Genomic DNA, 204,554 nt, shown 5'->3' on the forward strand with positions numbered 1-204,554 from the left:
AGCAATTGTTGAGCGATTTAATCGAACACTTGCTGAACGGTTATTTGGATATCAATACGCGAGGGAATTTATTCAGGATAAAAGATCTCGCGAATGGGTGGCAAGATTACCAATCGTGATAGCTGCATTAAATAATGAGATCACACGAACAACCAACATGAAACCCATTAGCGCGGTCACAAAAATAAATATACCAACACAACGAAAAGATGCTGGAAAACAAAAAATATTAGGTGATGTCACAGTCAGGTATTTATATGAGCCTGGTGAACTTGAAGGTGGTAAGGCGAGAGCAACTGATCCTATTTGGAGTGTTACCACACACAAAATATCTACCGTGACAAGGTCCACTGGAAGAAATGTAGGCGTTTCCAGACCTGCAATCTACAGATTAGATTCGGCTGCTCCTCAACGTGGATTTACACGTGAACAACTACAAATAATTCCCGCGGATACACAACTACCACCGCGATCACTTCGGTGATTTCGATCACTTTAACTAGCGCCTCTACGTCGATTACACTCAAGACAGGTTAACATGGTATTTTCTCGTGTATGACCGCGACTATTATCTTTTCTATCTACGGTAAATTGTCTTGAATCATTACTCGAATACCGCCATAACATTATACAATTACAACTGATGCAATGATTGTTCTGCTGCTGTTTTAACTTAATAATAAATTCAACATCAAGATCAAAGTCACGTTTATTTTTTTTGTCAGATTGTTTGTATCCGATTAATTTTTTTCTCATTATATCATCATCGATGATGTTAAATTTATCAACGATTTCAGGAATTATGATTCTACGTAATTGAGATATATTTCTGACCCTCGATACCGCTAAATAAACTAAATCTGACCACTCGATGCGATCGTCTACAATCCAGACTCGTGTGTCAGAAATAGTTAATCCCTGTGACGAGTGGATTGTCATGGCGTATCCCAACACCCATGGAGATTTGTCAGCGCGTAATGCATCTTCGACCACACTGATATCAACGGCGACAATATCATTTAATACGAGAATCTGTTTCCTTGACTCTGTCAAGGGTCCTGGAATATCAACATTAATATTCTGTTTTCGTGTATCTGATGGTCTATAACATAACGGAACGGGTAATTCTGAATATTGTTCTTTATGTAGTTGAAATAACTGTTGTTGTAAAGCGTCTCTGATTATTTTTCTACTTGCTACGATCAAATCGGTGGGTCTCCATGAGTTCAAAAAATCACTCATTGATGTCTCTGAGATCACTCCACGTATTATTTCACACTGAATTTTGTTTGATTGTAATCTGATTAATTTTTTAAACTCCTTCAAATTTGCATCAAGAGCTCTATGATCATCATCTATTTCTTCGTAATAATCAACGAAATTTTTTAACCAATCATGTGGAGATGGTCCAACAAAGGGCGGCGGTTGACCATGATCGCCACACATTATTATGGCGGTATTTTTCGTCAACAACCAATCAAGAAACATTTTTAATGTATCCAATGAGACCGTGCATATCTCATCCCAAATAATTATTTTAGGTATATATTTTTCTCCCATTCGCTCAGGAGTCCATGTATCTCCGCGCCATCGGAAGAAACTATGATACGTACACGATTGTACTTGCCGCTGTTTCATCTCACGTGCAAGTCTATGTGTGGGTGTCAGCACGATTATATCTGAATTTCTAAAAACATTAATCGTTCGAGTTGTTTTGCCGCATCCACCAGGTCCATTGAGATATACTGTCTTATATCTGGTTATTGGATCACTCAACGATGGTGCCTTCGACATTTCTGATATTTTATTACCCTCACGATAAAAATCTCTCACTGGAACATCTGCTGATTCTACATAATTGTGTAATAGTTCCTTTTTTATTCTCTACGAAACCCATCGTTCATCATTACTTGTAAATTTCATAACAGATTCTAAATATTTACTTGAAATATAAAACGAGTCCGTTGCGACTCTGACTGCGGTCTCAGGAAATCTATTAATCATCGATAATAAATTTATAGAAACATAAGCCAACATGGAAGATCTTAGATGAGTATATTGCGGGGATACGCCATTTATGTAACTAACGATCGTACCTAATTTTGTTCCGTCGGATAAATAAACACTCTCTCGATTTACAAATGTATTTTTCGCCGTTGTATCAGCGATTATAAAATCGTACTCGGCATCATCTAAAATTAATCGTGCGTGATGTCTTTTATAATCATATGCACCACCTTGACTAAATTTACCTATAATTTTTCTACCGAGATCTTTTGCGGTTTTGAGTCTATTAGGAATATCATCTTCGGAAATATCCTTAAACTCGCTAATAACTTCAGAATCTGACATGGGCAACCAAACTTTGGTCTGTGCATGATATGATATAATTGCCTCACTGACCACCAACGATGTCAGTATCATACAATCTAGCATATATCGCAACAAAACTATAGGTGCCCAACGTTTTTCACAAAAATGTCTGCCAAACCAAACATAACAAATCTTGTGAAGATTTTCGTTAAACTCGAACGACTCAATACAGGCGAATCCAGTCAGATCAAAATCAGGTAATGGTCCATTAATTGCCACTCGCGTCATCTCGTTTGTAGGGTGACCAAATCTTTCAAAGTACACAGAACAATCTCCGTATCCCAGAAAACTTCCTGGATAACATGCAACCATATCAACCGAAATAACATCATTGTAATTGTATTTGGTATTCCATAATCCGCCATGTCCATATTCGACGCAACTTGCGCGTACGTCCTCGAGTAAATCAAATCGTGTTGGTTTCCATGAATTTCGTTCTCTGGCGAAATGAGCCGCAACAGATGGAACGGTAAAACAATTAGTTAGTAATTTGTCAGTATTTTCCGCGTGCTTGCACTGTAAAAACGTCGCAAGATTTTTCATCTCGTCATGGAGGGATTCTGTGCGATATATTTCACCGTTCGGTTTGACAAACTGATCAAATTCACCCTCCTCATTACTTTTAAATAACCATACCGATACAGGATCGGTTTTACTTATTTCGTTGATAAAATCAAACATACTATCTGCCACAGAATTATCTGCCCCAGAATTATCTGCCACAGAATTATCTGGGGAGTAAAATCTAACAGTTCGATCACGTGGAAATATTGTTACTGCGTTAGTCCATGCGTGTGCGTTATGATCGATAATATTTATTGGAGCTCCCTTCGATTTATATTTCGACTGGTACAGTACTTCTCCCGTTATTGTCGCTACGGCTATTGGAAATTTTAATATTTTTCCTAACTCAGCAACATCTTTTATTGTAGCACCGGTATCCTTAACTGAATCAGCCCACGAGTTTATTTTTTCACGCCTTAAATCAGTTAATCCATTTCCACGCATCGCGTTTGTAAAGTGTTCTATTACTCGTTCGGCTACACAATTTAACCTTGAAAATTTCATCGGCGCTAGTTTATCAACGTTAGGTTTTTTATTTATCTCATAGATTCCATAAATAACTGCTGTTACAGGATATGCTCGTTCATAATACGGTTTATCAATACCTGTCAGTAGACCCGGTCTGGAATTTTTACTTAATATGATAGTTTTATTATTACCAAGGACAGGATCATATTTGTCACGGATAATCCAACTATCTGTTTCTGTTAATACAATAAATTTTACTCTGAAGAAATATTTTTGATTGCCCTCGTATTCAGCGATGTAGTTAATGATAGTTGCCGCTCGCTTGTCGTTCATTGTGGCATCCGTGACAGCTTCCGTGACAAAGTCAGTGTTTCGTATGATCTTGAACGTTGACCATGTATGAGATGCACCATCCGTGTAAAATTCTTTCTTGGCGTCGTGAATTTTCGAGATCAAACTTTTATTTTTCGGATCAACCAGATCTCGTACTGGCAAGTCAGAAGATAATCTGTCAAGGTTGAATTTATACTTAACAGGCCTAGTTTGGGATAATCTCTCAAACTCGTTCATATAATTAAAACAAATATTTAAATAAAGAAAATTATATATATATATACAATGTCCCAATGCAGATGGTTGATGATCGGCTCAGTAAATCGATGCAACAAATCCTGTAGAAAGGAATTTTGTTGGATGCACTCACAAAACATACGACGAGGAAGTCTAGGACCAATACCATGTCTACGGTGTGGTATTGGAGTGCGAGGAAAGACAGAATTATGTGGGAAGTGCGGCGGGAAACGGTTCAGAGAACTTAAAAGATATTATGACAAAAAAAATAATAGCGGTGAAAACGCTATAAAATCCGTGAGGGATTATATATCAAGATTTCAGACAAACAATGATTTAAACATATAATATTATTATAATGGAGCAAAATATATTTGTCCCACATCCTGTCATAACAAACTATGAATCAAATATTAATGGTATCATCAGACACTGCAAGTTGAAGAAACAAGTTGGTTATATTACTAATGCTGGTTATCTAATGTTCACATGCGGGGGGGAAAAGAAACATTATCTGTGCCATAGATTTACGTATGAATGTTTCTTCGGAGTGATCAATGATGGTCTTGTTATTGATCATATTGACGGGGACACTCAAAACAATAATTTATCCAATTTACAAGCTATCTCTCACAGCGAGAATAATACACGCGGTAATACAGGAAGATGTAAGACAATCGGAAAGAGGGCGGTAATTTCCTCAAACATAGAAACTGGCAAAGAAATTATGTTTCGTTCAATATCTTCTGCTGCGAAATATTTTGATATTCACCCGCAATCAGTACAAAAAGTCGCAGAAAATATATATAAAACAGCTTTATCGAAAAAATATAAACAGAAAATTATCTTTAAGTATCAATAACTATCATCACCACATTATTAACTATCATCACCACATTATTAACTATCATCACCACATTGAATTAATTTTTTAATTTATGTCACAGTAGGTCCTCCATACACTACTGAATTTTTGATTATATAAGGGGAGATTACTTTGTAATATATAGTTTTCCTCGTAGATGGTTGGATTTTTATGATCGTAATTAGTCAGTTTAACTAATTACATCGTAACTAATTACATCGTAACTAATTACTTGTAGAAGTATTATTTATGTTTTTTAAATATTTCCCCATCATACAACACATGATAATGTTATTGATCCGTAGGAAGCTGTGTGTGAAACAGAAACCGTTGCTCATTGTAATCGACCTGCAGTTGTGTGTTCACTGAACTTACATTCTGGAAAGTTCTTTGACTGGTGCATTAATGCCACTGTTATTATTGATTCTCAGTCTACTTAGGAAAACCGCTACAAATACAGAAACTGTTGTTTATTGATTCTCAGTCTACTTAGGAAAACCGCCACAAATACAGAAACTATTATTCAGAAACTGTTATAAATACAGAAACTGTTATTATTCAGAAACCGCTACAAATACAGAAACTGTTATTATTCAGAAACTGTTATTATTCAGAAACCGCTACAAATACAGAAACTGTTATTATTCAGAAACTGTTATTATTCAGAAACCGCTACAAATACAGAAACTGTTAAATACAGAAACTGTTATTATTCAGAAACCGCTGTTTACTGTAAATATTGGTTCCTTAGCTATATATTAACTTCCGAAACATATGTTCGTAACAATGTTTGATAGCTCGATCAGTATGGTATTGGACTGTGACGCTCGCGGTCCAGGATCGAATCCCCATGGCTGACAATTTGTCGGTGGTGCGCATAATTGCGATTTTTATAATAGTGGGGGGAACCGCAAAAAACCCCCCGCTCAGCAAAATTCCCAACCACAATATTGACTTGTGGTTGATACATATTTTCGTATCACCCACTGGATTAATTATTGTGGGTGTGATTTTGCTGAGCGTACATGTTTGTACTGTCCTTAGTTAGTGCCGTTTCATTCATAATCTGAGCTCGCTAATACACTCGATAGGGGCTCTTCATTCATTGTATATAACCATTTCATTGTATATATGTATATCCTCTAAACTTGGTAGATTGCGGTGGCAAGCTACGAGTTTAATGAGGACTGTGCTGTCCTTGTGCTGTCCTTAGTTAGTGCCGTTTCATTCATAATCTGAGCTCGCTAATACACTCGATAGGGGCTCTTCATTCATTGTATATAACCATTTCATTGTATATATGTTATATGTATATCCTGTAAACTTGGTAGATTGCGGTGGCAAGCTACGAGTTTAACGAGGACTGTGCTGTCCTTAGTTAGTTATATGTATATCCGATAAACTTGGTAGATTGCGGTGGCAAGCTACGAGTTTATGCTGTCCTTAGTTAGTTATATGTTATATGTATATCCGATAAACTTGGTAGATTGCGGTGGCAAGCTACGAGTTTAATGAGGACTGTGCTGTCCTTGTGCTGTCCTTAGTTAGTTATATGTTATATGTATATCCGATAAACTTGGTAGATTGCGGTGGCAAGCTACGAGTTTAATGAGGACTGTGCTGTCCTCCCTCTTGGGCCTCTAGACCGTTGTTTGGCGGGTTAGGGGCTCTCGTAGAGGGAATATTTGCCTAATGAACTTGGTAGATTGCGGTGGCAAGCTACGAGTTCTTGGTTGTGCTGTCCCTGAAACATCCCGACGAACTCGCTAATACACTCGATAGGTGTTCTAGGGATATTTTTTTTATTTTAAAGATTTATATATTATATAATGAACCATGAAAATATCAATGATGTAATTGTCGCTATTAAAAAATTAAAAAAAGATGGAATTAATATATCTGATGAACTTAATCCTGAAAAAATAGTTTCTGATTTTGAGATTTTACAAGAACGTAAAACCATGGGGACACACACACTATCATCTGAATACAGGCTCATGAAACGGATTCAATCGGCAATGTTTCAGTCGCTAGCTACCGTAGAAGATGATCATGTGAAGGAGTTCGTTCCTCTTTCTACCGCCGTAGAAAGAATTAAGTTGTTATTATCCCACGAGTATGAGGCAAAGAAAACGATTAGTACCCGTATAAGACTATTAAGAAAAATTATGTTAGATCGTGAAACGATCCAAGGTAACCTCGTTACTGGTGAAACGATCCAAGGTAACTTCGTTACTGGTGAAACGATCCAGAGTAACCTCGTTACTGGTGAAACGATCCAGAGTAACCTCGTTACTGGTGATAATGAAAATGAAAGTTTTGGTAACTGGGGTCCATGTCAACGCTGACCACGTGTATTGGTAGTCAAAATCAAGAAAGTTCTAACCTTGTCAAATTTGTTCCTAATAAATTTTATTTATTAATAATATTATTTTTACTGAGGATTTATTTTTTTTTTACTAAAATCAAGAAAAATGCACGAACTACTTGATTCTGACGGGGTAGTTGGTAGTCAAAATCAGGAAAATTGAGCAATTTCGTTGTATTTTAGTAAAAAAAAAATAAAAATCTCAGTAAAAATAATATTATTAATAAATAAAATTAATTTATAATAAATAAAATTTATTAGGAACAATTTGACAAGGTTAGAACTTTCTTGATTTTGACGGGGTAGTTGGTAGTCAAAATCAAGTAGTTCGTGCATTTTTATGTTTCTGACGGGGTAGTTGGTAGTCAAAATCAAGTAGTTCGTGCATTTTTATGTTTCTGAGGGGGTAGTTGGTAGTCAAAATCAAGTAATTTGTACAATTTCAGTAAAAATCAGGAAAATTAATAAATATTATTTTTTTTGTGATAGAAATTTTAATTTTACTTTCATCGACTAGCTTTTTTAGTTGCCTAGGCCGATTAATTTGTACCAAACACAAATTTGTGCCAGTAATAATAAAATATTTTTTTAAGTTGATCGAATTTGAGTCTGATCTCTGTTACAAATGTTCTTCTAACTGTTAAGAAATTCTCGCGTGTAAAAACCCTCCATTACATGAAGATCTACGACAAAAGTCCTTAGACAGAAATCCTTACGACGGAAATCTTACGACTTTACATACAGATTTATTACAAGCTCTTCTTCACGTATGTCAATCAAGCGATTAAGGTGGTCTATGAGTTTAAAATTTATTCGTGTTAACATATTATTGTGACACCGTAAATACACAGGATTAGTTGGTTCTTGCACGATTAAATTTCCAGGGGGAACTTGTGGTGTGAACGTGTACAGGATGTATCCTTGTTGAGCCTGATTTGATCTTCCGAGATCTATTTGATAGCTGCCATCGATTACGTCACAAACCAGATTGACCGCGACCGTCGGTGTTATATTAACGATTCCCGGAGATACGTGTCTTCCGCCGCCATGTGGATCATTATCATATCTGAGAACGGTTGGATATGGTGCTAGTTTTTTCCATGCATCGAGTATTTTAGGGAAGTTTTCGTTGATAAGATCGTTTAATAATTTTACTAGTTCTCCAGCATCAATCCCCGGTATTACAAATGTTGGTAATTGTTGTTCAGTTATTTTGTAATGATTGAGAAACCATGGTTTAGCTTTATAATTATCAATAATTTCATCACCGTATTTAACCATGTTCACAATGATAGTTTTATTAGCGTATCTAATATCTGATATGACCTGATTTAGATGTTTTATCGTCTCAATGATTTTTTGTTTTACGTCATCGCTGTAGCTATCAGTAAAGAAATTTCGTAGTTTGTTGATTGATTGTTTAAATTCAAAAATAACAGGATCAGAATATGATTTAATAAATTCTTCATCAACGAGTGGATATGCTCTAGTACCTGAATGAACATTACGTGTATTACTTATTATTCTAAGAATGTTTTCACCATCAGGAGCACTTGTAAAAATGGAAAGAGGCCTCCCAGCCCACGGATATTTACCTCTATATTCAGGAACTGTCATATATTTTCTTTCATCTGTGATAAAATCAGCCCGAGTTGGTTCTGGTGGTATCGGTGTTATCGGTGGTGATATTTCAGGCCATCCTAGCACGGATCTGATTGAAGATTGATAAATATCAACTGCATAATCAGGCGAGTTTATTTCAACCGTCGAGGACAACGTCGGCTCATGAACATTAATTGATATTTTTGATTCTTTTCCTGTTATTGATTTTATTCTACGCGCAAATTCCTCACTGATCTCTTCAATCTCGTAACTGCCAGTTGGTATTCCAACAACAACCCAGTCAGGTGTTCCATCGGGTTTGTTGTTGTTAGTAAATACGAGCGAATTATTTGCTGGTGTACCATTAAATGATTTTGATCTGATATTTGGCCAGCTGTAATATACTCGTAATTGTGCTAGTGCTATTTCTTTTACTGGAATTGCAATAGGAAAATTAACACTAAATTCAGGATTAATTGAACTTACCGAGATCATCGTTATCTTTGGCGGAGTTGTGTTGGTCACGATCTGCTGGAGTAATTCTGTCATTATTGATACTTGTATCTTTAATACCTTCGTCGTATATTTTGGTCATCATTGAAAATTCGAAATCAGATATAATTCCATCACTGAGACTCGCTGATAACAACGAGGATAATTTCGAGTATACTACCGTCGCTGTATGTAATTTTATTTTGTAATCGGATAATTTTTCGTTCGTACAAGTACATATTTTTTTTGTGATGATACCAAGCACACCTGCAATAGTTGTTGCTGCTGAAATACAGATAGTTACAGCTACTGGTGCCATCGTTGTCAACGCTGATAATATTACACCGGTTCCAGCAACAACAGCGGATACTGAATAAACAATCACATCAACGATAACCAATCGTCGTCGATATTTTTTACTTTTACTGTATATTGATCGACTTGATCTTTTAGCGCCGCCTGCCATTCACGCGCTTGATTGTATCTGTATTGTGCACCGTCCATATATATTTTTATACAGTAACCAATTGATGTGCTTCAGCTACAAATTCCAAACACCACCAGTAAGATGTTGCGGTTAATGTCCTATCAGCTGCTTCCAGAATAAATATTTCCTCGGCTCCGATATTTAATATAACAGATACAACCCCGGAAAACATGTCGGTGGAATGACGCCATGGAAACGTTGTAAATATTTCAAATTTTGCAGCACTAAACACAGACAGCCTGTACACGCCAGTGCTTGTTGCGGTATATTTGATGGTATTATTTTGTTTTGACCATGTTGCAAATCCCGATGATACCGTGCATACGATGTTTGTGATATGCCCGGGAGTTATTTCAGCTGGAATTTTAATCAGATTGGTTTTATTGATAATCTCAGGAATTCCCGCTACGATGTCTAGTTGTGTTCGTTTGATCGTGTCTAGGTTACTTTTGATATCAACGAGTTTCATGTCAATGACGGAAGGAGTTCCAAAGAACTTATTTATGGCATCATCGGTTTTTTGAAAATTTCTTCGAAGCCTTGTAAAACCGGTTACGTGAACGTCATACTCGGCCCGTAGCGTGGATAGTTTTCCATCCACGTCGTCGACGTATAGTTTGTTTGCGACGTCGTTGTCAGATTTTGGAGCTGTTACAGCTACTATTTTGTTCCCGTTCATGCTAAGTTCACCTGTCATCGTGTCACCGGTGTTTCTCACGCGATTAGCAACACTTTTTGCAATTTCATCTCTGATGGTTTTAAGTGACATACTTGAATCTCTGATTCTACCACCGTCAGTAAACACGGGAATATTATCCGTAACTGCACCAAGTACTCGCCGGACTATATCATTCCATTTGATATTGCTGGTTTTTAGTTTACCATATCGATCCTGAAAAATAACAACTTCATCTGGGTCAACTCCAGCCAGGTTCATAATATCAGCGAGGTCATCTTTAGTCGCATACTTTGACAGATCAACGTCGGATTTTATTTTCTTACTAGTAGAAGATCTTCCGTAAATATCAACCATTATAATAAGATCCGTTGTTTAAAATGCTTTACGCGCAACAAATCGGTTGCTTGTATAATCGTGCACGACTTTATGTGGCGGCCTGGATGATTTTGATATAGCGTCGAGTACATTAATTACTTCACGGCCGCATATTGGCGGATCTGTCATTGTTTGTGTGGGTAGCGTTGAATACCAAACTTTGGAACCTCTGGTTGTTGCGTGGAGTGGTGCGACATACTTGATAAATTCAACAGGTGGAGCTAACCCGTACGAATCAAAATAAACAATTCCACGCGGGTCAACCGCGTATGATACCCAATGAGTACCGGGTCCGGAACGTTTGTCAAGATTAATAATACCTGTTTCTAGTTTGTTTGGTTGTTTCGGTAATTGATCTCGCATAAAAACACCTCTAAAGGCAGATATTTTTAATTTTTTAGCAGCATCAAGTAAATCAAAATTTGATGATGGAACGTCTAACGAAACGATCCTGGAAGCCTTAGGCCTCTCCCCCAACGAGATCCCGGTAATCTTAGACCGCGTCCCTTTTTTATGTTATATCGTCCACCAGTAACTTTTTCGAAAATTTTTTTACCCGCCGCTCCAGCAGCACCTCCAGCAGCACCTAACGCAACTGCTTTTGCTACGGCTGGAGCAGCCGCAGCTAGTAATGCCGGAATGGCCGCGAGAAATGGGAATATACCACCTGTTTTAACCATGTCTTTGATGGGGCTCGGGGAGAGATGGAATTGAACTCCAGTTTTTGATTCCAGAGCCTTATTGAAATGTTTAATCTGATTATTTGTCAACGATAATTTGTTTGGACCACCACTAATCTGATCTCGTTTTAGTGATATTTTAGTTCCGCATTTGTTGGCGGTTTTTGTTTGAAGCTTTTTTACCTGACCGGGGGTCAGAGTAACATTAACATGACTATACGACATTTTTATATAAATAATATTTTTCTAAATAACACGATTAAAGATTTTCCACCGGTGCATCAACGATCCTCATTCGACCACTACCACCTTCAAGTAACATGGCCTTGTCGCTAAGTATGACCCCGATCGCTCTGTAGAAGCCGGGAACAATTGGTGGACCGGGTATATCAGGAGGAGGGTTAGTAACATGAGCTCGAAAGTGTATATCAACAACAGATTGTTTGGATAAATCAAGATGTTCTAGTGAAAAATAATAAATCGGATATAGACCTGTAAAATCTAGTTGTGATATTTGCAACCCGGTATCTATATTTTGATCACGTCCCATGAATGACATTAAACGATGATATGCGCGCGCTACATGATTTTGAACAAAATTTAGTTGTATATCCTCGGCTGGTTCTTGATGTCCATTTATCCGTAAGGAAACTTCATTAACTCCAAGGTTGTCAAATATCATATGTGAACGTTCTTGATTATTCGTCCGAGCATTATCTTGTAGTGCAATAAAAATATGTCGTGGTGCAGAAACACCCTGTTGTGATGCTATATGCCATGTAAATAAACCATTAATATTGCTTTGAGCAGCATCTGTGGTTACTGTTAACCATGATAGCAATGATTTACCGCCTTGATCCATAAAAGATAGTAATTTTTGTTCCTCAGTAATAGATGGAGTCATTACTGGCATCCACAATGAAAGTTTTGATATATTTACTTTACCCTCGGCAACACCAGCACCTCGCCAGATTGCATCATTATCATTACCTTTTCTTACGAGCACAATTGTGTGTTTAGCTCCAAAGATGACTTTTCTAACATTTCTGCAAAATCCAAAGATGTGAGATAATGGAATTGCACACGAAAAATTTCTATTATCTCCCGACAGCGCCGCCCGGCGTGTTGCAAATCCCAGGTTGTAAGTCGCATTAACGGTTCCTATAATATCAAAATCAGCACCTGGTCTGTCTGCGTGCTCAAAATCAACTGGTTGTGGATTAACTGCAGTACCTACTGGTGTTCGTATTTTAGTATACTGAACATGATCAGCGTTGTTGGTAATATCCTTAGCAAACATCATTGTTGGACCAGCTGATCTTGTAAAGTCGTCAGAATATCTCGCCAGACCAATTATTGTTGTAGCAACGTCAACATCATTCTGAATTGATTCAATATTTTTTCCATCAATCATGTATGTGGCGCCACTAAATAATGCCATAATCCCGTTGTTGACAAAACCAACACGCAAATTAGCAGCATATGGCGTATTAGCTACAACATTCGTTACAAGTCTACCTTCTACTTCAATAAACGCCTCGGCGGGCAAGAAATATCTACTTGTATCATGAACCTGTAATTCGATTCTCCCCTGATGATTTGGTATTCTTGCGTCATAAGAATAAAATTGATAATCACGTACCGACTCGTACTTAAGGACAGGTGCCTCCATATCAAATGCTGGGTCTGATTCGCGCCTGAACATTTTTATTATAGTTACCATTTTTCCAAATGATGATCATCGTCGACGAAGACCGCTCCCTGCTATTAAATTTGCTGTTATATTTTTTTCTGCTTCTTCAGATATCGCCGCTAGTTTTTGATTTGCAGCCTGATTTATTATTTTACTTACGTCTGCAGGCATCACCTCAGTACTTGCCAGTTTCACCGGTGGTTGTTGTTTTCGTCGCAATAATCGTGCTAGTCTTTCTTTGATCGCCGAGAACGCCTTACCAGCAACATTGACAATTGCACCAGGAGCTTTATCACGAACAATATCAATAGCCTTCATCGATAATTGTTTTGCAACAGGTGCTACTTTTGGAGCTATCCTCGTGAATAATCCCCGAATGACATCACCAAGTCCATTTCCGTAAATTGCTTCATAGATTGGTAATCGTGAGTTTACCGCTCTAACCTGTGTGGGTTTACGATGATTATCATGCACAATCATCTTATTTTATTTACCATTTATCTAACAACTAGTCATCAACGAGCTCATCAATAAGTTCTCGGTAAACGCCGATATCCATGATACCACCTTGAAATAGTCGCCGACAAATATCAGCTGCTTCATTGGTTATTTCTGGTGAATTATTTCCAGCTCGTTTTCCTCCTATGAGAACTTCTAACCGTGACACGTCATTGATGATATTATCAGGACATAAACCACGTCCTGTTTTAGGTTCATCTTGAGGTGTTTTAAATACTGGTGGTTGCATTTCCGGAGTAGGTACTTCAGTGGTGTCCGGGGATGAGTCACCTTCTCGAAATCCATGTGGTGAACCTGTCGGTGTAAATGTTACAACCGGTGCAGAAATTTTCTTCGAGGAGGGTGTTTTTTTAAGTGACTCTTTAGCCTTTTTAATTTCCGACATCAACCTTTGCTGTGGCGAAGAAGATTGTTGTTGTTCTATTTGTTGCAGAGGTGGAGGAAGCTGATACTGGTAGGACTCTCCTTGTTCTAGTTGTTCCCGTCTCTCTCTATAAAGTCTTTTTACTTCTTCTTTAAGTCTTTCGTATTCTAGACCTCTAGCTTGTTTTTTGTTGTAATATACGCGATATATCCATTTAATGAAATTATCATCATTTGTTTTTTCATGACGGGGTTTTAAAATACTAGATTTATTAGATATATTATCTAATATCATCTCAGGTAATCTCTCTCTTACAGTTTTTCTAATTTCCTCAACAACTCCTTCGTTAAATTTTGCAATTAATTCTACGTTTTCTCCTGCTGGTTTGGGTTTGGATGCAAGTTTTTTTCTCACATCGGCGACTTCAGTACGAAGTTCTCCAATACCTTCAAGTATTTCCTCACCAACAGGTGGAGGTTGAGCCGCAGCTATGCCAGTTGGAAGGTCTCGTAAAATCTTCTTTGTCTGTTTAGTTCTTCTTGCTATTTTTTTTGATACCGGAAGAAGATCTTCTTTGATGACAGTTGTAACTTGTTCAGTAGCTGCGGTGACGGGTTTAAATAGTTTTTTAGTTCCTTCTTCAAACTCAAATTTTGCTTCTTGCCGCGCTTGTAGATTTTTTCTAAATGAGTCTTTGACAGGAATAAATTTTTTAATTGCTTCTAATCGTTCTCGAACTGTTCTTGCAGTATGAGATTCTGGATGTATCATTTTATTATAACATAATAATTTAATTAATATCAGCAGAAGAGGAGCAGCAGAGAGCGTACCTACCAACGTTGGTCGTCAAAAAATAAACAAGAAATAAATAAACACGTAGAGTACTTTATTTTTTCAGATACTATTTCGAACTGAGGTTTTATTAGTACAATCGGTCATTGCAAAAATAAAACATCTCAAGGAAAAGTTCATTTGTAAAATCTTGACCTTTCTACGAGATGTTTTATTTGTTTGTTTTATTTGTTTTGTCGGAATTCTATGGTCTGTTCACCCTCTCTGCTGCTTAACTAGAAGCTTACGTATGTGTTGACAATTATAAATAATACTCTCAATAATAAGACTTAAATGGTAATTATGGCTTAATTTCTCAGTGGCTGATGGGTTTCGACGTTTCAAGAATAATTCTGTAACTTCCCATTGGTTGGGCTAGGTCACATGTATAGGCCAATTTATAGACGTAAAATGAATAGTGTATTCTGGGGTATATTGTAAAATAGTTGCAGGGTCCATAAAGAGCGAACTGAGCAGTCAGTTTCATTCCGATTTTGGCATCATTCACATTTGTATTCCTGTTGTAAGTCTGCAGACGTGTTTTATGTTGTACATAGATTTTATTCGAGAGGAAAAACATTTGATTGGATTGATCAGTGGAAGTAGAAAGTTCTATTTATTTGGACTATAATATTATTTTGGAACTGTTATAGCTTCTTTGAAGGAATTCTGGACAAGGCCATCTTGACAACGTCACGGTTCTTGGAGGACCAGTACATACTGTTTTGAAATTTATAAGGAACTTTTCATTCATTTGGGATTTTTATAGACCTTTACAAGGATTAGTTTTGGATACCCTTCATAATAATGAAAGTTCTTCTCACATTTTCATTTATAACTTTGATAAGTAAATTGTTTGTTAAGTTTTGCAAAACAATATAAACTAAATTTTATCTCATATGAGTGCATATATATATATATATATATATATATATATACACACACACACACACACACACGTATTGAATGTAGTCAAATTACTCAAAAGCACTCAAATAACTTTCAAAATCTCAAATGAATATGTGCATATTTTTACAACAGTTTCCAGTATCAGTAACAGACATGAGTCATCGGGTAGTAGTTTATTCACAACAATTAGATTGTGTTTAACCATATGTCAATCGGTCGTAAGTGAAAACAATCCCCAAAACGATGGATAAAATATCAGATAGGCTACTCTACTAAAAACCTAGGAAAGTTTATAATGAATTAAAAGGAGACGAATCTTTAAATGGACCACAGAACGTCCAGCAAGTAAGGAACAAAACGTATCGAGAAGAATGTAAAAGAAACTATCAAAACCAAAACGCTTACTCAGAAAATACTGCCGCTGAGCTTTTAGAAATAACTCGTATGTATGGGAAACATCCGTTTGTAAAGTGAATAATACACGACAGAGAAAAAGTGCAATCCATGATATTATTTACCGACAACCAAGTAGCAGACTTAGAATTTTGGGGAGAGAAAAAGAAACACGGGACCAACAATGGGAATTGACCAGATTTTTAATTTGTGAAGACGTTATCTCACAGCAATCGATTACAAAACCAGAATATCATAAGGAAAGATACCAATAAACATCCCATTTTTTTCAGCCCCGTGCTTTTTGCACAAAGACGCAAGTTATGAGACATGCAGAACATTACAATCCTACGTTGCAGCCAAACTCAAGAACAACATCAGAAGCGTCGAAATAAGACAACACAAGCATGTGTCATTTGGTACAGATGAAGAGCTTGTCCTGTGGAGATAATGAGATATCCTTCCCGAATGTGTCTTGGGTGCAATGCACAATGCACATGAAGAAAAACATAACTTACAACTGCAAGTTGTGTGACTGGGAATCGGAAGAGAACAGTCATAGAAAAATGTGTTGGCGACGACAAGTTGGTTAATGTGGACAGCTCCGTCGTCTTTGAGAGGGAGATCCTCGGAAATGAAGCAACTTCTTCGTGACCACCCTCTCTTCGTTAATTACTATGACAGCACGTAAAGGAGATATTTCGTCGCCATGTAAATGAGCCAAGCAGAACAAATCTCAGCGACAACTTATGGGCAAACAATAATGTCGAATCACTGAACAACATACTAAAAAAACAACAACATTAAATTGACTAGAAGCCACGGCATACCCCAGAGCTGGTTCAGCTGTTATTTCAAGCAGTAGACCTCCATTTCGCAGATTTCAGATGTGCACTGCATGGTGAAAGCAATTACCGTTTGCACCAAAATTATGCCGCATACTGCGTCAACAGTGTAATATGGCGATGCAAAACTGAAGAGCAACGCAAATAAATTTTCCAGAAATTCCTTGGGAATTCGAAAATCAAAAAGCAAGTCATAGCAGAAACAGCTTCAACCGATGGAATATTCTCTGTTTCAAATGGTGCTAAGAACATTGCTCGAAAGCCAAACCGATGGAAAAGATCGAGAAGTGAAAAGGCAAAAGTAATTTAAATGAATTGACAGAGGAGTGACTTTGTCTATTAAATTTAATGTATCTTTATTCTGTAATCTGTTCCTTAATTTGATTTTCCTGCTTTTATATTTAAAAGAGGGAGGACTACTGCCATATGCATATAAAAGACGTTTTTATACATTTTTTCTTTCAGTCGAGTGCCAGTCAATATAGTTGTAGCACCTCCTTAAATCATTCATAACGATTCATTCATTATAATTCACCATTAATTGTGTTATAAGTTTATAAGAAATGTAGTGTATTTGTGTGTTTTGTGTGAGGGTCCACTTTGACGTCAACGCTATCTGCAACAAGTATGTTCGTAAAGCACTATTCAGGCTTACAACACTAACCTTAAAAATGTGGAACAAGTTACACATGAAGCCACTTGGAGTAGCTGATCTGAAAATGATTAACCCGAGCGCTGGAGAAGAAACAACTGCTACTCTAGTAATTGTACCAAATGGCTACATGAAATTCCTAGGATCGAAAACTATCCAGCAAATGGGATTGATTAATGTTAACAGTGACAGGTTTATTGCTATAGTCGACACCATGAAACTCAGTGATCTAGGGGAAACAACTCTTATAGTCAACAGCGAAATTCCAGCGAAAATATTGCCGTGCAGAAAGTTGCCACTCTCACTTCAAGAAGATGCGAAGAGAGAAATAGATAAATTAGTCGAATGAGAAGTTCTTAAACATGTTACTGAACCGACTAAGTGGGTTAGGCAGATGACTGATGTACGAAAGCAGAATGGAAACTTGCGTATTTGCATAGATCCGCAGCCACTAAATACTTTGCTAATGAGAAAACACACGAAACTGTGACACTTGAGGACGTGTTACCAAAACTTGCAAATGCAAAAGACTTCAGTAAACTTGATGTCCGTGAGACATACTGGCATGTGAGACTTGATGTCCGTGAGGCATCCTAGCATGTGAGACTTGATGTCCGTGAGGCATACTAGCATGTGAGACTTGATGTCCGTGAGGCATACTATCATGTGATACTTGATCAGAAATCAAGTGAGCTTACTACAATGATTACACCATTAGGTCGTTACAGATGGGCGACGTTACCATTTGGACTAAAGGTCTCGAGCGAAATATTTTAAAGAAAACTCCCTGAAGGACTTGGAGATTTGGATGGTGTTTTCACTATTGCGGATGATACAATTGTTGCTGGATGTGGGAGCTCTGAAAAAGAAGCGAAACCAGACGAGAGAAAATTGCAAAACTTGTACAAATGATGCATCGAACGGAATAACACGTTAAATGATGACAAGAAAGAAGTATGATTCGCTGAAATCATTTTTCATGGTCACAAAATCACTAGTGAAGGAGTAAAATCAGACAATACAAAAGTCAAAGCAATACACGAAATGCCCACGCCAATGGTTATTTTTGACGTGAAGAGGCCATGGGGCATGGCGCAGTATATGGCAAAATATATTCCAGACCTTGCAAATGAACTGGAACCGGTTAGTCAGCTGACACATATAGATTCGGCGTGGAATTGGTCTGAAGAATGCGATGCTGCTTTCCAGAGAATTAAGAAAAGTCTTAGCGAAGCACCACTGCTGGCCTATTTTGACGTAAACAAAGAAGTTGTACTACAAGTAGCAAGAATGGACTGGGTGCTGTATTACATCAAAATGGTAGATCAGTTGAATTTGCGTCGAGGGCACTAAAACCGTCTGAAAGAAATTGAAAAAGAAGCTCTTTTACTGTTTTGTGGTTTAGAGACACTTCGACCAATACAAGTATGGAAGAAAGGTCATACTACAAAATGATCAGCAACCGTTAGCTGCGATACTAAAGAAGCCTTTTTGAACAAAGCACCCAAACGATGCAAGATATCACGATGAAACTGTTTCGATATGACATCGAATTTAGATTTGTGAAAGGAATAAATCTTGTTATCGCAGATGCCTTAAGCCGAGCTTATCTAGAAACTCTAGACGTAGAAACTGAACGACCAAGGATCCTGAACGTTATATTCGACAACTCTCCAGATGCGAGACTGCATGAAGTCAAGAAAGCAACTTTGGAAGACGCTAATATGCAGTTACTTATAGAACTTATTATTGATGGCTGGCCTTAAGTTAGAAATAAAGTGCCGTACTCATCGTTACCATATTTTGAAATGCGGCATGTTCTTAGCGTTCATGATGGCATAATTGTCAAAGGAGAGGCAACGTTATTTCCCAGATGATTGAGAAAGGATATGAAAAATCGTCGTCACAGTGATCATTTAGGCTACGATAGCATGATGCAGGCGAGCTAGGGAAATGACATTTTAGCCAGGTATGGCAGGAGAAATTAAATAAATGGTTGAAGCATGTGAGGAATGCAGCCCTGGAAGCCAATGAGAGCCGCTTTTACAGCACATTAATGAAGATAAACTTTGGAATAAGGTGGGCATGGATCTGTTTGAAATCAAGGCTAGACAGCATCTCGTTGTGAACGACTATTGATCAGATTTCATCGAAGTGGACTATTTAAGCACGACAAGTTGTAGTCAAGCTGTAACCGCATTTAAGAAACAATTTTCAAGATTTCGAATTCCCACCACGATTATATCTGATAAAAGACCCAAATTTACATGAAAGGAGTTCGCACAGTTCATTCGAAAATGGGGCATTAACCAGAGAAGGTCAGCCCCAAATCATCAGGAAACCAACGGAAAGGCTGAATCTGCTGTTAAAGTCATTAAGAACATGCTGAAGAAGACACTCATAGAACGTTGAGATCAAAATGTAGCCTTGTTAGAACTTAGAAACACTCGGCGTCCAGGCCCAGCTCTAGGATGTGCGGGGCCCAAGGCCGCATGCGGGGCCCAAGGCAGCAAGCGATGAGCGCTAGGCCCCAAGCAAAAAAAATGCATTGCCTGAAAGCGCGGGGCCCAAGGCGGTTGCCTCGTTCGCCTTGCCCTAGAACCGGGCCTGTCCGCGTCAGAATACTGGACTTAGTCCCACTCAGAAACACTCGATCAATGATTCCATCGACAAGTGATGTGAACAAAGAACCAGTTATCAGTTATCAGTGCGAAAACGCTCGAAAAAGATGTGGTACGATAAGAGAGCTCGAGCCTTACCACACATGAGTATAGGAGAGTCAGTATACTTTGAACACAGTGAGTTGGAAAAAATGGAAATTTGTTAGAATCAAAGAGAGAATGAGTGCTCGTTCGTGCATCGTGGAAAGTCAAGATGAAGGAGCGTATAGACGCAATCATGTGCACATTCGACCCACAAAGATAAAAGTAGGCATCCGGGAGACTCCATTTTCTCGTGAACCGGAGAACACTGACGTACCGACAAATAGCCACAAAGATCAAGCAACTGCAACACCAAGTGAATCAAATAGGTCCTGAATGTCACCTTCAGAGAATTTTAAAGATGACGTATTGCCAAATTCAGATATAACGACAACGACTGTACCAAGAGTAAGACCCAAGAGAAGCACCAGGAAGCCTGCTTATCTGAAAGACTGTGCTACAAATGAATTAGAAACTCTTGACACGTAGACCCTAGTCGGTTAAATTTACGGATTTACTCGTTGAAATATGAACTGACAATCTGTTAATTGATTCAGATAGCAAATATTTCAAGATTAACTTTGACTATATTCTATATGTCCAGCACTGAAAAAGTAGAGATAACTAGATCTTTAAAGAAAATGGGATGTTGCATAAAATTAATGTATCAAATTTGAAACGGAGCATAGTAGATCCATTCAGCTTCTTCAATCTAGTCACATAACCGATATGTTATTAGACTATGCCGGAATGTGTAGTAATGTACATGAAGAACAAATAAAGTTGTATTGCGCTCAGAACACGTCCGATTGTATCCGCCTGTTAAGCATCTGAATAGTATGTCCCCGACATATGGACAGATCAACAATCATGTTTTGCAAGTTCCCTCCCAGTACGTGGAAATAAATGCCTGTAATTAGTTGTCTTCCGCTGCAAATTTTAAAATTTCCAATACTTTAGGAATTGAAAAACTGTAATTCACATCATTTCACAAATATAAATTATCCTAAAAAATTTGTGTGTTTTGGGGCTTGAATAAATCATCACGGCCATTATAGTATAATTATAAATAATTTTTATCTCCTAAAATAGTTGCTTTAAATGAATAAAATGCATCCTTGTGGTGTGTGCGTTTTTTTTTTTTTTTAAAAATAATATTAAATCTTTATGAAATATATAAATTATCAGTGTAGTATTTAGTTGGTTTAAACAATATTTATTTACCAAAAACATCATCGTAGAGTGTACATCCAACTGAACAAGAGATATGGAGGACTGAGTAACAATCATAAGCTTATTTCATGCCCTCTCCTAATTAATAGTATTTACTATTATAATGTGAATCATGAAGGCATACAGGTGTACACATTGAAACAGGCTAATGATGTAAAAGTAACAAATTGTAAATACAATATTACAATAATGTCAGACATTAACTAATAAGTGTTTACTCTAGGCTTATAAATCAACAAAAGAGGAGAAAAGAAAGAGGAAAAATAGAAAGATGTCGGCACTTATGGAGTGGGGGAAGGTAGAAAACGGACTGTTAACTTTAGCTCGGGTGGTATATGTTTATACCAGATATATAACAGCTTAACCATAAGACATCTGTAATGATCAGGAAAATCATTTAGCTGTACTCGTGTACTTATGGACAGCCTTGAACATCTCTTCGTTGACCTCAGCCGATGGCAAGGGGTTACCCGTTAATAATGATGTTATATCTGTGATATGGAGCAATATTCTTCATTGTTCGGTTTCTGAGAATACATGCATCATACATTCTAAGAGAAAATGCTTTGCGGTTTCTTTTTCACCGCATGAAAATCTATTGCTAGGAGAGAAGTGGGTTTTGGGGTATTTTTTTTTTTTTAAAGATCGTAGTTTAATATACTATAACCAAGTCTAAGTCTTGTTTGCATAATTTGTGCTATTCTATATCTTTGATATTAGTAAATTACGACTTTTCCTAGATTTAGGTGTAATTTAAAAAGAGTGCAACGAGGGGTTGTTTTAAACTTCCACAGGTAGAAGATTCCATTATGCCACAGACTTTAATAAAACTTTACATTGGTACAGATTTTTCCTGGCGATGAGCGTTTGGAGGTTTGTTCCGTGACGAAGTTGTCTTTTACTTAACTCCTGGACGTTTTGCTGTAAAAAAAAAAAAAAGGTTATCATTCTGTTTGTAGCCACCTTGTTTAAAATCTATACTTGTTTACATGAAAGTTCTACCGAAGTCCAATCATCGAATCGTGTGTGCAAAAAAAAAGTTCGAATTAAAAGTTTTCGTCCGTCAACTCTTTATTTCAGCCCTAAGGGCTTCAATGTTTTCTATTACTAAATTGTGCTTTTCAATAAAGGGAATTCCCATTTTCAAATACATAGCGGCGCCACCTCCATTTCTATTATGATCATGACGGATTGGTGCTTGAAAATTCTGCATTACTATATTTTTTGTTTGAATTGATGCACCAAACCACGTCTCTGACGGTAACAATATCGAATTTGTTTAACTCTGTGTTTATATGGTCTATCTTACGTTACATATTTTGATAATTTACATGACAAATTGAGAAGCCTCTTTGCAAATTAGGTTAGATGAGTGGACCCGTGTTAGTTTAATTGTATTGACCAAGTAAAAGCAACAAGTGGATTAAAAGTGATAATCCCCTTAATTCGCTCTGTCTGTCTGTCTGTCTCTCTCTCTCTCTCTCTCTCTCTCTCTCTCTCTCTCTCTCTCTCTCTCTCTCTCTATATATATATATATATATATATATATATATATATATATATATATATATATATATATATATATATATATATATAATGAGGAATCCTCTATAATAAAAATTGGATGTTAAAAGACAAATTACATCATCAAATGTAATCATCTTTTTACGTGTAGGTTTGGTAGAGTAAGTATGTTTAAGAGGAACCCAACACGTTATTGGAAGAAGAAGGTACTCCTTGCATGGTAACACCCAACCAAAACTCTTTACTGTTCGAGATGAATATTCATGAATCCGGTGACAAAACTGAGAATTATGGTTGGCTTGGTTGTTTGCTTGATTGATTCATGATAAGCGAGGAGACTCGGTGCGATCACGAGGTTATTTGCTTGAAAAATCAGAAGAGGACTGCATTCATATTTATCTCCGGCCGGTTTCCAAACTACTGGGTACTGTTAATCTGCCGTAAGCTATGTAATTGAAAAAAATTACCCCGAATATTAACAATTTGTAAAAAAAAAATATATAAGGAAACCCAAAGACATGGTGAAGCGCAAAAACAAAAAATATGTGTGTGTGTGTGTGTGTGTGTGTATGTGTGTGTGTGTGTGTGTTTACAAATGTTCTCTGATAGAATTTGCAATTCAAAGTGATTTGGGTAATGTCAGTACGTGTTATATAATGTTACGACTTTAGACCGATTCTGAAACAAATAAACCAGTGCATCGCAGTCAAGTTCGCGGTTAAATCAAAGATAACCTTTTCGCGGTGGTGAGAAACTCTGTTTTGCAATCAGTCAGTGATGTCACCGGTCGGCTTAGGCTTAGAGACCGGAAAATCCGACATTATAACATGTCAGTGCTACTACCCCCGGCAGTTTTCAAAGAGACCACCGGTACCAATCATAATTTAGATAGTCAAATTTAGGGCGTGTTTCTCACGCAACCAGATATCCTGTTACATTCATTTTGGAAGAGTCAGTGCAGGTTTTGACGTAACTAAAGAATCATCACGATACTCCAAGAGCAAATTTTGCAGTTGTGCGAAGGCGCAGGGCTGGAGAACAGAAACAAAGGTACCGGAAGTACCGAATCGGGATACAAGGCGGAAGCTGCAGATGAATAACATTGAAGGGACAGGGGACGGAAACACTCTAACCTTTAATTTCGCATGAAGAAATAACTGATCGTTGTATTGACTGAGAGAAATTGCGTTGAAAAATTGTCCTGTAATTTTTGGATACCGTGATATAGTTTATTAAATTTTTATACCTTTCACCTTATTATTTTTATACTTTATACACCTAGACCCTCGGCCTTGCTGACTGGGGACTCGGAGTTATTTAATCTTTTAATTGTCCGTCTTTCTCCGGTGGTAGTAATAATACCATATGGGGCACGTGACACCGTTGTTATTGTATATCTTTACTTTCCTCTTATTTCTTTTTCTTAAATTAATTGTATCATAGTTTACTGTTTTACCTGCTATTTTAAGTCAGTTTTAGAGAGGAATCCGTGTTTTAACTGAGGTGTATACAAATGTAGAATATTAAACATTTTTATTATTACAATATGGAATATTAATTGTTAAGGCTAAATATTTCATTCTCTTAAAATAAGAACATTATTATTATTATTAGTAGTAGTAGTAGTAGTAGTACTAATACTACTACTACTACTACCGGAAATGTTCTGTTGTCGTTCTTATCCCTGCAGTGTAGCAATCAACGGGAGACATACCGCTTGCGCGACAAAGGAGCAGCACATTTTAGTTGCTGTCTTGTAATTACTTAGCATGAAGAAATGTGCAACATATCTAGGCATTTATGTCTTGTTTCTTTTATGATCTAACTCATTTTGAATCGTGACTTCTTGGTGGGGGGGGGGGATCAAATTGAATAACAGAGACTTCAACCCAGTTTTCCTTGTCACGCATAAAAAGAAACCGGGATCAAGGATAATTTTCAAGCACCTGTCAACTGCCAAAAAGTCAATAACATCCAAAACTTTTTCTCGCCATATTCGGAAGTAACATTTTAAGAAATAATTAAAATCTGGTTATGACATGATATATATATAAACAGAATGAACAATTCACAACAAATCATAAAGGTAAATTTTCTTCTTTCACTGTATGTCTCTCCTTTGGAATTTCTTCAGTGGCATAAGCTCTTCCTCTGTTTCTTCTCGTGGTCTCGATTTCTTGGATTTCTTGACGGTGAGGGGTCTCGTGGTCTCGATTTCTTGACGGCGAGGGGTCTCGTGGTCTCGATATCTTGACGGAGATGGGTCTTGTGGTCTCTATTTCTTGGATTTCTTGATGGGGAGGGGTTCTTCACCTTCTGAAGGCCTCTCCTCTTCCTCCTCTTGCTTCTTTTGTTTGTTCTCAGAGGAAACTGAGGACTAATGTACTTTCTCTTGACAGTGATAGCAGGTATCCCGACATTTGTCTTTCTTTTTCTTTTTTTTTAAACGTTGCTTTTACTTTGAAGTTGTAGGCATTCTGGGTCCCAATGTACTTTCTCCCGACAAATATAGCACGTATCTCGACTCTTATCTAGAGAGGAAAAGTAGTCCATCGTCTTCTTTGAAGTATACTTTCTAGTGACTCTCTCTCTGAATTTCTGATGCTTACAACAATCTGTAGTGCTAAATCTTTGACCAGAAGGATAAGCTGTGTTGACTCTTCTTTCTTCACCGTTTGAGAGCTGAATGAATCCTGTTAGAGAGTGCAATACCTTGATTGGATATTTCAATAATGAAATGAAAGCAAACCCTTGTAAGTTTCAAAGTACTGCACCCAGAAAGAAAACCAATGAACAACTTGAGACTTTACCCACTAGCGAGGCTAAAAATATCGTGCGAAAATTTCGGTAAAACTTCTTGGAATCACTTTGGACTTCTTGCTAAACTTTTATCAGCATATCACTGAAATTCGTCAGAAAGCATCTAAACAATTAAACGTGCTCAAATGAATCTGAGATTACTATGCGACCGAAAAAAGACTGGCTGTGTACAATTTTATCATTGCAAACTTCAACTACTGTCCCCATGTCTGGTATTTCAGCAGTCTCACTAATATGAAGGAGAAAAAAAACTTAAAAAACTTCATGAAAGAATTCTCTGATTTGTCTTCAATGATTTCAAGATACTTTACTCAGAACTCTTGGATCTCGCAAATGAATCAACTCTCCACATCCGAAGGATAAAGACAATGGCACTAAAAGTATTACCAATTTTTGTGTCCAGCATACTTAATTGATCTGGTAGTTTTAAAACTTTTAGGTATGGAAACACTGGAGATCCAATAAGTAAGAATATTCAGGTATGGAAACACTGTGGAGATCCAATAAGTAAGAATATTCAGGTATGGGCTACAATATTTTAGGTAAGAAGCAGGAAAATGATGGAATTCTCTCCTCAATAATTTATGAACAGTCTCAGATTGTAACAATATTAAATCCCTATTAAAGGCCTAGTCTGGGAACTTACATTGTAAATGATCCATACGATAAACACGTGTAAATAAGTTGATGCCGCTACCTTGATCAGATGCATGCTTTTATTTGATATTCTAGTCTTTTACATGTACATGTAGCTGAGTGCCCTAAATGTTCTATATATGCTTGTAGCTATTAGAATTCCCTAAATGTATATATTCTTGTAGCTATTTGAATGCCCTAAATGTTGTGTATATGTAGTTATTGATTATCGAACCTGTTCTATATTTGCTTGTAGCTACTGGTTGCCTTAAATTCTGTGTATATGCATTTAGCTATTTGAGTGCCTTAAATGTTGTGTATATTCTTGTAGCTATTTGATTGCCCTAAATGTTGTATATATTCTTGTAGCTATTTGATTGCCCTATATGTTGTATATATTCTTGTAGCTATTCGATTACCCTAAATGTTGTGTATATTCTTGTAGCTATTTGAATTCCCTAAATGTTGTATATATTCTTGTAGCTATTTGAATGCCCTAAATGTTGCATATATTCTTGTAGCTATTTGAATGCCCTAAATGTTGCATATATTCTTGTAGCTACCGATTTCCTAAAGTTGCATTGTGATGATTACGATTTATGGATGGATTTTCGTCCGTCTTAGAAGATACTTTCATAAATTATATGCTTCTGACGCATTAACACTCAGTGTGTATGTGTGCTCAGGGCCAACCTTAGGCTGATTGGACCGATGTGGCCCCGCTCTTTAGTAATTTGTGAAAAATATGTCTATTGAGAGAAAGTAGTTTTAAAGCGATGGAAGAAAACTGTACGTTCAATGTCATATAAAACTTATTTAAAAGTTTATTTCCAAATGCCGTGCTCACAGGGTGCGCTGCGCATAAATCCAGTGTGCCCCGCCAAAATGATCCAAATCGGGCCCAGCGTTTGCTAAGGCCGTTCATGTGTGTGCTTAGCATGTTTTGCATGGTCTGTCCTTGTCCTTGTATATTTAAAATCAGTAGACATGCCAACTTTCCCGACTGGACGTAGAGAACCCGACAGTTCCGAGAGGGACAGCAATTCTCCTGATTAAAACATCAAAGATAATTTTGCTTTTAGTGATTCCGAGTTGACAGAAAGTAACAAGGCAGTTGTCGTATAGACAAATCAAAATATCTGGGTTTTATTCTTCATAGTTCTGAGTAAAACGGAAGAAACAATGAAACTTTATATAAAAATTTAAATATCTTTTTGTTTTTCTTCATATTTTCCGAGTCAAGAGGTAATAACAGGATACCCGTCGTGTGCGTCAATCAAAATATATCGCTATTTTCATAGTTTTGGAGAAGTACTAAAGACACCGAAAAAATTCCAGCTAATTCTCTTCAACCAGTAGAGCTGTGAATATTTTAGTAGAAATCTACCAGGTACCTGTTGATCTTAATGATTGGTTACCCAGGTACCCGATCAAAAGGAAATTGTATTAAATGTGTACAAACCCGGGTACCCGATCTAAAAGAAATTGTATTAAATATGCACAAACCCGGGTACCCGATCTAAAAGAAATTGTATTGAATGTGCACATACCCGGGTAACCGATCTAAAAGAAATTGTATTAAATGTGCACATACCCGGGTATCCGATCTAAAAAAAAGTTGTATTAAATGTGCACAAACCCGGGTACTTGATCTAAAGGAAACTGCATTAAATGTGCACATATCCGGGTACCCTATCTAAAGGAAATTGTATTAAATGTGTACAAACCCGGGTACCCGATCTAAAAGAAATTGTATTAAATGTGCACAAACCCGGGTACCCGATCTATAGGAAATTGTATTAATTGTGCACAAACCCGGGTACCCGATCTATAGGAAATTGTATTAATTGTGCACAAACCCGGGTACCCGATCCAAAGGAAATTGTATTAAATGTGCACAAACCCGGGTACCCGAACTAAAGAAAAGTGTATTAAATGTGTACAAACCCGGGTACCCAATCTAAAGGAAACTGAATGTGTACAAACCCGGGTACCCGATCTAAAAGAAATTGTATTAAATGTGCACAAACCCGGGTACTCGATCTAAAAGAAATTGTATTAAATGTGTACAAACCCGGGTACCCGATCTAAAAGAAATTGTATTAAATGTGCACAAACCTGGGTACCCGATCTAAAAGAAACTGTATTAAATGTGTACAAACCCGTGTACCCGGTCTATAGGAAATTGTATTAAATGTGCACAAACCCGGGTACCCGATCTAAAGGAAATTGCATTAAATGTGCACAAACCCAGGTACCCGATCTAAAAGAAATTGTATTTAATATGCACAAACCTGGGTACCCGATCTAAATGAAACTGTATTGAATGTGCACATATCCGGGTACCCTTTCTAAAGGAAATTGTATTAAATGTGCACAAACCCAGGTACCCGATCTAAAGGAAATTGTATTAGATGTGCACAAACCCGGGTACCCGATCTAAACGAAATTGTATTAAATATGCACAAACCCGGGTACCCGATCTATAGGCAATTGTATTAAATGTGCACAAACCCAGGTACCCAATCTAAAGGAAACTGTATTAAATGTGAATAAACCCAGGTACCTAGTCAAAAGGAAAGTGTATTAAATGTGTACAAACTTGGGTACCCGATCTAAAGGAGACTGTATTAAATGTGTACAAACCCAGGTACCTAGTCAAAAGGAAAGTGTATTAAATGTGTACAAACCCAGGTACCTAGTCAAAAGGAAATTGTATTAAATGTGTACAAACCTGAACTGATTTGTTGTAGGTTGATACTGCTGAACGGCATGCAAAAGCATCTTTTTTTTCAGTGGTCAAAGTGTACAGGTCAGGGTGCATGTTGCAAGTCAAATCCATATGAAGGGGTGACTTGTCAGTAAGTCAGAGTTGCACTTTGGAAAATAAATAAGCCCAACCAGATCAATAGATAGGAAGAGAGGAAAATTAACAACAAAACTGTGTAAAATATACTTGTATTATTGAGTGGAATGGCACACAAAAATTAACAACTTACAATTAGTTCTAATTAAATCCACTAAAATCCACAGTTGACATTTTAAATCAATTTATATGATAAATCCATGAATTCAATTATAGGTCATATAAAAATAGTACAGAATGATTTGATTCCATAATATCCCATAATATGTTGATTCCAGGAATCTTATAAAATAAACTTTAAGTCCATATTTTTTTAACTCAATATATCTTGTAAAAGTCTCTATATTATGTCATCCAGTACAAAGTCCAATAATTCATCCTAGTTTTGTGATAAATTTCTGAAATCCTCCATCATCATCTAATAAATCATTGTGGTCTTTGTCATAAATATTGTCGGACTCCTTTCCCTTGGCCTCACTGTAATATGCGGGTGCTTGTGTAGAGACTGAGACTGGGCTCTACAAGTAACTCTTTCACAGTTTGTGAAATATATTAAAGGCTGTAACTGAACATGTGTCAGTTGTGTGGCAAGTTCAAATAACCACCCTCTGTTACTTGGCACTTAGCAAGTGTCACTTGCAGCTCAATCAAAGTGTTGTCATGTTGAAAAACTGCCAAGAGATTAAGGTCAGATATTTACTGGAAAAGGCAGAGTTCTACTTGGCACTGACCAAGTGCATGCAATATATTTGCAGCTCCATTAAAAGGATTATCAACATGAAATTAAAGTGAGTGCTGCCTTTGCGAGACAAGGGTGTATGGGCTATGTGCACCGTTAAAACTTGTATATGGCAAACAGGTCGCTAGATTTATTACCAAGATTATTATCAATGGGGGGGGCGGGAATACCCGAGTACCCATTGGCATACATAGTGGATCATTAACTGTTTTTAGTAAATACTCTCCCCCCATAAAATATGGAATCCAAATCATTATTTAGTAAGTTATCATAATCCATTATACTTAATGCAGAAAACTGTTAGAAAACTTGTATGTGGTAAACAGGTGTCTCATTTTATTTACTGGATTATTATCAATGGGTGGGTACATCTCTACCAACCAGATGGAAAGAAAAAATATGTGTAAATTTACTTTTGCATGGACAATGCAATGTAGGCATATAAATGAACAGAGATTACTAGCTTTTCAGGTAAAATAATTTTCCTGCATTGGTTATCTAAAAACAAATTATAGATGCGGGAGAGATGTGCAGTTTTAGGTCAGAACCATAAATCTGCAACATCAACTCCGCCCCCCCCCCACAAAAAAAACCCCCATAATGATCGTAAGTACTACAGATGTAAGAGTTGAATTAAATTGTTATATTATTGTTTACAGTTGTTAAAATAGATTCAATGAACTAATGTTTCTTATTAAGTACTGTATTTCCGACTTTAAATTAAAACTTCCCTTTGTCATTTAAATATGCTGCATGACATGTGATATCATTCTTGCCATATTGTATCAGATTTTAAAATATGATTTAAGGGAATGGCTCACTGCATATTCATGTCCTTTTAATTTGATTCCATCCACTGAAATTTCCATTTCCATCCATTACAGAATTTTATGTGATATCTCAGCTGCTCTGATTCTGGCATTTAGCATTGGAATATAATGCAGTCTTAGAGATCTCAACAAACTTGAAACACCAAAGGCTACCAATCCAGTTTTATGCTGATTCAGCTATCCAACCATAATCAAGTGATTTCTTTAATCCTTTCCAAATTGCTGATTCAGCCATCCAACCATAATCAAGTGATTTCTTTAATCCTTTCCAAATTGCTTCCAAATAAAGCACACAGTATAACTTCAAACATTTAAGCCAACTGACCCATGCTGCTTGAAATTAACAACTAAATTGGTTTGCTCTGTTTAAATATACTAGACTGGAAACAAGGTCTAAAAATTTGGAATTTATGTCTATCGTTTATTATAATTTTGCATACATGGTAGATTTCTGGGAGGGACAGGAGAAACCGCTCATCTTCAGAGGAAAACCCTCTCATCCAGGAGGTTCATATGTACGAAACTGAATGTTTATCTTTTTAGCAATTTTATTTAAAGTTGGATTCAGAGATTCTGTGCCTTTGTTTCCCGATCGTAAAAGATCCCAACCACTTCATTTCAAGACAAGATTTAAAGCTTGCACTATCTCTGAACTTGCTTTCGCAGTCAAAGGAACTACCCAGCTCATTTTTCATACACATCAATGACACACACAAAAAATGTTTATAACCTCAATTGTATGAAGCTAAAACAGGCACATCCACTTAATCAGCCTGCATTTGATAATTGCTTTCAGATACTTTCTTTTGACTTCTGGAACGTTTTCTTCAAATGGGTTTGTGTAACATGTGTGTCATTTGTTCTTGTAACCACCGCCATACCTCTTGCAAATGTAAACTTTTGAGTTTGGTTTTGGCTGTGTGATCAGATTTTTTAATTCTACCATAGCCAGTGGCACAAGGAGGATTGTAGTAAACGTTTGTTAAAAGTGTATCCATGTTGTTGTTGCTCGATAAGTCACCCACTGTTCAGTACTCAGTCAAGTTTGTTCATGTCATATTTTGGATCAGGATGCTTGACAGTTTAGGTTTCTTGTGTCGTATTTTGGATTGTGATGCTGGACAGTTTAGGTTGTTCACATCGTATTTTGGATCATGATGCTAGACAGTTTAGGTTGTTCATGTTGTATTTTGGATCATGATGTTAGACAGTTTAGGTTGTTTGTGCCATATTTTATATCATGATGCTTGACAGTTTAGGTTCTTTGTCATATTTTGGGTTGTGATGATTGACAGTTAAGGCTGCTTGTGTCATATTTTGGATAGCAATGCTTGACATGTATGATGAGCAATGTGAGTAGGAGTAATCATCAGTTTCTTGGCCACTTTTTCACAATTTCTTTTTCCACTTCTGTATTTCTTTCTTTTCTCCTTCTGCTAATGAGGTTATCTACATAATATTTTGAACCCAAGTTTTCATTTCTTCTCATCTGGGAGTAGAGGAAGACATCAACAAAATGGGTCTCACACTAGGTAGTTGAGCAGATGGAGTTTGAAACTTCTCGTTTCTTTCTCTTCTTTCATCCCTGTGGGTGTCTGTCACGCTCACAGCTGCATTTTTCTTTTCTTTGCTTTTCATGATATTCTTTAAAACTCTAAGAGAATGTTTAGCTGTTTGGTGTAAAGCTTTCTGGTGAAACAGCTGAAGATGTTGTCTGTACCATTTTGATTTTTCCATTTCTGACAAATCTGTTTGATCCATCAATGATTGTAATTCTTGTTGTAAATGTGACATTTTGGTTAGATTATGATTAGGAGGTATGTGTCATCTAAGTTATTCCTACAAACTTAATCTTCGTCATTCCATACAATCCAAAGGTTTAAGTGTTATGTCTTTCCTGACCTTTTCATCTAATTCTTCATCTTCTTGTCATTTCTTCTAAAAAAAGATCCAGCAAGCAATCCTAACAAACCAGCAGCCACTTTTAACAACGGTTTTATCGGCATCGGTAGAAATCCTCATTACACAAGTACTTTTTTGAGTGATTGTCTTTTTTCTATTGCATCATTTGTCAACGAACATGGTGATGTCATCCTAATGGCCGTTTCTGTATCTGGGTCACAGGAACCATTCTTGTCAATATATTCAAACAACAGTCACACACACTATCATTAATTTCATCAGGTGCTTTTTCAATGATTTATTTTTACACTGGAGCATTAGGTTGGTTGCAAAAGTACTGACAAAACATCTGAATATTTAGCTAAACAAGGAGTAAGACTTTCTTCCACTTCAGGATGGTCTCTTTGGATGGTGATGATGATGATGGTGTCAGCTTTCTGACATCTGCATTCAGGAGGAAAACTGAAGTGAATTTTATTCAACACATTTTCTTGTATACTGGAATTCGTCTCCATTTATTGCCTGGACATTGTACCAATTTGACTTTACATAGTACTGGTATCTCAATGGACAAAATCTGTCTAGATTTGTTTTATTTATAAATCCAGTAAACTTTGTAATACAACTGATCTGTCTTGTACTGTTGACTTAGAAGCAGCATTAGCTAAAACGTATGAGGACAAAGATGCCAACAGAGAAGTATAATTTCTTATGAAAGGTTTCCGTTTCTTCATCAAATAACAAAACAATGGTCGTAAATTAGGTTTGGCTGGCATTATCATTAACGAAGGAGGACACAAAGAGGCAAGGGAGATGGATACAGGTTGAGGTTACATGACAGTATACACGTTTAACAAAACATGATGACTTAATGATCTTTTCTTCGCTGACTGTCACAGATTATTCTGCGCAATAAAGATATCTTTATCAAGTCTGAAAAACTTTATTAATTACAGATAATGACAGGAAAGGTTGTCTGTAAAATATGAATCAATGATGTGAGTTATATTAGATGGCCTTTTCTGCTGTAACAAAATTTGTACATGAAGGGCATTTTTTCTTTGGCTTCATTCCTTTGCAATCTTTGCAGATTCCATGTCCGCAGGGAAGCAGCAAAAAAGCAGCTCTTTCTTCCTCACATTCTCCACACATAGGTGGTGCTAGATTTGCAGGCAGACTTGTGGGTCCAACATCCTCAGCTATCTGGTCATAATGAGAGGTAGGGAGACTCACTGGACCATCAGTATTCAACCTGTCACGAAAATTAAACACATATACCTGTAAGATTTACATTTTTAAAAAACTTCATATTATCTGAAATAGGTTTATGCGGAGAACGTTTCATAAACAAATAATCAATTTTGATAGCAGATTTTATATCATACCTTTAAAATCTATAACTATGATAGAAAGCAAACTCAAATTCATAACTGATTCAAAATTAGTTTTTTTTTGGGTTGTTCATAAATATGGAGAATGCCATCCACTGCTATCCATTGCATCGTCCAAGGTAACCCTTTGATAGAAACCATAGGTTAAAAAAACATGCTAAAGGAAACATGTTAACATACAATAGAGAATGATCTCAAAAGCAGTGACCTGACCTGGGAAATAGTACAAAGGTCAGTGGCTGACTGGCAGCAGTAGTGTCCCTTCAATTTCACTTCAAGCAACTGGCGCTGAGAGGATTGAATGAATTAAATTATTACCAGTAAGCAAGATGCTAACCTTGATATGCTGTATCTGATATAATGCCATGATTCTTAAAAGCAAATCAACACACTTGCAGAACTCTTGTCCAGCTATTATGACTAAAAGAATGATTGATTTACTGATCAGTGTATAATGGAATACCAATACCGTAAAGGTTATATTGTTCTCTGTGGTAAATTGCCTTGCACACATGAACTGCTGAATGAATATGACATTATATGTATCTGACACACACAATGTCATGCGGAGTCAAGTAAAGTGCTTTGCTGAAAGACACAGCAATAGTCATGTCACACAAATCCAAGGAAAGTGCCTTGCTGAAAGACACATCAGTTATATCCTGAGAGCCAAGTAAAGTGCCTTGCTGAAAGAACAGCAATAGTTGTCATGTAGAGCAAAGTAAAGTGCCTTGCTGAAAGACACAGCAATAGTTGTCATGTAGAGCCAAGTAAAGTGCCTTGCAGAAAGACACAGCAATAGTTGTCATGTTGAGCCTAGTGAAGTGCCTTGCTGAAAGACACACCAGTTATATCGTGTAAAGTGCTTTGCAGAAAGACACAGCAATAGTCATGTCACTCAAAACTAAGGAAAGTTCCTTGCTGAAAAACACATCAGTTATATCCTGAGAGCCAAGTAAAGTGCCTTGCTGAAAGAACAGCAAAAGTTGTCATGTAGAGCCGAGTAAAGTGCCTTGCTGAAAGAACAGCAATAGCTGTCATGTTGAGCCAAGTGAAGTGCCTTGCTGAAAGACACAGCAATAGTTGTCATGTACAGCCAAGTAAAGTACCTTGCTGAAAGAACAGCAATAGCTGTCATGTTGAGCCAAGTGAAGTGCCTTGCTGAAAGACACAGCAATAGTTGTCATGTAGAGCCAAGTAAAGCACCTTGCTGAAAGAACAGCATTATCTATATCATGCAGAGCCAAGTAAAGTGCCTTGTTGAAAGACACAGCAATAGTTGTCATGTAGAGCCAATGAAGTTCCTTGTTGAAAGACACAGCAATAGTTATGTCACTCAAAGCCAAGTAAAGTGCCTTGCTGAAAGACATAGCATTATCTATATCATGCAGAACCAAGTAAAGTGCCTTGATTAAAGACACATCAATAGTTGTCATATAGAGCCAAGTAAAAAGCCTTGCTGAAAGACACAGCAATAGTTATGTCACTCAAAGCCAAGGAAAGTGCCTTGCTGAAAGACACACCACTGTTATACTGTGTAGAGCAAAAAGTAAAGTGCCTTGCTGAAAGAACAGCAATAGTTGTCATGTAGAATCAAGCCTTGCTGAAAGACACAGCAATAGTTATGTCATTCAAAGCCAAGGAAAGTGCCTTGCAGAAAGACACAGCAATAGTTATGTCACTCAAAGCCAAGTAAAATACCTTGCTGAAAAAACAGCAGTAGTTGTCATGTAGAACCAAGTAAAGTGCCTTGCTGAAAGACACATCAATAGTTGTCATGTAGAACCATGTAAAATGCCTTGCTGAAAGACACATTATTATCTATATTATGCTGAGCCAAGTAAAGTGCCTTGCTGAAAGACACAGCAATATTTGTCATGTAGAGCCAAGTGAAGTTCCTTGCTGAAAGACACATCAATAGTTGTCATTTAGAACATTGTAAAATGCCTTGCTGAAAGACACAGCATTATCTATATCATGCAGAGCCAAGTAAAGTGCCTTGCTGAAAGACACATCAATAGTTGTCATGAAGAACCATTTAAAATGCCTTGGTGAAAGACACAGCAATAGTTATGTCACTCAAAGCCAAGTAAAGTGCCTTGCTGAAAGACACAGCAATAGTTATGTCATTCACAGCCAAGAAAGGTGCCTCGCTGAAAGACACACCAGCTGTACATGTGTTTTAATTTGTTTGTAGTTATTTTTTAAAGTATTACAGGCATATGTCTTAAACAATTGTACATAGAAATAAATATACCTACCCATAATAAAACATTGATGAGGTAGTTTTAATAAAGACAATTGGTTCTGTGCAGATCATGTGTTAGCATGGAATATGTACCAGTTAAATCAAAAGGACAAAATTAACTAATCAAGAAAAAGAAAGTAATTATTTATATAATTAATTATAGACAAAGCCAAAAGCTTAAACCTAACACAATATAGATGGATCAAACTTATAAACAAAAACTTAAATTGATGCAATGTGATATATACATCATGAGATCTATGACAGTGGTACTTTCACCTTTGTGTTTTGGTTTTGACGACTGCAACATCAATAAGTAGCAAAAACAGGAACCTATACAATGATTTTAGAATAATTACATTTGGAAATTGCTAGCAACGTTTAAAGATACAAAGACCTCATTGATCCCAGGCATAAAATAAACACAAGCCTCTGAATAATGTAAAGAAGAAATGGTTAGATGTAATGAGGATTTTCATGACCAGCACTACAATGGTAGGTTTTGATGACTTCAGTACTACAATGGTAGGTTTTGATGACTTCAGTGCTACAATGGTAGGTTTTGATGACTTTAGCACAACAATGGTAGGTTTTGATGACTTCAGTACTACAATGGTAGGTTTTGATGACTTCAGTACAACAAAGGTAGGTTTACATGACTTCAGCACAACAATGGTAGATTTACATGACTTCAGCACTACAATGGTAGATTTACATGACTTCAGCACTACAATGGTAGATTGACATGACTTCAATACAACAATGGTAGGTTTACTTGACTTGAGCACTACAATGGTGGGTTTACATGACTTCAGCACTACAGTGGTGGGTTTACATGACTTCAATACAACAATGGTGGGTTTACATGACTTCAATACAACAATGGTTGGTTTACATGACTTCAGTACAACAATGGTGGGTTTACATGACTTCAATACAACAATGGTAGGTTTACATGACTTCAGCACTACAATGGAAGGTTTACATGACTTCAGTACAACAATGGTGGGTTTACATGACTTCAGCACTACAAATTGGTAGATTTACATGACTTCAGCACTACAATGGTTGGTTTACATGACTTCAGCACTACAATGGTAGGTTTACATGACTAGAGTCAGCACTACAATGGTAGGTTTACATGACTTCAGCACTACAATGGTAGGTTTACATGACTTCAGCACTACAATGGTGGGTTTACATGACTTCAGCACTATAGTGGTAGATTTACATGACTTCAGTACAACAATGGTGGGTTTACATGACTTCAGTACAACAATGGTAGGTTTACATGACTTCAATACAACAATGGTAGGTTTACATGACTTCAGTACAACAATGGTAGGTTTACATGACTTCAGCACTACAATGATAGGTTTACATGACTTCAGCACTACAATGGTAGGTTTACATGACTTCAGCACTACAATGGAAGGTTTACATGACTTCAGTACAACAATGGTGGGTTTACATGACTTCAGCACTACAAATTGGTAGATTTACATGACTTCAGCACTACAATGGTTGGTTTACATGACTTCAGCACTACAATGGTAGGTTTACATGACTTCAGCACTACAATGGTGGGTTTACATGACTTCAGCACTACAATTGTAGATTTAGATGACTTCAGCACTACAATGGTAGGTTTACATGACTTCAGCACTACAATGGTAGGTTTACATGACTAGAGTCAGCACTACAATGGTAGGTTTACATGACTAGAGTCAGCACTACAATGGTAGGTTTACATGACTTCAGCACTACAATGGTAGGTTTACATGGCTAGAGTCAGCACTACAATGGTAGGTTTACATGACTTCAGCACTACAATGGTGGGTTTACATGACTTAGCACTATAGTGGTAGATTTACATGACTTCAGTACAACAATGGTGGGTTTACATGACTTCAGCACTACAATGGTAGGTTTACATGACTTCAGCACTACAATGGTTGGTTTACATGACTTCAGCACTACAATGGTAGGTTTACATGACTTCAGCACTACAATGGTAGGTTTACATGACTTCAGCACTACAATGGTAGGTTTACATGACTTCAGCACTACAATGGTAGATTTACATGACTTCAGCACTACAATGGTAGGTTTACATGACTTCAGCACTACAGTGGTGGGTTTACATGACTTCAATACAACAATGGTGGGTTTACATGACTTCAATACAACAATGGTTGGTTTACATGACTTCAGTACAACAATGGTGGGTTTACATGACTTCAGCACTACAAATTGGTAGATTTACATGACTTCAGCACTACAATGGTTGGTTTACATGACTTCAACACTACAATGGTAGGTTTACATGACTTCAGCACTACAATGGTGGGTTTACATGACTTCAGCACTACAATTGTAGATTTAGATGACTTCAGCACTACAATGGTAGGTTTACATGACTTCAGCACTACAATGGTAGGTTTACATGACTAGAGTCAGCACTACAATGGTAGGTTTACATGACTAGAGTCAGCACTACAATGGTAGGTTTACATGACTTCAGCACTACAATGGTAGGTTTACATGGCTAGAGTCAGCACTACAATGGTAGGTTTACATGACTTCAGCACTACAATGGTAGGTTTACATGACTAGAGTCAGCACTACAATGGTAGGTTTACATGACTAGAGTCAGCACTACAATGGTAGGTTTACATGACTTCAGCACTACAATGGTAGGTTTACATGACTAGAGTCAGCACTACAATGGTAGGTTTACGTGACTTAAGCACTACAATGGTAGGTTTACATGACTTCAGCACTACAATGGTAGGTTTACATGACTAGAGTCAGCACTACAATGGTAGGTTTACATGACTAGAGTCAGCACTACAATGGTAGGTTTACATGACTTCAGCACTACAATGGTAGGTTTACATGACTTCAGCACTACAATGGTGGGTTTACATGACTTCAGTACAACAATGGTAGGTTTAGATGACTTCAATACAACAATGGTGGGTTTACATGACTTTAGTACAACAATGGTAGGTTTACATGACTTCAGTACAACAATGGTAGGTTTACATGACTTCAGTACAACAATGGTTGGTTTACATGACTTTAGTACAACAATGGTAGGTTTACATGACTTCAGTACAACAATGGTAGGTTTACATGACTTCAGCACTACAATGGTAGGTTTACATGACTTTAGTACAACAATGGTAGGTTTACATGACTTCAGTACAACAATGGTTGGTTTACATGACTTCAGTACAACAATGGTGGGTTTACATGACTTCAGTACAACAATGGTAGGTTTACATGACTTCAGTACAACAATGGTGGGTTTACATGACTTCAGCACTGCAATGGTAGGTTTACATGACTTCAGTACAACAATGGTAGGTTTACATATGACTTCAGTACAACAATGGTGGGTTTACATGACTTCAGTACAATAATGGTAGGTTTACATGACTTCAGTACAACAATGGTTGGTTTACATGACTTCAATACAACAATGGTAGGTTTACATGACTTCAATACAACAATGGTAGGTTTACATGACTTCAATACAACAATGGTAGGTTTACATGACTTCAGTACAACAATGGTAGGTTTACATGACTTCAGTACAACAATGGTAGGTTTACATGACTTCAATACAACAATGGTAGGTTTACATATGACTTCAGTACAACAATGGTGGGTTTACATGACTTCAGTACAATAATGGTAGGTTTACATGACTTCAGTACAACAATGGTAGGTTTACATGACTTCAATACAACAATGGTAGGTTTACATGACTTCAATACAACAATGGTAGGTTTACATGACTTCAATACAACAATGGTAGGTTTACATGACTTCAATACAACAATGGTAGGTTTACATGACTTCAATACAACAATGGTAGATTTACATGACTTCAGTACAACAATGGTGGGTTTACATGACTTCAGCACTACAATGGTGGGTTTATATGACTTCAGCACTGCAATGGTAAGTTTACATGACTTCAGCACTACAATGGTAGGTTTACATGACTTCAGCACTACAATGGTGGGTTTACATGACTTCAGCACTACAATGGTAGGTTTAGATGACTTCAGCACTACAATGGTGGGTTTACATGACTTCAGCACTACAATGGTAGGTTTACATGACTTCAGCACTACAATGGTTGGTTTACATGACTTCAGCACTACAATGGTAGGTTTAGATGACTTAAGCACTACAATGGTGGGTTTACATGACTTCAACACTACAATCGTAGGTTTAGATGACTTCTGCACTGCAATGATAGGTTTACATGACTTCAGCACTACAATGGTAGGTTTACATGACTTCAGCACTACAATGGTAGGTTTACATGACTTCAGCACTACTGCCTCGTCTGAAGATCAACCAGCTATTAGAAAAAAATCATTATGCACACAAACAGATGCAACCACACCAATTAAACAAGATGAGTATCTTCTACAGGTATTAGATGGGAAGAGCCAAAAGTTAGCTAAAGCACATGCTGTAAACACTGACCATCATGTGTCTCATTTGACATCAAATCCAGGTACTGAAGAAACTGTTCTAAAGACAACCTCCAATTACCCACAGCAAGGAGCTAAATTAAATACAAATACTAAATACAGCAGTCACCAAACTCTCAGTCAGTCTAGTCATGGAAATCAAGAAGTTCGAACAATGCATCTGAACCCCCCACTGGTCAAAATCAACAACATAGTTAAAGACAGATCTCTTCTCATAGGATCATCAATAATCAAAGAAGTAAGAACAAGAGGGTTATATAAAACTGACGTAAAAACTCATAGAGGTGCTACTATTAACACTATTACAGAAAAAATATTGGAAATGGATATGTCACCATATCATACTGTAATTCTTCTCATTGGTGGCAATAATTACAGTAATGGTCAATCTTTGAAGGGCATTGAGGATGATTATGAAAGTTTGTTGTATGCCATCAGGTCCAAAAATGCAGAGTGTAAAATAATCATCTCAGGTCTACCGCCAAGAAGGGATGCACTTATGACTCAACTAAATGACACCCTAAGTATGTTGTGTGAAAATTTCCAAATACTCCTTGTTCCGCAATACTGGACCTTCTTCAAAGACAATCGAGTGAACCAACAATTGTACCAGCGAGACCAAATCCACTTGACCAACAGAGGTACTGCCATGCTCCTTAGGAATATAGACCAGTACATAAGACTTATAAAAGGGGTTAGGCATGAGTCAGACAACTGCTTGTATTGTGGAGAGCACGGTCATGTAACACAGCGGTGTCTGCATGGAAAACAGATTCGCTGCCATCTTTGTAACGAACTAGGACATAAGCAAAAGTTGTGCACATACCAATAGGTAGAAGGCTATGATGTACAGGCCTATGCAACACATATCCAGCAACAAAATGCATTAGAATATGTGTATACTTTTCAATGCAATAATTATAATTCTATAAACAGGTTTCAGGCACTATCTGATTTGTGTACAAAGTGCAACTTGTTAACATGTAAACAACTGTGTGATACTGTTCAAATTACTTCTCCCTCTGAGCCCCCCCCATGTGTCTAATATGTCAATGTCTTCTTGTATGTATGTAAATCAGTCTCATATTGAACATTCTCAAATATCCACTACACGTGGTCATGGTACAACAGATGGATCTTGTATGTTATCTTCTTCATATGTTTATGTAAATAATCAAGGCAATGTAAAGAAATCTGTCAAGTCTAAAAACAATACATTGCCTACTGCCTTGTCTGAAGATCAATCCTCTGATCAAAATTGTCATGTATTTGGCCTCCTCAAAAGAGGTCTGCAAGTAATCAACCTAAATATTCAACACATCATCCCTAAACTGAATGAGATAAAGTTAATATTACAGCAAACTAGATCAGTCAATATTCTAGGTCTATGTGAAACCTTTCTTTCTGACGATACTGATGATTTGGCTCTCCAAATACAGGGGTTCAACTTTGAAAGAAAAGATAGGGAATCCATGGGGAATGGGGGTATTCTTCTCTATGTAGACAGTTCCATTAGTTATAACAGACGTGTTGATCTATAGACTATTGGGGTAGAGAGTATCTGGATCGAAGTAACCCTTGCCCAATCAAAGCCAATACTCTTATGTTCGGTTTACAGGCCACCTAGTTCCACAGCTGATTGGATTGATAGATTTGAGGTTCAAATTCAAAAAGCATTACTTAAGGAAGATTTAGAAATTATCATATTAGGTGATTTTAACATTGACTATATGAAAACTCCATCATTAACATGGATAAGTAGCTTTGAAACTTACAACTTTACTCAATTAATTAACACCCCAACTAGAGTAACGGATAAAAATGCTACTATCATTGATCATGTCTATACTAATAAACCTGAAAACGTAAGTGAAATTAAGGTACCAGTGTATGCACTGAGTGACCACTACCCAGTCTGTATAACTAGATATGTTCCGAAATCATCTAAAAATGGCCAACACATTGAAATTCAATACAGGGACTTCAAACAGTTTGATGAGGAAATGTTCTTAAATGATTTAGTTTGCAAACCTTTCCAATCAGTCTGCACTATAGCTGATGTCAACACTGCCTTGGACAAATGGTATCAGATGTTCAATGCAGCCTTAGACAAGCATGCCCCAATTAAAACAAAAAGGGTTAAACACCAAATTACACCCAAGTGGATTACCCCTGAGATCAATGAGGCTAGGCACCTAAGAGATAATTTCCACAAGAAAAAAGACATGAAAAGCTATAGAAAGTGGAGAAATAGAACTAAGCACCTGATAGATAAGGCAAAAGAGAACTACTATAAACAGGCTATTAATGAAAGTAAGAGTACCAAAACATTGTGGAAGCATCTAAAAGAGCTGAACCCACGCAAGAACAGTTGTCTTCCCCCTAGACTTAAGCAAAATGATGATACAGCAACATCTGTACAAGACATTGTGGAAATGTTCAACAATTTCTTCATAAGCATCTCCAGTAAGAGTATTCAGAACCAGACTAATATATCCAATTGAACTTGATGCTCTTCTATTATTTATAAAAGCTAAAATTCCTGATAATAATTATTTTTCAATAGCTAATGTTAGTGAAGCTGATGTTTCTGATATGCTAATTAAGGTTAATATTAATAAATCCTCTGGATTGGATGGTATTGGTCCACGAATTCTTAAAATTGCTGCACCAGTAATAACAAAGTCACTAACGCATATCATAAATTTAAGTATAATGAGTGGTAATTTTCCAGAAACACTGAAATGTGCAAAGGTTACACCTATCTTTAAGAAAGGAGAAAAGGAGGATCCAGGAAATTACAGACCAATATCAATTCTACCTGTATTGTCAAAACTATTTGAAAAGCATGTAGCCATTCAGGTCTATAAATTTTTTGAAACATACTCTCTATTTCATAAAGCTCAATCAGGATTTAGAAAGTACCACTCGTGCCAAACAGAACTTACCAAATTAACTGATCTTTGGCTGAAGGAAATGGATAATGGACATATGACTGGGATTGTTTTCCTTGACTTCAAGAAAGCCTTTGATCTTGTTGATCATGAAATTCTGCTGCAAAAGTTGAACTGTTACAGATTTGACAATTCTTCTTTAAACTGGTTTAGATCATACCTAAACCAAAGGTCTCAACAAGTAAGCATTGGCAATATTAGCTCTCAAACTTGCACTATTCATTCAGGAGTCCCTCAAGGCTCAGTTTTGGGCCCTCTCCTCTTCCTTATCTATATCAATGATCTACCATTAAATAATGAATCCACAAACACAGATTTGTTTGCAGATGATGCAACTTTGTATACATCTAGTTCTGATACTGAAGTTATCCAAATGAAATTAAACTCAGACCTTATCAGAGTCCAAAACTGGGCACAACAAAATAGGATGGTAATTAATGAAGGTAAAACAAAATGTATGATTTTGGGGACATCACAAAAGCTACACAAGTCAGGGAACCCAAAACTGTCTCTTGCAATAAATAATCATCCATTAGAAAATGTCAAACATGAAAGGCTTGTAGGTGTGTCTGTAGATAATAATTTATTATGGAATGACCATATTGATAAGCTTTGTAAAACACTATCATCCAAAATTGCCCTTCTCAGCAGAATCAAGAAATATTTACCTATGGAAACTCGCAGTCTATACTACAAGTCATATATTCTTCCAACAATGGGATATTTTTCTAATGTATGGGGAAACTGTGCCAAATCTGAGCTTGACAGGATTTATAAACTTCAGAAACAAGCAGCACATGTAATTTTAGATGCATCTGTTGATCATCCCTCAAAAGCATTATTTACAGAACTCAAATGGTTCACAATATATGACAAGATAGATTTTCACAAGGCAGTTCTTTTATATAAATGTCTACATGGAACTGCACCAGAGTATCTTCAAGACTTATTCAGGCCTTTTTCAGCACAATACCAGTTGAGATCAATATCACATGGAAACCTTCTAATACCAAAACCAAGAAGAGAGCAATTTAAAAAGAGTTTTCAATACTCTGGTACAGTGCTGTGGAATAAGCTTCCACTACATGTAAAATCTGCTGAAAATATTAGAGTATTTAAGAAAAGATATCATGAGCATGTATGTGTTTCTAACAGATAATGGAATTTAGTATTTTAATACTAAACATGTTAAAATAAACAGTAATTATTGCCATCTTCATATAATGTGCATTGTTATACTCTCCTTAAGAGGGCCTCAAGGGAGAATAGTCCTTGACTAATGAGTCACCCTCTATAAATAAAGCATTAGTATTATTATTATTATTATTATTGTTTACATGACTAGAGTCAGCACTACAATGGTAGGTTTACATGACTTCAGCACTACAATGGTAGGTTTACATGACTTCAGCACTACAATGGTAGGTTTACATGACTTCAGCACTACAATGGTAGGTTTACATGACTAGAGTCAGCACTACAATGGTGGGTTTACATGACTTCAGCACTACAATGGTAGGTTTACATGACTAGAGTCAGTACTACAATGGTAGGTTTACATGACTTCAGCACTACAATGGTAGGTTTAGATGACTTCAGCACTACAATGGTAGGTTTACATGACTAGAGTCAGCACTACATTGGTGGGATGACATGACTTAAGCACTACAATGGTAGGTTTACATGACTTCAGCACTACAATGGTAGGTTTACATGACTTCAGCACTACAATGGTAGGTTTACATGACTTCAGCACTACAATGGTAGGTTTACATGACTAGAGTCAGCACTACAATGGTAGGTTTACATGACTTCAGCACTACAATGGTAGGTTTACATGACTTCAGCACTACAATGGTAGGTTTACATGACTTCAGCACTACAATGGTAGGTTTACATGACTAGAGTCAGCACTACAATGGTAGGTTTACATGACTTCAGCACTACAATGGTAGGTTTACATGACTAGAGTCAGCACTACAATGGTAGGTTTACATGACTTCAGCACTACAATGGTAGGTTTACATGACTAGAGTCAGCACTACAATGGTAGGTTTACATGACTTCAGCACTACAATGGTAGGTTTACATGACTAGAGTCAGTACTACAATGGTAGGTTTACATGACTTAAGCACTACAATGGTAGGTTTACATGACTTCAGCACTACAATGGTAGGTTTACATGACTTCAGCACTACAATGGTAGGTTTACATGACTAGAGTCAGCACTACAATGGTAGGTTTACATGACTTCAGTACAACAATGGTAGGTTTACATGACTTCAGCACTACAATGGTAGGTTTACATGACTAGAGTCAGCACTACAATGGTGGGTTTACATGACTTCAGCACTACAATGGTAGGTTTACATGACTTTAGCACTACAATGGTAGGTTTAGATGACTTCAGCACTACAATGGTAGGTTTACATGACTAGAGTCAGCACTACATTGGTGGGTTTACATGACTAGAGTCAGCACTACAATGGTAGGTTTACATGACTTCAGCACTACAATGGTAGGTTTACATGACTAGAGTCAGCACTACAATGGTAGGTTTACATGACTTCAGCACTACAATGGTAGGTTTACATGACTTCAGCACTACAATGGTAGGTTTACATGACTAGAGTCAGCACTACAATGGTGGGTTTACATGACTTCAGCACTACAATGGTAGGTTTACATGACTAGAGTCAGCACTACAATGGTAGGTTTACATGACTTCAGCACTACAATGATAGGTTTACATGACTAGAGTCAGCACTACAATGGTAGGTTTACATGACTTAAGCACTACAATGGTAGGTTTACATGACTAGAGTCAGCACTACAATGGTAGGTTTACATGACTAGAGTCAGCACTACAATGGTAGGTTTACATGACTAGAGTCAGCACTACAATGGTGGGTTTAGATGACTTCAGCACTACAATGGTAGGTTTACATGACTAGAGTCAGCACTACATTGGTGGGTTTACATGACTAGAGTCAGCACTACAATGGTAGGTTTACATGACTTCAGCACTACAATGGTAGGTTTACATGACTAGAGTCAGCACTACAATGGTAGGTTTACATGACTTCAGCACTACAATGGTAGGTTTACATGACTAGAGTCAGCACTACAATGGTAGGTTTACATGACTAGAGTCAGCACTACAATGGTAGGTTTACATGACTAGAGTCAGCACTACAATGGTGGGTTTACATGACTTCAGCACTACAATGGTAGGTTTACATGACTAGAGTCAGCACTACAATGGTAGGTTTACATGACTTCAGCACTACAATGATAGGTTTACATGACTAGAGTCAGCACTACAATGGTAGGTTTACATGACTTAAGCACTACAATGGTAGGTTTACATGACTAGAGTCAGCACTACAATGGTAGGTTTACATGACTAGAGTCAGCACTACAATGGTAGGTTTACATGACTAGAGTCAGCACTACAATGGTGGGTTTAGATGACTTCAGCACTACAATGGTAGGTTTACATGACTAGAGTCAGCACTACATTGGTGGGTTTACATGACTAGAGTCAGCACTACAATGGTAGGTTTACATGACTTCAGCACTACAATGGTAGGTTTACATGACTAGAGTCAGCACTACAATGGTAGGTTTACATGACTTCAGCACTACAATGGTAGGTTTACATGACTTCAGCACTACAATGGTAGGTTTACATGACTAGAGTCAGCACTACAATGGTGGGTTTACATGACTTCAGCATTACAATGGTAGGTTTACATGACTAGAGTCAGCACTACAATGGTAGGTTTACATGACTTCAGCACTACAATGGTAGGTTTACATGACTAGAGTCAGCACTACAATGGTAGGTTTACATGACTTAAGCACTACAATGGTAGGTTTACATGACTAGAGTCAGCACTACAATGGTGGGTTTACATGACTTCAGCACTACAATGGTAGGTTTACATGACTTCAGCACTACAATGGTAGGTTTACATGACTTCAGCACTACAATGGTAGGTTTACATGACTAGAGTCAGCACTACAATGGTGGGTTTACATGACTTCAGCACTACAATGGTAGGTTTACATGACTAGAGTCAGCACTACAATGGTAGGTTTACATGACTTCAGCACTACAATGGTAGGTTTACATGACTAGAGTCAGCACTACAATGGTAGGTTTACATGACTTAAGCACTACAATGGTAGGTTTACATGACTAGAGTCAGCACTACAATGGTAGGTTTACATGACTAGAGTCAGCACTACAATGGTAGGTTTACATGACTTCAGCACTACAATGGTAGGTTTACATGACTTCAGCACTACAATGGTAGGTTTACATGACTTCAGCACTACAATGGTAGGTTTACATGACTAAAGTCAGCACTACAATGGTGGGTTTACATGACTTCAGCACTACAATGGTAGGTTTACATGACTAGAGTCAGCACTACAATGGTAGGTTTACATGACTTCAGCACTACAATGGTAGGTTTACATGACTAGAGTCAGCACTACAATGGTAGGTTTACATGACTAGAGTCAGCACTACAATGGTAGGTTTACATGACTAGAGTCAGCACTACAATGGTGGGTTTAGATGACTTCAGCACTACAATGGTAGGTTTACATGACTTCAGCACTACAATGGTAGGTTTACATGACTTCAGCACTACAATGGTAGGTTTACATGACTTAAGCACTACAATGGTAGGTTTACATGACTTCAGCACTACAATGGTAGGTTTACATGACTAGAGTCAGCACTACAATGGTAGGTTTACATGACTAGAGTCAGCACTACAATGGTGGGTTTAGATGACTTCAGCACTACAATGGTAGGTTTACATGACTAGAGTCAGCACTACAATGGTGGGTTTACATGACTTCAGCACTACAATGGTAGGTTTACATGACTTCAGCACTACAATGGTAGGTTTACATGACTAGAGTCAGCACTACAATGATAGGTTTACATGACTTCAGCACTACAATGGTAGGTTTACATGACTTCAGCACTACAATGGTAGGTTTACATGACTAGAGTCAGCACTACAATGGTAGGTTTACATGACTAGAGTCAGCACTACAATGGTAGGTTTACATGACTAGAGTCAGCACTACAATGGTAGGTTTACATGACTTTAGCACTACAATGGTAGGTTTACATGACTTCAGCACTACAATGGTAGGTTAGTAATGCATTTACTTTAGTCTGGATACACTTACATGCATTACTACCTATAGGGTTAAGAAAACCAGAGGCCCAACAATATTCATATCCTTTTTGGTTCTTTAAACTGGGATGAGAACAATTTGCACTCTGCCTGCAGACTTTCTGAGTCACCATGGTCACTAAGGATTAAATGTCAAGATCAGCAATATTTCTGATTTTATGATGCAGTCATTCATAGCAGTGTTTATATCTGGTTTTGTGATGCATTCATTCATAGCAGTGTTTATATCTGGTTTTGTGATTCAGTCAATCATAGCAGTGTTTATATCTGGTTTTGTGATGCAGTGATTCATAGCAGTGTTTATATCTGGCTTTGTGATGCAGTCATTCATAGCAGTGTTTATATCTGGTTTTGTGATGCAGTCATTCATAGCAGTGTTTATATCTGGTTTTGTGATGCAGTCAATCATAGCAGTGTTTATATCTGGTTTTGTGATGCAGTCATTCATAGCAGTGTTTATATCTGATTTTATGATGCAGTCATTTATAGCAGTGTTTACATCTGGTTTTGTGATGCAGTCATTCATAGCAGTGTTTGTATCTGGTTTTGTGATGCATTCATTCATAGCAGTGTTTATATCTGGCTTTGTGATGCAGTCATTCATAGCAGTGTATATATCTGGTCTTGTGATGCAGTCATTCATAGCAGTGTTTATATCTGGTTTTGTGATGCAGTCAATCATAGCAGTGTTTATATCTGGTTTTGTGATGCAGTCATTCATAGCAGTGTTTATATCTGATTTTATGATGCAGTCATTTATAGCAGTGTTTACATCTGGGTTTGTGATGCAGTCATTCATAGCAGTGTTTGTATCTGGTTTTGTGATGCAGTCATTCATAGCAGTGTTTATATCTGGTTTTGTGATGCTGTCATTCATATCAGTGTTTATATCTGGTTTTGTGATGCAGTCATTCATAGCAGTGTTTATATCTGGTTTTGTGATGCAGTCATTCATAGCAGTGTTTATATCTGGTTTTGTGATGCAGTCATTCATAGCAGTGTTTCTATCTGATTTTATTATGCAGTCATTTATAGCAGTGTTTATATCTGGTTTTGTGATGCAGTCATTCATAGCAGTGTTTATATCTGATTTTGTGATGCAGTCATTCATAGCAGTGTTTATATCTGATTTTATGATGCAGTCATTCATAGCAGTGTTTATATCCGATTTTATGATGCAGTCATTCATAGCAGTGTTTGTATCTGGTTTTGTGATGTAGTCATTCATAGCAGTGTTTATATCTGGTTTTGTGATGCAGTCATTCATAGCAGTGTTTATATCTGATTTTATGATGCAGTCATTCATAGCAGTGTTTATATCTGGTTTTGTGATGCAGTCATTCATAGCAGTGTTTATATCTGGTTTTGTGATGCAGTCATTCATAGCAGTGTTTATAACTGGTTTTGTGATGCAGTCATTCATAGCAGTGTTTATATCTGATTTTATGATGCAGTCATTCATAGCAGTGTTTATATCTGGTTTTGTGATGCAGTCATTCATAGCAGTGTTTATATCTGGTTTTGTGATGCAGTCAATCATAGCAGTGTTTATATCTGGTTTTGTGATGCAGTCATTCATAGCAGTGTTTATATCTGGTTTTGTGATGCAGTCATTCATAGCAGTGTTTATATCTGGTTTTGTGATGCAGTCATTCATAGCAGTGTTTATATCTGGTTTTGTGATGCAGTCATTCATAGCAGTGTTTATATCTGGTTTTGTGATGCAGTCATTCATAGCAGTGTTTATATCTGGTTTTGTGATGCAGTCATTCATAGCAGTGTTTATATCTGGTTTTGTGATGCAGTCATTCATAGCAGTGTTTGTTATCTGGTTTTGTGATGCAGTCATTGTGATGCAGTCATTCATAGCAGTGTTTATATCTGGTTTTGTGATGCAGTCATTGTGATGCAGTCATTCATAGCAGTGTTTATATCTGGTTTTGTGATGCAGCCATTCATAGCAGTGTTTATATCTGGTTTTGTGATGCAGTCATTCATAGCAGTGTTTGTATCTGGTTTTGTGATGCAGTCATTCATAGCAGTGTTTATATCTGGTTTTGTGATGCAGTCATTCATAGCAGTGTTTATATCTGGTTTTGTGATGCAGTCATTCATAGCAGTGTTTATATCTGATTTTATGATGCAGTCATTCATAGCAGTGTTTATATCTGGTTTTGTGATGCAGTCATTCATAGCAGTGTTTATATCTGGTTTTGTGATGCAGTCAATCATAGCAGTGTTTATATCTGGTTTTGTGATGCAGTCATTCATAGCAGTGTTTATATCTGATTTTGTGATGCAGTCATTTATAGCAGTGTTTACATCTGGTTTTGTGATGCTGTCATTCATATCAGTGTTTATATCTGGTTTTGTGATGCAGTCATTCATAGCAGTGTTTATATCTGGTTTTGTGATGCAGTCATTCATAGCAGTGTTTGTATCTGGTTTTGTGATGCAGTCATTCATAGCAGTGTTTATATCTGGTTTTGTGATGCAGTCATTCATAGCAGTGTTTCTATCTGATTTTATTATGCAGTCATTTATAGCAGTGTTTACATCTGGTTTTTGTGATGATGTCATTCATAGCAGTGTTTATATCTGATTTTATGATGCAGTCATTCATAGCAGTGTTTATATCTGGTTTTGTGATGCAGTCATTCATAGCAGTGTTTATATCTGATTTTGTGGTGCAGTCATTCATAGCAGTGTTTATATCTGATTTTATGATGCAGTCATTCATAGCAGTGTTTATATCTGATTTTATGATGCAGTCATTCATAGCAGTGTTTGTATCTGGTTTTGTGATGCAGTCATTCATAGCAGTGTTTATATCTGGTTTTGTGATGCAGTCATTCATAGCAGTGTTTGTATCTGGTTTTGTGATGCAGTCATTCATAGCAGTGTTTATATCTGGTTTTGTGATGCAGTCATTCATAGCAGTGTTTATATCTGGTTTTGTGATGCAGTCATTCATAGCAGTGTTTATATCTGATTTTATGATGCAGTCATTCATAGCAGTGTTTATATCTGGTTTTGTGATGCAGTCATTCATAGCAGTGTTTATATCTGGTTTTGTGATGCAGTCAATCATAGCAGTGTTTATATCTGGTTTTGTGATGCAGTCATTCATAGGAGTGTTTATATCTGATTTTATGATGCAGTCATTTATAGCAGTGTTTACATCTGGTTTTGTGATGCTGTCATTCATATCAGTGTTTATATCTGGTTTTGTGATGCAGTCATTCATAGCAGTGTTTATATCTGGTTTTGTGATGCAGTCATTCATAGCAGTGTTTGTATCTGGTTTTGTGATGCAGTCATTCATAGCAGTGTTTATATATGGTTTTGTGATGCAGTCATTCATAGCAGTGTTTCTATCTGATTTTATTATGCAGTCATTTATAGCAGTGTTTACATCTGGTTTTTGTGATGATGTCATTCATAGCAGTGTTTATATCTGATTTTATGATGCAGTCATTCATAGCAGTGTTTATATCTGGTTTTGTGATGCAGTCATTCATAGCAGTGTTTATATCTGATTTTGTGGTGCAGTCATTCATAGCAGTGTTTATATCTGATTTTATGATGCAGTCATTCATAGCAGTGTTTGTATCTGGTTTTGTGATGCAGTCATTCATAGCAGTGTTTATATCTGGTTTTGTGATGCAGTCATTCATAGCAGTGTTTATATCTGATTTTATGATGCAGTCATTCATAGCAGTGTTTATATCTGGTTTTGTGATGCAGTCATTCATAGCAGTGTTTATATCTGGTTTTGTGATGCAGTCATTCATAGCAGTGTTTGTATCTGGTTTTGTGATGCAGTCATTCATAGCAGTGTTTATAATGCAGTCATTCATAGCAGTGTTTATATCTGGTTTTGTGATGCAGTCATTCATAGCAGTGTTTGTATCTGGTTCTGTGATGCAGTCATTCATAGCAGTGTTTATATCTGGTTTTGTGATGCATTCATTCATAGCAGTGTTTATATCTGGTTTTGTGATGCATTCATTCGTAGCAGTGTTTATATCTGGTTTTGTGATGCAGTCATTCATAGCAGTGTTTGTATCTGGTTTTGTGATGCAGTCATTCATAGCAGTGTTTATATCTGGTTTTGTGATGCAGTCATTCATAGCAGTGTTTGTTATCTGGTTTTGTGATGCAGTCATTCATAGCAGTGTTTATATCTTGTTTTGTGATGCAGTCATTGTGATGCAGTCATTCATAGCAGTGTTTATATCTGGTTTTGTGATGCAGTCATTCATAGCAGTGTTGGTATCTGGTTTTGTGATGCAGTCATTCATAGCAGTGTTTATATCTGGTTTTGTGATGCAGTCATTCATAGCAGTGTTTGTATCTGGTTTTGTGATGCAGTCATTCATAGCAGTGTTTATATCTGGTTTTGTGATGCATTCATTCATAGCAGTGTTTATATCTGGTTTTGTGATGCAGCCATTCATAGCAGTGTTTATATCTGGTTTTGTGATGCAGTCATTCATAGCAGTGTTTATATCTGGTTTTGTGATGCAGTCATTCATAGCAGTGTTTGTATCTGGTTTTGTGATGCAGTCATTCATAGCAGTGTTTATATCTGGTTTTGTGATGCAGTCATTCATAGCAGTGTTTGTTATCTGGTTTTGTGATGCAGTCATTTGTAGGAGTGTCTGTATCTGGTTTTGTGATGCAGTCATTCATAGCAGTGTTTATATCTTGTTTTGTGATGCAGTCATTGTGATGCAGTCATTCATAGCAGTGTTTATATCTGGTTTTGTGATGCAGTCATTCATAGCAGTGTTTATATCTGGTTTTGTGATGCAGTCATTCATAGTAGTGTTCATATCTGGTTTTGTGATGCAGTCATTCATAGCAGTGTTTGTATCTGGTTTTGTGATGCCGTCATTCATAGCAGTGTTAAAACATATTCTGCCTGATAAATGTAACCTCTGATTGCTCACAACAGTGCATTTAAATATTAAAATATATCTATGAACAATGCTTTAGCTAATAAATGACAGGTGATCCCTCATGAGAGAGGTAACTCAGATTAGATTTTACTGTGATTGTTTCAGTATAGTGGACATCTTACCTAGGTTCTACAAGTACTTTCAGTTGATCAGGTGCCAGATCAAATGCCATCTGCTCATCCTGGTTTTTGATGTTGACATCCACACCTTTCTGGATCAGATACATGATGATAGTCTCAGCGGGGGTGACATCCTGCAATTCCATACATGTTTATTATACATACAGACAAAACTTCTGAATAAAACATTTAAATCCTAAAAAATTATATAAATCTACTGAGATTTAAAGCAATTCAATAGTAAAAACACTACTCTTTTAAACTTGTTTACATCCTGACAACAAATTATATTTATAGAACAACCTCCAATGAATACTGATAACCCATTATAACTATAAGTTTTATCCTCAGATTTACTAAATGAATTCGATTTCTTGGAATTTTAATAGACAAATATTAGGTTATTCCACTTAAACTTGCTTCCTTACCATATCTTTGAAACTCTGAAGCTTCTGTGGATTTTAGCTCTGTTTGGTATCTTAGATGATTTACATTGTGGAATATCTCTTTGGAATTAAACATGAGATAAAGTTTTGTCCAAACATGGGGCATTTCTAACCATGCCCTGAATCTTGACATCATTCTATGAGTATTTCTTACTTTGTCTGGAGTTTTAAAATTTCAATACAAGATTTCAGCAGCAAATTACTTGCTCTCTCTCTCTCTCTCTCTCATATTTAACTTTGCACATGCAACTAACTTCATCTGATAACTTATTGTCAAACATTCAGTCGAAGATACTGTTGTCAATCTCAACAAACTCTAATTATTTCTCATCCTAGATACCAACAAATGCACCTTAACTGGCTCTTCACTACTTACAGTGCTCTCTCATTTTATCCAGCATCAAAAGCAGCCATTTTCACTAAATATAACTGCATTTCTTAAAGTTACAAATGAGGTTGCCATTTTTTAATAATTTGAAACATATAACAATAAGTAATTTTAGAAGTGGACTGTTATTTAATATTTTAACTCAAAAAACTAGTTCCAAGCCGTGTGTTTGATACCAAAACTTTAGGTGTGTGATACAGAATGCATGATACAGAATTACAGATTGAATATCTCCATTGAAAACCAGATCAGCCATCATGCAAGATTAAGTGGGTATTTAATAATGTACCTCTTCAGTGACTTTTCTAGTCACACTGAAATGCAGACAGGTGTTTCCATTATTGTCAACTTCATTGATGTCAAGACCTGTAACAAAAATGTACTGTTGAATGTTGTTGAATTAAGACTCTGCAAAACAGCCCATAATAATCCCCATGGATACATACCGGTATATGTGTAGGTGGATGGGAATGTCCATATGTTAGTAAACTGGAGTGTCTATATATATATGTTAGCAAATGGGTGTGTCTGTATGATTGTTTGTGTAAATGGGAGGTCTATAGATATTAGTAAAATTAACTGTGTCTGTATTAGTAATTGTGTTTAAGTGTATAAATTAGAGTACTTATGTGTTAGTAAATGGGAGTGTCTTTGTTAGTAAATGGGAGTGTCTATGTGTTATTAAATGGTAGTTTCTATATATGTTAATAACTCTGAGTGTCTGTGTGTTACTAAATGTGAGTGTCTATATATGTTAGTAAATGTGAGTGTCTCTATATGTTAGTATATGTGAGTGTCTACATGTTACAGTAGTAAATGTGAGTGTCTATGTGTTACAGTAGTAAATGTGAGTGTCTATGTGTTACAGTAGTAAATGGGAGTGTCTGTGTGTTACAGTAGTAAATGTGAATGTCTATGTGTTACAGTAGTAAATGTGTCTATGTGTTACAGTAGTAAATGGAAGTGTCTGTGTGTTACAGCAGTAAATGTGAGTGTCTATGTGTTACAGTAGTAAATGTGAGTGTCTATGTGTTATAGTAGTAAATGGGAATGTCTATATACACCACTCCATCAATAACTTGCAACCTGATAGCTCGCGAACCCGCTTATAATGCGGGGTCAGGCATGGATCCCATTTTTAAACCAGAAAATACCAAAAAATGTATCCCTGTTTGTTGAACTTGAGTGTGTGTGTGTGTGATTTGGATTTTTAATGTAGCTTTAAAACAAATTCAGTCATATTGCTATGATGTCTGCAGTGTGACAGTTTATAGTGATGTCCAGCACTGGGGCATCATGCCGCAGTCATGTAGCATGATGTCCCACCCAGTCACATTATCCTGTTATCCAAGCGAGGCAGCTGTTAGTACCATTTTTGTAAGTCTTTAGTACGACTCAACCAGGGATCGAACCCACGACCTTCCGCTTCCGAGGCGGATGCTCTAACCACTATGCCACCAGATGTTGAACTTAAAGAAAATCACAATCAAAATTGGCAATGGAAACTTTGATATATTGCTCATTTTATCATCAAAAACAGTAGATAGGACCTGGAAATTTTAATCAACTTTTTTATGAAATATCAACTTTTAATAAGAAGTCATATAATTTGTTATATTTTCTTTCCAAACGACATTCCTAGCCTACTATAATTAGCTATATTACAGGAAATTTTCAATCAATGAAAATGTCACTTACACCTAGTGGCGGCTGTACTTTAATAAATAAATATCAACTAAAATATCAACTAAATTATTTTTTATCAATTGAAATTTATGTTCTAGTTCTATCCTTTAGTTCGTGTTAAGCGTAATCATCATAAATACATGTCCTCTCGTAATTAAACGTAAAATGTGTCAATCTACCATAACAGCTATGTCCGCAACCATTTTCTCTGAGAACCTAATTATGTGCTGTGTTTTTTTATCAGATTAGCAGAAGCATTTGTTGTATTGTTGCAATAAATAAAAAGCTAGCCTCCTTTTCTATTATCACATTATTTATATCTTTTGAATGAAATAAAGGAGGTGGAATAAAACCAAAAAGTTAAAAGGCATAAAAATTTTACATGCTTAGGATCAATCGAACACTGTTATAAATCTTATTGTGTATGTAATCTAATTAAATTACCTTAAAATAACTGACTCATTCATAATTGTGATCAAAGAAAGCAAGGCAACCAAGCAAAATGAGAACTTTGTCAAATAAAGAACTTTGTTTCACAGATATGGACCATTGTGAGCAACTCAAGTTTCAGAGAATTCCTGAATTCACATATAGAAATATCTTTAAGGATGATAAGAAGTTTCACTATTACTTGCAATGAAATCATGGCATCATATGTTACAAACTTAACAATACAAAATTGAATTTTGACATAGACGATTGACTCACAAAATAAATGTTGCATTCTTTTGAGAAAAAGGAATCTTGTTTGGTAGTGTATCGACAGTTAGTCTGGTTTCCTGATAAGTAGATTCCTTGTTTTGCAAATAAAATTACTCACCACTCCGGGACCCAGACTATTTAATAAAACAAAGTGCCGTGATGTAATACACAAAAACATTGTGCACCATGTTGGTTGTTGAAACCAGATGGAATCATGTTATTGATCTTTCCGATGTTGGACATTTTGAAAATAAATGTCATTTATACAGTATAATGAACAACTTCATCAGAAAAAGCGCTTTATTGACAATTATTCTCAACGAGATTATAAAACAAGGATTCAGTCATTAAACAGCCCAGTTTTCCCCCTCAACCCAGCAGTTCTTTGGATGTCTAGCGGAGTTTTTGGAGGTCCCTCGATAACTTGCGCCCTCGCTTATAGTGTGGTCTTTGTTTTTGGACCCTGATGTGCGCATGTTATTAATGGAGAGGTATATGTTAGTAAATGTGAGTGTCTATGTGTTACAGTAGTAAATGGGAGTGTCTATGTGTTAGTAAATGGGAGTGTCTTTGTGTTAGCAAATGGGAATATCTATGTGTTAGTAAATGGGAGTGTCTATATGTTAGTAAATTGGATTTTTTATATGAATCAGTAAATGGCAGTGTCTACATAAGTTAGTTAATGTGAGTGTCTATGTGTTACAGTAGTAAATGGGAGTGTCTATGTGCTAGTAAATGGAAGTGTCTATGTGCTAGTAAATGGGTGTTTCTATATGTTCGTAAATTGCAGTTTTTATATGAATCAGTAAATGGCAGTGTCTACATAAGTTAGTTAATGTGTCTATGTGTTAATAAATGAGAGTGTCTATATATGCCAGCAAAAAGAGGAGTGTCAATAATTTAGCATATGTGAGTTTCTATATTCATTATTAAATAGGAGTGTTTGTATATGCTAGTAAATGAGTGTCTACATGTGTTACTAAATGGGAGTTTCTATATGCATTGGCAAATGGGAGTGTCTGTATGTATTAGTAAATGGAAGTGTCTGTATGTATTAGTAAATGGAAGTGTCTATATGTATTAGTAAATGGAAGTGTCTGTATGTATGACTGAATGGGAGTGTTTGTATATGCTAATAAATGAGTGTCTACATGTGTTACTAAATGGAAGTGTCTGTATGTATTAGTAAATGGAAGTGTCTATATGTATTAGTAAATGGAAGTGTCTGTATGTATTAGTAAATGGAAGTGTCTGTATGTATTAGTAAATGGAAGTGTCTGTATGTATTAGTAAATGGAAGTGTCTGTATGTATTAGTAAATGGAAGTGTCTATATGTATTAGTAAATGGAAGTGTCTGTATGTATTAGTAAATGGAAGTGACTGTATGTATTAGTAAATGGGAGTTTCTATATGTATGACTGAATGGGAGTGTTTGTATATGCTAGTAAATGAGTGTCTACATGTGTTTCTAAATGGAAGTGTCTGTATGTATTAGTAAATGGGAGTGTCTGTATGTATTAGTAAATGGAAGTGACTGTATGTATTAGTAAATGGGAGTTTCTATATGTATGACTGAATGGGAGTGTTTGTATATGCTAGTAAATGAGTGTCTACATGTGTTTCTAAATGGAAGTGTCTGTATGTATTAGTAAATGGGAGTGTCTGTATGTATTAGTAAATGGGAGTTTCTATATGTATTAGTAAATGGAAGTGTCTGTATGTATTAGTAAATGGGAGTGTCTGTACGTATTAGTAAATGGAAGTGTCTGTATGTATTAGTAAATGGAAGTGTCTATATGTATTAGTAAATGGAAGTTTCTATATGTATGGCTGAATGGGATTGTTTATGTATGATTGAATGGGGGTGTCTATATGTATGATTGAATGGGAGTGTCTATATGTATAATTACATGGGGGTGTCTATATGTATGACTGAATGGGATTGCCTATGTATGATTGAATGGGGATGTCTATATGTATGATTGAATGGGGGTGTCTATATGTATGATTGAATTGGAGTGTCTGTATGATTGAATGGGAGTGTCTATATGTATGATTGAATGAGGGTGTCTATATGTATGACTGAATGGGAGTGTTCATATGTATTATTGAATGGGGGTGTCTATATGTATGATTGAATTGGAGTGTCTATATGTATGATTGAATGGGAATGTTCATATGTATTATTGAATGGGGGTGTCTATATGTATGATTGAATTGGAGTGTCTATATGTATGATTGAATGAGGGTGTCTATATGTATGACTGAATGGGGGTGTCTATATGTATTATTGAATGGGGGTGTCTATGTGTATGATTGAATTGGTTTTTTTATATGTATTATTCAATGGGGGTGTCTATATGTATGATTGAATGGGGTGTCTATATGTATGATTGAAAGGGGGTGTCCATATGTATGATTGAAGTGGGTGTCTATATGATTGAATGGGGGTGTCTATATGTATGATTGAATGGGATTGTCTATATGTATTATTGAATGGGATTGTCTATATGTATGATTGAATGGGGGTGTATATACATGCAAATAAATGAGTGTTGTTGTTGTAGGTTTTTTTAATGCCATTTTTCAGCACACAATAGTCTATACATGGCGGCCAGTATTAATGGTGGCGGAAGAATGTGGGAAAACCCCGGAAAGAACCACCGACCCACGAGAAGTTACTGGCAAGCTTTCTCACATACTCACATTGGCTGAATCCAAGACTCGAACCTATGCAGACAGAGGTGAGATGGCAGTGATCCGTAACGGACAGCGCTTTAGACCACTCGGCCACTCGGGGCCCTAAATGAGTGTTACATATGTTACTAAATGGGAGTGTCTGTATGTATTAGTACATGGGAGTGTCTGTATTAGTAAATGGGAGTGTCTGTATGTATTAGTACATGGGAGTGTCTGTATGTATTACTAAATGGGAGTGTCTGTATGTATTAGTAAATGGGACTGTCTATATGTATTACTAAATGGGAGTGTCTGTATGTATTAGTAAATGGGAATTTCTATGACCTTCTTCCAAATGTAAAATACATTTACTGATGAAGATGCAATTTTCATATAACTGTAAATCTGTTTCCAAAAGTGGATGATCCTCTGTAATATATTTGTGATTTTATAAAAAAAATAAAATCAAAAGTAATTAAAGTATAACTATTAAAAAAATAATTTAATTTAATCAACTACTCTGCCAGAATATAAGTAATTGTGATGTTAACTGTAATAATTTTTTTCAAAAGTAATTGACATATATTGTCAACTTCTGATCCATTATGAACTATAAACCATGCAAACTTGTGTAATTTAGAAAAATAAAGTTGGTATGCTATTTTTAGTAGACATGGCAGCCTCATCTACAAGGTAAGCTGCAGCATTGTGACGTGGACATTCTCAGAGGCCAATGAAAAGGTCATGGCATGTATGCTGTACACAAGATATCTACTGCTGTAGCAGTAATAACTTGAAACAAGGAGATGAAACCACAATGATGAAATTCCATATTTATAAAAATGTCATATAACAAGAGGATATTTTAAAAACCCTTTTAATATAATATCCCAACATTCCACAATATTGCAGACTGCACTTAACCGTCTTTCCCCTATAAAGTTGTTTATTTCATACACGCATGATATTTACCATGTCAGCTATTTCACTAATATTTAAAAAGAACGTGTCTTGTAGACATCATTATTATTATTGTTTTTGCAACACAACAAAAATAATTTCTACAAAGGTCCACTAGAAAATAAAATCAATATATAAATTATTATTGAAATTTTATTGATTTTAATATCTGCTTAGATTTCTTAACTTTAAGATGATACCAAAAATATCAGTCAATATTTTGCAATATTATTTCTATTTCTACTTGTACTCAAACTTGATTTTGCAAAGAAAACTTTATTGTCCAAGTATTTTAATTTTTACTTAGATTCCATATGCATCATGTGCATATTTCTTTCTGTCTTCTATAATAATAATAATAATAATAATAATAATAACTGTATTAATTATTTAACTTTTATGTTGAAATTTGAAATAACACAATCAATTTGTAAAAAAATTATAAAGTCACTTTTTTCAGGCTGCATTATTGTGGAATTTGAATTTAATAGGAAAAGGCTCAAAATCTATTTTTACATGACATTTTATTAGTCACTGTGGGCTTGTCTCCCTTTACTTTAATTGTAATTATAGTAGTCAATGTCTTTAATGGTACATCTAGTATATAATATGCACTGGGTTTTTGTTTTTACCTGTGTGAGTGTCTGTGTCACAACCCTGCTGTTTATCATAGCATCAATATATTTAATGCCAATCAATAGACAAAATAGCACAAAAAAATTATGCCAATCAATAGACAAAATAACATCAAAGCATTTAATGCCAATCAATAGACAAAACAGCATCAATACATTTAATGCCAATCAATAGACAAAAGCCAATCAATAGACAAAATAGCATCAGTACATTTAATGCCAATCAATAGACAAAACAGCATCAATACATTTATGCCAATCAACAGACAAAACAGCATCAATACATTTTATGCCAATCAATAGATAAATTGCATCAATACATTTTATGCCAATCAATAGACAAAACAGCATCAATACATTTTATGCCAATCAATAGACAAAACAGCATCAATACAATGCCAATCAATAGACAAAACAGCATCAATACATTTAATGCCAATCAATAGACAAAACAGCATCAATACATTTAATGCCAATCAATAGACAAAATAGCATCAATACATTTAATGCCAATCAATGGACAAAACAGCATCAAACACATTTAATGCCAATCAATAGACAAAACAGCATCAATACATTTAATGCCAATCAATAGACAAAACAGCATCAATACATTTAATATCAATCAATAGACAAAATAGCACAAAAAATTATGCCAATCAATAGACAAAATAACATCAAAGCATTTAATGCCAATCAATAGACAAAACAGCATCAATACATTTAATGCCAATCAATAGACAAAAGCCAATCAATAGACAAAATAGCATCAGTACATTTAATGCCAATCAATAGACAAAACAGCATCAATACATTTTATGCCAATTGACAAAACAGCATCAATACATTTTATGCCAATCAATAGACAAAACAGCATCAATACAATGCCAATCAATAGACAAAACAGCATCAATACATTTAATGCCAATCAATAGACAAAACAGCATCAATACATTTAATGCCAATCAATAGACAAAATAGCATCAATACATTTAATGCCAATCAATGGACAAAACAGCATCACATACATTTAATGCCAATCAATAGACAAAACAGCATCAATACATTTAATGCCAATCAATAGACAAAACAGCATCAATACATTTAATATCAATCAATAGACAAAACAGCATCAATACATTTAATGCAAATCAATAGACAAAATAGCATCAATACATTTAATGCCAACCAGTAGACAAAATAGCATTCAACAAAATGATATGCAGCTGCAAATGCAGCACACCTAACACCTGCAGATATGTTATGTGCAGGTAAAAGTGACAAAAATGTAATCAGAAAATTATTCCACTACTGAGCAAAGAGCATAGTGTAAACTCCACAATCATGCTTTTAAGGTATTCTTTGACTGATATCAAGGCTGAATTGGATAAAGTTTACATATGTAATTCTCTGTCATATCCAACAATTTTGAGATGGTTTCATTGTTTCAAAGGTGTAGCAAATTTATGGAAGATGACCCATATTCTGGAAGAGGCTGTTGTGATGGGGGGTAACTGATGAAGACGGTGGATACAGTGAAGATAATTCTATTTTTATTACTAGAATTAACAGGTCAGCTGTTTTAATATTTTGAAGAATAATTTGAAGTTGGACTGCTTAACAAATTTCCAAACCGCTACTTGCTAATGGGAAGAGTGACAAGAAACATTTGAGTGAAACAGTCCAAGGTAATAAAGCAAGGATTTACTATTTTTAACCTGATGAGAGAAAATAATAATGTTTCAATTGAACAAGTTGAGTGGTGACCAAAAATCACTTGACATAGTTGGACTGTCAAGGGATTTTAATGTGCATCATTTTTTATGCAATTGGCCTTGTCATCCAGATGGCAGAGTAATCCAGATGGCTCAGTCATCCAGATGTTAGAGTCATCCAGATGGCTTAATCATCCAGATGGCAGAGTAATCCAGATGGCTTAATCATCCAGATGGCAGAGTCATCCAAATGGCTTAATCATCCAGATGGCAGAGTAATCCAGATGGCTTAATCATCCAGATGGCAGAGTCATCCAAATGGCTTAATCATCCAGATGGCAGAGTAATCCAGATGGCTTAATCATCCAGATGGCAGAGTCATCCAAATGGCTTAATCATCCAGATGGCTGAGTAATACAGATGGCTGAGTCCAGGTACCCGTGCCTGACTCTGCTAGGGTCACTTGGCGTTTTTATACCTCCATAGTCTTGCCAAAAGTAGTGGAACACTATGGAACCACCCATCTGTACAATTTCCTAACACAGCACAGCATCCAAAACTTTGCCACATCCTTCATGCTGCCCTGATTTAGCTCAAGTGATTTCTAGTGGAATCTCATTATCAAAGATTCACTGAGGGGCAGACAATTTTGAAAGCTGCCATATGGTTCAAAGTGCAGTTTCCCATCATATAAGCACCATACCAAAAATTCTCATGCAAACTGGCATTTAATAATTGGATAATGGGACTAACAAAGTGTATAGAGATACATGGACATACTTTGAAGGGATGCACTGAAGCCCTAATCACAAATAAAGAACTTTGATGTGCCATATTCTAACATTCAGAACTTTTAAATGCCCCTCTAACTGTCATAGATAGAAGTTGGGGTATGATTCATAATTGATCGAAAGTTGTCTATAATTGATTACATTTGAAATTAACTGACATCAGGTCTGAGGACAAATTTGCTTATAATTGATATGATGGTGATAGAAAAAAATTAACTAATTATGCTAAAATATTATTAACTAATAAATTTAAGTGTAGCTATTTTAATTAGAGTTGGACATAAGGAAGATGAAGTGACATCACTGTTAATAGATGTGAGAATGCTCAAAGACAAATTTTGTCAAAAGTGCTTGAATGGCTTTTAACTGTTTAATGATCCTTCTGTTCATAGTAACAAAATGGAAATATTTTGGACAGATAAACATCATAATTATTAAATACTGCAATGCTTAGATGCAATGACCCCAAATATAATTTAAATTGATCCAGCAGATTTAGAAGGTTATTAATTTAAAAATCCATTCAACTTTTAGCAATTACAGAAATATTGTAGGGTCAGATCGCATTATATGAATGAACATTAAAGAGCCTGACATCCAAATGATCCATGCTTAATCTGACATCCAAATGATCCATGCTTAATCTGACATCCAAATGATCCATGCTTAATCTGACATCCAAATGATCCATGCTAAATCTGACATCCAAATGATCCATGTTAAATCTGACATCCAAATGATGCTAAATCTGACATCCAAATGATCCATGCTAAATCTGACATCCAAATGATCTATGCTAAATCTGACATCCAAATGATCCATTCTAAATCTGACATCCAAACGATCCATGCTAAACCTGACATCCAAATGATCCATGCTAAATCTGACATCCAAATGATCCATGCTAAATTTGTTACAAGACATGAGGTTATTTTGTTTTGAAATGTCATTTGAATTGTTTTCTGTTATAATAGCAATGTCCATGTTAGAAGGTGGGTTGGCATCATCTGTATCCTCTTCACAGAACATACTGCATGGAAATATATCCCTGTCTTAACCTTGTTTGACCTCTATATCATGTAAAACTTATTCAACTGTCTATATGAATTAGTGTTAGGATCTACTACCTTGCCACTGCAGGAGACCCCAACTAGATTAAAGCACAGGCAAACTAGCCCATCCAGATTAAAGTAATGGGAACCTCACAAGAAGTTGGTCCTGAGCTTGGTCTTGAGTTTTAAATTTAAATTCATACTGTTCCAAGAATTTTATCCTGGATTATCTCTTATAAGTGCCAAGAATTTGATCATGGCCCATCACTTGTAAGTATCAAGAATTCTATCCTGGCCTATCACCTGTAAGTGCCAAGAATTATATCCTGGCCCATTGCTTGTAAGTATCAAGAATTCTATCCTGGCCCATCACTTGTAAGTGTCAAGAATTCTATCCTGGCCCATCACTTGTAAGTGCCAAGAATTCTATCCTGGCCCATCACTTGTAAGTATCAAGAATTCTATCCTGGCCCATCACTTGTAAGTGCCAAGAATTCTATCCTGGTCCAGTGACTATATGTGCCAAGAACTCTATTTCAGCCCATTGCTCGTAAGTGTCAAAACTTCTATCATGGCTCTATTGTTTGTAAGTGCTAATAGTTTTGGAATCGAAAATAACTTTGACAAGAATTTGGAACTTTGGTTTATATTTATGTAAGTCTTAGTAAATTCGTTTTTTTTTACTTTTATAACTATTTTCCTTGTCTTGACCAGTGGAAATATGCCAATGTAACATGTTCAAACTATTATTCTGTAACTTAATTTTAAGATACAATGATACAACAAAAATGTATGACCAGATTTTATTACTTTCAAAAAATGGACAAAAATACTTATTCTTTAAGAAGTTGTCAAAACAACAATAAAGTTAAAAAACAGTTATATACACTGAATATTTACATGTATAAATAGCAAGTCATTTTTCAAAAAACTAGAATGTTTGATGTGTACATGGTTCTCATTCTAACATGTCACTTTGACATAAAAAGCAGACTGTATACAATCAAATTCAGGTTTGTTGTAAATGTGTTTACTAAATTTGTTCATTTTGAAAATAAAAGGATTTATTGGATCACATGTACTTAGGTGAAGTTAAGAAAATATTGCCAGCATGTGACACAATACCTCCATCACTTCAGTATTCTCTCATTTGTATTCTGCATAAAGATATTACTATACATTTATTCATGCACAGTGACACAAAGCTCAGTGTAGGCCTTTGAAACTGGTAGGCCTTTGAAACTGGAAGGCCTTTGAAACTGGTAGGCCTTTGAAACTGGAAGTCTTTTTCTAACTCAGTTTGCAGGAATTGGGGTCCTGACAAAAACTGAGTCTTGAACCCTCAGTCTCCAGGAATTGAGGTCCTTATAGGAAACTCAGGTGAGAAAAAGGAATGTCCTTCAAAGATTTGACATAAACTCATTATGTTCAATGCAATCTGACATAGAACTTCAAAGCTCTAGCATAAAAACACTATCTTCAAGGCAAATTGATAGAGAACTTCAAAGTCCTTCAAAGCTCTGGCATAAATTCAGTATGTTCAAGGTAATCTGTTGCAAAATTTCAAAGTCCTCCAAAACTTTGGGATAAATTCATTATGTTCAACATGATCTGATATAGAACTTCTGTTATGTCATAACATCATTATTTTCAAGGCAATCTGATATAGAATTTCTGTTATGGCATAAAATTGTCATGTTTAAAGCAATCGTGTATCACTTACTGGATGCCATGTTTTGAAAATTCTCTAAGCAACAGCTTGATCGTGCAGACATTTTCCATGAAAAAATATGTACATTTTAAGGCACTGTAGGTAAATTTGCAAAGTTAGTCCGTTTCCCTGACCAACTTGACTAAATCTAATATGAAACACATGTCTAAATCAGGATTTACAGCAACAATGATATTTCCATATTTTAAGGGTCACTTCCATAAGACGTATGGTCAATTCATTGGCTGGTCTGAACTTACAACAATCCAATCATCAAATTAGTTCATGAAAATATCTTGACATAAATACATTAACAGCAAGTGTTTCAGATGTCATTTTGGGGGATTTTTCCCAAAATGGGGTGGGGGATGGGCAGTGTTCCATCCCCTAACCTGCTAGTGAATGCTGGACTTTAATAGAATTTAATAATATAATACACTGGTCTGCAGACTCAATCGCATTTCAGACTGGTACTACATCTCTGTCTTTGACTGAATAAAATTTCAGAATGGAACCACAACTCGGTCTCCAGTGTGACATTTCAGACTGGCACCATACCTCTGTAAAATTATAAAAACTGATAATGCCATAAATTTGTTTTCACTCACAATTTTTTATATTCATCCACAGGAATTACTTATACATTAGTCACATGACCTTACCAGACTCAATCAGGAGCTTTATAATCTCAAAGAAGCCCTCCTTGGTAGCAATATGGAGCGCACTCTGTCCCTCTTTAGTCCTGCATTCCTTGTTTATCTTAGGCTGCAACAGTAAAATAATGCAAACCTGTGGTTATATTGTTAGTATATATACTTAATCAGAGATCTCTGAAATGCTTCATTACGCATATTTGGACACCAATTTTTGATCTGGGATGCAGAAAATCACTGAGGTAAGAGTCCTCTGTACGCATGTAATAGATGTGCGGCAAATTTTTTTCAAAGACTTGCCAGTCCTGCTTCAGCCACCTGCTTTGTGGGAAAATGTGTTGATCAGTTAGCTGTGCTTATATTTACAATGACAGAATTCAGTGACTGAAAGACCCCTTGATGTACATACATGTTGCCATTATAAAAGTACATTAAAAGAACATGAAGCAATAGCTGGGTAGCAAGTTCAAAGGCTTTGACTGGCGGCCAGGTGTGAAAATGTACTGATATTTACAGTGATTGAATTCAGAGTCAGAAAGACCCAGAGATGTACATGTGGTTATCTATAAAAGTACATCAAATAAACAACTTAAGCTTTCATTATTGTGTTCATTTCTGAATGTATCGGAATAAGTAGTGCACGAGAATCAAGACATGTTAAGACTTAGACAAAATGTCATTCGTAAATTTGGATAAGTATTTTAGGGTTAAACGGCAAACTTACAAAGATTGTAACGAGATTCAGTAGAGTGCTAAAGCTGCTAGAATTGGTAGTTTGGATAGGACACTACCTACATGTAATAAAGTGTATGATGCCTAGCTTAGTGTTTGGAATAAATTCTTACTTGGATTGACAAAATTCAGTATCACTCTGATGGACGAACAAGAGCTATTTAAGAGGTACATTGACAGACCATACTTTTTTTTAAAATGCCCCTCGCCTTAGCCCGGTTAGTTCTAGTGTTTGTAGCGAAATGTATTCATCAATAGATCAGTAGCTAGGCCAAATTTTGATATCAATTACATTGACAAACAAACTCCTGCCCATTCACAAGCATATGTTTTGATAGCTGATTGACCATTAACCCTTTTTCGAGTAAGGTAGCAACTATCAATTTCCTGCATGATATCCTTTGATGATAAAACATACATATTTTTTAAGATCAGAATCGGTGATCTGGATATATAGTAACTGCCTCTTGTACACTGTTTCGTCATAAAATTAGTTTGAAACTGTAAGTGAACCAGTAGGCCTAACGGGAAATAATGGTGGACTTTGCTACATCTGGGATGTACCAGTTTATTAGATTGTCTGTTTTCGTACATCATCGGGCAAATATTTTCAGAAAAATAAACAAATCATTGAAAGCAAAGCCAAGGTATTTTTTTTATATTAAAGATTTAACTTTAAACTGCAAATTATGTAGGTCAGAAATGTAGAGGACAGTGCTATGTTGTGGAATTCACGAGATGTGCTTTAAGGTCTAAGCTGTTTTCCAACTTGACATGTATTTGCGAAAATACGGGAAAAAACAGCAAATCAGATACTATTTAACCATTGCCTAAAATTACTACAAGGACGTAGACAAATAAATAAACCATCAATTTGCAATCCTGTCAATGGACTGTTGTAATGAAGCTATATTAAAGTGAGTAATTACATTATGGAAACTTCTCCATCTGAAAATAGATGCACTCACGTCTGTGTTGATTCTGTAGGAAAGAAGGGACTGCAACTTTTGATGGTGGGACTCCTATTTTTACCAAACTGGAAGTCCTGTACTCCTTGTTTTAAAATCCTAGCAAGATCTCTGTTAATGGTGACTGTACATACCTATCTGACAGTGAAAGTTAAAAAGAAACACCTGTTCTACTAATATATCAATAATTAAGCCAGGGCATCTTGCTCAACCAGTGTAATCAACAATTACACAGTTCACCTCTACTTTCACTAGCCTCCAGTAGCCACTGTATTGACATTATCATGTAGAAAATAAAGACTAAAGTTATTTAATGGCCAATCTTGCAGCAATAGATTTTTTTGGCATTCTTGTATCTTTAATATGAACTTTCTTGCATTCTTTTATCATTACTTATTAACTTTAAATCATTTTAAAATATGAAAAAATAAATGTTTAATTGGTACTATATGGCCAGTATTGTGCTGATATATTGTGAAACCCCATCTACCAACTTGTCTACCTACCCACCTACCAACCTACCTACCCACTTACTGTGACAGGGCATAAAAGACATTAAAGAATAAAAATAACAATTCTCTGTCATATCAAGACAAAATTAAAAAGTAGATAATAAACAAATTAATATTTTTTTGGCAATAATATTTGCAAAATCCTTGTTCTTAAAATCTGTTTGAAAAGCTATTATCATTGTTCATCTCGAAGTCAGACATTGCTGGCTGAAAGTCACAGGATATGAATAGTCTTGAAGTTGTTGGCAGCAGTACATAGTTCATGCATCAGTAATTACCTTGATTACCACTAAAAGTACATAGTTCATGCATCAGTAATTACCTTGATTACCACTACAGCTGTGGTCTCACATCAAAAGCATGCATTACACTCACCTGGTTCCTATACTCATTAACATGTACAATCTGCAATTAACCTGCTGAGGGTAAAATATCACTATACACAATGCGTGTGTGTATGATTTGGATTTTTAATGTAGCTTTAAAAAAGTTTCAGTCATATCGTTACGATGTCTGCAGTGTGGCAGTTTATAGTGATGTCTAGCACTGAGGCATCATGGAGCATGATGTCCCACCCAGTCACATTATCCTAACACCAGGCCAACCAGTCCTAACACTAACCTCTTAATGCAGAGCGCCAGGCAAGGAAGCTATTAGTACCATTTTTGTAAGTCTTTGATGCTATACACAATGTAAAGTTTACCATTAAATAAACATATTTAATTTTACTTCCAACTGTCTTTGCCACAAAGAACCTTTTGAGTAGGATAGGATGTACATAGGTTTAGCATGGTTTAATCAATTTGGTCATAACACAAATATTTAACTCATGTTAGCGCAACATAAAATGTAGGTCACAGTGACCTTTGGTTGTATGGGCATCATAGCAAAAAAGATGCATTAAATAATAAAGTTTCATGACTGAAACATAGGCAGCACACAAGAAATTAACTTTCAATACAAAATTTGAATGAAGTCACTGAGAATGAAATATAGGTCACATAGACATATTTTGGAAAAAAGATATAGAATTTATCAGGATCCATCCACTCACCAAGTTTAATGATTCCAGTCAGGACAGTATGCATATAAAATGCCAAAAACACAAGGTTATTGTTGGTTTTTGTTCTCTTGGAACTAATACCATTTTTCAGGACATGATATGCTATACATGACAGCCAGTATATCAGGTGGAGGAAGAGCCCAAGAAAACCTTGGTAAAACACACTGACCCATAGGAAAGTACTGGCAAGCCTTTTCACATACCCACAGTGGCCAATCCCATGACTCGAACCTAAGTGGAAGGAGGTGAGATGCAAATGATCTGTAAAGGCAAATGGTTTAGAACACACAGCCACCTGAGGACCCCCAAATCTCATGGTCATAAGCCAAATGCAGAACTTAAACTAAATCGGTCAAATGTGAAATATAGGCCACAGTGATCTTTGATGGTATGGATGTGGTACCAAGTCTGATACATAAAGTCACCTAGTTCAAGGAGTACAGGAATAATGGTACAAATGTCCAACTGAAAAATGAGTGAAGTGTAAAATATAGATCACAGTAACCTACTGTTAAGATGTGGATGCAGTACTTATCAAGATGCACCCTTTCACTATGTTTCATGATTCCAGATATAGCAGCATTACACAGTAGATAAAACTTCAATGCAGTCATGAGCTAAATGCCCCAAAAAAACATAAGCCAGTCAAATGCTCAGTGTAAATCACAATGACCTTTACTTGTCCAAGTGTGGTACAAATTCAAATGCAAGCAATCACCTAGTTTGTTGATCCTGGCATAAACAGTGCTTGACATTAAGAGAGTAAAACATGAAATATGGGTCACAATGATCTGCTTCTATGATGTAGGTGTTGTATTCATGAGGAATCATCGCCCAACCAAACTGCATAAATCTTGGTATAACAGTATGTATATAAGGATCTATAAAAAAAAGCGTAACCTAAGCCAGTAAAATGTGAAATGTAGCTCACAGTCACATTAATTTTGCTAAGGGTGTGTGTGTGTGTGTGAGTGTGTGTGATATGGATTTTTAACATAGCTTTAACAATTTTTCAGTCATATCGCCACGTACCGTACATGAACAGATACCAAAACATCATTTTTTGGTGATGTGGAGGTGACTGTGGTAGTATGGGTGCTGGAGCGTGCAGACAGGCAATAGTTGTCTTATCTCGCATAAAGAGGTCCTAGGTTCGATACCAAGCAGAAACCCAGTATGGAGCGAATTAATGAAATTGCTTGTTTAGTGCTTAGGGTGTCAATATTTGTAGTAATATTTGTTGTAATCAATGTCCCTACAGTTGTCAACCACTGGGATTTTAATATACATCCTCAAATAATAATATATATAAGTATATAGTCTTAAGAGTAATTCTCCTTAGGCCAGTGCTTGGAGTAATGCTACATTACTCCCTTATATAAACAAAAACTAAGCCAGTAAAATGTGAAATGTAGCTCACAGTCACTTTAATTTTGCTAAGGGGGTGTGTGTGTGTGTGTGTGTGTGATTTGGATTTTTAATGTAGTTTTAACAATTTTTCAGTCATATCGCTATGATGTCTGCAGTGTGACAGTTTATAGTGATGTCTAGCACTGTGGCATCATGCCGCAGACATGTAGCATGATGTCCCACCCAGTCGCATTATCCTGACACAAGGTTGACCAGTCCTAACACTAACCCCTTAATGCTGAGTGCCAATCAAAGCAGCTGTTAGTGTCATTTTTGTAAGTCTTTGGTATGAGTCGGCCAGGGATTGAACCCACGACCTCCTGCTTTTGCTAAGGGTATGGTACTAATAAAGATACATACAATCATCTAGTCTGATACAGCTCCAGCATCAACAGAGCTTGATCAATAAAACTAAGAAAACAATATGTAAGAAAAGTCTGTACAGCATTAAATATATTAAACTTAAAAGGCCAATAAAAGATGGCTGTTCAAACTATATTTTCTAAATCCCAGGTTAATTCCCTTAATACTGTGTATTGAACATGTGACTACACCTATAAGACAGATATTACACTTTGCGGTAGGATGAAATGAGTGGGAATTTTATCATTACTTATTAACTTTAAATCATTTTAAAATATGAAAAAATAAATGTTTAATTGGTACTATATGGCCAGTATTGTGCTGATATATTGTGAAACCCCATCTACCAACTTGTCTACCTACCCACCTACCAACCTACCTACCCACTTACTGTGACAGGGCATAAAAGACATTAAAGAATAAAAATAACAATTCTCTGTCATATCAAGACAAAATTAAAAAGTAGATAATAAACAAATTAATATTTTTTTGGCAATAATATTTGCAAAATCCTTGTTCTTAAAATCTGTTTGAAAAGCTATTATCATTGTTCATCTCGAAATCAGACATTACTGGCTGAAAGTCACAGGATATGAATAGTCTTGAAGTTGTAGGCAGCAGTACATAGTTCATGCATCAGTAATTACCTTGATTACCACTAAAAGTACATAGTTCATGCATCAGTAATTACCTTGATTACCACTAAAAGTACATAGTTCATGCATCGGGGGGGGCCCCGAGTGGCCGAGTGGTCTAAAGCGCTCTTCGTTACGGATCACTGCCATCTCACCTCTGTCTGCGGCGGTTCGAGTCTAAGATTCAGCCAATGTGGGCATGTGAGAAAGCTTGCCAGTAGCTTCTCGTGGGTCGGTGGTTCTTTCCGGGGTTTTCCGGGTTCTTCCTCCACCATTAATACTGGCCGCCATGTATAGCCTATCGTGCTGAAAAATGGCGTTAAACCCCACAACAACAACAACAACAAAAAAATCATGCATCAGTAATTACCTTGATTACCACTAAAAGTACATAGTTCATGCATCAGTAATTACCTTGATTACCACTACAGCTGTGGTCTCACATCAAAAGCATGCATTAAACTCACCTGGTTCCTATACTCATTAACATGTACAATCTGCAATTAACCTGCTGAGGGTAAAATATCACTATACACAATGCATGTGTGTGTGTGATTTGGATTTTTAACGTAGCTTTAAAAAAGTTTGTCATATCGTTACAATGTCTGCAGTGTGGCAGTTTATAGTGATGTCTAGCACTGGAGCATCATGGAGCATGATGTCCCACCCAGTCACATTATCCTAACACCAGGCCAACCAGTCCTAACACTAACCTCTTAATGCAGAGCGCCAGGCGAGGAAGCTATTAGTACCATTTTTGTAAGTCTTTGATGCTATACACAATGTAAAGTTTACCATTAAATAAACATATTTAATTTTACTTCCAACTGTCTTTGCCACAAAGAACCTTTTGAGTAGGATAGGATGTACATAGGTTTAGCATGGTTTAATCAATTTGGTCATAACACAAATATTTAACTCATGTTAGCGCAACATAAAATGTAGGTCACAGTGACCTTTGGTTGTATGGGCATCGTAGCAAAAAAGATGCATTAAATAATAAAGTTTCATAACTGAAACATAAGCAGCACACAAGAAATTAACTTTCAATACAAAATTTGAATGAAGTCACTGAGAATGAAATATAGGTCACACAGACATATTTTGGAAAAAAGATATAGATTTTATCAGGATCCATCCACTCACCAAGTTTAATGATTCCAGTCAGGACAGTATGCATATAAAATGCCAAAAACACAAGGTTATTGTTGGTTTTTGTTCTCTTGGATCTAATACCATTTTTCAGGACATGATATGCTATACATGACAGCCAGTATATCAGGTGGAGGAAGAGCCCAAGAAAACCTTGGTAAAACACACTGACCCATAGGAAAGTACTGGCAAGCCTTTTCACATACCCACAGTGGCCAATCCCATGACTCGAACCTAAGTGGAAGGAGGTGAGATGCAAATGATCTGTAAAGGCAAATGGTTTAGAACACACAGCCACCTGAGGACCCCCAAATCTCATGGTCATAAGCCAAATGCAGAACTTAACCTAAATCGGTCAAATGTGAAATATAGGCCACAGTGATCTTTGATGGTATGGATGTGGTACCAAGTCTGATACATAAAGTCACCTAGTTCAAGGAGTACAGGAATAATGGTACAAATGTCCAACTGAAAAATGAGTGAAGTGTAAAATATGGATCACAGTAACCTACTGTTAAGATGTGGATGCAGTACTTATCAAGATGCACCCTTTCACTATGTTTCATGATTCCAGATATAGCAGCATTACACAGTAGATAAAACTTCAATGCAGTCATGAGCTAAATGCCCCAAAAAAACATAAGCCAGTCAAATGCTCAGTGTAAATCACAATGACCTTTACTTGTCCAAGTGTGGTACAAATTCAAATGCAAGCAATCACCTAGTTTGTTGATCCTGGCATAAACAGTGCTTGACATTAAGAGAGTAAAACATGAAATATGGGTCACAATGATCTGCTTCTATGATGTAGGTGTTGTATTCATGAGGAATCATCGCCCAACCAAACTGCATAAATCTTGGTATAACAGTATGTATATAAGGATCTATAAAAAAAGCGTAACCTAAGCCAGTAAAATGTGAAATGTAGCTCACAGTCACATTAATTTTGCTAAGGGTGTGTGTGTGTGTGTGAGTGTGTGTGATATGGATTTTTAACATAGCTTTAACAATTTTTCAGTCATATCGCCACGTACCGTACATGAACAGATACCAAAACATCATTTTTTGGTGATGTGGAGGTGACTGTGGTACTATGGGTGCTGGAGCGTGCAGACAGGCAATAGTTGTCTTATCTCGCATAAAGAGGTCCTAGGTTCGATACCAAGCAGAAACCCAGTATGGAGCGAATTAATGAAATTGCTTGTTTAGTGCTTAGGGTGTCAATATTTGTAGTAATATTTGTTGTAATCAATGTCCCTACAGTTGTCAACCACTGGGATTTTAATATACATCCTCAAATAATAATATATATAAGTATATAGTCTTAAGAGTAATTCTCCTTAGGCCAGTGCTTGGAGTAATGCTACATTACTCCCTTATATAAACAAAAACTAAGCCAGTAAAATGTGAAATGTAGCTCACAGTCACTTTAATTTTGCTAAGGGTGTGTGTGTGTGTGTGTGTGATTTGGATTTTTAATGTAGCTTTAACAATTTTTCAGTCATATCGCTATGATGTTGTAGTTTTTTGTAGTTTTGTAGGGTTTAACGCCATTTTTCAGCACACGATAGGCTATACATGGCGGCCAGTATTAATGGTGGAGGAAGAACCCGGGAAAACCTCGGGAAGAACCACCGACCCACGAGAAGCTACTGGCAAGCTTTCTCACGTACCCACATTGGCCGAATCCTGGACTCGAACCCACGCAGGCAGAGGTGAGATGGTAGTGATCCGTAACGGAGAGCGCTTTAGACCACTCGGCCACTTGGGGCCCCTCGCTATGATGTCTGCAGTGTGACAGTTTATAGTGATGTCTAGCACTGTGGCATCATGCCGCAGACATGTAGCATGATGTCCCACCCAGTCGCATTATCCTGACACAAGGTTGACCAGTCCTAACACTAACCCCTTAATGCTGAGTGCCAAACAAGGCAGCTGTTAGTGTCATTTTTGTAAGTCTTTGGTATGAGTCGGCCGGGAATTGAACCCACGACCTCCCACTTTTGCTAAGGGTATGGTACTAATAAAGATACATACAATCATCTAGTCTGATACAGCTCCAGCATCAACAGAGCTTGATCAATAAAACTAAGAAAACAATATGTAAGAAAAGTCTGTACAGCATTAAATATATTAAACTTAAAAGGCCAATAAAAGATGGCTGTTCAAACTATATTTTCTAAATCCCAAGTTATTTCCCTTAGTACTGTGTATTGAACATGTGACTACACCTAAAAGACAGATATTACACTTTGCGGTAGGATGAAATGAGTGGGAATTTTACACACAAACCACTCAAAATGACTCCACATCGTTAGCAGATTCTTCAATGTCATGCCTGTGTAAGACAGTGTAGTGAATGCTCCTACTAATACCTCTAAGACATATAGTACACTCTGCACGAGGGTGAAATGAGTGGGATTTTTGCACACAGTGTATATGTCTCACCATCTTCAGCAGATAGTCCACAATGTCTTGCCTGTGTAGGACAGTGTAGTGAATGCTCTACTACACCTGTAAGACATATAATACACTCTGCAGTAGGGTGAAATGAGTGGGAGTTTTGCACACAGTGTATATGACTCACCATCTTCTGCAGATAGTCCACAATGTCTTGCCTGTGTAGGACAATGTAGTGAATGCTCTACTACACCTGTAAGACATAATACACTCTGCAGTAGAGTGAAATGAGTGGGAGTTTTGCACACAGTGTATATGACTCACCATCTTCAACATATAGTCCACAATGTCTTGCCTGTGTAGCAGGCGAGACATTGTAGTAAATGCCCTACTACACTTGTAAGACATTTAACACACTATACAGTAGGGTGAAATGAGTGGGAGTTTTGCACACAAAAACACTGTATATGACTCACCATCTTCAGCAGATAGTCCACAATGTCTTGCCTAAGTAGGACAGTGTAGTGAATGCTCTACTACAGCTGTTAAGATATATAATACACTCTGCACTAGGGTGAAATGAGTGGGAGTTTTGCACACAAAAACACTGTATATGACTCACCATCTTCAGCAGATAGTCCACAATGTCTCGCCTGTTGTTGTATACAGCCAAATGAAGACCAGTGTGACCTGTGTTCTCCCGCTGGTCATTGACATCTGCTCCCATCTGCAACAGTCTCTTTACAGTGCTACAAAAGACAAAGTTAAGATCTTCCTTTCACATTGGATGATATTTTCATACATACTGAATGAAAACTCAGAATCAAAATCTTTGAAAATGAAGAAATATTGACACAGTACTCTAAATTTTAGTTTAGCAAGAACCATCTGAATTGAAGGATTTCTTTGTATGTTTAATTAGTATGAAATAAACATACTTCAGTGCAATATATTTTTTGTGGCATGAGGTATGGGGTATATGGAATAAACATACTTCAGTATCAATATTTTTGTGGCATGAGGTATGAGGTATATGAAATAAACATACTTCAGTATAATATTTTTTTGTAGAACAGGGTATGAAGTATATAAAATAAAGATACTTCAGTATAATATTTTTTTGTGGCATGAGGTATGAGGTATATGAAATAAACATACTTCAGTGTAATAATTTTTAAGGCACAAGGTATGAGGAACACAAAATATACATACTTTCAGTGTAATATTATTTTAGGCATGTGGTATGAGATATATGAAATAAACATACTTTCTGAGTAATATTTTTTTATGCATGAAGTATGAGGTATACAAAATTAACATAATTCAATGTAATATTTTTTTGAGACACAAAGGTATGAGGTATATGAGATAAACACTTCAGTGTGATATTTTATAGGCATGAGGTATAATCAGGTATATGAAATAAACATACTATACATTTTGAGGTACTATATTTTTTTAGGTAAAAGTTATATGACTTAGAAGAGATAAACAATTCAGTTTAACATCTCTGAGGCATGAGATATTTGAAATAAACATAATTTCAGTACAATATTGTTTTTTTGCAGCATGAAGTAAATTAGAACTGAATTGTACAGCTCAAACAATTTAAAAATCCGGTATATATAATCTGGTCTTTCATTATTATATTTGTTGCATACCTATTGCAGTGTTACTGCATACCTCTCAGTGTTATTGCATACCTCCTGCATGCTCTATAATGTGTTGCATATGTCATGCAATGTTATTGCATACCTCCTGCATGCTGTGTTGCATACCTATTGCAGTGCTACTGCATACCTCCTGCAAACTCTGTAATATGTTGTGTACCTCTTGCATGTTTTATCATGCACTGAGTACCTCTTGTATCCTATAATCACTGAGGCCTCTCACATATTCATCCTTTGTAATACAGTTATAGGCATGAGGTATAATCAGGTATATATTAATATTTATTCTTTCCAAAATCAGTCTGCAGGGTATATATTCCTAAGTCAGGTCCAACAACTACACCTAGATCAGCCATCGCATAATACACAGGCAGACATGGGTCTTTCAGCTTATAATTGGACCCAACTTATAAGCAAGTATACATACTATTTGCAATGGTTCTTGGTTCTGCATAGGTGATGTGCAAACACCCGTTGTTGGGCAAAGGGATAACAGGTGGTTACTTATTAATGCAAAGCTTTTGCAAATAACATCTTACACTATCTTTTCTTTGCAAAAAATGTATGTGGATAAAAATTCCAGTTAAATAAATAAGATTTCAAAACATTGGCAAAGATTTCAAAACAAGGCCATTTTTTTTTACACTGCAACTATTTTGCTGCCTATGACTGTTCTATGTTTGATGTTATATCATGGACCCTATGACTTCACAAACCCTGGACAACATGCCTCAATTGTTAGGAACTGACCAAGACACAATACCCAATATAAAATACACTTTCTCAATTAGTTTAGATAAAATTCATCAGAAAATTTGACAGCAAAAAATATTTACTGGTGATTAAAGAATTATTTTATTTATGAAAATGTTACCAATAAAATTAAAATCACTAACCTTAAAAGAAATTAATTATGTCTTTCTTAAACATATTTTTCTGAAAGCCAATAATGAGCTTACATGCAGTCTTTTATAACCTTCATTTAATCTACATATATTATGCATTCTTATTTTCACTCAAGAAAAATATTTTATCAGTGTATGAATAATATCTTTATAATCTTTATTTATACTTCAAAATTAAATATGAAATCATGTATTCACTTGCGTGAAATGTCAAATGTTTGATGGTCAATGGGAAGAACATGCTATGCTACATTAGACTCATTTATGACTCCTGAGTATGCTATGCTATAGTTTATTATATGCTCATTTTTTTCTCCATTAAATATGCGTTGTTAGAATCGTTCAGTATTTTACGATATTGCACACCTTCATATTACACCCACATGCAGGACACATGTGCCCAATAGTGTATTAGGAACAACTTTTTAAACAAATCATGTACTCTCGTGTAGCAGACGCTTTAAGTTTTGGTTGATTAAATTTGTTTCTGAATAACTAAAGCAGATGTTTCGTGGAGTGCCACATACCAGCTGCTTTGTTACATTCTGTGTTACCCTTTTTGATACAATGTTTCGGATTTTGGCAATAGACACCAGATTTCATAAAATTGCTTGGTACCTACAAATAACATGCAAGTTATAAAGGCATAAACTGTGTCCTTTAGCTGGTAATAAGAATGGCAACAAATATACTTACAGTTTTACATTCTGAATTTCCTCAAAATGTACTTTCTTAGTTATGCTAATTCAAATTACATGAGCCATGTCATGAGTTCTCAAGCTTGATTACACATTTCGAAATTGTACTTTAATTTCAACTATATTCCAAGTGTAATTACATCCTCCTTACTGCACTCAAAATGAAATAAACATTATGTGTCCTGCATAGTGCTATATACCCATAGCTAGTATCCTGAATAAACAGTTCTGCATAGTGCTATATACTCATAACTGGTATCCTTATTAACAGTTCTGCATAGTGCTATATACCCATAACTGGTATCCTGAATAAACAGTCCTGCATAGTGCTATATACCCATAACTGGTATCCTGAAAAAACAGTCCTGCATAGTGCTATATACCCATAACTAGTATCCTGAATAAACAGTCCTGCATAGTGCTATATACCCATAACTATTATCCTGAATAAACAGTCCTGCATAGTGCTATATACCCATAACTGGTATCCTGAAAAAACAGTCCTGCATAGTGCTATATACCCATAACTATTATCCTGAATAAACAGTCCTGCATAGTGCTATATACCCATAACTGGTATCCTGAATAAACAGTCCTGCATAGTGCTATATACACATAACTAGTATCCTGAATAAACAGTCCTGCATAGTGCTATAGGGGGTTTCACGGTTAGTATCTCCCCTTGAAAACACCAGAGGGCATCTCTGTACAACTCACTTCCGGATAGTTCAATCAATTAAGATGGTAGATGTAGATCAACAAAATGTTACAGACCGCTCACATTCTGTAAGCAGGATCGATATCACACTATCTTAAAAAGAAATTCTATCAATATTTCGTCAATTGTTTTTACATCTTTTATTTTTTTTCTCACTAACTTGCGCTGCTCCCAGCTTTCAAATAAATGTTTTCTGCCCATTTCAGAACTTCATCATCTTTCCATTACTACCTTATGCTCTAGTTTGTATTATTTGATTGTGCGAAAGTGTATTGCTGCGTAAAAAGTTCTTGCAATTTATCTCGCTTGCAGAATAATGAAAATATGTTTATTTTTTACAGCTTCAATCATAGCAGTTAATGGAGGTTGAAAGACAAGGAGAAAAAAATTCTAACTTCTTAAGGTTTTATTATTATTGATTTAGACTGTTGCTTTTCTATTAATGTTCATTATATTTTTCATGAAATAACTTGAGTTTTTTCAAAATGCACAAATGTCAACCATGCTTGAACAGACAGGCGCACGTACATGTCTCCTTGATGATTATTTTAATTTTATTTCCTTGAACAGTTGGAAATTTTAGAGTATATAATTTGGAGAAATATCGATGTTAGACACACTATGCATGTATAGGGCATTTGTGGCTCTCACCTATCTGCCTGTCTGTCTGTATGTATGTCTGCCTCATTTCATCTGGTGCATGGGTATGTATATCCTCGAATGAATGTGTGTTTGCATACGTATATTATATAAACATACTTCTGGTTAAAAATAAGTATAACATGATGATAAGATAGAAAGAGTGACAGAGTATCCATTTATTACTGACTTGTAGAGCATGTTCTTACAAGCAGTCTCTTTTTTAAATCATACTGTTTGCAATTTTACATCCGGTCACGTGGATCAATATCAATTTAAAAGGGCAGAATCGGTGAAATAATTGGATCTTCAAAACTTACATATTTGATGCAAGAAAAGTTAAACAGAACTAAACTAATTTTAAGAAGGCTGTTCTAGATGAATCTGCTGGTGGCAATCAGAAATGTTGTATAAAGAACCCAGCAAATTTGAGAGTTTTACATGTCAGCATAACAAAGAAAAATCATGCTGAAAGTTATTGCATGTACCATCTGATACTTGATGTTTCAAAAGTCAAAAAGAAAATGAAAAAAAAAAAAAAACGCCATTTGGCATGTTATTTAATCTGAATATTGTACGATATTTACACCCAAATATGAATAAATATATTGTCAGCATAAATTACACTCCTTTACTGTTATGATAGCTAATGTAATTATTGCTTTGTTAAGTTCCTCTGAATACATAAAATACTGTGTTCCATTTTTTTTAAAAAAATCTTTTCTGGTTTAAAATACATAGCGTTATAATCAGCTGACGTATCGAATTCATGTTATAATTTTCTTATGGAACTTGTGTTATCACTTTCTTAACTAGTGTTATAAACGAACTATTAGCCTTGCGAAAGTAATTGAGAAAGAAGGATATATAAACCTATGCAAAATGCAAATTGTTGAGATTGTTTTCGTTAAAGTTATATGGCCAAAAATATGTAATAAATGTTTAAAATCAGAGAGCAAAGTGAAATGTTCCTACAAATGTATCTGAAATTATGGCTAATGAATCTATATTATCAGGTATGGACAGTGTATTTAATTTAATAATTTGATATCATTTATGTATGGAAAGAAAATATTATTTAATTATCTAATATAATGTAAGTATGGACACTGAATCTAATTATCTGATTTAATGTCTATAATTATTCTCCTAGTAAGAACAAAATATGTTTGACATATATAATTGATTCATTGCTTTAACCATAATGATCTGTATGTAGTACAGCTAAAATACCTTCCTTTGTTGACTTTATGTTTCACTATCCAAGTGTAGAACAGTGAACTATCCGGAACTGGAAATTTTTTGTGGGTATGCGCATTGGAGCTAAGGGCAGTAATTTTAGGTGCTACGATCAGTAACTCCATTGCAACCGTGAAAGCCCCCTATATACCTATAACTAGTATCCTGAATAAACAGTCCTGCATAGTGCTATATACCCATAACTAGTATCCTGAATAAACAGTCCTGCATAGTGCTATATACTCATAACTAGTATCCTGAATAAACAGTCCTGCATAGTGCTATATACCCATAACTAGTATCCTGAATAAACAGTCATGCTTAATGCTTATGTAAACTTATCCTTGGGTCAATACAGTTGCTTGTCATAGAGGCAATTAAAAGGTAAAGCGATTAGAGAAATTGGAGGACAATAGTCAGAAGGATGTTGTCTGAAGTCCTTTGAGCATATCTAATTAAGACTGTATTTTACTGTCCAATAGATAGAATTAAGACTATTTCATTGTCCAAAAGATCTAATTAAGACTGTATTTCACTGTCCAATGGATCTAATTAAGACTGTATTTCACTGTCCAATGGATCTAATTAAGACTGTATTTTACTGTTCAATAGATATAATTAAGACTGTATTTTACTGTTCAATAGATCTAATTAAGACTGTATTTCACTGTCCAATAGATCTAATTAAGACTGTATTTCACTGTCCAATGGATCTAATTAAGACTATTTCACTGTTCAATAGATCTAATTACGACTATTTCACTGTCCAAAATATGAAATTAAGACTATTTCACTGTCCAATGGATTTTAAAGACAGAAGCTTGATTTGTTGTTTTTTTAATTATATCTATGTGGCAGTAATTATATGAGGGTGGGCACATATGTGCTTGTGGTGATGATATTTTGACAGAGCTAAGCCTATCATCTATTTTTTATTGCCAGCGTACTAATTATTTTTTAAAAAAAATTCTTTTATTCAAATTTGAATTTCTAGTCATTTTGATAGGCTCATGTGAGTTGATAACTTGTACAGGGTTGCTTTTGTTGAGTTGTGTGCTCTGACATGCCCTTGGGACGTCAAAACACACTTTTTGAGTCCCCGAAACCCCCAACACTGTGTGGAGGTTAGCAGTTAAAATGTCAAAGAAAAAACTGCAGCTGTGATGTTTACCAAAATTTTTAAATGTGTGACATCATCAAGCATGTTTGTGTACACGTTTACTGATTTAGTAATCATTTACTGGCAATAAAAACAGAACCATTTACACATGTAAACATTGCAAAATTAGAATCGGGGATTGGCGGGTATTATGTCAAAGAATAAACTGCCTCAGCTTTATAATGATTCATGCCTAGTATGATGACATACTATCAAAGGGTTTAGGAAATACATGCCAATGAAAAACTTTAACCAGAACCTTAACAAACTGTTGATGGTGATGATACCAACTCTGGCGAAAAAATGATTGAAACTTCTCGCTTCCCATTAACATGGGTTTTAGAAAAACCATAGGGATAACAAATCCTGTAAATATGATAATGGGTCAACTATTTTCCTAATTTCCTTTGATCACTTTTCTTTTCATAAGAAAAGAACTTACTATATGCTTCCTTTTTTGCAAGCATAGCAGAGAGGGCTGAATCCCATCTTATCTTTACTACTAATATCCAGCCTTGGCCATCCCAGTATAATGTTCTGGAGCTCTTCATCATTGGAGTTAATGGCCTCGTAAAGCGGTGACTGGCTCAGGTTGTCCTGCAACATGATGAAGCATGCAAAATATGGGTGTCAAAAATCCCAAAATCTATCAAAGATACTAGTATGAAATATTCTCCATGTACGAAAACTCTCTTTCCAAATATTTTCACAAATTTGAGCACAGATATGACACTATGAAATGAGTTTAAGAAGTTGAGATTTTCAACATAAAAGTTTAACTATTAGATCAGGCTTTGACTATAAGCATGGTGTAAGCTTTGAACTTTGTGAAGCATTTATATATATATATATATATATATATATATATATATATATATATATATATATACACACACACACACACACATCCTCAGATAATTAAAAACATTTGTTCAACCTCTTTAAACATACATTCTGACACTCGTGACATCAAACTCAATGATTAATAATTCAATAGATATATTAAGAATAATACATTTGTGGATTTGATTAATAGTTATATTAAGAATAATACATTGGTGGATTTGATTAATAATTCAATAGATATATTAAGAATAATACATTGGTGGATTTGATTAATTAATCAATAGATATATTAAGAATAATACATTGGTGGATTTGATTAATAATTCAATAGATATATTAAGAATAATAAACTGGTGGATTTGATTAATAATTCAATAGATATATTAAGAATAATACATTGGTGGATTTATTAACCCTTTACCTCATGGAAGCGCCTTTAGACGCCTCTACCCAATTCACATGAAAGCGAGTTTGAATGTCTGCACACCATTCCCATTGTAGTGCCTCTGGATGGTTGCTGTAACAATCAGCCATTTTGAACTGGTTTTCATAGTACCACCTTCAGGAAAAAACCCTATTTGATTCTACAGTCATTGATGTGAATGACTATTATGTCAGATCAGACTGTTCAAACTCAAGTCATAATTTGCTATTTAATCCTTTAGCTATGACTACCGCATCTAAGCGTCACCTGTAAATAGCTCCTGAACTCCACTGATGCATATATGCAGTGTCGATAAGCCTAGTTTACTACCCCAGTGTCGCTTATGTGCGTATAGTTCAGCAGTACTAGAAACCCGAGTGTCGCATCTATGCAGACGGACTGCTATGTGAACTAAACGTTGATTGGTTGAAAGTACAGAACCTTACATATTTTTGATTATCATAACCAATGAGAGAACTGTTTACTCAACAATTTGATACAAGTGTGAAAGCTGAGAGGTTAAATTTAGACACACTGTCGGGGATTTTCTGCACTTTACGAAACACATGTAGTTGAGATAAACAAAGATGGATTCCAATTCAGATATGAGCAATGTTAAAGGGTTCAGTGCAAGCGATATTGAAGAATTTAATGGAGCATTCATAGAAAATGGATCGGATATTCATATTAGTTGTTTCAACACCAGATGCAAGTGATTTTTAATCGGATGACAAGGAAGACATAGTCCCACTTGCACAATGGAGTGATGACCTTGCCGTGTTTGAGATCAATGATTTCGATTCTCGTGTTGGTCCAACAATCGAGCTTGGACCACTAAGCAATGAGAAAGATTTTTTTCTCAAGTTTTTTCCTGAATGTCTGGTGGAAAAGCTTGGGAAAGAAACAAACAATTATGTCAAGAAAATGGGGGACCAAAGGCAAGACCTGAGGCTGAAATGGTATGAAATCAGTATCACGGAGATGTGGGCATATTTTGAAATATACATCATCATTTATGTGTGGATAATGACTGTTTTGAGAGGTAACACTCTCAACTTTGTAATATAAAGTGGAAATATATGAATAACAGACACTATACAAGGTAAGCTGATTTATATTTCACTGAAATCCAGCGAAAATTAATGAAATAATGAATATAAATGTAACCATGTTTTCATTGTCAGTTTCTGTAGTCAGCCATGATGATGCTCTAGTATTCAGCCTAGGAACCAGTCTCTTAGTCAGTAGTCTCAAACTGATATGATAGCACTCAGCAGTAGTGAAACTGCACAACAGCTCTAGTAGCTAAAGGGTTAAAGTGACTGGGTTGGATTCTCCATTCTCCAAAATGGATGTCATGTATTTCGTTCAGTGCTTACTTGAGTTTTCATGATTAGAATCACAACTATGAAAGCTTCAATAACTTAGGTAAAGCCTCTGATATTGATGTAGGCAACAATTAATTTCTATAAATTATAAAATTCAGATGACTTAGTGATGCTGATGTAGACAAAGAACTTGTAAATTCAAGTATGAGAAATGGCAGATGTGGTTGGGCACACGGCTTTGTTGGCTTGATAGTGAATGAGTTCTGTCAAGATTTTAAAGCACATAAAAATTTCTTACGTTAAAAATAATTATACAAGTAAAATGATCAGATTTTATTCAAACTGATGTTGAACATAACATGCACTACACTGCTGTAACAGTTAACAGGCAGGCCTATGTATATGGATTGTTGTTGTTGTTGTAGGGTTTAATGCCACTTTACAACACAAGATAGGTATACATGGCAGCCAGTATAAATGGTGGAGGAAGAGCATGGAAAACCCTGGGAAGATCCACTGACCCATGAGAAGCTACTTGCAAGCTTTCTCACGCACCCATGTTATGGAATGGTGAGCGAGCGCTTTAGACCACTCGAAGCCCCCCCATATGTATGGAGTCAAATAGGTGACAGTGTTCTATTTACAGCGCACTGCACTGATAACTTTGGTACATGTATATCAACTGCCTAAAATGCCCTACACTCTCTCAGGGAAAGGGTTATTTAGAATGTGTCAAACGCATGCTCCTCCTTTCACTGTTCAAAATGAAGCCTCTAACGCTAGAAAGTCCCAAAATGTTTACTTCTTAAAAAAATCTAAACTTCCAGATACCATCAATTCTGAAACTGTATCATATAAATTTTGGTAGATGGTAAATAATGAAAGTTCTTTACTCTCACACAGAATTTCATAAATTTTTCACAACCATGCACCTCAGTTGGAGTCCCTAATATTCCAAATTAGCTGTGGTTTACCATTATCAATAGTAATTTATGTCAGGTATATGTCTGAGAAAGGCTTACTTTTGAAGTTAGGCTTATTATTTTTAGAAAGGCTTACTTTTGAAGTTAGGCTTATTTTTTATAGAAAGGCTTACTTTTGAAAATAGGCTTATTTTTTTGTTGGAAGGCTTAACTTTTGAAGTTAGGCTTATTTTTTTAGAAAGGTTTACCTTTGAAGTTAGGCTTATTTGGCTAATTTTTTAAAAAGGCTCACTTTTGAAGTTAGACTTCTTTTTTAGAAAAACTTACTTTTGAAGTTAGGCTTATTTTTTTCGAAAGACTTACTTTTGAAGTTAGACTTATTTCTTTTGAAAGGCTTCCTTTTGAAGTAGGTTTATATTTTTAAGGGCTTACTTTTGAAGTTATGCCTTCTTTTTTAGAAAGGCTAACTTTTGAAGTTAGGCTTATTTTTTTGGCTTATTTTTTCAAAAGGCTTACTTTTAAAGGGAGGCTTCATTTTTTCAAAAGGCTAAAATATATTTTAAAGCAGAAAGTATCAACAGATAATTGATAAAAAATTACTTCTTAAATAACCTAAATAAAAAAGTATGTCACATTAACTTTGTAAAATAATATTTAAATTTCACATTTTTAAATATCTAAATTTCATACCTTTAAACATTGAGATTTCATACTTTTAAAACTTTTAATTTCATATAATTAAACATTTAAATGTCATACTTTTAAACATCTAAATTTCATGTTTTCCAACATGAAATGATAATTAATTATAATTTTATTTATCTGTCAACTTGTATTTATGTAATTACCTTCTTATATATGGTTAAAAATATCAGTGACTATTCCATGAAGATAAAAATTTGTCTCTAAGTGTAAATATATTATATACATACTAATTCTGAGTCTATCTTCAGATGTAAATATATAAAATATGCACAAATTTTGACTTAAATATATATCGTAGCTTATTAGTCAGGATGGCTTACTTTTGAGACAAAAATATTGACTGAACTTGGACATCTGAAGTGTGCCGTTTTTAAGGCTGGCATTGTTTTATAATTTTTCTGGTATTTTCTGTCTAAACCTTACCTTACTGTTTATATCACAATCAAATTTCTGCAGGAGTTTCAAGCCCTCTTTGTTTCTCTGTTTGACCATGCTGAATATAGCACCTTCATCATTCTTGTTTTTGGCATTCTTGTTGGCCCCTTTTTCTATCAGCAGCTTCATTACATCCAGGTGACCCCTGGAATGACCAGGTATGAGATCAAGTCATACATGAGATCCAAATAATGCAAAATAATGTATAGTGTCATCAGTCAAATACAAAATAATGTATATTGTCATCAGTCAAATACAAAATAATGTATAGTGTCATCAGTAGTCAAATGCAAAATAATGTATAGTGTCATCAGTCAAATGCAAAATAATGTATAGTGTCATCAGTCAAATACAAAATAATGTATAGTGTCATCAGTCAAATACAAAATAATGTATAGTGTCATCAGTCAAATGCAAAATAATGTATAGTGTCATCAGTCAAATGCAAAATAATGTATATTGTCATCAGTCAAATACAAAATAATGTATAGTGTCATCAGTTAAATACAAAATAATGTATATTGTCATCAGTCTAAAGCAAAATAATGTATAGTGTCATCAGTAGTCAAATGCAAAATAATGTATAGTGTCATCAGTCAAATACAAAAAAATGTATAGTGTCATCAATCAAATACAAAATAATGTATAGTGTCATCAGTCTAAAGCGAAATAATGTATATTGTCATCAGTCAAATGCAAAATAATGTATATTGTCATCAGTCAAATGCAAAATAATGTATAGTGTCATCAGTCTAAAGCAAAATAATGTATAGTGTCATCAGTCAAATACAAAATAATGTATATTGTCATCAGTCAAATACAAAATAATGTATATTGTCATCAGTCAAATGCAAATAATGTATATTGTCATCAGTCAAATGCAAAATAATGTATAGTGTCATCAGTCAAATGCAAAATAATGTATAGTGTCATCAGTCAAATACAAAATGTATATTGTCATCAGTCAAATGCAAAATAATGTATATTGTCATCAGTCAAATGCAAAATAATGTATATTGTCATCAGTCAAATGCAAAATAATGTATAGTGTCATCAGTCTAAAGCAAAATAATGTATATTGTCATCGGTCAAATGCAAAATAATGTATATTGTCATCAGTCAAATGCAAAATAATGTATAGTGTCATCAGTCAAATGCAAAATAATGTATAGTGTCATCAGTCAAATGCAAAATAAAGTATAGTGTCATCAGTCAAATGCAAAATAATGTATATTGTCATCAGTCAAATGCAAAATAATGTATAGTGTCATCAGTCAAATGCAAAATAATGTATAGTGTCATCAGTCAAATGCATGTGTGTGTGTGTGTGTGATTTGGATTTTTAATGTAGCTTTAACAATGTATCTATGATGTCTGCAGTGTGGCAGTTTATAGTGATGCCTAGCACTGGGGCATCATGTCGCAGACATGTAGCATAATGTCCCACCCAGTCACATTATCCTGACACCAGGCCGACCAGTCCTAACACTAACCTTTTAATGCTGAGCGCCAAGCGAGGAAGCTGTTAGTACCATTTTTGTAAGTCTTTGGTATGACTTGGCCAGGGATCGAACCCACAACCTCCTACATCCAAGGCAGACGCTCTAATCACTAGGCCACCACAGCAGTCAAAGTCAAATGCAAATTAGTGCAAAGTGTCATCAGTCAAATGCAAAATAGTGCATAGTGTCATCAGTAAAATGCAAATTAGTGCATAGTGATATCAGTCAAATGCAAATTTGTACATAGTGTCATCTGTCAAATGCAAAATAGAGCATACTGTCATCTGTCAAATGCTATTTTTCTGTTACTATCTCAGTCAAATCCCAAAACTGCAAATTGGTATTTACCATCAACTGACACCAAGAAATGATGGAAAAATTTGCACCTGCTATAACAAATAGCTGAATATGTTCCCCTTTCAAGTGAAGAAACCTACTACAGCAAATTACCCTTATATATCAACCAGCTACATGCATTGTACAATTAACTTTATATGGAGGATACAGCAGCTATTTAAATTTTAAATTTTGGCAATTTCAGATCTAAGGAGGTAGGTGACAAAACTCCATTGGTGGGTATGACATCCTACAGTCTGTGTGTGCGTGTGTGTGATTTGGATTTTTAACATAGTTTTAACAATTTTTCAGTCATATCGCTAAGATGTCTGCAGTGTGGCAGTTTATAGTGATGTCTAGCACTGGGGCATCATGCCGCAGACATGTAGCATGATGTCCCACCCAGTCACATTATCCTGACACCAGGATGACCAGTCCTAACAGTAATCTCTTAATGCTGAGCACCAAGCGAGGCAGCTGTTAGTACCATTTTTGTAAGTCTTTGGTATGACTTGGCCATAGATCAAACCCACGACCTCCTGCATCTGAGGCGGATACTCTAACCACTAGGCCACTGAAGCAGTCCCTACACAGTCTGAAAAGACCCAGAAATTCAAGACAGGACCATTTGTTTGCTTTAACTGCTCTCCTGGTGAAAACCTAATACTGATGTGACTTTCTATCTTGGAGGACTAGCAATAAGATTTTCAATATGGCTGTTCTGGCAACCATATTGGATATCAGATCAACACCATTGTATTTCAGGCCAAGTAGACATCATAAGTTTTCCAGCAAAAACACCATGTTGATTTAGTCTTTCCATCCAGAAATATTAGCGATAACAAGATTTTGAAGATCGCTGCCATGGCAGTCATAATGAATGTCAGATAAGTACCATTGTCACATAGGACCAACTAGACATCCGGTCTTTAAGTGAAACCTCCATGCTGATATAATGATTCATTCAAGAGGAGATTTTGAAGATGTCCTTTACACTGGCCATACTGGATGACTAAGTGCAACCATCAAAACATCATAAGAAGTCTTTTAGTGAAAACTCCATGTTGACATGATGATCCATTCAGAAGTCTATTTGATATCAAGATTTTCAAGATGGCTGCTGCAGTGGCCATATTGGACGTACAACAGTAACATTCTCTTTTAGGACCAAATAGGCATATGGAAGGATGTGTGTGTAAACTAAGGTTCATGTGCTAATGGATGAAGAGACACAGGATGTTGGACAACATACCATCCCATCAGCTCTTTTGGTCTATGACCCTTGAACTGAAAATACACAAATTATTCTGTACACAGACACAATATAGTCATTAGGTCACACTAACTTTGAAAAATGTTCACTTTTGTATGGTTTTAATGGCTACAAAGTCAATAGGTCACACTAATTTTGGAAAAGGTTCATTTTTGTACAGTTTCAAGCATATAATTCTTATTTCTTAAATTGAATATCATCAATTTTAGATTCATTACTTTTATTGTTTATATCTATATTTACAATATCTATGAAAATTTTTAATAGTTACCTTAGGTGATTCTTGAGCAAACAATGTATGGTTGAATGTGGAAAAGTCAAAGAAACCAATAGTTCTTTTGAAACAAACTGGTACATGTACAATAATCCCTCATTATAACACTGTCCATGGGAACCATATATAAAAACATGTATGATAATCCCTCATTATAACACTGTCCATAAAAAACATATATAGAAAAACCTCTGTAATACTACCTCATAATAACACTATCCATGGAAACCATACATAACAAACCTCTATAATATTCCCTCATTATAACACTGTCAATAGGAACCTTACATAGAAAACCTATATCATACTCCCTCATTATAGCAATGTCCATAGTAACCTTATATAGCAAACCTGTATGATAATCACTCATTATAACACTGTCAATGGGAACAATAGAAAACCTGTATAATACTCCCTCATTATAACACTGTCCATAGGAAACATATATAGAAAAGTTGTATAGTAATCCCTCATTATAACAGTGTCTATTGGAACAATATATAGCAAACCTCTTAAATAGTCCCTACTTATAACACTGCCAATGGGATCCTTACATAGAAAACCTGTACAATAGTCCCTCATTATAACACTGTAAATGGGAACCATCTACAGAAAACCTGTATAATACTCCCTCATTGTAACAGTGTCAATGGCAACCATAAATTTTACTGCCTGACTGCTTAACAGTGAGACTTTCTTTTAATGAAGTGTATGATAGATATAATTTTAGTATCTCTACATGAAATGGGATGTTATATATATATATATATATATATATATATATATATATATATATATATATATATATATATATATATATTCGTGCCTTATAGCAGAAATTATATTATAACAAATGGCATTATATGGAGAGAGTGCATCAGATATTCACATGTATAAACAGTATATTGGACAGCACACTTTTATACACTTTTATATTTATAGTAATCATCACAATTTTATAGTGGTCACTTTTGATGGCAAAGTACCATCATTTGTATAATAACAAAAAAAACGATAACATGTTTAAGCAATATTTTACAAATGGTACAAGATGACAAATATTATCTGGTACTTGATAGATGTGTGTAATCAGCCTACTTGTCCGAGGCCACAAGCAGTGGTGTGTTGCCATCACTGTCCACATCGTCCAGCGGGACACCCTGCTGACATAGGAAGTCAACAATCTCCACATTACCACAGTTACTGGCCATATGAAGTGGTGTTTTATCCTCCTCCTCCTTCAATAACATCTGAAATGGGTCAAAGTTAAGGTCAAGGTGAACGTGATGACAGATATGACGTTAATGACTTTAAATATCGTACAGTGTACAAATGAATCTTAGCAAAGACTGAAAGACTTTTTTACAATATAGTACAGTGTACAGCTGAATCTCAACAATCAAAACAAACTGAATAACATGAATGTTAAGATAATTTGGATAAATGATACATTCTGTTGTGGTGTGCATAAAAAAAACTAGCTCTCTAATTTAGTCAAAGTTACACCAGTATCATAAACCTTGTATACTTGCAGCTGAAGCAAGTCCATTTTAAGCCAGTAATTTGATTCAACAAATGCGTTGATGAACTTGGTGTATTATTTGCACCTCATGCTATTTACACTGTATATGACTTAAAAATAATTAACAAAGACATCATAACAATGACACCAATTCTTTTCACTTGTTCATTGATGTTTCTCTCAGTTAAGTGGCGCACTAATTGTGTAACTTTCTCTCGCCATTTTGAGGTATGAGCTATATCACTCAAGAGATTTAAACTGATTTCTTCTCAATTCTCTATGTTGCATGCAAGTGTCTGGTTGATTGGACCATACTAACCAAACAGTTTGGTGATTTATGTTGATGACACAGATAGTGTCTGACCCAAAATTCCTCATGGTATTTTTTGTTCTTCAAAAACTAGAGTTTTCAAATTTATTATAGCATGAAAGGGAGGGATTACTGATACTGGGAGGGTCATTCTTATATAACTTGTACAGTATTCAATAAGTAATACTGTCAAATGCAGCAGAGAGAAACACCAATAAATGAGTGAAAAGAATGTGTATATACACACACACACACACAACCACACATGCACATATATATATATATATATATATATATATATATATATATATATATATATATATATTGGGGTGAAATGTCTGACAACTTGACAAATGGTGCTGCAATGTAAATTTGTCAACATTATGAAGGTCAATAAAGTGTCATTTTTTGACAAACATTTTTGGCATGTCTATATTTCAGCAAGAGATTGAGATCACAGATTGTAAATACAAATGATCACTGCTGTTGTTGGTCAATGTTGAAATCTACAGGTGATCAGAAATGTTGGAAGTTTTTGAGGTATTTCGATTTTTTATTAATGCTAAGTCAATTGCTACTGCAGCAATATTTCATCTTTCAACAGGTGATCATCTGTAAATAATCCTATTTGTTTTGTTTCAAAAGACTGCATGTGATAAATGTGTCTTAAACAAGAGGCCCAAGTAGGTCTGAGACTGGTCATCTAGCTGACACATGCCTAATAGCCAAGTGCAAGAGCAGATGGTCAATAAATCTAGGTCAAGAGGACGCTTCCTATGGAAATTTCTTTTTATACTGCTGATTACAAAAGTTTAAAGATTTCTTTATGTTCTGCATCTTTGCCCATATTTGACCAAGGTAGAATGCAAAGATGCTTTATCTCAAAGCTGATCAAATTCTCTTGAGTATTGTTTGAGAAGTCATTTAAAAGCTTTTCCATCTGCTTAGAAGTCATTACTAATTTGCAACACTTCAAATACAAATGTGTATGCTGAACAAAGATACCCCATAGAGACCATTAGAAACTTAAATACAGTATATACCAGCTTTTTAAGTTACGTCCCAATGTAAACAAGATAGAACTTGATCTGCCATCACATAACATGGTGGCAGACTATGGTCTGTGTCGTTTGTTCTCCTAATTACTCCTAACAAACTGCATAGACCCAGATCTGTCAGCACATTATGCAATGACAGATCTGGGTCTATGCAGTGTGGAGCTGGATCTGACTTGTATGCTATTACATATGATAAATGCCAACCTTGACTGGCTGGATGGACAAAGTACATACCCTGACAAATTTATGGCAATACATATGATAAATGCTAAGCTTGACTGGATGGATGGACAAAGTACATACCCTGACCACATTTATGGCAATACATATGGTAAATGCCAAGCTTGACTGGATGGATGGACAAAGTACATACCCTGACCACATTTATGGTAATACATATGGTAAATGCCAAGCTTGACTGGATGGATGGACAAAGTACATACCCTGATCACATTTATGGTAATACATATGATAAATGCAAAACATGTCTGGATGGATGGACAAAGTACATACCCTGACCACATTTATGGTAATACATATGGTAAATGCAAAACTTGACTGGATGGATGTACAAAGTACATACCCTGACCACATTTATGGTAATACATATGATAAATGCAAAACATGTCTGGATGGATGGACAAAGTACATACCCTGACCACATTTATGGTAATACATATGGTAAATGCCAAGCTTGACTGGATGGATGGACAAAGTAACTACCCTGACCACAGTTATGGTAATACATATGGTAAATGCAAAACTTGACTGGATGGATGGACAAAGTACATACCCTGACCACATTTATGGCAATACATATGATAAATGCCAAGCTTGACTGGATGGATGGACAAAGTACATACCCTGACCACATTTATGGCAATACATATGGTAAATGCCAAGCTTGACTGGATGGATGGACAAAGTACATACCCTGACCACATTTATGGTAATACATATGGTAAATGCCAAGCTTGACTGGATGGATGGACAAAGTACATACCCTGATCACATTTATGGTAATACATATGATAAATGCAAAACATGTCTGGATGGATGGACAAAGTACATACCCTGACCACATTTATGGTAATACATATGGTAAATGCAAAACTTGACTGGATGGATGTACAAAGTACATACCCTGACCACATTTATGGTAATACATATGATAAATGCAAAACATGTCTGGATGGATGGACAAAGTACATACCCTGACCACATTTATGGTAATACATATGGTAAATGCCAAGCTTGACTGGATGGATGGACAAAGTAACTACCCTGACCACAGTTATGGTAATACATATGGTAAATGCAAAACTTGACTGGATGGATGGACAAAGTACATACCCTGACCACATTTATGGCAATACATATGGTAAATGCCAAGCTTGACTGGATGGATGGACAAAGTACATACCCTGACCACAGTTATGGTAATACAAATGGTAAATGCAAAACTTGACTGGATGGATGGACAAAGTACATACCCTGACCACATTTATAGTAATACATATGATAAATGCAAAACATGTCTGGATGGATGGACAAAGTACATACCCTGCCCACATTTATGGTAATACATATGATAAATGCAAAACTTGACTGGATGGATGGACAAAGTAACTACCCTGACCACATTTATGGTAATATATATGGTAAATGCCAAGCTTGACTGGATGGATGGACAAAGTAACTACCCTGACCACATTTATGGCAATGTATATGGTAAATGCCAAGCTTGACTGGATGGATGGACAAAGTAACTATCCTGACCACCTTCTTGTGGGTCGGTGGTTCTTCCCGGTGTTTTGCCGGGTTCTTCCTCCACCATTAATACTGGCTGCCATGTATAGCCTATCGTGTGCTGAAAAATGGCGTTAAACACCACAACATCAACATTAACATATCCTGATCACAGTTATGGTAATACATATGGTAAATGTAAAACTTGACTGGATGGATGGACATAGTAACTACCCTGTCCACATTTATGGTAATACATATGGTAAATGCAAAACTTGACTGAATGGATGGGCAAAGTACATACCCTGACCACATTTATGGTAACACATATGGTAAATGCAAAACTTGACTGGATGGATGGACAAAGTACATACCCTGACCACAGTTATGGTAATACATATGATAAATGCAAAACATGTCTGGATGGATGGACAAAGTAACTACCCTGACCACATTTATGATAACACATGTGGTAAATGCAAAACTTGTCTGGATGGATGGACAAAGTAACTACCCTGACCACATTTATGGTAATACATATGATAAATGCAAAACCTGACTGGATGGATGGACAAAGTAACTACGCTGACCACATTTATGGTGATACATATGGTAAACACCAAACTTGACTGGATGGATGGACAAAGTAACTACCCTGACCACATTTATGGTAACACATATGGTAAATGCAAAACTTGACTGGATGGATGGACATAGTAACTACCCTGACCACATTTATGGTAACACATATGGTAAATGCAAAACTTGACTGAATGGATGGACAAAGTACATACCCTGACCACATTTATGGTAACACATATGGTAAATGCAAAACTTGACTTGTTGGATGGACAAAGTAACTACCCTGACCACAGTTATGGTAATACATATGATAAATGCAAAACTTGACTGGATGGATGGACAAAGTAACTACCCTGACAACATTTATGGTGAGGTACAATGAACAGGAAACTAAAAGTTCCACAGCATACAAACTCCACTTAAACCAGTAATGATCAGTAAGGAGTTTCATTGGATGATAAATTTATATTGTAGAAGTTGAGAAATGGCATACAAATAATCTTTATACAAGTTACATACCATTTGTGGTTCTTTCTGCAGTATTCTCTTGACCCCTTGAAAATCTCCTATCATAATGGAGGCAAAAAGAGTGTTGCTGGTGATTTCTTCTGGATCGGGTTGGGGGAATGCTGACAACAGAAATGACAATTCCTAATTTTGTTTCTTTATATACAGATTTCATATTAATTTTGTGTCTCTTACAACTTGTGTAAGATTTCCCAACTTACTTATATGGCCTAAAATTGAATAAACAATAAATAATAACCAATAAAGTCTTTTTCACTCAAGTCAAAAAACATAGATAACATTATGAAAAGGAATTGTATCTGCCATGTTGCCTACTGCTTGATCCAGTGGTAAGCATGGAGACTTATCACACATAAATAATGGGTTTAAATCCCACAATATACATAATTTGTAACATTATTTGTACATATTTTTTAAATTTTTCCTTTCAGGTGTTTTCTTTATCTTAAATTAGGAAAGAGAATTATTTTTACTTCTATTTTCTGTGCAAATATATATAAAAAACACAGCACAGCATAAACAGTAAAGAGCCAATTTCATCATGTGGGATACCATGAGAAATTTGCTGCTTCATTGTTATACACTTTAGCCAGCCAATATGTTGGAGGTTGAAATAAAAAGAAAACTTGCTTGTTCCAAATAAATAATTGATATACTTTATCTTGTAGCTGAATATTATGGTATTTTTTATTGTGGCTTAAACACTAATGACAATTTTGTTCACCCACTCAATGAAAATATACGAGTCATTCACTCAATACAAGAAAATATCCTTTATGTCTCCAGGCTGTTCTCCTAAATACTTGAGGCTGTTCAAAAAAACACTCCAGGCTGTTCCTATAAACATTTTTGGAGTAAGCTGACAGTTAGATAAATAGATCTGAGCTTTAGTTTGTTTAAAATACAGTGTTTCTGTAATTAGGTTGATGTGTCAAGTTGGATAAATATCAGTGATATTAAGGTTTTTCAAGGGAGCCGTTAAAAAGTCTGGTAATACACCAACATTATACTGTGAGACAAATTAAGGCTGTTTAAGGGAGCCATTTAAAAGTCTGGTGATACAGCATGATTGCCTTTTATACTGTGAGAAATGATAAGGCTGTGCAAGGGAGCCATTTAAAAGTCTGGTGATACAGCAAGATTGCCTTGAACTGTGTGACATGATAAGGCTGTTCAAGGGAGCCATTTAAAAGTCTGGTGATAGAGCATGATTGCCTTTTATACTGTGAGAAATGATAAGGCTGTGCAAGGGAGCCATTAAAAAGTCTGGTGATACAGCATGTTTACGTTATACTGTGAGACATGGTAAGGCTGTTAAATGGAGCCATTAAAATGCCTGGTGATAACAGCATGATTACCTTATACTGTGAGACATGATAAGGCTGTTCAACAGAGCCATTAAAAAGTCTGACAATACAGCAAGTTTGCTTCATACTGGGATACATAGTACAGCAGTTAAAGAGTTATAAAGATGCTGGTGATAGAGTAAGTCTGCCTTATAATGTGAGACATCATAAGGCTGTTGAAAGAAGCCATTAAAAAGTCTGGCAATACATAATGATTGACTTATATGGTGAGACATAAGGCTGTTCAAGGGAGCCATTACAAAGTCTGATAATACAGCAAGATTATCTTATACTGTGAGACATAAGGCTGTTCAAGGGAGCCATTACATTTCTGGTATGATTGGAGTATACTGTGAAACACGATAAGGCTGTTCAAGGGAGCCATTACAAAGTCTGATAATACAGCAAGATTATCTTATACTGTGAGACATAAGGCTGTTCAAGGGAGCCATTACATTTCTGGTATGACTGGAGTATACTGTGAAACATGATAAGGCTGTTCAAGGGAGACATTAAATGTCTGGTAATACAGCATGATTGCCTTGTACTGTGACACATGATAAGGTTGTTTAAGTGAGCCATTAAATTTCTTGTAATACAGCATGATTGCCATATACTATGTGACATGATAAGGCTCTTCAAGACAGCCATTTAAAAGTCTAGTGCAACAGCAAGATTGCTTCATACTTGGCGACATATGACATTTCAAGGGAGCTATAAAAGCCTGGTGAGACAGCTAGATTGCTTGATACTGTTAGACATAAGGCTGTTAAAATTAGCCATACCCCTACCCCATCATGAAATAGCAGGTGATACAGCAAGATTGCCTGATACTGAGAGACATAACATTGCTGCTTGAGGAAGTGATATGACAGCTTGTGGCACAGCAAGATTGCCTTTTACCTGGAGACATCATCCAGCTGTTCAAGGGAACCATAACCAAACAATGGTTTCTCCCTGCTTTAAGCAGTCACTGGAGTGTAACAACAGTTATTTCTCAATCTATGCAAACTAAGCTTTTGCTTCATTAAGAAAGCATTGTTTAGATCATGAAATATCAAATGAATCAATGTGCAAACTATTATCTGTACTCACCGCACTCCAGTCACACTGTCAATGAACCTCAAAGGTGTCAATATATCAAATTAAAAGGTGCAGCTGCTTTTATCACTAGGGTATACAGTCAAAGCAATTAGTTTCCTGGATGGTAGTTTGGTTGGTATGGGTTTAATGACATTTTTCAGCACATGATAGACCATACATGGCGTCCAATATATTTGGTGGAGGAAGAACCCAGGAAAACCTTGCAATGAACCACCCATCCACAGGTACCTACTAGGAGGCCCAAGACTTGAACCCACACAAACAGAGGTATGATGTCAATGATTTGCCCAGTGGATAGTAGGTAAAGTGGTCATATTATCAGATATGGAAGTTGCATTTTGTTCTAGTGTGACCTGATATAATTTGATATCTTCATCTATCTGCCGGTGAATTAAAGCTATCTCCAATGAAAAGAGTTCATCTTAATGAAGAGATCTGAGTTGTATCCCTTTTCATTAGGGTCAGAGGGCATTCAGTATTTAAAATTTATCTATAAGGGCAGGCAAAGTTTTGATTCATGGATCACAAAGAATAGCCATATACAGATCTTTTAATTCCATATTCATCACTCAGATCTCATAAAATTTGGACCTAATTTATACATGGGGCACAAAAACAGCTCAGACAAGAGATTATTTTAGTCAGTTATGAAATAATATATATCATTGATTAAAGTAAGCAGGATACAGCAATCTTGGGTGGAACATAAATTTGGGTCAAACCTATATATATATATATATATATATATATATATATATATATATATATATATATATATATATATATATATATATACATATATATATAGTATGGTCTTGTTGAATAGTGGACATAAAACAATCTTGATAATAATAATAATAATAATCATAATAATAATAATAATTATAACAATAATAATATTAAATGCACGGCATTTGTTACAAAGACAAAGCAATTTTTTCAGGTGAACCCGTGTACAGTGGTCACCTATATCCAACAGCCAGTTTGTCTTTTCAGATGGATGCCCACTAGTGACAGGTTTGACTATATCTTGTCGGAGCAGAAAAAAACACAAAATTCCCCTTCCTTAGATATGTTTTAAATAGGAGCTTATGTGTGATAACCTAAGGCTGACTACGGTCGTCTTTCACACAAAACAATGCAAATATAGATGACATTCAGCCACATGACTTGACAGCTCCATAAGGAGACACAAGAGAGTATTTGAAGGATGAGAGACATTGGGCGATATATTAAAAATGATAAGTTTGCCCTGTGTATTGTAAGAAACAATAGATTGTTTTATGGGTGGGGAATGTTCAGTGATATATTAAAAATGATGCATTTTCCCTGTGTATTGTAAGAAACAATAGATTGTTTTATGGGTGGGGAATGTTCAGTGATATATTAAAAATGATAAGTTTGCCCTGTGTATTGTATGAAACAATAGATTGTTTTATGGGTGGGGAATGTTCAGTGATATATTAAAAATGATACATTTGCCCTGTATATTATAAGAAACAACAGACTGTTTAAATGGGGAATGTTCAGTGATATATTAAACATGATAAGTTTGCCCTCTGTCTTACATGGAATCTCATCTTCCTCATAGCTGATGATATCAGGCTGTCCCTGTGTGGCTACAAGGCAGTCCACATTGAATGTCCATGTGTAATCGCCAAATGACACCTGTATATCCCCGTCTTCATCTATGGACTCCACCTGACCCTTCTTACCAATTACCTGCAAACAGTCAGAAAACTGGTAATGAACTGTTGTCAATGGTAAATTACACTGTGCATGAATTGTGGACTGTGGTAGACAAATATTCTCTCATGTATTTTGTTGGTGTATTCACTTTTAGACAAAGTCTTTCAGTGCATATTCTATACCATCCAGTTAACTGGATTGAACGTAATTCTATCAGACATGCATTGTTAATTTATTTGCATAAAAATGTTATTAAAATGACATTTCATAAGCCCATTTTATTTTTTTTTTTCTTTATATTGCACTCATTAAACAAATACATTACATCATGACCTTATATGGTCAATAAGCATACTGATATGACATTTCATAAACCCGTTTCATATCTTTTATATTTCACTGGTTAATTACATGTATTATGTCATGGCATAATAGGGTCAATTAGCATACTGATATAACATTTCATAAACCCATTTCAAAACTTGTATATTTCACTGCTTAATTAAATATATTATGTCATGACATCATAGGGTGAATTATCATATTGGGATGTCATTTCATACACCTGTTTCATATCTTTTATATTTCATGGTTAATTACAATTATATTATGTCATGACATCATAGGGTCAATTAGCATACTGATATGTCATTTCATAAACCCGTTTCATATCTTTCATATTTCATGGTTAATTACAATTATATTATGTCATGACATCATAGGGTCAATTAGCATACTGATATGTCATTTCATAAACCCGTTTCATATCTTTCATATTTCATGGTTAATTACATCATAAGATCATAAGGTCTTGGTTTAATAAATTTCTAATCAGGGTTTGACTCTTCAATAATAAATGGGTAGGTTGTGTTGAAGAGGCAGAGCCATACTTCTATCAGTATCAGGAATGTTTCAAATAAAATCTCTCCTCCCTTCCCACCCATCACTTCAGAAGGATTTTTTACTATAACTTGCTGCCACGAGAAAAATGGTAAATGAAAAGGAAAAACTGTGTGCTTCTTATTTGTCAGAAAACAGATTATTATTTTGTAACCTCACTAGTTGGCAGTTCTAGGCAGGTATACAATATCTATCAGTAATGGTAATTTTACCATTTGCAATCACCGATGGAGTAAATGAGTCTCAGTCAAGCCTACCAGTATGAATGCTCCAAATTTACCACCTTTTCTCAAAGTTTTCAGTAATCCTTAATTCTTCCCTGGTGAGAACAATTATTTTTGCGAACACTAAGTTTTTGGACAGTTGTTTATATCAAGTTTACGTATGGCCTTAATTTCTGAACACATTAAATAAAGTCAGTTAGTTTATATTGAGAAACAGAAAGGTAAGTTAATTTAAAATGGTCTTTGAAAACAAAAGCCCACAATTTATGCTGCATTAATACAACTGCCAGCAGTTGCCATAAAAATGACTATCAACCATAGTTTTAAACAAATATCTAGTGCAAAAATGTCAAGAAAATTAAAAAAAAGTCAAGTTTTATATTATGTATATATATTGTTATTGCATACAAACTAACAATGATTGATAATAAAAGACAAAATCCCTTCCTATTAAAGGACGTTCTGCTTTTATATTGATTGCTTGGATCTATTGGCATGATAAAAGACAAGATTCCTATCAGTTACATACGTTATTTATTCTTGCATTGCCCAGGTTTTACACCAATTAGTCAGTACATTACCATTTGCGAGTGTGTGTGTGAGTGTGATTTCAATTTCTAATGTAGCTTTAAAAAAAATTCACTCATATCCCTATGATGTCTACAGTGTGACAGTTTAGAGTGATGTCTAGCACTGTGGCATAATAATGCAGACATGTAGCATGATGTCTCACCCAGTCACATTATCCTGACACCCGGTTGATCACTCCTAACACTAACCTCTTAATGCTGAGTGCCAAGCAAGGCAGCTGCTAAAACCATTTTTATAAGTCTTTGGTATAACTCAGTCAGAGCTTGGCCCACAACCTCCAGCTGATGATGACGATGCTCTAACCACTTATGACACTGGAATTATCATCAGATGTACTTGCTTATAAGTTTAGTGTAACTGCAAACAAAACAGACCCTGATCTACCACTGCATGATGTGCATAAAAGTAAACCCATGATAATAAAACCTATGGCAGGATTTAAGGACTATATCAATACACTTTGCTCTAGCAAACCAACCTTGAACAAGCAATATATAAAGAGCTAAAAATCCTCAATTATAGTGAGGTAAAATGTAATGGCCCATTCCTAAAATGGGCAAGAATTATAAATGAAGATGTACTTTATATGATATCATGTAAATTTGTAAGCTCTCAAAAGACAGTGAAGACATGACTGAGAATCATCATGGGGTACATTTGTTGGTTACTTTTCTATGTTTATAAAGATCGATTACAGTCATCTAAAATGCAGTGAGTTACTGACCCTGGTCATTTTTTCATTCCATCCCACTCGCTCTTCCTGCATCTTCTTGACAGAGTTGATATTGTCTATGACCTGTACTACCTGACCTGGTGCAAACTCCTTCACCTACACGATGTACAGAATAACAGTATACAAGCTCATAATACATGAATTTTATTTTACAGTATCATGAATGAAACATCCCAAGTAAAAAAGCTACTGACGGTTGGAAATATAAAATGTAAAGTTTCTGATCACTTCAATGTGCATTATTAAATATCTATAAATATAAATATTTATAAATTTTAATATTATGTTCCATTCTACTATAGACTATGTTTCAGTAAAGTTTTATTTTCGTAGAAAGATTTATTTCAAATAAAGTCATGTTTAATGAAATCATGTTCATTACATGACAAATCTCAGATACTACATAAACAATTCAGGTTCCTATGGTTTACAATATAAACTGAAAACTGGGCAGTTCAGGTCATCTTAGCTTTATATATATATATATATATATATATATATATATATACACACACACACACACATACACACACCTCTCCCTTGATAACTTGCGCACAGTGGGGTACAAAAACATCAACTGCACTATAAGTGAGGTGCGAGTTATCAAGGGGCCTATAAAAAAAGCCAAAACCAATAAAGGGATCAACGTAAATGCAAAAGGGGGTGGGTGGGTTGGCTTGTTATAGTGTTGAATACTCAGTTTATAATCATGCTGAGATTGACTGTGAATAAATATCTCTTCATAACAGGGTACATGTACTTTGTTTATTTTTTCCTCATAGAGCAACATTAATTTCAGGATAAATTACAGTATATTGAGGAGATCATCAAAAACATTATTCCACATGGTTTCCGTTCGCTTAACACGTGTACCACTTCACATATTGTGTACTATGTGTTTGAATTGGATACATTTTAGTTTTATTGTTTGATCCAAATTAGATGTCTTTTTTTAATACAAAAGATTGACACTCTTTTCGAGAAACATTGTCAATCGAAGTAAAAAGAAAAAAAAAATCATATTGGTTAATGATTACCAACATAAATTTAATGGGTCTACAAATTTAAAACAACGTACATTTGAACACTATAAAAACAGATTAAACGCTGGGGAATTTCTTGAGAAAGCAAATTTTTAGTAAATTATGTTTCTCCGAGAATACTTACCAGATCACATTAACGTTAGGGATATAAGCCTGCTACCTCTCGAATCCAGCCCTACTAAAAGACGAAAATTCGTCTTTTCTGTCTATCTCATATAGACCAAAGGGCAATAACTCTTGCCCCTTACCTCCCCTTGCCACCGCCAGGTGTCACTAGTTTTTTAAGCTGAGCGATATATATTATACGAGGATACTCACATAGCAGGGTGGTTGGGAGGGTTTTTAAGTAATGTGATCGGGTAAGTATTCTCGGAGAAACATAATTTACTAAAAATTTGCTTTCTCCTTCAAATACGTTCCCCGATCACATTAACGTTAGGAGAAAAGGTAATAGGAGGAGGGAATGCTGAGCATCCTACCTCCACCCCGGGTACCTTCTAGGGAATGATGGCTGGATTCCCCATTTGAAAGATGACCCGTTCTCCTAATTTCATCAGCAACACAGCCTAGGGTCCCGTGATATGTGACCCCTATATACGGTTAAGAAGATAGTTATTGAAATCTTCTTACCTAAGAAATTTCACTGGCGAATCCAGCGAAGCTGATAGGCTGTGCTGATTGTTTTAAATGGGTCTGGTGGTCATCTGGGCTGCCGACACCGGACCTACCAGATTCAAGGTCTGCCTCTGCGAAACCAAATCTCTGAGATAAAAACTGGAGAAGGTTGACTCTGCATGCCAGCCAACAGCTTCTATTATATCTCAGATTGAAACATTGCATTCGAATGCAAGGCTTGCCGAGTATTGCTCTAATCTCATGAGCTGTAATCTTCATGAGGCGACTCTGATCTTGTGAGACCTCAGAGTACGCTGAACATATAACCCACTTCAGCCATGAAGCAAGGGCTTGAGGGGTGATATCCCGTTTACCAGCTTTGACCAGAAGAAAGAGGGGCTTACGTGTGTCCCGACACACCTCTGTGCGTTTTAAATAGTGCTTGAGTGCACAAATAGGATCTTGCATGGCTGTTGCTCTTGACTTATCTATGGAAGAGAGCAAGCGAATGACAATTCTTTGATTGCCAATGGATGGTAACCTATTTTTGGCTACAAAGCCTGGTTGCATCAGGAGGACCACTGAACCATCTGATCTGAACTGAAGAAAGTTCGGGTCACTGGAAAGGGCATGTAACTCGCTCACCCTGCATGCTGAAGCTAAGGCTATCAAGAAACATGTTTTGTATGATAGTAGCTTTAACGAAGTGTGGGCTAAAGGTTCAAATTTGTCTGAATTGAGCCATATTAAAACCCAGGACAGATTCCATTTTGGAAACAGGGTGAGGGATTTTGGTCGATTGAAATCAAAATTGGCTAAAAGATCTGATAGATCTTTGTTATGCCCAATATAACATCTACCATGATGGCGGAATGTGTCTGATATCATGGAGCGGTAGCCTTTGATAGTAATTGGGGCCAACTGTTTCTCCTCGAAAAGCCTGAGAAAAAAGTCGGCCAGTTGAGGGATTGAGACACTCAAAGGGACGATGTTATTGATATGGCACCAGTCCCTGAAAACACGCCACTTTCCCTCGTAAGCCTTCAGAGTGGAGGGCCTTCTTGCTCTTGAGATTCTCTCCACAATCGAAGGTTGAAATTATTTGTCTCGCAAGGCTGTCTGGACAAGAGCCAAGCGTGAAGAAGAAGACGGTCCGGGCAGGGGTGGAACACCATGACCACGGTTGTTTGAGAAGATTTGGGCTGGTTGGAATCTTCCTGGGTAGATCTATCACTAGATCGAGTAGATCGGTGACCCAGGACTTGTTCCATCTGAGAGGGGCAATCAGAATCATCCAACAGTTCTGACCCCTTAACCTCTGGATTATTTTCAGTACCAAAACCGTGGGAGGGTAGGCGAATGCCCACAACCCCTCAAAGCTGATTGATAGAGCGTCCATGGCCCAAGCCTCTGGGTCTGGAACCGGAGAGATGAAGATGGGCAACTTGTGATTCCACCTTGTCGCAAAAAGATCGATCATCGGACGCCCCCAAAGTGTGCAAATCCGAAGAAGGACTGATTGATGGAGTGACCATTCCGTGTGAATGACTTGACCCTTCCTGGATAGAGTGTCGGCCAAGACATTGAGTCTGCCGGGAATGTGTCTGATTTGTACGTTGATGTGGAGGTTGTTGCACCAACGTAGAAACTGCCAGATCAGAATGCATAGGTCTGGTGATTTGGTGCCCCCTTGTTTGAGGAGGTAAGTCACCACCACAGAGTTGTCTGACATAATGAGGACAGTTTTTCCTGAGAGTTGATCCTTCCAGAAATGAAAGGCATTGATGACAGCCCTCATTTCTAAAAGGTTGATGTGCACAGGCCTGGCTCCCATGTGCCGCTGACTGTAGCGAAGTCTGGCAACAGGTGGGCACCCCAACCATAGGTACTGGCGTCGGTACATACTGTTATCTCCGCTTGGGGCATCTCCAGAGGAATCCCCGTGGATAGCCAACTGGGGTTGTGCCAATGACGCAGGAATGATCGTATCTCGGGCATGATCATTATTGTTTGATTGAGGAGACTTGAAAAGGGGCACCATTGTGCCAGTAACGTCATTTGTAAGGGACGCATAAAAAGACGGCCAAGCGGGATCAAGTCCGCCACCGCATTGAATAATCCAAGGAGTTGCAAGAATTGTCTCACTGAAATCCATGTCCTGTTGAAAACGGACTCAACGAGTTCGACGATCCGGATTACGCAAGCGCGAGGAAGCCGTACCAGATTCAGATCGGTGAGAAACTCCATACCCAGATGGACAAAACGCTGGGATGGATGGAGATCGGACTTTTTCCAGTTCATGAGAAAGCCTAGATGATCTTAAAGTGCTAAAAGATTGTTTCTGCCTTTGAGCAGAATAGAACTTACCATATGTTTCTGGAGGATGTAGTCCAAGTACACTGCTTTCCCTGTAGATGAAGTCGAGCAGAACAGGGTGACGACGCAATCCATAACCTTGGTAAAAGCCCAAGGGCTGATGTTGAGGGCAAAGGGTAGGACCTGGAACTGATAAACCGTGTCACGGTAAGTGAATCGGAGAAATTTCCGTTACGCGGGGTGGATAGGGACGTGAAAATATGCGTCGGTCATATCTAGACTGACGGCATACTTGTCCCACCGGATGGAATGACGGATTCATCTCGCCGTTTCCATCTTGAATTTTGGTGGTAAAATGTATTGGTTGAGGCGACTCAGGTCGATGATCGACCACAACTTGCTGTTTGCCTTCTGGATAAGAAACAGCCTGGAATAAAACCTCGGCGATTGCGGTTTTTTCACAATCTCCACTGCCTGTTTTTCTATGAGCGACCGTATCTCCTGTTGTAGAAAGGTATCCTTCTCCCGATCGGACGGTACGTCCATGAAGAGGGGAGAGGAGGACAGGGGAGGGGGTTGGATAAATGAAATTCGAAGACCCTCCTAAATGACCTGGATCACCCAATCTTTCTGAGGAAAAAAGGTGGTCCAGTGGTCCTGAAATTGCAGGAGGTGGCCGCCTACAGGTAGGCTGTCCAGGGGTGGTGGGGAGGGTTAGGAGGCTTGAAGACGGAGAAACTTTGTTTCTTACCACCTCTGTATGGTTGCCTCCTAGCTTGATTATACTGTTGTCTCTTGGCATTGGGTTGGGATCTATACCGCACATTTGATTGTAAGGATCCCTTGTCCCTGGTCCGCCAATCATCCCTCCGCTGTGGCAGGGGATTTTTTCTAAACGCCTGCGAGGGTTGGGCGGCGAGTTGGAGGGGCAGTTCCTGAGCTGCCTGCTTCCGAACTTCTTCAATTTTTCCTCCAAAGAGTAAAGGCGACCCAAACGGAGTCATCCGTAAAACCAGAGTGTGATGGGGCTTGAGCGACGTGGACCGCAGACATGTGTCACGTCGTATCAGGTCTAAGTTGGCAGAAGCAGTCAACGCATTAGCCATGGAATGGTGAGCTGCCCTGTTAATAGCTGCCCTGTTAATAACTCTAGCAATCCGGACCATCGCTTCCCAAGCATGGTCATTGTCAGATTTTTCTGCGAGTCGGAAAATGGCTAATGAAGCCAAGTCTAACAGTGAAGACGTAGCGACTACGTTCCGGACTAGCTTTGATGTGGCATGGAACACATTTTTGTCCACTTTGTAAAACAGTGGAGTGGACATGTGAAGTGCTGCCATATTTTTGTCCAGGGCCAGAAGATCCGTACTGAAGGCGTCTGAATGAGTTTTGTACCAGCGACACGAGAACGTTGCTGGCACTTGGCTTTCTGAAAAGAACGCCTTAGCATTCCCCGGATCACCTATTCGTCCTGATAGGCGATCATTGATCTCCTTAATTTTTGCTGACTGGGGAAGGAGCCGGAAGGATGGCATCTCTTCCTCCCCGTCAAGATCTACAGACGCCTTAACTTTGTAGTCTTGAGTGGCGGTAGGAGGTGGAGGGCATTCTGAAGTTGCCAACACCCTATAAATTTCTTCCACTGCCGCCTTGAAGCCAAACTCAGTCCGTTCCATGGTTGGATCTGTGTACGGCTGATTTGCAGGTGTTTCGTCACCCTCACTGTGTGCCGAGTTGTGTTCTGGAATAGCTTGCATTTCTGGATAGAGCACACCAGGTGGCATAGATGACGCAATTCTGTCATCCTTGACACTGTCACTAACTCTCCCTTGTGGATAAGCTGTGAACATATGGAGGGCCGGCCCTGCTGGCTGGTTTGTCTGGCTTGTGGTCGGCCTGAATGTTGGCGACGGTCCTGCTATCACTGGTACCAGCTGCTCCAATGGCCTGGCTGGACAGACAGATTTCTCACTAAAATCTCCGCCATAGTACTGGTATGTTGCCGGCGGTACAGCTTGACAGACGGATTTATCACTAAGATCCCCATAAATCATATTTGGTCAGACCGTTTAGCAATAGGGTCCCCATGCTGGGACAGCTGGACGGCCGGTGACATAGAAGTTGTATAATGAAATGGATCCGATGGATCCAGTAAAAACCCCATGCGTCCTGACTTACAGGCCCGAAGGCCATGCTCGGACATGCGGGGGGACTTACGCCCACTGGGCAGCCTAAAATTGTGGGGGGGGAACATTCCCCCAAAGAGTCAGAAAAAGCTGTGGAGGCGAGTGAGGGAAATAAGGGTAATATCTGGCCTGATGTCAATAGCTGTGTCATTGTTTCCTGGACCAAACGATGCATCTGTTCAAAGGTGGACTGTTGTACCCTGTCAACATTATTTTCCTCCATTGCCACTGATGTTACTGTGGCTGATGGTTGCAAACGACGAACTTTAGGTGGAGGGGGGACCCCAACATCCCCCACAAGACTTGCAATGGAGGCTGTCTTCGGATGTATACTGAGGACATCAATGCTATCTTTCTTCGACTTATTCCGTCTATCCCTCCCTTTTGCTGCCATCTGGACTACATCAGCCCACATTTGCTCTGTCCAAGTATTACACACGTTGCATGGTACAGATGATGTACACTTATACATACAATACAAGAGTCATGGTTGTCTTCTTTTGCTTTGAACTTTCTGCATTTCATGCATTTGGTTGACATTTCTACTGAAACGACACAAGAAAAGAAAACAAAGCACAAATTAGCAATTCAGCATGTTATTAATTCGCTAATACCACAACCGTTACTAACGGAGTAAGCGAAATTAGTGTCGCGTTAACTCTTAATTGACAACACGAGTTCAGCAATAGCATGTGTAACATGGTCTTCAGTAGATGAAATCTGTAAGGGTGACAAAGTCACTCAATTTTGAAAAAATTGTTAAAATAATGTATACAACCTGTAGAAGAATGATTGTCCAACGCAATAAATCCAAATTTAACTTCGGATGGTCCAATTTAATGCTAAGATGGCTTGGATTGTTTGGAGGTATAATGTACATGTTATCAGTACAAGCGAAGCTTAAAAACTAGTGACACCTGGCGGTGGCAAGGGGAGGTAAGGGGCAAGAGTTATTGCCCTTTGGTCTATATGAGATAGACAGAAAAGACAAATTTTCGTCTTTTAGTAGGGCTGGATTCAAGAGGTAGCAGGCTTATATCCCTAACGTTAATGTGATCGGGGAACGTATTTGAAGGAGAATTTATGTTCCAGCAGCAAGTTGACATGTTGGGTAGCAGATGATTTTGTACGTGTGGGACAACTTCTTGCAAATTTCGAAACCTGGATTAAAATGCAATATTGTTTTAAGGTATACATTTCCCTCTTTTATATAATGTATTTATTTTTATGATTCTAAAAGATACACAGTAAATCAGATTTTCTGGATTACCGGTTCAAGGTCATGGAGTGGGTCTTCATGATGACATTTAGAAATCACATTTTCATATGCATTTCGACTTGAAATGCGGGATATTTTTTTGTACACTTTATGAAAATCACTTTTATTAATTAAAGTACGATCTTTCTTTCTTGATACAAAATGGATTTTTGAACAAAAATAACACGTGATTCAATGTTTACAGAAATTCCTTTCCAATAAGCTTATTTTTTAATTTACTTACCTCCTTCAGACATTGTTCATGGAAAGTCCACTTTCCTGCAGAACCATAGTCCACAGTCACATCATACCCATTAACAATTAACACTGTCCCTGTTAGTCCCAAACACTATATGAAAAGGAGAAAATGCAATATTTACTGTTGGTGCTTATCACTGATGCTTTGGATAAAAGTAAAGCGTAAAAAACATGGTAAAATGCCATCCGCCATTGATGTAGTCAAAAGGAAACATAAACAATATTGTCTGAAATTTTCACTTACATATCAGTGAGATAAAAATTTCTAATAACATTATTATCAAATTCCATAGTTTTTCTAACAATATTTAGATGATATGGAAAAGGGTCTCTCTGTAAACTGGTCAGAAATATATATATATATATATATATATATATATATATATATATATATATATATATATATATATATATATATATATATATAAAAGAACATGCTTTTTAATGTCAGTATATGGAATGTTCCATTTGGAAAAAGGTGACTGAGCATTGAAAGCTTTATCTGCCCCATCTTTATCCTTGATACTAGTGTGACTAAGCATCCAACAGCACATAAGACTTTTTCCTGATTGTATAAGCAAATCATGTTTCTGACAGATTTGGGTGAACAACAGATTGTCAGTTCAAATAGTTTTGAAATTGTTTTAATGTGAAGAGGGAGTAAGAATTGGTACTGAAACTTATTTTTTCAAGACTTCAATGTAATTCAAATGTTTCAGTATGTAGACAGATTCTTAGGTTATAATGGTGGCTGTATTCAATAACCAGATGCTGCAATGGGGTGTTACAATGGCAGCTTCAACCCTGTCTCTATCAATACTGACAAAGAATATCTGTATTTAACAGTATATTAGAATGTGAAAAATTATTTAAAGCCAATAAATGCAAAGTGCCACTATTAGAGACACACCTCAATAACCAATGCAACCTAGATGTTCTGGGCAGGATTCCAACCTGCAACCTGGAACCCATCAAGAGTCTGACCTACCAGCCACTAGGCCAATATCACAGATCCTCATTAAAAATGGAAGACTCTGGATAAATATGATATCAATCTTTAATATATTTACCAGCTTAGATATCAATCCAATTAATCAACCAAAGGTTATTGGCTTGTGCTGAAGCCAAAACTGACTCGACTTTTAAATACCTAAGGTAACACTCAAATCGTTGGGACTGGAGAGAACCTGCCTAAATTGTATGCTTTGCATTTCTGAGGTCTCATGGTTGATCCTTTTTTACATGTGCGAGCATATTTTGATCCATCAAAGGCTGGTGCTTTGTCTGAGTTCACTGGTTTCTTTACTGACCAATCAAATTACACCAATATTAAAAATGAACCATATAAGTTGGTTGTACTTGTTGGTGCAATCAACATTAAATAAACAAACTGTCAGTTCCAGTTATCTACATGACTGAAAATTTGTAAATGATTCACAGCTGGCTAATTAATATTTTACTGTAAAATTACTCTGCTGAACAGGTGGAAAACACAGGTAGAATTTTATACCTCAAGCATGCCATCATTCCAAGATCCCCTGCTTTGTTCCATCATTCTCAGTATATCAGGTTCAATCTCAATTCTGACATGGTCGCCAGCTTTGAATCTGTCACCAGAGCTGACAGCACCACCTGGACTCTCCTGTGGTTTTGAGATGGGAAGAGCAGAGGAAGCAGGAGGTGCAGCAGAAATAGATGGAGGTTCTTTTGTCATGTTAATCTCTGAAAAATGGTTAGAAAGCTTGTCAAAGCTTTAAAAATACAAGCTAAGACTTACAAACCCAAGCTAAGACTTATGAATCCAAGCTAAGACTTACAAACCTAAGCTTAGATTCATAAACCCATGCTAAGATGCATAAACCTGATTTAAGCCTCACATAGCCATGCTAAAACTCACAAAGCCATACCAAGACTTGCAAAGCAAATTAAAGAGTCACAAATCAAAGTTAAGACTCACAAACCATGCTAGGACTAATAAACCAAAGCCAAGGCTAACAAACCAAAGCTAAGACTCACAAACCAAAGCTAAGACTCAAAAACCAAAGCTAAGATTTACAAACTTGATCAGCTGAGAATTTCTCCAAAAAAGTCACTGTAGTTTCATGAGTAGCGCTGGAGAGAATATTCAGCAGCAGCAACAAATCCTCTATGTACATGAAAGGGATCATGTTTTATTTTGAAGCAGTATCATCTCTCCAAGCCACAAAGACCAGGATGCAAACCCAATAAAATATGGCCAGCAATACAGGATATATTGGTGCTAAAGGTCAGTCACACCCTAACACAACAGCTATGTAACCAGACAGGATAGCAGTCACACACCCTCACAACAGCTATGTTATCCATGGAAACCAGACAGGATAGCAGTCACACACCGTCACAACAGCTATGTTAGCCATGGAAACCTGACAGGATAGCAGTCAAACACCCTCACAACAGCTATGTTAGCCATGGAAACCAGACAGTATAGCAGTCAAACACCCTCACAACAGCTATATTAGCCATGTGAACCAGACAGAATAAGTCAAACACCCTCACAACAGCTATATTAGCCATGTGAACCAGACAGAACAACAGTCAAACACCCTCACAACAGCTATATTAGCCATGTGAACCAGACAGAATAGCAGTAACAAACCCTGACAACAGCTATATTAGCCATGCAAACCAGACAGGATATCAGTCACTTATATCTTCATTTTCCTGACAATGACGTGCCTATCTCTACACTCCCAGATATTGACCCCATCTGCTGACAATGGTGTGCCCATGTCAATATTGCCAGAGAGTGACCCCATCTGCTGACAATGGTAAGTCTATCTCTACAATGCCAGTCCATTTAACTTTACATGCATGCATATTGTATAATAGCAGTTTCAATTCATAGTTCACCAGTCCATCATGTTTATATTATATAAATAGTACTTATAATTGTTGTAGCAGTATTCTGATACCATTGTAGCAATATTCATATACCATTGTAGCAGTATTCATTTACTGTTGTAGTTGTATTCATATACCATTGTAGCAGGATTCATTTACTGTTGTAGTTGCATTCATTTACCATTGTCACAGGATTCATTTACTGTTGTACCAATATTCATTTACTGTTGTAGCAGTACTCATTTACTGTTGTAGCTGTATTCATATACCATTGTAGCAGTATTCATTTACTGTTGTAGCTGTTGATATGGAATTGCAACAACAACAGTTATAAACTACTGTAATTGTAGTTTTATATGGGTACCACTGCAAAAACACGTGTTACTAAATGTTGCTGTAATGGCTTATGGATTCCATTGCAATAACACGAGTTATTAAATGCTGTTGTAATGGCATATGGATTCCATTGCAATAACACTAGTGTTATAGAATACTGTTGTAGAGGTATTTGGATACAACTGCAATAACACCAGTTACTAGATACTGTTCTAGCAGTATATGGATTCCATTGCAATAACACCAGTGTTACAAAATACTGTTGTAGTGGTATATGGATTCCATTGCAATAACACCACTGTTACAAAATACTGTTGCAGTGGTATATGGATTACATTGTAATAACACCAGTGTTACAAAATAATGTTGTAGTGGTATATGGATTCCACTGCAATAACACCAGTGTTACAAAATACTGTTGTAGTGGTATATGGATTACATTGCAATAACACCAGTGTTACAAAATAATGTTGTAGTGGTAATGGATTCCATTGCAATAACACCAGTGTTACAAAATAATATTGTAGTGGTATATGGATTACATTGCAATAACACCGGTGTTACAAAATAAAGTTGTAGTGGTATATGGATTCCATTGCAATAACACCAGTGTTACAAAATACTGTTGTAGTGGTATATGGATTATATTGCAATAACACCAATGTTACAAAATAATGTTGTAGTGGTATATGGATTCCATTGCAATAACACCAGTGTTACAAAATACTGTTGTAGTGGTATATGGATTCCATTGCAATAACACCAGTGTTACAAAATACTGTTGTAGTGGTATATGGATTCGACTGCAATAACACCAGTGTTACAAAATACTGTTGTAGTGGTATATGGATTCCATTGCAATAATACCAGTGTTACAAAATACTGTTGTAGTGGTATATGGATTCCATTGCAATAACACCAGTGTTACAAAATAATGTTTCAGTGGTATATGGATTCTACTGCAATAACACCAATGTTACAGAATACTGATGCAGTAGTAAATTCTATAGATATAATAGTAAAAATTACCATTCTACTGACAAAATTTTGCAATCCAGTGTTATTTGGATAACTTCGTAATTTTTTTCTTCTTATTGTACAGAATAATGCTGACCCTCACTTACTGAGTATGGGGAGGTGGTCCTTGTAATAAAGCTTTCCTGTGGCAGGTTTTACACATTTCACATCCAGATAACCTTTATAACCCAGTCGGTATACATTTGCATAGCCATTCTCCCACGTAACTTCAACTGCATCATGATTGGTGTCAGAACTATAATTAACAACAGCAATAACTTCTCCTGTTTTATTATGGCCTCCTTAAAAGATAAGAACACACAAAAAGAATTTATTTGAATTGGTAAAAAAAAATGACAGATGTGTCCAAGTAAAGTCTGTGGATGATACATCTTGTATCATTGTGACTGTTGAAAATCTTTTTATTCATGTACTGTTCCATCTAGCACACCTAAAGACATCTTGCATTGAAATTCTGATTCATGAATAGAGATATACAGTCTTTACATTTCTCTGTATTTTGTTCCATGTATAGAAAAGATTAACATTGGTTTATAAAAACAACTATATTTAGCTAAATGTATTTTTATCTCTTAATGTGGACCTTGGTAGCAGTATTTTAGTCTCTTAATGGGGACCTTGCTAGCAGTATTTTAATCCCTTAATGGGGACCTTGCTAGCAGTATTTTAATCTCTTAATGGGGACCTTGCTAGCAGTATTTTAATCGCTTTATGGGAACCTTGCTAGCAGTATTTTAATCCCTTAATGGGGACCTTGCTAGCAGTATTTTAATCTCTTAATGGGGACCTTGCTAGCAGTATTTTAATCGCTTTATGGGGACCTTGCTAGCAGTATTTTAATCCCTTATTTTAATCTCTTAATGGGGACCTTGCTAGCAGTATTTTAATCTCTTGGTAGCAGAGTGGTCAAATATGATCATCTTTACTGATCACTGCCAACTCACCTATAATATGTGGGTTTTAGTCTCAGGCTGTGCCAATGTGGGTATGTGAGAAAGCTTGTCAGTGTGTCAGTGGTTCTTGCTGGGGTTTTCCCAGGTTCTTCCTCCACCAATTATACTGGTCACCATGTATATATAGCATATCTTGTGCTCAGAAATGAAGTCAAACCCAAAACAGAAACAACATAATCCCTTACCTACAAATGTCAAATGATCCAATAGAAATAATGTGTATTAGAACATCATAATACACAGTTGTCTGATACATATAAATTTAATGGCATTAGCAGTGATTTCAATAAAAGCTGCTTGGTGACAAATTACAAGTGGCACTGCCACTTACAATTTTAACAGTGCAAAGGTTTGATTACAGTGTTACACAGTAAATAAAGCACCAATTTTAGCTTCATCAGAACTGAAATCATTCCAAATAGTCGTCTTAAATATGTTTTATCTCCATGGAGACCAATTTGATGGTCCAAGTCCATGAAGTTTTAAAATTGTGTAAAAAACTGAAATATGGCTGTAATGACCTTAAAATTTAATCAGGCCATCGAAATAAAATACACATACGCCTACCAAAAACAATGATTAAAGCAAACTCTGCATCTACATGTAATATTTTTCAAAATAAGCAAGGGTATAAATGATGCTGAGGACAATTTGCTGTTGTTGTTGTTGTTATAGGGTTTAATGCCATTTTCAGCACAAAAGCTATACATGGTGGCCAGTATAAATGGTGGAGATAACAACCCAGGAAAACCCCGGAAAGAACCACCAACCCAAAAGAAGCTACTGGCAAGCTTTCTCACATGCCCACATTGGTCGAGCCCTAGACTCAAACCCATGCAGACAGAGGTGAGATGGCAGTGATCCGTAATGGTGACCACTTTAGACCACTCTATCACTCAGGGCCCCAAGCATAATTTGCACAGTGTAAGTACCATATATGTGAAGTGTTGAATTTTTGAATTACAGAAAATTTAAAGTTGAATGCATTGAGTAAGTAAAGTCTTATTACATTTAAGCCAGAAAGTCTTTGTGAAGGGTCACTTCCACCTTTCTTCATTCATCTCCCGCCATGTCAGTATAAACTTCAAAGGAATAGCATTCCGACCCAGTGAAATTTACCGGTCCAGTTATCATATTTTCAAAGGGAAATTGTCACACACTGTCGTACACAGATTTTGAGCTGTCTAAATCTGATGAAAGGAATTTTTTCTTTGGGAAAGATTCCTAGAAAAGGAAACTTTGTCTGGACTCCGGGAAAAGTCTAAAGACATTAGTGCTTTCTTCATGACACAAGGAAGGGACTAGGTGGTCACCGTGTAAAAAGGCATGTTTAGTGCTAGAACATACAAGTCCTGAAAGAAACAGCAACAAGGTATGCAATTTTAGTTTCACGTAATATTCTATTATTTAATTGCTTGTTTTAGGAAAACTCAATTTATTTTATTCAATTACATGGAAAGTGTTGATGCTATAATTATTATGCAATTTATTTTATTCAATTTCATAAAATGTGTTGTTGCTAGAATTGTTATGCAATTTACCTTTTAATTTTACAGTTATTAGTTCACCGGTAGAATTAACTGCATGAAATCCAAATGTTCATATGTGTAGGATTTCATATGGTTATATGAAATAACTTTCTTTGTCGTCAGGACGATACAGATCATCATGAGTTAACGATAATTATTTAATTATATCTGATTTTGTAATGCATGGATAATCTTGTAGTTAAGGAATGTCATGAGTTACACTTCTTTTGAATTCATGCAATAGATATTGAACATGTAGTAGCATGTAAAATAATACGGTGCTATTTGGTAAGGCGTCCTGTGGTAATTTAAGACTTGCTGCTGGAAAGCGAGGTCAATGTCCTACCATACTAAGTCAGAATTTACGCGGCATGTATAGCAACATGCTCTGAATAACATTAAGTAAGCTGTATGTGCCTCTGAACAGAAGGTATACAGAATTATGGGGTAAGTTTGTCCTTTAAGAAACAGTTTTGAGAGGAAAAAGAGACAGTCCAAAGACAGGAGTACGGGGAAAAGAAAGAATGAAGGATGAAGTCAGAATAAAAAGACAAGGAAGTCCATGAAGGGGCAGAACCTAGAGTTTAGGAAGGATGAACTAGGAGACGTTGATATACAGTCAAAGTGAATGAAGGTGATGCAATTGATCATGGACATTGCGCTCTTTTCACCTCTCATTATGATGATGTAATAAATCCAAATTGGACACACCAGTTCAATTCTACTTAGATAATCTAACTTGAAGTGGAATTGCCATTTTAATTTGTTCTGATTAAATCTGTTATATTTGTGTCAAAAGGGGGCTCGTATTGTTTATTTATTCCCAGTATTGTCGCTCAGTTCTCAGTTGAAATTCCATTCTTCTTTCACTCCCGCTGGGCTATAATATCAAGGGAGGTCATCCTCTGGAGAACGCCAGCCAATCCCAATTAACCACCCCTCTTACTAAGAGGGCAACATTACAATATATTATAGTACAACCCAGGTAAGCTCTGACAGGCCCATGGCACTATAATGGACAGTACTTACACTGTGCAAATTGTGTGTAACGTTATTTGTATCCTAGTTTATTCCCAAAAATGTTACACGTAGATGCAGATTTTGCTTTATTCATTGATTTTACCAAATCACATTTTTTATTTACCTTTATTTAATTTCATGCTGGAGAAATCAGAAAATATGCACATGCAAAAATAATCATGAAAGTAGTTTATTGACTGGTTATTGAATGAGCTGGTCACTGCTGTGTGACGTGTTGATCTTGTCAATTTTGTCTTGATATTTTCTGTGTCTACAAGTAATCAGACAATGAAAATGCTATATTTTTACATCCATAAAGTCTTGGGACATGGAAAAAATAATGACTATTATGTGTCTCAAGATTCACAGCCATTATGGTACATATAACACTAGAATTTCATAGGTGTTACACATAACTTAACACTAGAAATTTTGCTACAATGAGAGTATATCAGTAACAGAATGCAAAATTCCTACATTACGTACCATCCTGATTCATCCATCTCCAGTCTGGGCCACGAACAACCCTGGCCTTCTCAAACAGACCATAGGCAGGCACTTTTCTGCTTGTGATTCTTGGGGGTACATCCTCCCTGTGACAAAAAAACACATTTTACAGATGAAAGTGTTTATATACTGGACATTACTGCTAAAACTATTGATTTGTTGGACATCATAACTGAACATATTGATTGGCTGGCCATCAGAACATGCTGATTGGTTGGTCATCAGAACATGATGATTGGTTGGCCATCAGAACATGATGATTGATTGGCCATCAGAACATGTTGATTGGTTGGCTATCAGAACATGATGATTAGTTGGCCATCAGAACATGTTGATTGGTTGGCCATCAGAACATGTTGATTGGTTGGCCATCAGAACATGTTGATTGGTTGGTCATCAGAACATGATGATTGGTTGGCCATCAGAACATGTTGATTGATTGGCCATCAGAACATGTTGATTGGTTGGCCATCAGAACATGATGATTGGTTGGCCATCAGAACATGTTGATTGGTTGGCCATCAGAACATGATAATTGGTTGGCCATCAGAACATGTTGATTGATTGGCCATCAGAACATGTTGATTGGTTGGCCATCAGAACATGCTGATTAGTTGGCCATCAGAACATGTTGATTGGTTGGCCATCAGAACATGCTGATTGGTTGGCCATCAGAACATGTTGATTGGTTGGCCATCAGAACATGCTGATTAGTTGGCCATCTGGACATGTTGATTGGTTGGCCATCAGAACATGCTGATTAGTTGGCCATCAGAACATGCTGATTGGTTGGCCATAAGAACATGTTGACTGGTTGGCCATCAGAACATGCTGATTGGTTGGCCATCAGAACATGCTGATTCATTGGCCATCAAAACATGTTGATTGGTTGGCCATCAGAACATGTTGATTGGTTGGCCATCAGAACATGTTGATTGGTTGATTATCAGAACATGCTGATTGGTAGGTCATCAGAACATGCTGATTGGTTGGCCATCAGAACATGTTGATTGGTTGGCCATCAAAACATATTGATTGGTTGGTCAGCTAAACCCATAAATTGGCTATTCAGGACTGGTTTGTTCATAAAGAACTACCTCACTATAAAGCTTTTCATTATAAAACTTTTTTTTATCTACAATTAAAATTATATGTATCATGTACTTCATTAAGAGGCAGTCTCACTATAAGGTGGTATACTCTGTGGCAGTGGTTCAATTATGAAAGCCCCTTCTGAACTTCCAAAAAATATGTGGACCCCCACATATTAATAATTGCTGGCTGAAGGAGCAAGACATGCTGCGAAGCTATGTAAATTCATGGGCCCCTTGGATTAACAAAAAAAAAACAAAGGGTCTGCAGCTAACACTTTTTTTTGGTCTCTTGAAGAAAAAGGTGTTTCAATACACAGCATGTGACAGTTGTTTCTGTTGGCTGACTTCAGCTAAAGGGCAACTGCAAGTTTAGAATCAAATAAATCAAAATTGTTGATGCATACTCTATTGGCATGTGAGGTTATGGGTACCATATAAACACAATTACCACATGGCCAAGTTGACAGCTGTCCAACAATTTTTATTTATAAATAACAACAGTGGATTAATGATAATGTTTTGCTGTTGTTGTTGGGTTTAACGCCATTTTCAGCACACGATAGGCTACACATGGCGGCCAGTATTAATGGTGGTAGAAGAACCCAGGAAAACCCCGGAAAGAACCACCGACCCACAAGAAGCTACTGGCAAGCTTTCTCACATACCCACATTAGCCGAATCTGAGACTCAAACCCACGCACACAGAGGTGAGATGGCAGTGATCCGTAACAGACAGCGCTTTCGACCACTCGGCCACTCGGGGTCCCCAATGATAATTAAAATATAAACAAATATTGTAAACTCATATACTCATCAAATATGGATGAGATTTGTTTGGGAATGGGACAATTGCCAGAAGCTGACAGATAATAAGACACTATTTTAAAAAATCAAAATTTTATGATTATAAGGCATATAATGACAAAACACTTGTTCATTGCTTTTAGAGTTTATAGACAGATCAGTTCTTGTGGGTGGAATACAGTGAAATGGAAAATGGTGGACATATATATTTTGTACTTTGTGCATCCTGAGCTTGAATGTAGAAAGTCTTGCCTATTTATTTCTGGTTCAAGGATGGAAGATTCACCTGTCGGATTTGCCTCTGAAGAGTGAATAGATGTGATTGTCTCTTATTCTAACTTGTGGATTACGTGTTAATTTCAATTTCAGATTTAAAAAAACGTGTAGCTAGACTTGTGTTACACTTTTCTCTTAAATCATACACCTTACCATTGCTCTCTCTCTCCCAGACTTTCTGCTAGGCAACTAGATTTTCAAAGCTGGCTGCAAAGGACATCCATGGAAGTTTCAAACTTCTTTTACCTGTAAGAAGCCTCCCAGTCAAATTCCCATGTCAGTATGACTCTGTTCAGGAGGAGCAGCAACAAGATTTTCAAGATGGCTGCCATGGCTGCCATGCTGGATGTCATTTCTGCACCATTTTCATTTAGAACCAAACAGACAGTATAAGAAATCTTTCAGTGAAAATCCTATGTACATATGACAATCTATTCCAGAGTGGCAATAAAAAGACTTACAAGATAGCCACTATGGTGGCCATATTGTGTGTCCATATGAGTGGCATCATTTAGAACAAACTAGGCCTTGGGATAAATGTGTGTATACATTTTCATGGCAATTCTCCAGAAAGTTTCAGAGGGAGCATCAATAACAAACATTTGCTAATGGATGGATGATGGTCATTGGACAAAGGACAAAAATCCATCCCATAATGGTCTATCCCATGACCAGTAGAGATAAAATCATGTGTAAGAGCAAAGGTATGCCATCAGTTTGTGCCATTATTCTGTTTGTCAGCCATGATCACGACATCCCTTGCAACAACATAAAAGAGTTAATTTCAGTCTCATAAGGACAACTGAAAAACAGCTTGAAATCAATTAAAAATATTTAAAACTTAATTGGATGGATGGAAGGATGTATAGACAGACAAGGGTAATACCATGTGAGTATCAGTCATGGTGGGACATAAGAAAACTGTGGAAGCACAAATTATTCATTAACAATCATAACAGGTTACACTTTTCTACAACCAACCAGTACAGGAGTTCTGGGTCCAAAATGAACAGACAATTGGGTATTTATCATCCTTTGGCAAATCTCCGAGTGCAAATCCAGGACATTTACACCATAAATGTCTGAACTCAGTTCTCCATAATGAACTATATCTGGTTCCCTTGCTATCTTTGATCACATTTGTGAAAGAGTAGGATAATTTAAGATAAGTTAATCAAGTTACTTGCAAAATAATATTTATAAAGTTACAGTGTTTGAGTGGTCAAATGAGATGAGTTGACCATGACCCTACCTCATACACAATTAGTCTTTGCTTTCCATTTAACTGTTTTTTTTTTTCACTCCCTTTATTTCATTTGATAAACAAGGACTAATTAATATAAGGCAGGTTTGATTTTAATTTAGCAAAAGAAATACTTCTGCAAGTCAGAGATCAAAACACAGTCAAAATTTAATTAGGTTGTCACCGAATCGATTGCAGACATGACTGTGATGGTAGATAGACATTTTTCATATTCTGAATACAAGAGGGCATATGACATTTATGAAGATTACGCTGAAACCATGTCAAAAGATATAACTGAAATACATGTATCACATAACAGAGCTTGTTTAACTAGTATTTATTTCTTAAAATGTTACCACCAGTAGGCATTAGTGATATTTTCCTTGATAAAAATTTCATCAAAGATTGTTATTTACATTATTCTGAGAAATGTTTTGCATATAAAATGTAACAAAATGTATGACTTGTTATTAAAAGTTGAGAATTTCATGATGTTGACTAAAATTTCCAATCACAAACAGCAATTCATTTACCACTTTTGATTGTGATTATTTTCATGTTCAACAAATTGGGGCCGATTCTTTTGGTATTTTTTTATACAAAAAATGTGATCTATGCCTACCCAAGCATTATAAGCTTGTTCAAAAGTTATCCAGGCATGAGTTATTGAGGTATACATAATAAGCAATCTGCAAGAGAAGAAATATCTACATGGTAAACACTTTATCTCATTACACAGTAAACAATTGTGACTTTTACTGAAAACAACTTTCTTCCTTTTGATAAATGTATTCCAATCATACTTAAAACCCAGAAAAGGTTGTGGCTACATCAAAAGTACTTGGAAAGAAAGGACAAGAAAAAATATTTTTTGAAAATAATAAAATGAATATAATTTTTAAAAAAATGTGGTGAATACATACCCTTCATGATCTGCACAGTCAAGTCGCTTGAATTTGTGTGAAATGTCATGTTTGTCTTCAAAGTAGCAAGCCGAGCAGAGGGCTGCACCTGTACAGACAGTGCATCTCCATAAGATCCCTGGAACTGTCTGAAGACCACACCCAGCACAGGTCACCTCATGTCGGACACCTGCAAAAATACATTATTTGTTAAAAGATACATAAATTGCCAGTTCAAAAAGCATACCATATGACTCATGCATTGAAAACAGGTTACTGTGACCTATTTATCTGTTCAGTAGCTGTAACATGATATCTGAAACCCTTGAGGTAATTATTTGTTACTTTTCACAAAGTAAACCCCCCCCCATTTACTGAAAAAAACTTTCTTCTTTTGATATCCAACCCTAGGTATAGACCTATACAATAGATGTAAAAGCTATAAGTGACACAAACATTTTTGTCTCTTTTTAACCAAGCTCTTATGAAGGGCCTTATAATGAGGGCATACTGGAACAATTTGGAACCCTAAAAATGAAATCACCAACTATAAATTATCTTCTTCTCTTTCACTTATTTAAAGCAAACCAATGTTTCTTTTTGTTGTGTAAACATGTGACAGTCCTCCATTTTTTATAAAGAAATCTCCATCTTCTCTCATTGATGAGCATGTTCAGATTAAATTCATGTGAATAATGTAAATTAAAAATATTTATTTTCTAATGTTTTGTCAGCTTTATTCAGCTTACTTTGAACAGATGGACTGAAAGAGAGAGACTGGTATTTTATATACCAAGTAAATATATATAACTTGTCTTGCAAGTTGCAAGCAATTATTATCAGACACATAACAATCCTCCATTTTTTTATCTTGATGCATGTACAAATGACAGTCAAATTACAACTCAATAACTGATGGAACATGGGGACATATAATCATTTTGGTGTATAACGATCTTGTCTTGTCAACAGTAGGACTGAAAGAGAAATAGACCGGTATTTTATATAAGTAAATGTATATATAAATCATCTGACAAGATGTAAACAATTGTTATTTGACAATTTTATTCAACAAGAACTAAAACAAAGTTCAAAGATAGAAAGCAGATCTTTCTCCTAATTTCTAAGCATAATTTACACATAGACTGATTCATGAATAGAACTTCAGACCAGGATGAGCTGATCTTTTGAATATAAATTATGATGAGGCACAGTCATGTGGACTGGTTCAAAAATGAGCCATTGTTCTATCAAATATAAAGCAACAATAATACAGAATTAAATTCTTACCTATTCCTGCATTGTCATACAGGCGAAGGTCATACTGCTTATCCAAACCAGCTCTATAGACATTCTTTTCCCCATTGTCCCAAATCACTACTGCAGTCTGTGCTGGATAATATTCATTATCATCATCTGTGCAAATGTCAACCACACTTCCAAGGTGACCTTCACCTCCATCTTGATCTCCAAATTTCCAGTCAGGGCCACGAACAACTCGCACGCCAATGTCAACTGCACGACCTAGTTTTGTAAAATGAAGAAGGTGTTTCTCAAACCAATTAATCCATTCAACAACTGTACATTTCTTAAATAAAATATGGCTGGAATACATGTTCAAAGAAGGACTAAATATAGATTACAAGTACTGTCATTGGTGATCACTTTGCATAATGATTACAGGTGAAACAATACACCTCTGCTGCATATTATTACAGTTCATGATACACAGCCTATAATGTGATACATTATTCATTCACATAATCAAATGGATGGTTCTTTTGTCATTTGAAGGTCTTTAAGTAGTAGGTTGGTGCAGTTTTATAAATTGTGTTGACATATTGGTTGTATTTCTAGTATGCATACTACAGAGAGTGTAAAGCTTACACTGTCCTAAAAGATACATGTATCCAAAGTGTCAAACTTACAGTCCTAAAAGAAACATGTATCCAAAGTGTCAAACTTACAGTCCAAAAAAGATGCATGACTATCAAAAGTGTCAAACTTACAGTCATAAAAGATACATGTATCAGTTTGTGTGATTTGGATTTTTAACATAGCTTTAAAAAAAATTCAGTCATATCGCTATGATGTCTGCAGTGTGGCAGTTTATATTGACGTCTAGCACTGGGGCATCATGCCGCAGACATGTAGCACGATGTCCCACCCAGTCAAATTATCCTGACACCAGGCCGACCAGTCCTAACACTAACCTCTTAATGCTGAGCGCCAAGCAAGGCAGCATTTAGTATCATTTTTATCAGTCTTTGGTATGATCGAACCCACGACCTACTGCATCCGAGGCGGATGCTCTAACCACTAGGCCACCAGAGCAGTCATACATATATCAAAAAGTAAAGCTTACAGTCCTAAAAGATAAATGTATCAAAAGTGTAAAGCTAATACAGTGCTAAAATATACATAAAAAATACAAATTTAATTTGGTGATGAAGTCAACATGAGACCATTACTAGTGGTAAGATGAGCAATTTGCTCACATAAATATACCCCTGCGTCTCAGATGGACATAAACCAATAGCAAAACCAAACTGCATAATTCTTTAAATAAAACTAGTGTTGACTGCAGTGATTGATCGACCTGCAGTTCCTCTAATGATAAACTCAATGTGTACCATGTTTCATAGCAATCCACAAAAATCTCTCCTATACTGTCAATAAAGGTCTTTTAGATGGGGAAATATAAAACAGAAAGACAAGTCACATTCAAATGATTCCATTTTAAATTACGTTCAGACAAAAAGGACAATAACTCTAACAAAACTGGAAACAAAGTGAGTTACTGAGTTTCAATAATGGTCATAACCTTTATAAAGTTTCAAGGTCATTCATTGACAATTACCATGAGACTTGTCAAACTGCATTCACAAGATTCTGTCATACACTAAATCCAGCTCCAAGTCTAAAAGATCAATAACCAGAACTGATGCTTGAGGACGATTAAAGCAAAATTGTCACTACAGTGACATCAATTTTGCCAAAATATACAGAAAAGGCTGGCTTTGCCTTTTCTTAAGAAAATTTCCACTCTTCCCTTTTATTTTGCCATTGACAGTTTTTTTCAAGACAGTGTAAAATAGTTACAACATTATGGAGGTTCATAATCCTTCAGGTCAACTTTTGAGTCAAATGAATGATCATTTATGTTTGTAATTATATTTTTATCCACTGGATTTCCACCAAAATTTCACAAATTAAGTGATCAAAATTCAATGCTGGTGATTATAGGCTGATGGGAAGTATGGGTAACAAGCTTATTCAAATATCATCCTGTAATGTATACAAAGAAAACTTGTACATCAATATTATCACACACTTTCAATAGCATCTTTTATTTTATTTTATTTTGCAGAAAATAGCAACTGGGTCAATGCTATAACCATAAATTTAAGGATGAAATCCAAGTTTCAAAGTGATAATTCAAAACCTCTGATGCTAGATGCATTCACAAGATTCTGCCATAAAATGCATTCATCTAAAAGGGCAATAACTCTAACAAACATTGTTGCAGCAGTGATTTGTGGATATGCACATCTGATGATGATCACAGCTTAATAAGTGTCATGCTGATCCACTGACAAAATTGTAAGACTTATTGCATTAAGAGTTTGTCATACACTGCATTTAGCCAAGTCAAAAAGGGCAATAACTCTAACAAACATTGCAGTCTCAAAATGATTTGTCTAAATGTCCATATTCAGATGATGACCATAATATTTACTATGCTTCATGGTGATATAAAAGAAACTGCAAGACTAGTTGTGTTCACAAGATGTGTGCTGTATGGAAGGAAGGACAAAATGATGGACAGACATAAGGATTTCTATATGTACTGCCTCAAACATTGTAATGGAGAAGAAACAAATACAAATAAAGTTTGGTGTTAGAGATATAGTTGAAATTTTGCTTCTGAGACAAAATCATAAAGAAAGAAAAAAATTCTGATAATGTGAATAGCTTTTCAAATTAAAAAGTTTACAAAGTTTAGAAATTCTTAAAATATTTAAAATCCCATGTAAGAAAGGTTATGTAAACTTACAAAAATTTAAGTAAAATTTGAAACCAATACATTTAGTAGCACTTCCTTGTGCTTTGCGCATCCACAACATTCTCATTAAAAGTTTAAAATGCCATGTTTTTTATTTTCCCCAAAAAATCAACATAAGATGCTTGAGGTATGTATGTATAAGATGGTAAAAAAACAGCCTGTATCTGATGCGAATTTTAACTAAACTAGACTGGTTCAGTTAAGTAGGCCTTTGTCTTATGAATTACACAAAGATGATTGACAACCAACTGAATTACCTGCAAACAAGCACATTCTGTGACAAATCAGCCCAAAGAAGTGAAGGCCTGCATGTTGTGTCTTAAATCATTGTTGTAAAATGTGTTTCCTTGACTCCATGGTCAAAAGGTTGATTGAACATGTCACTAATTGAATTTTCTTAGCATGTAATGATTAGTCAAAAGCATTAAGACAATTAAACAATGGGTTTTGGAAACCAGAGCAAATTAAAAACCCATTAAAAGAAAACCTTAATGCCAATGTTCTATTAGTGTGGCCTTCATGCAGAGTTTAACAGGTGCAAGATCATGTGTCATTGAATGAATTATCACAACTTCAAAATAATTCATCCCAAGTGTGAACAAAATCCAACAACAGGCTAATAAGCAAATTAAAAAACTTGAGCCAAAATGTTAATACAAATGTTCAAAGATTACAACCCTTACCCCAAGGTCAAAGGGTCTAGATCACAAAATCACTAGTCTCATATCCTAATGATTCACCAAAGAGTAAATTTTATTAATAAATTCAAATGAGTACAAGTCACATACTTAGGTAGTAGTAGTTACTTTATTTTGATCAATATTATGTGCAGTTTATTTTCATGTACATGTAAATTTGTACATGTTCCATTTTTATAAATAGCATAAAATCATAACATTAATATTTTAAAAAAACACAATACTTTTTTTCAACAAAAATTGCTGATTTTAGTAAACATCTGAAATACTAACCCATCAGAATTTAATGAGGACTGATTTGAGGTGGAAAATTCCATGAGTCAATAGCCCCATACCCCTATTTCCAAGGATTAACACTTCAATGAAAGCATGGTAATTGATGGGTAGATTTAAAGACAGATAAAATGTTTGCATCCATTATAAACTCCTTTTGTACCAATCTTCACTTTTAAGATGAGTCAAACTCTATCTGCCACCACATAATACACAAGCAGATCTGGGTCTGTCCAGTTTGTCAAATGTAATCAGTAGAACAAACAACATGGACATCCACTGGCACATTATGCAATGGCAGATCAGGGTCTAAGTTGTTTGCAGTTGGACTTAACTTATAAGTGAGTACAGATGGTATTTGTTTTAAGTGCATGCTTGAATGAAACAAATCATTAAATATATGGATAAATTTGTGAAAAAAGTGTTTTGGGCTTGTGGTGTTCTTGAAATTGATGCGAGCCATAGCTAGACTCATAGTCCAAAGGATGAATTTTCAGACTGGGTTGGCTGCATAAGTGTGTCCTTGGGAAAACAGTTGGCTTCTATTTTCACATTGTGATAAAGTGCCATCTAATCCAAACTACAATTATGTATTTTGCCTTTACCTTGTAAAACAAATCTTTAAAAATCAACCTTACATAATGTCTCAAATGCTGTGATCAGAAGAAAAAAAAACTTCTACCAACTTTTTCATTTCCATTTCAGGTTTCATTTTTCAACAGTTCAAAACTGAGCCTGCTAACTTAAATTCAGTGGTCAACAGGAAGTGCATTGATTCAAAGAGAACAATCTCCAAGTGAAAATATTGTTGCAGACTGGCAAATAATGAAATTCAGAAGCAGGAATGTCAATTACACGTTTTGTTTGCTTCGAATTTTCTGGAACAGTGAAGAATGGTCTTCATGTGAAGCAAATTTCCAGCAGTATCTTTCATTATGACCTTAAAGTGTTTAGAATAAATGTGATGTATTAATATAACAGGTACATTCATTCATACATACATACATACATACATACATACTCTAGTTGTCTTACCTTATTAAAAGATCACTAATTGAACTCTAATTATATTCTTATAATTACTAGATTTGAATATTGATCTTACTCTGTTTAATTTTTGTATTCAATAAAAACTAAATACTATAGTTGTTTTTTGTTGTTTTTGCTCATGTGAGCAAGATGCTGCTCATGTGAGCAAAGTCTTGCTCACATGAGCGAGGTGTGGCTCACGTGAGCAGATCTTGCTCACGTGAGTGAGGTGTGGCTCACGTGAGCGAGGTGTGGCTCACGTGAGCAAGATATTGCTCCTGTTAACAATTCCTGCACATGTGATTTTCTTATTAGAATCTATTTGCTCACGTGAGTTCTACCTAATTTGCATGTTAAATTGCACATGAGACTAACCTGAGTTAGATCTCATGTGAGAATCTCATGTGCAGAAGGGTAGGCAGTTTTGGTGTGGGATGTATACCTCTCATAGTTATTTTGCAGTATTTAGACAGTGAAATATATCACTAGTTGGCAAGGATGAATTTCTTTTTTATCTATAGCAATAGACACCTAGGTTCAAGACAAAAAGAATAGCTCAAAAACTGACTGGATCGCAACTATTTTGAATGATGCTGTTTAATACAAAATTATCACGGGGGAGGGGCTTGCGTTTGCACTATGAGCATCACTTGGTATAAAAAAAATTACCTTCAGACATGTAAAATGCAAGTATAAATTTGGGGTTGGGGTGCACAGATTTGTTTTGCTATGAACTGTCACTGACTTGTTAGGCTATCCACAAATATGAACCTTTTTGACCTCACTCATGTATTTTATTTTTAATGATTGTTTTATATTAGGCAATAAATTTATGCAGGCAAACTGTATCTTGAACCCTCACATTAATTGCTTCCTAGACCAGCAAGTAGTTCTCTGCCGTTGTTTAAACGCTGCACCACCAGTAAGATCAGAAGAAGAAATAAAAAACTAAATAAATAAATAAAAGGCCGCCGTACTTGGTCTAAATTGCTTCCAACCAAACAAGGAAATGCATGCATGACTATATGCCTTGTAGCATAGTAACTGAACTCAAAATAAAAATCAAGTCTAATTAACAAGCTAAATAAACAGTAACACACAAAGATAATAAAAAGTCAGAAGCACCCACCAAGCATCCTGAGCTTTTCTGCTAGCAAGTTAGAACAGAAACTGTTACGCCTGGCCGGATTTTCCCCAATGAAAAGTTGTTACTATTTTTAACATACTGGAAATCCCAGGTAGTCATGTGACCAAAAGGGACTAGTCGTTTTCTTTATATTGCTTGCAGTCTGTAGACGTGAACATCAGAACTCATTCTTTTTTAAATTAATTTAACAAACTTGTCAGAAATTAAAATTTTTAATGACCTTATTTTTTTTCTTCTTCAAACAAATGCTTTTTTAACTGCTCAAGAAACAGATGCCAGAACTTTACTGTGTTTAATATCCATCTCTTGGTACAAAAAATAAATAAAAAAATAGCAACAAAATATTAAACCCCCTCCCAAAAGAAAAGATAATAATAATAATAATAATAATAATAATAATGATAATAATGACAATAATAATAATAGCAATGCATATTTTTTTATACAAAAAAATGGATTTTTCTCTTTCTTAGTACATGTGTTTTTCTTAATAATTATAAGTATCTACAAGTGACTTTTGCAAGAACAATAAAAACAACAACATTATTATTATTATTATTATTATTATTATTATTATTATTATCATTACTGTCTTGTGTATGGATTAGCAGGGTTTACTTTTTGTAACCAATTATTTTTAAAATGTTTGACTTTCGAAAGAAGTGTGGCTTCTTTTGAATCAGCACCACCCCTATAAAATCTGCCTCCCTCTTGCTTTATCTCATATAAAAAGAATATGCATGTGTATGGCTGTGCTGGCAACCACTTTATCTCATTTGAAAAACATATGCATGTTATGGCTGTGATGGTGACCTCCTTATCTCATTTTTAAAAAAAGTATTCATGGGTGTTACTGTGATAGTAGTTGCTTTATCTCATTTAAAAAGCATATACATGGGTATGGTTGTGATGGTAATTGTTTATCTTATTTGGAAAGCATATGCATAGTATGGCTATGATGGTAATTGCTTTTTTTTAAATAAAAAGCATATGGACCACTCCGGTTGCCTAATGTTTAGAGCATCTACCTCAGATGTAGAAGGTCACATGTTCGAACCCCAGCCAAGTCCAAAGACTTATAAAAATGGTACTAGTAGCTGCCAAACTTGGTGTTCAGCATTAAGAGGTTAGTGTCAGGACTGGTTGGCCTGGTGTCATGATAATGTGACTGGGTGAGACAACATGCTACATTTCAGTGGCATGATGCCCCAGTGCTAGACATCACTATAAACTGTCACACTGTTGACATCAGTGATATGACTGAAATTTTTTAAAGCTACATCAAAAATCCAAAACACACACACACACACACGCAAATTAAAAGCATATGCATGGATATGGCTGTGATGATAACTGTTATATCTCTGTATGACTGCACTGTTATAAGCATCTGAGTCAGTTTTTTCCTCTCTGCAGCCCACCTCTGAATTTGGATTTATGGCTACCCAACTTGCCTCATAAGGTGATCATGTAAAAAGGTTACCAATAACAAACATGCAGATTTTCGAAGACTCCAACCAGCACCCTTTCCTGTGCAAATCCATCATGCTACCTACTGAGAATGGGGCCTCAAGTGGTTTGAAGCACTCACTGTTACGGATCATTGCCATCTCACCTCTGTTTGCATGGGTTAGAGTCTCACGTTCAGCCAATGTGGGTATGTGAGAAAGCTTGCCAGTAGCTTCTTGTGGGTCGGTGGTTCTTACCAGGGTTTTCCCGGGTTCTTCCTCCACTATTTATACTGGCAGCCATGTATAGCCTATCCTGTGCTGAAAATGGTATTAAACCCTACTACAAAAACAACAACCTACTGAAGCATCCACTCATTTATTCATGAATATTATATATTTACCTGATTTTAAGTGCAAAGAACACTGTTACCATAGCAACCTTTTAGAGCTTGTTCCTCAGTAGTTATGTAATGTTTTACAGTTTTCAGTTTATAATTCTGCCATTGCATGAACTGAAATTTAAAACTGCATTATTAATATAAAATGCAGAGTTATATTTCATACCACAGTATTAACAGAATTACATTTCCCAGTATTAATTCATAAATACCGTGGTATTATACAAGCCCAGTATTAACTCATACACACCATGGTATTACACACCCTCTATTAACTCATACATGCCATGGTATTATACACATCCAGTATGAATTCATACATATCATGGTATTCTACATACCCAGTATGAACTCATACACATCATGGCATTACACATAAACAATATGAATTAATAAACACCATGGTATTATACATATCCTGTACTAACTCATACATGCCATGGAACTACATGTATACATATTCTTATTAACTCATACATGCCATGGTATTATACATACCCTGCATGATCTCATACACACCATGGTATTATAAATAGCCAGTATTAACTCATACATGCCATGGTATCATATATACCCTGTATTAACTCGTACATGCCATATTATTATACATACCCAGTATGAACTCATACACACCAAGGTATTATACATACCCTGTATTAACTCATACATGCCATGGTATTATTCAAACCCAGTATGAATTCATAAACACCATGGTATTATAATACCCAGTATGAACTCATATGTACCATGGTATTATACATACCCAGTACGAACTCATACATACTATGACATGTATCATACCCAATATGAACTCATTCACACCATGGCATAAACACCATGGTATTATACATACCCATTATTAACTCATACAGGCCATGGTATCATACATACCCAGTAAGAATTCATAAACACCATGGTATCATACATACCCAGTATGAATTCAAATATACACATCATGGTATTCTACAAACCTAGCATGAATTCATAAACATCAAGGTATTATACATACACAGTATGAATTCATAAACACCATGGTATTATACACACCCAGTATGAACTCATACACACTATAGTATTATACATACCCTGTATTATCTCATACATACCATTGTATTATACATACTGAGTATTAATTCATACATTTCATGGTATTAACCATACCCAGTATGAACTCATACACACCATATTATTATACATACCCACTATGAATTTATACACACCACAGTATTATACATACCCTGCATTAACTCATACATGCGATGGCATTATACATACCCAGTAAGAATTTATAAACACCATGGTATTATACATAACAAGTATTAACTCATCCAAACCATGGTATCATACATACCCAGAATTAACTCATACATGCCATGTTATTTTACATACCCAGTATGAACTCGTACACACCATGGTATTATAATACCAAGTTTTAATTCATACACATCATGATATTTTATATACACGGTATTAACTTATGCATGCCATGGTATTATATATACCCAGTATCAACTCATACATGCCATGGTGTTATACATACCCAGTATTGATCTCATACACACCATGGTATTATATATATATCCAGTATGAACACATACAAACCATGGTTATTATAAATACCATGTACTAACTCATACACACCATGGTATTATAATACCCAGTATTAGCTCATATACATCATGGTGTTATACATGCCCAGTATTAAATGATACATATTGTGGTATTCTACATACCCAGTATGAACTTGTACTCACCATGATATTATACAGTCCCTGTATTAACTCATACATGCCATGGTATTACACATACACAGTATGAACTCATACATGCCATGGTATTACACATACACTGTATTAACTCATACATACCATGTTATTATATATACCCAGTATTAACTCATACATGCCATGGTATTCTACAAACCCAGTATGAACTCATACACACCATGGTATTATACAGTCCCTGTATTAACTCATAGATGCCACAGTATTCTACATACCCAGTATGAACTCATACACACCATGGTATTATACAGTCCCTGTATTAACTCATACCTGCCATGGTATTATACATACACTGTATTAACTCATACATACCATGGTATTATATATACCCAGTATTAAGTCATACAAGCCATGGTATTATACATACCCAGTATGAACTCATACACACCATGATATTATACATATCCAGTATGAATTCATACACACCATGGTATTATACATTCCCTGTATTAAGTTATACATGCCATGATCTTCTACACACCCAGTATGAACTCATACACACCATGGTATTATACAGTCCCTGTATTAACTCATACATTTCATGGTATTATACATACCCAATATGAACTCATACAGATCATGGTATTAGACATACCCAGTATGAACTCATACATATCATGGTATAATACATATCCAGTGTGAACTCATACACACCATGGTATTATACAGTCCCTGTATTAACTCATACATGCCATGGTATTATACATACCCAGCATGAACTCATACACACAATGATATTATACACACCTTGTATTAACTCATACATGCCATGGTATTATACATACCCATTATGAACTCATACACACCATGGTATTATACATACCCATTATGAACTCGTACACACCATGGTATTAGACATACCCATTATGAACTCATACACACCATGGTATTATACATACCTAGTGTGAACTTATACACACCATGGTATTATACATACCCAGTATGAACTCATACATATCATGGTATAATACATATCCAGTGTGAACTCATACACACCATGGTATTATACAGTCCCTGTATTAACTCATACATGCCATGGTATTATACATACCCAGTATAATCTCATACATGCCATGGTATTATACATACACAGTATGAACTCATACATGCCATGGTATTATACATACACAGTATGAACTCATACATGCCATGGCATTATACATACACAGTATGAACTCATACATGCCATGGTATTATACATACACAGCATGAACTCATACATGCCATGGTATTATACATACACAGCATGAACTCATACATGCCATGGTATTATACATACACAGCATGAACTCATACATGCCATGGTATTATACATACACAGCATGAACTCATACATGCCATGGTATTATACATACACAGTATGAACTCATACATGCCATGGTATTATACATACACAGTATGAACTCATACATGCCATGGTATTATACATACACAGTATGAACTCATACATGTCATGGTATTATACATACACAGCATGAACTCATACATGCCATGGTATTATACATACACAGTATGAACTCATACATGCCATGGTATTATACATACACAGTATGAACTCATACATGCCATGGTATTATACATACACATTATGAACTCATACATGCCATGGTATTATACATACACATTATGAACTCATACATGCCATGGTATTATACATACACATTATGAACTCATACATGCCATGGCATTATACATACACAGTATGAACTCATACATGCCATGGTATTATACATACACAGTATGAACTCATACATGCCATGGTATTATACATACACAGTATGAACTCATACATGTCATGGTATTATACATACACAGTATGAACTCATACATGTCATGGTATTATATCATTACTTGTAGTTAATGACAGATATCAAAGCATTCAAGGTTAAATGTGAACGTTTCTGTTTTCATTCAGTTTTGAATCCATTATATGAGAGAGATACTCAATTTCACTGTTATAAAAGTATATTGCCTTTAACATTACAAATTATTTGCATTTAAAAGTTGTAACCTTATTAACTTGCAACATTACCCCAGCCCTTGATAATATGTGTGGAAAAAAATGTTCTGTCAGTTCATCTATTATCACGGGTAGTAATTTTTAATTTTTTTGCAAAAAGTGACATTTTCACCAGTATTTAAATATGTGAACTGAAGGGGTCCTATTGGGGTTTGGGTCATAGATTTTCACAGACAGATTACTGAAGGGAGGAGGAGTCATATAGTGTCACAAAATTTCACAAGTTCCAGCATTTTTTAAACCAATCACTTCTAATTAGGCATCATGGGATTGTGAACAACAAGCAAGATTTACTTACCTCTGAAACTGAAAAGCTTTACATCATGCAAAACTTCACTGATCCGAAAATGAAGACTTAACAATGTAAGTGCTCCAATAAGCATCTGCAATTTTACGCTTTGCAAAAACATGTATTAACACATTTTTTTTTGAAAGAATTCTCTGTTTAAAATTACTTCCAAGAGACTGACTTCAGTAAGTCATGAAAATTAACAAAGTAATGGGGCCAAGTGTTTGTAACTAATTTGTTGCTCTTAACATACGGACTTGACCTCAAGAGTTGGTCAGCATAGGGATAATATCCAAAACTGGATAGTAAATCGCCAGATAGCAGAGTCATTTATTTAGCAACTTTGGTGCAAAGTGATAGTTTCAGTGATGGATCACTGTTGGGGTAGGGGTCCTAGAGTTTCACAGACAGATTACTGGGGGGAGGGGTCATATAGTTTCACAGATGGATCACATGGGAGGGGGTTGGGTCCTAGAGATTCACAAACATGTCACTTGCTGGAGGATCATATAGTTTCACACATAGATCACTAACAGATTACTGGGTTCAGGGGGTCATATAGTTTTGCAGATGGATTACTGGAGGTGGGGTTTGGTCCTAGAGTTTCACAGACAGATTACTGAGGGTTTTTTTTTCCTAGATTATTTCCCTAGTGGATCAGAAATGTTCATTAGGACTTTAAATTTGCAATTTACAGCAATAATGAAATCAACACAAATTGGGCAGTAACATGTAAATTTGTGACTTCACAGTATCAGAGAACTTATAATAGAAGGGACTCACAACAGTGCAAGTGATTCATCACTGACTGTGGAATGAAGGGTAATCTAGTGAAAATGAATGAACTTAACTGACTAATTCTACACATCAAAGTTACCAATGGTTAAAACAGAAACAAACCTAAATGATGAAATTGTTGGAAAGAAATTATGCCAGCAATCTGGGTCTATGCAGAATGTTAAAAGTAATCAGCTGAGCAAACAACATAGACCCTGATCTGTCATCCTGTTATATTAAAGCAGATCAGGGTCTATGTTGTTTGCAGTTAGATTCATCTTATATGTGAGCATATACACGATACCATAAACCCTCACTATAATGCAGTATATATGGGACACCATGCTCCCTCCTCCCTCACTATAATGTAGTATATATGGGACACCATCCTCCCTCAGTACAATGCAGTAATTAAAGGATACATTACTCCCTCACTATAATGCATTATATATGGAACACCATATTCCCTCATTACAAAACTTGATACCATACTCCCTCACTATAATGCAGTATATATGGAACACCATACTCCCTCATTACAATGAAGTACACACAGGACACCATACTCCCTCACTATAATGCAGTATATATGGGACACCATCTTCCCTCAGTACAATGCAATATATACAGGATACCATACTCCCTCACTATAATTCAGTATATATGGGACACCATACACCCTCAGTACAATGCAGTATATACAGAACACCATACACCTTCACAATAATGCAATATATACATTATACTATATACCCTCAGTATTAACAGGATACTATATTTCCTCGCTGTAGGGGGCCCCGAGTGGCCAAGTGGTCTAAAGCGCTCTCCGTTATGGATCACTGTCATCTCACCTCTGCCTGCGTGGGTTTGAGTCTCAGATTCAGCCAGTGTCGGTATGTGAGAAAGCTTGCCAGTAGCTTCTTGTGGGTCGGTGGTTCTTTTCGGGGTTTTCCCTGGTTCTTCCTCCACCATTAATACTGGCCGCCATGTATAGCCTATTGTGTGCTGAAAATTGGTGTTAAACACTACAACAACAACAACAACAACAATCCCTCGTTGTATATACAGTATATTGTACTCCCTCACAGTCTATATGAAACAAGGAAACTGTGCTTACCTACCTGGCAGAATGTATATGATATATATGATACAAGGAAATGGTGTTTACCTACCTGGAAGAGTCTATATGATACAAGGAAATGGTGCTTATCTACCTGGAAGAGTCTATATGACAGAAGTTGAGCTGTCGTATAAACATTACTCATTGACATTTCAGTTATTTACAGCAGCAGATCTGGGTCTATGTAGTTTGCTTATGTAGATGACTTACAAGTGAGTCTATATGGCATATATTTCAGTCCCACATAATATATTAATCAATACCACAGTATACATAGAATATACCATGGTATTTAATCTCTAAGACTGATGTGCATGGCCTGCCACACCTGGCAAACCTGCTTAACAAAATTTCTTTTTATAACCACGTACATCTTGTTCTTGCCCTTGAGTATTTTGATTCACTGACTAATACTGTCTTCTCCTGCACTTCCAACATTCCACTGTCAGGTCGATCTATCTTCTGGAGGCAGGTCGGGTTGAATAAAACACTCTGACCTTGGATCAAGACATGAATGTCTCCGGAGTCATCCACTCTTTCCACCTGTCCCTCGGTCCCAAGAAGCTGGAAAATTTTTACATCAATTTGAGTTGCCATAATCTTCCAATTAAATTGAGTTTCTAGACAAAAATTTGACACAAATCAGTGAAAACATCTCTGGTTTAATTTGTACCCTAGCCAATGTACAAGCACAATCATCAAAACTCATACAGTGAAACTACCTTAGCAGCCACCCCAATACAATGGACACATACTCAAAAAGAATACCATTCTTAAACCACTTCATCTAAGGTTATTAAAATTATAATTATGGCTGTACATAAAACAACATTCTGTGGCCTGTTGAGTGTCCTTTTTAAGGTTTTCTGTATGCAAATAAACTATAGTGGACTCCCACTATAAGACACCTCAGTATAACACCATCCATGTACTAGGGATAAGGTCTACAATGTACCTTAGTGTCAGGCATATATAATGTACCACATCATAAGGTGTGTATAACAAAACCCAGCATAACGTGTGTATATTGTACCCAAGTATGTGATGTGTATGATGTACCCTAATATAAGGCATTGTTAATATATCCCAGTATAATGGTGTGCATAACATATCCCGGTATAAGACAGCAGAAGGCATGTATTATGTACCATGGTATAAGGTGTGCATAATGTACCATGGTATAAGGTGTGTATAATGTACCATGGTATATGGTGTGCATAATGTACCCAAGTTAAAAACAGCTTCTCATATAACATGGTACATTGTATAAGATGGTTATATGGTCGTGAATCACATTACATTATGCAATAGCAATACAGTAATATGATGCAAAAGGTAAACCATTATAAGGTGACCTCACATAAAACAAAATACATTTTTATAGCTCCCTTAAACTGTATCATGATGAGAAATCAGTGTATATGATTAAATTTCAATCACTTATAACCAAACGTGCACATAGATGATTTCTAACAAGACTATTGTACTGCATTTAACCAGGACTGTTTTTGATTCCTACTTGGCACAATACTATATAACCAGAACTGTACTTGACCTTTACTAATGGTACAACACTATATAACCAGAACTGTACTTGACCTTTACTAATGGTACAACACTATATAACCAGAACTGTACTTGACCTTTACTAATGGTACAACACTATATAACCAGAACTGTACTTGACCTTTACTAATGGTACAACACTATATAACCAGAACTGTACTTGACCTTTACTAATGGTACAATACTATATAACCAGAACTGTACTTGACCTTTACTAATGGTACAACACTATATAACCAGAACTGTACTTGACCTTTACTAATGGTACAATACTATATAACCAGAACTGTACTTGACCTTTACTAATGGTACAACACTATATAACCAGAACTGTACTTGACCTTTACTAATGGTACAACACTATATAACCAGAACTGTACTTGACCTTTACTAATGGTACAACACTATATAACCAGAACTGTACTTGACCTTTACTAATGGTACAACACTATATAACCAGAACTGTACTTGACCTTTACTAATGGAACAATACTATATAACCAGAACTGTACTTGACCTTTACTAATGGTACAACACTATATAACCAGAACTGTACTTGACCTTTACTAATGGTGCAATACTATATAACCAGAACTGTACTTGACCTTTACTAATGGTACAACACTATATAACCAGAACTGTACTTGACCTTTACTAATGGTACAACACTATATAACCAGAACTGTACTTGACCTTTACTAATGGTACAATACTATATAACCAGAACTGTACTTGACCTTTACTAATGGTACAACACTATATAACCAGAACTGTACTTGACCTTTACTAATGGTGCAATACTATATAACCAGAACTGTACTTGACCTTTACTAATGGTGCAATACTATATAACCAGAACAGTACTTGACCTTTACTAATGGTACAACACTATATAACCAGAACTGTACTTGACCTTTACTAATGGTACAACACTATATAACTAGAACTGTACTTGACCTTTACTAATGGTACAACACTATATAACCAGAACTGTACTTGACCTTTACTAATGGTACAACACTATATAACCAGAACTGTACTTGACCTTTACTAATGGTGCAATACTATATAACCAGAACTGTACTTGACCTTTACTAATGGTGCAATACTATATAACCAGAACTGTACTTGACCTTTACTAATGGTGCAATACTATATAACCAGAACTGTACTTGACCTTTACTAATGGTACAACACTATATAACCAGAACTGTACTTGACCTTTACTAATGGTACAACACTATATAACCAGAACTGTACTTGACCTTTACTAATGGTGCAACACTATATAACCAGAACTGTACTTGACCTTTACTAGTGGTACAACACTATATAACCAGAACTGTACTTGACCTTTACTAATGGTACAACACTATATAACCAGAACTGTACTTGACCTTTACTAATGGTACAACACTATATAACCAGAACTGTACTTGACCTTTACTAATGGTACAGCACAATATAACTAGGATTGTGTTTCATGTGATGTTTATATTCTATGCATACATATTCAGCAATTTAAAAAAAAAAATGAAAATTTACATGTAGACCTATTAATCACAATTTAAGTTTTCTCTAAGTAGAAGGTGTTCACTAAGTTGTTTAAAGTCAAAATATGAGGGGGAAAAATAAGGTGCATTCTAGATGTATGGTGTAATGTGACAACTGTATGGTGCAATGTGTCAACTGTATGGTGCATTGTGCCAACTTTATGGTGTAATATGTCAAATGTATGGTGTAATATGTCAAATGCATGGTGTAATGTGTCAACTGTTTTGGTGTAATGTATCAACTGTATGTGAACTTCTTACTGATATAAAAGTTCTTGCCACCCTCCATGTATTATGGATGTATGGTGTATTGTAGCAACTGTATGGTGTAATGCATCAACTGTATGGTGTAATGTAAAAACTGTATGGTGTAAAGCATCATCTGTATGGTGTAATGTAAAAACTGTGTGGTGTAATGCATCAACTGTATGTAAACTTTTTACTGATTGAAAAGTGTCTTGCCACCCTCCGTGTTTCACTTGACCTTTCTTCACTTTCTCCATGTCATTTATAACCTTGACTATGTCACCAGCTTTAATTGGGTACAGCTGAAAAAGAGAAGATAATGTATCTGGAAAATGAGAGCGAGAACAAATAAAATGGTGTTCAAATCTTCCAATCATCCATCACTGTGATATGAAATTTGATGTCTGATAATAAAACACAAGTCCTCAAAGGGACCATCACTTTACTTTCCAAACTTTTTCACCAGTAATTCAAGACAGACTTCTTTCTAACTGCTAAGGTTTCCATTGTGGCTGTGGTACCCAGATCTGCCAGTGCATGATATGCTGGCAGATCTTTTTTATACTGTGCAGTTGGATCCACCATGCATATAACACCCTTTCTCTGCAAACCTATTTTGCACTTTATTAGATGCAAAAATAAGATAAACTGACAGGCTATATAAGCTTTAATTCTAACATACAATTTATACCTTCAGAGAATAAAATTATATTTGGTTCGGAAATTGGTACACATAAAAATTATTAAAATTTAAAGCCACAAAATGAAGGATATGTTATTCTTGTTGTATTACATGCAAATTATATTTTTAAGTTCTGCTGTTGCTATATTGTATGTCACATATTGAGAATTGTCATTTATGATTAACAATTTTCTGCCAGGCAAATGCTGATATATATGAAATGAATGTTTCTTTTTGTTTTCTTAATTAAATTATGTTTGTTGCCACAATAAAGACACACACGTTATGCTTTCAAAATAGTGACTAATTCTTAATGGCATAGCACTAATATCTACGACAATTTTAGCCAACACCTTCAGTATGAGTGGTAGAAAGTTAGTATATTGATTTGGCTCAAATTTCACAATCTTTAATTGACATTTATTATGCAAATTTGTAAATCTGAATGTTTGAAAAACAATGATACATATGTTACTATCTAAAATCAGATTGGTATGTTATAACACCATTGATACCACTCAAATGTTATCACACCACTGATACCACTCATGTGTTACACCATTGATACCACTCATGTGTTACACCACTGATAGCATTCATGTGTTACACCACTGATACCACTCATGTGTTACACCACTGATACCACTCATGTGTTACACCACTGATACCACTCGTGTTACACCATTGATACCACTCAATTATTTCAATATCTGTATTGTAGAAAAGAATTTGCTGTAGATTAAATTTTCTGAAAATAACAAAAACACATGAAATATACATACATGATCATTATTTATGGTATGCAGATATAGGAAAATATGGTTTGATGATATCTATTAAGATCATGTTACTTGTCACATGACATTGCTTGACATGTGCACAACTTCTAGAACAACCTTTAGAAAGACAATGTGAAAAGATTTACAATTTTTTTTTATAGGTATTCACCCTTTCCATTTGGTATTGAAGTTTACATCAGGAAGATTTTAAGCATGGTTTGTCTTCAGTGCATAATATTAACCTGTGTGTCTCCTTTTTTTGCTGTTTTCAACCAAAACAAAATGCATGCCGTTGTATATGACATCAAAATATGGCACTGAAAATTCAGGTCCTTTGGTAAGAAGGTGTGCATATTAGTGAAAATCTTGAAAATATCATCATTCAAGTTGACAAAGGTCTGGACAAACTCACTGTAACTGTTCCAAACATTGTCCATTTCCATGTATGGAAAAGGGTGACCCTTGAAAATGGTGTTCAAAAAATGAAAATGACCAAAGAGAAATCAAATTTACAAGCCTAATTTAATACAGAATGTCAAGAAAGTAATCAATGGTTTCTGCCAACATGATGATAGGGTTCGAAAACAGTACCAGGTACAGTGTTGCCTTAAAGAAAATCTGAAAGAACATGAAATGATCTTACAAATGAATTTTGCTGAGAATTCGCCTATTGTTTCCCTGATGAAGTCCAGACAGCTTACTCAAATCAAACAGTGGTTATATTTCATCCTGTTGTTACAGAGGTGGAGGAAAGCTGAGTCAAAAATCAATTGTTATATCTGATGAAACTCAGCCAGTACAGTCTGTGCATTTCTTGATAGTTTGATTCCTCAGATAAAAACCATTAATAAAAATGTCAGAGTTCTTCATTACTGAATTGATTTCCCATCAAGTCAATACCAGAACAGGTTTATTTTCCATATAAATGCAACTCACAAAGAACGGTATAGTTTTCAGGCTAAAATTGGAATATCTTTGAGGCAGGCCACATGAAGGGGCCATGTGATGGCATGGGTGGCATGACCAAAAGCTTGACAGATGAAGCCATCTGGCAAGGAAATGTGACCATTCAAAATTCATGCCAATTTATCAAGTGAGCTGAAAGTTTTAGCATGAAGGAGGTAAAATTTCATTAGCTGAAAAAAGTGCCATTGATGAGAACAAATATGAGGTGAAGACAGTGCTGCAATCAGACTTGTTAAAAACATAATGAAACTTCATGCCAACAAATTAACATTGAAAACAAGATAAACTAGTTGTTGTTGTAATCAGTAAAAAGAGGGAAAACATTGTGATACATGTACAGTAGTTAAAATATAATGCAATGATTTGTCACCATCAACAACAGAAATCGTTGAAAAAACAAATACAGATGGTGCCACCCTGGAGAATAAAACTGAATGTGAAAATGCCAGAATCCACACAATGCACTCAAAGTACAGGTGATGTCAAAATAAAGGTTGGCATCTTCATGGCAGCTGTATATCAAACAAACTGGTATGCTGTGGAGATAGTTATCTTTGATGATGATGACAGAGAATGTGAAGTAAACTTCATGGAGAAATCGAAAAACATGTACAGATTACTGGCAGTAAAGGACTAAATCTGGATTAAAATGACAGATATATTGTGCACAATTGAACCTTTGGTGCATGGGGAAAATTTGGTAGAAACTTTAAAATGATGTCTTAAAACAAGACCAAAATTAAGAATAGGTTTTGCAAAAATCAGTAAACATTTTTACCTCGATATATCCTTTATCTGATTCAGACTGAATACCATCTAATGTTTTGTCCTACTTACTCTAACTTGATTCAGACTGAATGCCATCTGATGTTTTGTCCTACTTACTTTAACTTGATTCAGACTGAATACCATCTAATGTTTTGTCCTACTTACTCTAACTTGATTCAGACTGAATGCCATCTGATGTTTTGTCCTACTTACTCTAACTTGATTCAGACTGAATGCCATCTGATGTTTTGTCCTACTTACTCTAACTTGATTCAGACTGAATGCCATCTGATGTTTTGTCCTACTTACTCTAACTTGATTCAGACTGAATGCCATCTAATGTTTTGTCCTACTTACTTTAACTTGATTCAGACTGAATACCATCTAATGTTTTGTCCTACTTACTCTAACTTGATTCAGACTGAATGCCATCTAATGTTTTGTCCTACTTACTTTAACTTGATTCAGACTGAATGTCATCTAATGGTTTGTCCTACTTACTCTAACTTGATTCAGACTGAATACCATCTAATGTTTTGTCCTACTCACTCTAACTTGATTCAGACTGAATGCCATCTAATGTTTTGTGCTACTTACTCTAACTGATTCATACTGAATACCATCTAATGTTTTGTCCTATTTACTCCAACTCGATTCAGACTGAATACCATCTGATGTTTTGTCCTACTTACTCTAACTTGATTCATACTGAATACCATCTAATGTTTTGTCCTACTTACTCCATCTTGATTCAGACTGAATACCATCTGATGTTTTGTCCTACTTACTTTAACTTGATTCAGACTGAATGTCATCTAATGGTTTGTCCTACTTACTCTAACTTGATTCAGACTGAATACCATCTAATGTTTTGTGCTACTTACTCTAACTTGATTCATACTGAATACCATCTAATGTTTTGTCCTACTTACTTTAACTTGATTCAGACTGAATGTCATCTAATGGTTTGTCCTACTTACTCTAACTTGATTCAGACTGAATACCATCTAATGTTTTGTCCTACTCACTCTAACTTGATTCAGACTGAATACCATCTAATGTTTTGTCCTACTTACTCTAACTTGATTCAGACTGAATACCATCTAATGTTTTGTGCTACTTACTCTAACTTGATTCATACTGAATACCATCTAATGTTTTGTCCTGCTTACTCTAACTTGATTCAGACTGAATACCATCTGATGTTTTGTCCTACTTACTCTAACTTGATTCAGACTGAATGTCATCTAATGTTTTGTCCTACTTACTTTAACTTGATTCAGACTGAATACCATCTGATGTTTTGTCCTACTTACTCTAACTTGATTCAGACTGAATACCATCTAATGTTTTGTCCTACTTACTTTAACTTGATTCAGACTGAATGTCATCTAATGGTTTGTCCTACTTACTCTAACTTGATTCAGACTGAATACCATCTAATGTTTTGTGCTACTTACTCTAACTTGATTCATACTGAATACCATCTAATGTTTTGTCCTACTTACTTTAACTTGATTCAGACTGAATGTCATCTAATGGTTTGTCCTACTTACTCTAACTTGATTCAGACTGAATACCATCTAATGTTTTGTCCTACTCACTCTAACTTGATTCAGACTGAATACCATCTAATGTTTTGTCCTACTTACTCTAACTTGATTCAGACTGAATACCATCTAATGTTTTGTGCTACTTACTCTAACTTGATTCATACTGAATACCATCTAATGTTTTGTCCTACTTACTCTAACTTGATTCAGACTGAATGCCATCTGATGTTTTGTCCTACTCACTCTAACTTGATTCAGACTGAATACCATCTAATGTTTTGTCCTGCTTACTCTAACTTGATTCAGACTGAATACCATCTAATGTTTTGTCCTACTTACTCTAACTTGATTCAGACTGAATACCATCTAATGTTTTGTGCTACTTACTCTAACTTGATTCAGACTGAATACCATCTAATGTTTTGTCCTGCTTACTCTAACTTGATTCAGACTGAATACCATCTGATGTTTTGTCCTACTCACTCTAACTTGATTCAGACTGAATACCATCTAATGTTTTGTCCTGCTTACTCTAACTTGATTCAGACTGAATACCATCTAATGTTTTGTCCTACTTACTCTAACTTTAATGTTTTTGATATCTGACAAAGTTTTGAACTGAAGTGAAGGCTTTATTTATTATAAAAAATATGAAACACATGTTACTGAAATAGTCTAGATTAAAATTTGAAGAATATGTCTAATCACTTTTGATAAATGTTTTATAATAATTCAATACACAGTTCCTTACTTTAATAAAGAAATATTAATCCTATAGTATTTATATTGCACCTTACCACAATTATTGAGATCATTGTAATCAGGCAAATTTGCGATTCATTTTGATTCATTTTCTAAATTTTTATTCTAACATAACATATCACTAAATCATATTATTAAGAATATATTAATATATTTTTGTATTATTTTGTCAATTATTCTACAAATATGTTGGAACAAATGCAAGATAGTTTTATCAGCTACCAATTATGTTATATCTTCATTTTCACTTAGCATTTATTCATTCAAAATTTAAAATTTCACTGTCAAGGAAGAGTCCTCAATTTTTTTAGATGCTGATAATGACTTTTCATTATTAATCATTAGTCATGCAAATACATCCTTGTTTTTGATAATGTTTATTGTATTTTTGAAATTAAAAAAGCTTTCCCAGTCATCAGGTGTTTTTGCTGTAGTTCTTTTAGGTAAGGGTGAAAATCTTAAATATTTACTGTTGATATCAAAACAACCACCTTTTCAACAATCAATATCCCAATATACAAAGTCTTCTGTATCACTGTGATTAAAATTCTAAAGCAAAACAAGATGGTCACATAGATATCTTGGTTAATCTTTTTTTTTGTAATTTGGGGCTCAATAATGATGGCATAGTTGTGTGGTCATCTTTATACTGGTGTGAATGAAAGATTTGTAAATGATGGTGGATATGTTAATCATTTTGATTTAATGAAATGAATTGAATTAAATAACATTTATTCTTCTGCATTTTCTACCAGCTATTTGCATTTTACTGCTGAGAAAGGGTGATATACATACATATAAACAACACACATCCAGATCAGCAAGTGCATAATATACGAGAAAATCTGGTCCATGATCAGTTGGATCCACCATACACACATACATACATACATACATACATACATACATGCCTACCTACATGCCTACCTACCTACCTATATACCTACCTACCTACCTACATACATATATACATACATACATACATATACACACACATACACACACACACATACATACATACATATACATCCATACATACATGTAAGTACATACATACATACATACATACATACAACACAGATCAAGATCTGCCAGTACATAATGGCAGTTCTGGGTTTATGGTATTACACATTTTAAGTACTATATCACTGTAATGTTGTACATCATTCCTCTATATGGTCTATATGGTGCTGGATTTGTTGTATCCCTATGGTGCTGGGTCTGTTGTATCCCTATGGTGCTGGATTTGTTGTATCACCATGGTGCTGGATTTGTTGTATTCATATGGTGCTGGATTTGTTTGTATCCCTATGCTGCTGGATTTGTTGTATTGCAATGGTGCTAGGTCCATGGTATCTCTATGGTGCTGTGTCTGTTGCATCCATCTGGTGCTGGATTTGTTGTATACCTATGGTGCTGCATTTGTTGTATCCCTATGGTGCTAGGTCTATGGCATCCCTATGGTGCTGGATTTGTTGTATCCCTATGCTGCTGGATTTGTTGTATCACCATGGTGCTGGATTTGTCATATCCCTATGTTGCTAGGTCTATGGTATCCCTATGGTGCTGGGTCTGTTGTATTGCAATGGTGCTAGGTCCATGGTATCCCTATGGTGCTGTGTCTGTTGCATCCATCTGGTGCTGGATTTGTTGTATCCCTATGGTGCTAGGTCTATGGTATCCCTATGGTGCTGGATTTGTTGTATCCCTATGGTGCTGGATTTGCTGTATCCCTATGGTGCTAGGTCTATAGTATCCCTATGGTGCTGGGTCTGTTGTATCCTTATGGTGCTGGATTTGTTGTATCCCTATGGTGCTGGGTCTGTTGTATTGCAATGGTGCTAGGTCTATGGTATCCCTATGGTGCTGGGTCTGTTGTATTGCAAATGGTGCTAGGTTCATGGTATCCCTATGGTGCTGTGTCTGCTGCATCCATCTGGTGCTGGATTTGTTGTATCCCTATGGTGCTGGGTCTATTTCTATCCTTATGGTGCTAGGTTTATGGTATCCCTATGGAGCTGGGTCTATGTTATCCCTATGGTGCTGGATTTGTTGTATCCCTATGGTGATGTCTGTTGTATCCCTATGGTGCTGAGTCTATGACATCACCAGAGTGCTAGGTCTATGGTATCTCTATGGTGCATTGTCTCTGGTATCCCTATGTTGCTAGGTCTATGGCATCCCTATGGTTCTGGGTCTATGGTATCCCTATGGTTCTGGGTCCATGGCATCCATATGGTGTTGGGTTGATGGTATCCCAATGGTACTTGGTCTATGGTATCCTGACAGTGCTAAGTCTATGGCATCTGTATAATTCTGGGTCTATGACATCCATGCGGTACTGTGTATGTGGTGTTCTTATGGTGCTGGTTCTATCAGATTCCTATAGTGCTGCATCTATGGTATCACCAGAGCACTGAGTCTATGTTATCCCTATGGCGCTTTGTCTGTTGAATCTCTATTGCACTGGGTTTGTTGTATCCCTATGGTGCTAGATCTATTGTAACTATATGGTGCTAAGTTTGTTGTATCCCTATGGTGCTGGGTTTATTGAATCCCTGTGGTGCCCTGCCTATGGTATCACCAAAGTGCTGGGTCTATGGTATCCCTATGGTACTGGGTCTCTGGTATCCCAATGGTGCAGGGTCTAAGTTATCCCTATGGTGTTTGGTCGATGATATCCCTATGGTGGTGGGTCTATGGTATCCATATGGTGTTTGGTCTATTGTATTGTGTCTATCTTGTGATGCCTATTGTTATTACTAAAAAGTACTCATATCATTATTAACATATAAAACAAGTTTATAACTGTTTTTCTTTCACTACAAATTACCTTGGTGATAGTATTCATGTATACTTTCAAGGTTTTATTTTGCTCAGTCTGCACAATTATAAATGGTCCTTCAGCAAACTGAACTTGTCCTGTATTAGCAAACAACTGAAATGAGAAGACAATATAATGAGGGAATTTTGTATGTGCTAGTCTTGTCATAGTGCTATAATGAGGGAATATTGTATGTGCTAGTCTTGTCATACACAGTGTTATAATGAGGAAATATTGTATGAGCTAGTTTTGTCATAGTGTATAATGAGAGAAAATTGTATGTGCTAGTTTTGTCATGTACAGTGTTATAGTGAGGGAATATTGTATGTGCTAGTTTTGTCATAGAAAGTGTTAAAATGAGGGAAAGTTGTATGAGCTAGTTTTGTCATAGTGTTATAATGAGGAAACGTTGTATGTACTAGTATTTTCATTGACAGTGTTATCATGAGGGAATAGTGTATGTGTTCTAGTCTTGTCAAATTCAGTGTTGTAATGACAGAAAACTATTTGTTCTAATCCTGTCATAAACTGTCTTATAATGAGGGAGTAGTATATGTGCTAGTTTGCCATGGACAGTGTTCTCATGAGGGAATAGCATGTGATAGTCTTGTCACTAGAATAGTATGTGCTACTCATATCATAGTGTTATAATGAGGCGATATTATGTGCTAGTCATCATAGACAGTGTTATAATGAGAGAATAGTATGTGCTAGTCTTGTAATAGACAGTGTTATAATGAGAGAATACTAAATGTTCTTGTCATGGACAATATTATTATGAGGGAATAGTATATGTGCTGAAGTCTGAACATGGCTATTGCATGAGTTACCTCCCATGATATTTCTAAAGATAGTCAAGAACTCTTAATAGCTGACCAGAAAAGTGGTCATGGAAACATGAATTCCCTGCCAGGTACAGTGATCTACTTTTGGTAGGTTGTTGTTGTACTCTCCGAGATGTATGCACAGACACAAAGTTGCATGGCTCTGTTGCAGAATGCTGAAACTGACCTAAGCACAAAGCTTAACTATATGAAGATCTGAATGAAATGTAGGGCACAGTGATCTAAGTTTGGTGTCAGTGTTGAATTTTCCTAGATACATCAACCCACAATGTTGCATGTCTCTGTTACCAATAATATTCAGTGCCTGAGAAACTGGTCTAAAAAAAAACTTTACTGAAATCACTGAGGCTCAATTATGAAATAATAATCACTTGAATGAGTGACCTTTTTGTCATCAGTATGCTGTTGTAGTAATCGATATACATTATAAAAAGTTGCTTGACTCTGCACCAAATAATGCATGAATGACTGACCTAAATATAAAACTTAACAAGATGTTGTGTTTCTACAACATGTAAACTATGCCTCACTTTAGACAGAACTGTTTAAGTTTAGAAAACCCATTATAACACTAAAAAATAACTGAATTTGGTGTGGTTTTGTGGATTTAATGCCCTTTTTTAAAACCCGATAGGCCATATATGGTGACCCTGATATTTAGTAAAGGATGAACCCAGGAAGATCCCCTGAAGAACCACCGACTCAATGGAAGCTACTGGCAAGCTTTTCCACATTCACACATTGGCCAAGCAGAAACTCTAAGTCACACATTACAGAGGTGATACATAAGTGATCTGTACTCACAAATGCATTAGTCCACTCATCCACCTGGGACCCCATCAAAAATAATTGTAAATGGCACATAAATCTAATTAGATCATGTACATACATACCACTTATACTTGCTATTAAGTTGTGTGCAGCTGCCAACAGCTCAGACCCAGATCTGCCATCATATAATGTACTCACAGATCTGGGTCTATGCAGTTTGTTAGGAGTAATAAGTTGAACAAACAACACACACCCTTATCTGCCAGTGCATTATGTGACAAAAATCTGCATACCAGGCATAACATTTGCAAATTATGTGGACTCGTACTAATGAGATTTCACCTAATGCCAAAAAATCTGAAAAATGTATTTTAAAACATCAACATAATTCAATCTGTGCAAAAATATAAAGAGGAGCAGCAGAGGGGGCGAATCGGACATTTTGTCCAATCGTTATTTTGCTTAATTATTACTTTCTGCACTCAACGATCTAGTGTCGTCAGCGCCTGGTAAAAAAAAAAACGACGACGTCGTTGGGGGATCGTCCAAACGTCATTTGGTTTAATTAACACCTTCTGCGCGCCGATCCCCAGCGTCGTCAGCGTCCGGTAAGCACATCGACGACCGCGTCGATGTCATCGCCCCCTCTGCTGCTAAGTGGTTATTTACAATGAAAATTATTTACAACTAACCGAATATTTGGTCAAGTCCGATACGATATCGTGTCCGAGGATCATGTAAATTTATCGTTACAAATCCATGTGGGGTCGACTGAGCATGACTAAAAAAGTTTCGAAAACCATTAAAGTCCATGTCACCGCCACACCATGTCTGCCAAATATTTCGTAGCGTGTGTGTATCAACGCCGTTGAATACAGCAAGAATATTACAGTTGTCTCTAATTACTTTTGGAATCTGAGTGTATCGTTGAGTGACATATATCACGTCAGTGTTTTTATGCCTGCCTCTGGAAAATATCCTAGCTGGGTTTTTTTGATTGTCTAACATAACATCATCGTACACGACTAGATTGTTAACGTCGCCATCAATATCATCAATACCCGGTGCATCATTGATATCTGTAATAAACTCGATGACATTTTTTTTAGCGATCGCTGATGCATTCTCGTTGAAATCTTTCAACACCTCGTAGCATCGTTGATCATCTACGCTAGGAGCAACCAAATACAACTTATCCCACTTCATCCATCTCATTATTAAATTGAGTAACAATTGTGTCTTGCCGGATCCAGATGGTCCGATGATAATCATCCGGATTGAGTTTGGTAACGCTGCAACATGCTTAACTGGTTCTCTTGTTTTAGTCGCCGAAAAATCAATTATATTCATATTTCTATACATAAATTATGGATCTATATTGTGTGAAGTGTAGAGTGCGTACTGGCACAAATGATATGACAACCGTTACAACAAGAAATAATAGATCGGCGCTTACTGGTAAGTGTGTACAATGCGGTACAAAGAAATTTAGATTTATTTCTGCTAGACCCGGGGATGTTTTAAAAAAAAGCGAGGAGGTGACATCGCAGCCAAATTGGCAAAACTCCCCGGAACACCGTGGGCAAAGTATCCAGGAGAAAAACACCTCCCAGGATATAACTACTGTGGCCCCGGAACACGATTAGATATTAGACTCGATGATCAAAATCAGCCCAAACCCGGTGAGTATCCAATAAACGCTATCGATAAAGCGTGTCATGCTCATGATGTTGCTTACAAAAGTAGCGATCTGCAACAGCGTCATATCGCGGATGTAAAATTAATTCACGCGCTAAATGCTATTCCTGATAAATCCGTCAAAGAAAAATTGGCCTCATGGTTGGTAAAATCGGCTATGAAAGGTAAATTAATGATTGGAAGTGGAGCTTCTGGCGCTGGTAATTGAAAACGATAGCGTTTATAATAACAACATGGAATCCATCTATTATTCTCCGAGAGGATACTGGAAGGGGAAGGCCGCAATTGGTAAGCTTGCAAGCGCTGCAAAGGTAACAAAGACCACTGCGGCTAATTGGTTATCCAAACAGGCTATATGGCAAATCTATCTACCACCGCCTAAACAAATCAACTTCTCGCGCTTTGATGTCAGCGTACCTAATGAAGTTCATCAGGCTGATATACTATTTTTGCCGCATGACAACGGTTACAAATACGCGCTAACCGTAGTTGATGTTGCGAGTCGATACAAACAAGCGGAGCCGTTAAAAACAAAGTCGGCAACTGAAGTAGCCGCTGCGTTTGAGCGGATTTATCGAAGAGGTCCTCTGCGCTGGCCAAATCTATTACAAGTTGATCCTGGTAGTGAATTTCGCGGCGCTGTTTTATCAACGCTGAAACATCATAGCGTCGCGATACGACGAGGTCATACTGCGCTACATCGTGATCAGGCAATTGTTGAACGATTCAATCGGACTCTTGCTGAACGGTTATTTGGATATCAATACGCGAAGGAATTCATCCAAGAAAAACGATCTCGTGAATGGGTTAAAAGGTTGCCAGGCGTAATTGCAGCGTTAAATAACGAGATTACCCGAGTAATCAACATGAAGCCCAGCGACGCGATTAAATACGAGTATATACCCGGAAAATCAAAAATAAATAGCGTTTCCAAGCCGATTCTCGGCGATGTTACCGTGAGATATCTATATGAACCAGGAGAGCTTGAAGGCGGTAAAAAAAGAGCTACTGATCCTATTTGGAGTGTTACCACACATAACATATCAACGATAACACGATCAACTGGTAGACCACCGATCTATAGACTGGATTCAACTGCTCCTCAGCGCGGATTTACACGCGAGCAACTACAAGTGATACCTAACGATACTCAATTGCCCCCACGTGGTCTTAACTAGCGCCGTTGCGTCTATTGCACTCAAGACAGGTCAACCTCACATTGTTTTTGACATGACCGAGACTGTTATCGATCCTATCCACGGTAAATTGGCGAGTGTCTTTATCCGAATAACGCCAACTCATTATACAATTGCAACTCGCGCAGTGATTATTCTGTTGTTGTCGTAGCGAGATTATTAATTCGGCATCAATATCAAAACGCCGCTGTTTTTTTTTATCCTGTTGGCGGTAACCCGAGAGTTTTCTATCAATGACGCTTGCATCGATGGTGACTTTGTCGCCGGCTTCGTCAGTGACTCCGTCACCGGCTTCGTCAATAACAATTCTTCGAAGCTGATTTATCCTTCGTACTCTGGACACTGCAAGATAGACTAGATTCGACCATTCGATGCGATTATCAACTATCCAAACAATTGTGTCCGTGATGGTTAGTCCCTGCGAGGAATGTATTGTTGTTGCGTATCCTAGCGTCCACGGGGATTTATTAGCACGTAGCGCGTCCTCAACGACGCTGATATCAACGAGCACGATATCATTCAGCACGAGAATTTGTTTTTTTGCCCCCGACGCTGTCGGGGCTGGAATTTCAACTTCAATGTTCTGCCGCCGTGTGTCAGCGGGTCTATAACACAACGGCACTGGGCGCGTTGGAAACCTTTCCTTATGCAACGCAAACAACCTCCGCTGAAGTGTGTCTCTGACTATCTTTCTGCTCGCTACAATTAAATCGTTTGGTCTCCATGTTTCCCAGAATTCATTTAACGGCGTTTCCGGAATCACCTCGCGGATTATTTCACATTGAATTCTATCCGGCTGTAATCTGATTAGTTTTTTAACCTCGCGCAGTTGTTCATCAAGTGCTCGGTAATCAGTATCGGTTTCTTCATAATAGTCCACAAAACCCTTTAACCAATCATGTGGACCCTCGCCGACAAATGGTGGTGGTTGGCCATGGTCCCCACACATGATTACTGCTGTATTCGCGCGCAGCAACCACTCAAGAAACATTTGTAAAGTATCTAACGAAACAGTACATATCTCATCCCAGATGATAATGTCGGGAATAAATTTTTCCCCCATTCGATCAGGAGTCCACTCACCGCCGCTGTATCGAAAAAAGCTGTGATAAGTAACGGCGTCAACATTTCGTTGTTTTATCTCTCGCGCTAGTCTATGGGTCGGTGTAAGCACGATTATACTTGCCCGCGTTTGAAATAATTCAATTGCCCGAGTCGTCTTTCCTGACCCGCCACAGCCGCTTAAATAAACTGTTTTATGTCTACAAATTGGATCAGAACACGATGGTGCATTAGACCATTCTGATAAATTATTACCGCGTAGGTAATTGTTCTCAACGATGACATTTGCTGACGGGGAATAATCGCGTCGTATTTCATTTTTAATTCTCCATGTACCCCAACTCTCGTCCGGACTAGTAAACTCGGCTACGTTTTTCTTGTACTTTACGTCTATATAAAATGAATCAACGGCTACTCTAACCGCGGTATCGGGGAATCTATTTATCATCGAGAATAAATTGATAGCGGCATAACCCAGCATAGACGCCCTCAAATGTGGATACGCCGGGCTGTCTCCATCGCTGTAGGTAACAACTGTACCCAACCTCGTTCCATTGGACAAGAAAGCTGTTTTGCAGTTCACGTATCTATTTTTCGCCACTGCGTCCTTGATTACGAAATCATATTCTGCGTCATCTATAATCAGCCGTGAGCAATATCGTTTGTAATCGCAGTTTTTTCCACCTTGTGTAAACTTACCAATTATTCTTCTACCGAGATCTTTTGCCTCGTGGTTTCGTTGGTTGAATATCCTCCTGGACCATTCGATGATATATTCCTCGTCGGCATCAATGTTTTTTCTGGACTCGTCAATTATGCTATCTAGACGCTCCGGTTCTGGTAACCAGACTTCAGTCTGCGCCCGGTATGATATAATCGCGTCACTGACAATCAACGAAACTATCATGCTACAATCAATCATATACCGTAGCAGCGCTATTGGCAACCACTTCTTTTCAGACATGTGTCTACCGATCCAAATATAGCAACAGCGATGGAGTCCTGCCGCGAATTCAAATGATACTATGCGAGCGAATCCGGTTAAATCAAAATCAGGCAGTGGTCCATTAATAGCAACACGAGTCATTTCATGACTGGGGTGTCCAAATCGTCTAAAGTACTCAGCGGCGGATCCATACCCGAGAAAACTCGCTGGATAACAGGCAACCATATCAACCGAGATCATAGCGTCGCGGTTGTATTCAGTGTTCCATAGTCCACCGTGATAGTATTCCAAACAACTGGATTGTACATCCGGTAGAAATTCCTTGCGCGTTGGTCTCCACGCATTTTTCCTTGCTGCAACATGAGCTACAACCGATGGAATCGTAAAACAATTTGTTAGCAGTTGTTCATCATGCTCTTCAAATTCCATGGCGGTTTTTTTCATCTTGTTGTGAAACGCTTCAGTGCGATATAATTCACCGTTTGGTCTTACAAACTGATCAAAGGTATCCATGTCGTTTTCAGCGCTGCGAAGTAACCACACTGACACAGGGTCGTTTTTACACAAACAAGCAATAGCATCAAATAGTTTCCTCTCCGCGACAAAACCATCCCTGGAGAATTGTTCTCCCAGGAATTCTTCGGGTATATACTTTACTGTTCTATCCCGTGGAAATATTGTGATCGCGGGCGTCCATGCGTGTTCGTTATGATCAATAATTTTGATTGGGGCTCCCTTCGATTTGTACTTCGATTCGTATAATACTTCACCGGTTATCGTTGTAACGGTTATTGGAAATCTCAGCGATGTTTCTAATCTCGCTATGTCGCTGATGGTCGCTCCACGCTCTTTTACGGTTAGTTCCCACTGGTTGATTTTGCTACGTCGTAAATCAGTCAATTTGTTTCCTCGACACGCATTTGTAAAATGTTCTATTACTCGTTCTGCTACACAATTTATCCCAGTTGACTGTTTCATCGGTTTCAGTTTTCGGATATCAGGTTTCTTATTTAACGGGTATATTCCATAAACAACTGCTGTTTCAGGATACGCTCGTTCATAGTATGGTCTGTCAACTCCGGTTAACAGCCCCGGCTTGGAGTCGCGGCTAACAATGACTGTTTTCTTGTCGCTGAGAACTGGTTCAAATTTATCACGTATGATCCAATCACCTGATTCCACCCGGACAATGAATTTTACTCTGAAGAAATACCTTTTACCGTCAAGTTGTGATATTATCGTTGCTGCGCGGTTGTCGTTCATGGTAGCATCAACAATGCCATCAATTCGAAATGTTGACCAACTGTGAGATGCGCCATCACGCTTGAATTCATTGATACAATCGCGTATTTTATTCAACAGGGTTTTATCGTTTATTAACGCTTTTGGTGTGTCCTTGAGGACTCTATCGAGATTAAACCTAATATTTTTCCGGGGTTTAATTGCTGCCAATCTCTCGAACTCATCCATATAATTAAAACAAGTATTTAAATGAAAGAATATAGTATAATGAATCACTGCAAATGGTTGATGATTGGGTCGACAACCCCGTGCAATAAATCATGTAGAGGAGAATTCTGCGGGTATCATTTACAAAGCGTTCGTAATGGTTCTCTTGGCCCCCTCCCGTGCTTGGTTTGCCACGTCGGTGTAAGAGGAAAATCGCAGTTGTGTATTAATTGTGGCGGAAAGCGATACAGGGAACTAAAACGCTATTATGACAAGCGAATTAAAAACGCCGTCATTGATCCCACCGCAGACTTCGTCATCAAAACCCCCCAAGACTACGTTGAAAGATTCATAATTAAACCAAATAATAAATTAGACAAATAGTATTATTATACAAATGGACCAAGAATTTCAGCCGCATCCTGTGTTCGTCAGTTACGAGGCGTCTCGCGACGGCATTGTTAGAAACCGCAAACTGAAGAAGCCGGTTGGTACCGTAAATAATCACGGGTATTTAATGTTTGGTGCCGGAAAGAAGAAATATCTCTGTCACAGAATCATCTATGAATGTTTTCACGGATTAATCGAGAATGGGCTTGTTATTGATCATATTAATAATAATAAGACTGATAATTCTCTTACAAACTTGCAAGCTATCTCTCAGAGTGAAAATAGTAAAAAAGGCCAAACTGGTAAATGCTCAAAAAAAGCAAAAAGCGTAAAATCATTTGATACAACAACTCACGAGGAAAAAATATTTCAGTCGATGAATGAGGCAGGAAAATATTTCGATATTTGTAGAGCCTCAATACAATTTGTTGCAGAACGAGTATATCAAACAGCGATCTCAAAAAAGACCGGGCATAGAATTCGATTTTCATATATAACAGAAATTAGCGAGTGACAAGGTCACCAGCGCCTATGGCGCTGACAAGGCCACCATGACAGTGTGAAACGTTATTGTCCGTTCCGGAAGAAAACAAAGTATGAACACCTCGGAATTGATACACGGGGTTTTCATTTTTTTTTATTTAAAAACAAGATGTTTTATAAGAATAATGAATATCGAAGACATCAATAATATATTAACTGAGATTTCAAAATTAAAAAATCAAGGAATTGAATTATCTGATGGTCTCGACAGTGAAAAAATATTATCCGATTATGAAATTATTAACGAACAATCGAAACGGGGGCGTTTTACCCTGGCCCGCGAGTACTTTTTTATAAAACGATTACAACATACGATTAATGAAAACTTGTACCACAATGACGCAAATGCATTCATTGGACTATTTACTGCCGTTGAAATAATACGAAAAAAACTCGGACGTGTTTATGAACGACGCCGGGAGATTTCTAGCAAGATCAAAAACATTAGAAGGATTATAGACGAAAACTCCGACGAGAAATTAGAAATTGCGAAGCAATTGCAATAATGGTAGGCGAATCACTTACTACTCGGCTAGCCAGAGAGCGGCTAGCAGCGCTTAGAAGGTTTATACCGTTACGGGACAGGGTCCGAGAACAACTTCAAACGCGGCAGCAACTACAAACCGATTTTACTGTTGGAAGCGAACAACTCTTTGCCCCGGTAACTAAAGCGACCAAAGATGTTACGGCGGCAACTGTACCCGTTCTTGGTGCGCTTGAAAAGATAGCGGCTCAGACCGAACAAACAAAAAGGTCTTTAGAAACACTTCCTGCAAAAATAGCGGCTGCTACAACACGGAGGCCGCCACCACTCGCTATAACCGAACCACAAGAACCCTATGTTACAATGGCCGATGAAGAAGAACTAGGTGCTACTGCGAAAGAACCGGAAGAAGAAATACCAGAAGAAGAAATACCGGAAGAAGAAATACCGGAAGAAAAAGAGGGGAATATACCCCGTATTGTACTCAAGAAGAGCACAATAGATCAAATTAGAGGCTTCAGCAACAGGGAAGAATTAATTAATTTTACTGCCAACAATTTTGCTAAGAGCATACGAGATAAGAAGCATATCAATAGCGGTTACGAGAAAAATATAAAGTCGTTAAAAGACTGGGCAAGAATAGTGTATTTAGCAAGTAAACATAAAGATGCATTACCACATCATAGTAAATCCGATTACGACGCATTCCACAAGGAAGTTAAGAGTATAACACCAAAAAAAGGAAAAGGATACTCTGTTGGTAAAGAATCCTATGGCGTTACCTGTCCTAATAGTGTTCTCAGTGATATATCACGGCTGGAAGTACTAATCGGAGGAAAACGAGCCGGAAATAACTCTACGGAAATAATCAATGAGGCCGCTGATATTTGCAAGCGTTTATTTGCAGGCGGTATTATGGACATTAATGCATATCGAACGCTCATAGACGAACTCGTGGATGATTAATTGGAAAACTGGTGTTTTTAATAAGGATGATCATACACTACAACCATGATAAACCAGTACTCGTCTACGTGGTAAACTCGCGATTGCCTGTTTACCGCGCGTACTATGGAGATGGTCTCGGTAGCACCATTGCGGGGTTATTTACAAGAATGGCTCCAAAAGTAGCGCCGTTAGCCAAACAATTAGGGATGAAGGCTATTGATGTTATTCGTGATAAGGGAATTGGTGCTATTGGAGATGTTGCCGGAAAGGCGCTTTCAGCCGCGCGGGACAAACTAATGTCGTTGGTGAAATTCAGGAGAAAAAAACAGATGCCATCAACGACAGTGATGCCTGCAAATATCAGTAAAGTAATAAATAACGCCGTGGAAGAAAAACTAGAGTCGTTGGCGGCGACTCAGTCGTTGGCGGCGACTCAGTCGTTGGCGACGACTCCGTCGTTGGCGACTTCGCCATCCGCCGATGCGGCAACCAACGCGCTCATGAACGCGATAGCGGGAAGTGGTTTAAATTCAAAGAATTTACGACGAAAAAATCGCAATTGAAAACATCAACATGATAAATAATAGAATGTTTGCGCGTACCGCTGATCCCGCGTTTGATATGGACGCCCCAGTACGCAGGGATGATTCTGTCCGTGATTATCAATATTATTCTTATTATGCAGCGCAACCTGACCTACGATCGCGAATTGAACTTCAAGTCCAAGATACCAGTAAATACTTTCTGCCGTGTGAAGCGTTTATCGAAATCGAGGGAGAACTCGTGACAAATGCTGCCGATAATGCACCATACGCAGATGACCATCGTGTTCGAGTTGGCTTCGTCAACAACGGTATCATGGCGTTATTTGAGAGCGCCAGATATCTTATTGACGGGCGAGAAATTGAATCAATAGAACGCGAGGTTGATGTTGCAACGACGATAATTGGGTTAGCGAGGTATTCAGATGATTATACAAGATCGGCGGGCCCATCTATGATGTTTGCGAAGGACTCCACCGATAACGCTGATCATCTTCAGTACATTAACGTGCTGGTGGAAAAAGATACCGCATTTGACCCACAAGCTGAAGCAGCCAATCCAGACCGCAGAGCAAAACCAGGCGCTGAGTTCAATATCATAAAAAGTACTAACGATAATTTTAATCTAGGATTCGCAGCACGAGTAGGAATGTTGCAAAGACCACGCCGAAAGTTTTCATGCGCGATTCCACTCCATCACATATTTGGATTCTGCAGAAATGTCAGAAAAGTTGTCTATGGGGCTAAGCATACAATTGCCCTGACGCGAAGGGGCGATGATAACAATGCAATATGGCATGCTGCTGGCGTCGCTGCCGGTAAAGTCATTTTAACTAAAATGGCATTGTGGATGCCGGTGCTGACTCCATCAGTTACCACGGAAGCACGATTGTTAGCATTTATGGAACAGGGAGGGAAATCGTTGTTGAGTTGGCTAGCGGTAACAACTGATGCTAAAGAAGATAACGTCGCCGATACGTTTACATGGCACCTAGCATCAAAACAGGGTGTTTCAGCCCCGCGTCATATATTCATAGCGCTACAGAATAGGGAACGATTGGGCAGTCAAGAACGCAGCCATATGATATTTGATCAATTAGGAGTCAGGGATGTTTCGCTGAGAATAAACGGACAACAGGAACCATCCGAGGATATACAGCTTAATTACGGTGACAACCATGTCGCACGTGTGTATCATCGATTGCTGTCATATATGGGTCGTGATCAAAACGTCGACACTGGTTTGCAAATATCACAACTTGATTTTAAAAACCTGTATCCGATTTATTATTTTTCGCTGGAACATCTTGATTTAACGAGACAATCCGTCGTTGATATACACTTCAGAGCTCGTATAGCCCCGGCTGGTGTTAATTATAGAGCGGTTGCTGTCATTCTCAGCGATAAATCAATGCTGTTGGAAGGCGTTGGTGGACGAATGAGAATCGTTGATGCGCCAGTGGAAAACATGTAATTGAAAGCATAAACGCGTTTACAATAAAATGTCGTATAGTGTCGTCAGTGTAGAGTTGACTGATGGTCAAGTCAAGAAATTACGATCAAAGTCGGCTAAACAATGCGGAACCACAATAACGCTGAAGCCGTCGCAGATGGCGGGTGGTAATCATAAGATATCGTTGACGGCGCGTCAAATAAAACATTTCAATGACGCGATTAAGAATAAAAAAGGTGTTCAAATAGATTTCTCGGCCGCAGCGATCAAAGACATGGAAAAGACCGGTGGGATATTTCCGCTGTTAGCTGCGATTCCAGCGTTGATTGCCGCGGCCGCACCAGCAGTGGCTAAGGCGGCGGCGTTAGGAGCCGTTGGTACCGCGGCGGGAATGGCATTGAAGAAGGCAACCGGGAAAGGCTACAAAAAAAAACGACCCGTGGCCGGAAAGGGTCTAAGACTACCGGGAACCCCGTATTCATGGTACTCGGGAAAGGGTCTAAGACTACCGGGAACCGTTTATTGACCCGGGGGTCAATGATTCCAATGTCTAATTTTGATTTAATAGACGCCGCGAACGCGCTAGCGATAAAAAACTTCAGAGGTGTTTTTATGAGGGATCAATTACCGGCGGCACCAAGGAATATTGAAACAGGCATAATTAACCTCGATGGGTCCTCCGGAGCGGGAACTCATTGGGTTGCATACGCGATTGATCCGCGTGCGATCGTCTATTTTGATTCATACGGGTTAGCCCCGCCGAAAGAGTTTATGCGGTATATCCGGGCGTGTTCAGCCCCGGCGTGTTCAGCCCGGGTTTTTTATTCCACGCTGCCAACACAGCAGTTAAGTGACCCACCAATATGCGGCCGTGAGGTATTGAACGTACTCGCGGCGATTTCATCATCGCGAAAACCACCTCATGTGGTTGTAAACGAATACACTAGTGGGGTCGTAGAGGCCCGGCGGGTTAATTAGAAACATCGTTTTTTTCTACAATAACGATGATTGATATTTGGGGACGACCGGTTTCGGCGCTGAAAGAATCCACGGAAACGGCCGCCGCCGACATAAAAAAACTAATTGAGGATGAAATCGCTGATATGTTAAATTTAATCAGTGTTGACCCAGGCGAAATAGTTGTATTTCAAGACCGCCAGGGTAAATTGAAATCCGGTAATGTGTCACTGAATGATGTTTTAACACGACAGCGTGATGCCGCCGAGGACACTATCGCGTTATATACCGGCGACGGACGACTCAAACCGGGTGAACATATATCGGCGGTAACATTAGTCAAAGACGGTTTTATAAGGTTGGATAGATCGGTGACCGAACTTGACGCGCAGGTGAAAAAATCTGTCACCGAGGTGAAAAAATCTATCACCGATATACAACTCACTACCGCTAGTTTTTTCGGGACCCCGGCGGTAACCGAACCAAATCTTGCAGCAATAATGGGTGCTATTTTGGATTTTGCAACGCTGTCGGGCCAATTTGTCTCGTTACGGAAAAATGTTAACAGGATCGATGACAACTTTGATAAATTCTTTGGTAAAAAAAATACCAGACCGGATGAGATTACAACAACTATAAATGATATCACTGCGTATGGACAGGAAATAAAAACAATCAAACTTGATGTTGCAGAGAACAGAAATGGTGTAGACGTGCATGAACGGGAAATAGGAATAATCGGCGCTAATGTTGCAACGATCATAAATAATGTAGACTCGCATGGACGGAAAATAGAAACAATCAAAACTGATGTTACAACGATCATAAATAATATGAGCGCGCATACACAGGAAATAGGAACAATCAAAACTGATATTGAAGCGAACAAAAAGGGTGTGGACGCGCATACACAGGAAATAGGAACAATCAAAACTGATGTTGAAGCGAACAAAAAAAATGTAGACGCGTATTGGCGGGGAATAGGATTAATTAAAACTGATGTTGCAGCGAATAAAAAAGGTATAGACGTGCATACATATGAAATAGAAACAATCAAACTTGATGTTGCAGCGAACAAAAAAAGTATGACCGAGAATACACGGGAAATAGAAATAATCAAAACTAATGTTGCAGCGAACAAGAATAATATAGACGCGAGTTGGCGGGGAGTAGGAATAGTTATAACTGATGTTGAAGCGATTAAAGACAGACTACCGAGAATGGCAGAGCAACTCGAAAAAATAAAAACCCCTCATGAGAACATCATCAACACAGTATACACAATTCGGCATGGATCATTCGATTGGACTCTTACACAGAATACAGTAAATATCACCGCAACTGTTAAGGGCATTTATCGACTGACACTGGTTTCAATGATGCAGTTTAATATATTATCGTCGAGTTCATCCGGGTTTAACAATACAATATCAACAATTATAGACAAGGACGCAACTGAACCGTTTACAATTTATGCCGTTGATGGAAATTTAACCAGGGCAAACATTACATGGTATGTGGAATTTGTAGCGAATCTAAGTAATTAAAAACACTAGCTCTTTTAAAATAAAAATGACCACCAAGGAAATTGAATCAGAGGTATCACCGACGTCACATCAATATCGATTCGATACCGCAAAAGAATTTTCCGCGAACTTGAAAACGCTTTCCGAACAATACCGTGCAAAAATAAAAAAATACCGCCGAAAAATAACCGCCATCGACGCGGTCGTGTACTCGGTATCGGGTATAGTAGCTGGCGCCGGTGTTATTTTATCCACGATGACCACGATAACCCCGATCGCTGTTCCAATCGCTGTCTCCGCGATGACAACAGTTGCTGGAGTCGCCAACGCAATCACTAGGAAGATATCATCGTGTTTTCAGAAAAAACTCAACGAGTATACAGTAAAACATCAAATAGTATCCGACGCATACTCGAAATTATCCGGGTTGATCTCGTTATCGATTGATAATTTGTTCGTATCCGATGTTGAATTCTCCACGATGGTCCAGTTATATAGCTCCGCGATGTCAAAAATCGAGGATTTTCAACTGGAAGCCGGAACCACCTGGTTGTTGAAATTAGACACTAAAGACAACGAATAATAATAATGTCGCTGAACCCCGAAGGGTCTCAATTACTTCAGCGAATCGTGGAGAATACCACTCCGGTACAAACAAATATGATATCGATAACATCAACGAAACCCGAATTCAGTGTAAACTTCCCATCGCCGGTTCCAGTAAAGGAAATAGCGCTGGCAAAATTGCGAATATATCACAGTTGGCCTAATATCCGAGCGGACGCATTTAACGGACAACAACCTAATAACTCGCTGGTTTTTGCACGGACAAATAAACCCGATGGGACCCCAGACTGGGAGGAGGTTACAATACCAACTGGGTCATACCAAATAGAACAAATCAATAAAGAATTTCAACGCAGGATAAAATCAATCACAGGAAAGGAATCAAAAATAGCTATTACGGTTCATGAACCGACGTTATCGTCGACGATTGAAATAAGCACACCGGGGTATATGGTTGATATTTATAACAGTTCAATAAGAACCATACTAGGATGGCCTGAGAATCCACCCGCGGACACCCCCCCATCAACTATCCTCAGACACGATAACGGAGATGGTGGTAGGCATATCGCCCCGTACAACGTAAATATCGCATCGGTGATAGCGATTAATCTAGTGTGTGATGTTATCGAAGGGAGTTACCAGGTAAATACCAAGCAATCAAATCAAGCTCAACAGGGGTATATCCTTTATTCGTTTTCACCAACAGCCCCTCCCGGATTTTTAATCGTTGAGAGTCCGATTAATCCAGTCTATATGAGATGCCATAATCGGTTTTTAACGAGAATTAATTTTAGAATTACCGATCAGTCAAATAACCTAATTGATCTACAGGAGGAGGAGTTAGTGATCACTCTGTTTGTAAGATCATTGTAAATAACTTCTTAGCAGCAGAGGGGGCGATGACATCGACGCGGTCGTCGATGTGCTTACCGGACGCTGACGACGCTGGGGATCAACGCGCAGAAGGTGTTAATTAAACCAAATGACGACGCGACGATCCCCCAACGACGTCGTCGTTTTTTTTTTACCAGGCGCTGACGACACTAGATCGTTGAGTTGCAGAAAGTAATAATTAAGCAAAATAACGATTGGACAAAATGTCCGATTCGCCCCCTCTGCTGCTAGAGGCCATTTTATATATGAATAAATATACGATAACAAAATATAATTTGCCAGGAATGCCTTAGCAGAGAGGTTTAGCAATAAACAAAACTTCTAAAAAAAAATCTAAATTGCATTCATATAGCAGGAAAAACTAATTAGGCCATCAACATTTAGACATAAAAATACCTACTAAATTTAATTTACCTATGTCAAGTAAGTGTTTTGTATCAGTGCTTAATGGAACAGACATACGGATGTATAGACAGGAGCAAACCTAAATGTGGCTGCTATGAAGGGAGAGGGGTGACATAACTAGGTATGACAGATGGACAGATGGAAGGAAAGACAGAAGGTTGCATGGACAAACAAGGGTAGCACCAAATCTCACTTCAACATTTTGTAGAGTATAAAATCAGACAGTTGTAAACATAATTTTATCTATTGTGTTGGTTTAATCATATATTATTTCACTTTAAAATACAGTAGTGCCTAACCTGTAAAAGTAAACCCTGGGAATTATTATTGCCATTTTGTCTTGCTGACCTGTAAATGTAAACCCCAGGAATTGTTATTGCCATTTTGTCTTGCTGCCTGTAAAAGTAAATCCCAGTAGTTATTACTGCCATTTTTTCTTGCTGACATGTAAAAGTAAACCCCATGAATTATTGCCATTTAGTGTTGATGACTTGTAAAAGTAACCCCAGGAAATTATGGCCATTTTAGTCTTGCTGACCTGTAAAAGTAAACTCCAGGAGTTAATGCCATTTTGTCTTGCTGAAAGGTTAAAAGATTAGCAACACTATTACCAACACTGATGTAATATGTCTTACATTTTTTGCTTTGCTGGTGACCTTTGACCTTCAGATGAGCTTTGAATGTATAATATCTGGTCTAATTATAAATCATACATTTTTTTAAAAAAGTTCACCTCCTTAAATTCTGATGCTACAGTATGAAAATTACAAACAGAACTAGTGTTATTTGATCTTGGTACATCACAAAGGTCCCTACTCAGCAAATCTACTAAGATGGGCCTCAAGCATTAAAACTTGTGCTGGAAAACAAAAGTTAGAAGATTATAGTTTTCTGGGCCATAACTCCTCTAAATGATGACATGGAATAATATAAATCCAAAACAAATTTAGCTGAAATCCAGCAAACTTTTATTAAAGTTATGCCACAGAAGTTAAAAGTTAGTAGGATGGGCTATCAGGGGCCATAACTCTATTCTTCTACATATTGATGTGGAACAATTCAAGTTAAAATTATTCAAGATTTCATTAATATAAATCTGATCTGATTAAAATCCATGTTTAGGGGGAGCTCACCAGTTATTATGTACTTTTGAGAGAGTGACGTATGTAAGGTGAAGTTGTTTGCATATAAAACATGCACAATGGAGGGAATGTTGGCATACCTCTATGCTACATTAATGTAATGTGGATGATATTTCTTTGGATATTGTACTTTTGGAAATTGTACATGATCTAAGCACACTGTTAACTAAAATGACTGCTCCCTTGTGCTAAAAAATCAGCCTGAATTAGGTTAAAGTACACTATCCATAGCAGCTATTAAAATAGGGAAAATGAATTTTGCCAGACAAAACAATACCAGCTTCTGAAAGTGCAATGAATGAATTACCAAATATATCAAATGTAAAAAAAGTTATCGGTTCTTTTTTTATATAATTTACCTCTGAATTTCCGGAAGTGAAAATGACCAAGTGGAGCTAGCACTTTTTTGAAAGTGCACATCTGGAGTAAGGCCAAGCTGTATACTCTATAACCCATATTACACCCATCAATCATACACCAAAATAAAGGGAATTAAAGGTTCTTTGAATTATACCTAAGATGTACAAGGTCTTTTTTAAATAGCCAGTACAACCAGTGAGGAAAGCCGGGGAAATTCTTTATCTTTAAAATTCTAACCCTATGCAAAATACGAAACTGTAGAGTGCCACCTTAGTAAAGGTATGCTATGGAAACTAAGGTTGAGTGGAAGAGTAAACAGGGGCCATAACTCTTGTGAATGATGTTGTGAAATACTGGAAAATTCAAGTTTTCATTAATATAAATCAGCATACCAAGTTTACTTTAAATCCAATACAAATTAGTAAAGTTATGTTGTGGAAACCAAAGTAAGTAGGATGGACAATCAAAGGCCATAACTCCTGTAAATGATGTTGAGGAAACGCTGGAAATCAAACTCTTTCCAAGTCCATTCATTCTAAATCCACAAGATATATCTGGTTGAATTCCAACAACTTCTGGTAAAGTTTCCTTGTAGAAATCAAAGTAAGGAGTTTTATATGATCCACCTGGGGACATAACTCTTGTAAATAATGATGTAGAAATCAGAATGCTGAAAATCAAACTCATTCAAAGTTTTATCAATATACAACTGCATACTAAATTTGGATGAGATCAATATAGGGCCATAACTTCTGTAAATAATGCTCTGGAATAACAAATATCAAAATCATTCAAACAGGGAAAAAAACAGTCCAAATTTGGTTGAAATTAAAAAAGTTTTGGTAAAGTTGTTTTGTGGAAGCAACGTCAAGAGGACAATGAAATCAAACTTGTGAAATGTTTTGTCAATATAACACAGCATGCTAAGTTTGTTTAAAATCAAACAATCTTCTGTAGCGGTTTCTTACAATATCATGGGGACCACTCCAGTGACCTAGTGGTTGGAGCATCTGCCTTGGATGTGGGAGGTCGCAGGTCCCAACCCCAACCGAGTCATACTCATACCAATGACTTATAAAAAATGGTATCAACAGTTGTCTTGCTAGGTGCTCAGCATTAAGAGGTTAGTGTTAGGACTGGTTGGCCTGGAGTCAGGATAATGTGACTGGGTGGGACATCATGCTATATGTCTGCAACATGATGCCCCAGTGCTAACACACTGCAGACACTGTAGCAATATGACTGAAAAATTGTTAAAGCTACATTAAAAATTCTGATCACACACACACACACAATATCATGGTCTGAAATAAATAGCATGATCTGTCAAGTTTAAAACAGTTTCCTGCATGCCAAAGCCTACAAGGAACATTACAACATGAAATTAGCCATTAAAATCACAAGACTATTTAAACAAATTATGAAATGTTTGGGTAAAAACAGCAATTTTCCCACTTTTCAACCTCAAATCAATCTGATATAAGAATTTTCCGACAGAGTAGACTATATCTGCCAAAAACAAATTTGTCAGCACTTTCTACAGGCAAAACAACAAACAAATTTCACCATGTTTTCATTCAATCCACTTCTCCTCCAAGGCAAGTTTCATCAAATTTATGACTAAAGGTAAATTATACTTACATCTTCCAAAACTGGATTCCAGCAGTTATAATCCATATTTAGAGCCTGGAATGCTTCAGAGTTGAGATTAACAAAAACTTCATCACCTGGGTTAAGTATCACATCCATGGGCATTGTGAGATCTATATTCAAGGAAAGAAAACAGGATGATTAATAAAAGCAGAAGTTTTTCTAAAATATGTACACAGTAGTTGGTCAGAAGTTATTCATTTACATGTAGAGGTAAAGTTTGTCTTTTACATGAAAACAGAACAACATAATTCTTGAATATGGTAAATGCTCACAAGATGGTCCCGTTTTAAGTCAAACAAGGGCCATAACTCTTCAAAAATCAACAGAAAATGACAAACTTTGAGATTTACTAGCCATTGTGTATAATTTAGCCAAAAATCTGCACTCAAACTAAATTATTAAAAGAAACCAATTTGAGTTCTATTTTAACTCATAAAAGTCGGAGACATTACACAAAAAATGAAACCAGTCTATTTATTGGCTCAACAAAGAACCACTTACTGTTATACTTCTCAGCTGTTTCAAATTGAAATATTAATGATCTGAATATAAGACATATGGTATATTATAATGAACCACTGACCCTTTATATAAGAAATCTGGGGACAAACAGAGGAAAATATTTGTCCAAAGGGGTCATTACATCATTAGATTTTAATGAACACTATTGAAAATCCATCTTTAGAAGTATACAATATTGATCCTAGCTGTACATTGGATTTCAGTAACAATAATCTTTTTCACATGTCATCAAATAAATAAATATCTTTAGGTTTTTCGGACCAGTCACACATAAATACAAACAAGTAAAAGTACAAGTCCTTCAAGCCAGAAAGAAACCTCAATATAAAACAATTCATTATTGGATAGAATATGCAAGGTCAGATATAAAAAGTCATGTATATTCCCCCAAATAGAAGGTTTAACACTTGATTGCTATGAAAGCCACCTGAGTTGCTAAGAAGCAGGGGTGCAGAAATCTATTGTCTGGATTTTCTGAGTTGGAAATTTGTCCTTATGGAAAACCAACTTTTGCAAGGTTACTTGCCCATGGACAAATACATTTTGACCTGTAACTTGAAAAGGCAGTAGTTCCCGTTTTGTCTGAGCAATGTTCACACAAGTGCACTTCATACTTTCAAGCAATTACCTTACAGGTGCATTGTATATTCATACTTACAAGCAATTACCTTACGGGTGCATTGTATATTCATACTTACAAGCAATTACCTTACAGGTGTATTGTATATTCATACTTACAAGCAATTACCTTATGGGTGCATTGCATATTCATACTTACAAGCAATTACCTTACGGGTGCATTGTATATTCATACTTACAAGCAATTACCTTATGGGTGCATTGTATATTCATACTTACAAGCAATTACCTTATGGGTGCATTGTATATTCATACTTACAAGCAATTACCTTACGGGTGCATTGTATATTCATACTTACAAGCAACTACCTTACGGGTGCATTGTATATTCATACTTACAAGCAATTACCTTACAGGTGCATTGTATATTCATACTTACAAGCAATTACCTTACGGGTGCATTGTATATTCATAATTACAAGCAATTACCTTACGGGTGCATTGCATATTCATACTTACAAGCAATTATCTTGTATATTCATGCATACATGTAATGTATGCTGAAATTTATCGATTAGGACTGAAATCAGCCACAGCTTTAATGGATACGACCATTGGAAGTGGTCAGTACTGGTTTAATCAATATCTTTTTATGGTTACATCTGAATGAATTTCATTGGCTGGAGGATAGGGTTTCCCTAGGGAATCTGTCATTTTGAGTCAATTGCTGGACTCCTTCCAACCATTATGTGTGACTACAATGAATTTTCCCAGGACTGTGTCTGAGCAGATCATTTTCTTACAAAGCTTGGACCAAACATTGAAAAATAATGAAAAGTCAACAAAACGGGCTAAAATTCAACTTGACTATGACAGGTGATACGATAAAAAAGAAAATGGGAGTTCACAGATTCTTGGCAACAGGAATTTCTTTGGTTTGAGGCCAACAAAGATCGACAAATCACTTCTTGTAAATATGTGAGAGATACCCCACAACTGCAGAGAAAACCAGTGGATTGTTTGCAGGACTGGTTTCAAAAAGCAAAACATTATTAGCACACCAAAAAGTTAAAATGTGATAATGAAAAGGTAAAATCTGAGAAAAAAGAAATTGTCTGTGATTTTGAGAGTGATCCAAAAAATAAAATGTGAGTCAAAAACCAAGCATTACAAGCTGTTTAATACAGTACACTGTGTATGCTATAGCAAGGCAGAGAAAATCTTTTTCAGACTGAATTTCTAGTGAGCTTTATATAAAAAATGTACATGAACTGACCACATCAACAGACATCATGCGTAGATATAATCAATAGTATATCTGATATCATACTGAATGGGAGTTCCAGAGCTAATGTCATATTCATTCTATCAGAATGGGAGTTCCAGAGCTAATGTCATATTCATTCTATCAGAATGAGAGTTCCAGAGCTAATGTCATATTCATTCTATCAGATGCTGATTCAGCAGTTACAGACCAAGAATGCATTCTTGTTAGATTTGTTGATCCTGTCCATAAAAGTTCAAAAATAAGTTGAAATATCCAGTATATTTTACATGCCACAGAACCATACTGTGTCCATTTAAATGGTCCTGCTTAATAAAAGAAAACATTTAACAGTCCAGTCTTCCACGATTCTTTTTAACTATGAAAACATTTAACAGTCCAGTCTTCCACGATTCTTTTTAACTATGAAAACATTGGACAAGTGGGTCCTTCTTATGGAAAGTAAACTTTTTAATTTACTTGTCCGTGGAAATCTTGATTTTGAGAAAACTTTTGCATTTCAAACACAAAGAATTATAAATACTCCTATCCAGAGTACCCCATAGAAACGTAACACCTGGTTACTATGAAAGCCACCTTGTTGAAAGGGAGAACACTCCAAACACAAATTCTGGTTGAATATGTACTGAAGTATCTCCAAAAGTTGGAAGGTCAAAGGTTAAAATAGTTTTTACAACTGATTGTAATGGGAAATTTAGACATCCCAGACCAAGTACTGGCAGTCTCAGCACGACCTGATTAGAACAATGCTAACAAACTTGCTTTCAAAACTTGGCATAGTAAGTTTTGAGAAATGTGACACATGGCATATGTTCACCATGGGAATATGGACTGACAAAGGATCCATGTTAACTATGGGATGGACTGACAATGGATCCATGTTCATCGTGGATGGACTGACAATAGATCCATGTTCATCATGGCATGAACTGACAATGGATCCATGTTCACCATGGGATGGACTGACAATGGATCCATGTTCATCGTGGCATGAACTGACAATGGATCCATATTCACCATGGGATGGACTGACAATGGATGCATGTTAACTATGGGATGGACTGACAATGGATGCATGTTAACTATGGGATGGACTGAAAATGGATGCATGTTAACTATGGGATGGACTGACAATGGATCCATGTTCATCGTGGATGGACTGACAATGGATGCATGTTCATTGTGGATGGACTGACAATGGATCCATGTTCATCGTGGCATGAACTGACAGTGGATCCATATTCACCATGGGATGGACTGACAATGGATGCATGTTCATCGTGGCATGAACTGACAGTGGATCCATATTCACCATGGATGGACTGACAATGGATCCATATTCACCATGGATGGACTGACAATGGATCCATGTTCATCGTGGCATGAACTGACAATGGATCCATGTTCATTGTGGCATGAACTGACAGTGGATCCAAATTCACCATGGGATGGACTGACAATGGATGCATGATAGACATATACAATATATTCAAATACATTCAGCTACACGAGCTAACAATTGAATCAATTTTCAAGAAAAACTATGGGATGGACTGACAATAGATCCATGTTAACTATGGGATGGACTGACAATGGATCCATGTTCATCATGGATGGACTGACAATGGATCCATGTTCATCATGGCATGAACTGACAATGGATCCATATTCACCATGGGATGGACTGACAATGGATCCATGTTCACCATGGATGGACTGACAATGGATCCATGTTCACTATGGATGAACTAACAATGGATCCATGTTCACCATGGATGGACTGACAATGGATCCATGTTTGCCATGGATGGACTGACAATGGATCCATGTTCACCATGGATGGACTGACAACGGATCCATGTTCACCATGGGATGGACTGACAATGGATCCACGTTCACCATGGATGGACTGACAATTGGTGCTTGATGAGCATATACAAAAAATTCAAATGACATTCAGCTAACAATTAATAGACTCAATTTTCAAGGAAGAAAACTTCACCTAGACGTGGAAGATGGTCAAAGTAGACATGACCAGGTGACACAGGTGTAACAAGTTTGAGTTCAATCTTCCCCTCTGCCCCAACTCTATACACTGGCAGCTCATTATCATCTTTGTTCCCAGACCATCGGACTGTGACAGCACCTCTATACCCATCTGGATCCAGGTCCAATACCTTCACCACCCTACCAACCTTGGGCTCTGAAAATAATTTACACCATAAGATAAAAATTGATATTACAATCAGAAGAAAGCTGAAATTATCAGTAAGACCTATACAGTTATGGCATCAGTAAGACCTACACACATATGGCATCAGTAAGACCTCTACAGATATGGCATCAGTAAGACCTGTATAGAATGGCACAATATCAGTAAGACTCATGTAGAATCATGGCATCAGTAAGACCTAAACAGATATGGCATCAGTAAGACCTGTATAGAATGGCATCAGTAAGACAGGTGTATAGAAAGGCATAACATCAGTAAGACCCATATAGAATCATGGCATCATTAAGACCTGTACAAATGTGTCATCAGCAAGACCCATACAGATATGGCATCAGTAAGAACTATACAGATAAGGCATTGGTAAAACCTGTACAGATACAGCAATGACCAGAGCCTGCACTTCTGCTTTCTTTTCATCAAAATCTGGCATGAAAATGTGTATTCTAGCTCCATGCCAATTACAGTGGAACTATCAGTGAAATTTCTAGCAAACAAATCATATTTGGTACTCGCCTTTGTTTAGTCCAGCAATGTCAGAATGCCATCAACATGTCACATCAAAGTAATGTACTGCAAATCTCTTGTTTGCAAACACCAGTTAGAGGTCACAGTTTACATTATTATTATGCTTAAACTCAGACATGGTGAGTAGTGTTCCCTCTAACATTTTCAAACTAGGAATGAAATATTTATTATTGTATTATCAAGGCATATATAAGTCTATCAATAACAAAAACATTAGCATAAAAAACAAACATCTTTACTGAAAATCTAATTATTAAAATTTACTGCATTACTGAACACTAAAGGATTAAATATCCCTTCTCTACCCTGATTTAACCAGTTAACTGTGAGCAACCTTCAGGCAATTGAGCTGTAACAAGCTTAGTCAGTGACACCTCAAATGATTGTCCAACAAAAAAATGTGTCAACCAGACCTAGTCACTTCGGAGTGTGTGTGTGATTTGGATTTTTAATGTAGCTTTAAAAAAAATTCAGTCATATCGCTATGATGTCTGCAGTGTGACAGTTTATAGTGATGTCTAGCACTGGGGCATCATGCCACAGACATGTAGCATAATGTCCCACCCAGACACATTATCCTGACACCAGCCAACCAGTCCTAACACTAACCTCTTAATGCTGAGCGCCAAGCGAGGTAGCTGTTAGTACCATTTTTGTAAGTCTTTAGTCACTTCTGAATTAAGTTTAGTTGATAACATCTTTATTGATTGTCCAACAAAGAAACAATCTGTAAACTAGACCTAGTGACCACTGAATTTTATCTTGTTAACATCTTTATTTGACAGTTTCATTTATAAACAAATCAAAGACATTTCAATATAATGATATTCTGGAATATCATATCATTACATCCAGATGCTGTGGGTCAAAACCTTTGAACTGCTTGATGCATCTGGCAAATACAGGGATTTAAGACACACCAAACTTCAAAAAGGTCTGCAAAAGAGTAACGACACCTGCTGATCGTTGCTGAACTTTGTACAAATACAAAATATATTTTATTTTCTAAAGTCTAACAATATTTACTAGCAGTATAAATAAATGGTATATATTAATGTCAGCCAGCATGTTGTTGTTGTAACAGAATTTAATGCCATTTTTCAGCACAAGATAGGCTATACATGGCAGCCAGTATAAATGGTGGAGGAAGAACCAGGGAAAACCATGGAAAGAACCACCAACCCATGAGAAGGTACTGGTAAGCTGTCTCACGTACCCACATTGGCTAAGTCTGAGACTTAAAACCACGCAGACAGAGGTGAGATGACAGTGATCCATAACAGTGATCACTCAGTCACTCAGATAACATGACAACTCCATATATTTGCATCAGGTACATATAATCAAAGAATCTGTCTACTCACTGCTGTATGCAACAAATGAACTGACAAATTTCAACTATTTTAATAACATACATCACGATTTGCAAATTATGTTAACAAATTTGGAAGCTAAATAATAACTTTTATTAAAATCTTAAAGTCACAATCTACAGAAAGACCTTAGTTGTAAAATTCTATTGTCCCCCTGTGGTTCTCTTCTAATGTAGCATCAGTCCTTTTTTGTAAGCATTAGTTCCCCTCTTGTAGTGTCAGCCCATGGACACCACTGTAAGTATTGGTCCACTGGTCATCATCTTATAGTGTCAGCCCTCAGACACTGCTGTAAGTATTGGTCCATCGGTCCCCCCTCTTATAGCATCAGCCCTCAGACATTGCTGTAAGTATTGGTCCATCAGTCTTCCTCTTGTAGCATCAGCCCTCAGACATTGCTGTAAGTATTGGTCCATTGGTCCTCTTCTTGTAGTGTCAGCTCTCAGACACTGCGGTAAGTATTGGTCCATTGGTCCTCCTTTTGTAGCATCAGCCCTCAGACATTGCTGTATGTATTGGTCCATTGGTCCTCCTCTTGTAGTGTCAGCTCTCAGACACTGCTGTAAGTATTGGTCCATCGGTCCTCTTCTTGTAGCATCAGCCCTCAGACATTGCTGTAAGTACTGGTCCATTGGTCCTCTTCTTGTATTGGCAGCTCTCAGATATTGCTGTAAGTATTGGTCCATATGGTCCTCTTCTTGTAGTGTCAGCTCTCAGACACTGTTGAAAGTATTGGTCCATTGCTCTTCTTCTTGTAGTGTCAGCTCTCAGACACTGCTGTAAGTATTGGTCCATTGCTCCTCCTCTTGTAGCATCAGCCCTCAGACATTGCTGTAAGTATTGGTCCATCGGTCCTCCTCTTGTAGCATCAGCTCTCAGATATTGCTGTAAGTACTGGTCCATTGGTCCTCTTCTTGTAGTGTCAGCTTTCAGACACTGTTGAAAGTATTGGTCCATTGGTCCTCTTCTTGTAGTGTCAGCTCTCTGACACTGCTGTAAGTATTGGTCCATTGGTCCTCCTCTTGTAGCATCAGCCCTCAGACATTGCTGTAAGTATTGGTCCATTGGTCCTCTTCTTGTAGTGGCAGCTCTCAGACACTGCTGTAAGTATTGGTCCATTGGTCCTCCTCTTGTAGCATCAGCCCTCAGACATTGCTGTAAGTATTGGTCCATTGGTCCTCTTCTTGTAGCATCAGCCCTCAGACATTGCTGTAAGTATTGGTCCATTGGTCCTCCTCTTATAGTCTCATTCATATGCTGTAGGTATTATGGTGGTCCCCCTCTTGCAGTGTCAATTTTTTTTGTAAACACTATGTACTCATTTCTCTTATTGTGTCAGCCCTTTGTTGTAATAACTTTAATCCTTGCCCTCTTATAGTCTGTCCATCATTTGTTGTAAGTACTGAAACTGGGTTATCCAATTATGTTGTTACTCCAGGTTATGCTGCAATTACTATGGTTATCCTCTTATAGTGTCAGCCCTATACTATAACACTTCACTCATTATAAGTGTCAGCCATTTGGTCTAAGTGCTGTTGTTCACATCAAAGTGTCAGCCTTTGCTCTAAGTGCTGTTGTTCACTTACCTCAAAGTGTCAGCCTTTGCTCTAAGTGCTGCTATTCACCTCAAAGTGTCAGCCTTTGCTCTAAGTGCTGTTGTTCACCTCAAAGTGTCAGCCTTTGCTCTAAGTGCTGTTGTTTACCTCAATGTCATACTTTGCTCTAAGTGCTGTTGTTCACCTCAAAGTGTCAGCCTTTGCTCTAAGTGCTGTTGTTCACCTCAAAGTGTCAGCCTTTGCTCTAAGTGCTGTTGTTTACCTCAACGTCATACTTATCTCTAAGTGCTGTTGTTCACGTCAGAGTGTCAGCCTTTGCTCTAAACACTATTGTTCACCTCATAGTGTCAGCCCTTTGCTCTAAGCACTATTGTTCACCTCATAGTGTCAGCCCTTTGCTCTAAGCACTATTGTTCACCTCATAGTGTCAGCCCTTTTCTCTAAGCAATATTGTTCACCTCATAGCCTCAGCCCTTTGCTCTAAGCAAAGTTGTTCACCTCATAGTGTTAGCCCTTTGCTCTAAGCAATGTTGTTCACCTTGTCACAGAATTAGGCAAAGAAATAACTTGGTTTTGCCTTAGAACTATTCAACTATTTCTCGTTGTACATGCATACAATGTTATCAAGGGTGAATATGTGTTTCTCCAGGTAAGCAACTGTATTAACATGTACCTAGCCAGAGATTACTTGTGATGAGGTAACATTACTAACATGATATGCACGGGTATTTTACCCTGACTTTTGCTCACTCTCCTATGGATTTAAGTAAGATCAATTTCTAAAACCGACACTGGTCGTTTTGGATCACTTCAAGGAGTGTATGCTCTCCATTGTTCTCCAGCCATACATTTTCATTTGATATGCGAAGCTTATTCGGTTTGTAATGTCTTATTGCATAATAATGCATTTATTACAACGCAGATTTGAACTTTGAATTACAAGTCACTGTTAGAGGGTAAAGTATCATCATATATCCAGAGATTATACAGAAACTATTATTATGACCAATTTGGTTTTATTGTAGCTGAGTGTGTCTGTCGCTGTGAAGTGTGATTGTCAATGTGACTGTGAATATGACTAGAGCTGTCTGAAGCTGTCTAAAGTTGTTTAGAGCTGTCTGGAGTTTCCAGAATATTTAATGCTGCATACTGTTGATATGCATGTATGTACATATGTCTGTGCCACGGACGTAGACGTAGCAAATTAAAAAGGGTGCTGTATGCTGTCTGTACGTGTGTACACATATGACTGTACACATGGTGGATTCATAAAGGGTGCGAGTGGCCGATAAGAGTGTGGGCCAACCCAAGGAATCGTGTGACTGTACAAGGGGTCTAGAAGCATACGTTTGGATCAATTGTTGTTCCATTGCATTTTTATATCCATAAGATTATTTTGAATCTTCGTTGTGTTCATAAGATTATTTTGAATCTTAGTTGTGTTCATAAGATTATTTTGAATCTTAATAGAATTCATATTCAAGATTATGTGAATCTCTCTTATAGTGTAAAATACTGTTTGAAGCATATCTGCAGTCCATGAGGTTTCTTGGATCTGTACTTCATATTGATTTAATATTTTTGGTTTATTTTCGATGTGTGAATTTTGTGTAGAGTGATTTGAGTAAATCGTATGTTAAGAGCGTGAGAGAATCATTGTATTTTTACATAATATATTTTTCTTTATTAATTCATTCATAAATTTACATCTTTCTCACACTGTGTTTGTCTTATTCATTTAGTCCAAAAACCCACTCGGTTTCTATTCTGCGACATACCTCATAGTGTCATCCCTTTGCTCTAAGCAATGCTGTTCACCTCATAGTGAGTGTCAGCTCTTTGCTCTAAGCACTATTGTTCACCTCAGTGTCAGCCCTTCACAACAGTCCTACTCTTGTACCTATTTAATTAGTACTATCATAATAATGTGACACAAATTATACACCTATTTAATTAGTACTATCATAATAATGTGACACTAATTATACACCTATTTAATTAGAACTATTATAATAATGTGACACTAATTATACACCTATTTAATTAGTACTATCATAATAATGTGACACCCATTATACACCTATTTAATTAGTATTATCATAATAATGTGACACTAATTATACACCTATTTAATTAGTACTATCATAATAATGTGATACCAATTATATACCTATTTAATTAGTACTATCATAATAATGTGACACTAATTATACACCTATTTAATTAGTACTATCATAATAATGTGACACTAATTATATACCTATATAATTAGTACTATCATAATAATGTGATACCAATTATATACCTATTTAATTAGTACTATGATCATAATAATGACACCAATTATAAACCTAGTATTTAATTAGTACTATCATAATAATGTGACAATAATTATATACCTATTTGATTAGTACTGTCATAATAATGTGGCACTAATCATATACTTATATCTTTCTAATTAGCAAAATTGTATATCACACCACTCAATTACTTGTATCCATTGAATTAGCAGTATACTGTATGTTACACCAATCATACACTTATATCTATTTAATTAGCAGTACTGTCTGCCACACCAGACATATACATCTATTTAATTAGCAGTATTGTATGTCACACCAATTAAAATGGACACCTCAGTGTAAGTTGGTCTGTCCATAAAACAGTATACTCTATGACTTCCTGGACAGCATTATAATGAGGGAAAGCAGTATCAAGTACATTATAAGGTGGTCTCACTATAAGGTGGTATACTCTATGACACCCATGGACAGCATTACACTATATAATCTTCTTCATTATATGGCAGCCTCGCTATATGGCAGTGTGCTCTATGACACCCATGGACAGCATTATGCTATATCATGTTCTTCATTATACGACAGCCTCACTATATGGCAGTGTACTCTGACTCCCATGGACAGCATTACACTATATCATGTTCTTCATTATATGACAGCCTCGCTATATGGCAGTGTACTCTATGACACCCATGGACAGCATTATGCTATATCATGTTCTTCATTATACGACAGCCTCACTATATGGCAGTGTACTCTATGACTCCCATGGACAGCATTACACTATATCATGTTCTTCATTATACGACAGCCTCGCTATATGGCAGTGTACTCTATGACTCCCATGGCATGGACAGCATTACACTATATCATGTTCTTCATTATATGACAGCCTCGCTATATGGCAGTGTACTCTATGACTCTCATGGAAAGCATCACACAATATCATCTTCTTCATTATATGGCAGCCTCGCTATATGGCAGTGTACTCTATGACTCCCATGGACAGCATTACACTATATCATGTTCTTCATTATACGACAGCCTCGCTATATGGCAGTGTACTCTATGACTCCCATGGCATGGACAGCATTACACTATATCATGTTCTTCATTATATGACAGCCTCGCTATATGGCAGTGTACTCTATGACTCTCATGGAAAGCATCACACAATATCATCTTCTTCATTATATGGCAGCCTCGCTATATGGCAGTGTACTCTATGACTCCCATGGACAGCATTACACTATATCATGTTCTTCATTATACGACAGCCTCGCTATATGGCAGTGTACTCTATGACTCCCATGGACAGCATTACACTATATCATGTTCTTCATTATATGGCAGCCTCGTTATATGGCAGTGTACTCTATGACTCCCATGGACAGCATTACACTATATCATGTTCTTCATTATATGGCAGCCTCACTATATGGCAGTGTACTCTATGACTCCTATGGATGTTGCTGTTATGAGGTTTAATGTCATTTTTCAGCACAAGATAGGTTATATGTGGTGGCCAGTATAACTGATGGAGCATGAACCCAGGAAAACCCTGGGAAAAGCCACTGACCCACAGGAATCTACTGGCAACCTTCATTATGTACCCACATAGGCTGACTCCCATGAAACATCATTACAATGTATTATCATGAGTATGTACATCATTATAAGGCACTCTCACTTTAAGACATTATGCTCTTTGTCTCCCTGGACAGCATTACAATGTGGGAATGCTGTATCAAGTTCATTATAAGATGGACTTACTATATGGCAGTACACTACGACTCCCATAGACACCATTACAATGGGGGTGCACTATATCAAGTACCTCATTATAAGTCAGTCTGACAATAAGGCAGTATACTGCATCCACTGACATCATTATGACGGATTACTATCCTTCAATATAAGGCAGTCTCATTATCAGGCAATATACTCTATGACTCCCATGGGCACTGCTATAATAACGGAGGAGTGTATTGATTCAGATCTATGAATTAGACAAACCCTACTTTTTTTAAATCAACTATCTGCATGCATTACCTTCATTTGGCACAACTATAGCTTTAATTACGTCTGCTCCAGGAAATATACCGTACACTTTTGTTTTCTTGCTTTTCCTTCTTGGTGATATTTTAACACTGTAATAAAAATATTTTTCATTAAACTATGATGCACTTATTTACACATTTGGATGATTTTTGTATCAAGCAACAAGCCAATCATATAAATAAAAAACTGTTGCTGGATATAAAACAAATACTGCTGGATAACAATGATAAAAAGCTGTATGTTATTGTTACATGATGTTATGAAACAATGTATCAAAATATGACCACATATCATGAGTATGGTAAGCTTATAATACATCACTGATATTTGTTATACAATGTCTATCATGTAACCTACGTATCTATTAACTTTTGAGGTTTCTGACTTTGATTGATTTTGAGGTTTTTAGACTTTTCTATTGACTTCAAGGGTTTTCACTTATATAATGACTTTGCAGCTGTTTACTTATGTATTGACTTCAAGTTTTTTTTACTTATCTATTGACTTCAAGGTTTTTCTTACTTATCTATTGACTTTAAGGTTTTTCAACTTATCTAATAACTTCGAGGTTGTTTACTTAACTAATAAGTTCAAGGTTGTTTGACTTATCTATTGACTTCAAGATTGTTTACTTATCTATTGACTTCAGGATTGTTTACTTATCTAATGACTTCGAGTTTGTTTATTTATTTATTGACTACAAGGTTTTATAACTTAACTATTAACTTTGATGATTTTTACTTAACTAATGCTCTCGAGGTTGTTGAATTATCTATCAACTTCAAGGTTTTTCACTAACCTAATGATTTTGAGGTTTTTCACATATTTAATGACTTCGAGGTTTTTTAATTACCTAATGACTTTATGGTTTTACACTTATCTAATGACCTCAAGGTTTTTCCATGTAATTCTTCACAAAGTACTTCTGGGTTTGAAGTGCATTATTTGTGCATTTTGCCACTTTATTGTAAAAAAAAATTTTATGAAATGTTTAATCAGGTCAGTTCTATTTTTGAGTTTCTAAGAACTTCAGAGAATAAATTATAGAAAAATTATCGCTATGTGATATGTTTTAGTGTGCAGCAGTTGCAGTGAGATAATATATAATGTTCTAATGCATGCCTGACCTTTGCAATGAGATTGTATATAATGTTCTGATGCATGCCTGATCTTTGCAAAGAGACTGTATAGAATGTTCTGACGCATGCCTGATCTTTGCAATGAGATTGTATATAATGTTCTGATGCATGCCTGACCTTTGCAATGAGATTGTATAGAATGTTCTAATGCATGCCTGATCTTTGCAATGAGATTGTATATAATGTTCTGATGCATGCCTGAACTTTGCAATGAGATTGTATATAATGTTCTAATGCATGCCTGATCTTTGCAATGAGATTGTATATAATGTTCTGATGCATGCTTGACCTTTGCAATGAGATTGTATAGAATGTTCTAATGCATGCCTGATCTTTGCAATGAGATTGTATATAATGTTCTAATGCATGCCTGATCTTTGCAATGAGATTGTATATAATGTTCTAATGCATGCCTGAACTTTGCAATGAGATTGTATATAATGTTCTAATGCAAGTCTGAACTTTGCAATGAGATTGTATAGAATGTTCTGATGCATGCCTGATCTTTGCAATGAGATTGTATATAATGTTCTAATGCATGCCTGACCTTTGCAATGAGATTGTATAGAATGTTCTAATGCATGCCGGACCTTTGCAATGAGATTGTATATAATGTTCTAATGCATGCCTGACCTTTGCAATGAGATTGTATATAATGTTCTAATGCATGCCTGACCTTTGCAATGAGATTGTATAGAATGTTCTAATGCATGCCTGATCTTTGCAATGAGATTGTATATAATGTTCTAATGCAGGCCTGAACTTTGCAATGAGATTCTATGAATGTTCTAATGCATGCCTGATCTTTGCAATGAGATTGTATATAATGTTCTAATGCATGCCTGAACTTTGCAATGAGATTGTATATAATGTTCTAATGCATGCCTGAACTTTGAAATGAGACTGTATATAATGTTTTGATGCAGGCCTGATCTTTGCAAAGAGATTCTATAGAATGTTCTGAATGATGCCTGACCTTTGCAATGATATTTTATATAATGTTCTTATGCATGCCTGAACTTTGCAATGAGATTCTATAGAATGTTCTGATGCATGCATGAACTTTGCAATGAGATTATATAGAATGTTCTAATGCATGCCTGACTTTTTGCAATGAAATTGTATTGAATGTTTAAATGCATTCCTGAACTTTGCATTGAGATTATATATAATGTTCTAATGCATGCCTGACTTTTGCAATGAGATTCTATAGAATATTCTGATGCATGCCTGACCTTTGCAATGAGATTGTATAGAATGTTCTCACGCATGCTTGATCTTTGAAATGAGATTTTATATAATGTTCTAATGCATGCCTGACCTTTGCAATGAGATTGTATATAATGTTCTAATGCATGCCTGACCTTTACAATGAGATTCTATAGAATGTTCTGATGCATGCCTGATCTTTGAAATGAGATTGTATATAATGTTCTAATGCATGCCTGATCTTTGCAATGACATTGTATATAATGTTCTAATGCATGTCTGACGTTTGCAATGACACTGTATATAATGTTCTGATGCATGCCTGATCTTTGCAATGACATTGTATATAATGTTCTAATGCATGCCTGATCTTTGCAATGACATTGTATATAATGTTCTGATGCATGCCTGATCTTTGCAATGACATTGTATATAATGTTCTAATGCATGCCTGATCTTTGCAATGACATTGTATATAATGTTCTAATGCATGCCTGATCTTTGCAATGACATTGTATATAATGTTCTAATGCATGCCTGATCTTTGCAATGAGATTGTATATAATGTTCTAATGCATGCCTGATCTTTGCAATGAGATTGTATATAATGTTCTGATGCATGCCTGATCTTTGCAATGAGATTGTATAGAATGTTCTAATGCATGCCTGAACTTTGCAATGTAATTGTATATAATGTTCTAATGCATGCCTGATCTTTGCAATGAGATTGTATATAATGTTCTAATGCATGTCTGACATTTGTAATGATATTTTGTTTATAATGTTCTGATGCATGCCTGATCTTTGCAATGAGATTGTATATAATGTTCTAATGCATGCCTGAACTTTGCAATGTAATTGTATAGAATGTTTTGATGCATGCCTGATCTTTGCAATGAGATTCTATAGAATGTTCTGATGCATGCCTGACCTTTGCAATGAGATTGTATAGAATGTTTTGATGCATTCCTGACCTTTGCATTGAGATCGTATATAATGTTCTGATGCATGCCTGACCTTTGCAAGGACTAACATCTTTAAACATTCCAACACTGAGTGAATAAACCAAGGATAATAATGTATTTTAACACTAATGTTACTTGAATTATCTGCAAATTCCAAAATTTACTCGGAAAAAGGACATGCTCAACACGCCTGTGCCATGCAGGTATATAAAATTCTTTGTTTATTCATACATCATTCATTCACTGTAACTGTTAGGATTTGAGAAGCTCAGAATTAAGGAGAAAACACTGTGCAAGAGTAAGGCAAAGAGAATACAAATTTTTTTTGGTGCAAGGACCTTAACCTAACAGAAAAAAACTACAAACATATGCAATGCTGCTAAAGGAAAATGCTCATAATAGGCATTGAATACCAGCCTCCTATACTTCCAAATCAGGTTACAAGAGAGAAACATGCTTACAGGATTTAATGCCTTTTCTCTAGCATTTCATTAAGGAATAAATGTGTATATATAATGAAACATCTTCAGATGTATCATTCTTTGTGCATGCTGATGAGGCAGTACACCCAATGTCCAGTCAGCCAGTCATAGAAATGGGCACAGTTCATTAATGAGGCAGTACACCCATGCCCTGTCAGCCAGTCATAGAAATGGGCACAGTTCATTAATGAGGCAATACACCCATGACCAGTCAGCCAGTCATAGAAAATGGGCAAAGTTCATTAATGAGGCAATACACCCATGACCAGTCAGCCAGTCACAGAAATGGGCACAGTTCATTAATGAGGCAGTACACCCATGCCCTGTCAGCCAGTCATAGAAATGGGCAAAGTTCATTAATGAGGCAATACACCCATGACCAGTCAGCCAGTCATAGAAAATGGGCAAAGTTCATTAATGAGGCAATACACCCATGACCAGTCAGCCAGTTATTGTGATGGGTAGAGTTCATTAGTATCAACAAATATCATGTATCTGATATTGGAAATATCACTTTAAAGTCAGCAAATATCAAGAATAACAATCTTTTTCATGACAATAAGATATCTATATTGTGTGCTTAACTTTTGTCCATGATTTTTGATTGCACTTTAAGATAATGGTCATATGTAAATAACTACTTCTTGTCCATCATTGTAATTTGTAAATAAGATGTTGTCATAGCTTCTTGAGTTCAGATTATTCAAGAAACAGACTTGTTTATGATTTGGTTGGAATTTGCCACTGGAATGACTTATATCTAGGTCATGTGAAAATATGAATAAATAGAGACTTGATAAACAAATAATTCATTTCTATGTTAGATCAGTCACTGGAACCCATTTTTTATCAAATTGTACAGTTGTGTTCAGATATAATTCTGGAGGAATTATTTAAATTGTTCATTGGAATTACTAAGTGCTAATTGACTTTGGTTTGACACATTATTTTGGAATTATTGAGAACTCATTCAAAGACATTCTGGATTGTATCACTGTGGTAAATCAGGACATTCAAGACTATTGGAATTTGCTTGGAATATTCTAAACTTTTGAACTTGTGGTGATAGAACAGTTAGGATTGTTTAGAATTTAATTCCCAATAAATAATTTTTTGAGTTTACTTAAATTGTAGTTTTCACTTGTTTCTGTTACTTAATTAAAGACACATAGTCACAACAGTATCATGACCCCTTTATTAAGATGCATATAATGCAACAGAAGAAAAAGGAAATTTCTGAATATTTTCCCCCTGCCTATACACCATAGCAATCACAAAATTTATATAATTACTAAACTCTGACCCTGTATCAGACCAGACTAGTTACTGGATATGACTATGTATGTAGTTGTCATTGGCTATCCTCCTGAATGGATGGTCATATTGAATTTGGTTTTTACCAAAAGATTTCTAATGATGTCTACTTTGCCCTAAACGAAAATGGTGCCAAGCTGACATACAGTATGTCCACCACAACAGCTAATCTGGAAATCTTTTTACTGCTCATGAATATCTGAGATGGTTTCAACACTAAGTTATTAAAAGGAAGAAATGGGGTTATTTTAAATTCTAAATAATTGTTTCTGCCAGTTGAGCATCAGTCCCTTCAAGGGACTCTTGTTATTTTTAATTGGCCACTATTGTGTTGATTGCCATGATAACCATATCAAGTGTACACTATTTCCAGTTAGAACAACAGCTAGACATCATAATAAGCCTTCAAATAAAATCACACTGTCAATATGACTAGCCACATAGGAGAAGTTACAATAATAAGATTTTCAACATGACCAGTGTGGTGGACATATTGAATGTCTGATTGGCAACAGTTTTATTTATGAACAACTAGATAGCATAATAAATCTTTCAGTGAAAACTCCATGCCATTATGATCATTCCTTCAAAAGAATTAGGGATAACAAGATTTTCAAGATGGTCACTGTCATAGCAACATTGGATGTGTAAGTTAAGTGGCACCAATGTCATTTAGGACCAACTAAACATTGTAAGAAGTCTTTTAGCAAACCCCATTTTTAAATGAGCATCCATTCAGGAGGAATACTGATAGAAAAATTTAAAGATGGCAGCAGTGGGAGCCATATTTGATGCGCAAGAGCCTACAGTTTCAATTAGGACCAACTAGACATCATCAGACTCTTCTTGGTTAAGATCCCATGTCAATATGACATTCTATTCAGAAAGAGTAGCAATAATATGATTTCCAGGATGGTCACTAGGGTGGCCATATTGGACATCAGATCAGCACCATTTCACTAAGAAGCATCCAGACATGATAGGAAGTCTTATGGTGGAAACCCCCATGTTAATATGACTTCCCATTTAGGAGTAGAAATAACAAGATTTGCAATATACCTTCTATAGCTGCCATAATAGACACCAGACTGGCACTATGTTCATTTAGGACCAACTACAGATCATAAGAAGTCTTCTGTTGAATACCACATTTCAATTTGACTTTCTGTTCAGGAATAGTAGTAACAACAAAGTTTTTAAGAGGGCTGCCATGATGTCAATATTGGATATTATATCAGCACCATTTTTGTTTAGGACCATCTGTCACTGTAAACCCCATCTTAATATGACCATCCATTTAGAAGAAGCAGCAATATTAAGATTTCAAGATGGCTGTTGTGATGCCATATTAGACACCAGATTTATACCATTTTCATTGAAGACTAATCAGACACTGTATGAAGTCATCTGATGAAAACCCCATGCCAATATGATTCCCCATTCACAAGACTTTTAAGATGGATGTTGTGGTTGTGATATTGGATGCCTGTGTGACACCATTTTTGCTTAGAATGAACTAAATTACTGGCTGAATGTGTGTGTGTGTGTGTGTGTGTGTGTACAGTTTCATGGCAATCCCCCAAGTAGTTTAGAAGGAGTAGTGATAACTGTGCTAATGAATGAATAGACAACAAATCATCATATAAGCTCTTCTGGCCCAGGCCAAAACAAAAACAAAATGCAAAAAAAGGATCACACAAAAGATAAACCCTTCTGAATGAGTGTAAACAAGATAAGAATATATAAATTATATTTTAGGATCAATATTACTTGGAGTAAACTAGTTTACTTGGATCTCAATTCAGGACATTGGTATTCCCTTTGGGAAAACCATGTGTACCTGATGTTTGCCATGTTGTTTATCAAAAGTTTATTAACAGGCCTGATCTTGTTGACAATTTAGAATGTTCTAGATATGAAAATTTTACCCTCATCCTGGTTCTGTTATTGTGTCTATGTTTTTATATAATGGTTGTTTATATTAGAATTGCTTATTCCCATCTTAATATCTGAAGCTGAATCAATATTTAAGTTGTGTTCAGTTAATATTTGAGAGGATTGATTTACTAAAATTATTCACTGATTTTATAAAGTGCTCAACAATACTTTCAGACTTAATCACTATTTTGTGATTATTGTAAATTCATTCATGGATATTCTGGATGATACCAACATGATACATCAGGACTGCTAAGCACATCCACACTATTCTAGGATGATTGTACATCAGCACATTCAAGATTGGAATTCATTCAGAACACCACTAGAATTCATTTGGAATACTCTACACATTAGGACTTGTGATATAACTTTTAGGACTATTTGGGACTTAATTCAAAATACTGTAGGTTCTTTTTAAGCTTTCATTTTGTATTATAGGAAAATATTTGTTGAATTTTACTAAGCTTGATGGTCTCATTATTTTCAGTTATTTGGTTTAAGACTATAGAGTCATAAACAGTGTCCTTGATTTTGAAGATATATGTCTGACCTTGACTGTGGTGTATAACATGCTATCTAGTTTAGAAACAAAATCATTCACAAATATTTCCCATGACCTTGACCTTTAAGACTGGACTCATCATCTGACACAAGACACACCATCTATTAATGATATTTAAGTATCACTGATAGAAAAATAAGTCTACTAAGATCCATCCACTTATATCCAATGTTCCCAAAGTTATTTCCAAAGTTATCTAGTGGAAAGGAAAGTGTGATGGAAAACTACAAATACTGACATTTGACCTTCACCTTGAAGACATGCCACCAAATGTTGTAAATGCCACACCTTCCAGTAATGATTACAGATAAACTATCTTTGATCCATTTATCTTAAACAGCTTTAAATTTAGATTAAAAAATGAAACAATAACAGATGTACAGATGAAAAGATGAAAAAACAAATAAAATATCTCCCATTTGTTGTCAAAAGGCAGGGAACAATTATGTACATAATTAAAGACATGCTGGAAATGCAAATACTATATCACCCACTTGTTGCTAAAAAGCAGCAAACTATTTGGTACTGAACAAAAAATATGGCAAGATGGAATTTGTAAGATTACTCACACTTACAGAAAGAAGATATTATTAAATTAAAAAACTAGAGTAATTTTGTTTCTGATATTTCTTGAAGTTTAGAATATTCATTTTCAAATACACAACAGAAGTAAAATTATTATGTAACAAAATGAAATATTTATAACTTTCAAAAGTGAAAATAAAACCAATATGTACATAATGATACTATATTATTAGAATTGGTGATGCAAATTGATGTGCATCACATTAGTAGGAATAACAATAATAATAATAATAATAATAATAATAATAATAATAATAATGATAATAATAATAATAATGATGATAATAATAATAATGATGATGATGATAATAATGATATTAATAATAATAATAATGATAATAATAATATTAATAATAATAATAATAACAATAATAATAATAATGATGATGATAATAATAATAATAATAATAATAATAATAATAATGATGATAATAATAATAATAATAATACACAGCTAAAAACAAAAGGATTGAATCAAATGCATATTTTTATTTATGATCACAGTTTGATTTATAATAATGAAATTATCTAACTGCAAACTGACTGATTATATTGATATTCCTATAATTAGTAATAATTAGTGATTAACTAGAAAATAATTCCTAAGATGAATATTTTTAAAACTTGTTTACCTCTAAACAATCTTTATTGGTCCTTTGATTAATTTTCATTTAATTTTACCGCCATTCAAAAAACACCTGTCCATAAAGGACACATGTGCATAAGGACAACTGTTCATAAATGTCTGATGTCTATAAATGACATGAACATAAAGGACACATGTGTATAACCTGTTCATGAAAGGAATTCCTCCAACAATACCTGCCAACAAAGGACGTCTATCTAGAAGGGTAACCTGCTCATAAAGGACATTTTTATGTGGTCCAGATTCCATTGGATGTCCTTTATTGACTTATTTCACCATAATCTGATGGGAAATTCAATAAGCTTTACTGCTGGAAACAAGGTTATTTTGGACCATAATGTAAGATAGCATGCTATAAAAGTTCTTCCCCAAAAGGACTACTGAGATAATTAGCTTGATTGTGGTGAACAGGACATATGAGTGGGACAAGTTACATTTTGAATGCTTGTCTGAATAGTAACATTTCATACACAGATTATAATCACTGCACTTGAGACATTTCCATCTTATACCCTGGATATGGTTTTCAGGTACAGCACAGATGCTACAGTAAACAGGTGCATGGTTTATACCTATAATAATAATAATAATAATAGCAATCATCGTATTATCATCATCTTGATTTCTGTGATGCATATCATAATTCTGAAATACATGTAATTAGCTTGACTTTACTTACACTGTCGATCTTGGAGTGGTGAACAGGACATATGAGTGAGACAATTTACATTTTGCATACTTGTCTGAATAGTAACATTTTGTGCAGAGATCATAATGATGGCACTTGAGACATTTCCATCTCATACCCTGGATATGGTTTTCAGGTACAGCACAGATGCTACAGTAAACAGGTGCATGGTTTATACCTATAATAATAATAATAATAGCAATCATCGTATTATCATCATCTTGATTTCTGTGATGCGTATCATAATTCTGAAATACATGTAATTAGCTTGACTTTACTTACACTGTCGATCTTGGAGTGGTGAACAGGACATATGAGTGAGACAATTTACATTTTGCATACTTGTCTGAATAGTAACATTTTGTGCAGAGATCATAATGATGGCACTTGAGACATTTCCATCTCATACCCTGGATATGGTTTTCAGGTACAGCACAGATGCTACAGTAAACAGGTGCATGGTTTATACCTATAATAATAATAATAATAATAGCAATCATCGTATTATTATCATCTTGATTTCTGTGATGCATATCATAATTCTGAAATACATGTAATAATCTTGACTTTACTTACACTGTCGATCTTGGAGTGGTGAACAGGACATATGAGTGAGTCAAGTTACATTTTGCATGCTTGTCTGAATAGTAACATTTCATGCAGAGATCATAATCATGGCACTTGAGACATTTCCATCTCATACCCCGGATATGGTTTGCAGGTACAGCACAGATGCTACAGTAAATATGGTCATGGATTACACCTATGGTAATAATAATAATAATAATAATAATAATCATGATCAGCACTACCACTACATAGATAATCATCATTACCACCACCACCACCATTATCATCATCATGCACATTATCAATAATAATAATAATAATAATGATAATAATAATACAACTATTATTCAACCTCACATTTCTACCACTTTGACCTATGTTGGTAATAAAATCAACAATTATTTTGTTTAAAATTTAATAGTAACAACTATATTTCAGCAACAAATACTACATTTGCAAGAGTTCTGATATCTGCGCCCAGTGAAATTTTAAAGCAAGCAAATAAACGAATCATCAACCAGTATGTTGCATTTTTAATTCAACTCTATTGGCCATGAGTGATAGAAAAGGACATTTTCTGAAAGAAAATATGATATTAATGGCAGGAAGATAAATATTTATATATTTCAAAATGAAGGACTTCTTCCCAACCAGAAAATGAAATGCACAGAGCCTTATAAATAGCAAAAAAGGGTTAGTGTTATGTATATTTAATTTAATATATTTGATTTAATATAATTGTTTGTTTGTTAGTTTTAAATTTTTTTAAAATTCCATTACATGTTATAGTAATGTAATTTTGTTTACTGGAATTTGACATTTTCCAGAAATTAGTTTGACCTGACTGTTTTTTTGCAAACACCTAATAATAGAACTTTGTATCTAAAAGATGACCTAGTTCCTAACCATGATTGAGAATCAAGTAAACAATTTCTTCTTTTTATTCATTCTTAATGTGTGATTGATAAGAGTAAAATCGAGGCTGACTGGGACTATGTGACTTTAGAGGTAAATAGCTTCTATGATGTTCTCGAAATTCTGGTTTTACCACAGGGTTGACCCTCATCCAGGAATCTGTTTTACATCTTAATCTAGTGTATATCCTTTATCTATAGAGAATTTATTTAGTTGGACTTCTAAACACTTAGACATCAAGGTGTTTGTCCTGTTGTGACCAGTTGGAGTTACATTTTAATTTTTCTTCAAATTATTTGGATTCAAAGATTTTAATCAGAATTGAATCACTGGAATATTATTTTTCATGGTACAACAAAGAACTATAGACACATCAGAGCTACACTGGCTATAGCATATGCCATCACCTTCCATTTTGGATTTTTTGTCAGGACTAGAACTCATATTCATTAGAACAATTTATTACTAGGACTTCTAATTGTTAATTTTTGGATTATTTTTGGATTTGATTCTTAAAACTAAGTTCTCTTTTCTGTTTTTACCTTGTTTTTTCTAGGGAAAGATATTTGTTAAATTTTACAAAGCTTGTTGTCTTCATTCTTTTCTTTTTGTATTTATTAAGAGCTTAAACGTAAGTGTCTATGTGACATGAGAGTCCCTGCCAAAATAATGTAATGTAATTAAATGCTAAGATTACAAGTCAAATGACCGCTCTGGTGGCCTAGTGGTTAGAGCATCTGCCTCGGATGCAAGAGGTCATGGGTTCGATCCTGGCCAAGTCATACCAAAGACTTACAAAAATGGTCCTAACAGCTGCCTCGCTTGGTACTCAGCATTAAGAGGTTAGTGTTAGGACTGGTCAGCCTGGTGTCAGCCTAATGTGACTGGATGGGACATCATGCTACATGTCTGCAGCATGATGCTCCAGTGCTAGACATCACTATAAAATGTCACACTGCAGACACTGCAGCAATAAGACTGAAAAATTGTTAAAAGCTATGTTAAAAATCCAAATCATACACACATACAAGTCAAACAGGGGCTATAAACTTAAAAAATTTTTTTAAAAAGTAGTGGAATCTAAACTTGAGCTTTGCTTTCTAAATGTTAAACCTCATACCAAATTTGGTTTTAATCTAAAAAGTTGTTCAAAAGTTATTGAGCAGAAATGAAATTTATCATTGGATTTCTTTCTTGACTCTCACAATCTCTTATTCCAAGTGTATGAAAAGCAACAACTGAACCAAGTTATAGGTCTGAACATTCCATAATAATATTGCATTTAAATTCAAATTCATAACAAGAAAAGGTTTATGGAAATTTACTAACAGTTTACTGATTGATAAAAAATATATTAATGAAACGAAAAATTGCACAAAGAGAATATTATTACATTATGCTTCAACTGATTATGGGGAAAATACTGCCAATGAATTGAACTGAAACAAAAGATTTACTATATCAGACTCATTATTTCTAGATACACTGCTGATGGGAATTTGTGGAAAAACCATTTTGTATACTTCATATAAAAAGAAGTGTAAATTAAAACAGGAAAATGAACTTCTGCAGCAGATAGATTCCTTAGAGAATGGTTCAATGGAATCTTATAAATCTGGAAATATTGTAGTCTAAAAAAAGAGCTTGAAAGCACAAGAAAAGAGAAGCTTCAAGGATGTATTATTAGATCCATAGTAAAATGGGTAGACTAACCAGGATGACACATGCAACACGATACTAATGCCATCAAGAAAATAGAAACTATGCTAATAAAATAATTACAAAATTAATTAAAGATGAAAATAAAGTAATACTAGTCAATTTCAAAATCTAGGGGAAGATAAAGACTATTATAATAATCTATATAATGAGGAAAAATAGGAAGAAAATATATACTTAGAGGTCGTTCAAAAAAACTATAATATTCTTAGGCTTAACAAAGCACAATTTTTAAGATTAGAAGGCAAAGTTACCCAAAACAGAAGTACTGGATTGTTTAGGGAATTTGTGGTTAAAACAGTTAATGAAGCATATGAAAATGGATCATTCTCAACTGTTTTGAGACAAGGTATTATGATTTGCATACCCAAGGAGAATAAACCAACACAGTACCTGAGGAACTGACATCCAATTTCTCTACTTAATGTTGTATACAAAATTAGTGTCAGGATGCATTGCCAAAAGAATTAAGGCAGTACTGAATTAAATAATATCTGATGATCAAATTGGTTTTGTAAAAGGAATACATATTAGGGAAAATACAAGGATTGTATATGATATTACAGAAAGTTACAAATTCCAAGTATGCTATTATTAATCAATTTTGAAAAAGCATTTGATTATATTGCATGGAAATTTATTTATAATGTTCTAACTTTTTTAAAATTTTGGACCAAGTATAAGGCACTGGGCTAAAACATTTTATCGTAATATCTCATTGGCAGTTTGACAGAATTTCGTTCTTTCAGAGTTTTCAAAATTTCCAGGTGTTGTAGACAGGGTGATCCAATATCCCCATAACTCTTCTTATTATGTGCAGTAATATTGTCTATACTATTAAAGAATAATAAATAAAAAAAAGGTCTCAAGTTAAAGGAAACAGAATATTTACTGTCACAGTTTGCTGATGATAATACTTTAACTATTGAGGCTCTATTGAATCCTTAGAATCCTCTAGTGAAGTGCTGAACTTCTTTGGAATCCTCTACTGAAGTGTTAAACTTCTTTGGAATCCTCTACTGAAGTGTTAAACTTCTTTGGAATCCTCTACTGAAGTGTTTTAAACTTCTTTAGAATCCTCTACTGAAGTGTTAAACTTCTTTGGAATCCTCTACTGAAGTGTTAAACTTTTTTGGAATCCTCTATTGAAGTGTTAAACTTCTTTGGAATCCTCTACTGAAGTGTTAAACTTCTTTGGAATCCTCTACTGAAGTGTTAAACTTCTTTGGAATCATCTACTGATGTGTTTTAAACTTCTTTGGAATCCTCTACTGAAGTGTTAAACTTCTTTGGAATCCTCTACTGAAGTGTTTTAAACTTCTTTGGAATCCTTAATTGAACTGTTAAACTTCTTTGGAATCCTCTACTGAAGTGTTAAACTTCTTTGGAATCCTCTACTGAAGTGTTAAACTTCTTTGGAATCCTCTACTGAAGTGTTAAACTTCTTTGGAATCATCTACTGATGTGTTTTAAACTTCTTTGGAATCCTCTACTGAAGTGTTAAACTTCTTTGGAATCCTCTACTGAAGTGTTTTAAACTTCTTTGGAATCCTTAATTGAAGTGTTAAACTTCTTTGGAATCCTCTATTGAAGTGTTAACTTCTTTGGAATCCTCTACTGAAGTGTTCAGCTTCTTTGGAATCCTCTATTGAAGTGTTAAACTTCTTTGGAATCCTCTACTGAAGTGTTAAACTTCTTTGGAATCCTCTATTGAAGTGTTAAACTACATCACTGGGCCTCAAGGTTTTGGTGGATTTGGAAGAAATGGTAAAGAAAGTTTTGAAAATATAAATAGAATTGATTAAAAAATTTTAAAACATTGTTTAAAACATTGGGAAAAGCAATCAGTAACACCAGTTAGAAAAATAACAGTTCTGAAAACTTTAATTATTCCAAAGCTTAATAATTGGTTCATCTTGTTACTAAATTCTCTGCAAAATTTAATCTGGGTGTTAGATCAATTTATTTTCACCTTTATTTGGCAGTCAAAAGGGAGCAAAGTGAAAAGAGATCACGCATGAAACTTTTTCTAAAGGTGGCAGGGCAATTTCAGTCATTGATAAGTTAATATTAGCTTTGAAAATAACATGTATTCATACAGTTCTTCTATCTAATAGAAAATTTGTCAATTTGTTTGAGCATGAAATTTTAGAGGTAAAATACCTGCTCTAATTAAGAGTTGACAATAAAATGACATAATCCAAAAGACAAAAAAATGCTTTTTGGTATGATGTTTTACTGGCTTGGAAACTATTAATAGAGAAATATACCCTGGGCAGGATAAGATCTTATGAAAACAAAATGTATGGATAAACTCACTAATGGGAGTGAACAAGGTACCCATTTTTCTAAAAAGAAATGGTTTGAACATAATGTAATTTACATTTATGATATGCTTACAGATCAGAGAACTATTTTTATTTTGATAGTTTTAAGGCTAACTATGGTCTGAAATGAATTTCCTTACTGTTTAAGGTATTATCCAGTATGAAAATTTCTTACGTAAACAGTTACGATTATATGTAATGACACCGGTCAGACCATTTATCCCTTTAAATCTGGAAACTAAATTTCATAATAATAAATGGTGTAAAGACATTTACAAACAACTTTTGAAATGGATGTTAAACCACCTAGTGAAAGGAAATGGAACAAAACTTTCAATCCGAATATGGATGTGTGGCCTAACATGTATGCTAAAGTTTTTATAATAACAAAAAATTCAAAATTACAATAGTTTCAATTTTGTGTTATTTACAGAATTTTACCAATGAATTCATTTTTCGATAAAATAAAACTGCCTGATACTGATAAATGTACTTTTTGTAAAAATTTCCCTGAGAATATACTGCATTTAGATGGGCATATATGGGTAACACTAAATACTCCAAACAATATTGATTCATGATGGATGACAACATGATGTGATGGACAGATATGGGTAACACTAAATACTCCAAACAATATTGATTCATGATGGATGACAACATGATGTGATGGACAGATATGGGTAACACTAAATACTCCAAACAATATTGATTCATAATGGATGACAACATGATGTGCTGGAAAGATATGGGTAACACTAAATACTCCAAACAATATTGATTCATGATGGATGACAACATGATGTGATGGACAGATATGGGTAACACTAAATACTCCAAACAATATTGATTCATGATGGATGACAACATGATGTGATGGACAGATATGGGTAACACTAAATACTCCAAACAATATTGATTCATGATGGATGACAACATGATGTGATGGACAGACATGGGTAACACTAAATACTCCAAACAATATTGATTCATGATGGATGACAACATGATGTGATGGACAGATATGGGTAACACTAAATACTCCAAACAATATTGATTCATGATAGATGACAACATGATGTGCTGGAAAGATATGGGTAACACTAAATACTCCAAACAATATTGATTCATGATGGATGACAACATGATGTGATGGACAGATATGGGTAACACTAAATACTCCAAAACAATATTGATTCATGATGGATGACAATATAATATGATGGACAGATATGGGTAACACTAAATACTCCAAACAATATTGATTCATGATGGATGACAATATGATGTGATGGACAGATATGGGTAACACTAAATACTCCAAACAATATTGATTCATGATGGATGACAACATGATGTGATGGACAGATATGGGTAACACTAAATACTCCAAACAATATTGATTCATGATGGATGACAACATGATGTGATGGATAGATATGGGTAACACTAAATACTCCAAACAATATTGATTCATGATGGATGACAACATGATGTGATGGACAGATATGGGTAACACTAAATACTCCAAACAATATTGATTCATGATGGATGACAACATAATATGATGGACATATATGGGTAACACTAAATACTCCAAACAATATTGATTCATGATGGATGACAACAAGATGTGATGGACAGATATGGGTAACACTAAATACTCCAAACAATATTGATTCATGATGGATGACAACATGATGTGATGGACAGATATGGGTAACACTAAATACTCCAAACAATATTGATATGGTGAGGAAATGAAAAAGATGATAGGCATATTATTTCTCTCTTAACTATCAAAACACCAGACATGAAAAGGTTAATAATTCAGATAATGTATATCACATGCAGTACATCCTGGTAAATGATTATTACACATGCTTGTTCTAAAACCTAGTTTTCACTGTCATTCTGAAATGTCAAAATATAACTTAAATATATACTGTTAGCCAAAAGAATTTACACTTAATATTAATTACCTTTTCTCCTTAAAAAAATTATTTTGTTAAATAAGAGTTAAAATTAGATGAAAACAATAATTTAACGGTGTGGATTTATGGTGTATGAAAAATGCAGACAATATATTACATCATCTTACCTATTGGTGCATTGTCATAAATCCTGAGGTCGAAGGCCCCATTAGTACCTGCTCTGCACTCAGTCTCAGTTCCGATATCCCATCTTACTAGCACTTTGTTATTCTGAAGTATCCTTACCACTGTACCCAAGTAGCCAACACCCCCATCAAGGTCCCCATATCGCCAGTGGGGACCTCTCACTACACGAACACCAGTCTTCATTGTGATTACTTGTATGGTTCAATCATCCCAAGATTGCATGGGATTCCTATAAAAACGGATTGTTTGTTACAGCAGATTCTCCATGATCCAAGTTTAAATTATCCAAATTAATATTTGCATGTGGTACCATAACCCCTGATCATATTTCATTTTCCTGGTTTTTTTTCAAAAGAACAAGCATCGTCTTCAATGCATGTATCACTTAAGTATACAGAACAATTTGTTTAATTGTATAATCACTTTAACTGCATCAAACTTAACATAATAAAATATTTTAGATCTACCTTTATTCTCAGTGCTTAATTTACCTTTGATGCCCCAAACAAAGTTAATGTAGTAGTAGATACAGCCTACAGTCTTAAATTACCCCTTAACACAAAAACCAAGCTTGCAATAATGGAAATGGACTACAGTCTTAAATACCCTTAACACCTAAACCAGGCTTGTAATAGTTAACATGGTCTACAGTCTTAAATTACCCCTTAACACAAAAACCAAGCTTGTAATAGTGGAAATGGACTACAGTCTTAAATACCCTTAACACCTAAACCAGGCTTGTACATGGCTTACAGTCTTAAATTACTCGTAACATGAAAACCAGGCTTGTACATGGCCTAGTCTTAAATTAACCTTAACACCAAAACCAAGCTTGTAATAGTGGACATGGTCTGCACTCTTAAATTAACCTTAACACCAAAACCAAGCTTGTAATAGTGGACATGGTCTGCAGTCTTAAATTGCCCTTAACACCAAAACTAGGCTTGTACATGGCCTTCAGTCTTAAATTACCCTTAACACCAAAAACTAGGCTTCTAATAGCTGACAGGACCTACAGTCTTAAATTATCCTTAATACCAAAACCAGGCTTGTAACAATGGACACGGCCTACAGTCTCCTGACATAACAAGAAGCATAAATAATAGCTTACAATACAGAAGCCTTGTTAACAACACAAAACCCCTCATCAAGTAAAACAGATATTCTTATTTCTAAATCTTAGTCTCATACTTTTGACTTGTTACTTCAGTGTTACTCTGATATATCTTATGATATAAATTATAAATACTGTTTACAGTTGTTCAAGATTTTATCAAAGAAATCAGTTACTAATATGGAGCATCTGTTTAAACAATTCCTTATAATACATACATAAACATTATTCATTGTGTCATTATTCACTTGTGGTCCTCTCTCTCTCTCTCAGGTATTATATTACCATATATACTTGCTTGTAAATCAAGTCCAACTGCAAACTTTCTAGACCCAGATCTGCCTCTACATAATATGCAGCTTATAAGAAGTAATAAGTAGAACACACAACACAGACCCTGTTCTATTGGTGCATTATGCAACTGCAGATAAGTGCCTGTTTTTTTTGCAGCTGGACTCGACTTATAAGCAAGTGTATAAGGTAAGTAGCAAAGGGCCATAACTAAGCTGGAGAAGCAACAGATTTTGCTTTATCATTATGACAAAAGTACATTTAAACAATTTCAAAATGAACTTCTAATTAAAGAAATTCCTTCAGCACTGATAAAGTAAATAATATTCAGTGAGAACTCTGGGATAAAAATAAAATTAATGTATTCACATGTACGTCATCTTAGACTGTCCTTTTCATACTGAGTTCATTTTTTATATTTGTTTGATTGGATTAACACTGGGAAGTATTGCTGTCAGTAATAAAGTTTCGATGATTTGAAAGGAGATATCTTCAGGATTTAATATTATAAATGATCGTATTCAAATCTATATATTTTTCAAATCAGTGGAAACAGTGCTTGATTGTTGCTACATCAATATGTTGTCTAAATATTAGCGAATGACAGTCCCATAAATCAGACCCCAAATTTGTGTTGATACTATTGGATGATTTATTGGTCTGATGTCTAGTGTTCATTAAATGTGCAATTTGCTGCCTAGAAATCTTTCCAAAACACATGTGCGGTTTAGAGACTTGTCAATATTTGGTAAAAGGCATATAAAGCACAAAATTCAAAATGGCTATAGGACATATGGTTGTGTTGTTTCACATGGATTTACAAGTTGCCAAACAAAGGATATTATTCAGAAATATTCTGGACATATCAGCACCAAGACCCAATGATAACTCAAGAGATGCGAGACATACCTGTAAGTGTCTAAAAGGTACACTGATATGTTGCATACATATCTATATGCAAACAATTCCTAGATTTTATGAATAGGTACTAACAGACCCACAAGTAGCCCATCAGTTTCAACATAGAATTTGGGGTCTGATTTACAGGACTAATATGCATAATGCTCATAGCAACTTTTACGATCATTTGCTCTCACATAATCTTTTATAAAACATGTATTAATATGACGTAAATGTAGACAGTATTGAAGGACATTTCTGGGAAAGTAGCCGCAGTGACTAAAAAGATGCAGGCATTTCTTCCCTTTATAAGCAGGTCAAAGATTTATTGCATAAAGGTAAATACATATTCCTTGTCAGCCAGTTCTTCAAAAATAATGGACTCTCTCTCTCTTATATATATATATATATATATATATATATATATATATATATATATATATATATATATATATATATGTGTGTGTGTGTGTGTGTGTGTGTGTGTGTCTGTGTGTGTGTGTGTGCGTGTGTGATTTATAAAATCTACTCAAACATTAATGTCAAAATAAGTTTTGGTATCTAAATTATGTGTGCATGAAAGTAAAGTAGAAGGTCAAAAATCAGGTCTGATGACTTTTAAAATTAATTTTATATGATCTGTGGCGATGTCTGAAGCTGTAAACGGTATGTGCTTTCGTTTTCCATAATGTTAACATATCAAGATGAATTTGCAAGAAAATATAGCAAACAGTTTCTAACTTTGACATCATTATAAAAATATACATACCAATAGTATAGGCAGGGAATAAAATCTTGACCAGTTACTTAGAAATGAACATTTACTCAATCGCGGTGAAGTTCTCCGGCAGGGATGTTGTTCTCCGACATGGTGCACTGACTCAGTGACTGTGACCTGACACTTAGGTGTTTACAAAAATAGACCACTATCAGGTCTGGCACAAATCTTACAAAATTAATGCTTCAGATTTGTATGGAAATAAAAGCTTTATTTGCCAAGTGTTATGGCAAATTTCTAAACACTGATTAATATAGTTTTGTATTAATCAAATCTTTAAAAGGGAAATTTAATAGACATACTCAATCGGAGTAACATGGCTCTGTTCTGGTTTCATAAAAAAATGGGCCGAGGATATGTCAATTGACAATTAGCCGAAGGCATTCCGATTGTGACCGTGTTGGGAGCAATCGTTTCCTTGAATATGCTTTAGATGCACAACAAAATGTAATTAATTTGTAAAAGTTATATCTAAAGATTTCAAAACATCACGCGTCCGATGACGGTTAACACATAAAAAGACGAGGCGATTGGCACATCAG

The 204,554-nt window shown here is 36.2% G+C and overlaps 1 protein-coding gene across 2 annotated transcripts; it reads right to left on the reverse strand.

Moving 5' to 3' along the window:
- Positions 1 to 29,588: 29,588 nt before the first annotated feature.
- Positions 29,589 to 204,317, reverse strand: LOC149782445 (E3 ubiquitin-protein ligase MIB2-like). Of its 2 annotated transcripts, XM_089933859.1 has the most exons (26): positions 204,004 to 204,317; positions 200,911 to 201,158; positions 193,855 to 194,041; positions 183,739 to 183,836; positions 175,702 to 175,902; positions 171,302 to 171,423; positions 151,489 to 151,593; positions 143,343 to 143,447; positions 140,152 to 140,344; positions 126,019 to 126,252; positions 124,750 to 124,918; positions 120,386 to 120,492; positions 116,484 to 116,678; positions 113,651 to 113,862; positions 112,127 to 112,231; positions 104,456 to 104,560; positions 101,896 to 102,049; positions 97,869 to 97,978; positions 93,227 to 93,378; positions 88,732 to 88,888; positions 84,525 to 84,679; positions 77,677 to 77,803; positions 67,829 to 67,931; positions 55,524 to 55,600; positions 54,404 to 54,534; positions 29,589 to 34,233 (listed from the first exon to the last, which is right to left on the reverse strand). In XM_089933859.1, exons 2-26 carry the CDS (start codon positions 201,110 to 201,112, stop codon positions 33,990 to 33,992), a joined length of 3,750 nt encoding a protein of 1,249 aa, XP_089789985.1. In that variant the 5' UTR covers positions 201,113 to 201,158; positions 204,004 to 204,317; the 3' UTR covers positions 29,589 to 33,989. The 2 variants fall into 2 exon arrangements, with proteins under 2 accessions (XP_089789985.1, XP_089789986.1); XM_089933860.1 differs by lacking the exons at positions 193,855 to 194,041; positions 200,911 to 201,158; positions 204,004 to 204,317 and adding an exon at positions 193,270 to 193,451.
- Positions 204,318 to 204,554: the final 237 nt, after the last annotated feature.

Source organism: Sinohyriopsis cumingii, chromosome 15 (genome assembly GCF_028554795.1).
Source record: "Sinohyriopsis cumingii isolate HCF-2022 chromosome 15, ASM2855479v2, whole genome shotgun sequence".
Lineage (NCBI taxonomy): Eukaryota > Metazoa > Mollusca > Bivalvia > Unionida > Unionidae > Sinohyriopsis > Sinohyriopsis cumingii.

What these genes read in the sequence shown, in the direction of transcription:
- LOC149782445 (XM_089933859.1), bottom strand. Translation starts at nt 201,112, where the DNA reads ATGAAGACTGGTGTTCGTGTAGTGAGAGGTCCCCACTGGCGATATGGG. An exon ending in TGACCATCTTCCACGTCTAG is followed by an intron (nt 171,424 to 175,701) that starts GTGAAGTTTTCT and finishes CCTTGAATATAG; the next exon opens with ATCTCACAATGCCCATGGAT. An exon ending in GTATGACAATGCAGGAATAG is followed by an intron (nt 124,919 to 126,018) that starts GTAAGAATTTAA and finishes GTATTTTTGCAG; the next exon opens with GTGTCCGACATGAGGTGACC.